Source organism: Diuraphis noxia, unplaced genomic scaffold, assembly GCF_037042655.1.
Source record: "Diuraphis noxia isolate RWA-SAM2 unplaced genomic scaffold, SU_Dnox_SAM2 contig0002, whole genome shotgun sequence".
NCBI lineage: Eukaryota > Metazoa > Arthropoda > Insecta > Hemiptera > Aphididae > Diuraphis > Diuraphis noxia.
Window position 1 is genome coordinate 24286770 of NW_028301712.1, and position 231339 is coordinate 24518108.

The 231339-nt window shown below is 28.6% G+C and overlaps 10 protein-coding genes across 15 annotated transcripts; 6 read left to right on the top strand and 4 right to left on the bottom strand.

Moving 5' to 3' along the window:
- The first annotated feature begins 220 nt into the window (after positions 1-220).
- Positions 221-3695, top strand: LOC107166599 (uncharacterized). The gene is made up of 5 exons (XM_089219694.1): positions 221-360; positions 434-636; positions 717-1381; positions 2567-2774; positions 3288-3695. The coding sequence occupies exons 1-5, from the start codon at positions 302-304 to the stop codon at positions 3506-3508; spliced, it is 1356 nt and encodes a 451-aa protein (XP_089075820.1). The 5' UTR covers positions 221-301; the 3' UTR covers positions 3509-3695.
- A 1238-nt stretch (positions 3696-4933) lies between these two features.
- Positions 4934-18922, bottom strand: LOC149058245 (uncharacterized). The gene is made up of 4 exons (XM_089219695.1): positions 18760-18922; positions 8132-8254; positions 7585-7829; positions 4934-5884 (listed from the first exon to the last, which is right to left on the bottom strand). The coding sequence occupies exons 1-4, from the start codon at positions 18850-18852 to the stop codon at positions 5467-5469; spliced, it is 879 nt and encodes a 292-aa protein (XP_089075821.1). The 5' UTR covers positions 18853-18922; the 3' UTR covers positions 4934-5466.
- Positions 10273-10816, top strand: LOC149058246 (uncharacterized). Its single transcript, XM_089220588.1, has 2 exons — positions 10273-10411; positions 10500-10816. Exons 1-2 carry the CDS (start codon positions 10294-10296, stop codon positions 10814-10816), a joined length of 435 nt encoding a protein of 144 aa, XP_089076714.1. The 5' UTR covers positions 10273-10293.
- Positions 18923-26012: 7090 nt separating the features above from the next.
- LOC107166602 (uncharacterized) lies at positions 26013-34485 on the bottom strand. Its single transcript, XM_015515337.2, has 4 exons — positions 34076-34485; positions 31226-31348; positions 30679-30923; positions 26013-27906 (listed from the first exon to the last, which is right to left on the bottom strand). Exons 1-4 carry the CDS (start codon positions 34166-34168, stop codon positions 27489-27491), a joined length of 879 nt encoding a protein of 292 aa, XP_015370823.1. The 5' UTR covers positions 34169-34485; the 3' UTR covers positions 26013-27488.
- A 35811-nt stretch (positions 34486-70296) lies between these two features.
- Positions 70297-200900, top strand: trh (PAS domain-containing protein trachealess). Of its 2 annotated transcripts, XM_015515335.2 has the most exons (14): positions 70297-71167; positions 93493-93525; positions 104518-104562; positions 179853-180094; positions 186444-186523; positions 186588-186677; positions 188733-188904; positions 189786-189907; positions 192132-192325; positions 192728-192834; positions 195167-195314; positions 195504-195634; positions 195700-195848; positions 197212-200900. In XM_015515335.2, the coding sequence occupies exons 1-14, from the start codon at positions 70908-70910 to the stop codon at positions 198625-198627; spliced, it is 3189 nt and encodes a 1062-aa protein (XP_015370821.1). In that variant the 5' UTR covers positions 70297-70907; the 3' UTR covers positions 198628-200900. The 2 variants fall into 2 exon arrangements, with proteins under 2 accessions (XP_015370821.1, XP_015370822.1); XM_015515336.2 differs by lacking the exons at positions 70297-71167; positions 93493-93525; positions 104518-104562 and adding an exon at positions 165334-166104.
- Positions 200901-202616: 1716 nt separating this feature from the next.
- On the bottom strand, positions 202617-212213 carry Naa80 (N-alpha-acetyltransferase 80). Its single transcript, XM_015515329.2, has 5 exons — positions 211978-212213; positions 205610-205745; positions 203251-203396; positions 202944-203019; positions 202617-202868 (listed from the first exon to the last, which is right to left on the bottom strand). Exons 2-5 carry the CDS (start codon positions 205714-205716, stop codon positions 202685-202687), a joined length of 513 nt encoding a protein of 170 aa, XP_015370815.1. The 5' UTR covers positions 205717-205745; positions 211978-212213; the 3' UTR covers positions 202617-202684.
- Positions 207846-210675, top strand: LOC107166595 (putative glutathione-specific gamma-glutamylcyclotransferase 2). 3 transcript variants are annotated; one of them, XM_089221160.1, is made up of 3 exons: positions 207846-208168; positions 208526-208564; positions 210198-210675. In XM_089221160.1, the coding sequence occupies exons 1-3, from the start codon at positions 207926-207928 to the stop codon at positions 210564-210566; spliced, it is 651 nt and encodes a 216-aa protein (XP_089077286.1). In that variant the 5' UTR covers positions 207846-207925; the 3' UTR covers positions 210567-210675. The 3 variants fall into 3 exon arrangements, with proteins under 3 accessions (XP_089077286.1, XP_015370814.1, XP_015370813.1); XM_015515327.2 differs by having other exon boundaries at positions 207849-208132; XM_015515328.2 differs by lacking the exon at positions 208526-208564 and having other exon boundaries at positions 207846-208132.
- An 863-nt stretch (positions 212214-213076) lies between the features above and the next one.
- Positions 213077-218325, top strand: LOC107166598 (tether containing UBX domain for GLUT4). Of its 2 annotated transcripts, none has more exons than XM_015515332.2 (10): positions 213077-213327; positions 213460-213585; positions 213650-213705; positions 213787-213956; positions 214038-214197; positions 214504-214837; positions 215497-215630; positions 216627-216850; positions 216926-217100; positions 217934-218325. In XM_015515332.2, the coding sequence occupies exons 2-10, from the start codon at positions 213505-213507 to the stop codon at positions 218097-218099; spliced, it is 1500 nt and encodes a 499-aa protein (XP_015370818.1). In that variant the 5' UTR covers positions 213077-213327; positions 213460-213504; the 3' UTR covers positions 218100-218325. The 2 variants fall into 2 exon arrangements, with proteins under 2 accessions (XP_015370818.1, XP_015370819.1); XM_015515333.2 differs by having other exon boundaries at positions 213463-213585.
- Pms2 (mismatch repair endonuclease PMS2) lies at positions 216926-223931 on the bottom strand. Of its 2 annotated transcripts, XM_015515325.2 has the most exons (14): positions 223388-223931; positions 223124-223283; positions 222855-223060; positions 221594-221733; positions 221423-221528; positions 221192-221362; positions 220632-220796; positions 220438-220558; positions 219469-220232; positions 219255-219403; positions 218999-219099; positions 218825-218922; positions 218595-218744; positions 216926-218489 (listed from the first exon to the last, which is right to left on the bottom strand). In XM_015515325.2, exons 1-14 carry the CDS (start codon positions 223445-223447, stop codon positions 218418-218420), a joined length of 2463 nt encoding a protein of 820 aa, XP_015370811.1. In that variant the 5' UTR covers positions 223448-223931; the 3' UTR covers positions 216926-218417. The 2 variants fall into 2 exon arrangements, with proteins under 2 accessions (XP_015370811.1, XP_089077287.1); XM_089221161.1 differs by lacking the exons at positions 222855-223060; positions 223124-223283; positions 223388-223931 and adding an exon at positions 221794-222828.
- A 1958-nt stretch (positions 223932-225889) lies between these two features.
- On the top strand, positions 225890-227544 carry LOC149058247 (uncharacterized). Its single transcript, XM_089220472.1, has 3 exons — positions 225890-226021; positions 226103-226225; positions 226303-227544. The coding sequence occupies exons 1-3, from the start codon at positions 225937-225939 to the stop codon at positions 226515-226517; spliced, it is 423 nt and encodes a 140-aa protein (XP_089076598.1). The 5' UTR covers positions 225890-225936; the 3' UTR covers positions 226518-227544.
- The last annotated feature ends 3795 nt before the right edge of the window (positions 227545-231339 follow it).

A 231339-nucleotide genomic window follows, 5' to 3' on the forward strand; every position in this document is an offset into this window, starting at 1 on the left:
TTGAAATTACATAATAAGTATAATAGGTATATAATTGGTAAAATTTCTACCATCATTTAATTAGCAACTAATTATTTTAAGCTTTTTGATATTTAGTTAAATTAAAAATATTTCATAGTATTGTTTCATTTTAAAAAACATTAATTACATATAATATTTCAGGCAAACAAATTATAAATACCTAGTTTAAAAGCTATGTATTTAAGTCAATGAGTGCCAATATTTAGGTTAGTGGTTTTTGGTAATTATTGCATGGTGATAATATCTTGTTCTTATTGACTAACACTTTATAATTTATAAAATGGCAAAAACCATTTATTGCAGTTTATTTTTATTAGTTTTATGCTTAATATATGAAACGTAAGCATTTAATAGTTATGATTAAAACACATATGAATCAAAAAGTACTAAATAATTTAAATGGAATGTTTAGGTATGGAAATAATTATGTAGTTAGGTATGTATCATTGCCTTCACGTAGAATTTCTGACAATATTTTCCCATATGATTCATCATCGTCACCGTCATCATCATCATCATCATCAACGGAATTACCAAAACCAAATGAAGCAGTGGAAGATGCAGAAGAATTATCAGAATCAGCTGCAACATCATCACCGTCATCACCTTTAAAGAGTAATATAAAACTTAAAAACATTTTAACATAAATATTTTTACATAGTATTACTATCAATATTTTTCATTTTTTGTTTTAGAATCATTTAGTTTGTGCAATTTTTTAGAACGTGATAGAAATCGTAGATTAGGTCTGAATAGTAAATCTCAGCATGAAACATACAATACAAAACAACCAAATGTTATGTATTCAGACGATCTAAATAATGGAAATATACAAAATAGTATGGCTTCAGATTATCAAGACATTCCAAATTCAAACAAAATGAATCAATTTGTTAGGCGTATAGTACGACAAAACCCTTTGTCCCCATCATCTAATGTTTATGATAGTCAACGGATCTATGTTGGTAATAAACCAAATAATATGATGTTCACAACTTTCAGTAATGGAGACAGTTATTTGAAAGATACAATGAGAACATTGATAGATAACTTCAAGTCATTTGGTCAAAACCCACACAGTAGATTGTGGGGTAATTTTCAGGAAACAGGAAAACCAACAAAAATGGGATTAGGTTCAATGAGATACTCGACAATCATTCCTTCAACTGGTTCAATTAATAGTATGGGTCCATACGTTATCACGCCACACAACAGAAAACCCGAAACAATAAATTACCCATACTCCAATCCGTCCGGTTTGAGTAAAGACGAAGCTAATAGAATCCGAAATCAAGTCCTCCAAAAATCTAATTTGTATAGAGAAAAATATAATCTCAAACCACTTAGTTTGGATAATCAGGTAAGTGGAAAATTCTATTTAACTGTATATTCTTTATATAATTCGCTTATAAATTAATATAAGAATTAGAAATAACAAATATTATTAACTAGATTAACAAACAGTGGGGATCGGATCATGAAAAAAAAACGCATTTATTCATCCTGGTTAAAAAATATGTACATATTAGAATCAGTTTTCCTTTGACGGTGTGTGTTTTAGACATTTTGAAAACAAAAAAGTAGATATTATTATCGAATTGTGTTGTTTATTTTTTTCCCCCGCCTTTTACGATTACGTCACTATTGAATGAATACAGAGTATATACTTAATATATGCTGTACACAAATAATAATGACAAATATTGTTTGAAATATTTTACATACGTAGATATAATATTATGTATATTATAAAATATATTTAGATATAAGTATATTATAGCACCCAACACGCACACATTTGATAACGAACTGGTCGTTGAGATTATACTAATAATATTAAAATATACGAAAACATTTAATCAAATTCAAATAATATTGTATGTACGATATACGCGTTGCCGACGATAATTTGACACTAATAATTTTATATTTTATCCCCGCTTAAATGATCAATTCAAAAATTCAAAAATTCAAAAATAGGATTCACCGAAAAGTGAAAATATATCTATTTTTATTGTACAACTATTTGATCAATTTTCCCAGAAATAGCTACAACACTACATGCCATATTATAAGATGACGTTTCTATTATATAAATTTATATAAAAACATCAATAATAATTACAAGGCGTAATAAATAGGCCATCCAAATACACTACGATTTTGAGTTCAGTTTTCAAGTAGGTGTCTTATAATAAGTGCTATGTTTATAGTTTGCGCATCGTTAATACTCGGTATAGTCACCGAGTAATTTATTTAGGAAATATATGCTTATAAATTAAGTTATAATACTGTATGCTTCTATTATAATAACTGCGGAATTCAATATTTTAGACAACTAAAACTGATGTAATTAGTCACATCCAGTATTTTTATGGAAATATTTATATTTAAATTAACACAAAACTTGTTTTTAACATTATTGTTTGTTAAATATTCATCTTAAGAAAAATTAAAACAATAATATTCTATCTTTTGTATGGCGATTTTATTTATTGTGTATTTTTTCTAATCTTAAGAAATATATATATATATTTCATTTTAGTTGAACAATTGTGCTCAAAACTGGGCTAATCAAATGGTGAAATTAAATATATTTGACCATAGACAAGATAACGCATATGGAGAAAATCTGTACTCAAGTTCAAAATTAAATAATTTAGGTGAAAAAGCGGTCGAGGATTGGTATAATGAAATAATTATGTTCAATATCGCTGACGACGAAAATGGATTGTTTGCCAATACTCCAACACGTAAGTAATTCATTAATTGAAAATAACGTATCTACAGACTACAGATATATTATGTTTTTATAATATACATATTCGGCCACTTTTAAATATTTTATGAATCATTTGAAATATTTCCATAAACAATTTAAAGCGTTTAATAATATTTTTATGTGCCTGAATGAACCTACGCTTTATATTTTACTGAACAAAGGTAAGTTAGGTAGGTACTTTAAAAAACAAAAAAGTTGCCCGTTATGTATTTTATTATTCAAGTAAAAATCGAATAAATAAATCAGTCGATAATAATATTTCTAATTATTTATTATAATATACTTACTATATTTTCTAACTTACATAAATAGTTTAAATGGTATCTCATACCTATACATTACTTTTGGTCACTTAATTTTTGTAAACATTTCACCACGTGTGGCGTGTGTCCTAGTTGAAATGTTTCATTTAATAAGGCCTTCAACAAGTATTGCACATATAGAATACGATAAAAACCTCATGTTTTATTTTTTTAAATCTTAGATCACATGACACAATTATTATGGAAATCATCAGAAAAATTGGGTGTTGGTGTTTCGAAAAATCCGAATGGTATGTATAACGTTGTGGCCAACTATGATCCCAAGGGAAATATGTTGAATTCTTTCAAAGAGAATTTACCAGATATAAAACAAGAAGACATTAAAGAGGCGAAACAATCAATTAAATTACAAAAAGAATCGGAACAAAAACAAAGAACATGATGGTTTTCGAGTTCAACAATTCCAATACAATCAGAATTAAAATACGGGTCATATTATAATTAGAATTATTAGGTTTATTTGTCAGAGTGTCAGGAAACTGAAACTTTGTAAAATAGTTAGAAATATATTTATAAATAATACTATAATAATATTGAAATATAATTATTATTTTCATCATATCTCATAAGTCATAGTCACAAATCAATATTCATAACGTAATCAGTTAATAAGTATTCAGTACTTATATCTTTGTTGGGAACACTTAAGGTACCTATATAATTTTTATATGTGATTAAATATTGAATATAAATTTTCATTACTTAATAGATAGTATTAGGCGTAATAAACAAGTAACTATATAGAACCCAAAACCATAATGGATACATTTTAGATTCTGAGCGGGCCGATTGAACTATAATTAATTTCTAGATCACAAGCTCCCAACCAGGGTGCTGCAAACTTAAATTGAGGGTGAAATAATTTTTTTAAGAAAAAACCTACTTTGTGTATATTTACGAAAACATTTGTATCAATTCACCTCGGTCGACCGACAATCACACAATTTTTCCGTAACTGAAATAATCAATATTCAAAAATCAGCACATTTCCGTTTTTAATTTATATCAGAATGAATACTCAAAAAATGGTCGAATTACTTATTACAAAAATTGTAGTTATTGTATGGAAAAACATGAATTGTACTGTTGACTACTTTACTTACTAGTAAGTTACTATACTATACTACTTAATTACTTTACATGGATTGTACTATTCAGTGGCGTAGCCAGGGGGAGCTAAGAGGGCTATAGCCCCCCCCCCCCCCATTGACTGTGTTTATTATAGCTATTGTAAGCTATAGCCAAGAAGGATGCAGTTAAACGATTGGAGCCTGTAGGCATAATAAATAAATAAAAATGTTTATACATGTATATAATTTAAAAAAAAAAATTTAAATAGAAGAAATATGTTATTTGTATTTTTTGAATTTTTTTGTGAGACTTAGCCCCCCTCCCCCCATACAAAATTCCTGGCTACGCCACTGATACTATTGTCAATTGTTAATAATAATTGTTGCCAAGCTGGAAAAATAATTGTAAGAGGGCGTCTCATCAACATTTTATCATTTATTAAGAAAATATTATTTTTCAACTTTAATTATTTAAGACTAAATTTTAGCATAATAATTAATAATTATTGAAGTTTAATTTTTGAACATTCGGGTTTCCTAAAAAAACTCCGTAGGGTACCGGGACGTTATCTCCAAAATCGGTATGTTCTCGGTCAGTCCAGGACTCATGGCAAGTTGTAACCCAGCTATGTTTAGGTTATCAATAAATATAGTAATATATAATATATATAAATATAGTAATATTACTAAATTACAACACAGAACAATATTCTTTTGTGAAATAAAAGAGAATCCCATCATGATGTTTTAATTTTTATTTTTTCATCGAACCGCAATGAACACAATGATTATGATAACATTTAAAATAAGCTAGTCCAATTATTTATGAATAATTAAAAATTTTAATTTATACTTTGAATAAATTATGATAAGTATCCTTATGAAATAATAATCATAAATAAATTGTTTTTAAATATTTTGAAATAACCATGATAATATTTAACACTTTTAAATTATAGATGTTACTACTTACTATAATATACTTCTACTATGATAATTGATAATACTATAACGATTGTATATCCATATTATGTAATATGTACAGATTTAATTACATAATTAATTAATTAAGATTTTATTATTCAACAATTCTTTTTATTATTAGTAGTTTCTGTATAAATCGTCATTGTTTCCGCTATGGTTGTTTTTTTCTCATTTAGTGGAATTCGAACTTTTCATTGGATGAATAATTTTTTTTTTTTGAATCCAATCGTTACGTGGTAAATGCCATTATGCCAAGGTTATTGACATAAGGTTATTACACTGGTATTTATTGTTCAAGAGGATTCAGGTCTTCGAGTACTAGGTTTGATATTGGCGTCGAATGTTTAACATAGCCAACATTCTTAAACAAGCCCAACGAAACTTTGTTATTTTCATCAATGAGTACATGAGGAGAGACGCCATTCTCGCCCATTAGCTTTGTAACTGCCAACACAATCAGCTTACCAAAACCGCGGTTTCTGTAACCTGGCTGAACTGTCAAAGTACTAAGACCACCATAACTGCCACACATGGCCCACGCCAATAGTTCGCCATTGTGTCGGCTAAATACACCTGAACTAGTGTTGAGCTTTATCGTATCCGAAAGGTCAGACTTGGGGTAAATATCTTTGGTAGTCCATAACGAATAGATAAAGTCAATATGATCCAAGGTCAATTGGCCAATAAAAACATCTTCGGGAACCCTGAAAAAAAAAATTAAAGATAACTGTATATTTGAAATGAGAAATTAAAATTTGTATTTTAATGAGATACGATTTTATTTTATCAACATTTATAAGTTTCTTCTTTTCATGAATGTTTTAAATTCTGTAAAAAAAATTTTTTTCTTATCTTTAATATTATAATCCGTTGGTAATTAAACGGATTATTAAAATAACCTTGTATCCATTAAAATATAATTCAAAATCTCATATATTTGGAACTTTTAAAAATTGCAACGTAAAAAAATTTTTTCTTATCTTTAATATTATAATCCGTTGGTAATTAAACATAATTAAACGGATTATTAAAATAACCTTGTATCCATTAAAATATAATCCAAAATCTCATATATTTGGAACTTTTAAAAATTGCAACGTAATACCCGAACTCGGAAATTAAGCATTTATAGGTTCATATCTTTTTTTTTCATAAAACATACACATTTAAAAAAAACTATTTATTGTATACTATTTTGGAATTTTCTAACAATTAAATATTTTTATTTTTAAGTTTTAAATTATATAATACTGAATATAGTTTAACCAAAAAACGTAGTAACAAATACTAGAGTCATACCTATTTTTGATTTATTTTTGAATTTGAAATGTTAAAAATTGCTATTATAAATTATAATATAATATTATATTATAGATTATAGGTTCACTATGCAATTAATGTTTAACCTTAAAATTTAAAATGCAGTCGAACGCGCTTTGATTACAACTTATGATAAAGTTTAAAATTTAACCCTAATATTTTCCATTTAGGTATAAGTATGAAATATATATTCAATAAATATTGAGCATTATAAATTTATTAGGTGTTCCGTGTCATCTAGTAACATCTAACAACATAAAAAAAACTTGAATGTAGTATAGAATATAGCTTATGAAAAATCTTTTAGCCAAATATTTAAAATGTTTAAAGATCTTAGTATAATATTAGTTGAATTTATAAATACAAATTTGAATTTAGGTTTAAGTCTTGCAAGACCTATTAGACAACTTTTTTAATTTGAAATCAATTATTTTGAGATTAAGGAGTGAAATTCACAACAACCCGATCAATCTGATATTTACTTTAACCTAAATTAAAATTTGTTTTTTGTATTTATTAATTGCTTCATTATTTAACTATTTAGTGTACCTATTACAACATTTTATTCCATTTACAAAATATTAACATTAATCACTACATTTCGGAGTAATGTCAGCATTAATTACAGCAACATTGGAATCACTGCCTCAATATAGATGAATTTTAACGCCCATATTTTTAGACGAGCCGTCATAGTATAATATTATTATCTAAATAATTCTATTGCGTAGATAAAAAATGTATCACATATACGTCCAAAATAGATAGTATAAAAATAAATAAAAACGTGTGCAAAATATTAAAATCATGAGCCAAATTATAAACTATGCATAATATAGTGTAATAGTATCTATAGATTCTGAATACGCAATTGTGTGTAATGCCGTGTATATACTCACAAATTATAAAACTAAACTTAACTTTCATAAAATTGTATACAAGATGTAACCAATAATAAGTTCCAAAGTCAAAGATTACATTATTATAATTTAAACGTTTTGGCTGTACCACGCTATACGTAATGCACACTTACCTAATACAGTAATAGATAATCATGTATGTAGTTAAAAAGCGTATATCTTACTCGTAATCTAATCTGGCAGCTACGTCGGCTGGCATCCACTTAAGCACAATATTTGCGTACAGTTTACTCTTCAATCCTTTTTCTTCAATCATCGTTTCCACAATGGCCTTTATCCTGAACGAAATAGCTTGTAACAGCGGTTTCTTTTGCCAGTTGATGATGTCAGTGCTAAATAGTATCCTTCGGAATTGTTCTTCGTTGCCCGGGCAAGTGTATGTAACTATGGTGTCCGGATAATTTTCTTCCTGAAATTAATATTACTGTGAAGTTCAAATAATGTTCTTCCAGCGTCATGAATGAAAAAAATACTAGAATCAAAAAAAGATTCTTAAAAATAGTATTAACTATCAGCTGATTGGCCGTGTAATAATCTAAAACGTCCGAACTTTTAGTGTAGATCACATTAAAAATCATAGCAATTTATACAACTTATAAAACAAACATTTGTAACCAATAAGTACTTTTTAAGTTTTGCTGTATAAAAATAAAATGGTCATGACATTGAAATCTTTCTTATTCAACAAACGTATTTATGATTCGTACTTACAGGTCGTGATAAAATCCCAATAAATGTTCCATTTTCAACGTCATTAGAAATATAGTATAATTTGTAACTCGATGCTGAATTTTTACGCATCCATTTAAATGCATTTTTGATAAAATAATATACCTGAAAAATACGAGTACAAATGATGAAATTAATAAGTACAGAATCAATGTGTCTTAATAAGTAAATTTTTCATTTCTGTATGTTTGTTAGGGTTTTCTTTATTTATAGAGAAATTTTTCTTTTTTTGATTGATAATTTATGATCGATCCTTCCAAAAATTTTGTAATATGTATAAATATTAAAAATTATGTATACAAAATTTGAATAAGTCTAAACCTATTAACTCTGTATATTCTAAGTCTAATGTCAACTATGTACCTGAATAAACCCAATTCCTTATTCATGATCTCCCGAGCAACTGTTTCTTTAACAAATCAGATGTTGAAAAACGTTTATCACGCTTGAAAGGGAATAAATCTATTGACCCTGAGGGTATATCAGGCGATTTCTTATTCGCGATCAAATCGTCTATATTGAAAGCCCTTTATGACTTCGTTTCATAATCACTTGATTCCGGATCTTACCCGGAAATTCTCAAACTTAGTTCCATAACGCCGATATTTAAATCAGGTGATATTTCTAATGTAACGAACTATAGACCAATTTATTACTATCATCAGTTATAGGTAATTATAGGTAAACTATTTGAATCTTTATTGTTAATTTTTATCCAACCTGCGGTAAATAAAATCATAGTGGATGAGCAACATGGGTTTAGCCTAAATTGATCAGTTAACTCGTTCAATCTTGTGTTTACTTATTACGTGTTTGATGCCTTTGCAATAAAGAATCAGGCAGACGTCATTTACATTAACTTCAGTAAAGCCTTTGATAAGGTTAACCATTCTGGGTATATTTCTACTTTACCGGGCACCCTTTTTTTTGCAATTTTTTTTTTTTGAAACCTATGTAGTTAAGTACGCTGAAAACGATGGTGAAGTCAGATTATGTTTTAAATAAATTAGAAAATCCAGTATAATCGAATGAGCCATCGTGATCCAGTGGTATTATGATGACTTCGACATAGTGAATGACCCGAGTACAAACTTTGAACATAGGGGGAAAAAATTTTGCACATTTTTCCATTGTATCCAATAGTACCTAATCATTAGTTATAACAGTGTGGTTATGTGATTTCTTATCACAGGACCCAACCAAGAGTTGATAAGTTTATAAAATTGTAATCTACTTGAGGTGAGGTGGTATTTCACAGCAAACCATTTAAAAGTTTAAAAGTTTAATATCACTCATATTTCTTCTTTCGCTTAGGGTGGATAAATTGAGTGCTATTAAGACGGGTTTATAGTCATGGGGTTCATGATTAATGCCCATAGATCGAGAAATAATGTTTAAGAAACGATGCTGAACACGTTCAATTCGAATATCACATTTGGTCCTTGGAGACCATGTAAATGTAAATGTACATGTAAATTAGAATTAAGTAATTCATTAAAGTATGATTGATTATTCACTGGCCTCAATCCCGACCAGTGACTCCGTTTTTTGAGTGTGACTTTGTAACCGTAGGGACACCTTTAACATACGATATTACAAAATTTGATTCGCCTGATTTATTTCTATTCTCGATTTCTATATGAGCAGTACGGAGTAGCTCCCGTCCCAACAAAGTCTTGTCACGGATTATTCAAAGACCATCGCGAATACTACTTCCGCTTCTAACTGCCTGTCTGAATTCGGATATGAATTGAGCTGCATTTTCTTTTGACTTACAAATTATTTTTATCGGTCTAGGCATTGATTATAGAATAGACAGATAGCCCATGCAATGTTAATATTTGGTGACCATGCGTAGGATGCAACCACTATGGAGCGCTAGTGTAGTTGGGATGCAAGGAGGTGGTACCCCCATCATAGATGTTTGCCATGGATATGCGGGGAAGGGAAGAGGTGGCTTATCGCGAAGTGCCGATCTAAAAATAGAGTAATAATAAGAAACTGAAGATATACTGAAATGATTGGAAATAATAATTTTATTATATTATCATTTATTACTATCTTGTTCATTGTGGAACAACCGCCTTCCGAATTTTCTTGTTTTTTGAGTTATAAGTTGCATTTACAATTAAAAATTCTTAAACATGTCTGGAAATAAATGCCAATATTTAAATTGTGGAAAATCAAAGAAAATGTTTCCAAATTTAAAAATGTATCGTTTTCCAAAAGATGATAGAAAAGAAGTATGGATAATACATTCAGGTGAGTAATTAATTTTAAATTTTAATTTTTCTGTACCATTGCGAATATTTATAATTTTTTTTACACATATTTTTTTATATCTACACAGGAAACACAAGTTTGTTTTCTGTTGATCCAGATAAACTCCACAATAGGTACATTTGTCAAGAACATTTCCCACCCGAAAGCTTTGTACAAAATTTTACTCAAAATCGTTTGATAGATACTGCTATTCCCTATAATTATCAATCTAAAACACAGCCATCTACATCATCAGGCATTAACCAGAATGATGAATCTCAGCAGGAGTATAATATAATGTCAACCCCAACTAAAACATATACACACTCAAAACCAGACATGGTAGAGTTAGTTTTTCCGAGCCCCCCTTCAACTTTTTCTACACCTCAAAAAATTAAAATATAATTGACATGCCTAGCCCAAATTTAAAAAGGAAATCTGATTTGATAGAAATAGATACACCTAGAAAAATCAATTTAAAACAAAAATTAAAACTAAAAAACAAATTAATTCATAATAAAATAACTCAAATTTCAAAATTAAAAAAAAGAGTTAAAACTTTTAAAACTCATAATAATGCTAAGAATTCAATAAATATGCATAACTTTCCATCAATTAATTCTAAGGCAATGGTAACAATGCAATTAAAAGATAGGAGTCGTCCGTGGACATTAAATGAAAAAAATTTAGCTTTAAACTTATATTATAAATCACCAACAGCATATAAATTTTTACGTTCACAAAAAGTTAATTTACCTGGGCCATCAACTATTCGTCGTTGGATTGGTCAATCAAAATTCTTACCAGGTTTTAGTAAATTATTTTTCAGTCATATACAAAAAAAATTTGAGTCATCTGATTATAAAGAAAAAGCTTGCACTGTTTGTTTTGATGAAATGTATATAAAAGAATTTATAGAATATTCCAAAGAATTTGATTTTATTGAAGGTTTTGAAGATTTAGGTCATTATGGGAGGACCAATAAAAGTGCTAACTGTGTTTTAGTATTTATGGCTCGAGGTATTTACTCTACATGGAAATTTCCAATTGCATATTTTCTTGTTCATTCTGGAGTTAACAAAACAATTTTAAAAAATTTAATAATTGATGTTTTACAAAAGTTATTTGAGGTTGGGTTGTGTCCCAAAATTATAGTTTGCGATCAAGGCACAAACAACCAAAGCACTTTAAAATCATCAAATATTTCAGAAGATAATCCATTTTTTTTTATCAACAACAATAAAATTTTTTCTTTATTTGATGTTCCTCATTTACTTAAAAGTATTAGAAATAATTTAATTAATGCCTGTTATATAAAAGATAATAAAATAATCTCATTTGATGATATAAAAAAAACATATGAGTTGGACAAACAAAATCATAAAAGTAAGTCTCTCATCAAAATAACAGATGCGCATATTTACCCTAATTCTTTTCAAAAAATGCGTGTTAAATTAGCAGTACAATTATTAAGCAATTCCATGGCCGCAGCAATCCGAACTTGTATACAAACAGGACAACTTCAAAGTAACACTTCATCGAATACTGCAGATTTTATTGAGTTTATTAATAATTTATTTGATTGTTTAAATAGTAAATCTTTATATAGTCATAATCCATACCTCTGTGCATTAACTGATCTAGGTGCTGTAAAAAATTTTTTATTAGAAGCTTCACAATACTTCACAAATTTACAAAAATTAAAAAAAGGAAAATTATCTCAACCTCCCTGTTTTAAAGGGCTTACACAGACCATTAAAGGTGTATTGCAATTTTTTGAAGCAGAGAAATCTAATGATATTGTATTTTTAATGACTAATCGTTTAAATCAGGATGTTTTAGAAAACCTCTTTAGTATTTTTCGACAAAATGGTGGTTATAACAAAAACCCAACAGCTAGAACAATCAGAACTTCCATAAGAAGTAATTGTATTTTTTCTTTATGTACATCAAAAGCGACAAATTGTGAGGAAACCCAAGAAGATGATAATCCAATTATAATTGACCCAGTTAGTTCACTAAATAAAATAAATTTTAACAGTTCAAAATTATCATCTGATTCCGACACAGAATGTAATTCTAATTTATCTCTCTGTTTTTTTTTCATCTGACGAGGACTCAAATAATACTGATAGTAATATTGATGTCACTTTAGAAGACTGTTCTGTAACATATTTCGCAGGATATTTGGGCTATAAATGTATGAAAAAATTTAATTGTAACCAATGTCAACTTGAACTATTTGTTGATAAAAACTTAAATGATAAAAAGCAGTTGCATCTTCTTAATAAAAATTATACTTCAATTGATAATGAAAGTGGACTTAAAGCACCATCAAATAGCTTAAATAATGTAGTAAATAAAATTTTAAATATTTTTGAAAGCAATTATAAAAACTATTTGCATAAAAAGAAAATAAAATTTCAACTAACTGAGCGCTTAAAAAATAATAATACAATTAAAAAATGGCTTGATGAATCATTGACAAACTGCATAGATCATAAAATGTACATAATTGAACAACTTTTAATTTGTAAAATATTTAATAAAACAAAATTATTTTCAACTACCTCAAAATTAGCAAAACTTTCTAAATTAAAAATATTAAACCATATTTAAATAAATTAAATACATTTTTTCTTGTTCTGACCTTGTACCTATTTGCATAAAACAATATAGAAGCAGTCTTAACTGTCCTTTTTAGGACAATTCACATCAACTACATTAAATAGTTCTTTTCAGGACTAAGGATCAATTAAATTAAATAGTTCTTTTCAGGACTTTGCTTTGATTTTTAAATAGTTCTTTTTAGGACTATTTGCATCAATTACATTAAACTGTCTTTTTTAGGACAATTCACATCAACTACATTAAACAGTTCTTTTCAGGATTAAGCATTGATTTTTATTATATTAAACAGTTCTTTTCAGGACTTAGCATTAAATTTTTAAATAGTCTTTTTTAAGACTATTTGTTTCAATTTTATTAAACGGTTCTTTTCAGAACCAACAAACATCACAATTTACTTTTATTCTAATAATTATGCTTCAATATAAATGTATAAATGTATTTTACCCTTATTTTGTGTTTTTTTAATAATAAAGACAATTTTTTTATTCTTTACCTAGTATTTTATTTCTAATCCAGTTTAGCAATCTTGGTATATCTTCACTCAGAATCGTTTTTCATCATATTATATAGACTTATAGTTGGTTTCTAAACTTTACACATTCAGTATGTAGGTACTTATAATAACAAAACACAACTATTATTTTATTTATAAATTATATTAATAATTTAATTATGTATATTATTTATGTTGTTATTGAGTTTTTATTCATTTTAAAATTTGAACACAAAAATACAAAACAATGTATTTTATAAAGTATGAAAATACAATAAAATTAAAAATTACAATATGGTTAAAGATTTGCTTTATTTTTAAAACTTGGTAAATCTAGTATAGTATGTAATGTTCAATTAAATATTTCCGCCCAAAGCAGATTTTACTGAATCGTAACATTCCAAACATCCAAACAAAATTGATCTTTCGTAATGAAATTAATTAATTATTGCTTTCTGTAGTAGAATTCGGCATAAAAATTAACAATTTTGTGAATATACTATTTAGCGATAGTGGCAATCATAGCGCAATGCTCAGAAAATAATAAATATAGGTTTATCCATGATAAAGTCATTAATAGGCTTATCGCTTTTTCTGTCACTACCTCAAACCGGTCTAGGAATATGTTATTCGCCGTCAGTAGTAATAATATAAAATTAATTCATACAACGCTACCTACCGGCAGCTATCATAATTAAAATTGTAGTCGCCGAAAATCCCTATAGCATGGTCTATCTGTCTATTCTATAATCAATGGTCTAGGTTTCTTGGCCTTATTATTACCAAGGCGAACTAATTTGAAATCAATAGGTAAATCAATTTGAATGGGTGACATAAAGCACTAGATAGCTCAGCATAATCATCGGAGATTCTTTGATTAATTGAAGGTGAATTCGACTCAAACATCCATGGAGTTCTTGAAATTTTACCGATTGAGAATTTTGTATTTCAAGAATAGCTTTCATTAAGTCATCATTAGAGTAAGTATTATTGGTCCGCTTAGACATCGAAGTAGATGTACTACCATTTGAGGCACTACGAAGAACAGGACCACTTCCTAATGGGCTACTTTTAGAAGAAATATTGGATTTCGTTGTCGGGTTCATGACAAGGTAAGATAGGTAAATTGTTGGACAATTAAACTAAAAATACTGCCTTGAATGACTTGAAAAGGCAAAACAATTTGCAGCAAATATGCGACCCAGAATAATGATAATATGTAAGGGTTTCAAATTGAAGATAACGCTGTTCCGTATTATTACGAGTAGAGTGCCTTGATAGAGGCATCATCTATCAAGGCACTCTAATTACGAGTATTAACCCTACAATGCATGATTTTTTTTATTACAATTAAAAAAATTTTTTTGGGTACTTCTAAAGCTATATAATACGTAAAAAATAAATTTAAAAATCTATTTTAATTTTAAAAGTTGAAAAAGTTGATAAAGTTGGTTGTTGCTGTAGAGCAACATTATGCATTTGTGACTACGATAAATAGAATAAAAAATAAATTTTATTTTTGTAAAATGTTGTCATATTTATAATAGATAAATTAGTTAAATTTATACACATTTTAATTTTTCATAAATAAATCACTCGATATCAAACAACTTAAACACATAATCTAACTTCACATTTTTTTTAAATGTTGTCATATTATAATTTATAGATAGGTACTTAAAATTAGTTTAATTTTATACATTTGAATCATTACATAATTAAATCATACAATATTATTAGGTAGTATGATACTTTTTGAAGCAAGTTTTTCCCTTTCCAACACATAATCCAACTTTACATTTTTCACACTCTTGCCATGTATATCCGTTGCAACCTGGCATTTTACAACGACTCCTCGTTGGTGCATCAGTCGGCCAGTGATCAATGCGATCCATGCGTATATCTTTATTTGGTGGTTTTGAGGCATTCGGTTTCTTGGATTTTTGTATTAGTGCATTCTGGATGATATTTGATGGCCTTCCTCTAGTGGAAGTTAACTGACCAACTTTGCACAAAGATATGGCCAAATCTTCTTTAAACGCAGCTAATGTCATGGGTTTTTCAATGTTGCCCCTAATTTTATTTTTTTGAGCAATTATTCGTTTATGTAACAACCATGAATTGACAACAGTCACGTCAAGTAAATGATAGAAAATTCTTAAATACCATTTACGACTTCTTATTTTAATTTTCTGTCGTCCTAACAAACTATCCAACAGGTCTACTCCTCCCATGTGTTTATTATATACACTTACGATGTTTGGGCAGTCTATTTCAATGGATTTATTTTCCGTTTTTGAAAATCTTTTTACCTTAGAAATCGGATCGATTTCAACAAATGTAGAGAGCAAAGTTACCACCTTATTATCACGCCAGCAAGTGGCAAAAACTTCGTGATTATTAATATTTGCCAAACAATAATCTGACGAACCTCGTGGTTTTTTTAAAAAATCCTTATCATTAGGTAATAAGACATTATTTAGGCGATTTCTGCGAACCGTTCCCAAAGAACATATTTGACGGTTTTTCATATACACCATCAATGGTACAGACGTGTAGTAGTTATCGAAATAAACTTTATAATTCATATTTTTCGGAATTATTCTGCATAGTCGAACGACTACATTTCCCGAAGCACCAAAATCTGGTTCCCATGAATACCTATTATCGTCATTATTTTCCTGACCACTATACATTTCAAAATTATAGGAAAAACCAGATACACCACATAATACAAAAAATTTGTACCCCCACTTATGGGGTTTCATTGGTAGATATTGCTTGAGAAAATGACGAGCTTTAGTTGAACATAGTTGTTCATCTATGGATAAAGATTCTTCTAAAGGTATAGAAGCAAATCGTTTTTTTAAAGTCTCCATAACTGGCCTAATTTTATGTAATCTATCATGGCCAACGTGGCCTTTAGGTAACATATTACTATTATCATTGAAGTGTATAAACTGACGAATTTGTTCAAATTGGTTGACGCTCATTGTTTCTTGAATAATTTGATTTCCTAAATTTGGAGACCAGTATTTTCGAATATTAGAAATATTTACTAAGCCCATTAAAAGACAAATTCCTAAATATTTTTTGACGTCATTTGAAATTATTTTGAAATTTTTATTTGGGTCTGTTTGTACACTATATATCAATGTTTCATACACAATATGATCAATTAAATCGTCTTGAAAAAAGTAACCAAATATTTGGTAGGGAGTACTTAAATTTAAAATTTCATCTGAAAGTTCAGAGCTACCAGTAAATTCTACATTTTGGGTAGACAATTTTTCGTGTTTCCAAGAAATATCCAATTTTTGCTTTTTTTTGTTATTTGTTTTAGGCTGAGGCTTAGCAACAAAAGGAGGAGTCGTTATATCAATTTTGACTTTTTTTCTTAATTTATTGATTTTGAGGTCTGGAGTTTTATATATTTCATTTTTTGTGCGCGGCTGTGCAGAAATAGATTTTTGAAAACGTATCGACGGACCGTCAGGTTCACATTCAGTATTTTCCATGTCAACATTAATATCCAAATTACTATCTAATAAGTGTATAGAATTAAGGAACGGATCTAATTCATCGTCATCAATATTTTCTAAAAATTTATCGAGTGCCTCTAAATCAACTATATTATCATCTATATATATACCTTGTTCGTCACCAGATTCTAAGTCGTCCTCAGAATCAGATGGAGGTTCATTCTCCAGTAATTGTACAATTTCTCTATCGAACAAATGTCTTCTACACATATTGAAAAAAAGCACTAATTTATAATGTAAAAATCAAAATAATAAAACACGTAAGAATACGGCACTGAAATACGTCGAAAAAATATACGTCCCGCGTGTAGTGCTAAATGCATACTGTTGCGTATGAGCAACAACCATGTATTATTGATTTACAAATAAAATATTTGAGTTATCTGTATAACCTTTGAAATTATCTAAAGTTTAGATATATATCAACACGATAATATTTTTATTATTACCAATAGGCATATTTTAAGATTAAAAATAATTGAAAAAAAAACTCAGAATATTGTCACATTCACATGTACTGGTTCTTTGATAAATAGTTTAATTTTTCCAATTATATACTGCCATCTATCGGTTTGTAAGTAAATCACGTGATAAATTACTATACATGGTTGTGATTATAGCTGATATACACTAACTAACATTATATAATACCTGATTATAACCATTTTTATCGGTTGTTGCCGAGAAGCAACACCATGCATTGTAGGGTTAAATTAATGACACGGAGTGTTCGATCTGACCTTGACACGTGCCGGATAACTATTATCGCGTTTGTGCGCTGTGCAGACCGAAATATAACGATAAAGATATAATATAGTATTATTACCTTAATAAGTCTGTTGAGATGTAGAAAATGGTCCTTAACGGAAAATACTTTAAGCGATCAGACTCAACAACGACACCTGATCACACACGCACTTTTTTTTACATATGTAGTATTTTTAAATTTAAAAACGGTCAACTTTTTCCAACTAAAAACGTGAAAAAAAAACGGAGCGATATTAGATTCTGAGTGGAGCGAGGAATGTATATCTACTATATACTTTAATGTCATGCGGAGGTAGCCACTATATAATAATACTTAATATGTTACTTTAACAGGCGGTTAAATCTGGCGACCGGTTAGGTTAAGTTAAGGGATAAGGGCGGTTAAGTTAGGTTACTATACTTGATCATTTTATTATTTAACTGTTAGCTCTGTTTTAAAAAAAGAAAATATGTTAATAACAAATATCATTACAATTGTAAAATCTTCGTTTTTTTTTTAAAAAAAAAAGTGCAAAAAAAATTTTTTGGGGTGTGACGGGGTATCGAACTCTCGGTAGTCCGTACCAAGCTAATGTAAATGCGTTGTTACTATTGCGCCATCAATGAACAACACTCTGCATTTGCAGTATAGGTATTTAAGGGCTATTATATTATGTTAAAACTTCAATTAGTTGTAACTATGAAACTAACTTCGTGCGCCAAATTCTGATTTCACTAACGTTTTTTTCAGCCAAAAAATGACTAAGTCCACCCAAAAAATGCAAGAAAAAAGGGTGCCTGGTAAAGTAGAAATGTTCCTTTTTCACGAAGTTTCATCGATGGATGGCATGACTCAAACTAGTCTTTATAAAATGAACGTAATAATAAAAAAAAAAAATTAAATATGTTTTTTTTAAATATTATAATATAATTACGTGAATACTGTTCGGCCAATCGCGTTTCAATACTTGTTCGCAGAAATGTTCCATCATCGTTTCGGGCATTTCTTCGAGAACTTCGTTCTCCATGATGATGTTCTTGTATTCTTTGTCGGCGCGTAAATAACATCACAGATTCACAGAATAGATTAAATCAGAATGGAAACTCTGGCCGCCCGAATTTTAATCCGCCTATTGAATGGGCACATCAGTTTCCCCAGATAATAAAACATTTCTTTTTTTATTATTTCAAAACTATTTGGCTACACTGTTAATCAAAAATTTTTCGTTATCAACCAAGAAATACGAATTGTAAATATTATGTTTTATTTTTTGTTAGATAAAAAAATTAACGGGTTTTAATGTTTTTAGTATTTTTATTTAAGTTTTTAGTTTTTAGCTTACAGCACTGGACGAGGATGGTCGTATTTTGTTGATCAACGTTTTTCGTGTTTTTTATGTTTATTTCCATTGTCCATCCATTTCTACAGAAAATGGTGTTGGTTCCAAGCTAAGACTTCACTTAAGTAATGTTCCTTTCAGTCATCCATGTAAAGTTTTCGACAAATCATTTTTATTAAATTTATATATTAGATTCAGAATTTTTACGTTAGTTAAATTTTTATAGAACTAAGCTACATGAACAAAAATTAAAGAATAGAAAATGAATTGTTTTATCTCATTTGTAGTAGGTACCTACTTATTCCATTTGTTTTTTTTTCGTATTTTATATTTTATTGAATAATAATTATCTACTTATTAACTGTCAAAAAAAAAAGATACTGTGCAAACATTATTTTGATGTTTGTCAGGGAAACTGAATAATAAAAAAAAAATTTTACCTACCTTGATAATTATTTTAGATTCTGAACGAAGTGATAAATGTATTGATTTTACAATGATGTGTGTTTTTTTTTTTTGTGTCTGTGTACAGCAGAACTAGTCGAAATAATGCTTCGATTTCAAACTTTGGGGGTGGTTTCCGATGTAAAATTGAAGATACTTGGTGCATTATAGAGGTTAGGTTAGACTGACAAATCATCTCCGTTCAGAATCGTTTTTCGTATACAATGATACCTACCATTGCATTCAAATCTAACCTACCCTAGTCAGAGGCCCACCCCACCACCTAATGTACAGCAGAGCGACATCCACTTATCCGCTTTTAGATTCTGAACAGAGCGATGAATGTATTGATTTTTAACCATGATGTTTTTTTTTTTTTTTTGTGTCTGTCATCACGTTTTGGGGCAGTAAAAATGGTTTCGATTTTTGACTTCAGTACCTCGTTCGATCAGAAAGTGAATCTAGTTGGTACTTTGGGGGGTCAAAAGTAAAACAATCTTAATACTTTTCTAAATATTCGAGAAAAACAAACTAAAAATTAAGGGAAAAACGGGAAATTTTACGCACACTCATTTTTCGTTTAAATGATAGCTAATTATAATTTATATGAAAATTAGAAAATTAAAAATATCAAATTAAAATGATTTTAAACTTTAAAAGTGCATTGATAAAGTAAAACATTATTTCTGTTGCATATTCAGCATTTATATTATATGATATTACACCTATACTGTTTATACTAACAAAAGTAATTCTAAAGTAATGAATACAAATAATCAGAAAGTTGTTTAGCATACAATAATTGTATAAAAAACATATAAATATCAAAATAAAAAAATTGCTCTTATGAATTGAAACAAAAATACTAAGTGCAAAATTAAAATAAATACTGAAAAAAATTAAATTAAAAATTAAATTTATTCTACCTATATGTTCATCATACATTTTGTAAACAACATTTTTTTCCCTTATCGTAATATAATTTATTTTCATTACTAAACTTTTTCGATTTTTGGAATTTTTTATTATCGTTTTACATTTGTTTTAGATTCTGAGCGGAGCGATGAATGTATTAATTTTATCATAATGTGTTTTTTTTTTGTGTCTGTCATCACGTTTTAGGGCAGTAAAAGTGCTTCGATTTTTGACTTCAGTACCTCGTTCGATCAGAAAGTGAATCTGGTTGGTACTTTGGGGCATCAAAAGTGAAAAATTCTTAATACTTTTCTAAATATTCGAGAAAAACAAACTAAAAATTAAAGGGAAAACGGGAAATTTTACGCACATTCATTTTTCGACAAAATCGATTTTGGTTTTTGATGTAACTTTAAAACGAATGACCATAGATACATGAAATTTTCACCGAATGTTTATATAAGTATATTCTATCCACCATGCAATTTTCAAAACATTTCGACTTAAGTTGAACTATTCATAGGCATTTGAAATTTTCGATAATTATTAGTTTTTTTAAAATTAATATCGATAAAAATTTATTTGTTAGGCAGTAAAGCTTGAAAATATAATACAAGGCTCTTAACACATTGTTACTATAGCAGTTGAAAAATAAAAGAAATTCATAGTCACAATTTTTTTTTATAAGCTTTCAAAGTTTGAATTTTGACAAAATACGTAAAAATCACGAAAATTCACAAATTATTTTAAGCTAGAAATTCATAAAAAATTTTCCTTTTATATCTAAGATTTGAACATTTAATACAAGATTCCTTACAAGATTTTCAATCTTTATCACAAATAAAAAGTCCACCGGAAATTCAAATTAAATTTTTATGAGCATTTGAAATTTAAATTTTTACAACATTGGATTTTCACTTTTAACGATTTCCTTATTTTGGTGTCACTCTAAAACAAATTACCGCAGATACTTGAAATTCAGACTGAATGTTTATATAGGCATTTCATATATTTGATAAAATTTTCAAAATATTTAGATTTGTTTTGAGCTGTTTACTGAAATTTTAATTTTTCAACTTTTTTAGTTTTTTTTTTCTATAAATATCGATAAAAAATTATTTGTTCGGTAGGAAAGCTTGAAAATTTAATACAAAGCTTCTAACAACTTGTAACAATAGCAGTTAAAAAATATGAAAAATACGTACGCATGATTTTTTTTTATAATCATTTAAAGTTAAAATTTTGACTAAATACGTAAAAATTACGGCAATGTTCAAATTATCTTAGATAGAAATACATAAAAGTTTTTTTTTTTAATTCTTAGATTTCAAAATTTAATACAAGGCTCATAATATATTTTTACAATAGCAATTGAAAAATAAAAGAAATACATAGTCACAATTTTTTTTTTATAAGCATTTAAAGTTCAAATTTTGACTTAACACGTAAAAATTACGGCAATGTTCAAATTATCTTAGATAGAAATTCATAAAAGTTTTTCTTTTTAATTCTAAGATTTGAAAATTTAATACAAGTCTCCTAACATATTTTTACAATAGCAGTTGCAAAATAAAAGGAATACATAGTCACAATTTTTTTTTTAAGCATTCAATGTTTGAGTTTTGACAACATATTATGTAAAAATCGCGAAAATTTACAAATTATTTTAAGCTAGAAATTCATAAAAAAATTTCTTTTTAAATCTATGATTTGAAAATTTAATACAAAACTTCTTACAAGTTTGTCAATCTTTATCACAAATAAAAAGTCCACCGAAAATTCAAATTAAATTTTTATGAGCATTTGAAATTTAAATTTTTACAACATTGGATTTTCACTGGATTTTACATTTAGTGATTTTCTTATTTTGTTGTAACTCTAAAAGTCTAAAACAAATGACCGCAGATACTTGAAATTTTCACTGAATGTTTATATAGGCATTTTCTATATTTGATAAAATATTCAGATTTGTTTTGAGCTGTTTACTGACATTTTAATTTTTCAACTTTTTTAGTTTTTTTTTCTATAAATATCGATAAAAAATTTTTTGTTCGGTAGAAAAGCTTGAAAATTTAATACAAGGCTCCTAACATATTTTTACAATAGCAGTTGAAAAATAAAGAAATACATAGTCACAATTTTTTTTTTACAAGGATTCAAAGTTTGAATTTTGAAAAACATACGTAAAAATCACGAAAATTTATAAATTATTTTATGCTAGAAATTCATAAAAAATGTTCCTTTTATATCGTTTGAAAATTTAATACATGGCTCCTAACATATTTTTACAATAGCAGGTGAAAAATAAAATAAAAATATAGACACAATTTTTATTTACAAGCTTTCAAAGTTTGAATTTTGACAACATACGTAAAAATCACGAAAATTCACAAATTATTTTATGCTAGAAATTCATAAAAAAATTTTATTTTAAATCTAAGATTTGATTTTTCATAATCTATAATATATCCTAGACAGATAAACCATCTTCGCTCAAAATCGTTTTTCGTATACAATGATATAATATCATTGGATTCAAATTTAATTCCATACATTACAGTAAACCCACTTGTAACCTACTGTACAGCAGAGCGACATCCACGACTTACCCGCCTTTTTTTGTATTTGTATTTATAACTACACTATACTTAATTCTGTAATAATTAGTCTTAATATGCTTGTTATTTATTGTTTATAATCAAGTATGTCCAAAACATCCAAAAAGTACATGATTATTTATACATTCTTAATAACATAAAAAATAAAAATAATTGACATCATTGCTCTAGTGGTTTCAATCAGTAAAATTATATTTTATTCTAAACATTACAGAAAATCAGCAAATATAATAATTTATACTCGTATATATTTTGTTAGTAAAATAATTTTATTTTTATACGAGAACTCTTTGTTTATGAATACTTTTAATGCACTACCTATGAGTTTAGATTTTTTTAATATATTTATAATTACAATATTTTATTTTAAATGCCTTGTTGTATTAAACTATCTTAAGTCTATCAATATTCTTTTTAATATCCCTGAAATCCTAAATTCAAATTTAAAATTTATTGTTGTACTTATTATTCCTTTCATCCATAAAGCTGATTTCCTCATTTGAGGTTTTGTAAATTATTTATTTTAATATTGTAATTTTTAATTTTTTGAGCTTATTAGTCTTGCTAAAAGCTCTAATAAAGAAAAAAGAGAATTTTCTTCCATTAAATCCCGATCATACAATAAATAATGTAATTAAGGATCATGTAATTTTTACAAGTAAAAGCTCACTTGATAACTAAAGATCCAAAAAAATATTGAATACTGAAATATTTATAGTATTGAAGACATTTTTTATTAAATTTTAGGTCAACAGTTTCCATTCTGATTTAATATATTCTGTGATAACATCATGAGATGGATTACAGGTGCGAGTTTAGTATGTTTGTTATTTAGTGTGTGCGTGTGAGTGAGTATGTTCTGCTAAATGGCCTAAGTGACGTGCACAATATTAAAGCTTAAAAACTTATGAAAACGTGATACCCGCATGACGTGTTGTCCCCATCTTAAGCCGGTCCCACACGACTGGTGTACTTGGCCAACATTTGTCACTGGTGACATTACGCCAGTCGTATGGGAGGCTTCACAAGTACAATTGTTGGTTACTGGCTCGTACCGGAGGATTGTCGGTAAACCTGATACAAGTCAAAGGACCACCAATGTTTACATTCAACTTGGCGTTTGCTCCCACACGGCATGGCACTACATGGTGACTGGCCGTGCGAATTTAATTCATTGAGAGGACTTGATAAACTTATAAACTGGTCAACTATACAATCCATGTGGGAGAATATACAATTACCATGACAAGTATACCAGCGCTGGGCATTGAATATACACCAGTATATACTTGTGAATATACACCAGTCGTGTAGGAGCAAAGACCAATGTTGGTCATATATCACCAGTGACAAATATTGGCCAGTTCACCATTCGTGTGGTACCGCCTTTACAAGTGCATTGTTCGCGCCAAGCTATTAGCGCTTCGCGGTGTGCAATTTTGTGCGGCGACGACGACCGTGACCTATCAGCTACCTCTTCCTCCATACACCTCTTATTCCGTTAATTATGAGTTGAATTATTATAATAATTGTTATATTTATTTAATCTGTTTGGTTATATGTTCTCTATGTGAAATTACTGGTCAGCTTTTGCCTATTAATATAAAGATTAATGAATAAATATTATTAAACATTTTTTTTTCTTTGTTTTTCGTTATGCGGTCGATCCTATAGTACTTCCCGTTTTTTTGTCTTTTTGTTTTTCGTAACACTCAAACGATCAAGATCAGTACACATTTTTGTCGTTGTGTCTCATTGTCATTGTGACGCGAAAACAATTTTTGTTCTTGTTTTTAAATATATTATTAGTTACACGAGAGAGTTTATAAAACTTTAAACTACTACTTCGTAAACTGTTGCGTGAGTCTATTATTATTAATATTCTTCTGTTCACAAATGTGTGACTGAGAACCTTTCGTTCATTGTGCATCAACGCACTTAATACTTTCCGATGCAGTTTTGTTCCGCGTAGTCCGCCAGCACCAGTGGCGCACCCAAGTGGGAGGAGGGCTTTGGGGCTTTTTCATTAAATTATACGTTATTATAGCAAATATAATGGTATAATAATGAATAATGATAAATAATAATGTTATATTTTCAAATTGTATTATGTTACATACACACATATTTAATAATAGTTCAATCAAGATCAGAACACATTTTTGTCGTTGCGTCTCATTGTCACATTGTACACATGCGGGTATTACGTCCTCTTAAAAAGGCTTAATTCACAACTTCGGATATCAACAACAAGACATCAGCCTTACTCATTAAATAATTAAGTTTACAATTGTTGTACAAGAGTACAACAGTATAGGTATAGTTTAGTAGGATCCATTTATCTCCGTTATTTTTTATTGATTTACCCCATGAAATTTAAATACAAGAGTATTATCGAGAGACTTCATTATGTATGTCAAAATAAGTTACGAGCATTTTAAAATTGTAAATTTCTATAAAAATGTATATAAAAACAACTATAGTAATTACAAGGCGTAATGGATAGGCCATTCCAGTACACCATGTTTGTGACTACTGTTTGAAAGTAGGTGTCTCATGACAAGTGCGATGTTTATCGTTTTCGCATCGTTAATACCTACATTAGGTAAAAAATTGGTTCGTTCCGCGGTAGTCACCAAGTAATTAAGAAAATATTAGCATAAAATACTGTATACGTCCATGATGAAGACTGTGGAATTCAATATTTAAGACAACGAAACATGATGTAATTAGTCACATCCAGTATTTTTATGGAAATGTTTTTATTTAAGATAAAAATTTATAACGTTTTAGCTTTAATATAAAACGCATGCTTGAATACCTAATTATTAAGAATTGTACATACTAAAATAAATCATTAAGTCATTAAAATACATACTATGACAAATTTATTATGTTTTGATATTAAATATTATCTTTAATAAATGGTACTATACTAACTTAAAACTTGTTCTGATATTAGTGCGGCATTGCATTCAAAGCATATTATTTATTGTACATTAAGAGGACGCTACACCCGCATTTGTTGTCTTCGTCTCACAAGTGCATAACATTACAAAAACTGTTTCGCGCGGGAAAGAACCGAGAAAGATACAGTTATAACTAAGAAACGAAATTTTCACCAAATAAAAAGGAGAATTTTGTCTGTGCAATATCGTTTTTATTTTTTCGATATCACTTATACAAAAAAAATTCTTATTATTATTTTATAATATATTAATTTTGTGTTTTTTAAACATGAATAATTTTTTTTGTAGTTCTGATATCGAAAAAATAAAAACGATATTGCACAGACAAAATTCCCCTTTTTATGTGGTGAAAATTTCGTTTCTTAGTTATAACTGTAGCTTTCTTGGTTCTTTCCCGCGCAAGTTTTTGCAATGTTACGTACTTGTTAGACGGAGACAACACATGCGGGTGTAGCGTTCTCTTAAATATAAATTTAATGAAATGTTAAAAACAATGAATTAACTTTTTTTGACAACTTACATTATTGTGTATTTTTTATAATCTTAAGATATTATATTATATGTAAGATAACCTAGATTTTATTTTAGTTGAACATTTATGCTCAAAACTGGGCTTCAAATGGTGATATAAATATATATAAAATATAAATAAGACATTCCAAATGCGCGTCATCATAAAGATCTGTAGTTATAGGAAGTGCACAACCTTTAGTTTATAAAAATTAATTATTTATTTATGGAGGTTTAATTTTCGAACAATAATTGGGTGTACCGAAAAACTCCATAGGGGTACAAGGACTGTGATCTACTTTTCCACCAAAATAAGATAGTAGTATTCTTTTGAGAAATAAAAGAGAATCCTATTTTGATGTTTTAGTTTTTATTTATTTTTTGAACTGTTTCACCACAATGACTTTGAAGACATTTCCAATAAGCTACCCAATTATTACATGAGAATAATCAAAAATATAAATTATACTTTGGATAAATTCTATTATGTAATCTTATAAATTATAATCATAAATAAATTGTTTTTAAATATTTCTTTTTAAATAACCGCGATAATATTTAACACTTTTAAATTATAGATGTTATTACAATTATTGTATAATGATAAAGTATATCCGTATAACGGGATATTTACAGATCCAATTAGAAATCAATTAATTATGATTAAAAATAAAATATATAAAATCTAATTTTCATTATTCTTTAATCTTTATATTATTAGCAGTTTCTGTATAAATCGTCTTTGTTTCCGCTATGGTAGTTTCTTCTCATTTAGCGGAATTCGAACGTTTCATTGAATGAATAATATATTTTTTTGAATCCAATCGTAGGGGTAAATGCCATTATGCCAAGGTAATTAATCCGGTATTTATGGCCCAGAAGTATCCGGGTCTTCGACTACTACGTATGGTAATGGCGTCGAATGTTTAACATAGCCAACATTCTTAAACAAGCCCAACGAAACTTTGTTCTTTTCATTAATAAGTGCATGGGGAGAAACGCCACTCTCACCCATTACTTTTGTAACTGCCAACACAATCAGCTTACCAAAACCACGATTTCTGTAATCTGGCTGAACTATCAAAGTACTAAGACCACCATAACTGCCACACATGGCCCATGCCAATAGTTCGCCATTGTGCCGGTTGAATACACCTAAACCAATGTTGAGTCTTACCGTATCCCAAAGATCGGACTTGGGGTAAACGTCGCTGTGAGTCCATAACGAATAGATAAAGTCAATATGATCCACGGTCAATTGGCCAATAAAAACATCTTCTGGAATCCTATAGAAACAAAAATAATTTATAGATATCTGTATTCTAACTGAGAAATTAAAATCCATATTTTAATGAGGTAAGGTTTTTGGTTTATCAAAACTATGAGTTTCTTCCTTTTATATTCAGTGAAAAAGTATATAATTTTTTAGATTCTGGGCGGCGAATGTATTAATTTTACAATGATGTGTGTTTTTTATTTATTTAATTTTTTGTCTGTTCTCACGCGATAAAGTAGTCGTAATATTATGCTTCGATTTTCAACTTCAGTAGCTTTTTTGGTAAAATGTGAATTTAGTTGGTACATTAGAAAAATCAAGGTCCTAGTAGTTTTAAAAAGCCTTGGGGGGGGTGAATCAAGGTAAAACGGACATTTTTACGCAAAATCGGTTTTTAACTAAACCAATTGGTGATAATTGATAACTCTAAAACAAATTACTGTAGGTACACGAATTTTTCACTGAAAGTTTATATTAGAATGCCCTGTACTTAATAGTTTTAAAAATATTTCAACTATTTTTAAGTTATCTACAGACTTTTATAATTTTTTATTCTGTAAATGTCAATAAAATTTTATTCGTAAGCCTTACGACGTAAGATCAAAAACCTTGAAAATTGAATACAAGGTTAGGCTAGGTAAGGTTATATACCTTTATATAATAGCAGTTGAAAAATATTAAAAATACATAAGGACATTTTATTTCTTTAACCGTTTAATGTTCAAATTTTGACAAAATGTACATGTTAAAGTTATAATAACAAATTTACAATTTATAAAACGTTCTAATTTTATAGTTAAGGATTGAAAATTTAAAATAAGGTACCTACGGAAGTAGTTTGTTCTGTAACAAAAAACATTTAAGAACTAACCACTGTTTTTATTTTATAGTTATTTTAAGTTCAGATTAGCCAAGAAAAACGATTTTAATTGTATTGCTGTAGTTCAAAAATATTTTTCGCGGGTACTAGAAATTTCTAGAGTATTCTTTATATCCTAATTTTAATAGTAAATGACTTATAATACTAATACATTATAGACATTGTAGTATATTGTATGTACTATTAATGACTGAGGGAGTCAGGTACATACATTTTACTTGATATAGGTAGTATAAAATATTCTAGACTGACTATAACCGTCTTCCCTCAGAATCTTTTTCGTATACATTGCTGCTATATCATTGAATTCAAATTCAATAGTATCCATTACAGTAATACAGTTGTAACCTACTTTACAGCAGACTGACATCTACTTAGCCGTATTTTTTCGTAACTTTTATAACTTGATAGTTATTGAATTTAACGGATTGTTAAAATGACCCCGCATCCATTATAATATAATTGAAGATCACAATCGATGTTTAGTACTTTTGCCAAACCCCGGAAATAAAGTATTAACTGGTGCATATTTTGTTTCACAAAACTCACACATTTAACAAAAGTTGTTTAGTTTATATTATTTCGGGATCTTCCAACCATATATTATTTGTATTTTGAAAAATTTGTATTTAATTTTGAAAATTATTATTTTAATTATTATTATTTTATATAATTATTTTTTAAATTAAATTACCTATACAAAACTGAATATGATTTCATTAAAAATGCGTGATAAAAAATATAATATTATTCTATAGTTGGCAGTTGTATCTTAAATGATTAATCAACCTATGAAATGTCGATAATTTCTTTTATAATATAGATTATAGGTTCACTATGAGTCATAGTCTAAGACACTATACAATTCATTATACCTACTACATATACGTATTAAAATTTTGAATAAATTCCATCGCTCACTAATCATAACTTACGATAAAGTTTGCAATTTAAGCATAATATATATTATATATATATACATATATATATATATTCAATAAATATTGAGACTTCTTATAAATTGTTTTTTCGTATCTCATGTTTTTTTTTTTTATATCTATCCAACTACGAAAATAAAAGAAAGGATTTACCTATAGTCTATACCTATATAAATTGATTTTAACCGCAAAGCTGGTTAATTTCCATAAATAGGCAATTTAATTTATAGACAATGGATTTTTCACTATTCAATTATAATCACAACCCTAAAACGTATATCACAAATTATTTAATTTTATCTATATTTATAATACTGTGGTAAATCACACAATTTTTTAAAATTAGAAATCAGTTTTTTGAGATTAAAGAGTGAAATTCAAGACCAGATCGATCTCATGTACGAGATAATTCACATTAAATTAAAAACTATTTTTTAAATATTAATTCCTTTATTCTGAATTTATAACTATTTAGGGTAGCTGTTGCATTATTTTCTATCACTTAATTTAAAATTAACATTATCGACTACCTTTTGGAGTAACGTTACACTTACAGCAACAATCACTGCATCAATGGAGAAAAGTTTTAAATTTTAACGCCTATATTTTAGGATAAACCATCATAGTATAATATTATTATCTAAATAATTCTATTACGTAGATAAAAAATTTATCACTCATAGGTACGTCCAAAATTTATAATATAAAAATAAATAAAAACGTGTGCTATAGATTCAGAATACGCAATTGTGTGTAATATCGTGTATATACTCACAATTATGAAACTAAACTTTGCCATTCATAAAATTGTATACAAAATGTAACCAATAATAAGTTCCTAAGTCAAAGATTACATTATTATAATTTAAACGTTTTGGCTGTACCACGCTATGTGCACGTAATGCACACTTACCTAATACAGTAATAGATAATCATGTATGTAGTTAAAAAGCGTATATCTTACTCGTAATCTAATCTGGCGGCTACATCGGCTGGCATCCACTTAAGCACAGCATTTGAGTACAGTTTACTCTTCAATCCTTTTTCTTCAATCATCGTTTCCACGATGGCCTTCATCCTGAACGGAATAGCTTGGAACAGCGGTTTCTTCTGCCAGTTGATGATCTCAGTGCTAAATAGTATCCTTCGGAATTGTTCTTCGTTCCCCGGGCAAGTGTATGTAACTATGACGTCCGGATATTCTTCTTCCTGAAATTAATATTACTGTGCAATTCGTATAATGTATCTTCCAGCGTCATGAATGAAAAAAATCCTAGAATTAAAAAACAATCTTAAAAATTATATTAACCATCAGATGTCTGGCCGTATAATAATCTAAAACGTCCGAACCTTCAGTGCAGATCACATTAAAAATCATAACAATTTATACAACTTATAAAACAAACATTTGTAACCAATAAGAACTTTTTAAGTTTTGCTGTATAAAAATAAAATGGTCATCACATTGACATTTTTCTTATTAATCAAATGTATTTATGATTCGTACTTACAGGTCGTGATAAAATCCCAATAAATGTTCCATTTTCAACGTCATTAGAAATATAGTATAATTTGTAACTCGATGCTGAATTTTTACGCATCCATTGAAATGCATTTTTGATAAAATAATATGCCTGAAAAATGGAAAATACAAATGATGAAATGAACAAGTAATACAAAATTAATGCTTGATAATAAATAACTTTTTCGGTATGTACTTTATATTTTATTATATTATATATTTATATTTTACAATAATTAAATAGAAACAGTTTAAATGAATGAAAAAAAGATTAATCATGACCTTTGCACTTGACAGTTTACTTAAAATCTTAAAGAATTGTAAAATTAAAATCAAATCAAATCGTTGCATTTAAAAATATTTAGTACAACGATCAAATGAGTTTAATGAAGTTTTAAGATACGGTTTATTACACATAATATGCCTAATTTCTATGTTATACAAACACTACGTATTTAAATAGGTATGTTATGATTTTTCGATAGAATGCACATCTGTTTAATAACTAAAAAGATTGCATTATTGAGACCGAAGTATCGATAGGTAGTTATATATAATAATAAAATAATTGGGAGGTGCAGATTTAAATACCGTTTTTAGAATATTATTTGAAAAATATCATTAAATTATGCGTATACCCGAAGAATAAAATAACCTATATATAGGTAATAAATATTAATTTTTTTAAGTAAAAAATCTTTATTATCAAGTTGTCAATGTCTAAGTAAATAAAACTAAAATAAAAATGAATAGACTTTAATAGTGAATAAGCTAATTAATTGGTGTTTATACTCAATGGGTTTTAATAGGTATTTATAATTTAAAATAGCATACTTTTTTATATTATTATGGGTAAACTTTTACATTTTAATAAATAAACATATTATTTTTAGAAAAATCTATTTTTTGTCAAATATTATTTGTCATGAGGTAACCGGTAACAGAAAAGTTGTCAAGATTAATGGTAATTTTATGGTTGATTACTTTAGGTACCAGCGGAATGAAATCAGTTAAAATATTAGTGATTAAAAATACATTTTTAGCGTTTAAATAGATTATTCATTTTGCAACAATGTTTATTCATAAATAAATACACGAATAAAGATTGAGGTCAAACACTTATTTTGCTTTATACTTAGAAGAGCTTTGTATGTGTCTATATTATTGTGAATAAAAATTTATAAATTAATTTAGGCACTACCAGTTTAGTTGGATTAATTTAAATTTATTTTTTAGCGTATTAATTTCGTATTGATTGTGTTTTGCTAATTTATAGCTAACAAGGAAGTACTCAAATCAATGTAGGTACTTATAGCGATTTGTTTATAGTGAGCATTACATACAATTTATTGGACCTGTAATTTAACAGTCTAATTACAACAAACATTATTATGTGCATATATATATTTGTAAATGAAATTTTTTTCAGGTTATAAATAAAGTGGCTCAAATGTTGATCTATAAATATCTGTGAATATCTGGGTGTAAACACTGTTAACTATACACTGTGTTTACTGTAGTAAATTATACGAATGGATGATTACAAAATTAGTAAAAATATGAAATATGATAAAAATTAAATGATATTTAAATAACATTAAGTACAAAATTTATAAAAGTTAGAGCCTTTGAGGTACTTAATAAGTAGTAAGTATTATTATTACAATAATAATAAGTATATATGTTACGGACTAATATTATAGTAGTCTAATATATGGTACTAATTTAATTAAATTTAAAAAAATAATTATAATTATTTACACATTACACATAAATATAATAATTACAGGAATATGTAAAACATAAACAATTATACCAAGACACCAAACTAAAAATTTTTACGAAATAATATAAATGTAGGTAAGTAAATACTTATTGAATTTGGCCAAGGATAGTTTATAAACGTTAAAGACAAATATAAATTATCTAATAACAACTATTTGTCTATTTAGTATATTATATTTAAAATACATATTTTCCGAAATAAAAAAAAATACTAATTGTTTTTGTTTTCAAAATATAATTATTTTTTGATGATTTCTGAAATATATTTGAAGCTGTCTGTGTATACACGTGTGCTGCGTATATGCGACAGTGTGGCGCGTTGTCTATTGAAAAAAAAAAACGTTGCACTGTAATCATATAAATTGGTAACTAATAATCGCATATTGTAGACTCTAAGACCCGACTCCAGATACTGACTACTGAATGATGGACTTACGTCATCAAATCAAATGAACCCTTAAGTCATTAACATGCTTGAAAAATACACATTTACATAATTATGTGTGCCGTCCAAGAGTATTTTATTTTATAGATACGTATATAATATTATATCTACAATATTATATATTGATATGCTTATATGATATAAACTTGTAACTTATAAGTTATAACATATTTTTCCACAACTAAATAATTCATCATAGAAATATAGAATACATATTTATCGTAAGTTCATAATATTTGTTCTTTTATTTTTCATACTCTTTAGGATCTCATATATAATATATTTTATATAAATATAATGTGACCGTAACTATTAAATTGCCAATTATAATACAGATATGCTTGACCCTCTTTATACAGTTATAGACCTTTATATCAAGTTTTAGTAACCTATATTTAAATACAAACAGATTTTGAATCAGAACACTACATGGAAATCCTGCTATCGATTAATCGACTCGATTGATTTTGATTTTAACTCGACAACAGTTACATTTTTCATAAAGTTCTATCAATGGGCGGTTTCACTCAAACTCAGTCTTTATAAAATGTACAACACTAATAATAATAAGAAAAAAATGTTTTTTTTTATACACCATAATATACTCACGTGAATACAGTTCGGCCAATCGCGTTTCAATACTTGTTCGCAGAAATATTCCATTATTGCTTCGGGCATTTCTTCGAGAACTTCGCTCCTCATGATGGTGCTCGTGTAGGTATTCTTTGTCGACGTGTAAGTAAATAATAATATCGTGAGATGGATCTCGAACGATTGGGCTCACGGTGTTTATAATAGGAAATATTATATTTACTAAACCGGAGTAGGTCTTTAAATATCAAATGGTGTACAGTCGTGAGTTTAGTATGAACCAGTTGGTGGGTTTAGCTGACAGGGTATTAGAGTGTACGTAGTATTATACGACAAACGAGCGTGTCGGACGACCAGTCAAATGTAAAATGGACGGAGCGGCTGAACAGTTTACGGATCCAAGTGTTCACGTTAAACACAAAACGCATGTACTTGTCTGTGTGTGCGTGTGTATTTGTGCGCAGGCGTGTGCGTGCGTGTGTATGCGCCGTTGTGGGGTGTGGAGACGGCGGCAGTGTCGGGGTGGCGGTGGTGGTGGTGGTGGTGTTACCGTGTTAGTAGTAGTGATGTCGGTGGTGCTCCGAGCGCGTCTAGAAACGAATCTGTGACCCTATTGCCGGCGTTAATGCGTGTGGTGGGGGTAGTCCCGGCGTGCTCCGCTACAGCGGTAGCTGTAGGCTTTCTGCCAAATGGCCCGAGTGGCCGAGTGACGTGTATAATGTTCAATGTTATATAACGCCACACCACTTTCCGACGAGGTTATAATATTATATTATCCGAGGCCCAACAATAAAATACGTATAAGTAGTCACTGGTCAATGCGACTTCCACGTGTAGTAACTCCGCAGGGTATGCATTTACCAAACGTAAATTTGCCGCAGATACACGCATACGTTAATTTTCAAACTATTTTTTTGGACAGACTTGACAGAGACGCGATATTGTGTTACTTGTGCGATCGAACGCCAACTGTAAATACCTACACGTTGTATACCCATAGATATGATTGTACCATGACGTTCAGGTAGGGTTGGGATACGTCCCGATTTGGCGTGACATTCCCGATTTTTAATATACTTGTCCCGCGTCCCGTTTCAATGTTTAGCGGGACGCGTATGTCACGATTTTTATGAGTTTTTTAAATTTTTGTCCCGTGTCCCGTCTTACAAGCCAGCGGGACCAGAAAGTCCCGATTTTTTTACAACTACTTGGAACAAAATATTTGTAGCATCTAACATTAAAACAATATTGATTTGTTTTTAGATTTTATAACTACTCTTTAAATTATTTTATATTATATATTATTATTATATACATTTATATCAGTATTATGAATTTGTGTTATATAATATTGTTATTCATTTGTATCAGTAGTATTAATTTAAGAATATCCATAATTTTTCATAATTATTTTACTTTATTATAGATACTAAGATACCTAATCAATTTACAATTTTTTGTCCCGATTCCCGCTTTTTAATAAAGCGGGACGTCAATATCCCGATTTTTTCCAATATTACATTTAAAAAAATTGCGTGTCCCGGGAGTTAAAAAAAAAATCCCAACCCTACGTTCAGGTATTGTCAGCGATAACATCGGTGATGTTAATGTGATAATGAAAAAATATTATCATTATTATTATTATCATTTACCTCCAACAAAGGTGGTCGCTTGATTATTTACGTCTCTCAGTTAGGACATAATACCCTGGACGTGCTTGACGCCGTCATGCATGTGATATGCATGACACCATTAAAGCACATTTTATACGTTTAGTAGGATCCATTTAACTACTTTTAATCGATTTTTTTATCAAGCCTAAAGACAAGAGTAATTTTTTATGTCAATGTAAATTACGAGCATTTTAAAATTTAAAATTTTAAAATGATCATAACTTGATTTTACGGCTGAGTACCAAAAATAGTTTACTACGTACAATATGGTTGTTGGGCCTAGAACAATAATATTCTAATTATTTTCACCTTTAAACATTTGGTAATGGGTGAATTTATTCTGCAGTTAATGAAAATAACAGAGTAAAATGTATTCTTTTGAACATAAATGATGCTATATCATACATTATTTTACGCAGTCATTATCACACGTGTTGATATAGATTCTAATTTATAAAATTTACAATATAATAATACTTTTGTAAAAAAGATATACATTTTACATAGCAGTGGGTAACGCTCTGATCTACTGAAATTTTAAAGTCACTGAAATTAATGTGTTAAATTTGAATTCAGTGATATAAAAATATAAAATCATTGTATTTATACCAAAAATGATTTTGAGCGGAAACGATGATCTGTTAGAATGTTACAATACTCGGCTAGTTTAATTAAATTTAATGATATTATTGTGATTAAAGTAATTTATTTTACTATTTTATAAGCATTGTTGCATTAGTATTATATAGTAATTTAAATTCATTTTTGAAATTTGAAGAATTCATGATGGTATAGAAATAACTACTTACATGCAAACTTATTTTACATTTTTAATCCTAATAAGGTATAAAAGTTAAAGATTTTATAAATTTTTAACTACGAAATGATTAGTAAAAGTTGAATTTAATAAATTTTGAACTTTAAATGCCTATGAAAAAAAAATTGTGTGTAATCATAATATACTCGTACTAGTAGCCTTGTATTAGGTACATTTTTAAGCTTTTGGGCATTTATGGAGAAAAAAACTAAAAAATTGAAAATTAAAAAATAATGTCCAAAATCAGCTCAAAACGATTCAAAATATTTTGACTATTTTATCAAGTATAGAAGTTGATAAAATAAAATGTAGTTAAAATTTTAAGTATCAAACATTTTTTTTATTTTTTTTTGAAGTACATCGACAACTAGGCCATTAGTAAAATACATTTTTTTTTTTGTAACATTTTTAGTATTTTAAGTATACCTACATTTTCTAGATTAAATTAAATTGTACAATTCTGTTTTTTTTTTAAGAATAAAATTAAGTTTTTTACATCCTTTGGGTTTGGTCCAAGTGCTTGACAGATTTGTTCGGATATGTAAAATTGATTTCGATACTGATTGTATTTTTGACATTCAGTGATAATGTGGTTGACGGTTAAAAGTATACGCTGCATGACTCACATAGTGGAGGATCGTCTTTACTCATCAAGTAACTGTGTGTGACCAATTCGGAGGCGGTTTATTATGGTTTCATCTTTTCTATTGAGTTCAAGATTTTTCCATGGGTTTATATTATTTTTTATTTTGTTGAGTTTGGTGTTGAGTTTTCGCCAGTGAAAGAGACATTTATTATATATTGAGTGTAGGTTTATTTCGTTCTTTGCATCTGCGAATGTGATGGAATTTATGGTTGGAATTGATGCAGAGATGATTGCATTGCATTGCATTGCTTCTTGGTCAGCCTAATTTTTTTATTTTTTTTTATTTCAATATAATAAGAAAACTTTCAACAAATCAAGTGAATTGTTTAAGCGCTTATAAAAATAATAAATATGTTTTGATTTTCCGGTAAACATTTTTTTTCTGATAAAAGTAGACGAATTTATGAAGAATCTAGCATTAAATTTTCAAATTTTATAGATATCAAAAGAAAATTTTCGATGAATTTTCGACTCAAAACAATTTTTTTAGTTTTCGTAATTTTAACGAATTTTATGTCAACATTTGAATTTCACACGCTTATAAAAAATATGTGAATTTACAATCATTTTTTTTTTTAATTCCCTTTTACAACTTATGATTAAAATTTAAACTTTGTATTCCAATATCAATTTTATTGACGGATCAAACATTTTTTATTGACATTAATCAATAAATAATGATAATAAACATCAATTTAATATACCTATAAATAATAATAACAATATGAGTCAAAATATTTAGGTTAATAAAAAATGCTAGGTACCTAATATAAAGATTATCATATTAAAGACCATATTTTTTCTATTGGTTCACTGAGCATAAAATACTCTGACGTGTTGTAGCTCACTATTATTATAAAAAAAGGCGTAAAATCATATAAATGACTTTTTCATCACATCATATTATTTTTGTATTTTTATCATTGTATGTCGATCATAACTTATAAAATAGGTATATTAATTATAATAATCGAGATTATCAAAATCATAAATTTAAATTTCCGATTTCATTTAATTTTGTATTGTAAAACATGAACATTGAACAAATATACATATAAAACACTGTGACTATGTATAAATGTATTCAAGAAATATTTTAACTGCTGTAGAGGAATAGACATTTTATAGTAAGAAACAAAAATAGAAAAAGTTTAAAATCTTCAAATATTTCAAACTACAGCAAAACCAAAATAATTTATTTTTAATATGAAAATATAGAAAAATATTCTATAGATTACATAAATAAATATTGAAATATTTGCAGTAGGAACTTTTACAAAATAATCGGAAAAAATAAAAACAAATTTGGTAAAAACAAGAATTTTTATGTAAAACTATAACTGTTTTTCGAAAAAATTGTTTCAGTTTTATTCTATCGTAATCAAAAAATAAATAACTTTTTTATATTAATACAATACATTTTTAGAAAATACTGATATATTATCATTTTCTAAACTGTAGGATTGATATAATTGCTAGTATAAGTATATTTTGGTCTTTTTTTGGGTTATTTACCTATAATAACTTGACGCTATTAACTTTTTTAAATTTATCCTTAATACAATTTTTGCTTTTGGGTAAAAAGTATTGAAAATTTAATTGAGAGTTCCTCTTAAGCTGTTCAGATGTTCTACTAGAAACCTAAACAGCTCAAAATAAAAACGTACAATATTTTACAATGATGTGTGTTTTTTATTTTAGTGGCTGTCATCACGTTTTGTTGCAGTATAAATGCTTCGATATTCGACTTCAGTACCTTGTTATATCAGAAAGTAAATCTAGTAAGGGTGTAAAAATTAAAAAATTCTCAATATTTTTCTAAATAATCGGAATAAACAAACTAAAAATGAAGGGGAAAACGGAAAATTTTACGCACAATCAGTTTTCAACAAAATCGATTTTGGTTTTTGATGTAACTTTAAAACAAATGACCATAGATACATGGAATTTTCACCAAATATAAAAATATTCTATCCACCGTGCAATTTTCTAAAAAATTTCGGCTTAAATTGAACTATTTATAGGCATATGCAATTTTCGGTATCCGGTGAATTGGTCGCGAACAATTGATCGCGGGCAAATTGGTCGCGAATACAATTGATCGTCAAACGAACATTTTTAGTTTTTTAGTTATTTTATTATAATATTAGGTATATTTCCGAGTTTTATGTTTTTAAAGTTTCTCACAGTTCATTAAATTTAAAATTATAATAAATAAATAAACAATACTAATAATAATAATAATAATAATAATACAGTTACGTGTGCACTATCGACCGAGCAACACGTTAATCGCTTCGACCGCGCTCTCGTATTTTTAGCTCTCGTATGCACTCAGAATAATTACGTAAGACTATCAGGTAATATGAACATTTTTCATATAACTACCACCTTCTTATATTTACCCGCCTAATAGAAATATTAACTCCAAAATGGGTGATTCACCCAAGAACCCCCCTAACCTAATAGACAAACTTTTAAATTCAAAAAAAAACCAAACACACAAACCCAATGAGCCAACTCGTATTTCCGTTACTGCCATTACCACCGTAGATAAAGAAACTAATGTATCGCCGCCTATCGTCACATCAAACACAGATAACGTCACTAATGACCACACATCCAAGCCATCCGACCAAAATAACGCAAATATTATTTACACCGATGTAACCAACCATATACAGAGCGTTCCAAATGAAAAATCGACATCAATTCAAAACTACCCCTCCGAAACCGATAAAAACAACTTAAAAAAAAAAACGTTCGCCGAGACCATCAGCAATGTTATTACACCAAAAAAAGAACAGGCAATCATCTTCGATTCTATCGATAACATACCACAAATCGAATACGTCATAGCCATCAGCAAAATAATTCCACCGAAAAATATTAAATTCGTTTCTAGAATGTCAAACAACCGTTTTTGCGTTTATTTCAACGACAAAAACACTGTTGATCTTCTAATCAAAAATCATCCTATTATCAAACTAAATGATCTCACACCTATAAAAATTAGACGGCTAGTAAACCCAACCAAAAGAATCATTATTTCTAATGTATCGCCCGCTATTCCTAACGATATAATTATTGCTGAACTACATAATCGCAATATCCAACTCCTATCACCGATAACACACATTAACGCTGGATTCAACTTAAAAGATCTAGAGCATATCTTAAGCTTTAGGCGGCAAGTTTATATAAACCATGAAGACTTTCATAAAATACCAGAATCCTTACTGGTTAAGGCCGAAAACGAACTTCACAGAATTTTTCTCACAGACGACACCCTTACTTGCTATAAATGCAAACTCACTGGACACACATCAAAGCTGTGTAAAAATCCCCCACCAGATCCTCCAAACGCTATGTTATATGAATCATCCGACCCCAACATCACTACAAGCAAATCAATCATCTCAAAAGATAAGACCGGGCATATCGTTCCGTCAACAGTTATTCCTTCAGATAATGCAAATGATACTTTTGATACTTCCAAAGTGCAAAACTCAATTCAAACATCTCTTCTCGACGACTCAATAACAAGTGAATCAACACAAGAATATAGTACACTAATACCCACATCTGAATCGAAAAAAAGATCTGCGCTCTCCTCTACATCATCAAGTATAACCACTAACTGTCCATCCCCTAAAGCTTCGTCACAAACTATTATCTCAAACGACATTAACACGCCAATCGCAAATTCTATAAAAACACCTCAACCAAAACCTAAAAAAATAAAACGCACCAATTCCTTAGAACAAATAATTTTAAAACTCGACGAAACATTTGATCCAGTAAAATCCTTCTTCTCAGAAACACCTGGCTTAAAAATAAATTACGATCAGTTTAAGTACATTATTGAAAACACCCTCAGTGTTGCCGACCCATCTCCTACATTAGAACAGTTCAACATCACTGAATTCGAAATAATTGAAATCATCGAAAACATAAAACCCAAATTGAAAAATCAAAGCATAAAAAATAGGCTCTCAAGACTTTGCAGCACGCTGCTCGACAAAGCCCTTGGAACTGATCCAATCAATCCTTAATAAATATATATATCTCAATTCAAACACAAACCTTAATATTTAAATGCAGTCACAACATAAAAACATTATTCAATGGAACCTCAATGGTTTACACAAAAATATCGAAGAAATCAAACTAATAATCAATCTACATCATCCAATTGCAATATGTCTTCAAGAAACCAACCTAAAATACGATGAATCCCCTCCAATAATTAAAAACTTCCAATATGCAAAAAAAAATCGCAGAGACTGCCTGAGGGCAAGTGGTGGCGTATGCATCCTTATAAACAACTCTTTCCCCTGGGAGGAAATCCCTATCAATTCAAACCTAGAAGCAGTTGCAATATCAATCACACTCGAATCAAAAATCTCCCTCTGTAATATCTACATCCCAAATCAATGTAACTTCTCTCTCTCAGACTTAGAAAATATTATTAAACAGCTACCAAGACCTTTCATCATTGTAGGGGACTTCAACAGCCATAGTCATATATGGGGGTCATACAAAACCGACACAAGAGGTAAAATCATAGAAAAATTATTAGAACAAGATAACATTGTAATCCTCAATAACAACGAGCAAACCAGAATAAATCCCTCTAATAGAACCCTCTCAGCTATCGACTTATCGTTATCCACCCCCACCATAGCTCAAAGACTCCACTGGCAAGTACTTAATGAAATATACAATAGTGACCACCTACCTATCTCTATTCAATTTATTTCTAACTCAAATCAAACGAGCCATCCTACAACAAAATGGAACCTCAAAAACCCTGACTGGGTCCTTTTCTCAAACCTTCTCGAAATGAAAATCAAGTCTATAAAACTTTCTGGTGAAGATATAAATATCGATAAAACAGTTAACAAATTCACAGAGAACATCATAGAGGCAGCAGAACAAACAATTGGCTACACTAATCATACCTCCAAAAACCCACAAGTCCCCTGGTGGAACAATGAAATTAAAAAATATATAGCCCTTAAAAATAAAGCACTTAAAACATTCATCAAAACCAGATCTTCGGAAGATCATATAAAATTAAAAGAACTCAGAGCCAAAACAAGATTCTTAGTCAAAAGCAATAAAATTATATCATGGCGAAACTTCACTGCCAACATCGGTGCCCAAGTCGACCCCCACATAATGTGGAACAAAATTCGATCATTACAGGGACGGAAAAATCACAAACATATTTACCTCACCACCAACTCATCCCTAAACACCGATCCATCTTCAGTCGCCCACCTCCTCGGTGAATACTTCAAAAAAAACTCCAGTAATGAAATGTACAGTCGCGACTTCCTACGTGAGAATGCAAACAAACCCCCTTCCCAACCATCGTCATTATCACCTCTAAACACACATCAGTCCGACCTAAACACGCCAATAACTATGGAAGAAATACTGAATTCGCTTAAAAGATGCACTAGCAAAAGTACAGGTCCCGACAATATCCCTTATATTTTTATCCAAAACTTCAACATTAATACACTCCAAATACTCCTAAAAATCTACAACTACATCTGGAACCACAACGTTTTCCCACAAAGTTGGAGAAACAGCATTGTGATCCCCATAAGTAAACCAGGAAAAAATAAATTCACACCTGAAGGATACCGTCCAATCTCTCTCTTAAATACGTTATGCAAACTCTTAGAGAAAATCGTAAATCAACGTCTAATATGGTTCCTAGAACAGTCCTACTACTTCACTCCTGAACAATGCGGATTTCGGAAAAATAAAGGTACAAACAACTGTCTTTCAAAAATACATACAGAAATACAAAACACATACGCCGAAAATCAATACTTAGGTATGATTAGCTTAGATTTAAGGAAAGCCTACGATACAACATGGAAACCCCACATTTTGACTAGTCTCTCTAAAGTACTTAGCCAAAATCAAATGTTCAATTTCATCAGAAACTTCCTAAAAACAAGAACTTTCCAAGTAAGAATCAACCAGTCACTTTCCAAAGTATTCGACCAAGCCAACGGAATCCCCCAAGGATCAACAATTTCAGTCACTCTTTTTCTGATAGCCATCAACAACATCACTCAAAACATATCCTTCCCTGTCAAATCTACCCTCTACGCGGATGATTTCAATATTTACTGCCGGAGCAAATCCCTAGCCACTGTCCAATGCCATCTTCAAAAAGCCATCAACAACCTACAAAAATGGACTCAAACATCCGGCTTCACCTTTTCTCCCGAAAAATCACAATGCATCGTATTTACACGCAAACGCGCTCCAAATCCAATTAAGATAAAATTGGGCGACCATCAATTAATAAATAGTAATACAATCAAAATACTCGGTATCATTTTCGACAAAAGATGCTCTTGGACCCATCACATCAATTTTTTGAAATCAGCCATCTCTCCACGTCTCAATATTATAAAAATGTTATCCCATACTTCATGGGGTTCTAAAACTCACGTATTGTTGTCTATCTACAAATCCCTAATACTATCTAAACTTGACTACGGATCATTCATTTGGACAACGGCTAATAAATCGATTACAAAAAAACTAGATACAATTCACAACTCCGGACTTCGTATGTCAATTGGAGCCTATCGCTCTAGTCCAATACCGAGCATCTACAACCTATCAGGTACTCCTCCTCTTGATATAAGAAGACTCAAAATAACATTAAATCACGAATTAAAGCTAGCTAACACTCTTCCTTCGCTCGACTTCAATCCAAAATTTAAAACTTTAACAACACTACTCCAGGAGAACAATCTAGTCATCTCAGATGTATTAACAATTTCTCCCCCCTTAACTCCGCAATGGACAAATCCCAACGTAGCAAACACTGATCTCTCCATTTAAAAAAAAAAAGACACCCCTCCTTCAATATATAAACAAGAATATTTCCACATAATACAAAACATAAAAAGCGAAAAAATATACACGGATGCATCCAAAAGCCCTACCGGGGTCGGGGCTGCAGTTATTTGGAATAACATGGAATCCATGTACAAACTCCCCAGTGCCTGCTCCGTCTTCACAGCTGAATCATTCGCAATAATCAAAGCCCTCGATTTAATAACCGTTCACCAGCTCCAAGACACCATCATATTCACTGACTCCCTCAGCGCCATCAACAATATTAACAATACCAATAACCCAACAGACATCGGTCTTCATATTCAAAACAAAATATATACTCTACAGAAAAACAATAACTTCAAAATCAAACTTTGCTGGATCCCCGGTCACTCCAACATCATTGAAAACGAGCGCGCCGACCTTGCCGCTAAAACTGCAATAACCTCTACACTATCGTCTCCCATCAATATCATCGCATACAGGGACATACAAGCACTGATAACTAACAAATGTCATCTAAGATGGCACCAGCAATGGTTATCTTACTCCACCAAACTTAATCAAATAAAACACAACACAGACAATTGGACATTTCCCATCGAAACACCCAGAAAATTCGAAGTCATCATAACGAGACTGAGAATCGGCCACTCTCAAATTTCGCACAGTTTTTTAATGGCTAAAGAAGATCCTCCAACATGCGCATCATGCGGCGTCCAAATTACCATTAAACACTTACTCACCGAATGCCGCACATACCACAACATCCGATCAAGCCTCAACCTTTCCGAATCACTCTCCGAAATACTTCAAAATCATCCCAAGGCCATAACAGACATCATCCAATTCATCACAACAGCAAACCTTCAATCCAAAATCTAGAATTAAGTTCTCTCTTGTACGTTTCTTATTGTAAATATTTAATTTAAGCTATTCATATTTTGTAAGCCCAATGGCCTATGCTGCCGAGGGCTCTTTCCTAATAAAAAAAAAAAAAAAAAAAAAATAATAATAATACAAAATAATAATAATATTAATAATTAAAAAAATAAATAAAAATGTATAATTATTAATATTATTATTATTTCATATTATTATTATTGTTTGTTTATTTATTTATTATAATTTTATATTTAATGAACTGTGAGAAACTTTAAAAACATAAAACTCGGAAATATATCTAATATTATAATAAAATAACTAAAAACTAAAAATGTTCGTTTGACGATCAATTATCCTGGCGACCAATTGTATTCGTGACCAATTTGCCCGCGATCAATTTACCGGCGATAAATTGTTCGCGACCAATTCACCGCGAACCGCGATTTTCGATAGTTATTAGTTTTTTTTAAATTTATATCGAAAAAAATTTATTTGTTGGATAGAAAAGCTTGAAAATTTAATAAAATAAGACTCCTAAAATATTGTTACAATAGCAGTTGAAAAATAAGAGAAATATATAGTCACAATATTTTTTATAAGCATTAAAAGTTTGAATTTTGACAAAATACGTAAAAATCAAGAAAATTCGTAAAATAATTTAAGCTAAAAATTGATAAAATATTCTGTTTTTAAATCTAAAATTTGAAAATTTAAAACAAGATTTCTTACAAGTTTTCAACTTTTATCGTAAAAAAAATATCCTCCAGAAAGTCAAATTAAGTTTTGATGAGCGTTTGAAATTTAAATTTTTACAACATTGGATTTTCACTATATTTCTCATTTAGCGATTTTCTTATTTTGATGTAACTCTAAAGCCATCGACCGCAGATACTTGAAATTATTGTTTGGGTCAAAAATCTTAAAAATTTAATATAAGGCTTACTACATATTGTTTCGATAGCAGATGAAAAATAATAAAAATACATAGGAATGATTTTTATTATGAGCATTTAAAGTTCAAATTAAACTAAATACGTAAAATTAAGTGCAATGTTAAAATTATATTTGACAGAAATTTATAAATAAATATAAACTACTACTAACTACTAAAAATAATTGAAAATTGCACATTAGTTCCATAACTCGTTGAAAAATTTGAATATTGTAAAAGATCAACGAAAGAAACTAGATAATTTTCTTATCTTAAAGTTCAATAATAGGTAAATTTTTTCTAATATCAAAATTAACAGCAAACTATTGAAACTAGTGAATAAAATTTGATATGAAGTACGTGTGAAAAACCGAAACCACACATGCGATTGAGACAATTCCTTGATGAAATAACGCATAGATTTTAAGTATAATTACATGTGATAATTGATATGCACATCTTTTTAAATGGAAATTTTTGATTTATACGAGCATCATAATAAATGTAGGTATTCATTATATTTAATTTTAAATAAAATTTTTAACATTCTTTCCTTAGAATTTAAGAGGTGTGTTATCACTAAGGATCGGCTTTTAAAGCACTAAAAACTACTGAAATATGCATTGTAAAATGCACCAAAGACATGAAAACAATTGAAAACAAGTCAATATTTTAACAGACTTTATTTATTATTATAACTAATTTATTATTTATATTATTCTGTGATATAATAATAAGCTAGTATTTAAAGCACGGTTTAAGATATAAACCGTTGTTTTTATAAATAAATTTATTTTAAACCGTGATTTAAAGCTAATAAATATAAATAAAAATTTTGTTGCCATAGCAAAAACAAGTGTTAAAATATATGTTTATTTTATTATCATGATATATTGTATCATTCTTGTACTATTTGAAACGGTCACTTATTATATTTCGTTCAATTGTTGTTAAAAGTGATTAAGTACCTATATTTGTATTCTTGTACCAGTTGTACCTATAGAATTGTTGAAATATATTAAGTGTTACTTAATTTTATTAATCAAAACTAAACGTAATATTTAACGAACATCGTGTCAATTATCAGCGAATTGAAATTTGAAGATGTCAAAAGGTGATAATATGCAGAATGCATCGTCCAAGAATGATCTAATGCATCAAGTATTCGACGATCTTCAGGGAATTAAACGGAACACTTTGGAAAGTCACGGTCTAACTAGTTTGCAGCCGGATGAAAGACTTAGCTCAGTGCCAGAGGTGGAGAGATCTTCTGCCGGCGATCCACTCGTGCAATCCACGACCGATTGTATGTTGCAGATTTTTGATGATCTCCGTAAAAATCAGCCAAAAGCACTGGAAAGTCATGGGCCCGTGGATTTATCGCAGAGCAGAAGATGTCATTCAATGCCCAATATGGCAATGCTTCAGACATCTTCTGTCGCCGAGAACTGCCCCGAAGAGTCGAATGTCGCGATGGATACACTTTCCAGTGACTCATCAAAGCTAGAGGATTCAGTGATGGTGACTCCAGACGAACCAACTAAAGGACCGATCCCTACAATTATAGCGGCTTATGAGAGTCCGACATTTTGTTATCATATTGGATTCATGAGCGCGGCGGCACCAGTGATGCCTGCCATTGCATCTGAAATTCATCATGATCTCGAGAATTCACTACCACACAGACGAGCAGTGTCGATGCCCAACATTTTAATGCAGTTTGGTGAGGTAGAGTCTGAAGGCGGCTCGACGAACCGTCCAGAGTCAGTTAATTTCCTGGAACCGACAATCGACGTCGGTTGTAGTGACGATGCAGAGCCGACGATAACCCCAGTTATTGCAAAGCGACGTAAATCATTGTGGAATAGGACAAAGAAATTCTTCCTGCTAATGATTTGTTGTGGCTCTAGTAATATGCCCATTAATTAAATATGTTAATTATTTTACAATATAACATATGATGCAATGCGTTTAATTTAATAATATTATCTATTTAATCGTGTTGTATATATTCACGAAACTTTTAAAATGAATTTAAATTGAAAATAAAATATTTATTATTGCATCTAAAATTTTAATATTGATTATCAGATACCTTAAAAACTTATATAAATATATATCTATTGTCTACTTTAAACAATTTGAATGTTTTGACAGTCGACACGTACAATTATGTATTTTCAAAAATTCTATATGATTTTTAAATCATTACATTTAGTTTACATTATCTATACATACGGCTCTTATCAAAGTTTTTTTTATTATGGTAGATACTTAAAAATAAAATTTGTTTTTATAAGAACACTTCACTTGAAAAGGATTTGTATCAATGTATACTTGTCTAATGTCTAGGATTTCGGTGACATATTCTTCATTTATTTTTTTTTAATGCTAACTTATTAGTGGCCAAATTCTGAACATATCAAAATCATCAATTCTAAATGTACAGTGTTTTTAAAAACTAATTGTCATACAAATGATCCTCATTATACTAAGTTATGCTTAGATTTTAGGTAATATTTCTTTTGTTGTAGTTTATACGAAAACCGTGACTTTCACAAACTCTGTAGTATCATACGTTGCAATTATAACCACTCAAACGTACATATGACGGTGATAATTGCAACGTATGATAGTACAGGGTTTGTGAAAGTCACGGTTTTCGTATAAACTACAATAAAAGAAATATTACCTAAAATCTAAGCATAACTTAGTATAATGAGAATCATTTGTATGACAATTAGTTTTTAAAAACACTGTCCTTGCGTACATTTAGAATTGATGATTTTGATATGTTCAGAATTTGGCCACTAATAAGTTAGCATTAAAAAAAAATAAATGAAGAATATGTCACCGAAATCTTAGACATTAGACAAGTATACATTGATACAAATCCTTTTCAAGTGAAGTGTTCTTATAAAAACAAATTTTATTTTTAAGTACATACCATAATTAAAAAAACTTTGATAAGAGCCGTATGTATAGATAATGTAAACAAAATGTAATGGTTTAAAAATCATATAGAATTTTCGAAAATACATAATTGTACCTGTTGACTGTCAAAACATTCAAATATTATTTGGTTTAAAGTAGACAATAGATATTTATATGAGCTTTTAAAATATCTAATATTAAAAATTAAAATTTTAGATATAAAGAGAAATATTTTATTTCTAACTCAAATTAATTTGAACATTTTCGTGTTTATGTCGATTTTTTTCAAAATCCCCTAACTTAGTCATAAAAATATATTCTGAATTTATGCTATATATATTTTTTTCAATTACATTAAGAACAACCGCCTTATGAGACTTTGTATTACATTTTCAAGTTTATTCAAATATTGAAAGATTATTTATTGACGAAAAAACATTGTTATTCAAAGTTCCTAATTTAATAAAAAAATAAACCATCTATAAATTATGGCGCCGAAGTCCTATAAATCTATAGTGGGGCCAAAAACATTTCAAGATGCCTAATATCTTAATATCTTAATATCGGTAAAAATGGAATACCGTGGAGAGGAACCTGGTCAATATGAAGCGGCCCTATCCTAAATTTTCAAAATGTAACTTAAACATAAGATTCGGCTATACTGGTCATAACCGTGTTATTTCCCCTGTCATAACCATATGTTACTTTCCCTTGTCTCCTTTACAGCTCATTCCGCCCATTAATATTTTTTCTCTTTGTTTTTATTTTTTCATTTAAAACTTTTAAATAACACCTCCATACAACGTCGTCTCCTAACCAGCTACAACACATGCGTCGCAGAACTCCGTCGAAACTTCGGTCACCCCGTGGTTCGTGTCGCGAGCTAAACGACGCATCTACACACGAGACCCAATGGAGCCGGAGGAATCCGATGCTTTGTTTATGGTGTGGACTAGTCATTTTTAAATGAATTATGAGTGTGTAGATTTAAAATATTATTGAAAATTACACACGAGTTCTGTAATTTATTCAAAAATTCACATCTTCTTAAATGGGAATTTTTGATTTATACGAGCATCATAATAAATGTAGGCAATCATTATATTATTTGTATCATTCTTATTTCCTAAGTATGTAAGACTTTATTAAGAATATTACATTGGTTGTATGTAATAGAAAATTAGAAATAGTATTTACTAAATATATATCTCTGAATAATATTCTATTTTCAACAAAAAAATGTTCAAACATTTTTTTCATTAATAAAAGTAAGTGGTAGTAAAGCTATTTATAAAATAAGATGTTAATAACTATTGTTTAAAACATTTCATGTAATTTTGTTAAGCTACAATCTCATAAAAAATTTCTTTTCAAATTTATTTAATACAAGATTTCTTACAAGTTTGTCAACGATTTTTTCTTATAAGCATTTAAAGCTCAAATTTTCACTAAATATGTAAAAATTACGGCAATGTTCAAATTATCTTAGATAGAAATTCATAAAATTTTTTATTTTTTGATAAGTATTAATAATAAGTAATAATAATCTATAATAAATCATGGACAGATAAACTGTCTCCGCTCATAATCGTTTTTCGTACACAATGATATAATATCATTGGATTCAAATTTAATTCTATCTACTTGTAACCTACTTTACAGCAGAGTGATATGCACTTTCCCATTATTTATTTTTTTTATAGACATTTAAAGTTAAAATTATGGTATTATGTTGGCCTAGAATTTTGTGATCTTTTTTTATATTATTGACATAGGTGTATGGTACTATGATATCTACCTAAATATAATAGGTATATGTGTATGAAATATGTCCAGTAAGCATTATTAGTTTTTGTCTATTTAGTATTAGTTATGTTTATTGTTTGTATAACGGTGTCACATATCTGCGGTGATTATCTATACATTACTCCCCTTCCTGATAAAATATTTTTATAAAATGTTGTAGGTATTAAATGAACTGTATAATAATACATTTTGAATAAGCGTTTATTCTAAAAAAAAAATTGCTTACCAAAGTTAAATTAAATTTTCTCACCAGTTTTGAGTTGACTTATTTCTGTTACAGAACAATACTTATCCTTATATAATATTATTCTTCAAATTTCACGTTATTTAAATCTGTATTAATGTACCTCTCCAGTATTTAATAGGTATCTATTATATATATATATCTATTATCGCCTAACAGGATACCTATAACATCAGTAAAAATAGGTCTCGTAAAAGTATAATACCATATTACTTATAACTAGCTCCCATAACTTAAACTCCCTTCGTCCTACACGACGGTTACAGTATCGTATTGAGTTAAACATATTTAACTCGCCGATTACGTTCTATTATAAATTATTTCAATGCGATTTGCCGATTTATATAGGTATTGAATATACGAATCCGGAAACACGAACGAATATTGGTTGTTTTGACCTCGGTAAGTTGTACCCACAGTTATGTCAGTAATCGTAATCCATTGGTTGTGAAATTTGGATGTGCGTATACTATGAACTAAAATTTAAATAAATATTTAATGGATTAGCATCGAAATGTTTTCAGTGGACCTCAAATGTTGTACGTAAATTGAATTTGGGGATTTTGGGCGGAAACTATTATGGTATCAACAAACGCCATCTAACGATCGTTCGTTGAAATATCTCACAACTTAACCTAGCCAGTATAGTTAAGAATTAAACCACCATACACAATGTTGCAGTATATAGTTTCGACGACACAAGGAGAGCATTCGCTTTGATAAAAGGGTAAGAGATATTTTGTGAGTCATTTGTTTTTGGCTCTCTTTAAGGTTTTTACTTTAACAAAATATTCATAACATTTACAAACTATTGTATAGGTGAAATTTCAAAATGTTCAAAAAAACGTTTAGTCTGGGAGTGTCATGCTTTAAAACGAGCGCCCGGACACCAATATTGCCCCCTTTTGCTCCTATAATAATGATATAGCAGGGTGTGTGCTGTTGTATTAGTTCGAACAGAAATGGTCGAGATTGCCTGGCAAAAATACTATCGAACTTGGTGCTGTCTGTTGTGCTAAACGTGTGTTAGGATGTAAGTGTGTATACGAGTTTGTGTGTCGGTAGACGGATGAACTTAACTCTAATAAAAAGATAACATGAATAAATATGGTAAGCAAACTGTTTATATAAAATATAAAGGTCGTTATTAATGTCCTAACAAATAAAATATTATAATATTGGTATACAATAATTATACCTTGCCGGTTTGGCACAACATAAAGAAATACAATAATAATACAGAACAAATAGTGAAGAAAAACTCACGATAGTTGTCCATGTGCTGCTGGCCAACCGCTATCAGGAATCTATCCTACAAAAACTTACACACTTAACAAAACATATAATAACAGCACCATCCTCAATATAGGCACCTAATTCATAATTGTAATCGGTAAATGATTGATATCTTAGACCAAAAAAAAAATTATATTTATGCAGTTACTGACATATTGTCATCTTCTACTCATTTTACTACACACATACGTCGACTGTCCCACTTTAATAATCATTTACTGTGCACGGTGCACACATTTACATAAGCACATATAAAAATGCCTATATTTAACTCCGTCGTTATCGAATGTACTATGTAATTCAAACAAAGTATATTGTATAGGTCACCAGAGGGCGCCGTACGTATCATATCGAATGATCAAAATATTGCATGGTCGTTTCATATTAATATTAATAAAAATGTAAATTATAATAATACACTTTCCACTGTATACTTATTATCAAAAATACCATCACATTTCAGAGTTACAGTTATTGTTTCTGACGCATCGGCTCATTATTAAACAATACGATTATATTTATATAATTAATATAATACTCGAATTTGGATGGTATAAAAACATTGAATCATGAACAAAAGGTGATCGCCGCTTATAACTTATAAGTAATACATGGATTTATATGTGAATGTTAAATGCACTATATAATAAATGTATATTTTGCTAAGTCCAATTTGCCAATTTTGAAAAGTTTTAAAACGTAGTATACATATAGGTCTATGCAGTGGCGGACTGGGAGAAAAACACAGCCCAGGAAAATCATAATAATTGTAGAGGCCCTCAATATGCTAACGGCCTTTTAAATATATAATATATTTTTTATACGTCATGTGGATGCTATAACGGTCTATACAATACCTAATAACTATTTTAGATTCTGAGCGGAGCGATGAATGTACTCGTATTGTTTTTACAATGATGTGTGTGTTTTTAATTTTTTTTTTGTGTCTATCATCACCTTTTAGGACAGTAAAAATGCTTAGATTTTTTTCAACATTATCTTTTCTAATAGGAAAGTAGGTAGTGAATCTAGTTGGTAGTTTTCCCAGTAGTTTTCAAAAGTGCCGTGAAAAACAAAAGAAAAATTATTTTAATTTTTTGATTTAACTCTAAAACAAAAGACCATAGATAGATGCAATTTTGACTGAATGTTTATATTAGAATTTTTTATATACCAAAACATTTTCAAAATATTTTGACTTGTTTTGAACTGTTTACGGCAATTTAAAATTTCATGTTTTTTAATTTTTTTTTCTATAAATATATCAATAAAATTGTATTTGTTGTCCCAAAGTGCGTGAAAAGGTAATGAAGGCTCCTCATATATTGTTACTATAACGATTGAAAAATATTAAAAATGCATAGGCACAATTTTTTTTATAATCATTTAAAGTTTGAACTTTCACAAAATGTGTCAAAATCTTGAAAATTATCAATCATTGTAATTAAAAAATTATCAAATGTTTAGTTTTTATAACTAAGGATTAAAAATTTAAAATATAGATTCTCATAAATTGTTCTTATTATGGCCAACAAATCTAAAACATATATAAACACAGTTATTTCTTATAGCCATTTTAAATTCAAATTGTGAATTTTTATTTCTTTATTTTAAATAAAATAAAATTTTTTAATTATATCTAGATTAGTATTCTTGCTCTACGATATTACCTCAGTGTATAGAGCAAAGCTAGAAAATTCATATGTTAACCATACACTTTGTTCACATTTATCAACTACTAGCAATAAATAAATTTATTATTATTAAACAAAAATTTGGACAAAATTACATATTAAATCCAATAATATCGATTTTGGTTATTTTGTTGTAATTTAAAAATAAATATTATTTGTGGATATAAGAAGCTTTTAAGAATATATTGACATATTATTGTATTTTATACCTACACACAATGACATTTTCAAATGCATTTTTTTGGGGAAAAATTAATTTAACCTACTGTAGAAAATATACTAATGCCTAATACTAAAATTAATTACTTTAATTACAATAATATTATAAAATATGCCTATTGCCTACCTATAGTAATATTATAGACATACCGTCTCAAAATCTCGTTTTTTGTACACAATAATATTATATCATTGAATTCAAATTTAATATCATTCATTACAGTGACCTACTATTATTGTAACCTACTGTAAGCCTGGTCTGGCCGAACACAAGACAGTCCCGCATTTTAAAATACCTAATCAGAAAGCTAGGTTTTTATGTTTAATAATATTTTATATTACATACTTATTACTTATTAGATAATATTTTAATTTATTATTTCACCATTAAAATATTAATAAATATTATATATTTTATACCAGCAACGGCCCACCGGGAAATTTCCCGGTATCCCGGTCGTCCAGTCCGCCACTGGGTCTATGGTGTATTACATATTCCATCGCCCAACAAATTAATTAGAATTCTATATAATAATATGTAAAACATAATAATATTACTATCGAAGTATATAATTTAAGAGGATGCGTAACATTAATGTTTTCACTTTGTCTCACAAAGTATAACCTAGGATCAGAAAATTTCATTATTGTGTATAATATAAAATACGTAATTGTTTCAAGTCCCTACAAATAATTATTTTGAATTATTAGAAAATAACTAAAAATTGTTCTTCTTCGTTTAAATTTTTAATTGCCTTTAAAAAAAGAGTCCAAATAATTATTAAACATTTTGGTTATAGAATATCAATTACACATATCATAGCCTTGTATGACAATTTCAGGTCTAATCTATTAAAGCAATCAATATAGGTATTACAAGTTTAGAACTAACGTATTGTAGTTATAATAATATTGTATGATGAATATATTGATCTGGAAAAAACAAGAAAATCCTAAAACTTTTAAAATTAATACATTTAAATAACAAAATATAATTGAATTGTTGAAAAATGTAACATAGGTAATGCAATTTATAATAATATTATAATTCACAATTTAGATAATTTAAATAACAGCCTCTGTTTCCGAGTTGAATTTATAAGATCAATAAACAATAAAACATTTTTATTATACGTTTGACTATCAAAAGTATTTATTAAATAACACAAATTAACATGATTAATATATAAATAATATGTACGTTATACAATAATATTAAGAAAATTAATATTGCTCAGTATATTATTAAATAATAATACAAATTCCATAATTATATCACCATCAATCATCTTATTCAATTTAATTTTGTTTGTATACGATAAAATGGCGTATACAAATGAAATACCTATGAATTGCAATTACACATAATATATTATAGTAAGTGTAATACACGACATCTAAACTAATACAGTTATAACTCTAATTGCTCATAATTAAATAATAATATGTTTGTTTATCTCATATGGTGTACCTATAAAATGTGTATTGTTGAAAAATAAAAAGCATGTACAATAATGTATTAAAAACAATATAATTAATGTTATATATGCACATAATATAGTACAAATATACATACCAACAAACCAATAAAAGTTACCCCCTGCTGTAGTATATATAGTGTAATGAATGATTTATTGACTTGTCACTCATTTAGCCATGTATGTACATTGACGCACACTCATACTTACACACATAGACATAGGCCACTCTCGTTCGTCTTGGTAAAAATAGAAAGCATTATTAAATTAATTGTACATAACAGCTTTTTACACGAAATGACACAGGTAAACAAATTATCTCGTTATCTCTCTTGTACGAAGTTAGATAGGTATATCAGCAGTGTGTTTTAATATTAGGTACCTAGGTATGTATCTAATAATAATATTATGTGCGTATTGTGGCTCTATTATGATTTTTCATCTATCTTCATCTCCGGTCTTATGCACACACCGATGTCGGTCAGAGTTCAAAAAGATCAAAAAATAAAAAACGGAAACACTATAAATCTTACCACACTGTGATGATAACGACGATGTTGGAAGAAGAAAAACCCGTTCGATCTGATAACGGTAGGTATACGTTCTCGGCCCTTCTGCTGGAACCACCTTGACAACACTAGCATTTGTACGGTCGTAATAATAGTACGTAAAAAAAATACAACAGAACATTCAGTATTTTTTATTCTTTATGGTATCATTAAAACGACAGTTATACATAAGCAAACACAAACACATATGAATATGTACTAGACAATAAATTTATAATTTCCGTGTGGTACACAACTACATTTAATTGATGCTGCAGTTTTTTTAATAAGACGTCTAAAATATTATGTTTATACCTATTACAATATTATTTGTACACACAATACACGACTACACAAGTTCAGTGCATCAAAATAATATAATAGTCTGGTCGAGGGGTGTTATTGTTTTACTTTTTTAAGTATTGCATTATAGTATATTATATGGTATAATAATTATTATATTATATTATAATACAATTTAATATCGTGTATTTTGAATTTATGGTGTGTTCATAAAAGAATGTAGAGGGGTGCTGAGCAGCCGCTGAATTTTCACACACGATCGCGTCTGCTATAATATGAAGTAAACACGGACAAGCGTCGCAGATTGATACGTTATAAGTTTATAACTTACAATGAAGCGTTTTTCTGTCCTTCAAACATTAGTTTGAAACAGAAACTTTTGTTATACCACTCATACGCGTTTGAAATATGTCTTGTATTATATTTCTTATTTGCTTTCAAATTATATAACAACTATAGTACAAAATAAATAAATTACGCCAATTAGGTAGTCGTATTATAGAAAATAATAAAGTGGATTAATTCGATAACCAAACCTTTGGGTACATTAAGAGAATTCTTTTAAAGTTGTTTAAATGCTTATAGCTGCTCAACAAAGGACAAAACAAATTAATTGGCAGCGTTTTATACTAATTATTCAAATAGCTATACCCATACATTGTTTCTTTCGTTCAGTATTTTAGTGTTGAACTTTCGTTAAATTATTTTATTTTCTTAATGTAAGTACTTACACTAACCTACATACTTATAAATACGATGCACGAGCTATTCTATATTGTTTCAAAACAATCAATTTACCTACGTTTTAAAATATAATTTATGTGTTTGATTTTCAATCATCGTGATTATATAGATATTTGACTTGATTGAAATGCTAATATTAATTACTACATTGATTCAAATAGAGTTTTATTCTAATAAAAAAAAGTACGTATATCTACATAATTGTTATAATATCAATATATTAAGTAGTTTTTCAGTCAATATTATGAATTTATGAATAGTTACATATTATATGATTTTTTAAATGTAACCAATGTAGGTATTGTAAGTACTAAGTAGTAGGTAATAGTTAATTAGTGTGTTCATACGTTAGTTTTGATAAACCTGCTGTTATTTCTATACATACTTGTGTTTTGGATATCAGTGAATCAGAGTATTTTCGTGCACTGATACTTAACGGTATAAAAAATCGAAACGAAAAAAAAATGTGTTGCTCTTTTTTTACAATAAATGTACCATTAAAGTTATGTATTATGAAACATGTGTTACGTTTTTATAAGTTCAGAAAACTATAGCGATGGCAGCGCGTCATGGACGATCCTCGATGGACCATATTTTGCCAGTTATTTCTCATATAATATATAACCAACGACCCTCTGGCGATTTATATTTCACCTGTGTCGTCACCAGAGCCCTCCGTATAGTTGCTCATTAATCATTTCACTCATGCCGGTCAGCGTGTGTGTGTTGATATTTTTTTTTAGGATTTTTTTATTAAAAATAATAATACGTACGTAATTTTGTAACTGTCCTTCACACAGTCTTTATTTCATCATTAGTATATAGTCCCCTTCTGAACGGCAAAGGGATAAGATCAGACTGTACATCCACAGATGCACATGGAACAAGGAAACTCTAGACCATGGGTGAAATGAGGAAATATATTGAATCGCGGATATTCCAGTTTCCTGTTTATCATCCCCATACACACAAAATAATATATGGACATGTCTGTTTGACATATGTAAAATTCGAACGAATTACCCGTGAAATCACTTATTTTGAAATGATGAAAATATCGGTAATTTGTCTTTTTTTAACGCACCCCAGGGACAATATCGTCGCCAAATGCATGTATTAACTGTTTCCACAAAAATCAATGAGCCAGCAAAAACATGTCTCATGTAAATTTGTTTTGTATTCTTTTTAGCTTTGATGATTCAAGCCATGATTGGGAAATTGTAGAAACTAAAAAACTATATATACCTACCTCTCTCATATATGATCTTAATAAATAATCGGCACTAAGGCTCAATGAGATATATAGTATACAATTTGAATAACAAAAAGGTATAATATTATATTCCATTCTTATATAATTGAAAAATATTTACATTTAAGTACGATAAAATTAAAAATAAACAATGAAGTTGGCCCGATTTTTCGTAACAAAATTTTTAATAACAAAATATGAAATAAAAGAAATTAATCAGATTTATTATAGAGTAGTATTTAAAAAAGTATACCCACAACATCGAATCGATTTAGAAATTATTGTTTTCATAATAACATTTTAAATTTAAATATAACATTATAAATCATAATTCTTATTTATACATTATAGGTTTGCAGGTGATAGATTATTCTTTATTAATACGAATAAATATAATTTTTTAATGAATATTTTAAGAGTATGTTTATTTAAATTTATACAGCCTATATGGCTATATGTTATCTATATTTATTATTATTTATTTTTGGATCTATATAGTGTATGGTGCTAAATTTCTATTATGTGGATGCTAGCATTAACTTATAAATAAATGAACTATTATAAGTATATGTTATTCAAAGAATATTAAAAATATATTTTAAAGTATTGATGTCTTTCATTATATATGTACATTGTACACATTATTGTTGGCTATAAGCATTATAATTGTAGATTTTATGATTTTATGTGTGCTCAATATTGACAGTGATCCTTTAACCCTCCTAAAGGGAGTATGCGTTGGGTACATTTCATACTTGAATGACTACATTATGTAACAGGATAATAACGAAAGAATGGCAAACTGTAAGGCTAACACATTTCGATACATTAACAGCCGTGAAATGATAAAAAAAAATTTTCAAATGTTTTGTGGTTTAGCGTTGAAGCGGATCGAGCTACCCCAAAGCATTTTTTTTATTCACAAGACTAGATTTTTTGCACACTTTTTTACCCCTAAAAACACTTTAGTTATTGTTACTGAAATTCTATTATACATATAAAATGCACCGCTACCGGAAGGAAATACGTTTAAAAAGTATAAAAAGGTCCTTATACCCAAACGCAATCCTATTACGATACGTGCTAATTCACAGCTAAATATTTTAACTATAAGTACTCTATTTTTATATTATTATACATCGATCCAAATCGATACATCCAGGTGAAACTATCACGTAAGATTAATAATTAAATTAAAAATTAAATCATAAATCATAAAATAAATTCATATTGAAATACTTTACACCAATTATACCTAATCTATATATTAGTAAAATCTTCAATATCCAAAAATGTGCTCCTCATCATAAGAAATTTTTTAATTTTGCATTTTAAAGAGAAGATCACGCACAAGGATTCGTTGGATTACGTATAAAACAAATATTTTTTTGTTAGGTATATTGTTACCATTAAATATATAACATATATAAGATAAAATAATTCTTATAAATTACTATGTAATTGTAATAATTGTATTCATTTTAGATCTATATATTTTTGTGTTTGGTAAAATCAACTCAAATTACCGTTTTAAAAATTTGGACAGCTTACAAATAACGGATAAGTCTGAGAAGCGATAAATCCACTGGTATTATTTAATTTGTCACGGGAAGCATCCACGCCGCGTGCTGAATCAGTTATAATTAGTATACACATCTATATGTTGTAAAATTAAGGGCTTAAGTCGGATGAACCTAATTCAAATTCACAGTTTTCAACCAATCTTCATAAAATATGCGTCTATAGATTTAGCAAGATCAGTGGTGTCACAAGCTACCTTTTATAACTAACCTTTTACTTCATTTCAATTCATAAATGCTGAATATATATGTATGTAATATTGTAAATAATAGTGATGAGTGAAATTTAAAAATCATTAGACGATAACTTGCTTTTTACTTTTTAGACATATTCAACACTTTTAAAGATGAATGTTATAAATAAACATATATAGTCATATAAATATAACACTATGATCCTTATATCATATATAAATAGTTATAATATTTAAATGATTTTGTCAATCCGGATACAATACGGGTTATTTCATAAAAATAAATAAATACTTCTTAATCAGAAATTTATGTTTTAGTTGAGAAATATTTTTAACATTTTTATTTTCGAAATTTGTGGTTATATTTGTTATTAAAGGTATAAATTAGAATACAATATAATTACTCATTATCTCATACATTATTACTGTATTGAGCGTATTAAATACTTATTAAATGGCTTTTATTGTAAACAATTTATATTATATAATAATACTGATTCTTGCATGTATCAGTCATCACTTTTAAATTAAAAATAATAATAAATGTCTAACTTGTGGTGAAGCGTGCGAAAATAGTATATACTACATATAATAACTGGTAGGTAGTTATTATATTATATTATAATGTCCACGGTCACAGTTATTTAACCTAAGTAGATAAATAACCGTAATATTTAATACCAATTACCAATTAAACTGTATATTTTTGAATAGATCCGGTACAGAAAACCTTTTATTACAGTATATATTTTAAGATAATAGTTTAGATAAGTAAATAAGTAAAAATCAACAAAGAACTACAAAAAAAAAAAAAAAAAACAGTGTAGACTATTGTATTATTTTTGTATTAGGTAGATAGGTATATATACATTGCTAACTCAAACACTATAAACTGAATCTAAAGTTTTAAAGGTCCTCTAATTATAGTAATATGGTAAGTTATATAATCAAAAGCTATCATAGATAATCTATATATATTAATAAGTTATGTTCGTTGATGCAAATACTGACGACTGATATAATACTTAAATATTTACCTAAAGCGCATACTTCATATTGATAATATAATGTGGCGTTTAGTATTAACAATTTGTTATTGTATGTAAGAACGTTAATTTGTTTGTAATGCATTATGCGACCTCATTAAAATTGTGTTAGAGTAAGAAACGAAAATGTAGTGGAAATTACTTTTTGATAAAATTATTTTTATAATATTACACGAGTAAAAAAAAAAATAATAAAACTTCAATAACCGAAATGAAATGTATTGAATTAAAAAGTTCTAAGCTTATAATATTATATGCAGGTAATATATTACATATTAAATATTATAAATTTGATTTTAAGGCATCACAGTTCAGTTTTCAGTGATTTGAACAATAAAAATTATTACACTGTAATTTACGAGAAAAGTTTTTTTCTCGAAAATGTCATCTGTCATATGTCAATAAGTCGCGTGGTCTGACGTTTTTATATTTGTTTTACTACAAATTTTTAGTCTATATTAACCTTTTAAGTTTAAATATTGACAAATATATCAAAACCACGAAAATTATTTTGTATTTGAAAAATTAAATTACTTTTATAACTTAGAATTGAAAATTTAAAACAAAGTTTCTCATAAGTACCTAATAGTTCATAATGCAACCAAACAATATAAATATATATATATATAACATTGAATTTTTATAAATACCTACATTAAAGTCAATTTGGGACAGAATTAATGATTTAGACGACGAATAACAATTATATAATTATTTTGTTGTTTAAAATTATTATTCGTGTGTACATGTAGCTTTTAAAGCAAATAATAGTTAATTAAAGTTAATAAAATCAATAATTTACTAACAAAAATTAAACAAACTGATATAATTTATTTCTCATAACTTCTATCATAAAAGGTTCAATTTAGAGTATGATTTCTGTCATTTATGTTTATTATTTGTGGTACAAATGGCTAATTATTTGTAATCACTAAGATTATTTTATTTGTAGCCTTTACTAAAACTAATTAAATTGTATTTATTGCGTGCCAACTGCTAAGATTAATATTATCTTAAAGTCCATATAAATCTAACAATAATAATACTTATTAGCATAACATTTACGTCAAATTGAGGTTAATTAATTCTTCAAAATTAAATTTAAATGATTTAATAAATTATAATGTCTGCAAAACTGCGGATACAAAAAAAAACTTGAATTTGCATGATAATTCCTAAAATTCTAGAATAATTGTTGAAAAATTCAATAATTTTAATTGCAGATTTAACTCGTTATCATTTAGTCAATTTTATACCTATTGTAATGCTATTGTCTAGTAGTAAAATAAATTATTTTAATGACAAAAATACCATAAGATGTCTAATACTAAGTAATATAATAGGCTGACCAGCCGTTTTCGCTCAGAATCGTTTTTCGTATACAATGATCCTATATAATTGAATTCAAATTTAACGCATCCATTACACTGTAATGATTACAGTGACTCCCCCAGAGTAGACACATAATGTACAGCAGAGAGTTACCTATTTACTCGCTTTTTTATACTTATTTTTATCGATAAATATTATAGGCATAAAACAAAATAAAACATAATACAATTATATTTTTCCATAGTGAACGACATTGTTTCATGAGATCATGGGATCTGGGTACGAATAAACGTTGGTCGTCTTTTACATCTGGCTGACGGGTATGTGTATCTATTGTTAAGTAGGATTATATAATGTTGAAGAACCCTTTGCGTTATGTTCGATAATCCTTGCTGTATAGTCTGCAGTAGTTGGGGTTTACTCACATAAGCAGCAATTTCCACTTCATTGGTCATTATCATATACTTACCTAGGTTAAGGTTACTGTAATTGTGAAAAAACCCGCAAGAAGCCTCCTGAATTTCTGATGTGTTTTGAAAAACTATCCAGAGCATATAAGTATATTCAATATAAGAGACGACCAATATTGGGGGGGAATAGATATGATAGGAATATATAGGTGTATCAATCATAGTAATGTAGTTAACTACATATAGTACATAATAGTAGGCAACAATAACATAATATGGTAATACAGATCTAATATAATGATATTATGTTATTATGTTATTTAGTAAATCAAACCTAATTCTTCGACTTATATTTGATAACTATATTTATTAGTAATTACTAATTACAAATAAAATAGGTTAAATATTTGTACACGGTTTTTTTTTTTGTTATAAAATAAGCCATATTATTTACAATTTATCGAATTATTTTAGCGATAAAAAATGTAACCCCCGTCGTTCAGCATGAAATTGAGGGGTAATATATAGTTTAGAAATTAGTATTCAAGATACATTACAATAACACTTTAAACAAATTATACATTATTATAACATCGACCATAATGGTGCGCTAAACATAATATGGCTTTTGATATATTATATTCCTTACATTATTACTATAGATAATTGGTACCCATATAATTATAATCGATATTGTCATAATTTTTTTTTTTTTTTTTTTGTTATAATTGTTATTATAGTTAGGTATTAGAAGTTTGTTATTGTTGTAAGGATAATTTGTTTACAAATGTAATTATTAATTATTATCAGGTATAGGTTTATTATTAATGGTACCAAGAACAAAAATTAAATTTATAATCAAAAAATGTACATCAATGTATTTCAAACAATATTTTACATTTTGCAAATCTTCTCCCTATTTTCAGAATGTTAAGTTTTACACTACTAATTATTAGTTATTATAATTTGGTTATTATGCATACTTTTAATATATATTTAATTAGTTTTTAGTTTGCTGGATTATACTTTTCAGTTCTCTTTGTACATCACCATTAATATTTCTAAATTAAAACCATTTTTAAAAGATTATCATAAATTCGTATGTTATATACAGTCATTCTATTTATGTGTTTATAAATTCAAAAATAAAGTATGTACTAAAGAGTTTAACGCAATAAGTTAATACTATTATTAGTCTTAATTTAAATTTCTGATTATTAGTCTGTTGTATATACAAACATAAATATAATTTATAAATTGGTTCATCAATTTTCAAATAGCATAAGAAGATAATTTAACTCAATTTCTTGTGGTTCAAATTATATTACTAGAGTTAACCGTTCTTACAATTTATACGTCGTATACGGAACATTAATGTCTATAACAATAGAGGGGTGTATATATTTTATGGAACGATTTTGACCACATGATACACACTAATTGCTTGCTTTTACGACCACCTTGGTTGAATTTGACCCCGGAGTATAGTGTCTACTGTCTTATTGTATGTATAGCCAATATTATATGGATAAACAATCAATATTGTGTAAAATGTAAATACTATACCAACCTATATGGTATATAACTACTATATACTATCATTTATTATATAGGTAATAGGTAATACACTTATACCTAAACAAATGTAATATTTTAGTTTTCAAAAACTAAATACTAATAAAACTTAATAATCAAACAGTATTGAATTTGTCTTTATATAAAGAATAAACGTTACCTACTATATACAAAATAAAATCATGGCACAAACTTGACCAAGGCCCGACAGAAATCTATATTATAATCTCGATAGCAATTCAATTTTATAAAGTGTAATTTTAAATAAGTTTTTTGATATTTAAAAAAAAATTTGTTCGTTAAATCGAATATTTAATTATGATAAAATTTATGATACCATATAACAGGGGTCACCAACTGGCGGACCGCGGTCCGGATACGGACCTCGAGCACTTTTTTTATGGACCGCGAGCTCGTTTTCATTTTACATTGATTAAGTTCATACGCGCCAAACCGGCGAGGGAAACGCGCCGTCGTCGGAGTGACGCGTATGAATTTGACCAATTTTTCACATTAAAAATGAAATATTTCAAACATAATCTTTTTTTTTGTAAATTCAATTTAAATAAAGAAATAAATATAAATACAAATTTTAAAATGTATATACCTATTTATTAATGTGTGTAAAATACAATGTGAATAGATAAATAAATATAATCACAAATTTATAAATTATGTCATTGAAACTGTTTGGACCGCGTAAAGTTTGGTAAGTTTCAAAACGGACCCCCATAGAAATTAGTTGGTGACCCCTGCCATATAATATTATAACATTACTTATGTTGGTAAACTATAATAGTATGATATAAAAGTTGTTACTGATTAAAATAATTATATTTATATTTAATTAGTGGTACTGATTGATCGCTGTTGTACTACTTGTTTTTACTGTAGACAGTATTACTGTACAGTGGCGTAATTTGGTTAATTGCAAATGATTGGTTTATAATTTATATCATAAGCTACCACTCAGTACAACCATTGTGATCCACAAGTATACATCACATATAAATGCATCATAAAATGTCCAAAAATCGCTTGGGACCTAGACTGCAATGTTATGCCATATGTGATTCAATGTACCTATTTTTGCGATCATAATTAGTGTTTATTATGAAGTGATAATATTATTATCTTGGTTATGTGCAGCTATCATTGGGGAATCGGGTTGTTATGCATTATTTCTATAAAACAAATTACAGTATACCTGTATATATAATATAAAATAAGTATTCCTATCATTATTTCAAGATTTCAAAAATCAAAATTAATTTTAACGAGCCTCTAAAATATCCATGGACCCTTCCTCCATGTCCAACATACCCCTGATTGCATGCAGTTTATGAGATAGAGAAAATAATAATAATAATATGATGAAATGATATTTGTTTGCAATTCGTTGGACGGATTCGATCTGCGATGTTATTGGGTACATTTCATTATTTCAATATTAAGATGGTTTACTCAAATTTATAAATAATACAATATAATATAATGTGTAAATTATGTATTAAAACCTATACCTATATTAATACAATAGTTAGTAAGTAGGTAATAACTGATTACTTGTAATAAGTAAAAAGCGGCAAGAGACGACCATCAATAAGGAGCATTATTGACAAATGCTATAAATTTATATTCAGTTATATAATAATTAGTATAAATCTCGAAAAATAAGCGTAGTAAAATAATACTATCTATGATGTATAGCGTTATAGCCTATAATAGATGTTTTCGATACAATTTCTAAGCAAACTTAGCAAACATAACAATGCCATCATTTAGACATTTGATAGTATGAAACTTTATACAGCTCGATTATCTGATAAATGATTATGTAATTCTTGTGTATATTATCATATAAAATTAACGTGATTAATGTATTTTTTAAATAGCTAGACTTATAGTAGTTGATGATTAATTAAAAAGTAAATCATAATAGGTATATGTATTATTATTTCTGCTTATTAAAAAAATATCGAACTGGAGAATATTTAAATATATCATCGACTATTATTTATGTATGTATTTGAATTATTTGATTTTTAGTGAAGTTACTAAACCAGAATTGAAACTGTGGAATAATATAGGTAATAGTTGTTTCGTGGCCTAATATATTGACTAAACAGTCAATAACAGACAAATTATTTGTACGAGTATGTTTCATCTTTCATTTATAAAATATATTAGGTACCTAACATATACTAGCGTAGTAGAATATTATTGTCTATTGATTAATATAGTGAAGTTGATAATGAATGAATTTTGGAGATGGTCTCGGTACAAAGGATACAGATTAAAATTAATTAATTATTTAGATATTATAACATTTTATTACATAATTTTAAAATTATTTAACAAATCTCAACCTAACGTACCTATAATATAGTCAATTTTAGATTCTGCAGAGCGGAGCGAGGAATGTATTGGTTTTACAATGATGTTTATTTTTTACTCTGTAAACACTTTTCTCCCTCTAAACTTGTTCAAAAGTATCAAGTGTAGCATCTTTTCTGAAAAGTAATGTTCTTGGGCTGGTACTTTAGAGAGATCATTTTTTTTATAAGCATTTAAAGTTTAAATTTTGACTACATACGTAAAAATTACAGCAATATTCAAATTATTTTAAATAGAAATTCATAAAAGTTTTTCTTTTTAAATCTAAGATTTGAAAATTTAATACAAGGCTCCTAGCATATTGGTACAACAGCAGTTGAAAAATAAAATAAATACAAAATCACAATTTTTTTTACAACCATTAAAAGTTTGAATTTTTACAACATACGTAAAAATCACGAAAATTCGAAAATTATTTTAAGCTAGAAATTCATAAAAAATTTTCTTCTTTAAATCTAATAAGATTTGAAAATTTTTTAATAATCTATAATATATCCTAGACAGATAAACCATCCCATCTCAGAATCGTTTTTCGCATTCAATGATATATATAATATGTCATTGGATTCAAATTTAATTCCATCCATCATTACAGTAACCTACTGTGACCAGCTACTGTACAGCAGAGCGAAATCTCACGAATTACCCACTTTTTCATTTTATAGTAGCTAGGTAGCAGTGGATGACTGATGGTGACAAGACTGGTTGAAAGTTTACTTATTAAATTCTACTTATATATTACATTTATAAATAATATTAGGAGGTAGCTATGTTTTAATATTATTATCATAAATGACTCCGGTAATTTAGGCTTTTTAAATAAATATGTTATAAAATGTTAAAGTCTGTTGTTTGATAATGTATGTATGTATGTAAAACAATGACATTTTGAGGAACTCTTTTGCTCCTAAGTTGAATCATAAAAGGATCGATATATCATGTAATTGGGATTTTAATTTTATATTAACATTATACTGTTATTATTATTCTAATAAACTTTGTATATCGCGGTTGAGCTTGAGTAGATGAAATATTTTGTATTATTTGATATCGTAACAGTATTTTCATTGTGATAAATGAATTATTGATCTATAAAAAATGTTTAACCAACGAAAAATTAAGTATGTTAAAAAAACCCTTGTTTTAATATACTGATTATCTATTGATGTTTAAGGATTTCATATAAACTATAAAAATGCAGTGTCAGATAGATTATGGGGGGGGGGAGTGGCGCCGAACATATATGTTAGGTGTGATGATTGCTTCAACTAATTTAGGGGGTGAGTACTCCGTAGCATTGGTAGTTTTCAAGTATTTAAAATTGTATAATTTTATAATTAAGTTAAGAAGGAGCAGTGGACATAATATTTCAAATAACGCGAACTGGTCTATTCGTAGTGTCGTAGACCCGATGAGGGGGGGAGTGCGGATTTATATGTATATTATACATATTTGCGATGTGTGATAGTAATTGAACGATTCTTCTATATAAATATCAAATATTATGTTTCATACAGGAGACAGATAAGAACTTGTTAATCCGAATACGGACTAATAATGGCTATAAGGTATGGTTGACACAATGATACTACACATTGCTACACATTCAAGATTATACTTACTAATGTTTAAACATTATTTACTTTTATTACTTATTTTGTTAAATATGACCCTAGCTATTTAAAAAAAATCACCGTTTCGTCGTTAAATCAAGTTGAATATATACTGCACCAATCGAACGTTGCTCGTCTATCTAATTTACGCACTACTCGTCCGTAAGTTCTACCATTATTATTACTTAATTTACTAAATTTATACACTTGCTATTCTTTTTTTTAAGACATGACATTGATGCCGGTTTCTGCAGAAAATGTCCAACATTTGATTAGAAGTACTTCAATGAAAATAATTTAGTATATACAATATAATATTATATGCCAATACCACATTCCTTGCTGATTCTACCACAAAATTCGAATCTCAAAATTTGTCCCTTATTGGGTATTGTCAATGATACGACGAAAAAATTAAAAGAATCCCAGGAAGAGGTTGGAAATAAAAATCAAGAAAAAGATTGAACAAATACTTAGCAACAGTTATTCCTTTTTGAAGACAATATTAAAGCTATTGCAAATGGCAGTGACATACGATTCCGTCATAATTTCAGTCCTGCTGAATTAATAGCTTTTAAATTTGCACCTATAACTTCTGTAAACGCGGAAAGGTTCTTTAAGTAGCCACAAGCTTACTGGTTTCTCATTATTATGCTGACGACGAGGATCCTAATGTTGAATAAGTAGTATTATATACATCTAGATTTAAGATTTTATTAAAAATTATTTTTTTACATATTATCTTTTATTTGTAATCACATATTTGGATAAAAATTAATATACACACACATAAATATGCAGTACCTACATATTTTTAAGTTTTAAATGCATGTAAATCAGCACCCTATAATTTTGCTCCTATAGTGTACTAACAATTTGTGGGCGTCCCTGATTATTATCATGAACAATAATTAAATAGCTTATCTGTCGTTGGTACCTGCCTGCAATGTGTAGAATACTTGAATGCACTAGATGTATTTTATAATAATAATATTATAATACTTTATTGGTCCCGCCCGTCGAACGGGCATAGCGTAAATCCAATGCAAATCGCGCACGCGTATTAGTGACCAGCACACGTCATAATATTACGTATATTATTAGTATAATAAAATTATAACCGCAGGGTGTTTGCGAAGAGGTGGTTTATTACGGCGTGTAAAAAATAAATACGATGCAAATAATTATAATCAATGATACGCTGCGTTAATTATAATAAAATATCACTATCATTGACCCAGTCACATGTTTTGTCATACATGATGGTATCCATAATATTATTATTATAGACGTGATCATGACAAAATAGCATTATTATTGTTGTACGCACGTTACTCGAGAAAACGACGTGACACGATGACGACGCCGACGACGACGATGAGTGCGAACACTGCGAAGTGTCTACGACGCACAACAGGTAGACCGCGACGGACACTCGCGAAGTCGCGACTCACCGGTCGCCGGCACTCGCCATTCGGATAATGGCTTTACTGCTAATAATAATAATAAATAATAAATAACAATAATAATAGTAATAATCGGCGACTAGGAGAGGCTGCTATGATAACGACGTAATAATAACGATAACATTACGTAATGTCATAATGCTATTATTATTATTGTTACGTGTTGGGCGTTCGGCAATAAAGGCGGAGCGACGGTACGCGGTGGTGGTGGACCGCCGGTGAACGCCCATCGGGTCGCAGATACGCGGTACATATTATACGCGCGCCGGCCACACCGGTACACGGCCCGTTTATCAATGACGCGTCGCTGCCGTCGGTATCAGCCGCACCGGTCCGTCTGTCTGTCTGTCCGCCCGTGGTCCGTCCGTCCGCGCGCTCGTCTCTCGAGCCGTTCCGATAAAAATATATTATATTGTTGCCGCGATCTCGGCCGGTTGTTCCGTCGATGTTTCCAGCGCCAGTGCGTCGCGTCCTCTCGATCATCGCCCTTTTCCAAATAAACCGCTAAAATGCGTACGCCGCCGTCGTCAATCGTGTTATGCGGCCCAGTGCGTTTTTGGGCTTAATGTTTTTTCGAGATTTCCCGCCTACGTATATATTGTGCATTCCTCCGTTATAGCTGTTTTTCAAAAGTGTACCCACCAATACGAATCATAATAATAATATTTTTGCGGTGTGTCTCCCCCCTCCCCCCCGCGTTAAAAAACGCTATGACGCGCTGCCGACGTCGAGTTTGGTGATAATATTAACGAGCAATTTAACTATAGTGTCGGTGTTTATTTAATATTATATAAATTTATTATTCGACCGGCGCGAAACTACCACATAGTACCTAATAATAATATTGTTCTAAATAATAATATTAATTGCACGTGAGGCGGCACCATCATGCACGTCGAGCTGGACGGCGGCGGCGGAGGTGCGTCTCCGTGGGCTGCTGCCGCGGTACTCGGACACCACCATCATCATCACCACCATCATCGTCCCGCCGACACCGATCACAACCACCTCCGCCACCACCACAATCATCTGCACCCCGCCGCCGCCGCAGCAGCCGCCGCCGCTGTCGCTGCCAACGGTTTTCACCCTGCTCATCCCGCTCACACGCCGATGGATCTGCACGTGTCACAGCCCTTTCCGTACTATAGGTAAGTCCAAACTTCAGTTTATAGTTTATATGACATCATTTTTCATATGTTTTTTCACAATAACTACTTTTTAATTCCTGGGAAAACAATAATTTCGGTTCCTCCATATAGGACTTGGTGTCTACATAATTTAAATAAGAACTCCTGTTCGAAAACTTGTTGCATTTATTTTGGTACACCGATGGTCCAACCCCTATCAGCGAGTCACTCGTATAATTACGATTTACAATACTACTGCAGTTATAACTTATAACAATATTGTAATATACGTTTCTATTCACGATTCTTTTATTCTAATTCTAATACAAATAATGAAATAAGTATAGGTAGGTATATGAAGATTTAGTATAGATAGTATGTATCTAGGTATTTTTATTAGGTATACCTATAGGTAGGTATAATATATAATGTTCCCGCTTGATGCACATCAAAATATGTCATATCATTATTATAGCTTATCGCATTCAATACCATTTGCATTTATTCATATTGATATTATATAAAGTATTGAGAATGCAAGGTATAAAATGGGTAGCTGGTAGGTACAAGATTGTTCACTGTATACAGTGTCTAAGTCTGATTTATTGTAATTTGTTTACATGCAAATAGAACCGTGATCATTTAATTTTTATGTTTGACCATTCCGGATATAGGTATCAATAATCCATAAATATAGGTACGTACCTAGTTGTAAAATGTTAGGATGAATTATTACCTACAACCTACTTCTTTTGGAATATTCTGTCAAGCAATAAATAATCAAACGGTAAATATTATTATCAATCGAATAATATAATAAACAAAATTCAATAAATATATAAAAAAAAATATTTTCCATTTGTAATGATATCACATATTATATGATATGTAACTAAAGTTGAGGCTGTAATATTAAAGTTAACAAAGGGCCTTAATGCCTTATAAATTTATGATAGTTGTATAATTAATAATAATTATTGGAACATTTACCCACTAAATATTTACAATATTTATATGTAGGACCAGCTAAAATCGGTAGGTATAACATTTATAAATTTAATAGTAAGCTGAGTAGTGAGTAGTAAGTATATACCTTTATATAATACCTTATTTCCAAATACCAATTTCGTTCAAAACTTTTAAGGTTTATAGACCGGTTGCTTTCGGTGATTTTTTGAGTAAAATGACCAATTACGCTTATAGTCTTTAGTAATTTAAATTAAGATAATATGCAAAAATAATGTTTATTATAGACAGGCTGCAAATCAGATATTATATTTTAAACGTGAGTATATAAAAAACCAAACAAATATTTAACAAGTAACTTAGTATAATATAGTATGATAAATTGATCTATACATAATGAAAGATTTTAACTTTCAATTATTTGTGATTTTAATTATACATAATCTATGTATAACGTATGACGAATCAATGTAGATAGAGAAAAAATAAGCTCAATATTGGTTTATTGCAATGGCCATAAAATACAAATTTTGTTTTAGTTGTAATTGCAGGCCCATGTTACCTGTAGGCTGTAAGTATCAAAGTGCTTCTAAAAGAAGGCCTTGATCTATTCACCATAGAAAACTTGCATTTACTTTAAATAATTGTTTTAGATATTGTATAATATTGTATGGTAAAATAAAAAACTTATAATATCACTTATTCGCACTATTTGATGCTTGATTGTTGGTATTAGTACCTATACTCATCTCGCTCTAATTCTCCATCCTCCCGAAGTAGTTAAGTCCATAACTCTTAAAAACATCAAGTTTATGTTCAAGTAGTCCATAAAAATCTTACATTACAATACTACTATAGTGATGCACAAGGTATACAACGGTTGACATTTTTTTTCAATTTTGAATGCTGCCATCTATCACAGATGTTTCCTAACTATATTTTTCGCACACCTACCATTTGTGTTTATTAAAGATCAGCCACTAATGATTAAAAATAAAACTATTCAAAATATTAATATACTTCATACTTCTTAATGATAAAGCTGTAATAGATTAACAGTATTACCTATAAGTTTTTTTTTAACTTTCTATGTCGAGTTGTATGTCAATGAAAAAAAGAAAACTAATTTCTGTACTATTATTATGTATTGTGATCTTTGGTGTATTAGTACCACTATAGTAGTACCTACGCGTCTACAGTTGAAAACTTTTCGATCTAGAAAGTAGAAGTTAAATTAAACATTTTTCGTAAGTGTGAGTGTTTGAAAAATGACAGGAATTCGATTATTTAGTTGTTACATGGAATAAAGTACCTCAAAATAAAAATTAAAAATACTCCTCCATTCCAATTTAATATTAACAAATTAAGCTCTTACATAAAATGTTAACGAGTCGATAACACATTTCGTATCGGCTTTCCACTAATTATCAAAAATATAACATAATTACTGGTATTCACACATTATATAACACAGGGCACATATTATCACGATACGGGTAATAAGGATTACTAAGTCACCGGTTTTGATTGACCTTTAATCGAAGTTTTTTAGTAAAACATTCAATAATTTGTAATACTATTCTATTTTAAAATAAAGAAAATGTGTGCATCAACTAATTTCAGGAATAACCTTGCACGCAAAATATCATAGGTATAACTATGGAATATAGACACCAACAACACAACTCATAAGTTGAGTTTTATAAATCTGTTTAACAATATTGGAGGACATTTTTGAAATATTAATAATCACTTTAATACAAATCAATAATTAACTCGTGGCAGAATTGTTATATATATATTACCCATCTATTTCTGATTTTTGCGAGGACGTGGTGCTCATTTCTGAGGGGGCTAGAAGAATTTGTAAGGGTAGCAGATAAGCCCCTCTAGTTACGTCGATGCTTGATATAATAATATATGACATGATGTGTTGTATATACATGTAGGTACTTATATTTATATTTTTGGTGTATGTAAGCCTAATTTCTCCCATATCATCCTGTCGAAAGTACGGAGTGCAATATGTTTTTTTAAATTAGTATCTTCTCTTTAGAATCTTAAATCGTAATTTTATAAGTAACACTAACTATTAGGTAATATACTACAATTACATATCAGTTAATAAGTGGAGAATAAAAACATGGATAATAATTTATTTTTAAGGCAAGCACAGTGGATATAATTTATTGTTTGTTACTTTATCTCTATTTTCTTATCTTTTCTATCTAATTCTTAAATCATTTGTGCTTATTAGTTATTGTAAATCATTATTTTACAGATTGTACAATTTTCTAGTTAAAAATAATAATACAAAAAAAGCACGGAGAAAAACAAATTGTTATGAATTTTGGATAGAATATAAACGTTTTAAAATTCGTCGTAAATATGTATAACAATGAATTTTGATTTAATCAAAAAACTCTTGATACTAAAATTTACTTAGGATGACGATACATCCTTCAAATTCATGATTTAGTCATATGACTTATTATATAGTATAATTTTAAGTAGTATATATTTTTAAAGTATTGTATTTGATATACTTATAGTATACAATTGTTAGGATGTAGGTAACTGATTTTGGTAGAGAAAGTTTTGTGTAATAATTAGCTTGACATTTAAAAAATAATTTCATGGTTATATATATGTGTATATTGTATGAATATTACAGTTCAAACAAAGACGTATTTTATTGTGATTCGGATGAATGTGTATATTGTATGTAATTTATATGACGTATGGCATATTTGGCTTAACATTTTATTTTTTTTTTTTTTGTATACAAAACACGATTTCCTCTATTTTTATGAACCTCTCAAATTTGATCTCCCCTAAAACTATCCTTCATTGTTTAATAGCAATTATAAATTCTATAGGTAGTACGCTTCTTACTTAATATACATTATAATACTGGTCGTATGATGTAGGTTGCCCATAATCATACAGTATGATAACTAATATTGTATGAAATTAAAAAGTAACATTACAATAATAGGTAAACACATCTTAACATTCATACATGGAACTAAATTTAATAAAAACACTGCGAGTACTTAATAACTATAAGCCGCTGTATGAAATATAATAAGTATATACCTATTGTGTAAAATAAAAGTCGAAAATTGTTATAAAATATGATACATCCTAGCTAATATCCTATATTGGTGATTAATCAATATTTGACAATACAATTGTAAATAATAAATTGTTTTAAATAATATATATCAACAACGGAATGAAAATTAGTCACATGAATTAATAAGAAGTTTGCATATTGGATGGACGATGAATACTACGGTTACCGGGGTATAGATGTATAGTATGTATATTATGCTATTCATATGCAGTTAAAAGAATTTATCGAAAGTGTACTTAGTATAAACTTTTATAAAAATGATACGAAAATAATAAAATATTTAAATTCAAGCCATATTAATTATAATACATTAATAATACATTAATATGTAAGTACTCTTTATTGATTGTAATAGTATAATCGTTTAAGAGTAACAATATATCACAACAAGTTAAAACAAAAAAATATGTTTAGTGATTTAAACCAAATACGTCAGACGATTATTTCTGAAGTATAATTTTCAACAGTCTTAAAATATTATGTAATAATTTTATCTAACATTATCGTACTTCTGAGTTATATACCTAAATATTCATTCGTTTTGTAAATTTGTAATATAATTTTGACTTTTATTATAAAAATATTTGTGTTAAATTTGTGTACCTATATTAACATTTTTACAAGCAATTCATGACATTAGATATAGTTTTCGTATACACATAGAAACATCAGGAATCAATAATTAGATAGAAATTATTAAGGTTAAGTTAATTCAAACAATTTTGGGTGAAATAGATAATAGGATAAAAATATGAAATTGAACAAAACAATAAAATTGATTAAATTCATATCTTAAAGTACAAGAATTATTTGCCACATATTACGTTATAGTTCATGTAAAACACATATTAGATGCTGTGTAGTTAATTTGTCTACATATGTATTTAATTTAAATGTAAACCGGTTTATTTTTATACCATAACTTCGAAATATTACATGCGCCGCACCGTAAAAACGTCATATCACATAATAATAGATAGGAAAAAACTAATAATTATTTTTTTATAATCATAATATCACCTAAAAGCAATATGTAGACGATATATAAGGAACCGCCTACTAGGTAATAGGGCTGGTGAGTATTTTCTCATTACAAACCAATGTGGGAGCAAAGGAACATAAAAAAAGTATCAAAATTATTGGGTTGCGGTCGCTCTAATGTCCTTGATGACCTTCGAAGGGATATTGGAATATGTTTTTCTTATTCGGATCGAAGTTATTAGGTTTTTTTATTTTCAAAAAATATATATATATGTATATAATACATAATGTCATTGTGGTTTATAATATGGATTTAGGGTGTATTTACTGATAGTTAAATATACCAAAATTCATTATAAAAAAAATAAAATAGGGGATTTTTAGCTTCTTATGAGATTTATGTAACCTCCATCTAAAATCATAAATTGTATTTAATGTATGTATTACGTATATAATATTATGTATAACACTGCACATCGTTTGTGAAATTGTGCATAGGAGAGTAAAAAGTGTAAGGTATATGTATAGTGGGTATAGATATCTGTTTTTAATCAACTTATAGGTAGGTAGGTTCATATACATAGTTTCTGCAATGTTCTTATATTCAGTTTCAACAAAACGAGTAAAAAACATTGATTTTTCAATATATTATTGAGTTATTTTCTAACTAATTATAATTTTGTACCTATAAAGCACCGAGTTAAATATTCATATAGGTATATTTACAAAAATGTTTTATATTACTTTCATGTTTCCTTAATTTTACGTTACTAAGTATAGTTATTTTTTTGCGTCTAAAAATATAGAACAATTTGACAATTATTTCAGTAGGTAAAGAAAATTTTATATACTTTTTCGATAACTCAATATAAAAATGAGTTATAAGCAATTAATTTATCTCATCAACCATGTAGCATATATCATCATGATGCGTAAGTATAAATTGAAATCTTGAGCAGTCAGTGATTTGATTAAATTAATTTAGCAATAATCTATTATAGTATGATTAACATATAACTTTTAATGATAACAATGTAAATATTATAATATCAAAATATGGGCTGATACTTATCTAATTATATTTAATTACCAATGACGAGTATAGCGTATTCTGAAGAAAAGGCAAATTAAAAAACTTCAATGATTATTTTTAATTACATTGTAGAGTACATGTAAGGTTAACTTATAGTATGATGTGAAAAAGGTAATCATGTTTTACTTTTAATTTGATATAAACATGAATTCGACTTATTATTTATATAATGATCCATCATTGATTATTATATGATCTCAGCTAAATTTAACGTCGGTAAATTTGGAATAATCAAAGTTTATTGTAATTTATTAAAATAGATAAACAACAATAATTAAACATTTTGCCCGAATAAGTAGGCAAATGTAAGACAAAAATTTAACGTTTAGAGAATTTGTAACATTAAATAATATCTAGGCCATAAATTGTTAATATACATTTTTAATAACCAAAAGTGAACATTTACATTTTTTTTTTTACCTATATGGATATATATTAAAAGCAGTGCGTTTATAATAAATTATTACATTTATGTAAAAGTGTATATTGACATATTTATCTAAATGGCTATTTCTTCACAGTTTACCGCGTCTATAGATTGCTGATAGGTATTTTTTTATTATTTTATTATTCTATAGATCTTGCCTAGGCGCGGAGAAAAATTATTATTTTTGGACTCGTGCTACTGCTGTCGCTATATACACGCCAAGGATTGACAAGCTTTGCCCATTGACAGGTAGTCGCTCCACATTCCAGCATATTTATGTGCTCTTTGTTCCTGAAGCGAGCCCGAGCACTCTCATTCATAAACGGAAACGCAGCTAAAGGAATAAGAATGAAAAAAAAAAAAAACAAAAAAACATAATAAATATATACACACACATAGATACGATGTCTTTACAAATGCCAATAATTGACTACATTAGAGTCAAAACTCGAGGTTCCTCTCCGTATTGGAAACGGTCATTGTTCAATGAAAACCGATTCAATAAACTCGGTTATATGAATAATATGTTAGATCGACTGAAATTGTAGAGACATTGCGTTTGTCGTAAATCGTTCATCCGTTCATATAGGGTCGTTGTCTGTGGGTGTAGTCTATAAGACGTGTAATGTAATGTGGTCTATACAGGGCGCACAAATGGGTAATATATTATAATCGGTACTCATTTATCGGCATTTATTTTCAAAACATATAGGTATAGTCTGTTGAAACTTGAAATCACCGACCACTATAATATGGTTGCGGATAATTAGGTATATTATTTTTGTTTTGAAACAATATATCATGTCTACAATAATTACACTATCTGATAGTTACTAAGGAGAATAATCAATAATTATATTATTACCATCATGTATACTATGATGTATGATATCTCAATAGTGAATTTTTTTAATAAATGAAAATTATAGATTTTCTGTGATAAAATTAATAATGCTAAAAATAAATAAAAATAAATAAAAATTCGGAAGCAATATGTTTGAAAAATGTAAACATATTATAATATTTTAGGAAAAATTGTTAATATGGTGTAATACTATTTTGACACTATGACATATATTAATATTTAAGTGCAGTTTTTTGAAACATATTTTTGTATTTTTGATTTTCAAAAATATATAAGGAGGAAAAATACAATTAATATAATAATTAAATAATGATATGGTTTTATTTTTCAAAATCGTTATCTCATTAACATGCTATAGTTTAAATCGAAATTCCATAGTAACTTCCAAATTTATTATTTAACCAATAAAAATCAGTGTAAGATATTTAAAAAAAAATTAACATTTTATCATCTTAATGTTTATATATATATACCTACATTTTGTATAATGAACTTTGTATAATGTGGAAAAAATGTACATATACCTAGATAAAGAATTTTAATTAAGTAGGCATGCCTACACTTAAATACTAGTATTTATATAGTTCCTATATATTTATAAATCGATAATAAATAATAATTTATTACTGACTACTGTACAATGATAATCGACATTTTTTTTTTTATGAATTAATAACAGTCAATACCGTACACGTCCGTATCTCAGCGATTCGCAACTGGTTTATATGAACTATTATAAACTTCAATCATTCTCGCGATATATTATTTAAATTTTGAATAATTTGCTAATATAAACAAAATATATAACAATATGTAGATATACATATATATATATATATATATATATATATGTGTGTGTGTGTATTTGTATACAATTGTTATTATTGTTATGATGAGTTGATTTGGGATAGAATTTAACGACTCTATATGGTCTGAGATCAAACTCGCGTGTTGTATCTCTATACATAATAGCGGATTACAGTACATTTTTAAATGCTCGTTTATATAGAACACAACTCGCGTGTGTTGACATATTCATTGAGCCTATATTCTAGATATAATCTATAATTTTAAAAATATAAATAAATAAACCTATAATCGGTCGAAATCGTGGATTTCGTCCCCTTATGTCTTTATCTGATGATCAACCGTAGCTGGTAGGGTAATAACAGTGATGTTATTATTATTACCGCCACAGTTATTGCTCAGTCTTTTTCTTCGTCTTTTTTTTTTTTGGTTTAAACTGAAAATTTATATTGCACCGGCGCGGGCGCAAGGCAGGTACCTGTAGAGAATAAAGTGCCACAGTTTTGTTATGTTTATTTTCCTTTAGACTTCGAATAGGTACGTGATGGTTTATGGTACGATGTGGTTACATGGGGTGGTATGAATTATTGTAGACCGGCCCATCCAGTAGATATCGTGTGACAAAATAATTATCATGATATTCACATTAAAACAGAAAGAGAAATGCCGAATATTGTATATCTGATAATATTTTTAAAAAGAGAGAGAATAATACACAAGTATTATAATGTATCTGATAAAGACAAAATAAATACGAATATACTTTATATAAGTACTTTTATGTACTGGTAGGTATACCTTATAGGTACTAGATTGCTGGCTCAGCTACTGCGGATGTCCTACCTATAACGTCCGTATCATAATAATTTAGAAGTAACATATAATAACTTTGTAATTTTTATCGCGACGCTTTCGGTGTAATATACTTTTACTGAAATTCAGAAAAAAAATTAAACAATGAACAAAACATTGGACAGAATTACAATATATATTTTCCAATATAGATTATTTAACAAATTTTGGTAAATAATAAAGTTTGTTTTTTTGTAAGCACATTTGAAATGCTCTATTTCATAATATTATTTGTTAATTTTAACAAAACAAAATACGAGTTGATACTATCGTTAAATACATTGATTAAGTCATAATATAAAATATTGTCAGTAGGTATCTACCTATATTATTTTATTGTACAAAAAAAGTAGATGAATTTTATTAGAGTGTTGGGAAAACTAATTATGGGCACACCAAATTCAAGTTCGAATATTATATATCATTAGATCTAAATGAAATTGTGATTAAATTTATATCACCTCTATCACTTCATTATAAAATGTTCATAATATACAAAATAATTCATCTTGGCAGAGAAGAAAGAAATGAGACGCATTATTATTAATTTGTTTCAATAAGAATTTATTGTTATAATCAAAACTTCCATATTATATAGTTAACATTATTTATTTTGTCCTGGTACAAAAAAGTGCATCCTTTAATTGTATTACTCGCCATACCTAACAATGCATGATTATTAAGTATTATTATAATTTGTATGTATATATATTATATACAATGCACATTGCACAACCCCCTACCACACTGCACGAGTTAGGCACATGTAATATTATTATTTATAAACGCAGCTTATAGGTACCTCTATATACGTATATAGTTTTCGTTAGCCACTATTAGTGCGGTATAGTGTTTTATTAATCCCGAGCAATTTGATCGTCGGGAGAAAAGAAGGAATACGGAACACACGGCCGGCGGAGACGTGCGGGATCGTCGTCCTGGGGATTATTATTAGACGTCGTAAATAATATTTGAGCGACGGTGACGACGGCGGCGGCGGCAGTGTGGGGATGAATGTGCGTGTATGGTGTGCACGGGTGATTGTCGAAAGTCAGCTGGAACACACTACCCCCCCCCCCCCCCAGCACCAGGTCGAAGGGGACGGTCGACTCTAATAAACCCGACACGAATTCCACACAAATCATCCGCAGCTTTTCCGCGCGCGGGCATTACAACGAAAAGCTTTTTAAATATATATATATATAAGCGAATATATGATACGACGCGGAGATGGTAGATGGAATGGCTCGAGGAGGGGGGGGAGATACGACCGAAAGCCGTATTGTCACCCGATAGTAGACGGACTTACACCCTTCGATGCGCATATATATGAGTGTTATATGGACAAAAGTCTTTGATTTATTAAGGCGGCGAAATGAACAACGACCATCGCCACTCCAAATTCTTCAAAGTCCCCGTCGACATTTCAATAATAAAACTGGTGGCGACGGTACCCATACGCCGTAGATGTGTGATGCTTATGTCGTCATAATTTTAACAAATTTTGAAATTATTACACTTATTTTTTATTCGCATATAACAACTATATTATGTCGTATTTAAGTTCTCAATTTGTCGCTTATCACAGTGCAACATGTAACGTTTACGTAACACTGGTACTAAAACGATTATGTGTCTAGCAATATCAATGCAAGTGTTTCAGTATAACACTGTTATTTTATATAGCTTTACATTTTATAAAAAATCAATTTCAATTTTATTCAATACATAAGTTTTCAGTTTTAAGATATATTTATCTTATTTGTAGTTAAATTGATACAAATTAGTAATTAGTAATTATAAATATTATATTTAATGTTTAAACATATTGTCAGAAAAATACCTAATATAGCATAAAGCTGAAAATGTAAACAAAATAGGAATACAATTATTAAACATGTAGACAATTTTTCAATTAGACAATTATTAATTTCAACAACAATCTCAACGAATACCATTAGTGTTATATAGATATTAGATACTTACTATCATTGCATATGGTATGTATCTACCTAATTATAATATGTCAAATAAATCATCTGTATAACTTGTAACAAAAATAACAAGCGTTTATTTTGAAAACTCGAATCACGCGTGTGACATCATGGTTTATAATGCAAACAACATTTCTGTTCCAATTAAAATACAAAACAGCATATAAATTTAATTTTTTTTCTTACTAAAAATAATAAAAATAATTTGTTATAATGATTCTATTAGTGAATAATAAAACGATTTACCTATATGAATAAATTATTAAAAATTATATTTAAAACCCGTTTTAATAAATAGGTACCTATATATATATGAAAATTATAATCAAATGCACTCTAAAAACTAAGTCTCAATATTATTAAATTTATATTGCTAATAATTTTGTAATTAATGTTAGTACATACCACCATAAAATAAATTAACAAATAATCTAAAATATGTTATAAGCGTATTTTATCTCTTTTTAAATATACTATTACTTCGATAGGTATAGGTACTTACTACACTTACTGCTTAGTCCATATTTTTTTTATTGATTACCATTCGGTATTTTGTAGTTTTTGTACAATTAAGTACAGTTCATGACATGCTTTAGTTTTTATCACATTAAAAAGGAGGTATATTTATTCAAATAACTTTCAGAATGATTTGTATATTACTTTTTAAAAAACTGTTGTTTAAAAATAGTTTTGTATACGTTTTTGTTGGATCTATGACAAATTGTACTTTTGGACTATACTAAAAAAAAAAAAAAAAATACGTCTTGTTAAAATTAAATCATAAAACATTTTTTTATTTTAGTTGCTGACGAATGTAAAAATTAAATGAATAAATTGTATTATAATCAAAAACAAATTGTTAAAAAAATGGATTCGTTGTTTAGTATAATCATTAAGTACATACGAAACAACATGTTTCATGGTTATTTATATCGCATAAATCTAACTCATTATCACAAACATAAATGGCACATATTATATACAGGCCGGTGCAGTAGGCATTATGTTCGTTTTAATTGAAATCTTGTGTCCAGACGTAACTATCGTGTTTTGTTGGTTGATTCTTCCATAGTAGTCGTGTACGGGTAATGGCTGCATATGTTATAAATATTGTCGTCGAATGATGCCGATAAATTACTTCACACCAGTAGCTATTAAATTACGCAGTCAAATTCACCAGGCTATATACAGAGTAGGTATAACGTTTTTTTTCTTTTTTAATCAAGGACATTTATTAATTATTAGTAGGTATTTTTTTTAAACTATAGTTCACGATTTTTCATTTATATAAATAAAAAAATGGAGTGCACCGATTGTTCTAGTATACATTTTGACAAAATTAAAATTATATATATATATAATTTTTAGAATTCAAATAGTTGTTTACCTATAAGTTTGTAATATTATTGTAAGTTATAACCATTGATTATAATCAACGTTATAACGTTTACATTTCAACGAGTAGAAACGAAGTAGGTATTATAACAGGCGTATACCATAGACGTAATGTAAAGATATAACCGATGTGTATCAGTGTATCAAGGAAGTAGGCTATTCGGTCTTAAAATTTTATTCCGTACTTGAACACAAAAATGGCCTTTGCTCAGGTCCATTAGACACCCCGTTTAAACGTTTAGAAAGAACCGTTAACACGTGGTTTAACACGCCGTAAGCCATTACCTGATATTTTCAGTCTATATGGATGGCCATTGGAAAGTACAAACTAATCCTCCTGATTCCACGCTATCGGTTTTTTATTTAAGCTGTGGTACATTTTTGCTTAGTTCTCTGAATAAATATGTAATTGTAAGAAATACTATACAGCAAAGCAATAAAATAAAAGTCAGCTGAATTATTAACATATATTATTTGATATTGTTGTAGAATATACATTATATTTATTTATTATTAATTCAATGGACACATTATATTATGTCCTTTTACAGTACCTATGGATTTTACAGAAATAGTTATATGATCACGCACCAATATAAAATATATAAATCAAGTGCATATTAAAAAAATTGTATGCAAAATAGAATAATACGCTTGTAATGGAGACAATTGACAATTATATAAAATAGAAAACTAAACTATTGAGGTTAGATATAATTAAAAGTATAAGTATATTATCTGCTATACATATATATATATATATATATATATATATATATAGTGAAGGAAATATTTAGCAACAATTTTTAAAATGTTTATAGTTTACACACATAATAGGCATGCAGTTATTAACTTCCAAACATTTCCTCAACACATTTTTATTGAAATAACAGAGGGTCATAGGGGTCAAACCACACCTAACAACAATTTTTGAACACATAATTAGCATTAATGAAAAAAAATCAATTACAAATGTTTTCAATCAGGTTTTAACAAAAGAAATCAATGTTTATCATTGAATTTCAATGTTCAAAAAAATAATATACATATTTACTAGCACTAACATGAATTAATAAAAATATTGGTTGTTGATATATGCAATATGTACGTATAAATGTAATTTTATAAAACTTAAAAATATTATCCAATAGAAAAATAAGAGTAAGTACGCCTACACAAATTCTATATAGCAATACCTAGCTATACTATTATAGTATCCTTGTATAGCATTTCTCAAATTGTATTTTTATTATGCTCTTACAGATGACAATTTAATGGCGTATAGGAACCTATAATATATACCTACACTACACAAGTTGTTTTAGTGTGCAAAATTATAAATTCCAAGTTTAATGAAATATTTGTCTGGATTTGCAGTAAGCGTTAGTTTTAACGACTGTTTATGAACCGAATAAACTCGTCCTATATATTTTTAATCTTATACTTGTCACCATATCAGTTCATAAAAGCGTCAGGAAGACACAAATATGTCTCAGCCCATTGTATGGTCAAACTAGGTGACCTCAAAAAAATTTAAAGTACAAAAAAAAATCGTACACATTTCTTTCTGAATACTATTTTAACATGTCGATTGCCTACAGGCTTTTGGGTCCCGCAAATGGTAATGTTACATAAATTGCATACCTCTTTCCGTTTTTTTCTGACGTAGAAAGACTGGAAAAAAAAATTGAGGAATATCAACAGATTCTTTATTGGACTCGTGTCTAATGCGTATGACGACTGTCTGGCCATTGTTTATCCGATTAAATTTCAATTATGTCGCGTCACGGATTTTTAATTACTCCTGTCCGTAGCTCTGCAGATACAGATAATTAACACGATCAGGCCCTATTTGGGATGTCGTAAGCCGGGGGAAAAAAATAGGCAAGAAAAATTCGAGGTAAATAAGAAAATATAAGCAAGAAAAAAAAGATAGGCAGCGTTTTATTTTTATAGCGTTTTATATACATATATGTATAGTCATATTGTAACCAAGCGACGGTTTTTTATCCAGACACGAAGCGATCGAATAGACCATTACGGAAAAACGAGACTCGAAAACTGGTCCCAAGCAGACGCGTCTGTTTATAGGGCTTGTCCGTCCGTTGTTGACAGTCCCGTATAATATCAGTGCCATTGCGAATTCTTAACTCCTCTGCCGCGGTACAGTATAATATATACCTACCTACATCATCATATTATAACATTCATCTTATAGAGCGCGAAAGACCTATACCATATAATTGTTAGTAATTATTATCATCCGGAGAACGTATAGGTTTTAGGTATATACTATATAGGTACACTCATTATATATTATATACATACACGACGACAGACGAATGTATGTATACCATAAAATAATATTATGTATATTAATATATTCTGGCGGTCATCCCCTATTATTAGTGTTTGAAGTGTAAAATATTTTACTAGGTATGTGATGAAATTATGTTTCACAAAAACGTGAAATCGTAGACGTTTTTTCTAAAACAAATATTAATGATGATTGTATAGCAATAACCTATAACCAAAGAAAACCATCATTAGTTATAGTAGTTATAGTGATTGCAGTTTTCCCTAATATTTTTAAATTGTGAAGCCGGGAAGGTGGGTTATGACAATTATTGGTGAAAATAAAATTTATTTAAAAAAAAGAAAATTATTTATTATAATACTGAAATATTTCACGAATTTGAAACATTTCATGAAATGTTCAAACACTATACTTATAATGTGATTTTATACTTATGAAGGTAATGATGAGAATTTTATTTAATACAAATGCATAATATGTCACATTATACCTACATATCACACGATATTGAACGTACACAATATGCACGCTGTATGGAATTATTATTCTTAATAATAGTGTAAAATAGTGTTATTTCATATAGGTAGATGGATATAGTAAATATTAATTAATATTAATATTATATAACGTTGTTTAGTATACTATGAAATCAAGTAAGTGTATAACTAAAATATATATATATATTAAATATTTTAAGTAATAATTACACTAATTTACTGACAGTATGTAATGTACTAATGTCTAATATTTTATAAGTAATTGGATTTATAAAATGTAAACATAATTTTCTATTTTTTTGTAGTTAATAGCAATCATCACAGCAGAATTTATTTGTAGGTAAAACGGTAAAAGGTGTAGGTATAATATTAATATATTATACTAACTTCACAATAAAAATATAGTATGTTATATTTGATTTAAAATAAATTAAATAATAGCTCTAACATATTTTCGTGACTATGTGACTAATTCAGTGCTTTAATTTTAGAACGTAAAAATTATCTATTAGTTTTAGATTTTTGCTTGATGACAAAAAAAAATATATATATATATATAAATATAAATAATAGTAAAAACAATCGAAAAAAACGAAGGACGTATAACAGTTCGTATGATGTAAAAATGTACATAATTATTATAATTATATATTATGGACTATGGTTATGCACATGACTAATTTATAAGATAATGTGATATTATGAAGAAAAAAAATGTTCAATCTAAATTGTATACAGGATTTGGATATGTACATAGTTAAATGTATAGGAAATCGGAAATTAAAATATTACAATAATAAATTATAGTATTTTAATTCATCAATATCAGCAATGAAAACAGTACTAACCAATCAAAATGGAAACTTTAAACCTGTGCCGTGTGCATACTAATTGGCATTCTACTTGCAATTCGCATCGGGTCGCGTGCGTGCAGCTGCTTAACTTGTCTGATATATTATTGTGATGTGTCATGTTTGTTATTTTACTGAAACTCGCACGTAAACACACCGTATAATACCGTAGTTTGTCAATGGCGAAATAATAATATTATAATCGCGATATGAATTCACAGTGAACAAACACAGTGGACAATATTTTTTTTTAAATATATTTATAACAACTGTTTTATTGTTGACGCGTGACAGAATCATTAAATTATAATGATCTTAACATATTATTCTATACAATGTATTGTTATGATGGTATAATAATATGTATAGGTACGTGTCTGTGTGCACGACGTACTATATCTGGTTAGACATCTAGAATGTCGGTTCTGGGAATCTTACAACCTATAATCGAATATCCTTACGATCGCAAAAGAAATCGCGAATTTTTAATATCTTGTTAAGTATTTTAGGTACATTTGCATGCTGAAAGCTTTTAAAAAGTGAAATGGAATAACAAGAACTATTAGGCAATATAAAATAATAAATATTTAAAAATTGTGTATAATATATATATATATATATATAATTACAAATATATAGATTATAATATCACCTATAAAATCATTACATTTTTGAATACAATTATGGGTTTAGGTTACAATTTCAGATAAATCGATTCGTACGTATAATAAAGTTTATACCTATTATTTATTGCTTGTATTTTTACTTCCAATAAAATAATATTCTCAATCTTAAAATTTAAAATATTGGTTTTGATGTTAAATACCTATTATTATTTATTGTGTTTATACCTTTTTTAATATAATAAACATTACCTATAGAAAATATGTAGGTAAAACAATCTATATCTGTATCTATTGTTTTAGTTAAAAAAATCATAAGAAAAAAAATATTCGATTCTTTACGATTACTATTCTCATGAAACTTGACCTTTTCAAACGTCCCTGTATAGAAAATATATACCATATTACCATCTAAGGTTATAGTTAAATATGTTCAATAAATTTCGAAATGTAAATCGTACGTTAAAATATGTCGTTTTAAATTTATACATAAAACTATATATAGTATACACCTATATAGTCAAAAAATGTAAATCAAATATTTTACCGCATTACTCAATTATCAGATGGCAAATAATTTTAAGAATATTTAAAAGAATATAGTTACGCAATTAAATTCCACTCGGAGTTAAAAAATATAATACCAAATAATGTGTCCATGAAGAAGAAAAAGAGTTTATATATTTAATGGGGAAATACTACATTTCTGATCATTATAATATAATACCATCATAGGAACATGGTAGAAAATGGTTTTAATGGCACACGCACATCTATTATTTGGTTCGATCATATAAACATATGCGCATATACATACACATATTATACACCTATACCTGCAGTACCTATATATGTATAACCAGAAGAGCATTTATTATCTCCAAAACGTATACATCGGTAATTCCGTATCGTACACCTGCGTATCGGTCACGACGAATAATGAAGGGAACCGTCACGTATGTCGGAATGGGGAGGGAAGAAAAAAAAATAAAAAAATAAAACAATGACTTCGTCCGAATGATTACAATAATCCACGATTCTAGAGGTGGGAAATTCGGATTGTACGTACGGTAATAATTATTTACACCATTGTGCGATGTGTGAGTACTTCTACGTCTGTCCTGGGTAATTTGCGGTCCTCCACAACCGATAATTACATTTTGTTCCTTTCATATTTTTGGCTTCAGACTGCTGGACGCTGCAGCAGTGGTTTCCGACGAAGGTGTTCGGATCCACCTCCACCAAAACGCCGCATACATATCGCTGTCATTATAATAATATTATTATACACCCATACACGCATGATACAGATTATCAAATATTTTTTCATTTTTTTTTTTTTTTTTTTATTCTATTGTACACCAAAAATAATACAAATGCATCGTGTATACTGAAGTAACTCATAAAAAATAAATAAACAGCCAAACAGGTGGTTTAGTGTCAAAACATGCATTGCTTTAGGTATTTCTTCGTGATTGATTCGAATAAATCCAATGTTTAACGTATTTCGCTTTAAGTTTTAGATACAGTCTTAGATACTATTAAACATGAAATTAGAATGTCAAAAAAAAAATAATGTTACTTTTATTCCTACATTTTGACTTAACCTTTACTAAATTTAGTTGGAAAATAATACAATTCAATAATAAGAAAAACAAATAAAAACATACAAATTTATACAAAATATTTCAATCAAAAATACTTACATTTAATTTTAAATAAGTATACTTTATTGATATTACTTTTACATAGATGTATAAATATTTTGATCAATTTATTTTATAAAATTGGATTGCATTAATTTATTTTTTACTAAATTCATATAATATAATTCAAAGATAGGTAATTTTAGATTCGTAAATTTAAGTAATAATAAAAAATATTTCAATATTCAATTTTTTTTTTTTTTTTGATTAATATTTTGTTATGTAATATATATATTGATATACCATGTGATGTATGTACTATGATGACGTGATCTAGGTTCGTCGAAATATTATTTATATAGGCTTATCAATTAATTTTAAGCGGTAAATTTAATTATTGATACGTCACAAATTTTTATAATAATATTATTTATGCATTTATGAATGTAAACTATACACATAACTCTTGTGTCACCTTATATTTTACATACAAATAATATTATACCCATAAATCAAAGAAAATTCAAAACATGTGTAGCTTTGTCTTGTTCCACTGAAATTGCACTTTGCTAGAGCTTTAAAACTCGTTGGTAGTAACAGTGTGCTCATCTAACACCCCTCATATCGGATTTACTTGAGATTGTTTTTCTTCTGTAATGCAAATCACTCCGGGGGCGACGGCGGAGTGCATATTTCGAAAATATCAGAGGTGCTTATGAAAGAGAAAACCGCATGAATATATTATATACACCGCAGGCTGCGCAGCAAAGACGTCACTCCGCTTGCCCTATCGTGCAATAAGAACGAAGTCTTCACTTTAATGGGATTAATTTTTAAAGCTGAAAAAAAATGACTTGAGAGTTTTTTGTACACTCGCGAAAAGCCTCTGAGGAATTGAGAGTAAACTGTGGCATATACCTACCGATTTTATATACATGCACATTGCACACCGCCAATACTCTTGTCCGCTATTGGAAAAGTTATAAAACCTTATTAGGCTTACGTCACTATATTATAATGCAACATTAGTCCCTCAGGTAGTTAACTTGATGAGAAAATAGTTGTAAAAGTATAAGGAAATATTGGGTTTGGGTTTATCGATGTCGGTCTGAAATAGTATATTTTTGTATTTTGTTAAACATACATTTTATAATAAGTGCCTTACATGAACTACCTATATAGAGTCCTGTTGATAGGTATATGCACTCTGCAGTTTTGACGTGCATGTAGTATTATTATTAGCTTTAAGGTTGCGTTAAGGTTTAAGGTTAATATTTGCAGTTTGACTTGTTCAACAGATAACCTAACCTAAGATTTTACGTGAGCAAAATATATGACAGTGAATACATAATTTAAAAATGTCTAAACATTACCTTAGTATGGTTAACGAGAAGAACATTGATGGATCTGAAAGGGATTTCATTTTTAAAATACTATTTTTTGTATCCTTATTATTTTATTTTGGTTCGATGTGTGGACTAATTATTAAATTTCTAATGCATCATCTTCGATTAAATTTTGTGGCATACTTTTATTTAATTGGTTCAATATTGATATTAAGACTGCAGTTTTATTATTTGAAAATTGAATTTTATTTTTATTTTTACATTTCCAATTCAAACCAAAAAAACTACTTACATTTATTTTTAAATTAAAATTATCATACGGAATATTTCTTTTCGTATTCTACGATTTCAATTTTAATATATTATAAACCTTTACTGTTGTTTGTTACTTCGGATGTGGTAATTGGTTTACCTATATAATATGTATCTCGTATATAAAGCACGTGTCCATTTTTTTTTTGCATTCAATACATATAAGTATTTACATACGTAGCATTTGTGGTTGATATAGCGATATGTGGAATAACTGCTGTTCAAACAACGATTAAAACAATCGTTAAGGGTCATAACGAACACGTGGTGGACTCGGGTGTATGCGTTACTAATGAATTTCCAAAGTTGTGTCAAATCATCCTCGCCCCAGCGTATAAGTTGCGTTTGACACATGTTTCGGGGTATAACAACAAAATAATATTAAGAATTAAGATGTTGTGGAGATTAACATCGATAGTGGGTATATAATAATATCGTGTATTAGATGAGTTATCGCGCAACCTGTTACGGTTGGTGCCGGCAGATTGTAATCGATGAGCAATAAAAATAAATCGTTGGTTTGGACACCCGTGAGATTTCCAAGAGATAACGCACTACACGTCTGTGTGTGTCTACACACCAGGGTGTGTAATATCGCCTATAACCCACCCCAAAATATATGCACATAAACAGATAGGAAATATTACACTCTGTATTTTCTCGGCGACATGTGTTTACAGAGGTGGCAAGTGTTTTAAAGTATCTGCGATTTTTGTCCATACATTACATGTGTGCCGCGCGAGAAAATGGGCTAAAAGTGAATTACAATTTCAATTTCATCCCTATTGAAATCTATATATGCCTATACCTATAAAGTATAAATATTTGCAATATTTCTCTTGGTTTTAAAATCTCGTTACTTATCCGGCGATATGGCGAACAGAACACAATACACATGCACATATTTTTTATCATATTATGGCGTTAAAAACCGTATACAAATACCTATTGTATTGCTCATGACAAATATACAATTTTTTTTTTTTATTAAGAGTAAAGGCTTGGACAGCAGAGGTCATTAGCCTGTAAAAGTTTCACATTGTTCAATTAATGTTTGATAGCTTAAACGTATTTTTACATGGTTATATACAATTATTATACTGACTGATAAATCGCGAAAACGTCGAGCATGCTGACAAATATTCCTTGACATAAAATTAGTATATGCAGAACATGGACGAAAAAACAATAAAAATCGTAGTTTGTGATACATTCGAGAGAGTATAGTTAAGATATTTTGGTTGTGTTCGATATAGTTCATTTCAGTTATATCCGGACTGCTCTCCAACCGTGTGAAACAATTTTATCTGACCGCAGTCTTGTTCTAAAAGGTGTTCACTATATTTTATTTAAGTCAGTAAAAATGAATCACTGGAAAGAATAAACTCATTATGAAGATTTAAATTTTTTATTATTATTATTAAAATATTAGTTATTGAAAAATGGAACCGGTTTTGTTGATCGAACATACGAAAATAATATTACACAATATTTAATTAATATATACCTACACAGTAATTTTTTTTAAACGTAGACACTAATTACTTTTGAATACATATTAATCTTTTCTTGTTTTTAATTGTGTATAGGTACTTGTTTTTTTTTTTTTTAATTTAAAGTTATTATTAAATTTCGATACAAACGATAATTCGTTAAATTTAATCAGTGCAATCATCAATGAAAATATTAAGCTTAATTAGTTAGTATCAGGCCCGTATTGAACCGGCGAGCTACCGAGAAAATCTCGGTGGGCCGCGTAAAAATTAATATTAACTATATTATCTATCTTATATTTTGCGTTTTTTTTAATAATATAACTGAAGTATACTAAGTAACTTAATGTAATGTACCTATTGAATAGGTAATTTGTAAATGTGCTTTAGAGAAACAATTATTATTTAAAGCACATATACTAAAAGTAAAAAGAGTGATCATAAAAAAATGTTTTTCGAAAGGGCCGATACTTTGTTAAAGGGCCGGTAGAAATTTAAAATCTCGGTGGGCCGAAAAGTCTCTATCCGGCGCTGGTTAGTATAATGTGTTTAATTCAATTTAACATGTATAGGTATTGATTTTTTTTTTTGAAAACAATAACTGAATTATACACATTTATTTTTCATATTTTAATACATACACATAAAATTAATTATGCTACAAATATAACGTTGACCAAATTGTGGAACTCACTATAAGAACTACATTGCACTATTAACACATACCTTGATTTTATTTCAGGTACAGAGATGAATCGCTGTGTTGGCCCGAGAGGTATGTATAATTTTTTTTTTCAGTTTAAATGTTATGCTAAGTCTTCTTTTCTGAAAATAACTGCATACTCTAATATTATTAAACTATAATATAAAATATATAAAAGAATTGAGGGTTTTAATAAAATTACGAGCACAATCATAATAATAATATGGAATTTCGTGATTTTTTTTCCTTCCCTATCGTTTATTATGGAAATATTTGCGTTTTATTCAAAACGACCGGAATTTCATTTTGTCAGAAAATCTCCTGTAGACGTCTTACGCTATATAAAAACACGATTCGCTTACATTATTATCATCGTCCCATAATCATCTACGATACGGTTTCATCTGGATCTATTTGAAAAAGTCATGCATTAATGCGTCAATTTAGTTTAATATAACCCAGCTAGTTTGTTCAGTTAAATGCTTAACTATGAAACATATGTTAATTGATTTTTATTTGTTATTCGAGGTATTAATGGTTAAAAGTTAAATTTAATATATATTTAAATTTATTTTGAAGTGTCTCATTAAGGATATATTTTCAAACCATTATTATAAAATATAGGTATATTGTTCAACGAACGACACGTAGGTATTTGATTATACTTATTATATGTATTATAAATTTATAATTGATTCTCTATACATTTTTAAATGTTACAAATAATTATTATTTGATCACATTTTTTTGAAATTTAAAATAGACACTAATCTACTCTCATAGGAAGGTATAGACGACTTAATTGCCTATGTGTTAAAAACAGAACAATAAATATATATTTTATAACTAAATATAGGTAACAATATACAATTTTTTTGTAAATTTAACTATATAATGATCCATAGGGTTTTCAAATGTCAAATCGATCTCGACACAGCTTGAAAATTATTTATTCATTACATTTCAATTGAAATTAAATATGCATTTGATATAGGAAAATACGTAAATATTTACATGCATTTTATTTCACTCATTTTTATAATTTTCATCGTGAAACCAATGATGTATATAATATTATTTACATATGGCTTTGATTACTCCATCATAGAGAAGACGAGTTTCAGTCGCGACTTAATTGATTAAGTACGGGAGTATTATATATATATATATATATAATATATATAAACCTTTCGATAATTATTATTGTTTGCAGTTTGAGTTTATTCATTAGGTAGAGGTACCTAAATATATATATATATATATACGCGAGCACGAGACCTGCAGGATCGTGAGATTCGTATTATTTTCACCCAGCAAACAAACAGCTTATTATACGACAAGAAATAAAAAAACAAAATCCATCCGACGATAGGGATATTGCTATTGCTATTGCATCTAATATGCATTTCAGTTTCTGCCGGTTCTGGTTCAACCAATAGAATAATTATGTCGAAAACGCGATGGGATCATTCGGGCGCGGGCGGGCGCACTGGTATATTTATATTATAATCTATTGTGTGTATACAATATTACATGTTATACACACGCACAGAATAATATTATATATCCATCGGAACACTGGTCACGTAATGAAATTAATAGAAAACAAACACCTGTAATGACGGATGATGGTTAAAAACGATTTTCCAAAACGAAACGCCCCGTTTCGAAGCAACGGTTTTTTTTTATTATTATTATTATTTATTTGTACGAAATGTGTGCACATCGGAGATCACTATCGCGTAATATTATATTATAGGCGTCGTTGTTTTCAAACAATTACATAATATTATCATATACTGTATAGGTATGTACTTATACTTGAAAATTTCGTCCAATAGATGACGACGACAACGAAAACTATTATATACTATATGATGAACACGTCATCATCGTCATTAAATGAATACGTCACAATGTTTTGTATAATAATTATTATAGAATAGTAAATGGTCTTACCACCATACGTTAACATTTTACCATTTTACATCCTCCACTCATCGAAATGCACGAGAAATTTTGGTTACTGATATACTTTGTATACAAATTTATTATTATTTGAACGTGTTATCAATAATATTAAACATGTACAACATGGCTCTTATTATAATGTGACGTTATCAGTATTGCAGAATTATACCAAGTCTAACCGTTTACAGTTTTTCGTCCGAAATTGTATTTATTTTTTTTCTATATAAAAAAATTGTGGCATCAAACAAACATCTGGTTTTGAAAATATTATTCTTAACGATTCATCGTGTATTTATCAGTGTCACGCACGGCGTTCAAATTAATCGATATAGAGAGAAAATTCTTTTACGCGATTATAATACAAATTTATAATCGTTGTTGATGGGAGTTTCAACCGGTGGTGTAAGATGACAAATGATTAAGCCATCCGTAATAACATTGTATAATGAGACATCGGTTTTTCGTTACACGTTAGTACAATTATTATTATTTTTCAAAACTATTCACATTATTTTTTTACCCTTGTTCCCTGTAACTAATTCTTTGTGTATCAATAATCGCATGAAATCGATTGGAAAATTGAACGATTTAACTTGCACCTATATGTATTGCATGTCTACATTTTCTCATGTTTACCGGTGATAAATTACATAAACATGATTGTCATTCCGTATGTATACTTTTTTTATACATTTATATATTTATCCGACGTATTTAATAATTTAGACATTTTTATAATCTATTTGGGATACCATTTTAAATTAATTTTAATCCCCAAATTTAATTAGTAATAACCATTCATCCATATCAGCACATACCACAATACTTATTGAGACAAATATCTAAATTGTGACTATTTAGATTTTAGATTTGTTATTTATATAATATTACTTACTATATATTATGTATATATTGTTAGTGATTAAATCAAAATTGTATGTATCATACGAATAAAGTAAAATATTTTTGGGTTTTATGATGCTAATTATATCTTGTTTGTTCAATAATGTAATTTTAAAATAAGAATTTAATCATTGTTATCTTATTGTTTTAACATTAATTTAGTACCATCACTAAAATTAATAAATATTATAGTAAACAAATCTTGGTCATTTTTTTACTGGAAATTGTTTATCGTTATGCTTAAAATATATACACCAGTTATGGTTAGTACTTAAACATAAACACAAATTTTAAAGTTAGGTTTGTTAGTTTATAATAAGCTATATTGTTTTACTTGTCTTAACAAATAATTCCAATATGATATATGATTTAACCTATTTATGAAGTTATTAGTTAAGAATTTAAGATAATAAAACATAAAACATTGATAGTGTTGTTAAAAGGTTCTTTCAATATTTTAGGTGCACAAAAGACATAATAGATACAAAAATGATTGATATTATTTCTGTTTTTTTCTTATAACATGTTGGTATGATAAAAATTAACTAGAAAATTATATAATAACTTAAAACATAAACATAATAAAATTATTATTTTTTTAAGATAACTTGGTTACATAGTACAAATTGGGCTTTCAATTCTTGAAAATTTAATATAGCCTGCAATATAGCTGCGTTTCTGCAGTCTGTTGGTTTGCAGTGAGGTATAATTCGATGTTTGGTAATATTCACAATATTATTGTAATATTATCATGCCCCGAAATGGTGATGGTTATAATAGGTATGAAAATAAAAGTTATTCCAAATACCATTTTCATTTACTGCAATATTTCTCATGATATCCCTTAGTGTCCCCCATTTATATATCGTTAACCGTATTCAATAAATAATCCTGAAATGAATACTAGGTATACTACTGCAGTATATTTCCTGGTCCCTTTATATAAACAATCGTTTCTACAGGTAATTTCTATTGTCCGTCGCCAATCGTGAGTAATATTTATGTTTTGACAGTCTTAAATAAACATTACGAGATAATGTTGTTTTTATAGAGAGACCAGTACAATGGTCCCAACTCCCAGTATCAATGATTTATATGCTATCCGATGCGTATTTTAACTCCTCTTCTATTGTCACATTGACAGAAGCAATGGATAGCGGAAAATACAATTTTTACTCCACCGATCATAGACATTTAAGGTCGTGTAGGTAACAAAATTTAAAAATGAATACTGTATAGTGATGTAAAGATGTATATTATACTATATAATAATATTATAATATAATGTACTATATAGGAAAACATCTAATGAACTAAACATCTTGTCCAAAACTAAAAACAAAACAAAAATCAGTTATGCAAATAGACCTCACTAGGGTTTTCATAATTTTCATTATTATGTTAAAAAAGAGATTTTATACACGTGAAACCATTTTTTTTACTTACAGTCATTAGTGAAATGCATTGGACATTTCGCCGTACAGTTACTTTTGTACTTTATGGTAATTTTGTTTATTCTTTACAAGTCTGTATATTTCATTATATATTTGTCGCATAGAGACATATATATATATATATATATATATATATATATACCCGTTAACATATGAACATATATTTAATATTATATAGGTATAGCAACATCTTGGTATTAAATCTTAGAATGCAACTCGGCAAGACCGAAGATATGTTTTTAGTTTAAAATATAATTTGGAGCATATTCCATTTTTCATTTATTATAATATGACATAACTGTAATTATTATAAATTATAATAATGTAGAGTAAGTATAATATATCATAGTGTATAAATTTCTTATGACATTATATATGAATAATTTGTGCTATTATTATTGAATATTATTTCACTGCAAAAAAATGCTTAATAATATACAAATATCTTTTCGTATAAATATAATTTAATATTTTCTTGTACATCTATATCTATGAGCATATAGACATACATAACATGGGTATATATATGGATAATTATGTAGTACAACAGTACATATTATATACGTAAGAATCTTAGGCTAAGATAATAATCAAACAGGTAGTGCAAGTCAAATAGCACAGACAAAATATTTTTAAAAACGGTTATCGCGGGTACACCGTAGATATTTGTTATGATGGTGTGTGTACCTTCTAACAAAGTGGAAATACCTCGTGCAACGGTCGTCAACGGATGGATGGATGGATGATGGGTTAGTGTTGGTTTGATGAGAGTAATGGCCAGCGGAGAGAGACGACCAAACGTGGGCATGTCGTCTGAGGGCGACATTGGAATACAATCGTTCAAATTAAAACAGTAAATGGAAGGTATGAAACAGAGACAGAAAATAGAAATAAAGAGGGGAAAATAAGAATGAAAAAAAGGAATAATAATAAATAATCGCATAAAACAACGACCGTCAACTACTGTATAATGGGAGAGGGACGTAGTAAGAACGTCAACCTGGTGAAGCCTTTTACGGAATGAAATAATTGTATGTCCGGAGTTGTGTATGTGTGCGTGCTTGCACGCGTGCGCGTGTATGGTGTGCGAGTTTGTTGCAAATATCTATATGGAAAATGTTTAAAATAAAAATCGGTAATGATAAATATTTTGAGTATCTAAGTTTTTTAAGCAGAATAACACTAATTTTAATCGTACGAATAATTCGTCCTCTTCAAAGTAGTAGTGATACCTATAAATTATAAATTTAAAAAAAAAAACGATTGATATAATTTATCATTCATCATTAGAGGTAGCTGTCATAGTTATTTCAATTACTAACGTATATTACTCGTTAATAGTCGATATATGATATAACCTAATTATTATCTTTTAAACTTAGTTTTTATTTTGCTATTTTTCAGCAAATAAGATTGACTATAAGTCTTTAACCAATATTCAAAATTTAAAGATTAAACATCTATTAGTTTAATAAATAAGCGTTGTGCCGTTGTCTTATAACTGAAAACATACAATATTATAAAAAAATTAACATAGATTTTCCTTGTAGTAATATAAATACCGACAAGAATAGGCCAGTTAGCTTATGAGGTAAGCACTATACACCGTGAGTTTATTTAATAATTTTAGGACAGTTAATTCTTATAGATTTTGTCATTCAAAAGGTTGTCGGCCTACACGTCTGAGGCCGGTAAAATGTTCAGTCTTAATTCGATCCTGTAGGTGATAAAATGTATACGTTTGAATTGCTGTTATGTATATTATTATTAATATATTGGACCGGATATCTGATTGATATATTGAAATGACTTAGATCAATGCACCTATTAAATTTGTGAAACAACTTTATAGTTAAACACTATGAACTCTCATTAAAATTGTTTTTCGTATATTTCATGAAAAAAATACTATTTTTAGATTAAACTATTGCTGGGATTATCATAATATTCTGCTTATTAAAATATTATATTTCAATAACCTATTTAACATAAATATAATTTGAATTAGTTATAACTGTATAGTTTGGAAGAATGTAACTATTAGTTTTACAATGATGTTTATTTGATTTTTTTATTAGAATATTTTATGAAATGAAAATATGGCTTTTGAATTTACTTAAAAATTTAAAAAATCTAAGATTTATCAATTTAATAGCAAAAAATTGGGTGTGGCCATTCTTGTTGAATAATCCTGAGTATAATATCTTCTTCTTTCCCTCACCCATCGCTTTAAAATATATTATGTGGTAATTTTTGAAAAATTATAATAATTAGTTTAATAGATTTTTAAGTACTGTTAAGACGCTCCTTAGCGATAAATGAAAATGAATCACCTATGTTGTTATATTATAACTCACAAGTATTATATTTTGTGCTTAACTAAATATTTTTGACAAAATAAAGAATTCAAATGGGTACATTTTCAAAAATAAATAAAAGTTATCAATAATTGTATTTAGCGAAGTCAATCCGCGAGAGTTTTCAATTAATAAAATCTCAAATGAGACGCTTTTTTTCTAATTTGTTTTTAAATGTCATTAATAATGACTCATTGTATACCTACAGAGTACGCTACACATGACATGACCCACCAATCCCACTTTAAGTCTTGCAAATTTTAAGCATATGATGAATGTAAATATAATAAACACAATATAGCTGTTTGCAGTATATAGTCAACAACACGTCAAAATATTTTATCGTTTCGAAGATTGCGTTTTGTTTGGGTGCAAATAATTCTGTTCCGGCAATACTTACTTCTTGCGGGGACGTAGACATATGTGGTGGAATGGGGGGGGGGGGGTTACATGGAAACCGTATATTATATTTTGTTGTATGTTGTATCCATCCAGGAGAAGGTAAAAGTTGCGTTGCACGAGTCATTTTACTCGGTGGTACATATCGGACCGAAAGTTTAATGCAAAATATAACGCTCAGGGTCGAAGTTTCACCGGGAGCTGCGAGAATGTACACACACACACACACACGTACCGTGGCATGGCAGCTGCCAGTAAATACGTGACTTAGCGTACAAATGAGCTCAGGCACGTGCGTCTCGTGCATTGTGTTCTGGGTCATCCGATATTGTCGGACACACCACCGACCACTGTCGGCTAATGTGTAAGAGTAATGACGGCACCAGATACACACACACATACTCAAATACACATACACAGTACACACAATAATATAATATCTAAGACGTACGATTATGACGTGATTTCAAAACAATACTGTATAGTGTTTAATAATAATAATAATTTTATATCATAAGTACAAATGTATATTATTCACATTAATGTTTTTAACCGATTGGCAATTACTAACGTGACGTAAAAAATATTATTTTTATCACTGCTATTTCAGATAATAACGGTATAAATAATGTTTTAAAATTTAGTTTTCATTTCATATTTTTTTTCTTATATTATGCGATTTTCAATCATTTATTATTCATATTTAACACTGAATTATATACATTTTCTATAGGTGGTTATTTTTGGTTTATTGTGTCTTTATCTCTAATGTATATACCTACATAATTAATTCAAAAATTAATATTTTGATTGGATCAAAACTTGGCCACCTGTAAAATAAAGTGCGGCATTACACGCATACATATAATACGAAATTCACCGTCAGGTCGGATCAATTTGCGCCTCCTGTAAAATAGTTTTATATTTGGTTTGTCACAAAATGTTCAGGTTATAATATGTTGAATACATTTTCAGAATTTTTAGTAGAGATAATTTATACATTTATTATGGTCGTGTTAAGCTGGATTTTAAATATAAAAAAGTTAAGAAAGCTCACTCCATAAGATGTTTACTCCCGGTTTCTAAAAAATATTTAAATGTTTATTACAACGTAATAAACCATTATTCTGTACACAATTTTAAACTTACCTATTTTTTTTTTTAAGTTGACTGCTGGTTAGGTATAATATAATCTATAGTAAATACTCATATTGCTCATCATAGGCGTAATAAATACAATTTTTCTTTTTCTTTAATATTGACAAGTATGAATTTACTTTGAATAGAATCATTATTGTAATACAACAATATCAACAATCATAACTATATGTACCTACTGGAGACAAACGGACACTAGGAGAATATAGCGTGTCCTAAACTTGTTTAGAAACTTTAAACTGTATAAATGGCCTCAAATTCAGAAATCAAATAAAAAGTTAAATAATGAAAATACAAATTTAAATATAATTACTACACATTTTTAATTTCGATTTTAACTAGCGTATACAAACATCGATACTTTTCTTACCTTCAAATCAGACAATTGGTAAATTCTTTGTCATATTGAACCTAATAAATACAATAGTTTTAGTTCTACTCAACGCAAATATGACTACTTGCTATATTAAGGGTTTGCAAAATGGAAAAAACACATGTGGCTGTGACGTTTTCCTTAGAAATTAATCTTACGATTTATTTTTATTATTGGACCAATAAAGCTCTAATATTGTTATTAGAACTTCAATACTATTTTCAAATATGATATATTATTTTATATCCCTTAATAGGAATTTTCTCTTTTAATATGACCTAAAAAATTCTAATAACATACATCATTTATTAGTGGTTATAATACATACGCATTTAAATAATTTATAAGCTCCTTATTTGTGTAATTTGTGAATAAATAATTCAAAAATATACCTCTTCATTTTTAATTATAATTTTAAAATGCATAAGCATTCTCTTAAACATTAAACATTTAGAACTGATACTAATTCCGTATTCCTACCAATATACTTTTATAAGTAATATACATTTATTTAACTAGGCATTATAGGTTTAGAAGTTGCCAGGTAGTTTAAGCGTGGCCATTTTTTAAACAGTTATATTAACGATTTAATGGGAAGAACTTCAAAGAAAAAAAATCAACCTCGCGTCGATAATAAATGTTTACGAGAGTATAATGTTTGGTTTAGAGCTCGCGTGTCCTCACACAAATATGTGAATATATGTATATTGTATATACCGTGACCGTATCTGTGGTTAATTATTATCCATTAGTAACGTGATCTTCATCCGTGTGACGTTTAGAAAGTAACCAGGGTACTTAAACTAAACCTATACATATTACATGTCTTTAAAAAAATTTACAAATGTCTTGTTATTAATTATGATATTTACACGTGGTACCATTTGACCGGTAAATACTTAAATAAAAAAACTGCTGGATGGTAGTTTAACACTATCTTGTAACGAAATGAATAAACAAAGAATATTATGTGTGATAATTAAGAATATTTTATTATTATCTAGGTAACATTTTTTTTTTTTTTATTGTAGTATTTTTCATTTCTCTTGAATATTTAAAATATGTACTCTGCAATACTACAAAAATAATGTATACTTATTATGAATAAATAAAATATAAATTTAATAATATGTTCATTGGTCTATAAAGTTTAGTTGTAGGACAAAAGTTATCCAAAACTTTATAAATACTAAAATATTGTAATAAACAAATAGATATAATATGATTACATATTATATAGGTACATATAAATAAAGAGGATGATATTTTATACTCTATTTTTTAAAAAAAAAAATTTAAAAGATAGCAACTTTTTTTAATATGCAATTAGTCTTTGTTTACCTGGTGTAATATGATAAAAAGATCAACGAATTAACTACTTGAAGGTTTCATAATACAACGCACTATTTGTCTACTTTTATTCTAATAATTTTAAATGTACGGAAATACCGATTTAAAAGAATTTAATTAGATACTTTGGGGCATGGCGTGGCAGAGTGAATGCACCAGTTGCAATTCTACATTGGTGTTTAGCCGCTCCTCCAGCTGCTTCTTCACGGATGGGTGACCAAACGAGAATTAAATTACACGGCAAGCCATGTATAAAAATTAAGCTAAAAAAATTATATTCAAATCTGAGATCTTCAAAAAGAAATGTATGGTTTGTACGTGATTGTTTTCAAAATACAAAATAAAAAATAAACTGCAGAGTTAAACCAAGTATTTACTAGAATTAAAATTATATTTTGATGTGTACTTTTAAATAGCTTACTTTAAATATTATGTAATTAATACATCCCAATTACCTGCAGTGGGTACCATACACAAATAAAACCTATGATAAAACAATAGTTGTAAATATTATTAATGTTTCCCCCCAAAAAATCATGATTAAAATTTCTAATTACTGTTCAAAATATAATTTAAAAAATGAACGAAATAATTCTTCAGTTAATAATTTTTACTATATATCTATAATTGTATTCATACATTTTACGAAATTTAAATAATTTAAGACATTTTAATATTATTGTATATTCATATACAAACTGAAATATTTTTAATTGTCTATTTTATATAAGGTTTAAATTGCGAAAAAATGAAATAAAATTTAACAAGTTAGCCTTGAAATTGTAATGTTCAAAACTTCTAAAATAAATCTGCGGCAAATTTTCAGATAATAGTGCCTATGCATGCTGCAGGTACATGGTATACGTATTATAAATTATAATAATATATAATGGGCGTTATTATTTATTATGAATTACGTATTGTGAATGAAGTGTTTCGTTAATAATTATTATTACCAAAGAAACAATGACTTCGCCTGTTTTAATAAATTGTACAATACTGGAAAAATGTATTAAATATAATAACTTCATAGTACTACTACTATTTATATATTTTTACTCTTCTCCTAATTTATATTATTATTTTTTTTTTTTTACAGGAAACCGTTGTCTGAAGATGGTCATTCCCCGTCGGTGAATGCCAGGTAATTTATTCTATATATTTATAACATGATGTAATGTCGGAAACTGGCGAACGAGATGCGTACATATACCTATATAGGACCTAGGTGTTTCAATATAGATAGTTTTCTCGGTGTACAAATCAATTATTATCAGGAGGCACCCAAATGTCCGGTTTGACTGCTAAAATTTATTGCCCACTAACTAATAATGTGTACGAGAACATTAATATACAAATATGCGTTTAATTTCATGTATAGCATACACACACACACACACACACATGTATATGTATAGATTATACGATGGAGCGTACCTATACTGGTTTCGTGAGGATAATATTATAATCCATAGCCGTGGACTTCGGAGGTTAACGCAATAAGTCGGAGATACGCCTACGACTGGAGATGATGATAATAATTAATTATTACAAAAAATAAAAATAAATATAATATATTATATAAAATGTAAAAACAACAACGGTCAACGGACTCTGTCGGAATACATACGTATATGAACCATTTACAGTGTACCGATGCAGTGTACAATATAATAATGTTAAGCGCTATTAATGTTTGAAAAACCACCACAATATTAATTATGATTAGAACACATTTTTAATGAATCTAATGTTATGTAATTGGTAACATTTAAATAAATTATACTATTAATATTTACCGTTGGTATATTTGTTCAATCAATAAAATTATCAATTGCCGTTTATGGGATTTAAATTATCAGTGTTCTTAATGCTATTAATTCGATAGCTTTGATCCGTCAAAAATAATTGAAAATATAGGTAGGTACCTATTTCTTATAGTTTCAAATTTTAATTACTTGATAATTATTCATTTTTGTACGATAATTTAAATTGTAAGCTGTACATAGGATTATATTTTCAACAAATAAAATCCAAGTCTCAGAAAAAATTGGTTACATTAAAAGAAAATTTAATTATAAATAAATAGGTAATATTTAAATTATTGATCTGTAATATTTTTTGCAGTGTTCAGATTCCCTAAATATTTTTCGATGGTGATAAGTGTTTGTTTTCACTTACTCTTACTTTTATAGAAATCTTTTAAACTTATCTACCGAAAACCTAATTTAATTCAAAATTTCCATTAAATAATAAACATTTTGAGCTAATTGTACGACAATTGGCGCTTTGAAATTGTAGCCCGATAAAATGTCCTAGAAATAATGAAAATATCTCATCCTAGTTAAACTAAATTTGCATTATCTATTTGTTATCTTTCTAAGATTATCAATTCAGATATATAAAAATAACTTTTCTGTTATCACTTTACCGCCATCATAAGAAAACAGTCAGTTTTCAACTAAAAAAAATTCTAAATTTATCACCAATTATATTTCTCTGTTTCATAATGCTATTTTATGTATATAACCTATAATGATATGTAAGTCTATAGTACGCGATCTATTTATAGAAAAAGAAGGAAATATTTCTTGGTTAAAAATTATATAGTTGAATTGTATTCCATTATAAATTACAGTATTTTCATGCACTATATAATAGTATGTCGGATTATGTCGACAGTTTCCAATACCTAGCTTACCAACGTAGATTTAAAATATCGTTAAAAATTGATTTTCGAGTTATTCGCGGTAGAATGTTTTACTGGCATTTAACTTTGAAAAAAAAACATATTGTTAAAACAATTGAAATGCGTGCAGAAAATTTTTTACGAAATTGTATTATTTGTCGTGTTTATTTGCGCTTGTAATATCTTTGAAATATAAACACTATTATCTGAGATACAATCAACTGTCATTATTATTGTGATTATTTATTTTTATTTGTTTTTCCTATTTATTAGAGTACCTAAATGGTATTGCTATCCTATATGTGTACGACGGACGGATGGTCGCCGCTTGATCGATAAACAAGTGTATAGGCACTATTCCTGCCGGTTTTCAGCTATATAATATAGTTATAGTTAGGAATAGGATTTACTATTGAAGTGGCTTATTAAAAAAAAAAAAAAAACATTACCACTAATATCGATAAATGGGTACGCGCATAATATATAGGTATAATTTATTCGTACATTCGTCTATATAATCTATACATGATATACTGATGTGTGTATATAGCGTATTCTATTATAAATGGCTGATTTCAGATTCCCATCGTTGTTTACTTGCACAGAAGCAACAAAAACAATCAATTTTCCAAGGATGTGCAGTATATAATATAAATACACAGAGAGATCCAAAAACCATACTTTATTGAAATATGGCATTGTTCCGGACAAGTGCCGTCAGTTTAGGTTCGCTTCACGGCCGATTTCTGTGTGCACACACATCACACGCACTAATGGGAAATACCTACTCACATTTTTTTACTATCATTCTCCGATTTCATTGTTAAAGGCTAATACCTAGGGGATGTCTTAATTTCGTCGGTGGAAATTTCACGCACGAGGCCCCCGTATAGTCCGTCCGTTGACCATAAACGATTCTCTTCGCTGGCATGATGGACGAAGTTTATTCAAATATTTGAACATAACATATTATATATATATATATATATATTGTTGTACGACTGGCGACTGCACCGAATCGAAATGAAAATAGATTTAAAATAATATTGTTAAAAGACAGTTTTATTATTACGAGACGCTAAAATTATATAGGTACGTCATCATATTATACGAATTCTTAAATTACTTTTGGATTATATACAGTCCATATAAATCATATGACGTAGAATGTTGTATGTACCCGTATTGGTTTTGTATTTAAATTACAAATATGACGGATAATCTAAAAAAAAAAAAAAACTAGGATACAGAATCAAAAAAATCGCAACGTTTCAATACCGTTTGTTGGTTTAGTCGTTTGGTATACAAGTGTACAGCAACTATTATAAACTTTTTCTCGTACGCTAGAGGGTACTACACTACTACGTGCTAGGAAATATGTTCCTCGGTATAGTTATGTCACAGAAAAATATATAAAAACTTGTATGATTAATCCAATCCTGCAATAAGTATGATATATAATACCCAACATTACGTTTACTAACTGCTTTTGGTTAATGCTCGTGTATTATGATATTCGACGTTATTGCATCGGTGCAAATAGATGATTTTTAGTAAAAACGATACTATTTAGATATTACGAGCACCTACTATAATGCGAATATTGTATTTACATCACACTAGTATACTACATAGAAAGACGTGTTCTTCACTTGTTCGTAATAACTAATAATATTTAATTCTCGGTGACGAGACCACTGCAGACAGACAAACATTATACAATACAAGACGCAATCGGATGGAGTATGTAGCCTAGTTTTCGCTATTTTACGTGCTCGTTCACCTTCCATTGATCGGGTTTTTCGTTTGCTATAGTTATACGGGTACCATTGTCTTACCGGTTATTATTTGTTTTTTACCCTATCAAAACGTTAACAGTGTTCCAGTCGGACCGGTTTCAGACACTGTTCAATCATGATCACCGGTATAAATCTCGGTTGTATTGGGGTTAAAAAAAAAAAAATGACGATAAAACCATTAATTGACAAATAAGCATCCCATGGTTTTAATTTTCTGATGAAGCCCGAGCGGACAAAATCGGTCGGGTGATTATTAACGCTCGGTAGGTATATAATAATATTGTAATATATATATTACGCGTATACTGGCGAGGCCTGAGGTAATCGATTCTCGGCGCTTCGTTCCTAATAAATCCACCACGGAAAATTGATATGATTTTAATCGTCTCTTATTATAGTTAACCCAATAACGTGAATATAGCCATAATAGTACTATAAATTACTCGATTTCCGCCGAGAGTGTGGGATAAAAAATTATTCAGTGAGAATACAACGGTTTACTCACGGCGCCGGTCACTGGTCAGCATAAATATTAATCAATCTCAAAAAATGTTGATGTTATGTAACACGGGTGTACTTTTTTAGATTAATATTATTTTTTTTAATTATTTGAAATGTATTTTGTTGTAATGCATACTCATCAAACGAATATTATATTATATATTTCTTAAATCATATACACAATTTGCATAAAGAAACTTGGCACAAATTTACAATGGTAATATAGGCACTAGAAAACTCGTTTCCCTGTACAAGTAAAATGTATTTAATAGCTCTCCATAACAGTTAGTTTGTATTTGTCCAGTGTGAAACTCATTCTAAAACATTTTGTGCAAGTGGTGAAAAATAAATCAGCATTTCACTATCGCACTATTAAAAACTTTCGCAGAATGTCAATCTTTTTTTTTAAAACAAGAATTCAAAAGATGAGACCACTCGTATTTGTTGTAAAGCTGTTATACATCATACTGCTAGATGTGACTCATCTATAGAGTATAGGTATAATATGTACATTGTACGTAATATATAAGTTACTCTAAAATAAAACTATGATTATTAATTATCTTCATTCTTCATACTAATTGTATTGAGTTTTAATCTAATAAATCCAAGCCGTATATTATAATATATAACATAAATTCAATTTATCATCACAACAATACCATAATAGGTATATTATCATAAGTTTTTGATTTTGAACGATTGTGATTAACGAATGAACGTACACATAATAAAGGACTTACAGTTGAATCATTTTTTCATTGGAGTAGGTACTTCGAATATTTAGTTCAGAATTTATTGAGATAAGAAATTGTACACAAAAGTTGTTATTTGACCGATTTTTTAATCATTCTTTAGTTTTATATATTTAGCTTTAAAATACAATTATTAAACATCGTCGGTCAAACTTAGCCCCTCTCATTACCTATCATTTTAAATGAAATAATTTAGTTATTATCATAATAATTAAATTAATATAATATGCCAGTATTTTATACACTGTGATGTAATCGATTATCGAAGGATCGAAAGAACACATTGTAATAGATGTATTATTTTCATATACTATTTCTAGATGTATATTATATATTTTTTTAATTTTTAGGTATTCGCACTACCTAATATTGTCATTAATTTATAAACTTTAACGTCAATGTATAATAATAATAATACATCCTAATTTTAAGGGAATGGACAATCTTTGATAGATTTTCTGATTATAAAATAGAATTCAGTCGTATTTGTATGGGTATAAGTGTTATGTAGATTTAAATACATAATATACTAAGATACCCACACCTTGGTATTTAAGACGTTTAATTATGAAAGAAAGTGGTTTTAATTGTACGTTAAACATTCAAATCTTAAGTTTTAACTAATTTTGTCATTTATCATTATTATTATTTTATTGTTTTATTAAAATATTGAACTAAATTTGATATAGTATAAAATTACAGAACTAAAAATATTCAGTGTTACCGTATAATGGGCCATAACTACATTTCAGTTGCAGTAATCATATAATCGATTTATGTAAAATATAAATTCAATTGTTGAATACTGGAGTCAACTAAACACCGAGACATATTTATTATTAATACTATTATGCGTGGTACTTTACGGGAATATTAATCTATTTGGTTTTTAAGTTATAATCATTTGAAGCTCATTTATTAATTTATTTTTTGTTTTTATTTTTTGTTAACAATTTAATATCATACAATAGTAAATTTTGAGTAATTTAAACAGCTGGACAGCGCTGTCCTGCACGAAGTTGTAAAACGGAGGGCAAAATGTATAGGCTGACGATATCGCGGTTCGGTGCGGCAGAGCCGACCTATAGTCGCCTTTATCTTATAGTTACGTAACAAATAATTATATTATATAATATGTTATATAATAACATATTACGGTATTGAACAAAATATACTCTTTAATAATAAATATAATATATATATAATGTATACGTAATAACTTAAACTGTAACTTATATTATACTCCATAGTCTGTATTGCTTTTATGGAGATTTTTTTTTTATTTATTAGAAAATATTTACAATCTGTACAATCAATACAATAAGTAAATTCAAGAAAAATGTTTATTTATGGAGATTTAAAAAATATTTCACTAATTTTTCCTCCCGTTAAACAAAAATCAGGCACGCATAACATTAGTTAAATAGCAACAAAATGTTAAATCTTCATAAGCACACATTTATATTTTCTTTCGATTCTTATTCTTTTATAATATTATTGTACTCCACACTGCACGAAGGACACGAGAAACACTCTGTAATTATGTAGGCCATTGTTTGGTAATATGTCTTCGTGTTAAACCGGCTTGTAAATGCATATATATATATATTATATGATGCATAGAATGATGAGAGAAAAAGATACACTAATACCATACCATATAATATATATACATATAATAGTCATAATACATATATTATAAAAATGCTAATCCGACCGACATAATTACTGACGTTTTGTAAAACACAAAAAAAAACACGCTAGTGCTTATTACTGATGCATTTTCACACCTATTGTGTACCTATATACATATGTTACGTATACATATTCCGCATTCCATCATCTATACGGACCAAATCTATTAGTGTTCATCTCAGACGGCGTCCACAATAGTATAGGTACATGGGTTTAGATTTCATCGAGATGAATAACTATATTCATCGTAATATTTGTAAACAAATAGTTTTGTGCTGATGATATTAATATACACGTGATAGGGTCTATGTACCTATGTTATAATTTACGAAACCTTCATTAACGTTCAGTGTCGTTCTATAAGTCCTCAGACTAGCCTGTTTAGACATTCAAAGGTAGCCAAGTTTATGAAAATAATTAACTCAAGCTAAGTTAATAGGACACTATACGTATGATCATTATTTAAAAATGTTAATCTATTTCTTTTAATTATGTATAAATCACATAAAGAGTGATTGTGTCAATCTAATCTTATAAAATTATATATCAATATACAACATTATTTTATCAAGAAAAAGAACAGAAATGTTTGTGTTATTATACTCGAAGTATTGGATTATTTTTATTTTATATTTATTTTCTATGTTTCATTGCTTCACATATACTTATTGTACCTAATTTGTACGGATTGCATATTACCTAATACAATTTAAAATAAGTTTAAGAAATATTAATATTTACGTATTAAATATGTTTTTAACTCGATGGATTATTTTTAAATCAACTGAGAAAAGCTAAGTTATTATAAGTTATAACTGTAAATTAAACTAGTTTAATTCATAAGTTGATTAGAAGATAAACTGCGCAGTTAAGTAAAAATGTTTAAAAAACGTTACTTTTTAACTAGTTAGTGCCTACCTTTGTAGATACGTTCCCGTTAAATCAACTGTGTTACATGTAAGATAAAATTACGGAAGCAATTCAAAAGAAAATTGCACTGCAGTTATGCACAGGTTTGTCCTATATTTGGTTTGGTGTATAAAGTAGAACACAATATTCACAATGTTCTGTTCATACAAATTAATTTTAACAAAGTTTTCCTCGTCAGAAATAGTATACTTATCTACCGAATCGAAATTCAAATGCGCAACACAGTTTAATTTTCATCGTAGCGCCCCGATGATGATCAATTGTACCTATGTCAATAGTCGCTACACACCAAATAGGTACATAATATTTCGGTTATCGAAAACTTCTGGATAAAAAAAAAAACTAAAATATCTATAGTCTTCGATCAATTCTACGTTATAAAAAAACTACCTGTTCTGTACGACTTTTATATATTATATATTATTGAATGGGTAGTGCATATTTTATATGCTTTTATGCTAAATAGGAATTGTATTATACGATACTATACGTATTTAGGTGATGAGGCGAAAAAAAATCTTATTCGTGATGTTATACCTCCCTAGATATTGCAATCCTATACTTCATTCAGACAATGTACCACATGATGTTATTCGAGTATTTGACACTGAATTATGTTTTATTATGCCGTAAAATATTAAAAATAATATATACACGTGTAATAACTAATAGGCATCGCAGTTCTATAACATAATAATATTACGCAGAGACTCGGTCGAATTTCACATATGCAGACCATTGCGATAAAAATTATTTGACGTCAATCGTTACCTTGTGGTTACAACCGTGGTAGTAGTATATTAAAGGGCACCAATTTAAATATACTGCAAGACTACCGCGCTAGACGAAAAAAAATCAATCATCTGATCATAATAGTATATGAATATTGTATCGTCGAATTTGCAGTAGTTACGTTCATAAGGCCGTATTATAATATAACGGTACCTGTCACATAATAATAATATTATTATCGTCGCATTCAGCGGACGAAAAAAAGATGTCGCGCACCCGCTAATTTGTATATTATATTCTCGATACTATAATAATAGGTCATTATATATAGGTATTTAGGTTGTATGTTTTGTCTGTCTTTTCAATTGTATGATTAAATTGTTCTTAATACTAATTTAACTCCCTATCACCAACGCAAACGCGATGCACTTAAAGGTGGTAGATATATATAGTATTATTTTATTTCATATACGTGTCGGTGCGTAAGTTTTAACTAAAACGGTACATTAATGCATTTAAATAATAATAATAATAATAATAATATAGGCGCAGGGGACCGCGATGAGTGCAACAGAAATATATTGTATATGCGTCTGGTCTTCAGCGGTCACCGCCGCCAAAGATTTGTCGTCCCGGCGGCGGTGCAGGCGGCCATAATATAGCGACGGCGGCGACGTGATCGGCCGGTCGAACACGTCGCTCGCACGCGACGAAGGCTGCGACCGAGTTGAATGTTAATTGGGCCGGTGCAGGTCCCGGGCCACGTAACCCGTAACACGCGCGGGTCTATCGTCGGCGGCGGTCCGTCTGTTTCTTTCTTTTTATTTATTTTATTATTATTATTTTTTATACATTATTTTCACGTCCTACGTCATCGCCGGCTCGCGATCGGCGTGCGCGCGCTGGCCGGCCTAGGTCAGGGGCATTTAGCATGCTGATCGGCGCTGCGACTGTATATATACGCTATTATAGCTGCGACGACGGACACGCGCCCGAACGAAATGCATACACCCGAACGTGACCCACAACCGGAGACGAACGTCCTACGTCACGTACGTTCGGTTTTCAGTCGTCGTCGTCGTTGTTGTTGTTGTTGTTGTTGTTGTTATTGTTGTTGTTGTACTTCGTCTACTTACACGGTATAGTGTTGTCTATAGGCCTCATCTCCTCCATCGTCAACTCGTCATCGCCACATCGTATCGCCCTCATTGCACTTCATGATGATCATGACATTATTGTATTAAATTTTACATCAGCAATAATATCAAACTTTAGATAGGTATTAAACTATTAAACTATTAAAGCGGTATACAATAACATTGTCGTGGTCCGAGAAAAGTTCTTCCTTATCAAAATGACTGACTTACTAATATAGGAATCGTTATTATATCGCCAATTATGTACCCGCGTAATCTACCGATTTATAATACTTAGATTGAAAAGACACCTGCACAACACCACGTGAAAATTATCCATGAAAGTGGTTTTGCGTGTGACAAACTTACGGAGACAGTTTCTCAGTAGGTACACATCACCACGTTTTCACGACATTTTTGTTGTTGATATTTTTAAGACAGATAAAGGCAATCCAAATCATTCATTCGGAAATACATTACTTTTTTATTATAATTATTAACAATAGTGACAATTCAACAATTGATATGAAAAAAAATAAAGGTGCTTCAATATACATATAAAGACGTTATCCTTCATGTGACTAGTGTGAACAATTAATAAATCTATTATCGTAAATGTTGCTTATACTCATAAGTTTGTAGTTTGTATCATGCGAAACCATCTATTTATGAAATCGAATGTTAACGCAACAACCGTGTGATCAGTTTTAAAATACTTTGAACTATTAGATATACCTAACCTATCTTTTAGATTTAAAATTTTAATCCTTCTCAATATTCTATACTAACATCTGACAGTGTCTAATGCCAATACGTAAAACCCTTTAAATAGCATATTGTGTTACGTCCTCTTAAAATATTATTTTATCAAAAATAAATGTGAAATAATATTAGTGCGACAACTGGGTAACCTTACAGTTCTTAATTTCTTATATAAATCAGAAAACAGAACGCTATACGTCGGACATGCTAATAATATATCGTTATATTATTATGGGTATGTTCTGAAGGGATTGATATTTTTTCATTTATAGATTGTCATTTGGACTGTTAAGTTTACTAGATGCACTCTGTATAATTCGATGCACGTCAAGCTTTCGGATTAAATGTTATATTACGTACATAATATATTATATCAAACTTACGTCTTATTGCCTAAATCCGTTCGTCGCGAACACATACGATAAACCACATTTAAATGGTGTCGCGTCAAAGTGTCGCAATAAAAATGTCGTGGTAAAAATATCGCAACAAAAACGTCGTGATAAAAATGTCGCCAAAACAAAAATGTCGCAGGTAGTTATATTATCGCCGAAGTCGCCGATGTGGCTCGTAGTTTCGGTTTTCGTTCAGTCGTACATAAGGTTAGATTAGATAAAATACCTACGAAATAGTTCAGTATACATATTAGGCTGGGGCTATACACGGCGATTTCCGTTGTCGTCGAAAACCTATATGTTTAAATCAGAGAGGCTATACGATTTCGCCGCGAATTAATTCGCCACGATATTCGTCGTCGGCCGATGATTTTTTTTAAACCGCAAAACCGTCTCTTTCCATAACTTTTAATATGTAAGAGGCTATACAGGTATTTTTATTCAACGAATTTCGCGGTGATTATTACCATAGTACGGTATTTTAATACAATATTATTGTAGATAACATCGTAAATATCATAAACATAATATATCTAAACAAATTATTTCACTGCGGGTACGAAAAAAGTATATATATATAAAGTAAACGAAAATGACTGAAAAATGAACAGGTACCGTACGTGCATGCTCACACATGCAATGTGAATGTTCTTGACTTCTTGAACTAAGCCCACCAGATGGGTGTAGAATTTTACTATAGAATTATATAAATAACTTCGGAACTGAATTATGGCAAAATTGTGGTAGAAATATAATATTTTGAAAATCGCGGCGAAAATATTGAACGAATCAGTCATGCGAATTCGCTGTGTATATAGCCTCGCAGAGCGATATTCGCCGCAAAATTCATCGGGTGGATTTCGCGGCGAATAGTACCGTATAATAGTATATAGTTGTATATACCTACCGTAAAATAGTACTGTATAGCCCCAGCCTTAGTGTGTAGTTAGTGTTAGTGTGTAATCTACAACCATAGCAGAAACTCTATAATATAATCTATACATTGTGTCATTTGACTATTTGAGTACCTATATAATAAACCAAAAAAATGGAAAATTAGGTACTCAAGTTTAATTCTTTTTTATACAAAAAATAAAATAATACAAAGAAATGTCGCGGTCGATTACATTCATCTGAACAAAATGTAGTTCATACTACTGAACATAACCATGTTGCCGATATTGCAAAAGTTAAATCTAAAGAAGCAATGGCAAGACTTAAAAATATTGCAAAAACTACTCAACTTAGTACCCATTCTGTGTTTTTTCCATTTAACCCAATCTATTTGACGGCGTGTACAATCAAATGGGCTACAAGTTAGATATACAAACGAATCAAATTTTGCACTTGAATTAAGAAAATTAGCAGCCTTAGCTTATGTACCTGAAAATAATGTAATTTCAGCATTTGAATCTCAATTGGATTCCGAGTTTTATAGAGAAAATGAAGAGAGTCTATTAGATTTAATCAACTATTTTGAAGACACATGGATTGGAAGACCCTGCCGGAGAACAAGAAGAGCCCCTTTATTTTCTATATATGTTTGGAATTGTTATACCTACATTATTGAAGTATGATATTCCACGAACTAACAATTTGGTCGAGGGTTGGCATAATTGTTTTAGTTCAAAGTTAAGTTCTCGTCATCCTGCGTTAGAAACTCATATGGATATGAGTATATGATTATATTATATAATTTAATATTAATAAATAAATTATACCTATTATTAAAATACATATTTTGAGTTTTTACTATACATATTTATGTACCTACATATTTTTATTTCATAAATACACATAAATCCAAACCCAATTATTATAATATTAATATTATATTTTTCATATTCTTGACATCGCGATATTTTTGTATTCGCGGCTTTTTTGTGTTTACGTCTTTACGACATTTTAACCACGACATCATGACGTGTATTCCATTTAAATGTACCCAAAATATGAAATATTAGTGATGATGGTTTATTGGTTTGGAGACCTGCAGTTGTACAAATGTCTCTAAAATTCACAAAAACAAAAAAAAAACAGTTGTATAAAACTCGCACAATTATCAGCTTTCTGACCAATGTTCAATAAACTGTAGGTACCAAAGAGTAAAAACTAAATACAATATACACACCGAATACATACATGAATGGTAATTATTGTCTAATTCGTACGTTTGCAGCTAAGTAGATCGATTCTTAGTTTTTACTCTTTAGAGTCTCGCTGATTTAGATAACGTAAATGATAAAATTCGCTTTATCAGTTTGTCGAGATAATCTAACCTATATACATCATTATAATTACCGACTGCATAATCACTATTAGGTACCTACCAAATATAGATTAAATTAGTAAATTAGTTTTAATAAACGTTCTATAATATCGAAGGTACACTAATAGAATTACAATAATCATTATCAACGTTGATCACTAATGTTGAATATTTAACATAGTGTTTGAAATAATTGAATTGCAGTTCATACAATTGTATACCTGCAAGAATATAAGAAAATGCGAAGACGAAAAAAATCAATTTTAAATGCAATGATGCTTTCGAATCGTTTAATATTACCGTTCAAATGTGGTCTATACGGTAGCCTTTCGATTAACTTTCCACGTGCTTTCGTGTATGAGGGGAGAGAGGTATGGATGACACTTTAGAACGGTCGAAAAACGTGAAGCAATTTCTTTGAAGTGAAAAAAAAACAACTACCTCTAACGGTTCGGATAAACGCGCACAGCGATCGTGTTTACTTAAATCTTGTTGACTTTTGTTCCCCCCTCTTAACGGTTAACACCGTGTCGCAGAGGTCATTAAACGTATTCCGATAGAAGACAATAAAACTATAGAGTAGGGGAATAAAATTTTACGACCCCTTATCGTGTAGAAGGTTAACAGTGGAATCAAAAAAATTTCCTCCTCGTCTTCGTCGTCGTTGTCGTCAAAAAAAAAATCTAGTAGATGTTAAAAAGCTATATGTACCTACTAATCTTGTGTGCCATCATCTTTCACACAATATATCATCACAAAGCCACTTGATTTGTTACCGTTGTCCACCGCCACCAGTCATTCGGCCATTTCATTTGCATAACAGATAAACGCCATTACCGTCGACACGGATAAAAACCGCCAAGGTTCCTATACACTCTCGTATATAATATATTAATATGTGTGTATACCATATTATACTTACCGAGTTTAAAATGTTTACGTAAAAATTTAAAAAAAAACACACACACACACAATCCATCTATACATTACACACACACACACACACCTTTGTACACAACGACGCACTCTTAACCAACAACCATATAGTTACCTATATAATTATAGCCACGATGGACCAGCGCTGGTTATTATTTCCCTCGAGTGTACGCACTAGCATACTGTACACCCTTTCATTAAGACAGCTTTTAATGTATACAGGAGGGTGTATAAATAAGATTATAATTTGTCTGAAAGGACACTCGGAAGCTCACTCGGAAGTTAATACTACGGTTATAATAGTAATATTTTCATATATTTTGTTCCTCAGCCACCAATTATTATCAGAACTGTATTTTATTACACGCGAATTTCTTAAGTGACGGTAGTGTTATAAATAAACTAAAAGTTTTTTTTGTGTTTTGAACAAGAACATGATAATCAAATAGCCTAACGAAGAATAAAATGTTACATTATTACTCAAATAAGTACATCTTCCTTGTTAATTTTTTTCAAATTTAAATGTAAATTATAAAGCTAAAATTATCTAACAAGAAGTTTTTAAGGATATAAAAATATATGTTTTAATTTAAAATACTCTTCAATTTGCAGAATTATTACAAACAATAGTAATTATACTTTATAAGAAATTAACTAGCCCAATCCTTATTATGAAAACGTCGGTGACTCAATTATTATATGTTATCACAGCAAGTACCTACTTGTATGTAATACAAATTATTGGATTCAGTATTATAATAAATTATTTCGAAAATCGACAACTTCAATGTGGTATTATTAATTATAGTATTACATTTAGTTGTGGTTATTTTTTATTTATTGACATTAAATAGTTGTAAAATTTATTGTTAAAATAAATGAAAACTGTAATTATGTGTAACATGATCAACTTCGTTAATGGGCAATCGTTCAGAGAAATCGTAAACATTTCTTCATCACATAAAATTGACATATACAAACGGTTATTTTCTTCCATAAAGAGTTCTTTAACCCTTTAGAATTTCTTGGAATTATTAATTAAAATTGTAATAATTAGTTTTATAATATCAGTAACTTAAAGTTGATATTATAATTTTACGTATAAAAATATCTTTGTTGTTGGTTAACCAAAAATAATATATATTTATTTGGGACTGAAATTTTCCATAATAATACTTAGTCTAGATATTGACTTATAATTTATAAAATATGATAAATTTAAAGAATTAAAATAATACCAAAATTTATGTTTATATAATTTTGTTAAGTTCATAGTTTTATATTAATAACAATTTTAATTTTAATATTAATAATAATTTGATATAACCTAACCATGATGATGTTATTCATACTCTTACATTTACTAAGAAATGGCGAAACGCTAAACTGCAAAATAAGTTTTAATAATACACGGGAAGTAAAAAAAAAAATTAATTTATTGATTTTTTATAATCTATATAAAACTAATTAGTTTTGTACTGAATGCATTTGTATATAAAAAAAAAACATATTATTCTATTTTTTTTTTTATTTTATTTAAACCGCCATCAAGTTCAATCAAACTCGTCGTTGTCGTACCATAATCATATAACTAATAACGTTGGATGTAATAACAATGAAGGTACCTACAAGGAAAAAACAACGTCCACCATGTAATTAGTGGACCATGGAATTATTAGCCGCCACGACGGACCTAAGTCGGTAAAATCATTATGCATGTAGAAGGATTTTTTTATACATATATTACACATAATATGTGCACTCACAAATAACTTTTCTCCTACTAAAATATGATCATACACACACTACTATGACTCCCTCTGCTGTGTATTTTTAATTATTTTCAGAGATATCGAGTCTCTCTAGGACCCTACCCTTCCTATTGCACATTATAGACATACTCGTATGTAATCGCGAGTCTCACTTAATTGGGTAACACCCACAACAGCTCACGATTTATAAGGTTCTTAGCATTCCGTCACAACAAACTGGTTGGGACACGAACGAGTATATTGTGTTGGCATTATTCTCGTTACCAGAATCAATTTTATTACGTATACATTTTTAACACACAAACCTAAATGCGATTTACATGCATATTAATGTACGATTCGTGAATCTTCTATCTGCAAAATGGACAAAAGTTGCAACACTCATTTTGAATAAAAATAATTTTTTCCTACAAAATGTTAACGTATACACAAATATGACATCTGATTAAACGATTAAAGCATAAGTTAGTTAGATTTGTTCAGTCCATGTATAATGTATATGCTTATGCCAAAGTATGATTCTAATTTATTATCACAGCGCCAAAATAATTTTCTTATAATATAGTTTACTTTCTATATTTAGACACATACATAGGTACATGTTATACCATTATGGGTTAAACTATAATATAAAATTGCATTTGTTGAATCGTTGAGTTGAAGTTGTGTTATATTTTAGTTACTCAAGTCCACGGTGACACATACGTCGTAATCCTTTTAGAGGGCCAAAGTCTAAAGAATGTAATTATTAACCTTTCCCTATTTTACTCCGTTATTTCTTTCGTTGTCTTGATATTATTATTATTATTATCGTTGTGTGTTGCACGCCCTTCCAACGGCGTGTGGGTTAATCCTACGTACAAGACCTTCCCTTCTTTCTCTCCCATCACCATAAAATCGTCTTCAAGGGTGGTTGTGTGTCGTGTGTAGTATGTGTCTGCATGTATGTATAAGTCGTGAGGGGTGCGAAAAAAAAGAACCAAGGGTGCCAAATTTTATCGGTAATATGTCGTGCTTATAACGTTGATCGTTGTTCAATAGGTTCTATGTTTATGTAGATGTTATACGCACTAGAAAATAAATTATATAAAATATAAAATCTCTCTTCTATTATATTCTTATATATTCTTATATTATATTATTTTACAATATTACCACTGTGTATAAAGTTATCTTTTAAAAACATAATTTAATGGGTTTATAATATTAATTTAACAAATGAAACAATTCAAAATAATGATAAATATTCAAGCATATAATAAAGTTTTATATTGTCGTAACTTCTATGGCACTATCGACAGGAACAATTGATAAATAAAAATGAAAATAATATGAGTATATTGTGCATTTTTGAATATTTAGGAATTCTAAGCTCTAATTATATATTGTAAAAGAATTGTAAAAATATATAAGGTAATATTCATTTATACTAATACATAATGAAATACATAGGTTCTTATAATGATATATAAACATTTTTAACGAATCGGCGAAACTACTCACAATGATAAAAACTTCTTAAATCTGTTTATATTAATAGTTTTTCATTTGTATACAGTGATAAATAAATTACAATTAGTTTTAAATAAATGTATACATTATAATATACAAACTGCATTATATTATTACTATCCACGGTCACATTGGCATTATATGTAGGTGAACAAGACTAATTTCATATTATCCTCTAATTATACATGGCACACGACTGGACCAGTCTATATAGGATTACACGCGTCAGCTGACGGGTCAAAGGTGAGAAAGGGTTGTGTTTGAGGGTTCCCGTTTGGATTACTGGACATTAAAATCAATAGTGACCACGGGATTAAATATTAATTAAATTTTGGATTATTTTTGGTCAAGAGGTTCAACAGAGATTAAATGGAGTGTGTCTATTGTGATCTCAGATTTATAAATTTATACATAACTGAATACTTAACTATTTAGTATTTATGTATTTCAAGAACAATTTATTTATATATATATATATATATATATATATATAAAATATAAAATTATATATATACCTACGTAATAAATGTTTTTTTTTTTACATAATTTAATTGAATAGTAATGAATTATTTTAATGACTGCAAATTAAACAGGGGAGTAAAAAATGCACTATATTCAAGAATCAGCTATAAAATATCACCCCTGAAAACAGTTACAAAGGAGCTTTAAATAAAAATAGGAATGGAAAAAAAATTCAAAAACATTGGAATTATATTTCATTTAATTTAAACGTTCCTTCAACACGAATATTTATTAAAATACCGTATTTTTTTCAATTAGCAATAAACATTACTTTTTTTAATTGTTTTAAGTATTTAAAATAATAATTTGTTGTTTGATAATACAATTATTATTGTAATTATTATCAAAATAACCGTATGTAAAATAAATATCAAATAATTAACTAAATATTGATTATAATATTTATTTTTAGCTTTATCGAAAATATCTTATAATTATTATACTTTTTGTTGTCTTAAAAAAAAAAAAAACTAAATATTAATTAAAATTGAAAGCATTTAATCAGATAAGATTTGACGTATTCAATAAACCACCGGACCACCCACACTAGTCCATCTTCTATATTATGCGGATATCCTATCGTAATTATGATTAAATACTTATTGTTCATAACACTAAAAATGTATTTAATTTACATTTCTACAGCTTAAATATCAAAATTTGAATGGGTATATAAATATATTATATATTGGGTGTAACTACTTACGAATTCTAGACAATTTAAAATATGCGATGGTGGTGACCAAGAAGAAACTAAGAAATTTGTCATTTTATTTACAACTGATAACTTCTCCTATGAAAACATCAATACATAATAATACTATATTATATAAATATGTAATTACACATCACATAGTAAATCAACAACGATTGTAATTTAATCAGTTTCTTCCGAAAGTATAATGTATATAAATAGACATCATTGGATACAATAGTTAAATATACATATTATAAACATTGAGACCACACTTTTTTTTATAATCAACGTAATAATTTGATATCAATTTTAATAAAATATTTTCAATTGTTTTGTTTCTCATTTTTGAGATATTTATAAATATTTTAATGCATATTAAACAATTATTGATATCTTTATACCCTATTGGTTACTGTAAAATAATATATATATTTATTACATGGAGTTTCTAGCTAAGTGTTGAAAGTGGAAAATCAACTCAAAGTCTAAAATCATTGTTGTATCAAATTAATTTCAGTAGTTACATGTAACGATGTATAAATTATTAAAAAACAATAACCAAGATCTATGACATATGTTTACTTTAATATTTTTTTTACCTAAGGCTTTACCTTGTTGCTGCAGTTATAATATAATGTCAATATAAAATGGTCAATGGTTATATAACATCAGTTATAACTGCAAGTCTAATTTTTTTCATTATTGTTATTTTCTGACAAAAATATCAATAAGAACATATTTTTAGGCGTACCTAAACGACGACGTAGTGAATTTTCTTAGAGAACATCACCTGAAATACTGTGGATATACCGCGGTTATCAGATTTATCGATTTATTTTCTATATTTTTGGGGATATGAATCCTCCTCTGTGCGATACATTGCGGTGAGATTAAAAACGTAAATTTACTGCGGGCAATCACAATGATTGAACGGGCCACTGCAGTTGTATTTGTGCACATAGAGTAGTAAATGATTCATTTTTATGGTCGTACCAAACATCTTTTTTATGGGCCATTCGTATCCATTTAGTCAGACCGCTGTGGTACAAGGTCCGCGGGGACAGATACTTCATTTCTTGGCCGCTCGCGTACAAGCGGCTAATGCATTGGCCCCCCACGGCTGACCTTGTAAATATTTTATTTCGATTGCCGACAACGATGTTTTATTTTCCAAGGGATTCCTTATTTTTTAAGATTTTATTTTAATGCACATTGTATAATAAATGCGCATTTTTCTACGTTGAGTTAGCGTCTGGCAGTGTTGAATATAGTTTTGATCATTCTACGAGATAAGAATAAATAAAACGCAATAATTACCATTCAACAATTTTTAATGTTATTATATATTACTGAATATTATTAAAATATTCAATGGTAATTTTCAATGTTTTTTTAGTTTTGTAGCTCAATGATGTTAAAAATATTTTTGAATTTGTATGCAAATCGCATTCAGACATAAAATATTAAAATTAGCAGAGCACTTTTTTTATTTCGTGTTATGAAGTGATTCTGTATATAACATGAGTTATGCAAGTTATATAATATGATCAATCACTTTAGTTGGTATTTTTTGATTTTGAACTAAAAAATTGTCAGATTACATTTTTCTAGCCTATATTATAATATAGTACGCTGTCTGTTTATACCATTGTTCAAACGTTCAAATATATGTTTACAAAGGTTGATTTCGGAGCGATTCGAATGTTTACGACTTATTTCGAGGTGGTATGATTATCGTAAAACCAAAAAGTTTTAACGAGAAAAAAGCGCGGCCGCAAAACAGCAAACGCCACCACTGTCGAATCCCATGTCGATTTGATTAAAACTCCCTCTAGCTTTTTTTTTTATTGCCAGCCAGTGTTTTATAGTCGAAATAATGAAAAAGTCTAAGGAAAACGTAAAGAGAAAAAAATACAATAATTACAATTACAGAGTTTCTTTTTTTTACATTTTTTTTTTTATTTTGTTACCATTTTGCACTTCGTATATATAAAAATGCGCGTATTTGACCCCTCGACGGTGGCGGACCGAAAAAGAAATTAACATAACATAAAAGAAATAGCTGTTTTCGTGTGAAGGGTAGCAGAATAAAAGTCGGAAGGAAATTACCTCCGGGGGTTCATTTCCGTCTAAAATTTTAATACCCTCCTCGCCCTGACGCCCTAAGATAATCCAATAAAAACGAACTGTTCCCTTAAGAATTCGGCAATCGGTATATATGTTCTCTCTTCCATCGGCCTCTTATGCCCATTTGTCACCGGTCACCGGAGGAACCCTTCTCCTCTTTCGTTCGCCCAGTGCCGAGACACAAATAGCTGGAGAAGACGTTCGTTTCATTTGTTTTTCTGTTTTGCTTAATGGGCCGAAATAATACGACGACACCATGACTTCTGTTAACTGAACATTCCGATCATTTTCATATGAAACATCAGTTTAATATTCACTTTTCAATACATCAAAATCTGTTATGGTGTAATAGCCTAAATATATTATTATTATCGCAGTAAAATGTATATAACTATGCAAATGTAAATAACGATTGTAAAATGTAAACTTATTTACATTTTAAAATACTCAATATATATACCAAATAATAATGTAAATGGTGACAAATATAGAAACTCTTTTACTTCATATACAAAACTACACGTTGGAGGTTGTTAGAATATATCCGAAGATAACAATATCAAAACTCAATAGTATTTTAGTTTTTCAATTTTATAATTCAGTGTTCATGATGTAATCTTTCGTGAAATCGTAAATAACTTAGTACAAACAATTGGAAGGTCAGGTTAGGACTATTGGTATACAGTTAATAACTTGTTATGATGTGCGTATAAAATATGAATAAACATGTTGAGGAAAACAATATTTTATTTTAAATAAAATGCTATTATTACATGCACTGACATTACCCACAACAGTTGTCTTCGGATAGACTTTTTAAGATGGCCGAGAAAAGAATTTGGGTCTTATATAGAATGATAATTTAAACGTAAAATTAATACGCGTCTATTGTTGATTATATGATAGATAACGGATATAATTAAATGTCATGATGATGATAATATGATATTTAAACGGTCTTTAACAACAGGGGCACATTAATTATAAGACATCATTTTAAAATGGTCGATCGAAATGAGTCACTTCTGCTGTGTGTATATATATATACTAACTAATACGCACTCGGGTCCAACAGGTTTTATACATGAAGGGTCCTTATAAGTAACGACAGTTACTACATAGTACGTATTATACGCATATATATATATATATATATATATATATATATATAGATATATACCGTAATCATACCGTCGCCGCCAACAAGAGAATCGTGTAACAAATGACTTTGTGAAAATAGGACGGGGAGAGAAAATTAGCTCGGTGCAGGGGGAGCATAATATTATAATATATAGTATACATATTATTATGTGTATACACACACACACAGACACACACAATAAGACAAAGGTGTAGTGGATTACGAGTGGCAGTAGTGGCAAGAATGGTACAGAGATATTATCAATCTGGATGCAAATAAGAGAGGATGAGATGTGGATCCTCCGGGGGCCGCCGCCGTCGTGCCCGTTAATGGGCTGTCATTTATACATCGAACTGTGACGATGACGTCTTATTTTAATCAAGTAACACCACTACCACTGGTGAGAAGTTTGTCAGCACGTTCCGCGTTTGAATGGATAATGTTCCTTTTGGATGATGAGGCCGCACAGTTCGAAATGCGTAAAACCAAAAAGTAATCATTTTCCACAAAATGTAATTTCGAAGAAAATCAGTGTAGGTAAGCAAATATTCAAAACACCCACTGTTGTCAAATTATTAAAATTACGTTTCGAGATCAGATATCATACTATTATTGTGCGTGGTACCTAGCAATAATAGTAATTGTAATTTTTAAAACCCTATTTTATTTATTTTATTGATCAATAGATCATATGGAATTATAGTGATTTGGTAGACGAAGAAAACAAAATTCTAATGACTAAATAACTATAATCATTATGGGAAATAGTTATCAAAGATTAAAAAAATATTTAAAATGTTTAAGGGTCTAATTAATATATCGGAGGTAATGCATAGTATTGATATAAAATACTGGTCGCGTAAATATACAATAATGAATACCTATAGTATTGTGGTTGCTGGCTTACCACACCAGCTGAAATCACTAGATTTTTTTATTCAACTTTGAGCACAATAAATTATTCTCTACCGTTATCACTAGATTTTAATTTTTAATTTTTTTTTTATTAAATAAATATAAATTCTGAAATTAAATTAATAACCTACTTACCTACTTACCTATTTAAGAAGTATATTGACAAAATCGCATTCAAAATTATCAAAATAATTCTTTTTAAGTATATTTTCGTTTCTTAAACTGTGAATAATAGTTTAAACATAATTCAAGATATATTAATTATTAAATCAACATATATATGCAAATGTATAATTTTCTGTATATCAGTGTATTTATATAATGACATGCTTATGTTGTAAGATCTATAAAAGTTTTATTCTTTTTAGACTCAAATAATGATATTAGGTAGAAAACCAATAATAACAGTAAACCGAATATAATATGTCTGTACCGTATTACAGTTATTATTAAAATAAAAATGTCAGATAAACATTGTATGACTTTTTTTATTTATAATCAAACATGAATATAATATAATTTAATATAATATCTACTATATATGTATACTGTAGTGTCCATTTTTCGTCCTCTATTTAAATACAAATGTCATCTAAACGAGTGGCCCATTACAGGGGTGTATTTCAAAAATCATTCAACATACCAATGTAATTTTGTTTTTAGTCATAGATTAGGTTAAATCAATATGTATATTGGGTATAACCCCATCGAGCCAGGTCTATATTTTTTTTTCAAATTCATCGTACGGTATATATACACTTTTATTGGTCGATTTAGCTGGCTGACCCTACAGCTTTTGGTCAGAAATACTATAGATAGGGAGCTGAACGTGGATATAAAAACAACCCTTGACCCAACGGGGAAAACAGATATAAACTTATGTTGGGGGCAAACAGCGGTCACTACTATTTTGATGACTCTCGTTTACATAATGACCGCGCCGGCTGCACTGGCAGTTTTTATCATTATTGTCCCTTTACATTGCTAGCCCTTCTCTGTTTCTTATTAAAACGTTTCGTCCCTCAGGTCGTCCCTTCGTTTACAATACTATCTCTCTGTTTTATTTTTAGCGTCTATGATAAGGTATTTAAAATACCGTATTTTAGTCTCTCGTCGCACCGGCACTGGCAGTATTAAAAGAATCTTGTAATTTTGTATTTTAAACTAAATGATTGAACACACTTCTCATATATAGGTATATTATTTCAAGCACTATTATTTTCAGGAAATTTATAGAACAACATATTTTTTTTATCATTTAAATTAATAGTTATTGTCTACAAATTAAATTTAGATATAAAACAAAATTGACAAATCCTATATTAGTTTATTTAGGTGTAGGTACTTCTGATATTTACTCTGTGAAATTCACAGCGTGAATACAATGAGTTATACATATTACAACTACAGATGTTATTCGTGAGAACGCTCTCCACTTTTACCTTAGCATGTTTATTTAAGTAAATAAATGATAACCCAATCGTGTACCCTTTTATACAATTCGATTCCATACGAAACTCTGAAGTGATGTTTGGAGTATACATAATAATAAACATTCATAAGCAGATCAATGTCTGGTTCTTCAACACACTACTGTGGGTGTTGTGAGTTATGATTGTATAATATAGCTATGTAATATTTTTGTATAAATATATAACTATGTATTTGTATCATTTTTGATGTACAAAACTAGCTACGGTTTAGTCATACTTTTGACGACAAGGTTATTATGTATATTTTGAAGAAATTAAATTAGGTAGGTAATTTAAAATAAAAAAATAATGAAATACCTACTACAAATCGTAAATTTTTTTTAGTCTTAACTGTGGTATTGACTAGTCTTTTAAGATTTATACGAATTTTATGACTTGGACGTAGATAGATAAAAAAAAAAACATACGTAAACTTTATCATTAGTAACATGACAATCGAGGACAAACTATATAAATCACAACGTGATATACTTCTTTGTGGAGTGATTATTTTCTTCTATGGCCATATTATAAGCGTTCCAAACAATCTATTTAGTTTAAAACGAATTTTATATTTTTATTCAATTGTTCAAAAATGGTAAATTTACATACCATTTACTATACCTTTATTGCTAATATTAAATAATGTAATTCCTATTATTGTGTGTATGACTTATATATTCCTCAATTATGACAATACTAACATTTTGAATCATTAAAACTATTACAAAAATTTGTATTTTTAACAGCATAATACGATTCCAAAGTGGCAAAACCTGTGGCTTTCGGCGGTAAAAACAAAAAATATGATAATGATAAAACGAGTTGCGCGCGCGTCGTTAAATTAAAATATCGTGTTTAGATGTTATCATCATTGGCGGCTGCGGCGGTGGTTTTTTTTTTGGTAAACGGGACAGAAAATATTACGTGCAACGTTTTCCGTCTCTCGTTACGATATTATTTTTGTTGTTTTTTTTTTTTAAGAATGAGTAACGAAAGAGGTGTGGCAAGGAACGCCGGTTGTTGAATGAAACTGGTATCTGTTTTTTTTTTTATAGACATATAGGTACACTGAACAGCAGGCGATGTCCGTCATCCTTTAAGGATACGATCGCCGCGCACAAATATACACAGTAGACTCTGTGACGTCACCAACGACGCGCCGCCGAGGACATCTCGCCTCAAGGGCCTCGTTGAAACAATAGGATTTCATTATTTTTATTATAATAATTATAATTAAATGCTTTACGAAAAACGACCCGTGACGTCGGAAATCAGAATAATATTTCTCTTTCCTACGCAAATGCATAATGTCAAGTCTCTACAACATGTTTATGTGTATGCCTATTACCTATATATATATATTATTAAATATTATTAAAATATTATTAGCATAATATAAATTATTTGAAACCCGCATTTTGTTTATTGTCGGCTAACACCTTCGTTCCCCCACTGTGACCCCTCGCCGGGAACGTATATATTTACCTGTACTAATTGACGTGTCATTATTGCACGTCTCTGTATATTATTTTAGTATTAAATATTTGTAATACTATGTTTTACGACACGATATTCACACTTATTGTGAGTGTATGTGACAGAATATTATATAAAAGCTGTCCGCGCGGCGAGACGAAGTCAATGAATTAACAAATCGGTACTCGAAAATCGAAGCACAAATGACTTAAATTAGTCAACTCATATAAACTCGTGACTCATGACTATAATAGGTGAAATAAATCTCTTAGTAATATTAAAATGATTTGTAAACATATTTATTCAACACATCGATATTAAAATTTTGAATACACATTTTTTTTTTATGTATATTATGTATTATTATTGAGCATATAATATAACATATTATACACTCAATGGGCAATGATATTATGCATAGGTACATCACAATGAATACGTAAAAGCACAATTAGTACCTTTTTTTATGTATATTTTTTACACAACTACCTATAAATATCTACCTATTTATTTTTATAATTCAAGAAATTATTTATTTTTTATACACATATCGTTTCATAGTTATCGTGGTCGTTCTTAACAAAACGCACGATTTAAGTAATATTCTCTATATCTTACGTACCAGTTAGTATACTACTATTTAGTTTGGAGTACCTACTGATACTAACAGCCCAAAAGTACTATGAGAAGTTGCGTTCATTTTTATTCAATTTATGAAAGTTTTTGTGTTTTTTTTATTTTAATGTAACGAACCGAATATCAAAATTTAATCATGTGTTTTTGAAAAACATTAATTTGAACCTTATTTATAATTAAACGCCCAATGGTTCAAGTCAAAAATAATTTAAAAAACCATAACATATAGCTAAATATACTAATAATATTCTATATGTATACGAGTATATGCACTTATAGAAAGGCATATTTGGTTGTTTAATTATGTACCTCCCTATTGATTAAAAATGAAATAAAGCTCTAATAAGAGTAATATATTCTATATGTGTCATGTGATAACTAATGATTAAGAGAAAATTTTTTTAGTTTTAAAAATTATACTTATATTAAAGTCACAATAACAACGATTGCTGCATTATACATCATAATGATAAATTAATAGTTTCAGTAATCAGAGAACCTTTATTTGATCTATGAAGGGTTTCATTGTTTTAATATTTACTTTACTTTTTTAAAATATTTTGATAAATTACAAAAAATATGTTATGTTTTGTTAGGTCATATTTGTTCAATATCCTATTACACGTTAAATCGTCCAGTTGCGCGTGGACCTCAAGACAAAATTAAACCGGGTGATTTATGCGTACGCGATTAACGCAGCATAAATCATAAGGCGTAAAAACTAAAATGAATTATCGCCTGTAACAAATAAAAAAAAATAATTGATGAGTAAATGCACTCCACAGTCTTCACAGTTGTATTTTTAATTTCATCCCGTTCGGATGTCTAAAAATCAAACCAAATTTAAAACTAAAGACCATTTGAATTAGAGGTATATATTTTTTTTATTCTTTATTAATTATATTATATTTGTACTTTATAATGAATATATATCTTCATAAATTGTATACGAGTACACAAAAAAAAAAATGTATTCTAAAATTAATTTTTGATCATCTATTTCGTCTCTGAAATGTGTTTATTTAAATTAAAAATTGTCGTAAAATATTAACTATTATAAGCAGCATTTTGTTTGTGATTTTAATAAAAACAATAAACATAACTAAAAAAGTTAATGTAATTTAATATTTTAAATTATAAATATTTAATTACCTAATACAGTCTTCAGTCTTCGAAAGAATTAGCATGTATTTCTTCGCCAGTCTACAATAAATCGTCTTGTGTACATTCCTTATATTATATTATATGAATTCATATGAGTACTTTTCTGAAAGTTCTTCAATAAAATGTTATAGCTTGGAAGTATTTTATAAATTAAATTTGATGTCTTAGTCATTCACAAACAATTTTAATTAAGTACCAACATTGAGTTATTACTTATTTGTTATTTATGCTTAGTAAATATTAAAAGCGGCTCGTGTATTTACACTTATTTTAATATACCTACTTCATATACGTCTTGTAACTATATTGATATTGTCTTTATGGAAAACTAAAAGCTGTGTTCAAAATTTCGAACTAACAATTCTCATAAATTTTATTACTCACCAAGTTATTAAATTTGTGCCAATTGTGAAGGTGTGACTTTTTACATATTTAACAGTTCCAATAAAAATAAAACTTACCTGATAACCCTAAATAAAATTGATCTTGTAAAAGACTAGTTGCAGTGATTTTAAAATATTTCATAGTGATGTAAAACTATCCGAGTGCGCATAATAGAACACATATTATATTAATGGGCTTAGAATTTGTAAGGAGTTACATATGTTCAAAATAATATACTCTTGATTTATAGATGACAGTTTACCAGGCAATAAATCTTTTCTGTACAAGGGCGACTATAAAACAAAAATTCGACATACACATTTGTGCATATAGTTTATTAATGCATATTTAACATTTAAAAAAAAGCAATGAGTAGGAAGGTATAGATATTTTAAACTCAATTATTTTTAGTTGGTATATCTAGGTAGTCTATTTTTCTGAAGAATTTCCCAATAGTGCGATTTCAAATAGCAATTCCAAATTTTTTTCAAAAAACACTTACACACTTCATGTTGTACAACAATATAAAATATCAAAGTAGATTTCAACGATAACTAGTGTTTGGTTTTGCGCGAAAATTTTCGTTTTACCTATATTCTTTGTCCCGGATTTTTAAAAGAAAAAACTAAGGATTTGAACTATCGACCCTCTCTCCCAAAGTTTTAACTAAAATATTATTATCTTGTTCAAATTTGCTACCAGAAACTACCCTCAAAAATATTGCTATCATATAATATGCAATGACTATTAATTAAAATCAATAAAATTAAATAATACAAAAATAATAACCTATATTTAAAAACGGTCGGTTTTCGAAACTTCGAGTGCCTTGAGCTTCAAATAGGTATCATCCGGTATACATAGGTGTTATATGTAAAATTATGACCACGGTGGCGTATGGTATGCGTCTTAGCTAGTATTGCTTGATAATGGTAACCGTATCATCGGTGGTCGTCGCGCACGCCCGGGCGTTATCAAACAATCTGCCGCGGCGGCGTCGTGGGAATAGCGAAACTACTTTAATATAGGACTTGCCCTAACGACGAGGTCCCATTCATCATCCGTCTCGTCATAGCGGGTATTTTTTTTTCACCTTCAATTAATATCGCGTTGACCGCGACAAAAAGCAACCGCCGCCGCCGACCGATACACGACAGCAGCACAAACTAGTAACGACGACCCATCGTGCGGCATCGTCGAATTGTATTATAATATTATCATTATCATAATATTTTACGCCTATGATGTTGTATATTTATTATTATTGTGCGTCCGGCGAGATATTTATTTGTTTTCCGACATTACCTATATATATATATATATAGGTAGATACCTCACATTATTATATTCGCCTTATGAATTGTGTTTTTTTTTTCGTGTAAAATATTCACTTTTCAATTATCCGTCCACACACCCGCTGTGGCATATACTTTTTTTCATGTCTGTTCGACCGTTGCCCTACAAATCCAAACGAATGGGAAATAATGAATTTAATATCATATATGTAGGTACATGCAATGACGTAACGTATGTGTGTGCTTGTTTTGTGTGTGTGTGTGTGTAGTGAAGTTCAAAAGGTCATGACAGATGACCGTGTGTGTACGATAACGATTCAACGACCACGGCGACAGGTGTGCCAACATTCGTGTTAGATGTAACTACATATATATATATATATAATTTCCCAGTACTCAAGTACCTACTAAAATATTTTACCCAATAATATAATACGATATTGTAACAATTATTATATTATGATATATCATTATTTGTAATAGTTTTTGAAAAAACTAGTTTAAAATACCGTACTACTAGTAAGGCGTATAGATGAAACCAAAAATATCCTTAGAAGTGAAGATTGAATGCTGATTTAAGGTGTGTTCCCGATGTTCCAGTTCAAAATATTTTTTCAATATTTAAGATACCCATTATACAACTATAAATCAATTAATGACAATAAGTAAGGTACAATCACAATCTTCTATCATACAGCAGAGTGACTTATCTGGGGTTTTGTTTATTTTGTATAAACATCATTATACATTTTTATTTTTCATTTCATTTTATTCAACCTGACTTCTTGTGAAATCTCGCGCGTATACTGTAAGTTAAGTTATACTTTTAATATTCACTCTTTGTATTTTTTCCTTGTTGTTTTTGAAATGGAAGTTCCCTCACATTTAAACCTTGTCGAAGGGGTGAAAGAGAAGTCATTTTAATTTTCACACCTCCGTGACTTCGTAAGCTACTTATTAAAAGTAAACACCCCGAGATATTTATCTCATTCGGTATTATATCATAATCTGCTTTGTGTATACAGAGTATAATATTATAATATAGTGCACTTGTTGCTGAGCAATCACTTATATTATTGTACTGTAGAGGTATACAAAGTTATTTGGAACTCTGCCACAAGCAAAACATATTGAATAACTGCTGTAAATGTTTTCAAAGATCGAATTGACATAGTTTTTATTTTATAAACTCCACAGTGGAATTTATTTGTTTTTTTTTTCGCACATAATAATTTTAATCTGTAATATTTAACGGATCATAAACCGTAGTACCTAGGTACTAGATGTATACTATAGCACTATACTATATATAATGAAATATTTTTTGTTCTCATCCTACCATACACTTTTAAATTAGAAATTTACACTAAGAAATAAAACATTACGTTTAGGTGTAAAATCTGATGTTTTCGTTATATTTAATTTAATAGTTTGAATAACTTGAATAACAATTTTGGTGACAGATTTCCTAAAATAAGACTTTTATTAGTTTATTTTTTGAATTGTTAGGAATATAGTTTTGAAAATAAAATAATAATAAAAGTATTTTAATAACACAAAAATATAAATAATTTTAAACATCAATAGCTATATTATAATCAATAACTATTTTTATCATAAGCATACTATTGAATATAACAATGTTAAGATTAGCTTTCGATTGGCAGAAAATAAATATCAATAAATAAATATTAATATTATAAATAATAATGTAAAATTATTATTATATTATTTGAAATAATTATGTGATTAAATATTATATTTTATGATAATAGGTATGTATTTTATTTGCAGTTGTGTTGCCTAATCTGTAGTTTTCGAAATTTACTGAAAAATAAATCAAATATTTTTAAATCATTATTCTTCTAAATTGTAAATTTGATAAATAATAAAATATAAAACAAAATTGCCTATGTTGAACTCCTTAAAAACGATGGTTGTCTAATCTATTTTAATAATATTGTATTGTATGACAAAACGCCTTTCTGAAGAAAGATAGGCAAACAACAAACCATATGTGAGTTTGTAAGATGAGATGTTTATTTAATAATCGCCTTAGGAGAAAACGACGAAAACACTTTTAATGTTTTATTGAACCCAAATATAAATGCAATTTTCTTCACATGTCCATATTTAAATCACTCATACAACAATAAATATATAATAAATACATCTAGTAGTTAACGAAAAAACAACTAAATCGATAAACAAATACAAGTAATAAAATTGATTTTATCGAGACTAATATAAATAAAACTATATAAATACAACATTAATGCGTAATGTGATAAGACGTTTTTACGCAATTGTAGGTATGATGATGTGATTTAATTGTAAAACGATGACCTTTCGATCATTGTAAATAAAGGTCTCCAGGGATAGATTGCCATACTATAGTTTTTTCTCTGTTCCTCAGTCACCGATCTTTTAGAGGGGTGAATGTGAAACTGGGTCGTTTCACCACTAACCCAGACGTAACCGTGGTAGTCGTCATCATCATCGATATCTCACGTGGTACTTAGGGAGGTCTATAGTCGTCGTGCATATTAAAACGGTCGTCTTTGTATAGACGTGACGCGAATTTGTCTGGCCACAGACTATTGGTCATGCGTTAACAAAACAGCAGTTTGTTATACAACACGATCAATTATAAAGTCTAGTTGACGTAAATCGATATTGGTGGTGTTACATAATATATATATTCGTCAACATTAGCTTCAAATATAGAACGATGTCTTGAATCCTGAAAATATTTTACAATAATGTTTAATGTCCAGAGGTTTTTCAGTTATAATAATTATAAATAAATATTATTTCAGATTATATAAGGATTATAAATTATAATACATTTAATTTAATATGTCAAATTTCGCAAAATTTCGAGTTATATCATCGTGGTCGAGGGTCTAGGACACATCGGCATTGGCCGTTTTAGCGCAAGGAAATTTCGGCATGGCTTTTTTTAAAAATACAATTATGAAAATTAACCGAAATCAAATCGTCAATAGTACAATCCAGTGATGTAATAATAATCATTAGGTGATAAAACGATAAATAATGAAGAAAACAATATTATGTGCTTGAGCCTGAGCATAGAACTTGAATAGGGTAAACATTGAAACAAAAATATTCTTAAAACTTGATAATAATAATGATTTTGAGTAGGCACCAATTTAATATGGACTATGCATAAACAATTAAGAAAATAACCGTAATAAAATTGTCAATAGTATAATCCAGTCAAGTATAGACTATATCTGTTGTCGTGTGACGTATAAAAAATTAAAAACCGACTAAATAGGTAAGATACATGGACCTACACAGCAGTTAAGATAAAGCGATGAAGATTTAGACGTATAGTGTATCAACATTCAACTGTAAAGCAATCAATTTCATAGTTGAATAGTCGATCTGTCATACTTTCTGTACAAAAATTATTAATTTTAATTATTAAAATGTCTAATTTAATTTCAAATCGTGGGCGTGAAATAGAAGCAAGTAGGATATTAAATATTAAAATAGGAGTGTGTGGCCCAACAATTTGGACATTTATAAATTGCTTGAGAAAAATTCAAATAGACCACGATGTTTTTATAGCACAACTAACTACTGGAGGAAGTTCACCTAAAAAATTAAAAAATATACTGCCTAAATCGTCGATTATACAAGATAATAAGCAAATATAATATAAGAAATTGCATTGAGTATTTAAAGGGAATCGCGCATAATGTTTCTTTAAAATCAATTTCAATTTTATACCTATTATTAACATTTTATTTAAAATATTATTAATTAATTTTTTTTTATATACATTTTACCAAACACCTATGTTTTACCTATTATTATAGCTTTTTTTTAATAATTATAAAATCATGATATAATATTATAGTAATATTTTTTATTTTTTATGTTTAAAATTGTATTACTTTATTATTATTATATCCGCGGTGCCAAGATATCCACACGCCGAAATACCCAGTGCCGATATGTCTTCGTGCCGAAACGGCTGTACCAAAATGTCCGATTCCCCGTGGTTGGAGTGGCCTCATATGCTGAAAAATACAATTATATAACCAAAAAAAAAAAAATATATATATATATATATTATGTGTAGGTTCAACCTATCTCGAATAATAAGTAATATAATATATAATTAGTATCTATATACTTGGAATTTGAGATGAACTTTTCTTATAAAACGTAATAAACCATTTATGTAAGGTACCTTATTAATTTGTAATAAAAATCCAGGAATGATAAGTAGGTACCCTGCAATATATTTTATACGATTTAAAACTGTGCGGTCTCAAACACGCGGCGACGTGTTAGCTGCGAGTAGATATTCATTTTCCAATAAAACTACTTTTGAAACTGTATCTAAGCAGTTCGTGCAACTATACAGTCTACGCACACATTATTGTATATATTACACGCGAAATTTACATGGGCAAGGAATTTCTACTAGTTTATGTCTACTCCCAAAAGCGAAAACACATATATCGTAACATTTAACATGAACTGAAATTTCTACACGATTGATATACTACTTTAAACTTTTTGATAGTTTTTCCAACTGCAAAAGTTTTTACAGGTGCAACAGAAAAAATACCATCGTTTAAAGACCAATAGCGTTCTGCAGTATCTAAATTACATAAAATTCGAAATAACGATAAATCCTCAAGTGGACAGATTAATTGGTTTTAATCGGTTATTTTCATATTGGCCGTATGGTGTCAGTGTAATACTGTTTGCTGGACTAAATTGTGATTAGTCTTTGGACGAATATTATCCATATATTATCCATCATGTGTACAAAATACAAATACAGTTGTTACTAGGTATGTAATTAATAATTATGTAAAAATAAAAGTTCTGCGTTCATCTCAGTAATATAAGTAATAATTTAGTTTTTTTTGATCACAAAAGTATACATCAATGTTGAATATTATAATGTGTTACGTGTATGTCTATTATCTATATTACACACGTATATATGGCCTTTAGATAAATAAATAGTTAAATCAGTTGTTTAAGGATTTGCCATCAATTCTGTATAATGACAAAAAAATAATTGGGCATTAACATGTATTATTTTTTAGTAATAATATTTTTTTAAATTTAATATAAAATAACGTCTCCAATCTTCTTAAAATATTTATTATACAATTCAATATTCTATTTTATTATAATATTACAATCATTTTAATATTGGATTATATTGATTTTTTAATAATAATATATAACTATTTTTAAAAATCAGGATCTATGGTATAATATAAATTATGAAATGGATGGTACGTTTAATTTAAAATTCGTATAATCATAATTTAGTTCAATAATTAGTGTTTTGTATGTATTGTGTATTGAGATGAAATTTGTCTTTTGTTTCCCGTTACAATATATACCGTCTACTTCTAAGTATAGATGTATATAGATAGGCGTCGTGTTAAGTTTATATGTATATACATGTATACTTATAGAAAGAAAGAGAGGTAGAGTGAGCTAGAAATATAAAGAGAGAAAGAGAGAGAAAGGAGAAAGAAAGAGTGAGTGAGAAACGGACAGAGAATAAGCGCCCGGCACTATTGGTTTGTATATGCAAGGCACGTAGGCCGCCGGCGTCGTTATTGTGCTACTCGAAGCTCCACCTCTCCACCACTAGAAATTCTCCAACCCTACTAGTGCGCTTTACAAACAACTGAGCTTTTGCAGAGTCGTTCCATTATTTTTGCCTTTTATTCTTTTAAAATTTCTAAAAAAAAATAAATAATGTTCACGATGATTTTTACTTGAAAATCAACAAAATAAAATGCAAAGTAAAATGTCGGTCTTAACATCATTTTAAACATATCTAATAATATGTTTTTTATCATATCGAAATGTTTACTATTATTATTGAGTTTTTATTTATGTCTATCGATATTCTAAATAATTATAATTGGGCGTTCTGTGTATAATCTAAACATTATTCATCATATATATATATATGTGCTGATGCAAGTCGTTAGTTCATGAAAAGTAATGCGATAACATATACGTCATTGTAAAGTCTTAAAAAAGTTGCTAATATGCTCAATTGAATGACGACTAACCACGGTATATTAGCCCCATGCCTACGTATTGGGAACATACTTTCATTTTATGAGGACTTTTAAAATACAAATATTAGTGAATATTTTTCTTAAAATATCTTTTATGAATTAAAATCCAAACATATTGTTGAACTATCAAGTTTTTAGATTATACATATAAATAGAGCATTTTTCGTAGAATAACTTTTTTATTACTTATCATTAAAAATTCAAATCTTATTATTTTTAACATTTAATGTTCACAATTAATTAATTTATGACTAATAATATTATAGTAGGTGTTTATATACTTCCATTAGTAAAAACTATACAATCGAACATAAAAATGTTTATGAAATATAAGTAGCTTTATAATATGATCAGCTTCAGTTCTATATTAATGTTCTGCCTGATACATTATTTTAATTATTTATAATTTATGTAACAAATATAGATTTACTATACTTGTTCAATATTTCAAGTCATATTTAGAATTTAAAATAATACATTTACCATTTAGTCTGTTAACTAACCTTTTATATAGACATTATATTTCATCCATATTATAGTAATTATCTATAGTTCAATAAATAAATTATATTTTTTATTCATTTGTAAATTTAAATTAATTTTGTATGAAAATATTATTATTGGTTTAGTATATTAGTACGGATAAAAACAATATTGATTTCCTACTTATTAGTATAAAATAATCATGATGAATTTACATGGAATAGTAATATATATTTTTTAAATTATTATCTGTTTCAGTTAAAAATAAGTTTCTACAAATTATTAATAACTAAATCTTAGTTATAAAATTTAAATAATCATGTTTAATTTAACCCTTAAAATGTGATGGTTTTAATTAAACAGAAAATGTACTATAACTTTAAAAAATTTTTTTTATTATTAAATTATTGTGAACAACTTAATTCAATAAAATTATTTATTATTTATAAGTTCAATATTATTTTATTATATTGTAATACTGTAATAGCATAAAAATATAGCTAGCCAACGTAAACTCAAAAAGGTTTTTAAAAGTAAGTACTTAAGTATAATAAACACAATCCATTTATACTTATTTTCTGAAAATTAATTTTTTTGTCACTTCATACGCACTAGTTTTATGTAATGGAATTATCAAAAAGGTCATAAAAAGACAACGGTTCGGCTTAAGACTGCACATTTCTTTAGTCGTCCAAACGATTTTTTTCTTCCCACTTCTAGAGCTTTTGTCTTTTTATCCATCGGATATGGTGCAAGCTCACGGACTCCAGTGTTATCGCTAATAAAAAAAATAAAAGTCGCCAATAATTCATAGATCCATTTTCAACGAGTATTTTTTTTATCTTACTGACCAAGGGTGGCATTCCCCTTTTTTATGTCTAAAGAAATTGAATTTAGCTCATAAATTCCTTCCAAAAATACACGCGTAGGTACCTAACCTATATCTACCCTCGGGGTCTAACAATATTTACAACCTTTCTAGTTTCTACCTTACACTTATGATCAACGTGATTACGTCGAGAAATCAAAAAAAAAAAAAAAAATTAAAAATTGATTGAATATTTTTTATACAACTATTGTTATATTTTAAAGATAAAATATTTAATTAAATATTGACATTTATTAGAACTATTAAAGTATAATACAAATATAAATATATTTGACTATGAACTTATCAAATCAAAGTTGTTATAATTATTAGTAAATAATATATTTTATTACGACATCTAGTATTACAAGTTAAATCCCATTTTTAAACATTGTTTCGCCAATAGTTTTGAATTGTTTATGGCCTAACCTCAACCATAACGCTAAACGAGAACTTATATAATAATAATAATAATAATAATATGTTTGAGAGTTATTTTAAAGATAATAATTTACTTTTATACCAATAAAAAATATTATTATAATCAGACCAATGTTTGACAGAACAAAAGTTATTTGTGCGAAAGATAACGTCAAGGAGTATTTTTATTTTTTTATGAAGTCGATACTTACCGAGAGAATGGAATGGGGCGAATGAGGATAGATGTTTCCGTCGCATAATTTTTCATTTATATCTTTGAATGACGTTTGATTTCCATATAGATGACGCGATTTTTGCGGGCAAGGTAAAAAGGCAGGAGGGAGTAGCCCTTTAAACGATGATTTATGAATGTTAACATATTGGAACACGACAGCAACAGGGACCCTCCGGTCAGGGATCTCTTTACCTACCCTCCAGTCATACCGACCCTAAAACTACACAGTCATATACATTGTAATAATTCTGGTAAATATTCCACGACGAGAGTGCATCATGTTAACTTAGTCGTTTAAGGACATTTTTTGACGGTACAAATAGATAGGGCATTATTGTAAATATCACAGATATAACATCACAATCCTGAATACAGATTTTTGTTTGTGTAGTATGTGATCACTCTACAGTCTATAATCTAATATAATTTTGATAATGATTTTTGAACCAGGCGGTATCTGAAGATAAAAAATATTGTAGTAATCTGTTTCATATGCAATTTTAAATTAATTTAAAATTTTAGTAGGTACATAATTATATCATTAGTTTTTTTATTTTTACTATATTTTTATTTACATTTACAAAGTTGTTTATTAATCTAAAAAAAATAATAAATATATTTTAATTTTTAAACACATATTAAAATAAGTGAATATTTTGCAAGCATGCATCATGCATTAACCAACAGCATTGTAGTTTTTAATAATATGTTGATACGATACAAACTTAACCAACTACATTTACATTGGGTCTTTTAACTTTATTCGATTATAAATCAATAATAAACTACTTATATCATCAGATAAGACTCTTACATACCTACAACACTTATCGTATTAAACTAATAAAAATATATCATTTTGAACGTGACTTAGATATGCGAGCAAAACGAAATCCAATCCACCACTGAATGGATAACGTCGAATCCGCATAATTTTACAGTTTCATTATACAAGTTTTGTCATGTATAAATGGTATGTGTGTGTTTGTACTTAAACAAACGTATATACATAATATTATATAATAATAACTGCAGCGTGTTTCCCTAAGACGTTCGAAACCGTTACTTGCTCCCTTTATAATATCTTGTATAATTTCCTGGCGCTTGTCTAGATTAGATTTAACCTCCACCCCAGTTTCACGGTTTTCCATTTAAGAAACCTCCGTCATCCGTCCCACTTTAAACAGTCATTAAACTTAATGGGGACACTGTGCGGAACCACCGGTATGGAAACAAAACGCATATGTATATGTATAATTATAATACAAAGTAAAAGGATATGCGTTATTTAAATTTTTGATTAACAAAATAACCTAACCTAATATGCAGAGTTGGAATCATATCACATCCCATAATATTCCATCGTTATGCGATACATTGTGTACACCATTAGCCTATAAATTTGTCAATCAAATGGTTATGATATGAAATCTGCACGTGTCTAAGAAAATAATACGACGTGTATTTAAAAATGTCAGTTTTAGAGAATAAAAACTTACTTAAATAAAATAAAATTGTAATTTATTTAGATACACATAATAATATTATTTAAATATTCGAGGATATATACCTACATAAATATTCAAATAATTTTCATTAACTATAGTGATTTATTCTAGAACATCTTTTATATTTTTTTTTTAATTGGATTATTTTTCAATACATATCAGAACCTATACTTATGTGATAGGCCATAATACTAAATATTGAAATAAAAATAAATTGTTTATAGCACGCATATACAATTTGTACCTATAGCTTTTAATAATAGCTCAACCAAATAAAATCGTATTTAAATTGATACAATAATAATTATATACAAATTTTAATTAAAGTTAATTTTATCTATGATTTAATAAGTGAGGCAAATAGTGGAGGTGGCTTGTGAGTGGTTAGGCCTCAAATACTTAACAAGGCCCATTTAACAATACACGAACACAATCGAAATATTGGCAGTATAGCTATTACTATATAGACTATTGAGAAAAAATCTTTCAAGTTTAGATTCCTATATTTTAATAAAATGTGAGAGTTATAAATATGATCTAAACGTAAATCATGCGAGAAAAAAAAGCGTAGGCCTGCAGAAATTTATAGATTATAATTTATAAGGCATCTATACTTATTTAAATCGTCTGGATAATAATTTTGAGAACTATCTAAGAATAAATTGTAGTATTAACATTAACAATAAGTATTTTTTTTTAATTTGAAATATAATAATATGAAACAAACCTGCTTCGCCAATATTCAGTTTATATCGTTACATTAATAAATATTAATCAATTTTATTATATAACTTATATATACATTTCTTAAATGCTTAAAAATTATTATTTCAAATAAGGAAGATTTATTATTTATAGCTATGTATTAGATAAAGGAATTTAAAGCAACATACATTTTATGATTTATGTAACCACTAGTGCTGCTTCTACTATTAAGGTCTTTGTATTTTTAAGTTACTCTTTAAAAAGTAAACATTAATAAATACGGATAAAATAGATTGCACAATATTATAGTAGAAAAATTGTCGGGGGTGACGTGCATCTGTGACTGTGTTCATTCGTCGTCTATTCCAGTTTTCCAAACGCCGTCTGTGCTTTGAATACTAAGTTGCGGCTGAGAATACAAAAACGCGAAAATATGAATTTTCCCCTATTTTTTTCTTATTCGGTGGCTTTACCCTACCCATACACAGTATTCGTTATATTTCTGAAAAAAAGTCTGAAATCGATTATTTACCACAACCACTATTTTATATTTTTCGGACGATATAACACTCTTTCGCATTGTTTTCCAAGGCTTTAAACGTGCTTTCAAAACACCACATACAGTACTAGACGGTCATATTATATGACTGTGTTGACGAAGTTCACCAATGTTTCAGATATTATACGATAAGGAATAGGGGTGAAAGGAACGTAATTAGGACCAAATAAATTGTCATTCACCGTGCGTCTTGTCATGGATGAGGGAGGGCATGTCTTCCCTGACCCTTATTAGATTAGTAGTCCGTTTTTCTGAGAATTCTTGTAAAAGTTTTTTCGAGAGGTCCATAAAAGTATACCCAACCCGATCATCTAAAATTTAAATCTTACAATTGACTTGAAAGTTTACAAACAAAACACAGCAATTACGACGAGACTGAGTCTCAAACAGTCTCATCATTTGAACAACATTATGTTTATTATGTTCCATATTATGCATGCGAAATTTGTATATATTTTAAATATACCCTTTTTGACTCTTCCACGCGTCGTATGTGTAAAATTAAATGATTATTTTCTAAATGGGCATTGTTGTATGAAATACTGAATCAATTAAAATTTCCAATCACAATATACGTTACATATTGTAATTTTTTTTTGTAATTAATTTTTATATTAAATATAATGATGGTGTACACTTGCAACTGGAAAACTCTTGGATAAATAACAAAAGAAAAATATTTTATATATCTTTTATAATTCACGCCGAAGTGCATTCGCTGGTTGATTCTTACCTCAAGACACTCAAGTTAATACATATATATAATTTAAAAAAAACATAATTTATGTTTATTGTACTTTTTTTATGTACAGATTGTATACAATCTAGATTTAAAAAAAATATATATATACATATCTTAAAAATAGTTTTTTTTTTTTGAAATGTCAGTTGTATATACGATTAATAATAACAATTTATTTGTATGTATTTATCATATTTCTAATATCAACATAGACAAATTTGCAAATGTATAACTCTAATTCAGTTCAAATTTTCAAAAAAAAACTTTAAAAAACTATATAAATGAATAATAATTTATCTAATACATTATATTAGATGAATGATTTTTGTTTTATGTAAAAAAATGTATATATAATAAAAATAGGGTGGACCAAGTACATATAATCATTGTGGTATCCTAAACCAATTTGGCTACACTTATAAATATAGATGGAAAATGAATCCCGGGGTCGGCGTTCTATATAATCCGTAAATGGCCATAAATCTGCGACCAATTTTTCCTATATAACGGAATATATATTTATATAATATATATTAGGTATATATCATTTTCCAATCTCGTCGTGGATTCCAGTTGGTTATATACAACACATCGCCCTTGAATTTGGCTGCTTGTTGCTGGAAACAATATAATGTATATACATAATATATTAATACAATATTTTTTTCCACGGAGTTTTCCTTCGTATCGAATGTGCCACACTACTGACTATAGCTGGGCGTGAAAAATGATCGGCTCGCCTCGTCGTATATTGGTCTCTGTATGATAAATGTAACCAGATCAACACGAAAAGGGTCCTGCAATAATGCCCAAGACAATCCATTATTAGGGTGCGATTTACGCACCAACAAAGAGGCGGTGGTGGGACGAGAAACAAGACGTTTTTTTTTCGCCCTATGACTTTTTTCTCCTTGGCCCGATCCTGCAGTTTGCCCGACACCAGTTTAGAAATATATTATAAACTATTGTCGACCGCTGTAAGGAAACAAAATGCAATCAACATGGTTCACAGTTGGCAATAGGTTTACAATGGTATTTTCAATTATAATAGGAATAGACGTTTAAACCGATAACTATAATAATCTAAGAATATACGAAAATAAAAATATATTAAGTCACTCTAGAAGAAGATATATTATCTGTTCTACTCTCACCGTCTGTATACATTCATGATACAAACATAAATGTCGTCTGATCTCGTGTTCTAGAAGTTTAATCATTGTGTATATACTATATACTACTATAATAATTCAGTGAGGGGGAGAGTACTACTTCGTCTTGTCATCCGAAGATCAGATAAACGCGCTGGTCGTCATCGTTGTCGTTGTCCCTCGGGTCTAATAAACTGTTTCTCCTAAGTGTTTTAATTTTTTTTTTCCAGTCTTTATGAATTATAATGAAAGCAAAATACTACAGAAATAATATCACCGTACCTACTCACCGGTCTTAAATCATCTGGCATTTTTTGTAAGAGACCTAAGCGTATAAAAAATTAGAATTTCATATTTTTCTTATATTTTTTCCTCCCCGCTGTTAATTTATTTTTATTATCACCTTAGGACGGCTGTTTTATTTATTACATCTTCCCCAACCCGCGCTTGATATGCTTTCATTTCCTCCATTCGTTTCTTTAACTCTTTTGATAAAAAGCTCGAGATTTTTTCAGGGATATAACATGTAAATATATATATATATTTGCTATATATTTTTTTAAGGGTAGAGAAAAATTATTAAAAATTCGTGGGGGAATATTTTAACGCCGACTCCATCCAAAATTAATATTCCTATCGCACTCTTTCTCCCTTTAAAAAAAAAGTATATATATTAATGTTGAAGCACAAAAACAACCCTCTCTCCATTTGAAGCATTTACTGAGCGATTTAAAAATACAGTGGCTCATAAAAACGAACAGTAAAAAACGTACGTTTTACAATTTAGTAATTCCAATACTGAAAATATAAGTTGTCATCTATCATTCGTATTTAGTTATATTACTTTTAGAGGCTATTCGCTTTAACAATTAGATCTTATTCCATATCCATTCTAATAATAGTTATGGAAACAAAATTTTAGTATCCTTGTGTTTTGTGTATTTCATATTATTCATGTTCAATTTGATATTGTTTATATTTTGAATGAAATGGAGGAAATAATTTTTTTGAAGAAAAACTAAACAATCCAAGTAGATAAGATTATCTATATATTATCAATTCCATACAGTATTTAAAAAAAAGTATTACATATTGACTAAATTTCACTTCAGTTAATAATATAAATATATTTATCTCAAAAAAAATGTTTATATACCATATTATGAAATACTGTCATCTAATACTAATAACTAATAAGTAGTCAAAGTTAAATTCATGATCAATAAATAATAATAATAATATTTGTTTCGTCATTAATCAGTCTTTATTAAAAATTAATCGCTACAATAATGCATAATTTAAAAACATTGAATGTTAAAATTAAGTTAATAAACTATCAAACCATAAATACATTAAAATATTAAATGTGTTAACTATAATTATTAGTTACCGAAATACATTGTATCAGAAAATCGTAAATAAACGATTTCATCAAAAAGCTAAATATGAATTATACGAAGTGTATCATAGTTTAACATTAAATTAAGTATTTCTGATTACATAATATGTGGCCTTATTTATTCATACAGAATAAAAGCCACGTAGGCACCTATTGAATCTTAATGAATTATATATATATATACTTAAAATGTTTTATATAGCTCGTCGAAGTGTTAACATTAGTGTTAGATTCTCGGGTGTTAATGGAATATTACGTTTGAGGTGATTTAAAAAAAAATAATAAGTGCTTGAGAAGTAGAGGGTCGAGTTAATCGGTACACAGATTGTAAAGATCGTTCTAAAGAGAGGAGCAAATGGCCCGTTGTTAAGTCGTCAAGTGCCGCAGTTTTTAGCGATTTACCAACCATAACTTTTTGCAAGCACTTCTACCCCTCCCGTGTTTCTAAACAAATACCCTCCTCATTTTAAAAACAAAAAATATGTATTTATATTATATATATATATATTTATATAACAAGCCTGAGGAAATGTTTGCCGAGAATTGTTGCCAGCTCTGAGCTCTCCCCCTTTAATAATAACAGTAATAACAATAACGAGATTCGTTTAAGATGGAAATCTGAATAGGGTGGCCTGACTTAATTTTGATACATATTTTTCATAAGTTTCTCATTGAAATTGCATGTTATTAGATGACACCCTCCCTCATTTTCTTCGTTACCAATTTGTACGATAACGCCTCACCAGCTATTCTTCAGTGTATCAATGTAACGTTTTAGTCGGTTGAGTTGCCTATACCAACCTGCGTTCTTCTACAGATGAAATTAATATAGTAATTTTATGGTATAAATACAATAATATAAATATTTCCATAATTATATATAAATGATTTTTATAGAATCTATACAACTCAGAGAGATACCAAACAAAAGTTTAAACTGAGTTTAATTATGTTTTTTTAGACAGTTGGAATTATATCTACCTAATGATATAAAAAATAATGCTATTTATGGATACCATGATGCCATTAAACATAATAAACTTATTAAAATACCATTCACCATTGTGATTACATTTAGTCCGATGAACTGTTAAAGGTCGTTTAGACCAAAGTGATTGAGAGCAATGTTTAATTATTATCATAATAATATAATATACAATTAGTTTCCTGAAGTGTATTTATTTATTATTGTTGTTTGACCTCAAATTATTATTAAAAAATGAAGAAACTGTAAGTTTCAAACTTATATATTGTCATTTTACAAAAATAAAATGTTGCTATTATAGCGTTAAATCTATTCCTATGAAAGATAATAATTTGAAGACAGCATACTTGCTATTAGGTACCAATTATGGCATAAAGAAATCTAAAATAAGTTCCACTAATAAAATTCGATTCAACTACATTTTTTGTGAAAAACAAAATATTTTAATAAGTACCTAGGAAACAATAATATTTTCCATGAACACATTTTGAATAGTTTTTTGTCCGATGTCTGCATCTTAAACAAGTAATGTTGTTACTTATGATACTATTTGATTTTAAATATATAACCCATAGATATTTACATATTAAACAAAAAATGTATTTTTTACTTGCGTACTTGAAAGTATGGTTACATACTTACATTTACAAGTTTAAAACTATCTATTACTTTAATTTTTTCCTACATAGATACACGTTACACCACAATCTTGAATTGAAATATACAAAATTAGTTTTTTATTTACAATTAAATAACTTTTGATACCGAACTAACTTTACTCTGATATTGTTACTGTATTCGGATAAATGTATGCCACATCATTATCTAAACGCACAGTTCACACAGATATTTTAATGAATTTAATTGACTTTTGTAAACGTCACATATTATTTTTTAAACAACAATTTTTCTATAAATTAAGTTTATTGGTGAAGAATGATGATGATGATTTAAATTTCACAGCATTCGTAATAAAATATACCTATGATATTGTAGTAGCTTTAATAATAAAATATTAATAAAGAATTATAATTAAACAAAGTTTTGAAATATTTTCATACTATACTTTATATTATGTTTGAATATTGTTACAAAATGTTTAACTTAAAAAGTAACACTCTATTATAATACATTTTTCTATTGGTAAGCATTACTTAAAAATAAACACAAGCAGTTTGATTTTGTAATTTATATATCGTGGCGGAACAGATTATAGATGCCTAAAAAGTGATATGCAGATAACGGCATTCTTACAAAAACGACGGATATTTAGTCTTTATCATTCATCACGTAGCAAGTGGACAAAAGAAAAACAGATCGACCAAACGTTGCATTGTTCACGCTAAGGTCATTGAGATAACTTGTATTATATTAGAAATTAAATATATTTTTTTAGAATTTTCTCGTAATATACTGATATAATTATATTCAAACTTCTATTTAATTAATAATTATTTCAATATTTGTTAATTTTTAATACATTAAATTCATAATTTTATTTATCAAACAAATAAAAAAATAATAAATAATAATTTCAACAATATTAATATATCGTTAAAAATATTACTTTGCTGTATTTATATACTTCCTATTATATAGACAAATTTAATAGTGTTGCATATAGGTACGATAAATAAAAAAACTCACCAAGCTATAATTTACTCATATAAAGTATGAACACACATTATTATACATCTTCGTTTCGTTTTTATTAGAATCAGGTTTGAATTTAAAACCAATTTGCATCAAGGAATAGGTGCGTAGGGTCTTGTTATTTTGTTAATGTTGTACGTATATAAGAAAAAAGGGGGACCGACTTTATGAGGTGAAACGTTTTATCCACCGTTCAGGAGTTTGTCGTGGTTTCAGGGCTAATGTTAAGGAACGGTAAAAAGTCTGGGGGTGGGGTGTTGGAAAGCACAATATCCAAAGACGTTTTATGAGCCACCAACACATCGAAGTCTATATAAATATGTGTGTATATGGATCCCTGTGTGTGTAAATAATATATATATATATATATATATATATATATATATATATATATATACAGGGGCTGGATTTATCACGGTTGTAAAAATTTAATGCACCACAGAAATCCGAATCCCCCACCGATTCGAACGTGAATATTTTACATTAATATAACTGTATTTTTATAACACACTGCCACTGTGTATATATCGTGTGCATCTGTATAAAATTCAACCCCAAAGTGTTCGGTTATAGGATTTTCGTAAGGGAATATCAAAACCCACACACTTACACACACACACATCTTTATATATATATTATATATATTATACTTCTGATAATTCAAAACAACATTATGCGTTTTTATCGCGTTGTTTAAGATTATAATGCACCTATAATAATGTGTTAAAACAAAGACCTATTGTTGATATATCTACCTATCTTAATGAACATTTCGTACAAGGTATGATTTTCTGAATACTTTATTCATTCAGATATGTATATGTATTTAAAAGTACTTCAAATAACGAACTAAGGGTTTTTAGCTTTCATTAGCGTGTTGATGCATTTTGGCATTTCGCATTTGAATCATAATTTTTATAATATTGTTTTAATAAAAAATCATTTCCCTCGCGAGGCCTACTATATTTAATGTTTTTAACTCAAACAACAAGTATTACTAGAGCAAAACGAAAAAATTTGTTTTATTGCTAATTAAACGTTGTCCTCCCGTGTCTAAACTGCGGGAAACTGTTTATCCAAGTCCAGGTCGGCGGTAGAGCAACTAAGTATAGATATTATAGGTATTGATTTGAGCATTAAAAACTATTGTCTTCTATAAGAAATCCGCGTATAACCCCTTAAAAATAATAATAAGAAGAAATTCAATAATATATAGTGGTACAAAAACGTTTATTGTCATTATTATTTTTCATTTTTCATTTCGTTTTATCGGACCTGATGGCGGTAAACACAATAACAGACGTTCTTTGGCAGCAAAGTCTCCGTATAATAATACAAACTCGGGTTGTCCCCGGGCAACAGCGGACGGGTGTCTATCAAATTCGGTTTGGTGGCCCATCAGCCCGTGGGCGTCCGGCCGGCGGTTCAATGTAAACAAAGCCGTAACGAATGCCGCTGTCACCGTGAGCGCGCGCGCAGGCACATAGTATAATGTGTATATACGTACGTGACGTACGGATAAAATTGGTTTTTTTTTCAGCGCCCATCGACAACGGACGGTGTTATTGGTTTCCATTCTCCGCGGATGTATATGGACGCGACTGGCATGTTCCGCAGCGACTACAGTCTCTGCAACAGCCACCAACACACATCACACTAGCTGCGATGCACATAATGTGTCACGGGCCTGTGGTCAAATACCTTTTTTTTCTCTTCTTCTCCTAGTTTTTCCCATCTCCTTCTATCTACTCATATATAATAATAATAACATTAATAATATAGGTATATATGATTCATAAATATAATATAATACGTATCGAATTTTTCGATGTCCATTATGCGCGTGTACAGCCCATTGTTATGTTATAATATTAAGACTGCTCTATAGTTTATAATCGTATATATACGTATAGATAAAGGTAGCACAACACAACAGTCCATGGGCTTATTATAGATATGGAAAAGCGTGCGCCCGTGATATTATATTTGTATACCTATTATGGTATATATATATAAGTTTGGGCCGTCGCGCGCGCGTTGCTAGTATATAGTCTATGTATAAGTATATAAATATAACATTATAATATAATATGTAGGTACAATAAACGAAAAAATAGTGGCACAAGCACCATATTCTGGAAACGAATCACAATGGCCGTGAAAAATCGGACACGGGCTCGGGTCGAGATGTATTCGGAACGACTCCGATTGTTGTGTATATATATATATATATATATATATATATATATATATATATATGTATATTATATACTTTATATAGGTAAGTATGTACCTACACGCGTTAGGTTTTTTACGAGGGAGGACTGCACTGCACGCGCGTTACGTCCGTTTGGGTAGAATTATGTAATTATTTTATTTTTATTTTTTTAGAATTTGTGTATTATAACAACAATAATATTACTGTTGTTTTTTATTTCATTTTATTATCTTTTCCTCCTCGTCCCGGCAAGTACAAACCCTTTTTGTCGGTTCGTGTTGAGATTGTAGAAACGCGCGCGTATCTAAATGAATTAGTGGCGGCCCACGGGGACCGATATACGCGTAATTAAATGGCGATTAAATCCCAGCCCCGGGATCCCGGACGATCCTTGAACTTGCATCATAAGTTAAAATACGCCCTGGACAGATACGATCTTATCGATATGCAATATGGAACCATTTTGTGCCCTGCCAGGAAGTACTACGACACTAATTGGTCGCACGGGATTTATACTATACACGTAATGAAATATTACAGTAGTTGTTCTAATTTGTTTAGTTTCGTGGAACTATATACACCACAGACGTATTCAGAGTTTCTCGCCCCGATACTAATTTTTTCACCCTCCACTTACCCCTCCTTAAAAATGTCAATTTTCACATTTTATCTGTTTATACGAGCTGCTTATGCCTATAATCATATATGAAAACCAAATTCAATAAAGAAAAACAACCGCCAGATTACGGCCGAAAATATTGAATTTCAATTAATCGTTTCATGATCGGTTTTCTAACAAGAGTAAAATTACATTTGTTACAAATAATATTGTATGAACAACCGCTTTTCCCTAAAAACCAACTTTCTAATAGATATGTCTCTAAGTTCACGCTTATAATGAAAATTTATTCAATATTTGGGCTTTTAAATATTTGAGTAGCTTAGACTCCACAGTATTTTTTTAAAGCATTTAAGGAAATCACGTGCACGCGACTCTTTTATCAATGATTTATTTGGATTTTGAAAATATACTCGTACATGTTTATAATAGAGTATTATACACACGAAATTATGTGCTAATACAAAGGTACACTAAATTCTAAATAACAGTTGTAGTGTCATTCTAAATAGTATAAAAAACTTGCGAATGATAATTACATTGGTAATAGTGTCAAGTGACTTATTATAATATGTGTCATATTACCTTGACGCATAAGTTCATTATCTTCGGATTTTAATCATGTGAAAACAAGTGATACGTTTTGTCGGATCTAAAACGAAATGAAGCTAGAAAATAAATTAATAATCGTAGACAAGACTTGCAGTTTTCGTAGAATCGAACGGCAGACCGGCGATCATCGTTTTCTGGAATTTAACGGACTGATCGATGGAAATTATCACGGTAACCTAACAGCTCGTGAGCAACATAATTACATAAACCAAAGAGGAAATTCTATAGCGGAAAACGTTGTACAATATACAAATGCTAACGTTTGGAACGTTTGTAAGGTTGAAATTCATAAGTGCTTATGGTGTTTAAGTGTGATATAAGACGAAAAAAATTAAAAAAGTTAATCGTGTTAAGTCGTAATAGCATGGTCGCTTGAGTATAATCAAAGTCGACTAAAATTCTAGTTAATAGAGTTAAACATTCCAAACACTCAATCATGGCTTATGCAATATTTGAAAACGTTTTAGGCTTCGTTTAGCAAACAGACATTCCGAATATCACCGCTATCAAACGTTTGCAACATTTTCCGCTATAGAATTTCCTCTAATATACAGTGGTTAGTGGTTACCTCTACCACAGTATAAATTCAGTAACCAAAGTTCAGGTTGTTAAAAGTTCAAACCATGTACGGTATATAAATTTGTAAACGGAAATCCCTAATCACGATTATTTTCCATCGTTCAATCGTAATCGGTCGTACAAAGTAAAACGCGGTCGTTGCCACTTGTCAGTCTTTTTCTTCGGTGATTTTCGATTATTGATCAGTTTATTTTCACGTTTTTGTTCACGAATGCGTATTATTATTAGTGGTGTGCAGAACGACGAAACTCCAGTAGAACGCGTCTTGTGCGTATATTTGCGAACCTCATCATTTCCGGTCCGACGATACGCGTCACTTGTTTTTCGAACCGAGGGCGGCACGTCAAGGTAAGACGCACATCATATCACCTATATTCCTACAATATTATTTACAAGTTCCTTTTATATTCATACGCTTACATACACATCTATTATTAGTGTTATTTAAAACTATTGTATTTACAAATTAGAATATTTGTGTTTGCCTAGACGAGTTAGTAAATTAATATTTACATTATGCACCTCCCCCAATTTGCAGTAGTAATGTACATCTTATACAATATCATATAAAATATAATTTTTTCATAAGGAGGGAGTGAGTACGCTTCAAAACAATCCTGTTATCGTTATATGTCGTATGTCTAAAAAAAGGGAAATATTTATAATAGAAACCAGTAAACCACTACGGCGTAGTAACTTCTTTCATGCTTTACAGCTATATTTATATATAGTTACAGTATAACCACAATAATTTGCGCAACGCCAATGTCCAATAACAATATAATGATATATATAATTTCAATATGCATTAACGTCTAGCACGTAGTTTGGCGCACCTATGTCTTATATAGGTACGTTCATTTTGTCAATACTCGGTCAAGTTATATTGTTTTTACACCTTTAGTTGCGGGTGTACGTAAATAATAAATAACATAATATTATAATAATTGATTAACTATAAAATAAGCTTTAAATTATATTTATGACCAATGATAATATTATTATATTATAATATTAATATGGGTATGTAATAATATTATATTTGGTATTATGCTAATTACTTGAGAATACGCGCTTCACCTATATTATTATATTATTTTCAGCCCGGCCCCCATACCTTTTTATAGTTCTTATATCATAATATATTGTATACGAGTATAATAAAAAAGGTTATTATTTTAAAACACTTAGTAAAATTATAATATTTATCCTCAAATCCTAACATTGCCCCCCCCCCTAGAAAAAATTCTGCGGGCGCCTATGTTGGTATGTAATCGCCAATCAGGTTTTTTTTTTAATCGCCACAACATATTGTACAGCTAATTAAGTATTTTGTGAGTTTTGTTTTGTGAATGTTGATGGTAGTAAACTCATTACGCCGAGAGTTGAGAGTACAATATATCAACTTTTCCTCATGGGCATCCATGTTCCAGATAATCGTCACCAAATATTGTAGCTTTTAGTTTTACAATATCACCTGACACAAATTTACTTTAGATTCCTATAAGATATTAATATATTTTATCCTTTTTCGATAACTTGACATAGGTAATTAAATAAAGAAATTTATGATTTAAGAAATATTATGAAGGTATTTATTAATATATTCGACGGAGATAAATAAAAATTACGGTTATAGCTGATAAAATTTAATGCAATGATTTTAAATTTTTAAGAGGATATGAACCCGCACGTGTTGTCTCCGTCTTACAAGTGTATGTTTTTATATCTTTAAATACTTATAACTCAATTTAAAATTAAAATATGATAAAAAGCCAATGAGGTTGTCTAGAATCTAGATAATAATCTTACCTTTAAATTTTATGAGAGGTCAATTCACTCTAAATTTTAAACCAACAGAGCTATACATGTGTTCTGCTGAGCGTAAAATTTGCTATGTTACGCACTTGTAAAACGGAGACAGCACGTGCGGGTATCACGTCCTCTTAAGAGTACCTCCAAATAATATTTTATTATGAATAATTTCAAAAATATTTTTCGCTTTCACATATTTATTTTAATCAATTTTGGTGACCTCTTTATTTTACAATAATGACGACTATTTATTTCAAAACAAAATATTTAAATATGACTATTATTGGTAGTTAAAATAAATATATTGATTCAATTTTTGTACACATATATTATATATTATGTAATATGAATATACTTATATACCTTGTATAACGAGTATCCTTACATATATGTAGTATTAAAATTGGCATATAGTATATATAATATGATAGAAGTGACATATTATGCAGTTTTAGGAATTAAATATCGATTATATAGTACCTATATTTGGTTGTCACAAGAAAAGTTACACTAATAAAGTAAGAAAAAAGTATTTCCTAAATACCATATCAATGTTTTTTTCTATTTACTACACTAAATTTCAATTTGAATTTTAATATAATATGTGTCAAATGCTATAAGTAGATGTAATAGGTAATAACTTCACATAATTCATGAACAAAAAAAATATATATTCACTTTCTCTTTTTTGGATTTTGTTACTGTCATTACTTTATTATAGCCTATTATAGACATATCAAATGTATATAGTAAAGAGTATGATCTGCATAAGAACGTAGATTATACAATCAAATGTTTTGATATTTACAATAACTGTCAAAGTGTCAAATGTTAATACTGTCAATTGTTAAGTTACAATATTTCAAAATAATACCGGATTATAATTTTTTTGTTATATGTATTATGATATTATATTTATATTTTTTTTACTAATATTTGTAGCAAAATTATATAATCAATCACAAAATATTTTTCAATTCTAACTATTTTTCATTACTATTAGGAAATTAATTATTAATTATTCTTATTTAGACTAAATATACGTTATATATTTTTCAAAACAAATATATATATTAAACGTTTATGATAAGTGTTATAAAATGAAATAAACTACTGTTTCCTATCATATCGTATAATATTATATACTTATATCATACAATAATTATTAATTTCAAGCATACTAAGATAGTAAGATAGTTACAATAACTTTGTTCCTCCACCTGTTAGGGCCAAATGGGATTGTTCTTTATAAATCCAATTTAGGAGGGGGTAAGTTAGGAAGATAAGACCTACTGATATGGGATAGCGTATATTAGGTATTGCTACCCTTCGTTTTGGAATATTATGAGGCTAGAACTGCAGGGGTGATGTAACTGGATCAAAAAGGGAGAGAGGGCTAATGAAGCGTCTGCGGCCGCTTGATTGCACCGTATTTACTGGTCAGCAGTTGAGTTTTCTTTTCACCTAAACACCCGATACCAACATTTCAAACCTTAATATAAAACGATATTCTATAAATGGCAATAGAAAACACTTTTCAATTTCAACGACAGTTAAATACACAGATCAAACATATTTTGTAAAAATTCGCCGTATATACAAATTTAAATTTTCAATATTACATTTGTGTGTATGGTAAACCTAAATATGTGGCCTATGTCACCGAGGGTATATTTCGTTTAATAAAAAAATAAATAAAAAAAAACCAAAAAATCTTAATATCATTGCTGTACTTATAAAAGTATATATTTTTTAACGTACATGCGTATCTACATAATAAACATTATTATTTTATTTTTGTATACACGTATATAATTACATTATAAACTTTAGATTTTCTTTTGTAACATTTATTTAGTACTTTTGAATTATATTTATAGATTTGAAATAAATAATATGCCGAAGTTTTTCGTGAAACGTAAGTTCACCCCCGGGAAGAGTTTTGGTCTCCATATAATCAGTGGTCACGTCTCAGGGTCCATGCAAAGAAAATCAAGATTTTGACCCCTTTTGACCCAACAGACACATATCGACCCTCCGGAGTCCTTTTATGCGGAAACAATGTCTGAATGAAATGCCAAAATAATGTTTTTTCTTCTTTTTTTATCCATCCCCTATTCACGCCTCTGAGTTACAGTAATTTTTCTCCTCCAATGCATACCATACATATTTCGATATAAACGCATATATTGCTCATTATATATATATTATACAATATGTATACATAATATATGTATATGTATATATTTTATTCACGTTAAGTATGAATAATAAACGAGTTTATAATACAATACTTACTACATTAAATCAGATTCAACTCAAATAGAACAATAATATTGGCAATCGGTGCTATATATAAGTGCGCATGTGTCGTCGTGTATTTAAGTCTTATAGGTCTAAAATAACAACTCTTTAAACATTAAGGTATACTATATTTTAGTACAATGGTGGCCAACTAAAGAGATTTTGTGGACCATTTTGAAAATGCATTGTAATTCCTAGGATCACAGAAAATTAGATTTTAAATATTATATTAGTAGCGTCAATAATAATATAGACGCCGCATCACGCGAACATTCTGGAATATTCCACGACTGCCCGGTTAATATAAAAGAACATTTTTTACAAATCAAATTTTCTCAATGAAAATTAAGGGAAATCTCACGAGCCATTAAATTATCCAAGGCGCTCCACGGGTTGGCTATTTCTGCTATAGTCGGCACATGTTATACATTCTAATACTCTTACTCTTACTACTCGGTACTTACTGCAGGCTTATGAATAAATAGTATTTGATATCTGTACATTACTTAAGATACTAATTAATGCATAGGAGATCATAGTTAATATTTATGTTTTATTTAATTTAATATATTAAAATGTTTCAGCATATTATATGCTATTACAAGTTTACAATTGTTTAATTTCTATTTATGTTATATCTAATGGTTTCTGACACAACGATTAATCATCATCATTGGCGGAGATACTTAAAAATACTTGGAGATGCTTAAATATTTAATAGCATAAAAAAAACTGCGTGTTGGCTCTGCCCCTACATAACCAATGCAAACAACAAATTTAATGTATTATAAAATATAATATTATAATTTTTTAATTTATAACATTATATACAAATATTATACTTTAAGTCTTTTAAAATAAAATATTTCTTTTAGATTCTAAGCAGATTAATGAATGTATTCATTTTACAATGATGTGAAGGTTGGTTTTTTGTGTGTCCGTAATATGTATAGGTATGCATGTTGTACAGTAGAAAATGTATTAACTTCAACTCTGATGGTAATTTTTGATGGAAAATATGATCTATTCGTAGTTGGTATACCCTAAAGAAATCAAAACTGAAAATTCTTAGTATTTTTAAAATAACAGGGAAAACCAAAATTTATCTAAATGTTAAACTTAAGCCATTACCAATCCGTAATAACTTATAGTGATTTAACATCCTTCTAATTTATTTATTTATAGAATATAGAACATAGGTATTGTAGAACATCGATTTATTAGATTGTAAAATAATTGAATAATGCATAATGTTTGATGAGCATAATTATTATGCACGGATTACGTTTTATTTGACTTCACCATATTTCATAAATACAATTTGTTTTGACAGATTTGGATAAAGTTGATTCTATAAGAGATAGGTCTTCCGTAAATAAATGTAGGTACCACTATCGCCGCTAATCTTATAGACAAATGCAGTTTATAGTAGTATTTTGACGTGGACATTTTGCAGAAATACTTCATACAGAAAATATCATAGACCCAGGCTTAGGGAAATGTGGTTGGTCATAATGGCATCATTTGTCAGCCTTAAGAAGTATATATAGGCTTATTCTTTTTTTTTTTCGTCGTCGTAAATATTGTCCTTTTACGTCGCCGCCTTTTTAAGTTACATTATGTATGCCCTCGCTGCATTTAAAGGATTTCACGTACTGCATAGCAAATAAATTGGCGATATTCTTGCTGTGAAACTATATCATTCATTAATATTTTACTATTATTATTGTATTAGATAGTAACATTGATTTACCAATATTTCAATAATCGCCTTATTATAAGCCCTTTGTTAAAATTTGACCCGTTAACAAGAATTCATAATATTCTATTTTCATTCGTTATGCCAACAATATTTAATATAATATTGTCCCGAAAAGCTATAATACATTCCTTTCACAAATATAATAGATACTGTTTTTCAAAAGTGTGAACCTCACATAATATGCTTAAAGTTACAAAAGCAGTTATGCTTAGCTCTCCCATTAATTTATTAAACTATTATTGATTAATTATATAAAATTAACTACTAGCATTTATAACTAATGGTATTATTATTGCAATGTTGCATAAGAAATTTTCCATTATTATGTATATAGTCACATTGAGCTAACCCTGTTATGTTATAAAATAAAAATGTACCTACATTTTTACAATGATACATGTTAATTATAATATTATATTAATAGCTAATTATAGTATAATAATGACTTATTATTTTAGTTAATATTGTGATTTGGTAATATATAGCATTAGCATAATAATTATGATATCAGCAGTATAATATACAGGGTGTCCCACAGAGATCTGACATTCTGACAAATGAAATAACTTTTGTTCTAATCAATATTTTTAAAAAATGTCTTTTAAATATAATTCATAGACACTTGCACTATACATTTTTTATTTTTTATTTTTTAATACTGAAAATAAAAAACTTAAAAATTGATAAATTTTTTTTCGAAATATTCAATATAGCCAATTTGTAAATCTGATTTTTAGAAAAATGTATATGGTAAAAGCACTTATTTAAGTCAAATGGCTGATTATTTACAATTTTTTTAAATATCAATATTTTCGTTAAGTAAATTACGGTCTAGTTTATGTTAGAAACCTTGTAATTTCAAATAATAATAAAGTTTTTTAAAAATATTTTATAAGAACATTTTTAAATAAGTGCATGTTAAAATCTAATTATTTTTTTTATTGTATTTATTTTAATAATATGTGATGTATAAACTATAAATTACTATAATTAACCTAACGAAAATATTGATATTTAAAAAAATTGTAAAAAATCAGCCTTTTAACTTAAATAAGTGTTTTTACCATATACATTTTTCTGAAAATCAAATTTACAAATTGGCTATATTGAATATCTCGAAAAAAAATTTATCAATTTTTAAGTTTTTTATTTTCAATATTAAAAAAAAAAAAAAAAAATGTATTCTAAAAATGTAGCGCAAGTGTCCATGGATTATATTTAATGGAAATTTTAAAAAAATATTGATTAGAACAAAAAGTTATTTCATTTGCCAGAATGTCAAATCTCTGTGGGACACTCTGTATAATATTATTATATATTATACTGCTGATATCATACAAATGTATAATATGTATTATATAATTCCCGTCGACTACTATAATAATTTAGGAACGAGAAGTCGACTTCAGCGCATTATACGCATGTGCTATATAAATATCTATTTATGATCACAAAAATTTACTCATATAATATAAACTCATTTTTTTTAATGTCAAACTGCTCATTATAAATTCCACGTGACGAACGATTGTTCATCGGTAGATCACGTCGATCAGGCCCCATAAATAATAATAATATAAATATTCCATTATATTTTAGTGTACTGCAGGAACAGATAGGACTGTGACGGAATGTCGAGCCGGCCATTTGCCAAACACCGACTTCGGTGGCGGTGGCGGAGGTCCGCAAGCGAGTATCGTCCTGAATATTGATTTGGGTAGAGACCCCCTTTATACACATGTCCCCCACTTTATAGTTATATATAAATGTATACAGGGTACTCGCTATTTAACGAGAACGGTATCTCTGCCACGGTGTATATCCATCCGTAGGAATATTTCTGAAAATATTATCTCTTGTACACGTACCTATAGCACATGGTCACATTTGGGTTTTTTTACACTGTGAGATAGTCACCCAGTTTGAAAGATTTGTCGTTGAATAATTTATTCGTGACCGACATAATACAGTATTATATAATAATGTGCACCTATATAAATTAAATTAGTTCGTTATATTCTATGTTATATCGTGTGTGCATTGTGCACGGAATGGAAGTCAAATTTCGAAAATGCGCTCTTGCGTGACACGTTTAGCCCATTGAAAATTATTGAACGTGATTTGAAGGTATAAGTATACCAATCGCTAACTGACAGTTATTTTCACCCTCACAACTTAGTTTTAGTTCTTTTGTACATAGATCTATCGATAATTGTGTTCATAATTATTGTAATAGGTAAATATACATACCATATTTGTGGTAGACCTAGCTATACCTATTGGCTATTGGTATATAATACATTAATACATAATATACTTATGTATATTTAATATTTGGCTTCAACATGATTTGACATTAACTTATAAACAAAATTGAAATATATTACGTTTTTCGTATATTCGTATATAATATAAAAAATAAAAATCTTAGATAATAGTAAAATTATATTGTGACAGTTGGTGTATCTTAAATGGGTCGTGTTGTACCACAAAATTAATGTAGCGTAATAGATTTTTTTTTACTGGTTAGTAGATGACCTTTACACGTTTCTTGGTGGTCTATGAAATGAATAAAATAAAAATTAATATTTATTCTATTTAAAAATGAATAGGTAGAAGATTTGCTGAAGTGTGACAAATTACGGTGAAAACACGTATGTATGTTTCGCATTTACGGCGTGTTTGAAAAAACACTAAATTTTAAATATTATTAATTTTATATCTATGATCTATCTATATCAATTATTCCTACTTTTTAAAAACAGTAACCATAATAAACATTTTTTTAGAACTAACCCAATCACTTCATTATAGGTACATTTAAAAATTTAATTTCACAAGTATTCTTATATGGGTACGTATATAGTTTACAGTTTTATAGGTATAAATATAAGGAATAATATATATATACGTTACGTTATATATTTATAAATATTTATGTACTAAACTGTAAATATTAAGGATTACTATCAGATATATAATTAATATTAATTCTATATGGGCACATAGTTTTGTGCTGATAATGTGATATGAATATGTGATTGTAGATTGATACTATATTATATTTTTTGATGTTATTATATATACATACCTACCGCCTATGAAGCAGTAATTTATTTGCCTTAATGCGATCTCTATTATGTATATTTAATATTAGATATATTATAGGTTATATATTTATAGAACCTATTCATATTTATTATTTATATAGCCGTACAGAAACAGAATGTACTAATTATTATAGTATGCTTGTAACATTTATATAGACAAAGGTCTTTTTTTCAAATTGTTATCAGTTGACTTTTATTTCTGCAGAAAAAGCTTAAGTGATGATTTTATTTAAAGAATTCAACAATTAAAATCGTTCTTCATGAAACCTAATATCTCTATAGATACTGACAGTGCAGTATAAATACTATAGCTCATATAATTCGTATAGCCACTATTATAGTCACACATCCAGTCTGCCTATACATAGTATAATATAATATAGGTATATATATAGTCATACCTCTGATTTTTATTTTTCGGCCACGCGAACGCATATTATAGGTATGTCAATATATTTCTTAACTCAGAGATATACAATCTACCTATTACAATTTACAATAGCTATAAATATTTTATCAACACGATATTATTTTTTATACTTTAAGCCGGATTCACTGCTACAGTGCTACGTCATATTTCGTGTCGTATCGATCAAATCGTGTTGTGATTATAGATATTACTTTTTTGGTATCGTAAAATAATCAAATTGCAATCGCGTATACCAAGAATAAGAATTATTGATTACAACTCAAATGTTAAACCTAACCATAGTCATGGTCGTCATTAGGGGGGGGGGGGTAGTACATTTGCATCAACTTTTTTTAAAACGCCTTCTTTGGCCTGCCAACAATAAATACATGCACCGATATCTAGCTACATCTAATTTTTTTACACTATACATAGGTATTATATTATATTTTTTCAGTATTAAAAAAAAAAAAAAAAAAATTATGAAGATGTGTTTTATTTTATTTATTATATAAGTATATAACTGTTTATTGTGCCATATATGAGCAAGTGTTCATACGATAAATTACAGTTTTTATTAAGCTAGCTTATATTATGTATTTTAAGTGCCGTGAAAAAAATGTATAGGTTAGTTTCGATTAAGTATTTTATTAGTTTATTGCTTAGGTATCTGTAATTTATTTACCAAGTATAAATATCATTGCAGGTAACCACAAAATAAGTATAAATATAAATACATTAATGTAAAAATGGTTAGACTATATACAATAGTAATTTTAGGACATTTTTTTATTAAAAAATAAACTATATTATACAAATAGCGAGTGTCATTAATGGGTGGCTGCTCTCATCAAACGTAACATGTACCTATAGTATATAATTTATTGTAAACTGTTTTTATATTAATATTAATTGTTTTGATACCTTATATATATTCAGTCTCACATTTACTTATTGTGCCTAAGGTATAGATTGTAAATTTCTTTAAAAAAAAAAAAAAAAAAAAAAAATATTATACAAATATTCTAAAAAAAATGTTTCCCCACCTGATCCCCCTACCAAAAAAAAAGAAAAATGTTGCGGCTTAGTAATGATTTGAAATGACCTGCAAAAATGTTGACCCTAACAATAAAAAAGTTAAAATGATGCTCCTGACCATAGTCACCACATTCTCGCACGCGTGGCACAACACACGACGTAAAGCTGTAAATCCTGCTTTACACTTGTAAATTATTGATTTAACCGTTTAGATATCAAGTTACCTATACCAGCTATTGTAGATAGACGACTAGCTGTAATAGATAATTATCAATTAAAATTACCTCTACGTAAATTGATAAAATTAATATCAGAGACAATTGAGACCAAAATACCTTTATAGGTATCTATAGCTATATGTAACTATATTATACACAAAGACACGTTACACACAGTATATAGGTATTAGGCATACTACACATCACACAATCACACGCGCAGCAGTCTATAATAATAATAAGGAAAATCAGCATCGGAAACGGTGCGAGAAAATGGATCGTGCTGAGGCTCTAAAACCCACAAGATTCTGTAGCTTTGGGGAAGAGCGCCACGCACCTAAACATACACACACGCGTACACACACATGCACAAAAACACACCCACTCACCATCTATTGATGTACATATAACCATATAGGTATTCGTTAGGGGCGAGAGGTAGACGCACGTGACGGCCGTTTCCGTCGTTAATGAATATAGTTCGGCAAAACGGTATAGCATAATATAATATGCGCGTCGTACGATGTAACAAAAATAGTAACAGGTAAGCGGCGACGGCGGCGGCGGTGACGTGACGTTCGCGCGCGCGTACGTGGGTGGAGCATGTGGAGGACCAATGGTGTACGTGCCTGGGCGTGTCCGGCGAAGAGCGCGCGCGCTCCGCCACCGTCTGCAGCGCCTTGATTGTGTCGCGCCGCGTCGAACCCTCCGCGCGCCGGTACGAACGTTCGACGTCGTCTCAGTGCGGACCGCAACCAGCCCGTCTCGGACGTGTCGTCTTGGATTTTTTCGAAACGCCGCACGCGCGCTATTATTTGCACCGCCGATACGACGTGTGACTGCTGTACAGTGACACCTTTAAACAATTTTATGCAACACGCGCATAATATTATATTATAATACGCATCGTACGTTTACGCGTGTTCACCTTATATTGTCGTATCACGTTTCGCGAGAATTACGGCACGCCATGAAGATCTGTAGTGGAAAAATTAGACGTTTTTAATTCGTCCGACCTTAATTTCGTTCGCGTTTTTGTTCCTCACGTGTGTACAGCTGATAACATACATTCAATATTTTATTTTACGTCACATGAGCACGCATATATCGTCTTATATGTAGTATAGATCGTTTGGCAGTGCCGTTGTGAGTGTTTATCCGTTGTCGAATAATATATTTTAATAAATTACGTAACGCGATGCGCTGCCGCAGCTAACAATTGACGCGCCCTCACGTACGCTGGATTTTTCACACGCGCACATCATGCTGCCGTATCAGGCGATGGCCATGGATTACGCGTCCGCGTCATTCCAGCGACATCCGGCCGCGGCCAACGTGGGACACCATCACCACGCGGCCGGCGGGCCCGGCAGTGGTGGCCCCGGGTCAGCCGCCGCCGCGTTCAGCCCGTCGTGGTTTGTACCGGCAGACTTATGCATGCCGTTCGCCAAACAGAATCAGCCGCTCGTCGAACCGGGGTTAGTTTTAAATCATACCAACATTGTTTATGTTTTTGGTTTGAGCAAGCTCTAATAACTTAAAATAATTTATAATTTAGTTACATCTTATATATGACTACCGCAGTATATATATATATATAATAGGCGTACCTATAATATACTTGGTATAGACCGATCGCTAAGTATATAGGTACACTATTACTATATGCGTGTGTATAAAATATAACAAAATAACCGTTTCCTGAAAATAGATGTTTCCCTTAACCATACTCTTATTATATTGTATCGTTATATAATAGAGGTATACGCGTACCTATTATACTATAATACACTATACCTATTAATATTGTATCGTTATATTGATTTTCGATTTTTTTATTTCTATCAATATTTTGTTATAAATATTAAACGTAAAATGCACATATATTGATAGTCGGAATAATAATGTTACTTGAACGTGTTATGTATATTAAACAGCACACATTATACATATAGGTAGGTATAGATATTATCACTAATTTTATATATTTTATATTTTTGAAATATTATAATAATTTTCATATACTATGCTAGGTTATGCTAGGTACAAATATACCTACTACAAATCTGAAATCTGAAGAACCACTTATACTCGAGTGTTGCATATATAGCCCACTGGTGTATGGTATCACTATATTGAAAAACTGATAACATTAAAAATATTATCCTAACCTTTAATTTACCAAAACTTGGTTTGAATTCTAATTTTAAGAAAATAAAAATAAATTCCTACTTATCTATATGAGTAGGTATACCATAAGGTATATCTGACTTAATAATATAAATATTTGAGATAACTGCATGTTATAAAACTTTTTTAACTTTAATGAAATCAAATCATTTTTCTAAAACCAACAGGTTCTTCTTTATTACCTATATTTATATTTTTAATTTTAAGAGTTAAGATGCAACAATATAGTGAAATTTATAGATGTCTAAAGTGGGGAATCAATTGCAGATACCATCAAAACTTTCCAATAAATAATAATTTAATATTATTTCGCTTATATATATAAATGTATATACAGAATTATTCGTAAAATATGTACTTAAATATATATATATATAAATAATTAGCTTTCCGCTTAATAAACGATTACCTATTAAATAATTAATAATAATGAACATTTTTCAAAATCTATAATGTTATATCATTAGTAATAAGAAAATATGTCTTATTGTTTGAGATTGATGAATATATTTTATTTTGTCGTTAACACTGGCTTTAGTTAAAAAATAATATCTATATAAGTAGGTTAATATAGGTGCATTAGTGTCACAATATTGACTGCATACATAACTATATAGCATTATATTTTACGTTTGTCTCAATTTCTTCAGCCTTATAATTTCATATTGTGAGTTTTATGTACCATACTGTCATACCATATTTTGTATTTTACCTATATTAATATATTGTATTATATAAATATAATAATACATTATAGTATAGTATACGACATACATAATATATATTAAATAGCAGGCTTGTCGCGTCTGAGGTAATAAATGAAAGGAATGATTGATTGGATTCTTTAATTTACCCTCACTTGTGTGCCAATATATATAATAAAAATGTATGGATAATACAAAACAAATACATTTTTTTTTTTAATTTATAGCAATACAAAATTATGTTTTTTACACGGACGCGGCGTTCTATACCGATAAAAATTTTACTGGAAGATGAGACGCGTGCCGAAAACGGTTTGGAATTCCTGAACACAACAACTACGGTTGTCATTGTTAACGTTAATTGGATGCGGGTGGCCTCCGAACGGCCATGTACTTTTCATTAGCGCCCACCCGATGATTGTACATAGTGTGTACCTATTATACCTATACGTTTCACGGTCTCGATAATAACTGCTGCTACTGATCACCGACTACCGAGCTCTGTTACATCTCAGGATGACTTTGCTCGTTTGTTTGTTGTTTATAGTCACAAAGCTGTAGATTCATCAAAACTATACCTTACTATTATTATTTTTTAAGAATCCTTTTATAAATCCAATCGTTTATAATAACTATAACTATTCTAAGCCTCGTCCTACCCACCCCTCCTCAACGAGTGTGCGTGCACCGTTCGTATTATAACAAGTGTTTATACTAATCGCTGTTGGTGCAGAACGGGTGCATCCCAGGGACGCCACATCATAAAATGTTAATAAAATATGTGTATGGTATTCTTATGTCATCAGATAATCGTTCCACGATTTGGTTATCTTTTCATTTATTCTTTTGTTCTATCCGGAAAACCAGAAGTATCATGTCATTTGAGGTGTGAAATATTTAGAACGAATATATTGTTGTATAGTCCATAGCAGTATAGGTGCCTATTACTTATATGTAGTTTCTTTTTGTGTGGTAGACGATTGTCGGATTAACGCATTGACACCCCTAGGCAATTCTTTTTCTTTTCTTGTCGATTTGCATTACTATTCATAATTATATTTTGTAGACATCATTTTCTTATGAAATATAATTATTTTAAATATACATAATATATAGTATTATGAAATTACTAGTAATCTCATTTAAGTTCCTCAATAATTTATTATAACTTTTAAAGAAATTTTTATAAAAACTACGCCATGAAGATATGATATTTAGTTAATAATTTACTTGAATAATCAGATATTCTCAAATCGTTTTTATATTTTCCACTGACTTATAAAATGAACGATTTAAAATAGAGACAAAATTTTTCATAGTACATACATATAAGCTATAATAGGAATTATTATCGTATGAAAAAATAGTTACTAAAACTATATATAATATTATAACGTATAATAAACAATGTAAATTTTAAAAAATTACAAACAAAATAAATAAATAAAAATAATTATCTAGTAAATATTAATTTTATATTAATTTGGCTTACTAAATAGTAAAAAGAAGAAATATTTATAATCATAATTATAAATGTTGTGAGTCGTGACTTAACAAGCTACCAATATAAAATAGCCTATAGGTGATTATCCCCATGTAGCATATTATTGCAAATATAATAACATAATATGTGCATTCGGCTTTCATATATCATCTTAAACCATAATAATACGTCGAATTCATCATAATATTAAAACTTTTAAATCCTTTTTCAACATTTCTAAGCTATTCGATCGAGACATTTCAGAGGAGTCAAAACGTTTAAGTATTGGTGTATTAGGTCTTATTTTTATTATCTGAAATTGCAGTTTGCCATTCCAAACTAAAGGCATATAATATGGTAAGGCGCCCTTTGGTGTTTTCTTTTTAATTTCCTGGATTGCTATTTAGTATTTATTATCGCCTGTTGATAATAGTTAGGAACACATACGAAACCTTACGGTCCAGCGCAGAACAAACGCCGAAGCGCATATGATCGTATCGGTTGCACCCGTATTTTAGCAGCTCATTTCCGTCTGCCTAGCCTATATACACATTATATTCCTATGGGACTTCAATACTGTTGCATTGCTGCTGACCAAATGCCTTTATTTCCGAGTTTTATGGTTGTGTGGCTGAAAAACATCGTAAATTCCCCTTTTTCTTACGCCGCCGTATACAAGTCGTATTTTTTTTCTTTAACGACCAACCCATTACCTGAGACCATGTCAATATTATCTGTGTGCAGCGAATGAAATATTTTTTCCGTTATCCATTTGAACTGTACATATAATTATAGTTAGTTCTAGTACCATTAACATTTTATCTGCAGTTTGTAATATTATTATAATTAGTAACCTAATATCACGTTTTATGCAATCAGTATAATATGTTATATACTTTATGCGCTCTTATGAGTTATGGTTAAAATAACTATTCTGTTACTGTAAAGTTATTATTTACTTAATAGTATAATGTATACATACCAAAGATTAAAAAGATCTAATACTTTATTAACATATCGCGTTAAAACATTGAGTTTAGACAAATTATAAATATATTTTTTTAGTTCATTAATCAACTCAATTATGATTTATAGATTTTAATCTTAAAATATTTTCAGTGTGTTGTAGTTCTGAGTATAACTATATAGTAATTTGATATAATATTAAAATGATACCTATGTATATTTATATGCCCCATTAAATTTATGAAATACTCATACATTCTGTTTAAATGTCTATTAAAAATATCATTGGACGGTCAGTTTTTTTTTATATAATGTGATGCCAAAAATGTATTTCTTGTTTTCATTGCATCATATTGCAATTAGAAATCAAATATAAATATTTGTATCCATTTTTGTGACGAGATATTCACGAGTGACGACTTCCAATTCACCACACCTTTTATTACATTATACAACTGGTATTATATAGGTATGTCGAGAAATGAAACCAATGCAACAATTAAATCATTTATTTCAACAATATTTAAATTTTATAACCTTATAATATTTATGTTTATGATCATCGAAACGTGAAACGACATAAGTTTTAAACTTGAAATCGAGTTGACAGAAACAACGAAAACTACCCTTTTAAACCCAGCGATTTTTCCTCCCTCTGGAGATACAATACAAACGACTATGGAACGGCTGATTAAAAATGTACCCACCATAAAGTTAGTTTTTACGAAGTGTTATTCCCCTTTCTTTTGCTCAACAATTGTAATTTGTAGAAATATTTTTTATATGCATATACGAGTATATATTAACACGTGCTAGAAGTAAGGTTTTAAACATCTTATTTGTACTTAAACAAATGACAAAAACCTGTATTAAATAATTAATATAATTTTTATGTTTAAATTGTCAGTCTAAATTTTAGAAAAAAAATTGATAAAATTATTTCAAAATTATTTTGAACTATTTAATAGTATACATTATGTGTTAGATATATTTTGAATTATGATAGACTTATATTTATAGATATCTATAAATCTATGGATCTTGTATATCATATATAGCTAGATACTGAATAACTCATTTATGATTTGTATACCATATTAGTTAGTTGTTATTAGTTGCATATATTGGTTGACTTTATTAGTTGCCTTTTTAAAAAATTGTATATTATTGTTAAATTTGACTGTTCTTAAAATTATCGTTATCTGATAAAAATTATAGTAGGTCCCTAAATTATATAATTAATATATTTATGTTATAAACACAGCTGTTGACCACTAATTAACTTCATGAGAAAAACATACATATATTTTAAGTTGTCTGGTAGTGTAGAACGATGATTGTGTACCCACCAGGTAGGATATAAGAGGCGATTAGTATATGTAACACATTTGCACAGTCCAATTTTACGCCACCACTGCAGGATATAATATAATATATATATATATATTATATATATATATACACATAATATTACTGTTAGGACTGTGCCGGGTAGGTCGTCATCGGTATATATACACGAAAACTGCAAACAACAACAACAAACACCTCCGTTGCGGTTACGTAAACATCACGATTTGCGAGTATATAGTAAATAATAATAATGTAAGAAGGAATAAAAATAGTCGAATCGATTAATTTCGTCCTAACCACGGCGAAACCTTCGGGGGCATCAGCTCTATGCGGCACCGGCTGGCCATTATCGCGCGTATAATATGTTACGTTATACAAGAGGTCAGTTATCGGACGGATACGTGATTCCGCGGTCACAGCGTATTATAGTCGGCACCAGCAGCCGCACGATCATGTCGCAGCCGACCCCTCTGGCGATGGGTCGCGGGTGGGTCGGCCACCGGTCGGGGGTGTAGTGTAGGACGCGCGTCACGCCGCCTTACTATATCGTCCACGAATACACGTGATGGTGCGTCTGCACGTACCTATAATATAGCCGCCCGAGCGATACTATACGCGTACCTATACGCACCGGTACGTGACCGCGGGCAGCAGCGGTGGTACACGCACGCACGTGATACCAGCTCCGACCGACCGTCCGACGTCGTCACCGTCGTCATCGTCAGCTGTGCCGCGTGCCAATCCTTGCACATGATAATATACGAAACGCACAATGACATGACGACGAGGACGACAACAAAGGTAATAATAATACAACACAAACACGTTCGACTTTAACGGTATATAATTTATATTCCGCAAAATGTATGTATACATATATATCAATCGGTACACACACACACGCTGGGTAATTGGTTGCTCACCGTTTTCTTTTCGTGTTTTTTTGATTACCACCTATTATATTATATTATTGTTAAGCCCATCCACCATCAAATATAACGTGACCATATATTATTATCATATTATATGATACGTAGTATCTATATTGATACGACTTTACATATATAACACAGTCTATATTGACTATATTACTATACTTAAATAAATATAGAGGTACCTGTTCTAGTCTTTGGACCACAGTATTATATTAACTACTGACCAAATTTATAACGATTAACTTTGAAAAATATTATATATGTAAATATTGTTGATATATACTATTAAATTACGAGTATTCCGGTCTCTTTAAAAGTAAGGCACACACCAGCTATATTTCTTACATGTCTTCATCATATGAATGTATATTATATTATAGTTGTATTAAAAGTTATATGTATAAACTGTGTATTAAAAATTATAATATTATTATTATTACATTTTTCTCTAAAATAAAAAAAAATCCACTGGGGCCTGGTGTAGCATGCTGGTTGGCCGCAGTCACTAACGTATTCTAGCCGACGTTGCTAGACCACGAATGGATCACTCGAGTATTTAGTCTTCGCCATATACACAAATCTGAACCATCCATATTCCATGTTTACCATACTTAAGCAAAAACGGATTAATATCCATACAGTTGATGCTTTAGTAAAAAAAATCTTATAATAAAATAAAATTTACAGTGTATCCACGAAAACAGGGCGATAAAGCCTAGAGAGTAATATAGGTAACTGAGCGTACCTTGTTTTGTATTGGTATATATTACATTAATTAATATTATTTTTCATAACATTTGTTTTAAACTATTTTTTATTATTTATATAAAATGTGCTATACCTATATATGGAATAAAATATAAATAGTTTCCGACTGCCGGAACTGCTATTGTCTTATTTTTAATATAGGTACTACAATATACCTATTTATTAAAAAATAAATGTAAAAGGCAGATGACATCTTTATATTTATATATGGGTATCTAACATATAGGTTTATGTACCTACTATGTTTTTTTATAAACAGGATTTTGAATAGTATTGAAGTAAATTTGAATGTAATATTTTATACCTGTATAAGATAAAGCACTTAAACTAAATCAATATCTTATATAAAAAACGCAAAATTATAATTTAAGCTGAATGCTGTGTGGACGAAGAGTGATAACATAAAATTGTCCAATGGGATTTTCTACACTAGAGAGGGTTTATAAAAGTTGCAAACACAGTCCCACGGGAAGTTCGATTTTCGTGGATGTCCAGTTTTCATAGGTCTCCGATGAATTGCAGGTAATAGACCTTCTTGCTGGCTTTTACTGCTTTCTCGTCATAAAAACTTGAAAGGGAGAAAAATGCATTTCTAGTTAAAATAACAAAAATCACGTACACAATTTTTCGCCTTGGAATCGATCTTACAACTTTATAACAACGCTGCTGTAAATTTACAGAATTTATTATGGAAATAATAATAATAATAATGATAAAGAATATGTATAATAGTGAATAGAGGATAATTCTAATATTTCTCTTATCCTTTCTATATCGATCGTTCTCTCTCTTATTTTATTGTTCAGAAAAGATTGATGATGGATTATTTAATCAAACACTCGGGTGGCGGCTTTCAGTCCAGGTCAAAGGCAACAAGACCCGGTAGCTGTTCTGGATTAACGCGGTCTTTCTCGCACTCTTTTAAAAATGTCGAACAAACAATAGAAATGAATGGAGAAAAAAATTTATGTCTACGAGTATAAAAAACAACGTTTCATGTGATCCGTAACGGAATGTTATTAATATAAAATGAGATCAACAGCCATTTGTATTTTACTTTGTATTCGAAAAAAAGAACAATAACAAAACAAAAAAAAAAACATTTTCAAACTACTAACATTCACTGTAATAATATATAATAATTTAAAATACTTTTTGCATAGTATTCTTATTTTATATTTTATTATTATATAAACGATTATAATAAAGTAAACTAGAAATAATAATAATAATATACCTATAATATATCTGACTATTAGTCAAAGAACTATATGTAACAGTTCAAGTATAGATAGTAAGAAAAAAAATGGTACGTCTATGATTGAATAACTAGAAAATGAGAGCATCATATTGAGCACAATTTTAAATTTATCTGTCCTAATAGTGAAAATAATATTTCATATACATAACTAATCAAATAAATTAGGTATGTGTTTAGAAATAAGGATTATTAATTTGGTTATGTATATCTATTGATAATATATGAATTTCATATACAGTCGAGTCTCGATAACTCGAATGTCAAGGGACATAATAATAAATTCGACTTATGTATTTTTCGAGTTATATTATAACTCGAATTTTTTAAAAATACGAAAAAATTCGAGTTAGACATTATTTTTTTTTTAAATTTGTTTATATTAGAAGTATTATATGTATATTTATAAACTATAATTAAAATTAAAAAATTAAATTTCAAAACTCATTTCCTTATTTATTAATTAAAAATTTATTAAAAGATTACATTTTAAAACACAAAATATGTAAATTTCTTACAATTATTTAGAAAAATAATTTGAAATAAGAGTTTGACGTTTGGGTTGTTTTAAAATCAAGTCTTCAATGTCCCCCCAAGTACTTGAAAAGTATTTCATCTGCACCTTCGGTTTTTTCAATGAATACTCTTAATTTATCAAGTGATGCTTTCGCTTCTTTTGTAGAGACAACTAATGGATATTCCTCCTCTTCATCTTCGTCTGAGTCGGATTTAGGAGTCGGTTGCACTGCGTCTACAATGTCTTGATCACTTAATACTCCAGTTGTATGTATCTTAGTAGTGTATCATTTGTACATTTGTGATTGTAAACTGGTTATTCTAACGATAAAATGTAAGAAATGACTTCGAGTTATCTATGCTCAACTATTTTTATATTTGACTTATCGCGACAAATATTGCATTGAGTGTATAGGCATTTCCTAGGGACAAAAAAAAAATTCGAGTTATCGAGACTCGACTGTATCATATACGTTATGCAATATGCATTAAAGCTAATTGGTATTGTCTTAAAATGTTTATTCAAGTACCTAATATTATAAAGTATAGTTTGAATTTAAATTGTTTAGAAATTGAAGTTTTACATTTTATCTGTACAGTTTCTAATAAATTTAAAACCACTTTAAAAATGCATCTGAATACGCCTGCAAGTTTATAGCAAGATTTCCAATAGGTATAATAATTATAGGTAAAACACTGATTAGCATTTCTTTTACAATTTTAATAACTATTATTCAAATACCTTAATTTGATTTGAGTGATGTTTGTTTGAACTTCTTTTTGAGTACTTACCTTATAATGGGTATTACATATTATATACAACGAAGCATTTATATATGGTTATCAATTTATGTCTTCAGTCATATTTTTTTGATGAATTGGTGTATTTGTGAAAAAGCGAATATTTAAATGGAATGTGACTGCCGGTCATTCGATACTTAAAAATATTTTTACACGCACGCATGTGCAGTGTGCACTGTGCACCCACTCAAAAACATACACACTCACAGAAATATATATAAGTCCGTCTGCAAAAGTGAAAATGTTTTTCGAAAGAGAACCGGTAACCTAATAAACACGGTGTGTGTGTTGGCGTGGGGTCCAAAGTGCCGAGTGGCCGCCGACACAGCTCTTACGGTCCCGCGGGAACTTCGCCGCCGCCTCTGGTCGGGCAATTTGGTCAATTTGCTTCGTAAAAGAAGAGAAGAAGAACACAAGTGGCTGGCGCGCGCCAAGGGGAAACCGTTGTCATTGATAATTCCTTCTTTTTTTCCTCTCTTTCTATTTTCTCACTACACCTTGTCCCCTCGCGTTCACCGAAACGCTAACGTTTTTATTTCCTCCACCGCCAATCAATGTGCACCAGATCGTATATGTGAGTGTATAGTGTATATGTGTGTATATATATATATATATATATACGGACGTTAACTTCGTTTGCCTTTGAAACGTGTACAAGGGCTGCCAATACGACAGCAAAATTATCGCGTAATTTCTCGGACACTGCTGCAGTAATCAACTGCAGCGCTATATATATATAATACATTATATAAGTGCATAACGATATACCTATAATATGTATTTCATTATCGCTGTGCCCGTCAAAATACACATCCAAAGTCCCAAACCTCAAATCATTATCGACTGTCAAGCTTATCACAACTCTGAGCCGCTCTTGAATATCGCTGTAAGACTAAATATATTAATTCATATATACATCCATCACGAGTAAAAATTCGTCACATATCAACAATACAAAATATATAAGAATTGATGATATATAAGTTATAAGTAGTATGGACTAACAATGACTAGAATATTTTACTGTCAATCTGTATTGTGCAGTACTTATCTCGTAATCATTATATGTATTATTACCTAATGTGATTTATAAATCTGTTAATTTATGTTTTAAATTATTTATTTAAAATCATAATTATTATTTTATTTTTGTAAAAAATGTCAAAGATCTTATATATTCATTCATAAAAATTCAATACTCATATTATACTATAATGTTTAATTTTACTTAAAGCACAGAATATGCATTATATCAGTTACATAATAATACCTATATAGGCTATAGGTATCCTAAATATATTTATATATATGTTACCGTAAATGCCCGATCACTATGGTAAATCTAGGTTTTACTAGTTAATGCTAGATTCTACTGTTTGTACTCAGTAAATGCTGAAATTCTTAATTTTATTCGGGCTTTAACTAAACACGTTGTGTACATCCTATACAAATACAAATACAAATTGACTTTAGTAAAAGCTGATCAATATACATACGACACACAACATTTAAACAATAAGCTGCGTAAAAATTAATATTATATATTATTAAAACAAACTACTTACGGTTATTTAAATTTTTATACAAAATAATAATGCATTTAAAAACAGAATTATTATTTATTTGTTCATAAAAATTAGTAATATTAGTTGGTTGTTAGAAATAATTATTTAAATGTATTTATTTTCACATGTTGTACTATTATGGCATTTTAAATGTATTTTTATTTTGTATAAAAATGTAAATAATTGTCATTAGTTTGTTTTAATAACATATAATTATAACTTTTACGCAGGTTATCGCTTAAATCTTTCGTGATGTATTGATGATCAGCTTTTAGTAAGTCAATTAGTATATCCTAGGATGTACACAACGTGTTTAGTAAACACCCGAATAAAATTAAGAATTTCAGCATTTACTGAGTACAAACAGTAAAACCTAGCATTAACTAGTAAAACCTAGGTTTACCAAGTGACCGGGCATTTATGGTAACATATATATACCTATATGACTAAGAGAAAACTTCGATTATTATTATGTTTAATTTAGAATTTTATGATGAATTTCAGGCTTATAATTTTTTTTTTTGTACAAGTTTATCTAATGCAAAGAAGTATTATGTTCCAATAATATTATAATATCATAATTTTAATCTAAATGTTCTTGTAATTGTTTTATGTTTAAATTTTTTCGTTTGTCTGTTACTCAATAATTTATATACGATAGTATAGTTCTCAGTTCTTACTTGTCAAGTACTGAAGTACCCGGTTATTATTAACGTGTATGAAATGCAATTTATTTAAAATATTAAAATATAAGTAACTAAAAAAAAAATTTAACTTTTTAACTTTCTATTAGGTAGGGTTCGATTACAATATCTAAATAATATCATGTTGTATTGTTGTGTTAATATACTTGATAACAACAATAACTTGTATTTATTGTTAGAATATATATATCCACAAGCTTATAAATATACCTAATATAAGAGGATGATATCCTAGGGTATATTTTTGATTAAATGTACAGTATATATATATTTTAATGTATGACTCGGATGCAATTGATTGTGTTGAGAGAGCAGTGTTGGGTCAAGTCACTCCCAAGGGAAATCGACAGATATCGGTGGACATTATTTTCCCCTTAAAAACAAACAGTCTTATTAATTTAAATCCGTCTTCTTCTAATAACTTCTGGGGTATTATATGTTATATATTTAATTGGTAACTGATGTAATGATTATATTAACCTAAAGTTATTTTCCCATCACACACTCGTTGTCGTGAAATTAAAAAAATGTTTATATCGTATCGTTAGTTCATTATTTATTATTATTTTTTAATGTGTCTTTGACAGTATTTTTTTCTCGATCGCTCTTGACACAATATGTTCTAAGCGGGAAATTTATTGCTCTTCTGACCAGGTTGTTAGTGAGAAAAATGATACGATCGGTGTAAAAAAAAGATAGCTTTTATAATCTAACAATTCATAATACCGAAAATGGTTGTGTCAGAATATTATATGAATGATCACAGTTATGAAAAAAAATGCATACCTACCTATTGTCGTCTACACAATAAAATGGTATTTCGAGCAACAGGCATGGCTCATAAATATTGAGTATATTGACGACTGTCCCCTATCGTATTTAGATCGTCTATTGCATCAGCAGCGTAAAATACTCCAGTATCAGCCAACCATATTTAGAAGTGGTAAAAAATTAATTCGAAAAATGCATAACCATAAATTTATGATTTACGGTTTTTATGAAAATTAAAAAACTTCATTCGACATCAAATAATTTATTCTGGGTTATTCGAATATCAATATATTATATATAATTATTTGATAAAGTAATTGATTAAAATGAGTTCAATGTGCTAGATTAGTACTTATTGTGTTATAATAGTGATATTATTCAATTATTATCGTATCATGTTGAGATTCAAATTTCAGATTTAATTCAAATATACAAATTAATGAAAATACTATCAACAAAAATAGTAAAATAAATCTTCTCTAGAAAACTCATTGATATCCTTATATAAATAAATATATTACAATGTAATAGTCTACAATTATTACTATAATTTAATACCTATATCAATTGTATAGAGACAATGGAATACTATGCGAATTGGCAATTCGAAAATTTGCGAAGGTCAAATCACGCTTTCTCGCACTCAGACGTTATACCAAAGGTTTCTATACAGTATATATACATGATACACATTGCATTTGGCAACGACTTCTCGCCATCTCATCGTTCTATAATGTGCAACAATGACAACGAAACAATAATATGTATAAGCTTAATGATACAACATATACGATCGAAAAACCGGTAAATTTGAATTGTTGACAAATCCGGAGAAGAGTAATAATAGTTGGCCGGCGCACAGTGTGTGCGATATGATGTACGACGCATGTGACTCGAATATAACGCTCGGGGGTTCGTCCGTCTATTCCGTACATGGACTCGTCCGGTTACTTGATCAATATTATTGACGAAGACGACTACGTGTGCATGGTTTGATAATTAAAAACGAACTCTCGACGGCTTACGCATTTTAATCGTCAGATTTATAATAATATGTTTCAGCAACAAGTTCCATTAAATTTATTATTCCCATTAATCGATATTATGTGTGAATATAATATACTTCTTATAAGACTTATCGACTATCTATGGTTTTTAATTTTAATTTGTTTTTTATTTATTATTATTATTATTTATTTTTTTTTTTTGTTTTAGAATACTCGAGTTGAGAAAAGAAAAAAGTCGAGACGCAGCTAGGTCGAGACGGGGCAAAGAGAACTACGAGTTTTACGAACTGGCCAAAATGCTTCCATTGCCTGCAGCAATTACGTCGCAGTTGGATAAAGCGTCCATCATACGGCTGACAATATCGTACCTAAAACTGAGAGATTTCTCAGGCCATGGTGACCCACCATGGACTAGGGACGGTCCGCAGTCTGCATCCAAAACCCTAAAAGGTAAAGCAGTACACATTTTACTTAGCTAAATAGTAAATGACGTTTTAGTGAGAAATAATTATTATGTCATTAATAATAGCAGTGCAGTTACAATTAGTTGGATATTTTATTGCTTATTATATAATTTCAATCAGTCTGAAAAAAAGTCCTTGCAGATAGTTTGATGGATAATAGATGATTTTTAATGAATTTAAAACATTCTATGTACCAGGCTATAAAAAGTAACGTTTCTTTTTAATATAGTTTATTTTTCGTGGGGTTGATGTCTGCACTTGTCGTGGACGTTGCTTTTGACAATCACTAATTTGACGAATTCAGTTGAATTGCGCCGACGACCGCGCGTATTGTAAAATGCGTTTTTTCTTCCGGGTGCGCGAGTACAGTTTTTTCGGGGGTTGGAATAAAGAAGACAAAAATAACTTTTACACTTGACCGCCATTCAATTAAAGGGCAGATCTGTTTGAAATTTAAGAAAAGGGACTAAACGTATAATTTTTAGCATTTTTCGTTATTTGGTAAAAATATGATAATGTGTTCTTTACACAGTTTCAAATTATACGATGCAATTTATAAATGCCCATATTATTTCTTCGTATAAGTTGTATGTGAGTATAGATATTGAAAAAAAATATAACATTAATTTCTCAAGACATTATTTTATATATTAGGTTTATCATTACCGAACGAATACTATTTTGTATTTTTAAGTAAATAAATTCAAACCATGAACAAAAACATGCAAATTTTATCTTATTTACATTTTGTTGCGCTACTTATAATAATAGGTATATTTATAAATAAACCTAATAAATAATTTTCTAACCAAATTATTACTTCTACAGAAGAGTTTACATATTGACCAATGATTTAAGTAAATACATAATATTATAGGTATGCTTTGAAATTAGAATTTGAGATGATAGGTATATAGAAAATTAAATTTTAAATTTCCATAAAACATGAATAAACAAGACGTGTGTACTAATAATCTTCTTTTAAAATATATTGATAACAAATATTTTATATTAACTTTTTTAAATGTACTTTATTGTTCATAATTATTAATCATCTATAACGCATGCCCAAGTAACCGCTATGTTCGTAGACTTTTGGTACCTAGGGAACTAACAAGGTTTATTCAAGTCTTTTGAAATTCTTCTTATTTTTAAAATGTTTAAGACACAATTCAACTTTTGAGTAGTTGAGTACACTTTTTTGACACGTTTTTCGTTTAATGATCCTGCAGTCTACCATGACAAACTTAGTTTAGGTATATACCTACCTCTTTAATTTTTGTATGGGGCGATGAGATGACCACACTATGACCACCGCGCGTACAAATGTCAATCAAAACATTACCAGTCTGCCGCCTGGTGTAATTTGATTTCGCGTTTAAATGCACTCGTCGAACGGTCAAGTAAATTCGTTTATTCTACCCAACGTTTATCGAATTACCAATTGTCGAGTGTCCGTCGGGACTATATAGCCCGCGGGTGACAGCAGTCTTTTCGTCAGTGTAGATTGTGCATGTTAGGTACACGAGTGTGATGTGGTTTTGCGCACAACATGTGTTACCTATACGTTTAGTGTGGCCAGTGTGGGTGAACAATTTCTGAACTTTAAAAATACCTAATTTTTAATTCAATGATTATTTTCCCATCTTTTAAAGCTTTATCCAAGTATATATTTACTATGAGAAGGATACAATAATTACTTATTAGAAAAACATAATTTTAGTAATTTGCAAAATTCTGCAGTTCAATTCTATATTATTATGTAATTATTACAAGCGAAAATGTGAAGTGCGTTATTGTAGGATGAACAGATTTATAACATCAATAATAATCAATAATCATAATTTAGTGAATATTGATAACATATAATATAATATTTTAATATTTTCCGGTTCGTTTGATCAGCCGCAGGCACTGCACGAACGATTGACTCCGCGTACATATTGTACAGTTTCCTGACTTCCAATGATAATAATAGTAATATAACAGTAATAGTAACAATAATAATAATAATAATAATAACATTGGTATGTACGTATGTTGTGGGTGCGCGCGCACACAATACGGATCTAACTAGCTAAACGTTGCACCGCCAATATTACGTGTATAAAAGAGGGTGACGGCGGCCGATTTAGTTAAAGGCGGCGGCGGTGATGTTATTAGATTAACAAGGAGGCACCCACAGCCGACATCCCCGTGACGGCGTGCGCAACTTATACACAAGCACACGCACACCACCCACACGCACACCCACACAAAACCCATACACACGAGCACGATGAAATTTGCGTATATTATAAACGAACACTTTGTCACGAGCCAATTTGCATACGTAAGAGGCGCGAGCGCGTAATAGGTTTTGTGACGGAAGAGGGCGATGGGCGTGGTCAATACTCGAAAATCATTGAGCGCACCTCAACAATATAATATTATTAATAATAATAATTTATATTCACTGTTTAATTATTATTGCATTGCAATTGCTCGTTACGATGCTCATCTATCCGCCCGCTCGCGTGCCCGACGGCGACATTGCATTTAAAAGCGCCCGTGTATTATAATAATAGGTACTGTAACGATTGACCCGCAGCGATACACAGACGCGCTGATTTTTCTACCCCTACAAAATTGAAAATATTACATTATGAGTATTTTTTTCACAAATAATATTATATTATTATTATTTTAGTTGACATCATATTTCTATATATTGTTATATAATTTAATGACTGCCGAAGAAGCCCGAACATGTTCCGCCTCATGGAACTGACCCGTTTAAGTCACATGACCTGTGTTCGATTAGACCTCGTCAAATGAGTATCCAAAAATATATATGAATCTATATAATAACTATCAATTATTTATATGTCTTTCTCTGCTTCACGCACAAAAATGTGACATTTTCTAATACCTATTACGTTTCATTTATCATATATGGTTACATTGTCTAATCCATAATATAGTCAAGTGCATGTTTTGAATTTTTGATTCGTAGATATTTGTATTAAATTTTATGTGTATAATCTTCTCATATTATTTTAAATTTTAAACATATTTTTTTATTAAAGTAGATCATAAAAAAACACATTATTATAGCGTTAAGGTTACGCAATTATTTCTTATGTTCCCTCTAAACGATAATATCCAATACAAGCTAGGTATTGCAATTTTATTATGTGGAATCAAATGTTTAGTGTTTTAAGTATGGTAGTTATAAAATTAATTGTGACACGACGCATCTATTCTGCATATCCAATAAGGAAAAATTATATTTTCTATCCTCGTAGACAGCAGATTCCGATTTTTAGTTATAATGGTGCATTAAAACGACTAAAACAATTAAAATCTTTAAAATTTTAAAAATAATACAACATTTTTAGCGAATTACAAACATAGAATAATTTAGCTTATATCGTAATTAAATAATACTGTACCTACCGCTATGTATGTCGGTACAAATACAAATTGTAGTTATACTTTATTGAATTGTCCATGTTAATCAACTCATTTTAAATACTGATTATTTTTTACTTCCTAGGTACTTGGTTTTGTTTTATTATTTGTTATTTTCATATTTTACTTAGGTTATATCCAAGAGTATCATGAAATATTCTCTGCTTTAATATTTAATATACCAGTTTGATAGTGACAAAACCCAGCGTCTATAATATATTATATATAAAGTAATTGTTATATAAAGATAATATTGTATATATAAAGTAATTCGGAGCTTTCTTGTTCGGTGACACAATAGGAGAGTGGCATGTAAAAAAAATAAAAAAACAGAGGGACAAGGACGAAGAATCTAAAAGAACAAGAGACAGTTAGTAATTTGTGACTCGTGTCTTGGAAAAAAAATGACAATTCTTTCCACGGCTATCAGCACGAGACTTGAGAGCACATGCCCATTGTCCAACTCCTAGGCTGCCAAACTCATCTCTCTCCATGGTCAATCATCCGATCAATATTTATATCGTACCACCGTTACGGCAATTATTTTGATTACACCTCTTGCCAGCAAAAATGCTACTCAGTGTACATGCTATCGACATCAACATCATCATCACTCTTGTATAGCGTATATCTATGCTGCTTACATCAACTAAAATACGGCTATTACTCCGTTACATCTTGTCTGGAATAAAACACGATAATTTCATTTAATTTCAATTTAAAAAATAAAAATAGGTAACTCTAATTCTAAATCGATGTACCTAATATTAAACTTATTTAAACATCACGCACATTATAATATTTAATTTAATAAGTTTTTCAAAAAAATTCCCCGTTCAGATATATAATTTATAATTTCAAAAGGTACTTATATATCAATACTAAAAAATTGATCTATTTGGTATATATTTTTTCTATCTATTTGGTTTATATGGCAGTCATAGCAGTCATATATTATACTATTGAATCGTGTAACTATAAAGTAATATACTAATATTAATGTATGTAAAAATATTTATTTAGTGGTTACACTAACACTGTACTTTTTGGATCATGATGAAATCGTCACCACCGTGTGGTTTTAAACTAATAATAATTCCATGTTGACAATATCTCAATAACCACCAAATTTGATTATAATTCGTGGGTATAATAATTGTAATAATATTTTCGTCAAACAAATCCAGCCGACATCACTTTAAAGCGAATTAAGAGTGCCTGGGGGCTTGTTATCATCACAAAGAGAAACTTAGGGTGAGAAGAGTTTAAAACACTACCCGACTGATTGCTGGGACCCATGAATAAACCTCGAGCTAACTGAGTTAAATGCAAGGGGAGGGCTTTAAACATTCCCCCCGTTCTCTTTTTATTTTTGTGGTTTCAATCAGCCACCCGCAAAATAGGGGGACGGGATTTGTTAAACACACACGCGCGCCACCGACTTAAGTTAATTTGGATAACAAAGGTGCACTTCTCCACCCTATGTGTATATATTTATTTATGTTTACAGCTAAGTAATACAAAATTCAAAAAAACTGATTTAACAACAAGATAGAAAGACAAGTTTTCGCATCAGTTTGACAATAACGGTCAATTTTTTATATTCGCTAACCCTTTGAAATATATAATTGGAAAATTGGTATTAAAAATGGATTAAATCAAAATAGTATATTTTTTAGTTGAAGTTGTATGTATTTTAGTACAAATAAAATATTTTACATAATTGATATTTTTTATTTGGTTCTTATTCATATTTATAATCTGGGATTATAGCTCATTTATTTATTTTGTTATAGAACTATAACAAAATTACCATCACAAATTTTTTAGGTAATGTTTAATTATACGTTTTGCAACATTCACTATTATTTTAACAAATTCAAACTATTTAATTGGGCATCCACCTCGTCGTCCTTATACAATTATACCTATTATAAACCTATTATAACCTACTTATACTTATGCCTCACGATCAATATTAACTTCATTCATTCATATTCATAATATTATTTACTGCCGTCACTATAGTTAAGTCTGATTACTGATTGGATTCAAATCATTATAAAAATAATAGATCAAAAAAAAATCTGGCAATAAAAAGTTCTATATTTTTGTTTGCTTAAAATAATATCTTAATGTACAATTTACAAAAACTAATTTTAAATTGTATTTGACACTCATATAATATAGCATATATTCCAAAAGTTGGGAATTTTCCCCTTGGTAAAAAGAACAATAAATAATTGTTGACACCACCAGGAACACATGTGGTAGTTATCCCAAGGGACGATTCTCCTGCTGCAATACTTTAAGGTCCCTGGTAGTGGTGGTATAGGCAATATTAGTACTTGGAATATGATAAGCACCTACACGGTGTCATAAGCATTTTTGAAAACAACAATGTGTTATTTGTAGCTAAACAAATGAAGATAAGTTCATATTACACGTTTAAGACAGTCACATTTTTATAAATAAATGCCCATAATAATTGTACGGACTTATTGCGATTGGCTCGATTATTATACCGATTAATAAATAAGGGAGATATGTTATTAATACTAACACATAGTATTACGCCAGACTGTTTGTGCAAAGTAAACGACCAAGTTACCAAATGAAAGTCGCGAGGGTGCTTAGGGGACGAAAATGTTTACTCAGTTGAGGATTAGGATAGACTTTTTTGATTAAACTGGATGTATTTATGTAGGGGCTATGGACACAGTTCTTATTTGAGGGAAACGATATGATTTTGTGCATTTAATGAAAAAATACACAAACTGGATACGATATAATAATATATACTTTATATGATATATATATAATGTATATATGTGAGCAATGAAAATTAACTAGAAAATATAGAATGTTTATAAATGTTTCAGGGACCTCAGCTCGAAATAGATCTCCTAGTACCATAGCCTTGGAATTGTTTGAACAACACCAAGGAACACATATACTTCAAGTAAAAAATTAAATCATACGACTTAAAATCACGTCGATACTAATTATGTCTTATTATTTTTCAGTCGTTGGACGGTTTCGCGTTTGCATTAGCTGCCGACGGACGATTTCTTTACATATCAGAAACCGTGTCCATCTACCTAGGTCTTTCTCAAGTGAGTATTTTGAAACGCCGTACAATATTAAATAATATTTATTACTAAATATGCATAAAACTAAGTGTGTATATACGCTGTATAACAGCATAAATGTCAGACTATACAATTTTGAAGTCTTCACTTCCCGTGTACAAACTCTCCTTTGAGTAAGGCACATTAATAATACTAGTCAGACAATATTAATTGCGCTCAACACTGTTGTACTTGAAAAAATTGGGAAACACTTTGCTCCTTTGTTAACCACCGCGTATCTTAGTCCATTTTTAACTAAATAACGATGTGTGATTTCATAATTATTTACATTTTAAATACTCTGTCACGATGCAGGGTAACTTGATACGCGTTCATATGAAACAATAATACCGAAATATAAAATATATCAAACACAACCGCCTTTACTTAGTACTTCGACTTTGGTAATGATTCGAATTTGAACACCTTAATATCTGAAAATTCGATAATTTATTTTAATGATAGTATTATTAATATTACTTTTTTATATACTATTTAATTTTTTTTGTGGAGATTTTAATTTAAAATCTGAACGAATTTAGATGTACAAACAAAAAATGACGGTTTTAGTTATTTTTTTATAATTTATTTATTTATTAAATATTATTTGTACTTCGAACTTTTAATACATATATATTATGATATTTTATACACACATTGAATTTTTTAATGCAATTTTATCGGAAGAAAATTAATTTAAACTACCGTATTATAATTTTAAAATAAATTAATATAGCAATAATTAAACAGCAATATTATAGGTTATATGTTATAAAATATATTTAGAACACTGACGAACCATCACCGTCCAGACTAGGTTTTTCTATGCAATGATTTATCATTGAATTCAAATTTAACACACCCATTACAGTCCTATACTCAATAATGAGATTTCGGTTATCTACTTTCCAATCTTTTTTATTTGTAATTCCTGAAGAAATTATACCTCTGAAAAGATTTATACAATAGTAGATATACATATATAATTAATTTATATTATATTGGAACAATGTATTTTAATACCTAGTCTGTATAGTCATAATACTGCTTCTTCTTTTTTATCCACTAATTTCTTATATATTTCTCTATAATCAAATCGAAATTATAAACTGTTAAAATGTATAAACCATCAGATATAAAAAAAATTCACTCATAATATCAAGCTGATTTATAATAAGTTTTAATTTAAAATAGTCTCATAATTTAATGTTTAATTTGGATTCTCCATAAGAATATATTTTATATCAACTTGATTATATTGGTAATTATATAATGGTAATAATGGTACATCTATATTTTTATAGTCTTGTTCACATTAAAAAAATAAAAACCAAATTTTTCGTTATTATATTTACTTTTGTCAACTAATAAACATTTTAGTTTTTACTATATGTGTGTATTCTCGTCATAATAAAATATTACTATATTTTGTTCAAAATTTGTAATTTCCATAAAAATGTTACTTTTTTAAATAAAATAAAGTATATTAGTGTATACATCCATAGTACCAGTGTTGTTTCGTTTGTTGGATGAAATATTATGTAGAAACAATCGTCAGTTCTAGAAACCTACCCTGCACACCAAGTCCTGTGTACAGGCCACGTCAAAAGCGCAAAAACCCTGGGTCTCCCCCGTGTCGGCCTTTGCAGCATAGCTATTGATTGTGTCAGGCGGGCGAGAGAGAGTACGGTTCGGAATTACGAATGAGGAACACGCTCGCACGGCTCAAGTGTACGTGAGTCGAATTCGAGTCGAGCCGGAACCCACCCGCGCAACCTTTAAAACGCGTCAATCCTCCCTTACCTTTCCCTGTGATAGGGAGTGATGAGGGGGGAGTGTTTGTAGACCATGCGCATAGCTCTATGTATTATAGTCTAAATTAACGTTACGGACGGTAACAATGATGGACGATTCGGGAAGATTTTTCACCAAGTCCGAATAGTTTAATTCCCCTCGTAACGTACAACCAATATCTCAAGAGGCTTCCAAATGTCAAACCATTATGTTAGTTCCTTTACTTATCCGTGTTATTTTTTGCAGGTAGAGATGACCGGTAGTAGTGTGTTCGACTACATTCATCAAGCCGACCATTCTGAGCTGGCTGAACAATTAGGCCTAGGACTGACTCAAGGCCAGGGTATGGCATCGCCGTCACCCAGTAGTGCTGGTTCCGAAGAAGGAAGTTCCAATGTGGGCACGGCAAATCCTGACGGTGAGTTTTCATCCCTTTAGACAACGGTGGCTACACTCTACGACGTTTCACGTGATTAGCCACACATTCACCCTGAGTGTTTTTTATTGCCCCGTCACGCCGTATAGAACACTGAAATGCAATCCAATTTATAACCAAAAAAATAAAAATAAAAAAACATCTAGTCCGAGGGAAAAATTAGTTTGGTCCTTTTACCAGAGTTACAACGCTCGATCCGATAGTGCGTGACGGAGTATTTTTAAGAATTGACGCGAGGGGCTATGATTTTAAACCTAATAAGAGTGCATTATATTTCTCAAACACTAAATTTAAAAAAAGATAAATTGAATTTATTTTAATTCTTCCGAAATTATTCTTGAACTTTTGTACCTAATATATATGAATGCCGAATATATAAAAATATAATCGTTTTTCACACATTGACCACCGATCATGATGTGCTTATAATTTGGAACATTATAATATTGTATAGACTTTCTGGAATATATAAGGAAGCACGGATCATTAGTCCGGCCACAAACGATCGTGACTTCGAACACATAATTATATAAGGCTGTATCCCATTGCTGTGTAACAAATAATATTATGCTGACATGGTGTGAATACGATTGCCAAAACATTTTATTTTTATTTTTTAATAAATAGGTAATATTAAAATTATTTTACATTATTTGTAACAATTAAATAATTAAAACTTTGCATTAAATTTAGGTAAGTATACAAACATTTTTATATTTAAAAGAATAAAACATCTATAGTCAATAAAACTAGATCAATAAAATTAATATATTATAACGAAACAAATGTAATCTTATCCTATAAAAATCAAATACAAAATTTAAAGCATTACTATAATTATTATTACTTTATAAAATTTTCAGTTTCGTCAGTGATGTCTCTATCCAGCACAAATGCATATAAAGGCTTAGACAGAGCGTTTTGCATTAGAATGAAGTCTACACTGACTAAACGTGGTTGCCATTTCAAATCCTCCGGATATAGGGTGAGCGTACATATATTTATACTTTTCTAATACAGATATTATTACCACCGTATAGGGTGTAGAATTATACATTTCATCCCACTTTCCCAGTAATATATGAATTCTCTTATTTGGAGGGGAGAAGTGTAATTTTGAGACCAAAATTGTAGTAAAGGGTTGATGGTTGGGTGATTATTAAGCTTGAAACAACAGAAATGAGTGCGTCATACTGCCTATAATGTATAGTTTGAAAATATTTCGATATAACTGATAAGTCGTCGGAAATTACCAATTTCATCATATTACGAAATGTCATTGATATACAATTGTATATTTTTGTATAGAACAACTTTCGTTATTTATATTTGTACAAAATATTAGAACTTAGTACCTACCTAATACATATTTAAATAATGTTTTAAAATACAATTTTATTTCTGTGCACAACATCAATATACTAGAACAATCATATTGGAATTGTGTTACATACGAATGATTGTGTTGACCTGATGAAAAAAAGGGGATATGAAATAAAGACAAGGAAAATAAAAGGGTTAGAGGAAAGTTCTACCCTAAATATAAACGATGATTCATTGAAACCACTAAAAATTAGTACTTTTGTTTGAGATACTTGTATACCATTGTAATTGGGTACCTCTTCGAGCACCCAACCATGGTTTCGGTTCAAATTTAACAACAAGCGAAAATATAATCCCAAAAATAAAATGAAATAATCGATTACCTTAAAATGTTTTCTTTTTTACTTTTTGTTATTTGTGTGTATGAGGGTTATTCAAGTATAGAAAATTACCATCAGTGTTGTGTTTACGTAACACATAATAATATATACAATATGAACTCGTATAAACACATGGTTAATGATGCATTTACAAATTCCATACTTTGCCAACTTGTCACCACAAAATTGACCATTGCTTAAATGTATAGGTATAAGTATAACATGTGCATACATATGTTTACATATTATGTGGTGACAATGGCAAAGAGAAAGCTATTCAGACGATGATAAAATAACACTAACAACTCTGATATTGTAATAAAAATAATTGTAATAATGCACAATTTGTGTCCCACAATGGTTACATACTTATATAACAGTATATTCCAAACGAATAAAAAAAAACTAAATATTTAACAAATTAAAGAAAATAACCATTAAAGGTACCTATTACTTATTCAAGTTACTTCGTTACATCACCAAATTATTCGCTCTTATAGGGGGTAATTTTTTCATCTTGATTTACTTCAGATAGACTAATAAAAACAAGATAGCAGTTAAATAACCATGGATAATTATATACTTAGATCCTTAGACGGCGAACAAGAGAAAAATCCCAAATGTTTTTTTATATACATCTATAATATTATATACCGTAACTCGCACCTATATGTGTTTGTGTGTGTTTGAATAATTTGGGTTTTATGGACGACCAATTCTGATAATTTTGTTAACATCTATTCAGAATGAATCTAATTAATTAAGTCGCCATAGAGCCGTGAACGTTTTGTATTAAGAACAACTCCCTTAACAAGTTTGCACTAAAAGAACAATAGGAAATAATTTAATAACAATAATTGTGCGTGTCATGCGTTTGATCATTTTGTTCCGATTTCATTGTAGCCCGATCGAATGAAAGACAAAAAGCAGATGACACTTTAGTATTCAACGATAATATACAAAATTCGATTCACATAGACACGAAAAAAACAATCGCTATACTCGGAAGCGTAAAAAAAAAACGAAAAAAAACGAAAACAATAATAATAAAAATGTACCACATAACGTAGCTACCTAGAATATAGTAAAACAAAAATTGAATGACCGAAGTAGGCGGCCGACTTAAGACCGTTGTCAGGATGTACAAATCATATCCAGTGATCGTGATGAGTATACAAGAGAAGAACGCCTCTGATTCCAAGTGGTTGTTTTTTCCTCTTTTTTATGTAATTTACGTGTCAGAACTGTTAATGTCACGTTAACCACTGTTTTTTTTTCACACGCCACTAACAGTCGTACATTATATTTATATGTGATGTATATCATACGATATTATTAAAGAGATAAAAACTCGTCAACAACCTTTACCTCATAGTACATAATAAATAATAATATATATACATTATATAGGCACACACACCAGTCACACAAACCATTAAATTTAAATCACTCAGGAATTATGATTTTTTTTTATCGTTAACTCACGATCTTACTCTGGTATTTTAGGTGGTGCTGTTGATTTGCAGACTGAGGCCACAGTACACGTTTTCGCACAATCGAAAATGTGCGCCACCGCTTTTGGGCGCAGTGTCCCTGGCTATTGCTCTACCCCCACCAAGCGTGCATGAAATCCGACTGGAAACTGACATGTTCGTCACAAGACTATACTTCGACTTTCGAATAGCTCATTGCGAACCAAGGTAATTATATCGATTAAGATGCTCAGATGTCTATTGTAGCTATAGATTCTTTAGAAACATTTTGGTTTAACTACGCAAAAAAAATTTGTGTCAAACTCAAATAAAAATATAAAAAATTTTAATTTTAAGAGCATAAAACTTTCGAAAATTTTACCGATTTATAGCTATATTATAAGACAAAAAATACGTCTATATTACCAACAACTCTATTTAATAATTTTTGTTTTATGACACAAATTTTACCTACGTATCTGTATATTCTCACATCATATACCTACCTAGGTATTAAGAAGTATACAATTTTAAAACATAAAAAAACCGTGAGACCCATTTTTGTTGATACACTCATATTATATGGATACGCAAATGATGTATAACGATGATTTATTATTATTATCATAGGGTAGCGGAAATACTAGATTATACGGCCGACGAACTGACTGGTATGAACATGTATACCCTGTGTCACGGCGAAGACGTGGGGAAACTCCGAAAATGTCACCTAGACTGTAAGTATATACTGCAACATTCAAGCACTATAATGTTACGGACATCATAATATTATTATATTATTATAATACAATACGGTCGTTACTATAGTTTTGAATAATACGATGGTGCGCATTGTAATAGTATACGCTGCAGATACAGATAAAAATGTAAAATGATATAATACGGGTCTGGCGATGGTTAGAGTTGTAGGTATCGTATAATATGTGGTAGTAGGTAGGTATACTTCAACTAGATATACCTCCTACCTATAATATACCTATGATATACATTATAATATCTCGCGTTAACGGGCATATAAATGGTGGCCATTTATATTTATACGCGATCGTAATTGAATAACGACCGGAAGAGCGTCATCAGTATTCAGAACAGTAATACGCACCGAGTATAATATTATAATAATATGTACCTACCTATTTTGTCTTCGCCGAATACATCGTACACGAGACGATGACTCTTGTTGGTGGACGATAACATCTAACGTGTGGCCACCGGGATAATGGCTATATGGTCCGGTAATAGTGGGAGGGCGGAGCTTCCGGTGCGATACCTGCCCGGCATATTTCAACAGGCGCAAGTGCCTCTGTAACTGTGCGTGTGTATTGTCATCATCATCATCATCATCATCATAATCATTGTCATCGTCATCAGTATCTATAGGTATAAGAAAGTATGAGAGTATGGGTATAAATGGCATAATACTGTAATATAATATATTGTCACTCAATGACAAATCTGTGAAGGATCAAGGATAAACCAACAACTATTGTGTATGTTTTATCGTATATATATTATATGCTGTTTGTGTAAGCCTATAATATGTACCTATAGGTACATTTTGCTCATCTTAGTGCAAGGAGTGCCTGAAATTAAATAATACAGGCAGTGGTGGATTATTTATACGTGGGTGGATCCAAAACGTCAAAATAATGTGTTGTGCAATATTTTTTTAAACTATTTTATTTTATTAAATAGGTACATATAGGTTATAGGTATACTCTTAAATTTAAATTAATATAATAAAAATACATGAATTAAAAACTAGTTATCACTTTTTTTAAATATACAAATGATACCTACTTTTGAAATTCAAATTATTTGCTTGTCTCTACTCCATAAGAAAAATTTTGAAAATTCCCCACTGGATATATAGTTAGGAAGATATCATACGTATCACAGGAAACGAAAAAGAAATTGAATGGATTATAAAATTATCCACCGACTATACCAGTTTGTAGTCACTACTCGGTATACACATTATACTCACTACCTTTATTACTATACATATATAGGTAGTCTATAATATCGGTAGTCGGTACCATACTACCATAGGTGACAGGTACCTACTGTATATTATAGTTAGGTCGTAGTCATGCAGTTGACGGAAAAACAATGTCCATTTCATCATAAGGTCAGGATGAATGAGTTGAATGCTTAAATATTATTATAGCGCCGCCATAGATCCGTCTTCTCAAAATTAATGCATAAATATTCCACTCGAGTCGCGTGCAAGTGGCTTTCGGACAATAATAAAAATTGGATAGGTTTATTGTTATAATATATGAATTATTCGTCGTGTGTTAGTAGACATCATTATTTTATATAAAATCATTCCCATTTGTAAATTTTGTACTGTTAGTTCCTAATTTCTTACCTACTTTTATATTGCTTTATAACAATAGGTAATAGCTATAGATATATTATATAAGTTCCGATGCATAATATATAAATAGTTGCGTATCAGCGTATCTACATTATACTATATAGTATATAATAACTATATACGGTTATATCTATATTTATAGGGTTTTATCATTTTTAATGTAACTTTTTTTTATATAATGAAATTACAATAATTATTAGGTACCTACATACATTACATACATTTGTATAATTATATAGTTTTGTTAGCTGTTAGGTAATATAATATTTTTTTATCAAGACACCAAAAATTATAAGACTTGCAATAAATTATAATATAAATATATCAATGGTGATCGAATAATCAAGAATATCATGGAAAACCTAACTTATTATTCCAAAATAATGTATACATATTATATTATATTATAATCATAACTTATTCTTGGTAATAAATCACTGAAATTACCTAGTTTATTTTTTAATAACAGTTATTTTATAAAAGTGTTTATTATTTTATATAATAAAAGCAGCTGCCTCGCGTTTTAAAACTAACTGACGATATAAATCATCTTACAATAATATAATGCCATCAAATCTTAAAATTAACATGATATAACCTATATAATATATATATAAATATTTTATTTATCATTCATCAAATTAACATTAAATTTTTTATTTTAGTGATTAACAAAGGACAAATGATGACGCATTACTATAGGGTGATGAATAAAAATGGTGGTTACACTTGGATGCAGACGTGCGGTACGGTTGTCTGTAACTCGAAAAACGCCGAAGAACAGAACATTATTTGCGTCAACTACGTAGTCAGGTAAGTTGTACTTTTTTTTAAATTTTAACCCCGTGCCAATTAGGTGTGTCCCCTCGTTTTGTATTCAGAACATTCACCAACTGTAATAAAAAAAAAAAAAAAAAATGTGCGTAACATTATCCGAACCTCTGCGGAATATTGATCGTGGTGTATAATATTATGTATAATGTATATATATGATGATTTTAGTGCCAGAGAATTCGACAATTTGATAATGGATTGTTGCCAAATGGAAGAGCATATTAGACAAAGGGTGGTGAAAAGAGAAGAAACAGGAGGAAACGACCCTGAGAACGGTTCACCCGATGGCGGTGGCGGTGGTAAGTGTGGCTATCACATATTGTATGAATTATATGAGTTATAACTGGATATTGGTCATTTTTAGATGGTCGAGGAGGAAATCCTAGAAGAGATCACTTAACACCCGCCGACCTGGACGACGGTCATTCGGCCGACGGACAGGGTGATCCGACCAGAGGCAGAAATCATGTGGACATAACACAATTGAACAACGCACCGTCCGAACGACTACAAGTGAGTTAAATTTAATAAAATTTTAATTACTTATTAGTTATTGCAAATGATAATGAAATTAACATATTTATATTGCATTTGACATTTGTACCTATGTGATTTTACTTGAGCCATCATTGAAATCAAAACCTTATAGATATAGGTACCTATGCATTTTAAAATTATAAAGTTCTTTGGATAGCAAAAAAAAAAATAATCCTGGTAAGCCATATATCTATAAAACTAATTGACTACCTATATTATTTTTTCAATACTTACCATGGTAGTAGTCATTTTTCATTTAGTATCGGTATAGCTAAGTATACTATATGTACCTAAAGCATATTGACACATTAAGAAATAAGAATAATATATAATAGGTGGGTACTGGGTACCCATTGATCATAAAACACAAATACTAGAAGAGTAGAGATAATAAAACCGAAAACTGAAGTTTAATTAGGCGTCTCGTTCAATTACTTGATGGTTTTGGCGTTCCTTAAATTACTTATACAAATATTATACGTTCCTGCAAAATTAAATATTCATAGTTTTAATTGTCCATGCTAACCTAACCTGCAGTATACCTTTATTATGTCTTACGTAATGGTGGTATACTTAATTATCTTTTTTATTAGTGAGTCTAAAGACTAACCCATGAATAAATTATAGATATAATTAATAATACTACCTATATGAACTTATAGGTAGTATTATATTATTATATATAATATAATATAATATAATATATAATATATTATTATATATTGCTCTATAGACGCCCCTATCAGAGCCGAACTAAAGGGGTGCAATAGTTTTTTTTTATCGTGCTTACATTTCATTACAGTAGTCAACTATATATATAAATATATAGTTTATTATGTAATTATATTATAAGATAAAAATATTACGTTAATATTATATTTCATCACATTTTAGAGACGAGAAAATCTAAAAATATATACCCCAAGAGCGGGACGCAGCATTTTTTCTGAATCTGTATTTGGTACCTGTTAATAATATACAATATACCTACATAGTGGAGAATTTGAGAAGTTTGAGGCGATTAACTCTCGTTAAGGCTTTTTTTACTTGAACTATTATAGCGCCGTAGTATGATAAAATTAATATGGAATTCATAAGTAATAACCATAACTTCAAACTTATAAAGTATAATTAAACAAAAAAAATGTATTTTTTTTTTAATATGCAAATCGGAAATGGTGTGTATTTGGTTACATCTTTATTAGTACCTGTCAATCTACGATACCAATTCACCCCCTCTTCAAATTATCCGCTACTGTAAACTACATACTATACATTATATTTATATCAAGTCCTCTAGACTATTTTGACATTTATTTATGATTTGTGTTCATTTCAGTTGAACAACAACAACAACAACAGCATAGGAATACAATCGAAGAAGTCAGGCAATGACAAACGTAAAGCACATAAAAGGAAAATCGCTGACCGGGAAGAGGCAGCTGCGGCGGCGGCGGCGGCGGATAGCTGCTGCAGTAGTTCGGAAGAGGACACTTTGGTGAGCCGGAAACAGCATTTCACCAGCTTGAGCCCTGCCTCGTCGTCTTGTCAATCCATCACGATGCCACCCAGTCCACCGAAAACGAACGGCAGCGGAAGTGATAAGAGGCCGGCTGTGAGCGACCCGAACGCCGTGAAAGAGCTCGAGCACGCCATGTCCAAACACCTACCGCCGACCACGGACAAGACGTCCGCGTCTTCGGCAACGGCAGTACACCAACCGACCGACTTCAGTACGGACGCGCTGCTTAAGCAACAGCAACAGAAGAGTACGATCCAATGGATCGGAGCGCACCACCTGGGACATCACCACCACCTTCATCAGCAGCAGCAACACCAACAGCAACAGCTGAACGGTGGCCTGCACCTGCAGCAGCACCAGCATCAGCATCACCCTGCCGGGCCACCTCACCACCATCACCTACATCATCACCAACAGCACCAGCACCAACAGCAACAGCACCAGCACCACCATCACCACCAAGGTGCATCGCCACACGGCCAACAGTCGACGGGCGGTGCACCAGGCACCACACTTCCCGCTTCAGCACTGCTCCGGCAAATATACGCCAACCGCGAGTCGGTGATCCGCGCCAACGTGCACGCTCCCCGTTCACCCGGCGCCAGTGCTGTCTCGTATTACGCTGGTGAAATGAGCACGTTGCCGACGCCGCCGGGCAGTGAGGGTGGTTATTCAGAACAGCAACAGTTCGGGTCGCAGAAAAACGAGTTCGGGAACAGCGGCGGCCTGGCCGTACCGCCACCGTACAGTTACGCCGATTACCATACGGCCATGACGCCACCGTCGTCCGTGTCGCCACGTGATAAACACCAGCACCAGCACCAGCAGCAACAACAACAGCACCAACAACAACACCAGTACGACTTGTACGGGCCACCGCCGACGTCCGCTGACGCGTTGCTGCAGATACGGCAACAGCACCTGCACCAGCAGTACGGCCATCACGCGGAGGTGACGTCATCAGCCGCGCCCGCGCTGCCGCTGAAACCGCAGCCGTACAACCCTGCGCCCCCACCGCCGCCCACCGTGCCGCTCGACCACTACGATCAGACGTCAGCGGCCGCGGCCGCGGCAGCCGCAGCGTTTTATCATTCGGCCGCCGGCTTTCATCTCTACCATCCGTCCAAGTCGAACATGGCCACTGGCCCGCCGCTGCCACCTCCACCGCCGTCGTCCGTGTACGCTGCCGACTCGCTGAAGAACCACCACAACTGGTACTCCACACCCACTTAGTGTGCACTCGGTGTAGATTTATGATTATTTATATTGACATTTCACGATGAGTACATATTTTCACCCCTATACAACATTTTACCAGATAAAAGCGTGTGGGGAGGAGTTGATTTTTAAACGCGAAACGTACCTACTCAATCTATTTTCTCGGACATGGTACTTCTGAATGATTATCTAAACAATAATAACCTACTCATCATTGGATACCAAAATCTGTGATTGCTATAAGATTATACAATATTATAGCTTTTAACTAAATTCTGGTAGTTCGTGGTAGTTACTATAAATATCGACATAATATATATATATATATACATATATAATAATATGTATCTAAATTTATTGCAGGTGCATATATCTTATGTTTCGCCATTCTTTTTCTCGATATTTTGATTATTCCTTTTTTAAACGCAGATAACGTTCGTTATTCTAAAACCGAAAAAGTATAAGGATGAGTACATTGGAATGTTTTGGACACAATAATGATATTAGGATCATGGATTATACTTATAGAAATCTTATAATACACCGGTGCAGTTACAGGTTGGCGAAAATAATATATAATTAACTTAAAAAATACATCATAAGTACTATATTATAGTACTAATTGTAGATAGTTATAGGTCGATGGATAGTTAAATACAACTATGTGATGTATTTTATAACGATATTATTACATCGATAAAATGTCCTCTTATCAGGACATGATGTGTATTGGATTTCAACGATGAGTTGTCTGTAGATATTCCACCATCATCACTGCACATACTTACTTCCCTAACTCACTCGTAAAAACTTTGAATGACACCTAACAAACTAATATGTAGAAGTATAGTCTGTTTAGATAACTAAATAACTTGAGAAAACTTACCAAACAATATTATTATAGTCAATAAATAGTGTAAGTTTTAAGTAGGTACCTACCCATTTAACATAATTATTTATGCACCAACGTATGCGTTTTATTTTGTTTTATATATAACTGATTATGATAGGTATAGATGACCGAGAAAATACGGGTTTCGCATAAAAATAGCGCCTCTGTTGTGTTTGCGATTGGTAAACTTAGCTTTTAATTATTATAATATATATTTTGCTGCCGCTGTATTTGTTTAAGACTGTAATATTGTCATTATTCTTATTTAGAATTAATAAACATAATAATATTGTACATTATACCGATTATGTAAAAAACCCTACCTAAAAGGTTGTATAAAATGCGTAATGTCTACTATACAAACTACTATGCACATATTAATTAATATTATGAACTAACTATATATATTATATTTTGTTAAGACTATATCCTTTTTTTTTCTATACTCATACATGTTTTAACCAAAGATTGTATTTTAGTGTCGAATTTTTAAATTATGTGCCAACTAATTTTTTAATAAATCGATGATGTACCTACCACTACTGCAGGTATGTAAAATAATAATAATATAAAACTATAATAATATATAGTTTCAATATTTATTTGCATTTAAAAATTTGACAATTTCGACACCGGGCGTTTATTTTTGGTTTAAAAGTGTAATTATTATAAAAACGTATAGTCAACTCAAACGAAATATTTTCAAATTTTAACTCAAAATGACATTGCACAATTTTATGTATTGAAAAATACTCCTCGTATACAATTATTATTATTATCCGGTCAGAATGGCGGTACATGTTTTGTATATATTATTTTATACATTAGAGATAAAAATATTCTAGACTTTTATCATAATTACTATGTAATATAGGTATGTAAGTTATACGTATAAAAAACATCATATCAAATTTATTTTAAAACTAACTGCTGAATGTTTCAGTGTTGCACTCATCTGTATTATAAATAATTTACGAGGTGTTTTTATTACGCTATCGTTATGAGTTAAGACTCAGTAAATAAACTATACATAATATGATAATAACATATTGTTATTTTTTATAATTAAAATTTGTTTTTTCCCTTAAACAAGAATTTTATTGTTTGAAAACATGTTAGGTGGTTAATTATTTTATTATTATTATTTTACGTTGGCTCAATTAATTTGTATATAATGTAATTTTTTACACACATGTATAATATTACCTATTATTATTATTATTATTATTATTATTATTACTATTATTACTATTATGATAACTAAAATGGAGTTAAAGCTATTAGTAAGTGTTAACTGAAATGTGCAATAGACACACGATTATATCAGTGATATTTATTCCTTGTTTGTAATTTAAAATATAAACAAAAATAAATTTTAAAAATGGTTTCATGTCAATTGTTTTTCTTGATTTCATAATCACATGATTAAAAAAATGTTATAAACTTATAATTGTGTAAGTAAATAATTTGTAGTAAGAGTGTCAATCAATAACAGGTGGTCTGATTTGCTTTATTGGTGTTTTTTAATGTTTGTAATATTAATCTGAATGAAGAAAGAAAATGGGAAAAATTGCCCAGAAAATTTGAGAAAACTGAAAGACTTTTACCGTGGAATTTTTGTATATAAGTATAAGTGGTTACCATACATATTAAATTTCCTTTTCATCTATCTTCTTTAAGCAGTTTAAGCTATAATATAATTGATCGGATATAATAATTTTTATGTTTGGTATACAATATGTTTAACCTTTGTTGGTTTATCCAAAGTCAGTAGACTTGAAAGTTAAAAACTACCTACTGGAAAGTTTTCAATAAAATTACTATAAACAGATTCCTTGTAAGTTGAGAGAAATAATAGTTCGATACTATACTAGCGTGAGATAAAAATAATGTAAGATTTTCTACAATTATTATTTAATAGGTTTGTAAATGTTAAGTATTACATAAAATACATCACATCAAATTTATTATTTAATTTTTAAGGTGTTATTATTACACTATTATTATGAATTAGTTAATACTATATTATTTTTTTTTATAATTATCAAAATTTTTTTTTCCTCTTGAAGTATAATTTTATTTTTTGAAATCATGCAAGGTTATTAATTATTTTTTCATTATAATCATGATTATCTTAATATCTTAGTTTGTCTCAATTAATTATTGTATACAATGTAATTTTTACACACATAATATAATATCTAATATTTAGTGTTGAGTAGATTAGTTTTGCAATTGAATGAAATTACGTTACTCGTTACATTAAAATAAATATTGATACTCAAATTACATTATATTTTTATCACGTTACTTTATTTTTTCATTAAAAAAATAAGATATTACAAATGACATTTCTTTTTTCAATAATTAATAGTAAAATCAGTCCATAATGTTTAACTACTATTCAGTAGTAATGAACAATAAGTAGGTACCTAATAATTAGTAATAGCATAATGTTATACATTATACATTATAGTTTATAAGTATAAATACATCATTTATGATGAAGGTACATTATTACATGAACAAAATGTATAAGCATTAATTATTGGAATCTTTAATAATATTGTTGATTATTATTTAAAGCTTTTAGAATCATAAACAAATTAAATTTTGATTTTTAATTCTTCTCATATGTCCTAGCACTTAGATTTTGTCATACATTTTACATTCATAACATATTTTAATCATGTGGAAAATAACACATTATTCCATAGGCATTAGTTTTATAAAGTTATTTCACTACAATCGCATCAATTTAAATAAAATATAACGAAATCATTACAGACTACAGAGTTACTAGAGTCGGGCCAAGCAATAGAACACTTCAGGTAAGTTTACAATTTTGCGTACCTTTTATTCTCAAAAATGTATTGATTTAGTGCTCTCCCACTCATTTAAAATATTGCAGGTGCTAGGTATATTGCCAAGCCATCGATCCGAACTCTAAGAGTTACTGCAAAAACAGTTTTGTTACAGTAATTTGTGATTTGTGACTTGTGTTATGTTACTACCCAACAATATATACATAAATTAATTAATATTAGAGCTGATATTAAACTTAAAGCTGTTAGGAAGTGTTAACGGTGTTAAATGTGCGATAAATACACAATTCTATCAGGGATATGTATTTCTCGTTTACAGTTTAAAATATGAACAATAATAAACTTAAAAATGGTTTCATTTCAATTGTTTTTTCATGAATGTTTTTCTTGATGGCACAATCACAGAAACCACTTTTGATTTATTGATGCTACTCAAACCGCCACCATAAATTGAAATTGGCTGACATGGAATATATCCAAGTTTTGAGTAAAACTCTTGTTTGTCTATTGTAGACAAATATGCAACATTTAAACCCAATCTATAAAAATTATTTGAACTTTTAAATATGATTTTAACTAAGTATTATGAAAATTGTTATTGCTCTGATAATTACGTTTTTATGTATTCTTCAGTCTTGTACATAAGATATTTTCCTAGTCCTTGTCCTCGGTGATGATTTACTATGATCACTAAAATAATAATAAATGTTTTATCAATTGAACAAATGATATACCTTGATAATTTTAAAGTAATAAAAGTCAACACAAAGAAAACATATCAAACATTAGAAATGTAGGTAAATGTATACTCTAAACACCAATACACCATTTTCTTTATGAGGATTTCCTGTCTTTTAATACTTTTGAATTTAATTTGTTATTAAAAGCATCACAGCATCCATAATTAAGATTAATATTTACCTGTTTCGATGAAACCACCATCAGGAATAGATGGTATTGGAGTAATTTTTGAATGTCCTATAACTTTCTTGGAATTATCTTCTTCTGTTTTTACCAATACCAAAGATGTAGGCAAAGTATCACAAGATGCCTCTAAACTGTGTAACCTAAACGACACACACAAGTCATTAAAATTAATGAATTTACATGAAAATAAAGTTCTATGAACTCAATTTTTAACATTTGTTAAACATGATTCAGTGAGCTGTGGTTGTTCCATTAAATCAGAGGTCAGTAACCCATAGCCTGTGCAACGCTCTTAAATGGATGACGACAAAAACTTATAATTAAGAAAAAAAATAGAATACTCCTACCTCTGTTGATAATAATTGAAATTTCTTATTATAATTTAATTATACAATTATTATTGAACAAAAATTCAATTCACTTCAATATTATATTGATGATGTTGAAAGCCGTTTACAAATAGAAATTATTGAGTTTTAAAGTGACAAATGTTTTAATACCACTTTTTATGAGTGCTATAACTTAATTCAGTTATATTCAAATCCCTATGAAACAAAATTTAAGAAAATAAAATATTTTGCCAAAAAAATGTTGATCTTTTTTTTTTTATTGATCAAATAATAAAAACTCGGCAGCTACATGGTCATTAGTTACAATAATGTTATTTTTGGAAGGTTTAAGATTTTAACAGCATTTTTTTTTTAAGGGGTTACAATGACAGTATGCTTTCTTAATATTTATATAAGTTTATAATGTTTGAAAGTGTGTATATTTATGAGTAAACTTTTTAAATAGTGAAATATCGAAAAAACAAATATGTTTTGTGATTAAGCAAAGGTCACTTAAACACTGTATTAAAAATTTCTACAACAAAAATCAAACTTACAATAAATTCTATTTAAACTCAAAAATCGCTTTAACTTTTATTAAATTACGTGAAAGGTCGAGCCCAATATACTATATTTTACAATGTATTTTTTTAATTATTATTCTTTTCTGATATGTTATTAATTATTACTATAATAACTTTGTTTGTAAATATTTAATCAATAATTAATATACTGGCAGTGATAAACATAAATAAATTAAATTTTATATGACAGTAAACTTTTGTTTGAATAAAATAAAGTGTATTCAAATTGTGGGCCATAAAATAATTTATTTTTATATTTTAGTCGTTGACACCAAAAAGATTGTCGGGCCCTACATTAAATCGATCAATTATTCATGGGCCTCGGTAATAATTTATTATCATGTGATAATTTAAAACAAAAAAAAAAAAACAATTAATTTAAGAATTAAAAACCAGATATTTATCTACTTTGTAGATGGATTAAAAGAAAAAATCAGTCATTATCAATAAAACATGATTAACAAATTATTTTCAAATAAAATAATTATAAAAATAAAATGTGTGCTAATGAGTTCAGTTTAAGTTAGTTAAGAGACATGGAATATTATTATTAAATTGAATAGTTAGTGCTGGATTAACATATAGCCATATAGGTGAAGTAAACACGTGTATAGGAATAGATAAAATTGGTCATTAGAGTGGACTATTAAACAATTTTTTTTTTTAATGGTCTATAAAAAAATGTGTCTAGGGCTATGCAATGTTTTAATCCGATAACTGTAAACAATAATTGACTATAAATGCATTCATAATTTTACTTTAAATTTATTTGCTGTTTACAAAATAATGAACATTTTAAAATCTTCTACTAAATAATTCCTAATTTCCTATTCAAACATTTATACAATCTTTACTTCCTTTAAAAAAAAGTAATACATTCCAACTGTTGAACTCTGGCCAAATTACATTGCATTAAACAGACAAAAATAAGGTAATTCTTAATCGACTTAGAATAGGCCATACAAAATTCACATATGGACACCTTATGGCAAAAACAGATCCAACTCTATACCCAACATAAAATGAAAACTACTCCATCAAACCCATCATCGTCCACTAGCTTCTATAAAGCTTGGAAAGACTTCAACATCCCTGACAATCTGTACAAAGCAAATAGCAATTGGTCCATTTTCTTACTATTAAAACATAATTTTATATCTAAAAAAAATGAATTGTACAATAACATATAATAATGTAAAAATGTAATACTTTCGTTAAAGCTAACAACCTACGTAGTTTATGCTTAACCAATACAAAAATAAATAAATATAAAAATGCATTTCATGAAATTGCTGAACACTTACATTTCTTTTCAATTTTCTCAAATATTACAAATAGGTAAATAAAATTTTATTAAACTTAAAGTATCAATGTTCTAATTCCAAATTAATAAATTGAGTTAAAGAACTTGGAAAATTTTTAATAGGTTTGAATAAATACCTGGCCACTTCACTGCGTGACCATTCTGAATTAATTAAAGCACAACATTGTTTGATGAAGTGTTTATTTCGGTGTAATGGAAATACTTCTAATTGTTCCATTGCCATTCTAATGTAGTTGTATAATGTATAGTTACCTGCAAATAAGTTGTTAGGGATTTTATTATATTAAATTAAAAACTCAAATTTTATTTTATTCCTCAACAAAATTCTTCCCCTATTAATTAGTTAGATATCTTGAATAATACATATATCAAAGTGATTTTTATCCCCTTTCAACTTTGAATATCGCGATTCGTCTATAATTAGTGTTAGTAGTTATATTTATATTTAAAGACATTTTTTTTTCGAGGAGATAAAAAAAAGTTAAGGATAAATTCATAATCATTTTTTTTTATTGTCTAAGTTCAAATGTTGATAAAATTTGTATAAATCACAAAAATTTGCAAATAATTTTGGTTTAAAAATTCATAATTTTTTTGTTTATATCTAAGATTTGAAAATTGAATACATGATAAGTTTATGTACATTTAATAAAAAGAAAAGTCTACCAGAAGTCAAATTCTATAATTATGAGCGTTTAAATTTTAATAACATTGGTTATATATTTGATTTTTCAAGGAGCGATTTTCTTATTTTGTTATAATTCAAAAACAAATAACTGTAGAAATTAGCAGTATACATTTATTTTATAATTTTCCATACATGATAATATTTTAAATTTTAAATTTTTTTTTTTTAAATGTCAATAAAATTGTATTATTTGAATCAAAAAGCTTGACAATGAAACTCAAGACACCTCATATATTGTTGCAATATCAGCTTAAAAAAAATATTGACACCATATAAATAAGATTTTTTGTAAGCATTTAAATATCAAACTTTGACAACATTTATCAAATTGTAAATTTACAAGTTATTTTGTAATTAAAAAATTATAAAATGTTCAATTTTTGTAACTAAAGATTTAAATTCAAAACAAGGTCTCATATAAGTAGTTCATTCTGTAACCTAATAATCTAAAAATATAAAATCACAGTTTTTTTTTTTGTTATTTTAAGTTAAGAAAAGACATATCAAAACCAAGAATACTGAATCTAATTTTTTTGTTCTAATTAAAAAATATTATGTGTAGTTAGGTACTTGAAACTTTTAGAGTAGATTAATGTTTATTTTATATACAGTACCTACACACCATGACATTTTCAAATTTAATTTTTTTTGACAAAAATGATTTTAATCTATTGTAGTAGGTACTAATGCTTAATAGTAAAATAAATTACTTTAATCACGATAATATATAAAATATACATACTTGATAATATTATGTTTATGTCAGAACTGATTTTAAATTATTGAATTCAAATTTTACACATCCATAAACAGTCCTTCTAGACACCTAATGTACAGAAAAGTGTTACCCACTTACCAGCTTTCTAATATTGGGAAGCTCAAGTATAGGTACTATAAATATTAACAAAACCCAAAAAAATGACTAATACCTCGAATGAATTGTAATGATCTCATATATAATATGATATGAATAATTGTTTTTAAAGTGAATCACATTAAATTAATTATTTATTAAATGATAATATTTTGGAAACATTATCATTTCTAAAAGTTTGAATAGTAATAACTAATAAAAACCAATAACTACATGGAAAATAGAACACATATAAAGAAAAAAATATTTATAACTGAAGTGTTTAAGGCAATATTGTTTTAGACATTTTTTTTTTCAAAAATCTTAAATGAACAAATTTAATTTTTGAAATTTGTTTTTAAATGAGATAAATTAATTGAAGATATTTAAGATTTAAGAAATTAAATATTAATAACCTATATTTTTAATTATTGAATTTAAAAAAAAACTTATTCTTTCAAAGATTTTCAATTTTTTTTTTATACCTCAGTAATTGAATAATTATTAATTTATTATACATTGTATTATTAGTTCCTAGCAATATATTAAAATACTAAATATTTTTCGAAGTAAACACTTAACTTTATAATAGTATATTAATCAGTAATAAATTATATATTAGAATTACATAAATACAAATTTTTCTAAAAAATGTTTTGTGTTGGAGCTTTTAATAAAAAAATTTCTAGTTAGTTGGTACTTAAAGTTCAACAACGCCATCTATTTGTTGAAAAGTGTCATAACAAAACAGATATTGATTATTTTTATTCTATTTTTCAACCAATCCTTAGAAACCCTATCAAAATGTTATCATATTATAAACAATATTTACAACATTGTCTACATACCAAATTTTAGTCATTAAAAAAAAAAAATTTTAATATTTCAAAAATGAAACCAGATAAGTCAGAAAACAGCCACATAAACGACAATGATTTAAGCAATGAATTAAATAGTCATATGTTTTGGATATTTGGTTACGGCTCATTGATATGGAAAACTAATTTTCCATTCGTTAAAAAATACCCCGGATACATAAAAGGATACACCAGGCGATTTTATCAGTTTAGTCCTGACCATAGAGGGACTAATGACTTAGTAAGATTAAAATTATGTTTTTTAATTATTCATATGGTAATTTTACTGTACTTGTGCATTTCATTTGTACTATGTAAACCTAGTGATGTTACAAACCTTGATTTATGAGGTCGATCCAACCCAAACTAAACTTTTTTTATTTTTAACAAGTCCCAATCAAACTCACATTTTTCATTATCCAAAACACAAATAATTTACTAGTTATTTTTTTTTTTTTTTTTTTTTTTTAACGGTATAGTAATAATAATACCTATAATTTTTTTTCTTATTATTCAATAAATTGAAATCAATTTTTATTTCAATAATTTGACTGAAAATCAAACAGTTTGGATCATCACTATGTAAAACTAAAGTTTATACTAATTATTTATAACATTTTTTAATTAATTTCAGCCCGGACGAGTAGTGACTCTTCTACCATCAACTGATGAAGTAAATTTAGCTTATTTTATTCAACAATTATAAATTATGTATATAGTATACCCATGTGTCTCGAGAAACAAGGTACACTTTATAACTCATTACCCTGTAATTCTGGTCACGGAAAATTAAACTAGACTAATTGATCATAAATTTCAATAACTTAAAATTTTATTAACTCGTGTATTTAGCGAATGTGTAAAAAACTTCATTTTTATAAATGGTAACTCTTATTTTAAATATCATTTTCAGATTAATTGATTTTTTCCATGAAGTTTGTGTCCAACTTGTGTTGTAAACTCAAAATTGGCTAAATTAGAGCTACCTAGATGTAATTAAAAGAAATCTTATAAAATAGATTGTATATATTATATATTATTATTTTTTATTATTGTTAGTATCATATCCTTCTAAACACTGTTTGTACATGTTTGTAATTTCTGTAAATTACATTATAAATTAAATCTATAGTATTGTTAAAAAAAATGTAAATAATTTATTACTAATTAATAATAATTTTGATTACATTACGGAGTTTAGAAGGAAATAATGCGAACAATTAAAAAAAAAATTCAAATTTAATATAATAGATTTTTTTTTATGCAAACTCAAAATACATTAGTTAAAAGATCTTAAGTCATAGGAATTTATGATTGATTAGTCTAGTTTAATGTCCCGCAAACAGAATTGAAAGATATTTCTAGGGTAATAAGCGATGAAATAACCCTGTTTTTTAGGTCACACAGTATATGCATAATATAATAATATGGTACTTTTCAGTTGTTTGTTATCGCTATTGCGCCATAAAAAACTTGTTGGTGAACATATATATAAAATAATATCAATTAATATACAATTACAAAACTTTCAACTAAAAGTGAATAATAATAATAGGCATATTTTTTGTTAAAAATGAATGCGAGTTTAAATATTGTGGAAAAAATCACTTATTCAAATTTCAAATTAATTTTTAACAATATTGTAAGATAAATTATTGATGTTTTTAACATAGATATATGCTTGAAATTACAGATACCATATTACAATAATCTGACAAAATACTAAGTATTACTATGGCTATGTATAATATATATCTTTAATTGTGTGGATTAATAACATGATTATAAAATAAGAAAATACAATTTCAAGTGTTAAACGAACTTTTTCATGAGTAGATCACATACTAGATGTAAATACATGTAAATATTAGAATACAGAGAAATATTGATCATGAATATTGCATTTTTAGAGTAAGAGGATTCTACACCTGCAAGCGCATTTGTAAAATTTAAAAATAAAAATAAATATAAAAAAAAAACCTATGAGATTTGATAAATGATATTCTATCTTTTAATTTTGATAATAGTTAAGTTCACTCTAATATTAAACATAATTAGAGTTAATTGCATATGTCAGAACATATAATTGGTGGGTGACAACAACATATACGAATAAAGTGTAATTTTAAAGTCTGCTGACATAAGCTCATCGTCATCTAGTATCAGAGTAATTATCTTATATTATGGCTCGATGGCAGAGAAATAACAAACAAGTTCCACAATTATATTTTATAAACATATAATGCTATCATTAAAACATGGTACTTCTTACAAAACTTAATATTTGCGATTTAATGTGATTTTAGAGTCGAGTATGGGGTATAGCATATGGGATCGACAATCGAGATATAGATAATGTATGTGCAGGGTTGGACCTACGTGAACGCGCAGGTTATACTAAGAAAGTTATCCAATTTCATACGAAAACAAATGAAGATCAAATACCATCAGAAGTTATTGTGTATATAGCAGATGAAAACAATGAATGGTTTGCTGGTGAAGCACCTATTCAACAAATCGCTTCCAGAATAGCAATCTGCCGTGGAACCAGTGGATCAAATCCAGAATATGTACATAAATTAGCAGCAGAAATGAGACGGATAGCTCCTGAAGAAGATGATAAGCATTTATTTGAACTTGAAATGGCTCTGAAAAGCATTGAAAATAGTTTGTAAGGGAAACAAATATTTTAATCAAATATAAGAAATTTTTATTTAATTCATGTTTATTGTTTTTATTGTAAGAAAAACAAATAATATATATTATTGTTATAATATTTAATAAGTATTTTATTTTATTTTTTATTTCATCCAATACAAATTACAATTTTACTTCTAAATCAAGAAAAAATGTACATGACTTTTCAAATATTTGATGAAACATTTATAACTGTCTCCATAGGCAAAACTACAAAACTGTATTAGGACTAGCAAAATGATAAATATGAAAAAAAATTCTAATTACATAATTCTTATTTTTCATTCCAGCCGTCTAATATTTTATTGGCACAATCAATCACTTCAATTAATGTTACGTCCATTTAACCAAACTTAATATCTGACCTCATTAAACATCTGTTTATAAGTATAAATATTGTTAAATTATGAACTAACCTAATTCCTGAAAACCTGTAAAATAAAATAATATGAGACTTGCAGATTTTAGACTTTGAATAGTAATAAGAATATTTTATCTCTTTTGCTGTAGTTAGATGATAGATGATAATGATTATATTATAATTTACATGAATTAAATAAGGTAGTAATTATTTAAAATTTAAATAGATTATGCATTTAGAAACAAATAGATCCACAATTTAATGACAATAATTTATGGCAGCAATAAGTATTATTATTATTATGCACAATTAATTAATATTAAGAGGTATAACACTATTATTTTGATTAAATAATTAAATAGATAATATTATTATTAATTAATTTTAATTAATTCCTATAGGAGGTAGTATCTAATTAAAAATGATATGCATACATTTATATTTCAAATAGTAAGCCGCTCGCTAAAAATTACAATTTTCAAATTTAATTGAATTGCCTACACAATTTGTTTAGATAAAATATAAAATAGTTTAATATAAACTAGAATTCTTGACACTTGTCCCTCCAAAAAAAGTTTAAAAATAAAAATAACATTAATCATAATTAGATACTTACCTATTATTTTAATATGGGTATACCTATTTATAAATGCATAGTAATACATTAAGGCAATGCTCATAGACAAAATAACAGGTCGGGTCAGTTAGGAATTAAAATAAAAATATTATATTTTTTAGTTAAAGTTTTGTTGTTCATCATTTGACCTGTAATAAATCCTAATACAATGTTCTAGTTTCAATTATAAAAGTGCTATCCTACTATAAAATTGAAATTTGAATATGTTGTAATTAGCTGATTGCAACACAGCACATTCAGAGCATAATCAATAATATCATAAAGTTCTTAGTTAACTACTAAGGATATTTTGATCCAAATGGTCAGATGAATAACGTATAATATGAAATATATATATTAAATAGAAAATACTTAATGATAAATAATAAATTGTCTTCAAATAATCTATTACCAGGTATGCCGTATGCAGCAAATTCCAACTCGAATCGAATATTATAAGATATAACAATTTACAAATTTTAAGTTTAAATAGATACAACTGATAGAAATTGTTAACAACAAAAACATATTGATTACAGGATAATTAGAAATATGTACATAAATAAATAATAAATATATCTAAATATTTCATTAATTCATTAATTCATTTATTTTATTTAAATACTAAATTGTAATAAAAAATAAAAATATAAATGAATAGATAGTAAACAGTTAATAATAACTGATAATAATATGTCGTTTTTTCTCGTCTTTATTAACATTTTAAGACCTGCCCAAGGTGGATTGATAGAATGATAGTTAATCCACATTGATGGTGCTAGCACGCATTTAAATGGTTGTTATTTAGTTATGATGTTAACTAAATACTATTCAACATCCCCTAAATTCAATATTCACCAGGATATTGTGGATTTGTGGTAAAATAATATATCTAACATCTATAATTAGTATAATTCGGCCTTCTTCGGTTCTTTGCACTCGAGTCTCGAACTTACTGCGAGGAGTGATATCACTATATATTATCTGATAAGCTATAATCATTATCACGGAAGCGCCGGTTGAGCGATATGACAAAAATTGACAATAATGTTATTTAGATTATTGGCTTATTGCTATTATTGATCAATCCCCCTTGATAATTGATATTATCCTAGACCACATACAATTGTATATACAAATATACTAAGTGTAATTTCGTAAAGACAGTCACAGTATTACTATTTTAATCAATAAGTAATAACTGTGAGAAAAGTCTTCACTCTTTATGCAATATAGTAATCTTCAATCATGATTACGAATTACGATACCTACCTACAATAAATTATTGTCATCTTTGTTTTTTTCATACATCAACAACTGCAGTGGTTCACAGATTGTTCTGTAGTTCTATGCTCGCTGGCTTATTCTTATTTCTAAATTCTTACAGAAATTCTGTCGCTTCTCGGGCGGTTTTGCTACTAATTTGATATTTGAAAATTTGAATGACGAAGGACTTTACCGGTTATCAGTTTATCACTTATCTGTTATCAGTTATCATAGTGAATAGTGATCGAGTATTCAAGTGGTTGCTAATTTGCTATAATATTTTGCTGCTTGCTAAGACTTGAATCTTGATGAGTGTAAATGGTTCGTAGTTTAGTTTTAGTAGCTTATTATTATTTTCATACCTTTTAGTTTTTTGTATTTACTTTTTTTCGTAAGTGTACATTTAATTTACAAAATCCAAGACGTTAAACCTGGCCAAAATCTAGAACATAGTATCTTCTACCTAGTACCTTGGTTTATAAGTTATTTTTGAACGGTAAACAAAATGATGTCAATATATTTTATTAATTAATCGTAATAATCAATATTCTGTTCTCAATTCTTAAATTAAATATCAATTTATGATTTATCTATAGATTTATAATACTTTGTTTTCTTTTCATTTCAGTAGCATTCAGTACAATTTAATTGTATTACTGCTGTTAATATAAATATGGCTACAAATTTAATAATATTGGGTGAAAATGCTGCTAGAATTAATGTGAAAGTCAATCCTAATATGACTGTTCTGAAAGTAAGTACCTTACATTGCCTGATATTTAAGCAATACCTTTTATTAATACATTTAATTTTTATAGGTAATAGAATTAGCCTGCACAAAAATGAAGGCAAACAGCGATGATTTTGATTTAAAGTAACTATTTCCTTTACTTTCCTTTTTTAAAAATAAATTATAAATCAATGTTCTGTGTTTGGCTGTCTGTTTATTTTATAGATATCACAACAAAATATTAGATACAACTAGTCTGATCAGATATACAAATATTGCCAATAATGCTTTATTGGAATTAGTACCGGCTACAAAATCTAGACAAAATAGTTCTGTTGGTGTATGGTTACAAGTAGAAGATGGATCTAGATTATCCGGCGAATTTCCATCCAGCCGTAAGCTACATTGACAATGTTATCTATTATTTACAATTTATATAATATTTTTTTCCATTTAATTTTATTATTTTTGATAAGAAAATCTATGGGAAATCATAAAGATATTATTGAAAGACAATTTTTCTAATTATGAAAGTCCCGCTATAGTTTATACTAGAATGGAAATAATTGGTAAAGAACAGTTGCAGCAGAAAACATTAAAAGACATTGGACTTGTTAGTGGCAAAGTCTTGTTAAGGTTAGTCAAAACTAAAAACCAATAACTTAACATATCCACTGTATTCTAATATTTAAATAGTTGTCATTAGATAATTGAGCATTTTTTTTTTGGCTTATTGCCTATTGGTAACATTTTATAATTGTAAAAATTTGAAAATGCAGTGAATATGTTAATTAGGTGATTGGCTCTTTAGTTAGTAAAATCATATTAGTTCTCTTGTAAATTTTCAACTATAATTTTATTGTTTATACTTCAATGTTGTTTATCAAAATTAATTTTAATTTTCAAAATTTACTTAAAAAATGTTATATTCTGATTTACTAGATTACTTAATAAAAAAGAATCTGAAGACCAAGCTCATGTATATGTACCTGCAGCAAGAAAACCAAAAGTTGAAGAACCTCCTAGATTTTTAGGCCATAGAGAAACAAACGCAAATGAATTAGCAAGTGTTGAATCTGCAAAGGTCATGGCAACAAATCCACAAGAGTCCGTAGATATCAAACCAAATACTGATGATATAGCTGAAAAATCTGAGTGTATAAATATGTCAACATATCAAAAAAACCTTGATAATGAATTTAAAGCAAAAGACAACAACAAAAAGCCTACTCTTTCTAATGAAGATCTCAATAATTTCAAGAACTCTATATCTTATGTTAGTAATATTCCAAGCATTTATAGTCTCTTTTATTTATACTACTACTCAATTATAAATTTATTTTTTTATATCCAATAGATGTTTATTAATATAATCAATATTAGTATTTAGGTATTCTAACACTGCAGTGGTAGTAGTTGTGGAAAATTTACCGCCACCTCCTTGACACAAGAACTTTACCATCACCGCTGCAGTTTGTAGAGGCTTTTTTATTACAATGGATCACAATAAATTAATTTCTTTTTTGTCCTCAATAGTTTATAAGTTGCATTTAAGTTATACAACTCAAAATATGGATAATAAAATTAAAGTAATTGAGCTATAGTGTTCTTAGAACTTAATTTTAAGAGAAGAAGGGGTTGTTAGTGGTTATTATTGATCAAACAAATACATTTCATATGAAATTAATTATTGCTGAAAATTTCTGAAGGAATTTGTCCCCAAACCTTTCCCCCCCCCCTTGGTTAGTAAGTCACTGTTAATGAGATTTAAGTGTATTAAAACAAAATAATCAAAAATTAAAAAAACTAATTTGCATTTTCATAGTAAGATACAAAACTATTACAATATTTATAAAAAAAAGTAAATTTCTAACTAAAATTTGTGCTCAAAAATGTTATTGTCATTAAGTTAATATTAACATTTATTTATTTTAGTTAGATGAACGCGACACATTGTTATTTGACATTATGGATGGTACTTCAGTGTTATATCAAGACGAAAATGACGATTTCTTTAATCCAACTATAAAAGATATTACTCTTGTACTACGAGATTTAAAAAATTCACGGTAATTTTTAAAGATAATATTAATTAGTTATATCAAAAGAAAGTTATACCCACTAAGCATAATTTTAGTTTTACTAATTCTAAACATGGATAATTTAACTTTCAGAAAAATTTGTTTTAAAATGCTCATAATTTGTTTCAAAATAAGATGATCAAAAAACATTTTAGGTGCCCTAGATTATATTATTACCTTAAAATGTTGGTGATAGCATTGATTTTATAGTATATATTATAAAATCAATGGTGATAGAAATAACATATTTGTAAATTCACTTAATTGTTAAAAATATATGACTAAACAAATTCCTTTGAACATAACATTTTTTATGATATGTGTTGGTGAAACAGAGATAATACAAGCGGGTATTACATCCTTCTAAAAACAATAAATACTTAACTTAAAATTATATTTATTTTAAAATGTGTAGTTTTAAATTTTAATACTCAACAGTTTAAAGGAAATTTCCACTTTACAAAATATTTTATCTTGATGGTATTTAATTAAGATTTTAAAATATTGGATATGCATTTTTTTGTTTTTAAACCATCCGAAGCCTTTTTTTACTATAATGATTGATAATCTTTAACAATACTTTTTACTCTTTTTAGAGGTGTGCATAAATATTAATAAATAAGGATATGAATGAGATACATTTTTTTTGTGTTGTATACAAATTACAGTGAAACTTCCATTTATCAAAATATTTTTAAGTTCAATGACCTTCATTATTAATCATACATATATTTTTCACCATATTAACAAATTTGATGTTTCTGTTTCTATAGAACAAATATTTGTTTTATAGAACAAACCTGTCTTTGTAAATATTGTCACTATTAAGTATTTATTAATATTATATATATTGTTATAGCAGATCACCATTCTATAACCAACTGACATACCAAAATTATTGAAAATGAAAATAAAAATTTAAAAATAAAGAGTTGTACACTTTTTATTGTGTATAATTTAAGACTAAATGGATTTTTATTTTAGGGCTCAACTTGAAGATGGCCAATTGTGTACAAATGCAATGCGAGAATTAGAAAAGACTCAAAATCAATTAAATTTATTACATAAGTACAAAAAGTGTATTATTAGAATACATTTTCCAAACAGATTAGTGTTACAATCCATATTCAAATCAACTGAAACTGTGTTTGACATAATTAATTTTATTCGAAGATATCTTATTAATGAGTCTTTAGATTTTTATTTGTGTAAGAGCCAATTGAACTTAAAAATGTATTTAGTTAAAATATGATTTTAATTTACCAATTATTTGTTTTTAACAGTTACAACACCTCCTAAAACTATTTTGAAACCTGAAGATACTTTATTGGAATGTGGATGTGTACCATCAGCAATGATACATTTTTCATGTAGTATGGAAACTGATCAATTAAAACCTGAACTCAAACATAAAATCGTGTCAGGTTGTCAAGCTTCAATAGCTGCTTATCTTGTGAGGTTAGTTATTCATATTATGTATATATTTATGAAGTCAATGGCATAAATTAAATGTTCAGAAAAAAAAGATTAAATAATATCTTGATACAATGAAATTTTTTTTTTATCATATTATTGGTATTTATAACTTTATACTCTAATATTGTATATTATACCGCATTACCAAATGGCAGTGGGAGTTAAATGGTATAATATGATGAAGGAGATAATCTCCCGTGACTTTTCAATGTTTAAGATCTGGTGACCGTAAGTTATTGTTCTAATAATAAAATAGAGCATGTTAAAAAATCAGCCATATAAAATATCCTAATTAAATAAATCATTTGACCGTCACTTCCAAATGGTCATTGTTGTATATCTGTTTCAAGTGTTTCAACTATAAGTTACAATTTGTATTACATTCATAAATTATGACATTAAACTATATACTTAATTATGAAAGTGTAACTGCAAAACTGGCATTACAGTTTACAATTATTAGTTAGTATATTCCTCACATGTACTAATGGGATTCTAAAATATTATTCTGATTTCTGGTTATAAATGTATGGTACAATAAATTCTACCTACTAATAAATAATATGATAATTATTATCATTTTCTGATTTTATATTCATTTAAGAAAAATAGCATTTAATGAAATTCAAAAATATAGTTCTCGATTTAAAACATTTTTACCTCTATATAATAAATTATACAAGATAATATAAAGGTCAAAACTCAAAAATAGCATTGTAGTTCTCTTTAAAAATTATTAAACTATTTGATGTAATTTATATTACCTTTATATGTTTGTATTTACTAAATAATTTAAAATTAATTAATAATTATAGAAAAGAAAGATTTTCAAACTCTTCAACTAATGAAACTTCAAATGATGAACAGCCAGGGACGAGTAAACAATTAGAAAATCAAAATACTAAAACGACTGTTTACTCTCAACAAAATAAAAAAAAAGCAAATAGTGGGAAGACGCCTAAATGGTTTAAGCCTGTATGAAGTTAAAGTTAAATGATTAACTTAAAATTATTATTGATGATGTATTACACATTAAAATATTTTTTTTTATCGATGCATTAAAAATCTATTATCTATTTAAACATTTAAATATTAAATTTTGTATGGCATCTATATATATATATATCATTTTAATTTTTTTATTAAATTAGTATGAAGCCATATTATTTAAAAATTATGAATAAAAAAATAATTTATTTGTTGTCAATTATGTTTGTTATATACATATTTATGATCTTGTTGCCATTGTTTTTTGTGTGTATGTGTAAATAAATAATTTACAAACAGAACATATTATGTTCATTCCACATTAACATTTAGTAATGAAAGGTTTACTAAATGTCTCATTGTTGGTCTTCCATGAGGGCAATTCTGAAAGAAAAAAAATAGAATTCTCAAACCATTCAATTTTTTAAATTACGATGAAAATATTGACAAAAAGTCAATAAATTTAGTTATTTTTTGTGTTTATCTTACCCATGGTTGTTCAATTTCTCCCATGTGGTTGATAAGTTTTCTCATATCACCCATGTTTAATACTTTACCAATCATTACAGACTTACGACAAGCACGAGAAGCAAACATTGAACGTACTCTAGAAGGTCTACAAAGAGTATTTGGTGCATCCTAAATAATGTTTCAGTATTTATTAAAAATAAGAAAAGAATTGTTATTTTAAATTTCATGATATTAAAATTACAATTTACTTGTAACATGAATAAAAGTTCATCTACATCCTCTTTACCAAAACTCCAATTATTACTCATGGGAATCATAGTTAATTTTACTTTTTTTGTTGGTTCCGCTAAAACATAATAAATAATATACTTGATATGTGATAAGAATGAACATGTTTCAAAATAGGAATAAATAAAACTTACCATCTTGTTCGAAATTAAAATCAAATCCGTTCATTTGAAAAACATTAATATTTTCCATTAATACCATTTCATTAACAGCAGTTAACTCTAATTGCTGAGGTCTATAAAAACATAAAAAAAATTAAATTAACTAACTCAAAATATTATTAGCCAAATGTCTGAATGTACTATAAATTTTCATGTAGTAAATAATACATAATTTAAAGAAATTCTGTTTTGGAAAACATTTTTGTTTTTATTTAAGATCTTTACTAACACCACTAATTTTTGGCTGGTAATTTTAGTTGTATTTTGTAATGTTTCAAAGTTATATTTTTCATCAGTAGCATGTTGATCAACTATAAATAAATCAGCATCAAGTTTGGTAATAATGAAACCCAAATTAAATTGCCCAATTATACTCATCTGTAAAGAATTAATAAAAATTCTGTATTTATTTTACTTTTAACTTTTAATATACTATTACTTACTCTAGAAAACATATCTTTAGAAATCTCTCTACTTAATTCAACCTCAGCTTGTTGATTTTTACTTGGATCAATAGTTGCAAAAAAACGTGTTTTTATTTTCTGTTTTTCAGATCTTTGAAATCTTAAATTACTTAACCTTTGTTGAATTTGTTCAAGGCTAGTTTCAACTACTACAAATTTTCTTTCTTTTGGTGCTATAGAATTGTCTACTTTTACAATAGCATTTGTGTTTATTCTTGACGAATCACAATCAATATTAATATCTTTACCAAATTCATTTTTAACTTCGCTCTTATGTGAAGAATCATATTTAATGTCTATTAAAGAATCTGATTTTTCAGCAACAATTTTTAAGCATAATGTATTATCATCCATATTCTCACAATTTGAATTATCAACAGAATATTCAGTTGATTCAACATTCTTACTTTTTAAATTGTTAATATACGTGGATTTTCTTTTATCATGTTTAATGCTTTCTTGTTTCTGTTCATCAGTTTTTTCCTCATTGTCATTGATTGCAATAGTGTCATTGGTGTCAGTACATTTAAAGGGACTGGTAGATATTTCATTTTCTATTAATTCTTCAGTATTTTTTTCAATAGACTCAATTTTTTGTTCAAGAAATTTATCTATTGTACTTGAAACAGCTGTTGCTACTTTAAAATTATCAGATTTCCATCTGGTAAGTTTAGCTTTAATTTGTTCCGAATGACTAGGTGATTCTTTATTTTTATATTCATCATTTTTATCCAATTTCAGTACTGAAATAATTTGTCAATGATTAAAATAATGTTGTATAAAAAACAGATTAATAAACTAGAATGTTGATCAATAGATGTGAACTATAATATATAAAAGAGAAGAGGTTTACATATTTAACTCATGTAGCTCTATTATTGCTTTTTTTTTATGTATCAAACAAATAAAATGTGATTCCTCAAATAAATAAAAACAGTTGTTGCTTACCTTTATAATTTTTATCTTCTGTAGTTGATTCGTAAGGCCTTTTAGTTGATATTGATTCGTACAATAATGTATTAATCTTGTAAGTAGACGGAATATTTTCAAACAAACTATTCAAACTGGCCTTTTAATAATAGTAATATTTAAACACAGAGTATATTACAAATTATAATAGCTGAATAATAAATATGAATTACTTTAATTATTGATATTAAGATATTTTCATTAGATAAAAATATTTGTCTTTTATCGGGTGTCACATTAATATCTACTTCAGCTCTTGCAATAGTTATATTTAAGTAGACAAATGGATATTGATTTTGATTGTATTGATGGTAAACTTCATTTACTGCTTTTATAACCTAATATAAAAACAAATAATATATTATGCATAACATTATTCTGATTTTAAACTAAACTATACACTGTTCAACGTAGAAACATAATCAGTGACAAATCAATTTTGTTAATTCACAGTCAGGCAACATCCGCTGTCACCCTATCCAATTAATTATTTGTATACTTGGCATATAGTATTACCATAACCCCTGGGCACAAGTCAACTATGTTTATTATTTTGAACAGTGTTTATACTTGGTTGTTTATTTTTTTTTTTAAATGTGAATCAGTTCTGTTGTTACAATTTGATAACATTTAAGTATCAATTTTTGGATCCATAAGATGAAAAATAATATTTAATTTCCATAGGAAAATATTTCAAAAATACATAAATTTATAAAAATAAAACTGTGAATACTTTTAAAGGCTCGCAAGGTCTAGAATTTATGAAATAAAATTGTCTGTCCTTAGAACTTCTACCTCCACTATGATCACAACTAGATATGTAACCATCCAGTTCAAAAATATCTGATTTATCATCTTCTTCATCAACAGGAATGACTTTTTTTAAAACTAATAAACTGTTAGCCTGAAAATAATATCTGATAAATAAAAGAAGATCATACATAACATACAATAATTAATTTACCTGTTTAGAACCATAAATACATGATATGTTTTCTAATACTGTGTTGCTTCCATGTGTTGATAGAAGAACATTGTTTAAAGATTTTGTTTGATTAACACACGACAATCTATAAAAAAAAAAGGTTATTCATATAAAACTAACCAAAGTTAGTTAGAATAAATATTAATTTACTTCACTTTCGTAGCGACTAAACAGTAACCAGTTACTACTTGGATCATTTTTCCAAATTCTTTTTTTAAATTTCGATGAAACTCTTTATGTCTTACAGGCAAGGAATAGAATAAATTAGACAATGTAACAGATGTTCCAACCTAATTAACAGGTAATTTAATTGAGTAAATAAAAATAAAATTAATTTTATAGTGCTATACAGTATATATTGCAGTGTATTGCTGAAAATAATCATTGGTATTCATGGCCTTTTTCACACAGGCAGGTATCAATGGTAAAGACTAAAAACTAAACACTTTATCATGAAAAAACAATTATTTTTACAGTATCTTCAATATCAGTATTTTGTTGCAGTCATTATTATGTCATCAGATACAACTTGTATCATACAAGTACTAAATACTTTTGGAGATGAACTATTCTTGATACTACAACAATTCATTGTTGTACTTTTCCACACAAAAACCATAAAAACCCAATGAAAAACATGAAAGGACCCACATGACATTTTCTATTCTAAGAAATTGAATTGAATTCAGAAAAATGATGTTAACGGTTAATGCACCCATAAAAAGTCATTGATTATCAAAATATTATTTTATAATCACCAGATATCTGATAAATATTATTTGAGATTAGATTATAAGAATTACAAATAATTAAATAAGAAATTAAGAATTGTTTTTTTTTTTTTATTAGAACTACTATAGTAGCTGCTCCTGCTTCATCATAATCAACATTTTAAATTAATTACAAAAAAAATTGGACTCTCCTGCATTTATATTTGATATAAGTTTCTACAAAAATGAAAAATCTTTTTCAAAATGACATAATGACTGTTTTAAATACCTAACCTAAGTAATAAATTATTAATGAGTTTAACTTTTTTGTGGCATAATATAATAACATCATACGATAATATCAAAGAAACCACCTCAATACAACATTGATTATAATATATTTGTAACAAGCATGTATTTTATTATTTTTTTTTTTAATAATAAATCATCATTATAAATAGTACCTATAGTAAAAAAATCAGTGTATTTTTTAAGATTTATCATCATTTACTACTAGTTTTGGTAAATTACATCAATGACCGGTGAATGATGTACGTTTGAATTTAAAATCTGGTTTTTTACATCATTTACCTACATGATCGAATCACGTAAAAGACGTAATTTGCCGGAGTATGACGACATTCACCAATATTCATCTTTTAACGTAACATATACATATATATTTAATAATAAAATCATACTTGTTTAGCAATAGGGACTTTCATTTTAATGTTTCCTGTGTGATCAAACACTAACTTAATACCACATTCTTGTGATGAATGTCTAGTAATCACTGTTACATCACTTAAAGCACATAATGAGCTTAATGCTTCTCCGCGGAAACCAAATGTTTCTACTGAAGTCAAGTCAGAAAAGTCTGTAATTTTAGACGTATGGTGTTTTAAAGCTAAAACCAAATAAACAAAGTTAGATTGAGTATTAGATTCTTAAAATATCATTATAATCATACCAAGTCCTTCAAAATTATCAGGATGAACCCCAGCTCCATTATCTGTAACTTCAATGAAATCTTTACCAAATTCTTTTAGTTTAATCCCAATCGAAGTAGCACCAGCATCTAAGCTGTTTTCTATTAACTCCTTTACCGCAGTGGCCAAGTTCAGTACAACCTTAAAAAAATATATGAAAATATTATATTATTGAGATACATCATAACAATTAAACATAAAATATATGTATATATACATAGGTATTATTGTTTATTTAAAATTACCTGACCAGAACATATTTTATGAACGTCCAATTTATTTATTGGCTTGATTTGGCCAGACATCGAAAATTTTAAAATACAATCAATCTACAGTAGTATTAAGATGAAAGAGTATTTAATATCAAATTTTGCAATTTAAAAACTAAAATAATACTTGAAAACATTTTTAAATTTGATGAAAATAATAATCAGTTTTATAGAAATAATTGGTTGATTGAAATAGTAAAAAATACTAAATACCAATGAAAAAAATATGTAGCAAATTAATCACAATCTTGGAGGATAATTATCAAGTATTTTGTCCTTTTTTTAAAAGTTATTTGTAATCTGTCTTGTATTATTGTTTACAGTATTCAATACTGAATAATTATATTAACTATTATTAAGCAAATGTTGTTCTATTATGACACACGACGAAGTCTAGAAATATTCTCGATAATAAGTACTAACTACTATAAGTAGAAAGTATTCCGATTACCGGCAGACCACTGTAAAAACGGTTGATATCACTAGAAAAATACGATTTATATCAGTAATCGTGCAACAAAAATATCATAATATCTCATCTGTTTTGAATAAACAACAAATTTCATTATCATACTGGCCGGCGCCCCCACTAAATTCGATTCAGGTTTTCGTCTAATATGCTGCCTACCCATAAAATGGTATCCACCAAAACACTGTATGCGGGTGCCGTGTAGTATGCAGTATGCTACCTACCATAGTTGGGCAACTTTTTTACCAATAATACAAAATGAAATAGAACTAGATTTAATTATTTATTCAGATCAATGGCGAGTAGTACCTTAAAAGATATAGGTTATCACCACGAAACCGTCAATCATTCCGAGTGTTTTGTTGATCCCTACAACGCGCCCAAACACAAACGATCGAGTGTATATGGAGACATGTTAAAACTAAATGCGGAATTAAAACCCGTAGAACAACAGATTTGTTAGACCGACAATTAATAGAAGAATGGTGGCGGTTCGTTAATACCCAACACGATTTATTAGAAGTTTTCTGGAATGATATAAAAATAGTATAATGTGATGTACCTATGATAATATATTAATATATAGTGACGAATTTAAATATTATAAAAAAATAGTATATAATGTATAATGATATATAATGACGTACTGAAATATTATGAAGTACTTGAAAACGGTAAATAAATAAATAATTTAGTAATAAATTGTTTTAATTTGTTATTATTTTATGGTAGGTAGCATACTACACCAACGAAGTAGCTAGGTAGCGGTAGGTAGCATATTAGACGAGTACCATTTATTATTATGATTTTGGTATTATGATATTATATTGCTCATTGATTTCTCTGCAATAAATACAATTACAAGTTGTTATGATATATTAATAGATATGCACTATTGCACTGTGACTTGCAGTGGCACGTCGAACTGAAAATTATCCAGATGCAAGTTACAAATATCCCAAGTAATAAGTATTAATGGCTTTAATGCATTAAAATAAATTAATGTAGTATAATTAATTATATTATAAAATCTAGATCATTATTGACTATCAGTTGAGTATAAAATTATTAGGGCCCAGAAGATAATGCATTAAAACTATCAAAATATGCATTTATTTTTTTTAGCGTTGGGTTTATTAAGATGTTGATAGAAATAATTCCTAGCTAAAAGAATGGGGAAATATGCAAAAATTGGTTGACATTAAATATGGAGCGTTTATAGCTTAGAAATACAACCTTTTATTCTATTAGATTAGGTTATGTTTTATTCTACTATTACGAAAAAAAAAAGTGGAGTTAGAAAACAATAATAATATGAGATAAATACCCAAACACAAATTTTTATCATAGTAGTTCTCATAAACTGAATTTAGATATTCATCACTTGAGCGATATTTTCGAAATTCGTAACACGGTACGAACAATAAAAGTTTCAATCAATTTTTCTCAAGAAAGTACTCTTAGAAGAAAATATAATCCAAAAATTCCTCGGAAACGTTATAGAAACTATGATACCTAGGAGTAAAAAAATATAAAATAAAATTAAATAAAATTCAAAAAAAATTCATTTATTTATCCATATATTAGGTACCTATGCATGTTTTATGTTGTATCTTGTATATGTTATAATATGTATTTATTAATTTTGAACATAAATAAACGATGGCAGCAGATAAGTTGGATTGTTTAAACAGATGAGCCTCCTTTTCTATCGGTTAAATAGGTAATAATTATTAAATGTATTTCATTTAATACACAATACATGCACATTTTTTTTTTAATATGTAGGGAAATCCAGATTTACTTAGGTGTAATATATATTAATTCTAAATCATCTATTATTATATTATCTAAATTATTTTTTGTGACTTATTTATTTTTATTATTATTTATTGTACAAAGATCGACTTTCAACAATGCTATAGTTGCTAAGTAACAAATCACAAGGTCGATATTATAACGAACATAATATGTTGATATTATCAAGCTTAGTAATTGAATCATTATTTGTAGTTTGCAAAAACATTAGTTTGAAGTTAAACAAAAAAAAAAAAAAATGAATTTAATATCGATGAAATCTTGTATAGTCTTATTAATCATTGTTGTGAGCAATAGCATTGCTGACGATCATAATTGGACAGGTAAATATTAGATAATTGGTATAATAATATTAATAATATTATAGTTTATATTATTAATTTATTAAAATACATTTTCTTTAGGTGAGACAAAAATTGCAAGACGTATCAAAAGAATAAATCAAGAATTGATCAGGCTTAAGCAAGTGTCAATTTCGTCACGTGAATCATGTGAAACAGTTATGAATAAAAATTGTGAAAAAACGAGTTAATATTTAAACCATATTTAATTTTAGAAAATTTGTATTTATATCAATTAATTTTGATTTATTTGTTTTATAAAGGTTGGAAAAGTAAACTTTTAATGTATAAGGAAGAAGGATTCAATCAAATTGAAAAATCTACTGAATTGTATGTTATTATTTTGATTGGTATAGTATCAATAATCTTAGTATTTTATTTTCATATTGTGCACCCAGAACGTTATTTGTCATTGTCATCAGTATACATAGACCATCAACTATGGAATAACGTTAGTTTAGATGTAGATATGGTTTAGATATTGTTCGCATATAACCCGCATTTTGTGTTATTTCTGTCTTTCATGTAAAGTTGTAAGACGTTCTTATTATCCCACCAAAAACAGTTCGTTATAACTCCGTGTAAAAAAAAATTAGTATTGATTAAATCTTAAAAGACGTGATATAATAATATGGAAACTAAGTAAAATGTAATTTTATAATATTAAAAATATTTAGTTTTTAGTAAATTGTGTTTTGATTTGAAAAGGATTTGTATCAATGTATATTTGTCTAGGATTTCGGTGGCATATTATTCATTAACTTATTTTTAATGCTAACTTAGAGGACAAATTCTAAATATATCAAAATCATCAATTTCTAAATGTACGCAAAGACAATGATTTTAAAAACTAATTGTCATACAAATGATTCTCATTATACTCAGTTATGCATAGATTTTAGGTAATATTTCTTTTGTTGTACCTAGTTTATACGAAAACCGTGACTTTCACAAACCCTGTAATTTGGCCACTAAGTTAGCATTAAAAATAAATTTACAAAGAATATGTAACCGATATAATATAATATAATATAATTCTAGACATTAGACAAGTATACATTGATATAAATCCTTTTTCAAGTGAAGTAACACCTCCATACAATGTTGTCTCCTCACCAGCTACAACCCTGCGTTGCAGAACTCCATCAAAACTTAAAAAAAAAAAAAGTGAATTTAATATCGAAGAAATCTTGTATAGTCTTATTAATCATTGTTGTGAGCAATAGCATTGCTGACGATCATAATTGCGTCGCAAAACTCCATCGAAACTTCGGTCACCCCGTGGTTCGTGTCGCGAGCTAAACGACGCATCTACACACGAGACCCAGTGGAACCGGAGGAATCCGATGCGTTGTTTATGGTGTGGACTGGTCATTTTTAAATGAGTTATGAGTGTGTAAATTAAAAATATTATTAAAAATTACACGAGAGTTCTGTAATTCATTTAAAAATTGCACATCTTCTTAAATGGGAATTTTTGATTTATACGAGCATCATAATAAATGTAAAAAGGTATTCATTATATTACATTTTTATCATTCTTATTTCCTAAGTATTTAATACTTTATGAAGAATATTACATTGGGTGTATGTAATGGAAAATTAGAAATATTATTTACTAAATAAAATATACCTTCGAAAATAAAATATTAAGATGATTGATACTATACCAATAATCAAAATAATAACATACAATTCAATAGATTTTTCAATTTTATTAAATCCATCTTCTTTATACATTAAAAGTTTACTTCTCCAACTTTTATAAAATAAATAAATGATAATTAATTGATATAAATACTGTTGTATCATGCATACTATATAAGAAATATTACAATTAGAACTATTAACTAGGTTAAGTAAACAATCATATGTAACTGCCAACTGGTAAAAATTTAACTAAATGAAGAATTAAATATATCTTTATTACTTATAGGATTTCTTAAAAAGAATAATACATGGGAATAATAACATATGATACCTATTTGATTAATAATAATTAATTATATATTCCTCATGCAAAATATAAATCTAGAGTTGCTAAAGTTGTTTTTGTAGCTTAGTCGTAGAAAAAAAAATTCAAAAATCAGCCATTAGATAGAAAAAAAAATTATAATGACCTAATATCAATGAGGAGCAATTTTTATTTTACAATAGAAACAAAAATCTTAGAAAAATATTCTGTGCACGAGAGAAATTTTGATTTTGAGCTCAAATAGTCAGTGTAGTATATTAGATTTGCATGTATTAACCGAGAGCATCATACAAAGAAAAACTACAATGTTAAAGGACCATTTGAAATTTGTTTATATAAATAGTATTGCATTGCATTTTAATAATATCTTATCATATTCATTTAACAAATAATAAAAAATATTACTATACGTAACAACCAATATTGTAAGATTATAGCCCAATAATACTTTTATTGACCTAATATTTTATAATGAAAACTGCACATTATTCATTTTTGTCTAATGCTACATACTGTTTTTGTTTCCTTTCCTGTGTTAATTGTTTTATTATTGATGTTTATAATTTCGTAATTTTAAAAAGAACAAAAAATGTTATTATCATACCTTTCGGTTATTGACTTATTGCAACATATTTCTCATTTCAATATGAATAGTTCAACAAATAGTTAAATTTTTGGCGTGTAAGCAAATTGCTATAATTATATATTTATAAGTAGGTACAGTGGCGTGCGCAGGAATTTGGTATGGGGGGGGGATGTCATAAATAAAAATGTATTATGTTTATGTTGATGAACTAGAGATCCAAAATCCACTCGTTAGAAGACTAAAAAAAAGCCCATGGGGGGGATATATCCCCCATCATCCCCCCCTGCGCACGCCACTGAGTAGGTAGGTATTATCATGTCATATAACTCTTAAATGACACCTTTATTTTATATCTTTAACAACATTTTATTATTTGTATACAAGAATAATGTGAAATTTAACTTCTATTGAAAATTTATATATATATATTTTTATTTATCATTTGTAATTACTATAATTATGATGTCATATATTTACTTTTACCTGATTGTTGCAGACTTGGGTTTTATATTTTTATTTATCAATTACGTGTAGAATTGAATAGGTTTGCATATTTTTATTTTTTTTTATTTTTTTGACATTGACAATATTGTTATATATGATTAAATACATGTGATAAAATAATCATGCAAATAATCAAACAAACATCATCGTCCATCGTCCATCAACGATACAGCGATACACAAAAATGTACGACCAACCTAAGAACTGGAATGAAGACTTCTAAATCTATATCCAGCGACCACTTCTTTGAAAGAATAAGAGAAATAAACATAAAATCATTTATTTTTGTGTACCACGCAACTCCATCTAACTTCTATTTAATTTTTACCTATACAAAACCCATACCTACAATTAAAATTTCATTCTTAACTGAAATAATGATTTAAAAATATGAGGACATATTTTATGTAAGATAGAGATGTGTTGTATCATGCATAATATATAAGAAATATTACAATTAGAACTATTAACTAGGTTAAGTAAACAATCATATGTAACTGCCAACTGGTAAAATACTAAAACAATTAATAAGTAATGGCGTAATACAATAACAATTAGTATAATTTTAAGCTTAGTCAGTAAGTATAATGTAACTTGGTTAAACTCAATATCGATATTACCGATAGTGTCACGATTTTAAAATTTATATTTAAGGAATATGTGAAGACAGAAAAGGGGTCAGTTGGCGGTAGTCGTGTGACTCGATTACCACTGACCACCAGTGTCAGAGCCAAGTGGTGATCGTGTGACTCGATCGCCACTGGACGTCAAAGTGTTCAATAAAAGTGCTTATAATTAATTTGTTCGTTTATTTCTGTACCTCAGTGATCGGCTTATACGACAATACCTACTAAAACATCTAAAATTAAATATGGTTTAATCGTTTTTTTCTCAATATTGTTATTCATAGGTAACTGTTTCACATGATTCACGTGACGAAATTGACACTTGCTAAGCCTGATCAATTCTTGATTTTGATACGACTTGCAATTTTTATCTCATCTAAAGAAAATGTATTTTTAAATTAATAATATAAACTATAATATTATTAATATCACTATGCCAATTATCTAATACTTATAAGCATTTAAAGTTCAAATGTTGACTATAAATATGTAAAAATTACGGCAATGTTGAAATTATCTTAGATAGAAATTCATAATAAAATTTTTTTTTGAATCTAAGATTTGGAAATTCAATTCAAGATTCCTTATACATTTTTCTACCTTTATCAAAAAAAAAAAAAATGTCCACCGGAAAGTCAAGTATTTAAATAAGTAATAAATAATAGTATTTATAATCAATGGTAATAATAATCTATAATATATCATAGACAGATAAACTCTTCGCTCATAATCGTTTTTCGTAATCGTATACAATGATATAATATCATTGGATACAAATTTAATTATATTTAATTATATTCCTTTCTACTTGTTAATAATCTAACCTACTGCTAAGCAGAGCGATATTCACTTTCTTACTTTTAGATTCTAAGCGGAGCGAGAGGAATTTATTGATTTTACTATGATGTGTGTTTCATTTATTTATTTTTTTGTATCTGTCATCACGTTTTGGGGCAGTTAAAAGTGCTCCGATTTTCGACTTCAGTACCTCGTTCGATCAGAAAGTGAATCTTGTTGGCACTTTGGGGGTTCAAAAGAAAAACATACTCAACATTTTTCTAAATAATCGGGATAAACAAACTAAAATTAAGGGAAAAACGGAAAATTGTTCGCATAATCAATTTTCGACAAAATCGATTTTGGTTTTTGATGATGTAACATAATTAAAACAAATGACCATAGATACATGAAATTTTCACCGATTGTTTATATAAGTATATTCTATCCACCATTCAATTTTCAGAAATTTTCGACTTAAGTTGAACTATTCATAGGTATTTGCAATTTTCGATCATTATTAGTTTTTTTTAAATTAATATCGATAAAAATTTATTTGTTGAGTAGAAAAGCTTTAAAATTTAATACAAGGATCTGAACATAATGTTACAATAGCAGTTTAAAAATAAAATGAATTCATATAGTCACAATTTTTTTTTATAAGCATTCAAAGTTTGAATTTTGACAAAATACGTAAAAATTACTGCAATTTTCAAATTATCTTTGATATAAATTCATAAAAAATTTTCTTTTTAAATATAAGATAAGTATAATTTGAGAATTTTTAATAATCTATAATATATCCTAGACAGATAAACCGTCTCCCCTCAGA

Excerpts from the sequence above, each read along its gene's own strand:
- LOC107166595 (XM_089221160.1), top strand. The coding sequence starts at position 207,926 with ATGAAACCAGATAAGTCAGAAAACAGCCACATAAACGACAATGATTTA. Across the intron at positions 208,169-208,525 it reads GTTTTTTAATTATTCATATG|CCCGGACGAGTAGTGACTCT; the intron begins GTAATTTTACTG and ends AATTAATTTCAG. Across the intron at positions 208,565-210,197 it reads TTCTACCATCAACTGATGAA|AGTCGAGTATGGGGTATAGC; the intron begins GTAAATTTAGCT and ends ATGTGATTTTAG.
- Naa80 (XM_015515329.2), bottom strand. The coding sequence starts at position 205,716 with ATGGCAATGGAACAATTAGAAGTATTTCCATTACACCGAAATAAACAC. Across the intron at positions 203,397-205,609 it reads TCACGCAGTGAAGTGGCCAG|GTTACACAGTTTAGAGGCAT; the intron begins GTATTTATTCAA and ends TGTGTCGTTTAG. Across the intron at positions 202,869-202,943 it reads ACTGAAGAATACATAAAAAC|ATTGGGTTTAAATGTTGCAT; the intron begins GTAATTATCAGA and ends TAATTTTTATAG.
- trh (XM_015515335.2), top strand. The coding sequence starts at position 70,908 with ATGCACGTCGAGCTGGACGGCGGCGGCGGAGGTGCGTCTCCGTGGGCT. Across the intron at positions 189,908-192,131 it reads TCAAATCCTCCGGATATAGG|GTGGTGCTGTTGATTTGCAG; the intron begins GTGAGCGTACAT and ends CTGGTATTTTAG. Across the intron at positions 195,315-195,503 it reads TGCGTCAACTACGTAGTCAG|TGCCAGAGAATTCGACAATT; the intron begins GTAAGTTGTACT and ends TGATGATTTTAG.
- LOC107166602 (XM_015515337.2), bottom strand. The coding sequence starts at position 34,168 with ATGAGGAGCGAAGTTCTCGAAGAAATGCCCGAAGCAATAATGGAATAT. Across the intron at positions 30,924-31,225 it reads TTGGGATTTTATCACGACCT|GAAGAAGAATATCCGGACGT; the intron begins GTAAGTACGAAT and ends TATTAATTTCAG. Across the intron at positions 27,907-30,678 it reads GCCGCCAGATTAGATTACGA|GATTCCAGAAGATGTTTTTA; the intron begins GTAAGATATACG and ends TTGTTTCTATAG.
- LOC149058245 (XM_089219695.1), bottom strand. The coding sequence starts at position 18,852 with ATGGAGAACGAAGTTCTCGAAGAAATGCCCGAAACGATGATGGAACAT. Across the intron at positions 8,255-18,759 it reads ATTGGCCGAACAGTATTCAC|GTATATTATTTTATCAAAAA; the intron begins GTAATTATATTA and ends CGTATTTTTCAG. Across the intron at positions 7,830-8,131 it reads TTGGGATTTTATCACGACCT|GAAGAAAATTATCCGGACAC; the intron begins GTAAGTACGAAT and ends TATTAATTTCAG.
- LOC149058246 (XM_089220588.1), top strand. The coding sequence starts at position 10,294 with ATGTCTGGAAATAAATGCCAATATTTAAATTGTGGAAAATCAAAGAAA. Across the intron at positions 10,412-10,499 it reads AGTATGGATAATACATTCAG|GAAACACAAGTTTGTTTTCT; the intron begins GTGAGTAATTAA and ends ATATCTACACAG.
- LOC149058247 (XM_089220472.1), top strand. The coding sequence starts at position 225,937 with ATGAATTTAATATCGATGAAATCTTGTATAGTCTTATTAATCATTGTT. Across the intron at positions 226,022-226,102 it reads TGACGATCATAATTGGACAG|GTGAGACAAAAATTGCAAGA; the intron begins GTAAATATTAGA and ends CATTTTCTTTAG. Across the intron at positions 226,226-226,302 it reads TAAAAATTGTGAAAAAACGA|GTTGGAAAAGTAAACTTTTA; the intron begins GTTAATATTTAA and ends TGTTTTATAAAG.
- LOC107166599 (XM_089219694.1), top strand. The coding sequence starts at position 302 with ATGGCAAAAACCATTTATTGCAGTTTATTTTTATTAGTTTTATGCTTA. Across the intron at positions 1,382-2,566 it reads CACTTAGTTTGGATAATCAG|TTGAACAATTGTGCTCAAAA; the intron begins GTAAGTGGAAAA and ends ATTTCATTTTAG. Across the intron at positions 2,775-3,287 it reads GTTTGCCAATACTCCAACAC|ATCACATGACACAATTATTA; the intron begins GTAAGTAATTCA and ends TTTAAATCTTAG.
- LOC107166598 (XM_015515332.2), top strand. The coding sequence starts at position 213,505 with ATGGCTACAAATTTAATAATATTGGGTGAAAATGCTGCTAGAATTAAT. Across the intron at positions 214,198-214,503 it reads AGTGGCAAAGTCTTGTTAAG|ATTACTTAATAAAAAAGAAT; the intron begins GTTAGTCAAAAC and ends CTGATTTACTAG. Across the intron at positions 214,838-215,496 it reads TCAAGAACTCTATATCTTAT|TTAGATGAACGCGACACATT; the intron begins GTTAGTAATATT and ends TATTTATTTTAG.
- Pms2 (XM_015515325.2), bottom strand. The coding sequence starts at position 223,447 with ATGTCTGGCCAAATCAAGCCAATAAATAAATTGGACGTTCATAAAATA. Across the intron at positions 219,100-219,254 it reads ACCAGCCAAAAATTAGTGGT|ACCTCAGCAATTAGAGTTAA; the intron begins GTTAGTAAAGAT and ends ATGTTTTTATAG. Across the intron at positions 218,745-218,824 it reads AACTTTTATTCATGTTACAA|GATGCACCAAATACTCTTTG; the intron begins GTAAATTGTAAT and ends AACATTATTTAG.